The sequence below is a fragment of the Equus asinus genome, chromosome 13 (genome assembly GCF_041296235.1).
Source record: "Equus asinus isolate D_3611 breed Donkey chromosome 13, EquAss-T2T_v2, whole genome shotgun sequence".
Lineage (NCBI taxonomy): Eukaryota > Metazoa > Chordata > Mammalia > Perissodactyla > Equidae > Equus > Equus asinus.
Window position 1 is genome coordinate 1,830,568 of NC_091802.1, and position 220,871 is coordinate 2,051,438.

At 54.0% G+C, this 220,871-nt stretch overlaps 3 protein-coding genes across 11 annotated transcripts; 1 reads left to right on the forward strand and 2 right to left on the reverse strand.

Moving 5' to 3' along the window:
• The first annotated feature begins 94,526 nt into the window (after positions 1–94,526).
• Positions 94,527–105,676, forward strand: MED9 (mediator complex subunit 9). Its single transcript, XM_014856338.3, has 2 exons — positions 94,527–94,867; positions 103,685–105,676. Exons 1-2 carry the CDS (start codon positions 94,641–94,643, stop codon positions 103,899–103,901), a joined length of 444 nt encoding a protein of 147 aa, XP_014711824.1. The 5' UTR covers positions 94,527–94,640; the 3' UTR covers positions 103,902–105,676.
• A 1,147-nt stretch (positions 105,677–106,823) lies between these two features.
• On the reverse strand, positions 106,824–110,601 carry RASD1 (ras related dexamethasone induced 1). 2 transcript variants are annotated; one of them, XM_044745173.2, is made up of 2 exons: positions 108,314–110,601; positions 106,824–107,954 (listed from the first exon to the last, which is right to left on the reverse strand). In XM_044745173.2, the coding sequence occupies exons 1-2, from the start codon at positions 108,597–108,599 to the stop codon at positions 107,407–107,409; spliced, it is 834 nt and encodes a 277-aa protein (XP_044601108.1). In that variant the 5' UTR covers positions 108,600–110,601; the 3' UTR covers positions 106,824–107,406. The 2 variants fall into 2 exon arrangements, with proteins under 2 accessions (XP_044601108.1, XP_014711811.2); XM_014856325.3 differs by having other exon boundaries at positions 106,824–108,028; positions 108,314–110,525.
• A 3,740-nt stretch (positions 110,602–114,341) lies between these two features.
• Positions 114,342–197,385, reverse strand: PEMT (phosphatidylethanolamine N-methyltransferase). 8 transcript variants are annotated; one of them, XM_070482225.1, is made up of 8 exons: positions 194,016–194,084; positions 181,617–181,757; positions 180,981–181,088; positions 130,951–131,066; positions 120,730–120,875; positions 118,165–118,276; positions 114,985–115,059; positions 114,342–114,638 (listed from the first exon to the last, which is right to left on the reverse strand). In XM_070482225.1, exons 2-8 carry the CDS (start codon positions 181,704–181,706, stop codon positions 114,581–114,583), a joined length of 705 nt encoding a protein of 234 aa, XP_070338326.1. In that variant the 5' UTR covers positions 181,707–181,757; positions 194,016–194,084; the 3' UTR covers positions 114,342–114,580. The 8 variants fall into 8 exon arrangements, with proteins under 8 accessions (XP_070338326.1, XP_070338332.1, XP_070338327.1 ...); XM_070482231.1 differs by lacking the exons at positions 181,617–181,757; positions 194,016–194,084 and adding an exon at positions 197,365–197,385; XM_070482226.1 differs by lacking the exons at positions 181,617–181,757; positions 194,016–194,084 and adding an exon at positions 194,639–194,924.
• Positions 197,386–220,871: the final 23,486 nt, after the last annotated feature.

Sequence of the window (220,871 nt, forward strand, 5' to 3'; positions counted from 1 at the left end):
GAGTGCACAGGCAACTGCAGGGAAAGAAGGTGGAAGGGCCACATTCCCGAAGCCCCCGCCGGCCCTCCTGGACCAGCTCTTGCCCCTTGCTCGCGGGCTGCAGTGGGCAGAGCAGGCCCTGCGTGTCCGCGAGGCTGAGGACCCTGTCCCGTCTGCCTGGCCTGCAGGAAACCTTGTCTCCAGCCACAAATCTCAAACACCTGCTGCCTTCAGCACCTTCAGGGGCCTGAGGGGGAAACACGCTGCCTCCGGGCCAGGCGTTGGTGTAGGTAGGTCCCAGGCCGGCCTTGGCCTGCGCCGAGCCGTCCCTGGCTCCCCGTCGCACTGAGGGCAAAGTGGGGACTCCTTACTTAGGGAGGGCCCTTGGGGACCCCGCATTCGCCCTGGGCTCCTTGCAGCTCCTCCGCTGCGTCCCCCCTGGGCGGCACGTCGGGCTGCCGTCTCCCCAGGCCCGCGCAGCCCGCGGGACCGCCGGCCGCTCTGCGTCAGCGGCTGCGCCTGCAGGACTTTTCCAGAGCTGCCCAGGCCTGGGGGCCGGGCCTGGGGGAGGGAGAGGCTGGCCGAGCCGCAAGGCAGCAGCCCTCCAAAGACGGGCCGCGCCGGGACGAAATGACGCTTACAGATAGAAATACGTAGTAGTGAGAACCAAGTCACCTGTCCAGCAAATACCTTGGCCCTGTTGGCAATTTGGAAGAAATTTTTAAAAATCCTTAACTAGATTTGGCAAAGCTGGCTTGGACCCACAGGCTGAGGCCTGAAGGAGGCCAGAAATGACGGTCGAGAAGCTGGCGGAGAAGGGGGCTGAGGAGCCGAGCCCGGAAGCCGCAGTGTCCTTGCCTGGGTCTCCCTCCCGCCCTCCTGTGAAGGGACAGGTCAGGCGACGCCGGCCACGGGGAGGGGCTGCAGCTCCCAGGGACGGCCACACGGTGGCGCCACAGGCCCGGGCCGGGCCGGGGCGGACAGGCAGCCTCCTGGACCAGACCTGCTCCCTGTTCTGGCCCCATGCTGGTGTTCCCAACCCGTCAGCATCTCTTCTGACCCCCGTACATTGTGGAAACTGCTGTGGGCAGGGCCTGGCCTGTGAGCAGAGGGGACCTCAGCCACGATGGCCGAGCAGGATCACATCAGCCCTAATCCTCCCCTGGGAGAGCAGAGTGCTGTGGGGGCAGTTCGGGCTCCAGGGACAGCCCTGTGCTCTCACGCCGCCGTGCCCCAGCCCCCTTTCCTCTGCACGTGGTTCGCCCTGCTGCCTGCCCCAGACAGCCCCCGCAGACCGCCCTGCCCGGCGCGCCTCCCTCCGACCTCCCGGCCTCGCCGCCTGCACCGCGAGCTTCCAGCCTGGCTCGGGGGCCGTTCCTGTGCAGTGGATGGAGCGTCGGGGGCCCCGGGAGGGCCCGCGGTTACTGAGCATGCGCCAGACACTTTCATCTTCCCACGTGACCACGAGGTAAGGGAGAGTAGCCTCGTTTAATTTTGTGAAATTGCAGCTGAGCAGGTGGAGTCCGGGTTCAGTTCGTCGCCAAAGGCCGTGCCCTTCCCGCCATCCAACTCTGCCCCGCAGAGCGGAGCTCAATCCCCTCGAGGCATCAGGAGCGAAGCCCAGAGAGCGGAGCAGCGGAGGCGGGTCACGTGGGGGCTGACTCACACGACGCCTCCCCCACAGTCCCAAAGCCCAACCACAGCGGGGAAACAAGAACCGTGCTGTTGGTGAACCAGAAACTGTGCCAAATGCCTTAAAGGTGGAAGGCAGCTGGGTGAGACCGAAGGAGAGAGCTGTGTGAGGGGGTGGCTCCTGCAAAATGGGAGGGGCCAGAGGCCCTGGAGGGGTGGGTATGGGGACTCAAGAGGACCTTGGGCCCCTGGCAGGATGATTGTTTAGGGTACCTCAGTAGGAGCTGCCAGGTGAGTTGAACACTCTCTCTACCCTCCTCCCCCACACGCACACCGCCCCTAGGCCAAGCAGGGGACACAGCTATGTGTGTTTTGGGGGAGTGGGGAGAGTGAGTGTGGATGCGAGGGTTGAAGAGACAGTGTCCGGGAAAACTGGTGATACCCGGGGAGAGTGGAGAGACCCAAGCACAGAACATTAGGATTGTCTCGTGGTGCCTTCCCCTCCCCACAGCGAGTGGAGCGGGCTGTGGGGAACAGATTTGACATCTGCAGCTAAAGTGAACCTCAGGTGCAAAGATGAGCCCCATGAAGGATAGGCGTGAGACTCCTCAACGAGAGAATTGACACCCAAGGAAAGGAAGTTAATGTAACCAGAACGAGATTTCAGAACAGGGGTCATCTATATCCTTAGATGTCATAGAATATTGAATCCTCAAAAAGCGGCTGGGGAATTCGGAAAATTCAAATCTGGTCGCTGAAAAAAGGGATGAATAGCGGAATGAACATAGCCGAGGAGTAAATAAGTGAAGGGAATATTGATCCAAGGACTTCTAGAATGCAGCACAGAAGGACAAAGAGGTGGAAAGCACAAAATAAAAGGAGATACGGAGGATAGGGTCAAGCTTCATTTCCTAGTGCAAAAGGAGACAAGAATACAGAAAAGAGATTTCCCAGACCTGGGTCTGAAAATGTCCCAGAAATATGATTAGAAGAGGCTGCCAGTAGTAGTCAAAACATCATGGTACTGGCACAGAAACAGACACACAGATCAATGGAACAGAACCAAGAGCCCAGAAATAAACCCACATCTATGGACAGCTAATTTTCGACAAGTGAGCCAAGAACATACAATAGAGAAAGGAAAGTCTCTTCAATAAATGGTGTTGGGAAAACTGGACAGCCACATGCAAAAGAAGGAAAGTAGACAGGCCGGCCCGGTGGCATAGTGGTTAAATTCGCACTCTCCACTTCAGCAGGCCAGGGTTCATGGGTTTGGATCCCAGGCACAGACCTACACTCCCCTCATCAAGCCATGCTATGGAGGCGTCCCACATACAAAATAGAGGAACATTGACACAGATGTTAGCTCAGGGCCAATCTTCCTCACCAAAAAAAAAAAAAAGAAAAAGAAAAAAAAGGAAGAAGAAGAAAAGAAGGAAAGTAGACCATTATCTTATACAATACACAAAAATTAACTCAAAATGGATAAAAGACTTGAATGTAAGACCTGAAACCATAAAATTTCTAGACGAAAACATAGGCAGTACACTCTTCAACATCAGTCTTAGCAGTATCTTTTTGAATGCCATGTGTCCCCAGGCAAGCAAAAGAAAAGAAAAAATATACAGATGGACTACATCGAACTAAAAAGCTTCTGCAAAGCAAAGGAAACTATCGACAAGACAAAAAGACAACCTACCAGGGAGAAGATATTTGCAAATCTTATATCTGATGAGGGGTTAATATCCAAAATATGTAAGAACTCATACAACTCAACAACAAAAAGAAAAACAACCCAATTAAAAAATGGGCAAGGAATCTGAATAGGCATTTTTCCCAAGAAAATATACAGATGGTCGATAGGCACATGAAAAGATGTTCAGCATCACTAATGATTAGGGAAATGCCAATCAAAACTACAATGAGATATCACCTCACACCTGTCAAAATGGCTATCATTAAAAAGATAAGAAATAAGTGTTGGAGAGGATGTGGGGAAAAGGGAACCCTCATACGCTGCTGGTGGGAATGTAAACTGGTGCAGCCACTATGGAAAACAGTATGGAGATTCCTCAAAAAATTAAGAATAGAAATATTTTATGACCCAGCTATCCTACTACTGGATATTTATCCAAAGAGTATGAAAACACTAAGTCAAAAAGATATTTGCACCCTATGTTCATTGCAGCATTATTCACAATAGTCAATACTTGGAAGCAACCTAAGTGCATGTCAGTGGGTGAATGGATATAGAAGAGGTGGTATGGAGCCAGCCCTGATTGCCTAGTGGTTACAGTTCGGCATGCTCTGCTCCAGTGGCCTGGGTTTGGTTCCTGGGCACACAAACACACCACCTGTCTGTCAGTAGCCCTGCAGTGGCGGTGGCTCACATAGAAGAACTGGAAGGACTTACAACTGGAACATACAACTATGTGCTGGGGCTTTGGGGAGAAAAAAAAAAAGATGTGGTATGTATATACAGTGGAATACTACTCATCCATAATAAGATGAAACCTTGTCATTTGCGATAGCGTGGATGGACCTTGAGAGTATTTTGCTGAGTGAAATAAGTCAGGTGGAGAATGTCAAATACTGTATGACGTTGCTCATAAGTGGAAGATAAAAACAACGAATAAATGCATAGATACAGAGACTAGATTGGTGGTTACCAGCGGGGAAGGGAGGAGGGAGGGGGGCAGAAAGGGTCATGTGCACAGTGATGGATGGCAATTAGTCTTTGGGTGGTGACCATGATGTGGTCTACACAGCTATCGAAGTATAATGATGTGCACCTGAAACTTATGTCATAGTATAAATCAATGTTACCTCAATAAAAATAAATAAAGGAACAAGATAACCTTAGAAAAAAGAAGAGGCCGCCAGTGACAGGATGAATGAAAGAGATCCACTAGTGGACAGAGTGTTGAAATTTTAGAACACTGGAGATAAAAAATTATAAATATTTCCAGAAAAAAAACAGAGCACTGGAAGCAAGAAGAAAATGAAGCGATTATCTTCAAATTCTTAGGGAAAATAATTTCAAGTCCAGAATTCTGTACCCAGTCAAATGTAAGAATAAAAGCACATCTTGAAGACATGTGATGTCTCAAAATGTTTAGCATTGAAAATAGTTCCTTTTTGTAAATATTACTAACTGATATGCTCTAGTAAGAAGAAAAATCAATCCAAGGAATGGGATACAAGAGACGAAGGTGAGGCAAGAACCAATAAAACTTATTAAATCTAAGTAAGTGTTGATTGCTTAAAGAATTAATAACGATCTGGAACTAAAATCATAGTATTATCAACAAAAGAGTTAAGGAGTTTGTGGAACAGAGGAGGGTAGAAGTGTGCGAAAGGTCTTGACTTGGAGGGTGGACATAGATTATGGATATTTCTAGCTTTGCTAGAATAAGATCGAGTGTGTGTGTGAAGATGTTATGGGAAATCTCCGTAAAAATAGAAGTGAAGTGTATAATATTAACTACTGTAAACTATTAGAAGGAAAAACTAAAATGAAGAAAATCCAACAAGTTCAACTTCTCTTCCTAGGAAAGAGAAGAAAATCAAAGCATAGGAGATAGAAGAGAAAAGTAATATATCAGGAAGAAGTTCAAACATTTCGATAATTGTAGTAAATGTGAATGGGTTAAATTCATCTATTCAGGAGAAAATTTCCAAAGACAAGAAATAAACTTGTGTCTTTAAGAGACATGTATAAATGGTCCCAGGAGGGTTCTAAATAGGAGAGTAGGAAAAAGGACGTGAAGTAAATCCTAATGAAAGGACAGTGGTGAGTGTATGTCAGTATCAGATAAAACAGAATTCAAAGAAAAAACAAGAACAAAAGACAAAGTTCCTGTGTTTATGTTGCTAAAAGAGACAAGCTACCAGCAAAGTGAAAGTTATGCAATTTTCTGACCCTAACAACATACTTTCAAAATGTTTGAAACAAAAACTGAAATGGGCCGGCCCTGTGGCCAAGTGGTTAAGTTTGTGCGCTCTGCTTCGGCAACCCAGGGTTTCCCCAGTCTGAATCCTGGGTGCGGACATGGCACCGCTCCTCAGGCCACGTTGAGGCAGCATCCCACATGCCACAACTAGAAGGACCCACAACTAAAATATACGACTATGTACTTGGGGGATTTGGGGAGAAAAAGCAGAAAAAAAAAAAAATTGGCAACAGTTGTTAGCTCAGGTGCCAATCTTTAAAAAAATTAAAAGAATAAATAAATAAACCCAGAAAACTATAAAGAGAAATGGACAATTTCACAGTTACAGTGGGAGACTTTATTTTGTTATGGTTTTGGTGAGGAAGATCTGAGCTAACATCTGCTGCTAATCTTCCTCTATTTTGTATGTGGGATGCTGCCCCAGTGTGGCTTGATGAGCAGTGCGTATGTCTGTGCCCAGGAACCGAACCTGTGAATCCCGGGCTGCTGAAGTGGAGCCTGCAAACTTAACCCACTACTCCACCTGGCTGGCCCCTATAGTGGGAGACTTTAATGTATTTTCCTTAGAAATTGACAGATCAAAGAGGCAAAAATAAGGATCATATATATATGTATATGTATATAAACTTATGTATATATATAGTTCAAAAAAGAAATTACGTTATTTTCAAATATACATGGACTGGTCATCAAATGGAAATGTTGAAAAAGAAGAGATAAAACTTGTTATTTTGTAGACAATATGATCATCTCCTTCAGAAAGGGAGAAAGAAGTAATGGCAGAATTCAGCAAAGTTCTCGGATTACAAGATCAAGCGTAAAAGCCAGTGCTTCCCTGACAGTGGGAACGGGAAGAGAAGAACAGCTGTGAGAGGTGACGTCGGGAAGGCAGGACAACAAGGCTGGGAGGAGAGGACAAGATGACAAAGGGAGGCCTCTTTCCCCTGAGGAGGTGAGGGCTGGGAAGAGAGAGTCTCAAAGTGTAAGGGAGGCACAGAGCAGGCGAATCTGGGCTTGCCAACATTTCTTGAGCGCCAGGCATGCCCCAAATGGTTTGTAGGAATTGTCTCATTTAATCCTTGAAGTGGGTGCTATCAGCTGTCCGTCTCGCAGATAGGAAACCTGAGATGTGCGCAGGTGTGCGCATCACAGCGAGTGGGGTTTGGACCTGGCCCGTCTGGCGCCCAGACTGCTCTCAGTCTCTGAGCCGTGCAGAGCATGGAAGTCACCCTGCTCTGGGTGCCCTTCTAGCGAGAGCGTCTCTCGGTGTTATCCAATTCTCAGAGAAGTCTCTGATCCGTAAAGTGTTAAGAATCCCTGACTCACGTGTTGGGATCCTTTTCAGAGCTGGAACGAGGGACTCAGAGAGCCTGGCATGGGGGAGGCTACTGGCTTCCGCAGCCCAGGGGCCCTGGGGTGGACTGCGCTGGGCGTTCTGATGCTCCCTCGAGTCAGGACGGGACGTCTGGTTCCGCTCAGGCTCTCGGAGCAAGAAGAGACAGACTCTCCTGAAACCATCTCTAGTCCAACCCTGTCATTTTACAAATAAGGACTCTGAAGCCCAGAGAGGTTGCCCAAGTCACCGGCTGTATGGTCCTACAGCTGGTTGGTGACGGATGGCCAGAGCCAGGGAGTGGCCGACACTATCTGAAGATGGTCCAGCCTCTCTGCCCACAGGGTGACTCCCTGGGCTGAAGGCAGACTGTCCCCAGTCCCCCGCAGGAGCCTGCGAGGCGACAAAGGGACTGGAAGAACACTTTAGCCTGTGGCCAGATGGTGTGGCTTTGGTTGATTTTTTAAAAAAATTTGTGGTAAAATACACATAACATAAATTTTACCATTTTAACCATTTAAAAATGTATAATCCAGTAGCACTAAGTACAACGTTGTGTGACCAGCACCGCTATCTGGTTCCAGGACTTCGTCATCACCCCAAAACCAATAGCCGTCACTCTCCCTTCCCCCTCCCCCAGCCGCTGGAAACCACCCATCTGCTTCCCATCTCTGGATTTGCCTGTTCTGGACATTTCATACGAACACAATCAGACAGTGGCTTTCTGTGTCTGTCTCCCTTCACTTAGCATAACATTTTCAAGATTCATCCATGCTGTAGCATGTGTCACAACGCCATTCCTTTTCATGGCCAAATAACACTCCATGGTGTGGATATGCCCCATTTTAATGGTGACCCAGTCATCTGTTGAGGATCCCTGGGCTGCTTCCACCTTCCGGCTGTTGTGAACAGGGCTGCCATGAACCTCCGTGGACGCGTTCTTGTGGGAACACCTGCTTTCACTTCTCTTGGGTTTACACCGAGGCGTGGAACTCGGGGTCACATGGTAGATCTACGTGGAACTCGTTGAGGAGCCGCCAGCCTGGTTCCCACGGCAGAGCGGATGTGCACGGCCCTTGCTCTCTGCATTCGGCACGTCCCTGTGCGCACCCCGACCCCACCTTGCTGCACCTGCATCTTTGCTGCAGCCCCACCTGCTCTGCTTAGTCCCAGACCCACAACCCGCACCTGCGTGACCCCTTGGGCCTCCCATCACATTGTCCCTTGCTCAAATATGCTCCACCTGCACCTGCCTCTTCTCGCTGACACGCCTCTGCTCAGTGTCCCTGCAGCGTGGGTCCCAGCGGGTGACGAGCACCAGCCTCAGGCTGGCACCTGGGCCACAGGTTGTGAGGGTGGGGGTGGTACACCCACTGTCTGCTGCTGGTCTCTTATTATCTCATTTATTCCTCACAGCAAGCCCATGAGGCAGGTGCTAATATCGTCCCCATTTTGTAGATGTGGAAATGGAGGCTCAGAAAGGTTCAGTGACTTGCCCAAGACCACACAGCTAGTAAGTGGTGGAGTGAGGGTTTGAAATAGACAGTCTGTCTCCTCAGGGGTTAAGACAGATGCTTGGGCTCCTGGGGTCAGTAGAAAAACCGCTGGCTTTGAGGAAAGAAGGTCAGGGCTTAGGACTCAGGCTCCAGAGCAGACAGCTGGAGGAGAGACAGGGGCTCTTGGGAGCAGCGCCTCTTTCGGGGGCGAGGTCAGAGTGAGGTCCTGAGCCGGAGGGCAGTCGTCAGACCCTGCATCCCCACGCTGTGACCCCAGGGCCTGCTGAGCCTGGCGAGCAGACAGACTGAAGCTGACGGCGAAGGACTCTGGAGGTGACGGAAGGCTGAGAGGCGTCGATTTTGCTCTGACGTAATTCATCGACTGGAACGCATATGTGTTTCCTGGTGAGATGGCGTCTATCACCACGGGACTGGTGGGGGCAGAGGGGTGCACCCAGGCACCGAGTACAATCCCCACCTGCATCGAGCCCCCAGGCAGTGAGCAGAGGTGGGTGAGGGTGTCCAAGAGCCCGTGAGCCCACGTGCCACAAACACCTGGCCAGCGGCCATTCCACAAGCCCTTCCCCAGATGATGACCCAGCCTCAGGGCTGATAGGATGGCTCCCGTCCCCCCAGGACAGAGACTGGTCAACTGGGAGGGCTCTGCCCCAGTCAGAACCCCACGGGCCATGCACCCTCCTTCTGCAGCGACACCCCTGCAGGGAGCCTGGGTGCTGGGCTGCAGCCACATCCACAGCTGGGCCAGGCCTCTCGGTGCCCCCTCGAAGCCCGGCTCACCTCAGGTTCCAGCTGATCTCAGGGCAGAAGGCAGAGACGGGCTCATCGGTGGGCTGGACCCATTCTAGTTGCAAGGCTGTGCTGAAGGGCAGGCTGTGTCCCTGCCTTCTTGAGCACAGGCCATGCAAGCACAGAAGGTGGCCGGAGGCCATGAGGACCCCCGTTCTCTCCCTTGTGCGGTTCTGAGTTGGCCAGGCCACCTCTCGAGACCCTGGGCACCCTAGGCCAGCAGGGCCCTCCCACCTGAGCATTCCAGCTGGCTGGGGGCCCACAGCTCTCCTTGTGGATACACTGGTTTCCTGGTTCCAGCTCCCTGAACCCCTTCCCCACTGGGGCCTCCAGAAAACAATTTCTGGGCCCACGAAGCTGAAGGTCAGGTACCTGGTGGTGGAGACCTCACCGAGTAGCCACCGCCCTGTGAATCCCGGGATAGAGGGAAAGAGGCGGGGAGGAGAAGGGAGGGAGGGGCCTTTAAACTGGAACAAGAAGGAGGAGCAGGAATTAGCTAGGAGAGGAGGCGGCAGGGGTGATAGGAAAGGGGTAGTGTGTGAGGACCCCAGGGTAGGAGGCAGATGTCCTCGGAGGGCTGAAATAAGGCCCATGTGGCTGCGAGTGCAACGGACGAGTGTAGACAGGGACGAGGAGCAGGTGAGGAGGAGGCAGAGGTGGGCAGAGCCTCCACCCCGTCCAGCGGCCTCAACTTGTGCTGGCATCTGCGGCCACCAGCCCGCTGTTACAGTGACCCACGAGCACCCCGTTGCCCGGGGTGACTGTAGTGTCTGCAAGGTCATAGCCTGCCTTTCTCAGCATCATCTGCACTTGGCACAGGGACTGGTCGGCGCCCGGTGAGAATCTGTAGGATGGATAAAGTAGATGTGCGAGTCAATCCACCGATCTCACAGAGAGACAGAAGCCAGCGTTAGGTGAGGCCTGGGGACCTGTGTCCCTGCTGCACCCCTGAACTCTCGGCAGGGTGGGCAGCCTCCTGGCTGGGGCTTCCAGAAGGCAAAGGGGGGTATTTAAAGGAGCCAGACAGAGAGAAAGAGAAAGACGGTCTCTACAACTCTCCTGGGAGGTGAAGCACCTTCTTGAAAACTAGGAGGGCTTCCTGGAAGAGTCAAACCCAAGGTAACTGGCTCACCCTGCACCACTGCGGGGCTTCTGACCCATTCCTCCTGGAACCCAGAGACCCAGCCTGTTCACCCTCCAGCAGGGGCTCCCTTCCCCTGCTTCCCGGGCGTTGGAGGAGCCACAGGAAGTGGGAGTGACGCGGCCATCCCTGCTCAGGGCCACTGGTTAATTCCTCAGGCTTTGCTGTGAGCTATGCGCCCTTCGGCTGAACATTCAGGCTGCTGCTGGCTTAGCCCTGCCTGCGTCTGTGAGGCGCTATTTTTATAGCCCTGAGGATGGCTGACGAAAGTGTTTAAAAGGACACAAAATTTAAAAATTTAAAAGCTGAGTGCCAGCTGTTTTGTTTGGAAAGCAAGATGGCATCTGTGTTCTGCCCGAGGAATGCAACCTGTCCACTGCCCAAGGCGCAGGGGCTTAAGAAACCCTATGTGCCACTCACCCCCTGTGTGACCTTAGCCAAGCCCATTCCACTCCTGTGCCTCAGTTTCCAGCATGTGAAAAAGAGAAGCTTGGATGAGTTGATTCTCCCTCGACTTTGTGGGCTTGAAGAACTTCTCCCTGCAGGGGACAGGCATGAGAAGGGGGCAGCCTCTCTCCTTGGTTTCACTATCCCTTCCTTCGCCATCCCTTTGATTAATTCCCCTAAAAAGGCTCCACTTTTTCACCCAGAGGAAAGGCCCTGCAGGCCCCTGGCAGTGCGCTGGGAGGTCGTGGGGACGGGAGTCAGCAGCCTTGAGCCCTCGCCTTGACTCTGCAACCCACTTGCAGTGTGACATTGGGCAACACGTGCAACCTTTTGGGTTTCAGTTTCCACACCTGTTAAAAGGGAGGTAATGATGCCCGCCCTGCTTGCCTCATGCAGCCGTGATGGGCATCCAAGGTCATGATGCATGTACGTGGGGGACAATACTTGGAGTCCCTTCGGTGCCACCAGTTTTCACGTACTCCAGTCCAGAGGCTAACTCAGCACTTAGTGGTGCCAGAACACACGTGACCGTTGGCACATGGGCTGGGATAGCTACCCGGGCAGGATGATTTCTGAGCGAGTCCTAGCGAGGAACAGCAGTGACTCTCTGTCCTCCATCGTGGGGTTGGAGTCACGAGGATGTGTTGAGGGTTCACCCCATGAGCTCCTCCTTTGCGTGGTCCTCTGGTGCGGTGGCCGCACTAATCTCTCTGTCCCACACATTCTCTGCACCGTGACCTGACCTCTCCCCTCGAATCTGGGTGGATGTGTAACTCACTTAGGAGCAAGAGACCGGGCAACACAACCCAAGGCCGGGAAAGAAAAGGCATGTGGTTTCCGTTTCATTTGCTGAAACTTCGTGTAAGCGGGTGCAGCTGTCGGAGGACGCCACCCTGTGAGGAAGCCCAGCCAGGCCACAAGGATGATCTCTGAGGTCTCATCAGAAGAAAGAGATGCCCGGTGTGCCCCGGTGGCTCAGGACTGCAACTGCATACAGGCTGCCCCGCTGAGCCCTCATAGAGCTCCTGACCCGCGGACGCTGGGAGAGCCAGCGCAGTGTTGCTGTCTTAGCCACTAGGTCTTGGCGCACTTTCTTACGCAGCTAGAGTAGCTGGTTCAGAGATGGGGAGCATGGGGTGGAGGGCAGGTTTTCGTTCAGAAATCTTGGGAAGGACCGTGGTTGGTGTGGCAGCTTAGGCGTGAGGTAGCTGTGGACACTTTGCTAAGCCGGGCTCTCGGGGCCTCAGGCGCCTCTTCTGTCAACTGCATGATGGGAGGCCGGTGGAGGGGGTCGACTTGGCCAGTGCTCACCAGCAGTTCCAGTCCTCCGTCCCGGGCACACAGGAGGCCTGTACTCCACACGCCCGCTTCCCAGCGCTAGGTGTGGCCCTGTGACTCGTGGGCCAGGGAAATGAGAGCAGAAGTGGTAGGTACCGCTTCCGGGAGCAAGAGCTACCGCGTGAACTCCATGTCTCTGCCTGGCAAACTCTAAGGCCTCATAAAAAAAAAAAATTTTTTTTTGAGGAAGATTAGCCCTGAGCTAACATCTGCTGTCAATCCTCCTCTTTTAGCTGAGGAAGATTGGCCCTGAGCTGACATCCGTGCCCATCTTCCTCTGCTTTATATGTGGGATGCCTACCACAGCATGGCTTGACCAAGCCGTGCCCTGTCTGGACCTGGGAACCCTGGGCTGCCGAAGCAGAGTATGCGAACTTAACTGCTGAGCCACCGGGATGGCCCCCCTAAGGCCTCATTTTAAGGTGGTGGTGTCGTGAGACAGCAGGACATCTCTTAACCTTAGTCTCCTGAAGATCTGCGAGGACAAAGACCCCTCCCATGAAGCCAAACCTTTGTGGTTTTAAGCCATTGAGATTTGGGGGCTGTTTGTTGCAGCAGCATAAAGATGACTGATTCAACGATAAAAGCAAATAGCAAGAGTGAAATATTCTCCTTTTTTTTTTTTGAGAGCCTGGGTCACCGCGAGCATTCAGTTAAGTGCTGGCTCTTATTGCAATACCAATTCCTATGTCTTAGGTGGCTTTTTCTCAAAAGCAGACCCTGAGACAAAGATTTGAATGCAAGAAGTTTCTTGGGAAAGTGATTCTGAGAAGCACAGATAGAGGAGTGGGAAAGGCAGATGGGGAAGGAGAAGCGGCCCAATCGTGGGGTGCAGGGATGAGCCGGTTACTGCTCTGGGCAGCTGGGTTCAGTCCTGCTGGGCACCTCTGGGAGACTGTGTTCATCATGCTTCCAATTGTCCCACCCGGAGGGCCGGGAAGCGGGGGTTTGCCCATCAGTTCCCATCACGGCGGCTCCTGGGGGCGTCAGCTGCCTCGCCTTCTGGCTTGCCCTGTGCACACGTTCTTGGGCCAGAGGAAGTCCTCAGGCAGAGGCCCCGGGCCTGTAACGAGGAGCTGTTGGTGAGCACCTGAGAGGGATGTGGGGGACACTGTCCTTCACAGATGAGGAAGTGGGCTCTCAGGAGTTGCTGCGTGGCAGAGCTAGGCTCGGCCCCCGCCCATCTGACTTCCTGGCCAGATTCTGAATTGTGATGCTCTTGGTGGGAAAAGTGCAAAACACCAGAGCAGGACCTCCTATCCTGGGTCTGAGCTCTTGGTGGGAAGGGACTGTGTCTTATCTGCTGTGACCAGCGGCTCTGCATCTGTGGAAATGCCCTGCAGGGAGCAGCTGAGGCCCAGGTGTGCTCTGGCTGGGCAGCTTCCATGGCTGCTGGACCCTGGTCCTGGGCTTTGACGTGGGGAGCCGGCCGAGGCCTAGCTCCTCGCCCAGTGCCTGCACTGAAGGCGCAGAGGGGCCGCCAGGGGGGATCCCAGTCACCCGGTCTGCCCTGCGCTTCCTGCTGCCTTCCTGGGCCGGGAAGCAGGGGGACTTCAGAGCGGCGGCAGCACTGGGTGGGGTGGGTGAAGAGCAGGTTCTCACATTCGGCACCATGTGGCCCCGTTTTGGCTCTTAGGAAACTGAAGAAGAAACTTGCCCTGTGCATTGTGGGCCACACATGACTGATGCTGGACTTTGGGGGAGTGTGGGCCAGAAAGAGCCCTGGATCAGGTGTGAGGCAACTTCTAATTCTGGCTCTGCCTTCTTCAGCTGTGTGTCCCAATGTCTGTGTGTGGAATTGGATGCAGCAGAACCACCCGGATCCCAATCAGAACAGGGATTATTGAGAAGGAAGAGGAGGGGATGGAAGCTGAGATGAACTCTGAGTGCTGAATTTTAAGAGAGATCACAACAAATGGAAAAGAGTGATAGTGGTGTTAGAAATGCTTTTGGCTGCAAGTAACAGAAAATGCAGCCAACAGTGAATGAACAAGCAGAAGCTTGGGGCTCCACAGTGGCTGGTGGTGATCAACCTGCCCAGTGATGTCCCCAAGGCTCCATCTGTGCTCCAGCTTGCCCGCTCTCAGTATGCTCACTTTTCTTCTTTTAACTGCACAATGGCCACCATAGCTCCAGGAATCATATCTGTATTCAAGGTGGGGAGACGTGGGGACAGAGTGAACCTGAGGCTCCTTTCCTGCATCATCTCTCTTACTGGGAGGAAGGAGCCTTTCCAGAAGCTCCTGAAGAGACAGGTCTTGGCCCAGCACTGGGTCATATGGCCACTCGTGCTTGCAGGTAGTTTGACCAACCATCTTGGTTTGCCTGGGACTGTGGGAGATCCCGGGATGCGGACTTTTGGTGCAAAGACCAGGAAAATCCTGGGCAGACCAGGTAAGCGGGTCACCCTAACTGGAAGGAAGGCTGGTAGAGTGAATTTGGGACTTCCCAGGCTCTCCTGTAGGAGGTTGCAAAGGGGGATGTGCTGGTGGTGGGTTTTGGGGTGGCCATCAGCAGTGTCCACCACAACCAACCAGGGTGGTGAAGGGGTTCAAAATTAAGACATATCAGGCATGGGCTGGAGGGCTTCCAGAAACTGATCCCAAGGTCCTACAAAGCTGAGTTCAGAGAGAGGGCATCAGGTTGACACAGGATGCTCAAGTGGACTGAAAGGGCGGAAGCGGGTCCAGAAACGCACACACACAGGTTCCCGAATGTATGGTAAAGTGCCGTGGGAAAAGGGTGGTCTCGGCAAAAAGTGGTGCTAAGCCAACTGGATATCCACGTGGAAGAGAGACACACCTTGACCCTGGCCTCACACCACACTCAAGAAACAGCTTCCAGATGGAGCGTGGATCTATACAGAAAGGTAAACAGTAAAGCTTTAAAAAGAAACCACGGGAAACGAATGTCCACACAGAAACGCGTACACGCATGTTCGTAGCGGCATTATTCACAGCAGCCAAAAGGTGGAAACCACCGTGTCCCTCCCAAGCTTGCTCCTCCCCCATCTCAGTAAATGGCAACGCAGTCCTTCCGCTTGTCCTCGCCCCGAATCCAGCAACCATCCGGTCTCCTCCCCGTCCCTCGATTCCAGTCCCCAACTACGACGAGTCTACTTGCTCACAGCTCCCGACTCTGTCCGGCTTGCCGCTCCCGTGGCGGGCCGTGAGCCCAGGCCTCCAGCCTCTGCTCCTGCGCGTCCGCCCTTCCCCGGCAGTGATCCTCCTGAAGACACCGGCTCAGGTTCCCCTCACGGAAACTCTCCAGGGCCTGTCCACCGCCGCCATGAGCTTCTCCGGGGAAGCCTTGCCCACGTGGCCAACCCTGGCCTCTGCTGCCCGGTGCCAGGCCCGCCCCTCTTGCTCTCTAAGCAGCAGTCGGTCCTCTTGCTCCCGGCTTGGGCCCTTGCCTTCTTCCACTTGCAGCTCTATTCCGCTCCTCCCTTCCTGCAGTCCTGCACTGCCTCTAGCTCTCAGCTTCTAGGGAAGTCGTTTCTGACCTTCCCTCTCGGGGGAGTCAGCTCTCACCTGGGCCTTTGCAGCCCCCAGTGCTTCTGGGGGCTTTAGCATGGTGGTTACCTGCTCAGTCTTTGCCACTTAGGAGCTGTGTGACCTCGAGCAAGTTACCGAATGTCTCTGGGCCTCAGTTTCTTTGTTTCTTCATCTGTAAGTTAAGGTCAATAATGTTTGCCCTCAAGATCCGGCCTCCGCCCTTCTCTGCTCTGCTCTGCCCTGGCCCTGGACGCTGACCCTTCGGGCTGCATTTCAACAGGAGGTGCCATCAGAGAGCAGAGGGAGGGAGCGGTCACAGAGTCTCTTCCTGGCCCCCTCCTTGTCTGGGGCCAAGTGTCTCACTGAGGGGCAGCCGTGAGGGTGGTAACAGCTCCCCCCGTGGCTCCCTTGGGCACCTCTTGATTTCCCCTTAACTCTGTCTGAGGCACGGTCAATAGTCACTTTGTTAGTACGTCTCCTTGGAGCCAGGGGTGAATTCTGTTTCTACACCAGGGCTGTGGAGAGGATTGGAGGAGAGTGCTCCTGATGACGCACTGCCTTAGCGCCCCGCCGGCTCACTTCACTTCTGCTCTGAGGACTTTTCCTCAAGCACTGCGCCGTCACCTGGTTGCACGAGTGATGGTTTTTTTTTTATCATTTCTGCCGGCAGACTGGAGCTGAAATGCAGAGACCTTTCTCAGCTGTACCCCTAGCGCATGGCCGACAAGAGCATTTGACGAATTAGTGGTCCCGTTTGCCTGTGTGCAGGACTGTCATGGTGCCAGGAGGAGAGGCAGGAGTGCCCACAGGCCCCCTTGTGCAGTCGTTCAGGTTGTGCACTGCAAAGGTGCCTGGCCCAGTGAACAAGGGGTGCTGAAATCAGCCTGTGCTCTTCCCATCAAGCTGGGAGACAGAGGTGTTTTTCCTAATTTGCTCAAAGGGGCTGTGTGAATTAGTGGTTCCTTGGGTCTCTACTCCCAAACCTAGTGTTTGTTCATCTGCACAGGAGGCTCCATCCTCCCTCCTGTGTTCTGTCCCCAGCCCCCTGGGCACCTCCCTTTTCATTAGCTCCTCTCGGTCTTCCAGGAAGCGAGCAGCTCCCCAAGGAGGTGTCCTGGCTTGAGAGAGGCCTGCAGAAACCAGCGGGGACAGGATCTCCGTGGGCAGGTCTCTGGCCCCCTACGCATGAGAGCCACTAATCTTCCAGCGGAATGAAGGAAGACAACAGCTAGTGAGCGGTCAGGCCCAGGAGAAACCAGTCATGGATGGCTGCAGAAATAAGAAGCCTGGCAGCAAAGAGGACTCAAAGTGGGCTAATAGGCAATGAGCACCAGAGAGCCCCCACTCCAGCCCCAAGCCCATTACACAGGACAGTTTTAACCAAATCCTGTCTTCAAGAGCTCTATCTAGAGTCTGCTTAATATAAATTGTTCTATATGGAGGAAAAAAACCGCAACAATCCAGAGAGTGTTCTCAGCGGGAGATTTTAATAAGTGGGTTGGAGAGGCAGCCGAGCTCGATTGAAATGCCCTGCGGGCAGAGGATGGAGGCGGCCAAGTTTCTGTTCAGCCTGTTCTGTTTCTCTCTGTTCCAGGGCCTCCACCTGCCCCCTCAATCTCTTTCATATTTGGAACCCGGAATGGCTCCACTGTGGGGTGACCTGCCTCTCGGCCTCTGCTCGGGACGCTCAGATCTTGAAAGGGACTGGAAGTGGGGCCTTCAGGGCCCAGGCCTGATTCCGCACAAGTGCGAGACCCTGGGGAGGGGGGGTGCCCTGGCCTCAGGCTCCTCAATTCCCTCCCCACACCCGTGAGGAGAGAGCACCGCCAACAAGGCCTCCCCTCTGGGCAGCCCCCCAGTGTCGCATCCCTGGCTGCACTCGGGAATCACTGGGCGAGCTCTCCCAATGCTGATGCCCAGGCCCTGCCCCGAGATTCTGGTCCGTTGGTCTGGAGTGGGGCCCAGTGTGGAAACTGTCCACTGAAATAAAGAGTCTGGGTGGAGGTTGATTAGAGGAGTTTATTTGATAATCAAGGTGAGGAACTTGAGACCTAGGAAATACTCCAACAGAGCGTTCTGGGGAGCTGCTCCGAGGTCTGCAATCTGATGCAGTTTAAGCTTTTCACGAAGCAGCGTCCGTGCAGGAAAGGGCTTACACATCTAATAGTCATCTGCTTCAAGAGAATAAGAACATTAGCTTTTTGTTCAAACAAGTTCAGCAGTGCTGCTGTTATGTACATGTGGAGGGGGGCAAGGACCAGGGTCGTCCGTTATTCCCTGAGTCTCTAAGAAATGCAGCTGGGAAACGTGAGAGCGAGGCGCCCTTTATCTCTCCTCGCAGATCCGTCCAGCTGGCGTCCTCGGTCATGAGGTGTGGGTTGCAAGGTCATTCTAACACAGGCTAAGGGTGGCCTGCACGGCTGCTCCACAGCATAGATTTTTGTCCTGACTTTAAGCCTTTGCCACTTGCTTGCTAGACTCACCTGTTAGACCAGGGGGAGGGGCCCAGTTTTGTTCGTAGAACTGGCAAACTCCTCCTTCCACGTGTAGCCAAGGTTGAGGCCCACTGGTCCCAAGGCCCATCCTACACCTGCTCTCTCGAGTGGTCAACTGCCCCTGCAGTCCTGGGAGACAGGCAGGTGCACCTTCTTCGACCCCCAGAGCCACGGTTGTCAGAGTGGGGTCCCCCAGACAGCAGCATCAACACCACCTGGGAATGCATTAGAAATGCAGGTTCTCAGGCTCAGCCCCAGAGCTCTGGAATCAGAAACTCTGGAGGTGGGGCCCAGCAGTCTTTTTTATTTTTGAGGAAGATTAGCACTGAGCTAACTGCTGCTAATCCTCCTCTTTTTGCTGAGGAAGACTGACCCTGAGCTCACATCCGTGCCCGTCTTCCTCTACTTTATATGTGGGACGCCTAACACAGCACGGCCTGTCCAGGGCACCATGTCCGCACCCTGGATCCGAACCAGCGAACCCCAGGCCACCGAAGCGGAATGTGCCACCAACCACTCCAGCTTGCTTTCTGCCCCCTGGCCGCCATCAGAGACCCAGGGGGCAGCAAGGAGAATGGGGACCTGCTTGTCTCGGGAGAGGGAGCAATGGCCTTGGAGTCAGGTCTCCTGGACCTGTCTTGGCTTGACTCCTTCCTGAGGACCTTGGGCAACTCAGGGGAGTCTGAGGCTCAGTTTCCCCAGGAAAGAATGATGAATCTATTGGGAGCTGGGTATGGAGGAGGGGATGGGGATGGGAAGAAGATTCTCGTGTGGGGGAGGCACTTGGCAAATGTGGGCAGGGAGGGCGTTCCTAGATCAGGGGCCAGAGGGGCTGAGAGCACTAGTTGGGGCCCTCATTGTGGGGTCAAGGGGAGAGAGAGAGAGATGGGGAGTTGGGGAGAGGCCGTGCTCCTGGCAGGGAGGGGCGGGCCGGGCAGGCTGCCTGCTAGTCAGGGCGCTGAAGCTTTTAACTTCCTCCCACAGCCATTTGCCCAGCCCCTGGGGTAACTGCCGTCATTTCAGGCTGGTAATGCCAGGCGGATCAGGAGGGAAAGGCTCCCTCGGGTTCAGCAGGAACAGTAGGCACAGTTATGAATGTCAGTGGCTGATGGCTTGTCAAGAGCCCAAGCGTGAAGGCGCCCGCTCTCTGCTGCCTGCTCTGGGGTGGGCTGGGCCAGGCCCCAGGAGCCGCGTGGGCTACTGCACACCCCATACCTCACACACCACCCCTCAACCCCCTTCAGGTCATCTCAGCTCGGGTTTCAGACAGGATGGGTTCAGAACCTGCTTCTACTGCTCAGCATATGCTCTTGGGCAAGCAAGTACCTTAACCTCTCTGACCTCATCTGTAAAATGGGCACAATAGCAACACTCACTCTACAGGGTCTCTGTGAGTGTTTGCCACCGTCAGGCCCTACTTAATCCTTCCACTACGAGGGAGATGCTTCTATATCCCCGTTTCTCAGAAGAGAAGACTGATGTTCAGTGAGGTGAGGCCCCATTCTGGGCCTCTGTTTCCCCATCTGCAGAACACGGAGATTAAGTAAGAAGAGGAGGCCTCAGTCTCTGTCCCGATGATGGGGGTGGAGGGGCAGGAATGAAGCAGGGCAGGGGAGGCGGCGGAGTGAGGCTGAAGGAAGCCTTTTCCAAAGTCAGCTGTTCTGCTTCCAGCTTGAAGCTGATGCTGCTGGAAGCCCAGGGGGAGCCAGCTGTCTGGGGTCCCATGCCAGGTGGCCGGGAGAGAAGGCTCATGGCAGCTGGGAGACCAGGCTGGAGTTGCAGCTTCTGCCCCACGCTGGGAGCCCAGAGGCTGAGACCCAGCCTCCTCAGGGTGAGGAGCTGTTCCGGGAGCGATGGCTCGCTGTCGTGGGTGAGGCTGGCCATGCTCTGCCCAGAACTCGTGTCAGGCACGTGCGAAGGTGTGGCGATGCCAGCACAGCCTAACTGCCCTCAGCCGCTGACAGATGCTGGGCCCGAGGAGGCCACGTTTCCAAGGGGAGAGACGGATGGAGAGGAAGAGTGAGATGGGGACAGTGATGGCTCTGCCAGGAGTATTTTCCTCCCACCAGAAAAGCCTGTGGGGTCCCTCCTCAGGCCTCTGCCCCACTCGGGGAGGTGAAGTCAGTCCCACCTGGAGCCCTAGGGCTGGCGATGGGTGGGTGAGAGGAAATGTTGGGGACCCAACGAGGAGACCAGACACAGGTCGCCGTCCCTTCCCTCTTCCTAGCACTTTAACATTTTCAAACACAAAAAGCTGAAAGAACTTCAGAACCGTCTGCTTACCGGCCACCACAATTGCTGACACGGTACTGCCCTTGCTGGGGTGCACACAGATGCCGCTCTCCCGCCCCCGACCCGCACGTCTTGTTTTTTGATGTATTTCAAAGGAAGCTGCTGTCAGGATTTGCTCCAAGGCACTGCAGCATGCACGTCATTAACTGAGGGCAAGATCTGCTAACAGGTTTTTTTTAAGGTAAGATTCACATGCAGTGAAATGGACAAGTTTTAAGGGTAGCAATCAATGAGTCTTGAGAAATGCACACACTCGTGTAGCTCAGTTGCCTTCGAGACATGGAGCATAACCATCGCCCCAGAAAGAGGACCCTCGCTCCTTCGTCATTTCCATCCCCTGAGAAAACAGCCACCCTTCTGATCTTCCCACCGTCGCTTAGATTTGTCTGTTCTAGAACTTCATATAAATGGAGTCGTACAGTTCATAAGTTCTTTTGGAGGGGGCTTCCTTCTTTTGCTGAACGTATTTATTTTGAGATCCATTCGTGTTGCGTGTGTTAGTAGGTCGTTCCTTTTATTGCTAAAAAATCTGCCACCGTGTGACACATCCCATTTGCTTACCATTCATCTGTTGATTCTTTGAGTTGTTCCAGACTGGGGCTACTATGAATGAAACATTGTGAACATTTGTGTCTGAGTCTCTGTGTGGACATGCCTTTGCATTTCTCTTGCATAAATACCTAGGAGTAGAATTACTGGTCTTCCTCCTTTTAAACGATCAAATAAGAGAAAGAAAGAGACAGAGAGACAGAGAGAGACACTCAGAGAGACAGAGAGAGAAAGAAAGAAAAAGATTTAAAAAAAGGTCGGCAACCAGATTGCAGAAACCTTGCACAGTCTCCACCTCCTGGTCAGAGAAGCCCCCAGGACAGACTCTGCAGGTTGTGGAGGAAGGGTTGGCAATGAGACAGGTTTGGTTCAAATCCTGGCTCTACCGCTTGTAAACTGTGTGAACTTAGGCAAGTTCTTAACCTCTCTGAGCCTTAGTTCTTCCTCTGTTAACTGGGGACAATGGTGGCAGTCACTGTAGGGTTGTTGGGGAATTCCCTTATGAGAAGGGCTGTAAAATGCCCGGCCCAGGACCTGGACCACCATGGGTGCTGGCAGACATGAGCCCCTTCTCCCATCTATTTAATCCTATTTGTCTTTCAAAGTCCAATGTCTTCTTGGTGAAGCCTTTCCTGAAAATCTAGGTAAAAATACTAAGTGCAAGCACTGTTAGAATACTTACCCTGAACTGGCGTGACTGTCCGTGCTTTGCAAGTCTTAGCTTGTTTGGTTCTCCCAGTAACACTATAGAACAGCTTGTTTATCATCATGCCCAGTTCATAGGCACAGAGAGATTCAGTGATTCGCCCAAAGTTAAACAGCAAGTTAGCGGTGCAGCTAGGACTGGACGCGCTCACTATGGCATGTTTCTGTGGATTTGCTTATTCTGGACGCTTCGTATAAGTGGAATCATACAGTGCATGGCCCTCTGTGTGCTGCTTTCACGCAGCAGCATGTTTCCAGTTCCGTCCACATGGCGGCACGTGTTCGGAGTTCGCGCCTTCTTGTGGTTGGATGATGCTCCGTTGAACGGGTAGACCACACTTTCTTTATGCCCGCATCTGTCGGTGGGCATTTGGGTTGCTTCCGCCTTTTGGATATTGTGAACAGTGCTGCTGTGAACATCTGTGTATGAGCTTTTCTTTGAACATCTGTTTTTGATTCTTTGGGGTATACACTCGGGAGTAGAACTGCCAGGCCGTGTGGTAACTCTGTGTTTAACTTCTTGAGGAACCACTGAACTCTGATCTGTCTCTGAACACTCTTGGGGTTGCAGCTGAAGACGTGGCTGATGAAGTGGAGAATGGTTTCCCAATGCTGTGGGCATCTTACCGAATGGGAACACAGTAAAACAACGTCACTAGACTTTCACAGTCATCTCGCTGCCCTGCCAGCTCCCCTTCCCACGCCGGCCTTCTGCTGGGAGCCAGCTGGGCCCTTTCCCAAGCCTCCCTCCCCTTCCACCCCTGACCTCCAGGGGACGTCTTCCTCCCGGTGGGGCGGTCCTCTGGGGCCGGACCCTGCAGGGCTTCCCTTCAGGGACAGGGTGGGTGTGTCAGCGCCCCATCTGGCAGAGTCCTACATGCAGCCAGGCTGGGGTGTTTGGAAGTGAGCAAGGGGACTCCTGCGTCCGCAGGCCTCTCCCTTCTCTCCAACTCCAAGGGCGTCAGGGGTCCCCTGACAGGTCCACACCGCCCCCACCTCCCTTCCACTGTCAGACCCGGGAATGCAGCCAAAGGCCAGTGGACTGCACACGGCAGAGCTGGAGGAGAGGAGGCTGGAGCCACCTCACACAGGGAGCCTGAGAGTTTAGTCGTTCGCTCAACAAATGCAGAATGCTTCCTGCGTGCAGGGGACTGCCGCGTGTGTCAGGGATACAGTGCTGAGCAAAACGGGGGAGACCCCTGCATCATTTGCAAGGCCTAGTGTGAAATAAAGCTACAGGGCCTCTTGCTCAAAAGTTGTGAAGAGTTTCAAGACAGGGGCAGCAGAGGCCCTTCTGACTGCTCAGGTCACAGGCCCAAGAAGCCAGCCCTCGCCCTGCCCTCGGGGAGCTTGCATTCCTTGGCACCCAGTGCTAGGGGACAGGGGCATGAGCCCTGACTCAGGACGGCCGCAGGCTCTGGGGGCTCCAGCTGGGGATGGCAGCGAGATTGTGGGATGAGAAGAGACTTAGAAGATGTGGGTCTAGTTCCTGCTTTGGAGACAGAGAGCGGGCGGCTGGGAGGGGGCTCGCAAGCTGCCCGGGGCCAGGCGGGGCTGTGACTTCTTGCAGGAGCGCTGTCTGGAGTGGGGAGGTGCTGGCAGCAGTGCCCTCGCGCTGCCTGCTTCCGTCTGGAGGGGGTGCGAGCGGTGCAGAGCGGGTCCACAGAGAGCCAGCTTGCTCCCTCCCGGCAGAGCCTACCCCTGAGTGGACATATTCTGGGAAGAAACCATAAGACCAGCACTGCCAGCAAAACGAGGACCAGACAATGATGCTCGTGCCCCTGGGTTCCACCAGCGGCCCCACAGTTTGCTTCACACTTAAATACAACTGCAAGAACTGACCCCACCCAGTGAGCGTCCTCTCAGCCACAAAAACGGGTTCCTCAGGCTCGTCTTCTGTCTCTGGTTGGATTGTTTTCCTGAATTGAGGTAAAATACATACAACATAAGATGTGCCATTTTAACCACTTTATAGCGAATCTTCAGTGGCATTTAGGACACGTGCAATGTTGTGCAACCAGCACCTCTCGTTCCAAGACTTTTTCACTTCCCCGAAAGGAAACACCGTGCCCGTTAGCAGTCCCCTCATCCTCGGCCCCGCCTCCCAGAAACCACCAGCCTGCTTTTCAGCCCCATGGATGCGCTCCTTTCGGACACCTCGTCCAGATGGAGCCCCCAGGGCCTGGCTGGGTTTCCAGTGACCCTGGCTTCCACTTGTTGAGCACTGATGCTCCCGACTGGACTGCTGGGCGTGCCTCCCTGTGCCACCCCGCTCCGTCCTCATGATGGTCCCAACGCAGGCACATCTCAGGAGGAGGAGACTGGGCATTGGAGAAGCCGCTCGGAGGCCGATGGCGGGATGGTGCTCACAGCCAGGTCTGCCCACTCCCCAGGACACTGCTCTCTTGTCAGAGCTCAATGAGGGTCAGAGGCTGGGGTGACCTGTGCGAAGCTGTGTCACCTTCTTTGTCTATACAATGGGGCCGAGAATCCTCTCTCGGTGCTTCTTAGGGTCCTCCTGGGGCCCAAGGCTCTGATAGATGTGCGGACGCTTTGTGAGTGGGGGCCCCCATGTCCCGATGGTGTCATCATGGAATACAAGGCCGCTGTCCGTGCCCAGGTCAAGGCCCTGCCAGAGCTGCATGGACAGATGAAGCCATTAATCCCTCAGGAAGGAGCCTCTGCTGTGATGTGGAGGCCCATCTGAGAGGACCAGCCTAAGAGAGACTCAAGACGTGGCTCCTGGAGAGCAGGGAGGGAACGAGGTGGGGGCAGGGCTCCCTCACCCTGGGCGGGGCCCTCCCAGGAGCAGACGCCTTGGATTTTGGACAAGCTGCATGCACTATGTATTCAGCAATTAAGTATTTTAAAAACAAATCCCAGACCACACAGAAACTTGTACACAAATGTTCATAGCAGCACTGTTCATAATAAAATAGCCAAAAGGTGGACAAAACCCAAATGTCCATCAGAGTATGAATGGATAAACACAATGTGGTCATCCATACAATGGAATATCCTTAAAAAGGAGGGAAATTCTGACACATGCCACAAGAGGTATGACACTTGAGGACATTATGTCAAGTGAAAGAAGTCAGCCACAAAAACCCACTTACCGTAAGATCCCATTCATATGAAATGTCCAAAATCAGCAAATCCATAGAGACAGAAAGTAGATTGGCGCCTGCCGGGGCTGAGAGGAGGGGCCCGGGGCGTGATAGCTAAAGGGAGCAGGGTTTCTCTGTGAGGCTATGAAAATGTTCTAAAACTGACTGGTGCTGGTTGCAAAACTCTGTGAATATACTAAAAATTATTGAATTATACACTTTAAGTGGGCGAACTGTGCAGTGTGTGGATTCTGTCTCAATACTGCTGTTTAGAAAATAAATCAAAGACTTGCTAAGGTCTCCATCTCGCCACCCGCTTTTCTCCCGAGGGTGGGGTGGTTTGCAGCCGTCCCTTGCCCTCTCTCAATCCTCGCTCACTTATTTGCTCAGCACAGACCTTCTTGGATGCTGGATCCGTGGGGGAAGGCTCCCCGCCCCAGCACTGTGCCCTTGCACGGGGCCTGCACCAAGGCCACTGCTGCCTGGCACAGGTGGCACAGGGTGGCCTCCCGCAGGCCTAGTGGCAGCGCCCCAAGATCCCTGTCCTGTGACCTGGCCAGATCAGAGCAAGGGTCTGCACTTGGAGGACTCTAACTCATCTTCGTGGCCCAAATAATACAAGCAGAACCACATGAGAGCTCAGGGGGTCTGATATCCCCTTTCACTGCGCCCACGGTCTCCCAGCCGGGCTGGGCAAGTGGGGCCTGCTGACTCCAGGAGCAAACGGTCTCGGGGGCTCCGGATGGCCTCCCGCTCCCTCCACAGCCCCATCTTCACCTCCTGCTCTGAGCAGGCTTCAGTTTAGGGTTACCCAGGAGCTGATAGTGAGCCCACAGCCCAGGTGTAAGGGGCCCTGAGGCCCTCCCCCTCTGCCCTCATTTAAAGAATTACCTCTCCTTAGGGCCATTTGCATTTTAATAGGGAGCCCAATGGGGTACACTCAAAGGGTAGAGTTTTGGCATCTGACCAGGTGGGTGAGTGTGCAGGTTCGTCCGCCCAGGCTGTGGGCCAGCACGGAAGGCGCGAGCTGAAGAGACTTCTCCCCAGTGAACACTCTGCTTTGCTCAGGAGGCGGGGAGATGGCGCGAAAGCCTCTGCTGATCGCCTCAAGTACTGCGCTCACTGCCCAAAGCTCAGCCCAAGGGAGCTTTTGTTCTCAAGGCTCAGGGAGCTGGAGGAGAGGAATGCTGCCTGCTCCTCAGGGATCTTGGCCAAGAGCCTCGGGGGAGGCCCGGGTGCAGAGAGGGTTTCTAGCCCAAGACGTCGTGAGGGGCGGAGGGGCGGCTGGCACAGGTGTCAAAGCCCCAGCAGGGTGAGGGGGGCAGCAGCGAGCTGGGATGTGGTTCCCTACAGGAGGCTGAATAAGTAAAGTGGGAGGTTCCTGGGAGCCAGGGGGCTCACTGAGGAGAGTTACAATAGGGAAAGGGCGAAAACCAGATGACCCCTGAGGTGCTGGTTTGCGAAGGGCGGCAGATCACACCACCCCAAGGAAGCCACTTCGGCAGAAGGACTATTTTGAGCTCAAGGCAATTAAGAAGAAGGCAATACAAAAAAGGCTCTCTGCTCTCCCCCTCTTTGCTGGAAAGCAGGACAGTCTGTAAAGGTGTCCCCTCCCCTCCCCACCAGGAAGGACAGAAGTTAATCACCAGAGACAACTCCAGACCCTTAGCAGCCCAGAGACGAGATGGCACGGGGGGACCCTCCAGACCAGACTTGACTAACCAGGCCCTCATCTCGCATGAGCTCCCTGCGTGTTTACTTTCCCACAATTCCTGCCCTAGAAGTCCAAAGTCCTTTTCCTCTGTCTTGTCATTTCTCTGAAAATCTCTTGTTCTTTTGTTAAGATGCCGTATGAACCCAAGTCCTCCCCATCCCTGTGCGTTCCTCATCACGGGATGCTCCGTGTGTATGCTGGGTGCACCTGCTAATAAGCTCCTGTTTGCTTTTCTCGTGCTAATCTGTCTCTCGTGAGTCTAATTTACAAGGTCCCAGATGGAAAACCTGGGAGGGGAGAGGGGGACAGAAGTTAAATTTTTCCGCCCCTACACTTGGAATTGGAGGCCTCCATTTAAACTCATGGTTTTCAATATACACATGTGATATAAGAATATAGGCATATAGCTCTGCCCACTGAGAGGGCCCAGGACAGCACCATCCCAAGAGCAGTGAACATGCCCACTGCCCAGATCTTAATTTCTAATACCAGACTCTTTCAAGAAATGACTAAAGCCAGCGCTGGGGCAGGGAAGGCACAAAAAGATCCTGGAAACTTATAACTGAGTAGTGCTCCAAATATGATGGAGATCTGTCAAAAAATACAGCCAGCATCTTGAAAGGGGCTCTCACTGGCCCAAATCAGGGATCACGTAAGCATCAAAATAAACAGCCATGATAACACTATAACCCACGGAATGAACAGGAAACCATAAGTCCTTGTCAATATAAGTAAATGAAATAATACATGGAAAGTTTGATGAGCAATGGAATATTCACATCATCTCAAAGTACCTCTCCACAAAAATACTTATTAAAGAGCCTGGAAGATGCCATCTTCATCAAATGCTCTCCCTGGGTACCACCGCCCCGCGGTGGGGAACACTCCTGTACGTGTGGCAACCATCAGTCAGGGAGCCCCCGGTCTTAGAGACACGATGGAGTGTAAGCATCCTGGGGAGCACCTCTTTCGTTTCCTGGCTGGGCTGGCAAGGTGGGGGTGGGGATACTCCAGGCAGAAGGCTTTACAAGCCTGTGGGCACAAGTTGCCGTGTGTCTGGGAAGCCGCTGGGGCTGGAGCAGGGGGAAGCAGAGTGCAGCTGCTGCGAAGCTTCTGTCGGAGTCAGAATTCAGTCTCGGGGTTTCTGTGTCACCACGCATTTTCCTACTAAGTCAAGCAGTTCATGGTGGCCAGGAAGCTGGGTCTGGACCCTGCTCCACTGTGTGACCTTGGGGAAGCCACCCGCACTCTCTGAGCTTCAGCTTCCTTGTCCGTGACAGAGAGGCTGGACTGGACAATGTGCGGATATGTTTTCAGCTCCTTTGGCTAAACGCCAAGGAGCCCCGTTGCTGGACTTCACGGTAAGAGCATGTTTAGCTTTATAAGAAACTACTGAACCGTCTTCTGGAGCGGCTGCCCCGTCCCGCCTCCCCCCAGCAGGGAGTGAGCGCTCCCGCTGCTCCACATCCTCGCCAGCATTTGGTGTCGTCAGCGTTCTGGATTTGGGCCATTCTAGTAGATATTGTTTTAATTTGCACTTCCCTGAGCACGTATGATGTGGCACATCTTTCCACAGGCTTACTTGCTATCTGCATGTCTTCTTTGGTGAGGTGTCTGTTAAGGTCTTTGGCCCATTTTTAACCAGTTTGTTTTCTTCTTGTTGAGTTTTAAGAGTCCTTACATATCTGGATGACAGTGTGCCATGTTCCGAATGTCTGTCCCCCCCCTGAAATTCACACGTTGAAATCCCAGCTTCCAGAGGTGTTGGTGTTGGGATGGGGGCCTTTGGGAGGTGATGAGGTCATGAGGGTGCGGCCCTCAGGAATGAGATTAGTGCCCTTACGAAAGAGACCCCAGAGAGCTCCCTGCCCCTTCCACCCAGTGAGGACCCGGTCTGCGGTATTTCCTTATAGCAGCCCAAACGCACTGAGAGAAAGGCCTTTGTCAGATGTGTTTTTTGCAAATATTTTCTCCCGGTTTGTGGCCGGTCTGCTCATTCTCTTGACATTGTCTTTCCAAGGGAGCAGAGTTTTTAATTTTAATGAAATCCAGCTTATCAATTCCTTCTTTCATGGTCTTGCCTTTGGTGTTGTACCTAAAAAGTCACTGCCACGTCCAAGGTCATCTAGGTTTTCTCCTGTATTATCTTCCAGGAATTTTATAGTTTTTTGTTTTACAGTTAGGTCTGGGATCCATTCTGAGGTCATTTTTGTGAAAGGTGTATGGTCTGTCTCTAGGTTCACTTTTCACATGTGGACGTCCCATTGTTACAGCACCATTTATTGAAGAGACCGTCTTTGCTCCGCCATATTGCCTTTGCTCCTTTGTCAAAGATCAGCCAATTACAGTCACGTGTCACTTAACAACGCGGACGCCCTCTGAGAAAAGCATCATTAGGCGATTTTGTCGTTGTTCAAACGTCATAGCGAACACCCCTATGGGACCACTGTCGTATATGTGGTCCATTGCTGACTGAAGTGTTGTTATGCGGCCCTCGACTGTATATTTATGTGGGTCTGTTTCTGGTCTCTCTGTTCTTCCGATTATTGTTTTAAGCCACTAAGTTTTGGGACACTTTGTTCCACAGCAGTAGATAATCGGGAGACTGACGGTTCCACCCCTCCATGTCCTCACACTCCCTCCTGAGAGCACCTTCCGGGTCCGCTGCTCCAGCCGGCCCTCGCTCTGCTCTGCTGTCGGGAGAAACCCAGACCAGGACAAGCCGGACAGTGAGAATTCAGGGACACTCATGCCCACTGAGCCCAGGGCGGCTGTGAACACGGCGAGACTGGAGGCACGTCATCAGCTTAGGGAGGTCCTCAAAACCCAGCGTGAAATGGAAAACAGGGAGCCGCAGAAGGTTGAACCCAGCGGGAAACTCTTTGCAGGTGTTTAGGAGCACACCCGAGGGAGTGTGCCGACACCCAAGGGAGCGCGCCGACACCAGCATGTGGCCAGGCACCACCAGACGGCGTGACAGCAGCCCCTCCGGGCCCGGCAGGGCTGCCCCGTGGGTCATTTCTGTATGTAAAAGGGCAGCAAATACAAAGATGGAGCGTGCTGGTGAGTAACAGGCGTTCATCGTATCATTCTCTATTCTTGGCTGCATGTTTGCTGTATTTAATAATAAAAAAAGCGAGTGATGTAAGGACAAAGGGGACCAGCGGTTTGGCCACCCTTTCAGCCCCTCTTTGGCCTTCCAGAGAGAGGCCCGGCCGCCGCCACCCCTTGTGGTCGGAAGCACAAGCCATCCCGTTTCTTCAAACAGCCCGCCTCCCTTCGCCCAGGGCGCAGGGTTCCGCTCCGGGCCCCCTTCCAGGCTCAGGGCAGTAGCCAGGAGGTCCCGGCGCCTGAGTCTATCCCCCAGAAGTGCTCCTAAGGCCTCACCCAAGACTCAGGCAGGGGCCTCCCTGTGATTCTCACGGCTGCCGCGGCCCCTCGTCCCAGGAGCGCCCCTCAGTAGGCACAGTGGCCACCCCCTCAGGGCTGTAGTGATGGTGACAATAGCAGCTGTGTGTCTGCAGCTGGCGTTCAGTGTCGCGCTGTTCTCCAAACCGCCTGACATTTCTCAGGCCTGAGCTGGTGGAAGCTTTTGGGGCGGCAGGGGCTTGACGTCCCACTTACTCATTTTCCAGAAGGAACAGAGGTTCCGAGAGGATATGTGAAGCCCCCACCTGCCCCAAGGTCACACTGCACTTCTGCGGGGGAGACAGAACCCAGTGCAGCTCAGAGGGACGTCCCCCTGCCCCCGCCCCCACAAGCCACTCAGCAGAACGTGAGGCGGGCTTTAGGTAGGGGACGAGTTCTTCTGGCCACTGTGTGGACCAGTGGTATTTTTTCTGCCCAGGCTCTGGTATCAGCACCACCTATCTACCCGCTTCTTTCAGGGAACGTCTCTCTTATCACTCCATGTGGTTCCAGGGAGGCTGCCAGGCACAGCTCACGGCCTCTCCTGCTGCAGAGGTGAGCAGCTGTCAAAACGGGAACATAAGACACATTTCCAAAAAAGCACATTAGAAGTTATAAATCCAGGCTACGATTAGAAGCAGAAAAAATCTGAGTGTCACAGTGGACCACAAGATAAATTCAAGGCAGCAAGATAATGTTGCCTTTAAGAAAAAGAGGCAAGTAAGGTGCGAATTGGGAACATAATGTTTGGGGACAGGCAAAGCTATTCCTATTGCTCATTCCCCACGGCTTTGGGAGGGGAAGATTCATTGTGAAGAACACGGGAAATGCCTGAGCATCTGAAGTGAGGAGCTAGAGAAACTGGTAGGCGGTCAAAGGCTTGTGACCAGGAGCAGAGAAAACCAGGACCTCTGCCCAGCCTGGACTTGCACAACCCTGAGAGGAGACACCCCCTTGCCCACCCAGGCCTGGCCTGACACCCTCGCCTTTAGCACACTCCCATTAAGTTAGAATCAGACCTACATAGAGCGGACCATCGCGATGTACACTTTAAATATCTTTCCTTTGTATTTGTCAGTTATACGTAAATAAAGCTGAAAGAGAAATTGGAATCAGAGCTGCAGATGTCTGCCCACCAGATCCTGGGGCTGAGGCCGTGTCTCATCTACCGTTCCTCACCTATCTTTGGATGGGAAAATGGAGACCCAGAAAGATCCACCAACTGGCCCACAGGTCACACAGCTGGTTAGGGGCTCCGGGCACTTGGACCTGGGCAGTTGTGCGGGAGGCTGCGTCCTCCACCACTGCTCTGCCCTGCCATCCCAATGCGCCCTCTCCACTCTGCCCGCTACTCTTCAGGTCCTCCACCTGCAGGCTCTGGGTCGTGGGGTTGCTAACACCCACTGGCTTCCCTGCTCTCACCCCTGCCCTGTCCTGACAGCCTGCTCTCAGTCCAGAAGCAGAGGGGTCCCCTCCTCTGCACCGAGTCCCAGGGCTCCCTCTTGTCTGTCTACGGCCAGAGTCCTCACACTGGCATAAGGGCCGAGGCACCTGGCCCCTGTCTCCCCTCTGGCCTGGCTGCCTGCCTGTTTTCCCTGCTCACTTCACCACAGCCACGGTGCTCACAGTCCTGCCCCAGCCTCTGCATTGGCTGTTCCTTCGTCTGCAATGCTTTTCCATCAGACGTCCACAGAGCTGGCTCCCTTACCTCCTTCGGGATTTGTTTTGATGTCACCTTCTCAGCGAGCCTTCCCTGACCGCCCTGCCGGGGGTACCCAGGCACGTCCTCTGAGGCAGGGAGAGAGGCGGTCAGCATAGGGCCTGCCATCGGGGGCACTGTTCTCATCCTCCCACCATGGGCGCATGGTCTGGGCATCCCCCCAGGGCGCTCAGCCCGCGGAAGGTCACCCAGAACAAGCTCCCCGCTCGAGACCATGAGCTCCACAGCACGCAGAGGGGGGTACAAGCATTTCTTTACCTTTCCCGTGAAATCGGGCCTGGAGGGGCTGCCAGGGCCTCTTCACCCTCCAGTGCTCCTAGTCTTCCTGTCCCCTGACTCGCCCTCGGGCTCCTCCATCCTCCCCAGGACCCAGAGTCACTAAGCTGCTGGCTCTAGTCTGTCACCAGGAGAGGATGGCATGAGGCTCGTGATTTCCAGCGCGCAGCGTCCACAAGGCAGACAGACGGCGTTGCTGCACCTTGCGGCTTGGTTCACATGCGCAGTTACGCTCGTGGCATCTGTCTCTTCGTCAGGTTTAATCACAGACACCCCCCGCCAGAGGTGAGGGGAAAGAAAGGCCAGGCCCATGTGTGCGTGTGTAAGCTCTGCACCTGTGTGACACACGTGCGTGCCTTATGGGAATGCATGTCTGAGGTTAGATCGGAGTGTGTTTACACCGGAACCTCTGCTGTGACCGGGCACACGTGTGTGTACTGAGCAGGTTAGGAAGGCCTCAGGGGCCCACCCCTGGCAAATAGCCCCCCAGGAGGAGCAGGAGTAGGGTAGGGGGCCTGGTCGGGGGTCTGGAAGGGAGAAGGGAGTTCTCTGGAGCTGGTGGTAGGAACCTAGAAAAGTCTGAGTGTTGGGGGCTGGTGGGGGTAAAGCCAGAGGTTGCGAGGTCAGAGGTGGGGGACAGAGAGTCATTTAGAGCGGACTGCCGGTGCACTGGCAGGCAAGGGGGTGACCTGTGACCACTGGTGGTGTCAATAATATTTGCAGCCCAGGTCAAGGGGGTGAATGTCGAAGGTGAGACAGAAGGTCACAAACAAAGGCAGGAGAACGGAGAGCTACAGTCATGCAGGGGAGTCGGTGCTGGCACGTGTAGGGATCGAGGCTGCCACTAGCCCCCAAGGTGCCCTGTGTGATGTGGAAAATGTGCCACCTGGAGATGGATCAAAGCCCCAGGAGGTGGACGCAGTGCTCCCTGAACGTGTATGCAGTGTCCGTGAAGGTGGATGCAGTGTCCCTGAAGGTGGATGCAGTGCCCCTGAAGATGGATGCAGTACCTTCTGTAGGGGGATACAGTGTCCCCTAAGTGGATGCAGTGTCCCTGAAGTGGGTTCAGTGTCCCTGAGGTGGATGCAGTGCCCCGAGAGATGAATGCAGTACCTACTGAAGGTGGATGCCGTGTCCCAGAAGGTGGATGCAATGTCCCTGATGGTGGATGCAGTGCTCCCTCAAGGTGGATGCAGTACCTCCTGAAGGTGGATGCAGTGTCCCTAAGGTGGATGCACTGCCCCCAAAGATGAATGCAGTACCTTCTGAAAGTGGATGCAATGTCTCAGAAGGTGGAGGCAGTGACCCCTGAAGTTGGATATGGTGTCCCCTGAAGGTGGATGCAGTACATTCTGAAGGTGGATGCAGTGTCACTGAAGTGGATGCAGTGTCCCTGAGATGGATGCAGTGCCCCAAAGATGAATGCAGTAGCTTCTGAAGGTGGATGCAGTGTCCCCGAAGGTGCATGCAGTGTCCCAGAAGGTGGATGCACTGTCCAAGAAGGTGCATGCATTATCTCCTGAAGATGGTTGCAGTGCCCCCAAAAATGAATGCAGTACCTTCTGAGGGTGCATGCAGTGCCCCCTGAAGGTGGATGCACTGCCCCTGACCATGGATTGAGTGCCCCCTGAATGTGGATGCAGTGCCCCCAAAGATGAATGCAGTACCTTCTGAAGGGGGATGCAGTGTCCCAGAAGGTGAATGCAGTACCTCCAGAAGGTGGATGCAGTGTCCCTGAGTTGGATGCAGTGCCCCTGAGGTGAATGCCGTGTCAGCTGAAGGTGGATGCAGTGTCCCTGAATGTGGATGCAGTGTCACCTGAAGGGTGATGCAGTACCTTCTGAAGGGGGATGCAGTGTCGCTGAAGTGGAGGCAGTGTCCCTGAATGTGCATGCAGTGTTTGAGGTGGATGCAGTATGTCCTGAAGGTGGATGCAGTGTCCCAGAATGTCGATGTAGTGCCCCCTGAAGGTGCATGCAGTGTCCCTTAGTTGGATGCAGTGCCCCCAGTGATGAATGCAGTACCCTCTGAAGGTGGATGCAGCGTCCCTGAAGTAAATGCAGTGTCCCTGAGGTGGATGCAGTGCCCCTCAAGTGGATGCAGTGACTCCGGAAACTCCCAACCACCTAGGGCTTCTATGGTGAGTATGGGCTTGATTTCAACCACCCCTGCCCCGTGGGCATGATGCCCTTGGGCAGGGCACAACTCGCACAGCTTTACATGGCAGCCCTGGGAGAGGCAGGGCCTATAGAGACGAAGATCAGCTCTGGGGTGAATGTGGCTGTTTGGGGTGCTGGGGGCAGGAAGGGGCTGGGGAGCATCTTGGAAAGCCCCGGAGAGGCACAGGCTGGTTCACAGCTGTGGTCACATGTGCCTGGCAAGGCCACAGATCAACACCCCACCACCTTGGGGTGAGGGTCCACACGCTCACACCCATGGAGCCGCCACAGCCCCAGGAGCCTCCGGTCTGCCAGCTGCGCTGGGACTGGACACTGTGGAGGAGACCAAAGACATTTCCTTACGGAGGAAGCATGTGCCACATGGAACAGGCCTGGCAACCATTATGGGCCTCAGCAAACAGAGAGTTACCTGAAGACCCAGCAATTCCACTCCCAGGTGTCGCCCTGAAAAACCTGAGGATGAGTATTCAGAAAAAACCTAGCCCACAAATGTTCATAGCAGCATTATTCACAATCACCAAAAGACGGAAGAAACCCAAGTGTTCACCCACAGATGCATGGATAAGCAAAATGGGGTACATCTGTACAATGGAATCTCCTTCAGTCATAAAAAGACAATAAGGACTGACACACGCTACCGCATGGACGATCCTTGAAGACCTCACACCAAGGGAAAGGAGCCAGTCACCAAAGACCCAATACTGTGTGATTCTGTTTATATGAAATGTCCAGGACAGGGAACGCCACAGAGCTGGGAAGAGGCGGTGCTTGCCCAACACTGTGAATGTACTAAACGCCACTGAATTATACACTTCAAAATGGTTAATTTTATGTTGTGAGAATTTTACCTCCATTAAAAAAAAAATGATCAAGAAAGCAAACAACTGGAGACCACAGGGATCTACAGAGCTAGGTAGAGACCAGGACAGGGCCGGCGTTCAAACTGCTCACCAGCTGGCCCCGCGAGAGCACCGGCCAAGCTGCTCCTCCCCTGACAGCTTGTGGGGAGGCCTGGGGGTCCTGGAGGAAGGGCTGTGTGGCTCCAGTGGGGGGCCCAGGCTATGAATGTCTAAGTGTGAACATATTCCAGTCTTTTCTCCCTGCTGAGCGTCAGCCCTGGATAAGGCTATGTGTGCCAGTCAAGGCAGGCTCCTGGAGGGGCTCTGGGTGGAGGGAGGGCCGAGCGGCGGCAGGTTCTGCTGGTCGGAACGGCAAGCAAGGTGGAGTCGACAGACGCTGAGCTGCGCTCCAGCCGGGCAGAGGACTAAGTCTCCACTCTTGCACCTGCTCGTGGAGCGCACAGGTCTCAGGAGCTTCCTGAACCTCTGTTTCCTCAGCAGCCAAAGGGAGCCCATGATTCCCCTCCGGCAGGAGCGTGGAGTGAGAAGACCCCCGAGAGCCTGGGCCCACGGCAGGTGTCTAGCCGGGCTGCTTGCCTTTGATTCTTTATCACAGGCAGCTGGAAAGGAAGCCGAGTGCCCAGAATAGCAACGGGCCATCCAAAGAGAGCTTTTAAAAATGTGCCCAGGAAAAATCAGCTTCCTGCGTCCACACTCAGCCTCAGGTGTATTCATAGGGAAGTGATGGAAGCCTGGCCGAGGGGGTCTGGAGGAGGTTTGCCGCCAGCCTGTCATTCTGAGGCCCCAGAGCCTCAGTCTCTCGCCCACTCTGCCGCCGAGCAGCTGGCAGGTGGCTCTCCGCACACTCCCCCATCAGCCCACTAGCGCAGACGCACTTCCTCCCTGGCTCTGTGCTCCCAGGGCAATTTGGTAGCAGCTGCCTTTCAACTATCGTTGCAGACTCGAAATAGGGTTGGGGGAAAGAGGCGTTGGGCAGAGGAGAAAGATGAGCCAGGCAAGTTGGCAGCTGGGCAAAGCCACCTGCTCCACCAGGCAGTGAAATTAAAGGACTCCCAGAGCCAAGAGGGGGTGAGGTCAGGCTGCTGCACGCTCCTCCTGTCCCCACCTCACCCCATGCACCTCCAGTCCACGCTCTGTCCCCTCCCTGCCCTAGGAGGCTGGCCTGCACAGACCCCATCGCACTCAGGCTGCCCACGGGGTCTGACCAGTGGGAGGAATGAGGGCGGGATGCATGGAGGTCGGGGTGCTTACTCGCCCTCTCCCTGCCAGGCTGAGTTGCTGTTCTCTGCTGCAGGCAGCCCCACCTCATCCAGCAGCAGCTCCTCCTGGGTTCCAGGATCTGCTCCCTTCTCTTGCCCTTCAGGCCTGGGGGTGGGGACACTGTTGCCAGCCTGGGCCTGTCCCTGCTGGTTTTCTCTGACGGTGCTCACTGCTCAGCCCTTGTGAACTCTCCTGCTCCTGTTAGCGTGTGAATTCCCTGTTTCCTGCCAGGACTGTGCCTGCTGACCCAAGTGAGTGTCAGGGTAGGGTGGACTGGCCACGTAAGAAGGGTAGCTCCCTCCAGGCCCTATTGCCAGGGTCAGCTGGATAGTGCCAGGCCAGCCGCTCATCAGCTACACAGTCTTTCGGAAGGGTGACAATGACTAACCTCGACAACGACGTGGGCCAGGGCTGACATCTGTTGGGGACCTGCAGGGTGATCTGGCATGTTAGGTATTTGGGCTTAATTTTCCCAACTAGCTATTCGCATTTTCTAGATGAAGAGCCTGAGAAGCTGTGGAACCTGCCCAAGGTCTGAGAGGTGGGGAGCATCAGAGCGGGGCCGGGGCATGCATCCCCATCTCCTAATCCCTATCTTCCTCCTTCTGAGGAAGTCCAGAGTCAGGGCAGTGAGGCAGAGGGGCTGGCTTTGGTGTCACACAGGCTCTGTCCTGCACAACCACGAGCAGCACAGGGAGTTGTCCCACTCACCTCTTTGAGCCTCAGTTCCCCAGTCAGAAAACGGGCAAGGAAAGCCCTCTCAGGCGCTTGTTGTGAGGGTGAATTGAGGGGAAGGGATGCAGAGTTGTGTGTTTGCCATCATTTCCTTCCTGCCTCCCACACCTCTGCCACCTCTGCCGTCTGCCTCCTACTGGTTCTGAGGATCCACGAGAAGATCGACAGGACTGGGTTCCGGGACTCAGCTGGCAACACCCAGGAAACGAGAAGTGTCGTAAAGATTGTGTCTAAGTCACCAACTCGGAGATGGGCGGAAAGTCAGCCCCACACTTCTGTGTGCGGCTGGGTTATCCCTTTGTCACGCATGCGTGGCAGAGACAACGGCGGCAGCAGAATTGGGGTGCCTGTTATGTTCCGGACATTTCTCCAGAACATGGGGGGAGGGGCGAATTAGGAACCAGAAGTTCTGAGTTCTGGAAAGACAAGACAAAGCGATGCAGGGGAAGGATGGGGGGCCAAGTCTACTTCAGGGGTGGCCCCAAGAAGCACTATTGGGGCACCAGCAGACACGACATTTCTGTCTGGCCCTCCCGTTGATCTAGTTTCCTTTCTCAATGAAAGATGCTCCACAAAGTGCAAATTGCCCCAAACCAATGTCAGTTCTGAAAAGTCAGACGGGAACAAGATGGGCTTGGTGGCGCCGTCCCCACGTGGGTCAGCAGTGGCAGGTGGGAGACCGTCCACACAGCCAGAGCACCCTAGCTCACAGCCCACTTCCCCGGGACCTTGGGCGACCCTGTCCCCTCTCTGGGCTGCTTCCCATCCCATCCAGAGGAGTGATTGGATGGAGGCTGGATGGTTTGCACCCCCTTCCTTCCTAGAACTGTCTCTTCAAACAGAATCTGACGCAGAAGCTCAGCATAAAGAGCAAAGGGGAAGCAGAGAGGCCCCCTGGAGGCAGAGACGGGGTGTGCGGAGCCGCCGGTCTCCTCCACGGGGCACCTGGGGCTCCGCGGACCCAGCAAGCCCCAGCAAAGGCGGATTTCCTGAGGCCCGGCGCTGTCTGGGGGTACCTGCCTGTCCCGGTGACGTCAGTCCAGACGATGTCATGGGAGGTTTTGTGCCCAGTCAGCTCAGAGCTAACCCTGCCACCCAGGTTTGTCTGACCTTTGGCACCCATGAGGACATGCTGTGCCAAGGCAGGGCTGGAGCAAGGATTAGGGCTCATACACTGTTGTCAAACTCATCTTGGGTAAGAAGAGAGAAAAAGCAAAACAAACAGAGCTGCATGCACTCCTGCTGCCCTAGTACAGAAGTCTTTCCTGAAACAGCAGGGTCACAGGTTCCCGCAGAAAACCCCCAAGGTCAGAGGGGGTGCACTTACCTGACCCCTGGGGAGAAAATGCCCTCCCTGCCCCCAGCCCCACCCTGGATCTCTGTGAGCACGGGGGGAAATAACAACTGGCCGTGGATCTCCTGCTGCTCTGGCGTTTGGGAGGGCCTTGCATATAGAGGAAAGTGCAAGGACGTTAATCGACTTGGACACATTGTTAGGACAAAAGCATGAAGAACACTGCAGATGAGCTGCACCCCTTACTTCCTCTGTGATTTGGGGCCAGAGCACTTCAACCCGCCAAGGCCTGGTCTCCTCCTCTGTAAGTGGGTACGCTTCACCCGACTCCCAGGGCCAGGGTGCCAGTGAGGATGAATAGCGGACACCTTTTAGTCTCCAAGCACATTGTCCGGCATGTGGAGGAATGTCTGAACATCTCCTTTCCCCCTTCTGTAGGTGATATCACAAGTAAGGGGCTAAGTGAGCCTCAGTTTCCTCATCTGTAAATGGGGACGCATGCTTTGTGAGCACCAAGGTCTCCCAAAGGCTAACATGAGCCCAACATGAGCTCATCAGAGTTTCTGGGGCCAAGCAGCCCCCAGTCATTAATGAAGCATTGAGCATGTTAGGGCTAAGAAAGGGCGTCAGGCCTCAGGTCCGGCTGGGAGGTCGAGAATGGTGAAGGACATGCCCACGGTCAGAACCGGGACTAGTGCCCAGGTCTCCTGCTCTCTGGTCTGGGTCCCTCCCTTGCGTCACCTTGTCTTGTCTTTCCAGAATCCAGATCTCCTGGTTCTTCATTCACATCTCATCCCTCACATTCTGGAGAAACATCCAGAACATAACAAACACCCCAAATTCTGCTGCCTCAGCTGTCCTCACCCTGCCGATTAAAGGGATGACCCAGCCACATCCACGTCCATTCACACATTCAGCAAACGTTAGTTGACACAAAGATATACTACATCCATCAAGCAGCAGAGCCACGCAGGGGACTCAGAAACATGTGAGAACCTCACATGAGGTGCAGTAGCGGAAGTGGCTGCTGGGCCCTCCCCTGCCTCCCTCAGTCTACCTGAGGGCACTTGCTGCTCCAGGACCAGCCTGTGGTCAGCTGCTCGCATGTGGGGCTTGTACCTTCCAGAATGGCTGAATAACACCTCCCATTCGACGTGCTCTCCTCACAATGCATCTGCAAAACTTCCACAAAGAGGCGAGCTCTGTGTCCCCTCCTCGGACTCTGGGTGCACCGTGGCATGGGAAGAAGTGCTGCTGTGTGACTCCTGAGGCCAGGTCACCTTGTGGCTCTGTCTGGCTCTTCCCGGACACTCACTATTAGAACTGCTGCCATGCTGTGGGGAAGCTCAAGCCACGTGGACAGGCCACAAGGAGGTGTCTGGCTGACAGCCCCAACTGAGGTCTCAGCTAAGAGCCAGCACCACCACCAGGCATGTGAGTGAGGAAGCCTTCAAGATGCCCCCAGCTCCAACCTCCATCTGACTGTGAGAACTGGAGCAAGAGCCGCCCTGCTGAGCCTAGCCAACCACTAGAGACAATAACAAAATGACTCTTGCCGTTTCATGTCATTACATTTGGGGTGGTTTGTTTGCAGCAATAGATAACCAGAACCCGAGACAGGTGCCTGGGTCTCTCTTCCTTTCTTCAGCAGCCTCCTCCACCAGCAGGTACAGCTCTGGAGCTCAGCTTTAGGAATTAGGAGTGGGTGAATCAATGCCCCAGCCTCCCCACTGTCCAGAGGGTAGTTCTCAGAGGGTCCCCAGCAGCATTGAACCCCAGTTGCTCACAGCTCTCTCCCATTCATTAACACAGCTGTTATTCACTTATCTCACCTCTCCATTCTCCCCTGGGATCATCTTTCTTTCAAATAAACTACTTGCACCTAGGGCCTTGTGGCAGGCTCTGCTTTTGGCGGAACCTACACTGAGATGTATGGAAAAGGAGGTCCTGTAAATATCGGGGGAGGATTCTAATTTAGCATAAGATGTTGGGAAAATTGACTTTCTTTATGGGCAAACAGTTATTGAGTGCTAATTACTGGGAGTAAAATAAAGAATAAGACAGTCTCTACCCTCAAGTGACACACAGTCTAATGGAGTTTCATCCAAAGCAGAAAATGTCTTCTCTTCACCTTGCTGTCTGTGGCTGCACACACATAAACACACACACACACACACACACAGAGTAAGCTCACTCATAAAACCTCTTATTGTGGGCACTAGAGTCTGGAGGTATATAAACCTGGTTCAAATTCTGTTACCATACATCTTTAACTAGTGAGGAGATTGAATCAGTAATCAAAAACCTCCTGAGAAAGAAAAGCCCTGGACCTGATGGCTTCACTGGTGAATTCTAACAAACACTTAAAGAACACCAATCCTCCTCAAACTCTTCCAAAAAATTGAAGGGGAAGGAGCACTTCCTAATTCATTCTAAGAGGCCAGCATTACCCTGATACCAAAGTCAGACAAAGCCGCAGTAAGAAAAGGAAGCTACAGACCAATATCCCCTGTGAACGTTGATGCAAAATCCTCAAGAAAATCCTAGCAAAGGGAATCCAGCAGCTCATTAGAAGCAGTAGACATCACGACCAAGTGGGATGCATTCCTGGAATGCAAGGATGGTGCAACATATGCAAATCAATGTAACACATCACGTGGGGAAAACCACGTGCTCATCTCAACTGATGCAGAAAAAGCCTTTAACAAAATTCAACTCCCATGGAAAGAGTTCTGGCCAATTAGACCCAAGTGGAAAGGTGCTAAAGATTCCTGGGGAAGAGTTTTCTTTCCTAAAAGAGGTGCTGCCCTTTCCTTCTTCTTCGTCTTCCTTCCTGTAACGGGTGTGTGAGGCCAGAGGTGGGACACGTGTCTTGTACGCAACACGTCTGACCTTAACGGATGATCAGTGTGGCAAGATGAACCATGCCCCCTCTCCCCCAAAGATGTCACACCCTAACCCCTGGAGCCTGGGAATGTGTTACCTTACATGGCAAAGGGGGCTCTGCAGATGCGGTTAAGTGAAGGATCTTGAGATGGGGAGAGTATCGTGAATTATCCAGGGGGGCCCAATGTAATCACAAAGGTCCTTATAAGAGGGAGGCAGGGGGGTCAGAGAGAGAGAAGGAGATGAGAGGATGGAAGCGGAAGTCTGAGAGAGAGATTTGAAGATGTCACACTGCTGGCTCTGAAAGTAGAGGAAGGGGCCACGAGCCAAGGAATGCAGGCAACTTCTAGGAGCTGCAAAAGGCAAGGAAGCAGATCCTACCCTGGAGCCTGCCTGAGGAACGCAGCCCTGCTGACCCAGCTTGGTCTCCTGATCTTCAGAATGTAAGAGAATAGATGTAGGGCTTACAGCAGCAGTAGGAAACGGATGTGATCCGTGAACGTCTGTTTTCTCCTCTCCTCCATCCCTCTGGTTAGCCTTTACTCTGTGTCAGGGTCCATCATTTCCACCCCACGGTGTTAGCTGGATAGCCCTGGGGTATTCCCTGCTTTAATAATCGCCCTTCCAGGTGCAGGTCCCAGGGGTCAGGTTGTGCCCCATGACCTTACCCCTGCTCACCACCGACTGGGCCAAGGATGAACTCTGGCCCAGTAAGGGTTGGCCAGATTTTGTCTCTGGGGAATGTGGACTTGGGTCCCCCAGTGGGCTGGGGCATCATCTCTGCGCTTCTGTCAACCTGGGTGCTGTGGGCAGCATGTGAGGAGAGGAATGATGGAAGTCTAGAAGAAGGCAGAGAGCTGAGGAGCTGCACGAGACAAGAGAGTCACAGAGACACAGCAAGACATGGGGAGAAACAGACCGGCAGGGAACAGAAGAAGATATACAGGGAGTCAGAGAAAGGAACAGAGAGGGCAGGGAGAGACAGAGACATAGGGAGATACCCTGAAAGACAGAGGGATAGAGAGAGACAGAGAGAGCGAGGCACAGAGGGGACCAGGAGAGAGGCTCTGAGACAGAGGCCAGAGAAATGGAAAAGAACAGGGAGAGACCGAAAGAGATGGACACGGAGACAGAGATACACAGAGAACAGGGAGAAGCAGGGGAGAATAACAAAGAAGCACAGAGAAACAGAGAGACACAGAGATGCAGAGAGAGAGACAGAGAGACACAGAGAAAGACACTGAGAGAAACCCCACACACTCCACACACACACTCGCACACTCACACAGTCGCACACTCGCACGGTGACTGTCCTGGTTCCAGGCCTGCAGTGCACCCACACCCTCGGGTGTGAACCACTTGCCCTTTTGCCCCAGGTAGTCTGGAGTGGGCTTCTGTTTCTTGAGCCCAAGTATCCTGAGTGGGGTAAGTCCTCCTCCGACACCTATGGCGGCTCCTCAAGGCCAGCCTTGAGCCTGGCCCCCTTCACCCACACATGTCTCTTGCAAAAGCATCTGGGCTTTTTTTAATTAAAATTTTTTTAATTTTTGAAATAATTTTAGATTTACAGAAGAGTTGCAAAGATAGTACAGAGAGTTTGCATATTCCCTTCACCCAGTTTTGCCTAACGATTACATCTTGTAGAACGATGGGATAATTCTCAAAACTAAGAGATCAGCATTGCTGGGGCCGGCCCAGGGGCCGAGTGGTTGAGTTCGCGCGCTCCGCTGTGGCAGCCCAGGGTTTTGCTGGTTCCGATCCTGGGCGTGGACATGGCACCGTTCATCAGGCCACGCTGAGGCGGCATCCCACATGCCACAACTAGAAGGACTCATGACTAAAAGTACACAACTACATACCGGGGGGATTTGGGGAGATAAAGCAGAAAAAAAAAAAAAAGGATGGCTACAGTTGTTAGCTCAGGTGCCAATCTTTAAAACAAAAAAGCTGAATTAAAAAAAAGAAATCAACATTGTTAAAATACTATTAACTAAACTACAGGCTTTTTCAGATTTCACCAGTTTCTCCACTAACACAGGAGTCAGCAAACTCTTTCTGTAAAGGACTAGATAGTAAATATTTCCGGCTTTGTGAGCCATGTGGTCTTTGTTGCAATCACTCAGCTCTTCTGTCGTAGCCCCGAAGCAGCCATGGACGACACATAGATGGACAGGCTCGGCTGTGTACCAAAAAAAGTGGATTTACAAGAGCAGGCAGAGGGCCAAACTTGGCCCGCAGACCGTAGTTCGCTGACCCCCAGCCAGTGTTCTTTTTCCGTTCCAGATCTGACATTGCCTGTAGCTGCCACGTCTCCTTGGTCTCTCTCAATCTGTAATGGTTCCTCGGTCTTTCCTCATCTTTCTTTTTTTTGATCTTGACATTTTTGAAGAGTACTGGTCAGATATTTTGTGAAATCTTGCTCTATCTGGGTCTGTCTGATGTTTTCTTCTGATTTTACTGAGGTTATGCATTTTGGGAAGAATCGCCACAGAAATGCTGATGAGTCCTTGGTGCATCATATCAAGAGATCCGTGATCTCAGTGTGTCCCGCTGCGGGGGATGTTGACCTTGACCACTTAGTTAAACAGGTGTCTGCCGGGTTTCTTTATTGTAAAGTTATTATTTTTCCCTTTGTAATTGACAAATTAATATTTTGAGGGAAATACTTTGCGACTGTGCAAATCCAGCTCCTCCTTACACGTCCTCCCACTGATTTTAGCATCCGTGAGTGGATCCAGCCACGTGGCGTTCTCACGGTGACCTGCTGTCTCCCTCACTCCTTCCCCATTCATTAAGTGGAACTCGTCCCCGTTTATTTACACACTCATTTATTTACGTCAGTATGGACTCGGGTATTTATCTTATTTGATGAGCTAAAATCCCAGTGCGATTATTTATCTTGTTTTGCAGCTTAAATCTCAAAGCCACTGCGGCTTAAGAACTGTTAGTTGGTGCCTGCTTGCATAGAGGTCGGTCAGTCAAACCCGTGTTCGTTTGTTCGTTCATTCATTCATTCATTCATCAAGCATTAATTGAGCATCTGCTATGAGCTGGCCTGACAGTGAGCAGAATGGGCAGAAATTGCTGCCTGTTCTAATGGGGAGAGACAAACACGGAAGAAAGCGTAGGTGAGGGGAGCTGCTGTTCCAGGCTGGTGATGTTGAGGGTCCAGGTTTTTTATCAAAACAGCATTCACCACGCCGGAGTGTCTTCTGCACCCAGGCGTTCTATGGGGGACAGTGGTTCCATCAACCTGCTGAGGCTCAATCAGGAGGTGACGCTTGACTTTCGACACTTAGCTTTTTATTTAAAGCGTGATGACTCCTCACTTGGTTTTGAATGACCTGGTAACACAGTTCTGCCTTCTTTCCTTTCAGTCCCTTTCAATGGAAGCGGCATTATTAGAATCCTGGCGTGTCAAACAAAGAGCAGGGCCCTCAAAGGTGCCTGGCTTCATATTTTCAAACCAGGCTCCTGGGAACCCTGTGGCCCTTGGTGGGGGTGTGATGAAGGGAGGGGCAGAGAGAGTAGCGCGGCTTCTCTTCTACCAGAATGACCCCCTTCTTATCCGGTTTATAAATTGGACTTCCATTCCATTTTCTTTGAACACAGGGCTTCTGCTGCTACGGAATGAAGTTGGATGACCCCTCATGTTACTCTTGTGAGCTAAGGCGGCATCGTGGTTAAGGGTCCAGACCTGCGTCTGGGTAGGGTCTCGGCTCTGCATCTTGTGACCTCCGTGGCCCTCTGGATGTGTCTCCTCATCTGTAATGTGGGGGACGGCAGCAATTCCCATTCACAGGGCTGCCGTGAGGACGAGACAGCATAGTCTGTGGTGAAGCTCAGGGCAGAGGGCCTGGTCAACAGGCATTTAATTACTCCCGTTTAAAATTTCCAAGTTAGAAAAAATGAGGAAAGTGACCCATTTTCTTAAAAACAAACACTAAAAAGAATCCAAAAACTGCCGAGAAAATCCCCACCCCCACTCCCAGGAGGAACCACAGGTGAGCCAGTCCAATTGCATTCTTCCAGACTGTGTTCTAAGCATTTGCAAATTTATAATATTTATATTTAGAAATAATTCTTATAAACAGGGGATTTCACTGTACATCCTGCTTTGCGATTTGCTTTGTTCGCCGAGTCCTAGATGCTGGGCAGGTTTTTTCATCAGAACCCAGAGGCAGAGCACGTTCCTCCTGATGGCTGTCTGGTATGTCCCTGTAGGAATGCGCCCTCATTTTTAACCAGTCCCCAACTGAAGGACATTCAGGTTGTTTATAAGTTGTCGCTGTCACAGTCTGAATTTACATATCTGTACACATTTCTTTGCATTCATGTGCATGTATTGCTGCAGGATAAATTCACAGAAGTGGAATTGCTGGGTCAAAGGTTTTCCCACCTAATATTTTTATAGATACTGCCCGACTACCCTCCCAAAAGATTGTAGCAATTTATGCTTCCATCAATAAAGCAGGAGAGGCCCTCCCGGCACCCGGCCCACATTCTCCCCATCCCTGCCACCTGACAGAGGGAAAATGCTTTTGTTTCTTTGACTATTCACGGTGCCGTGCGTGCATCCACATGTTTCCTGGCCACTCATAGTTGTTTCTTCTGTAAACTTTTGTTTTTAAATGAGGAAGCTGAACGAAGTCCAGAGAGGTTTGCGGCTCATCCAGGTTTGCGAACCCGCTTCCCTCTGCTGTTCCTCTTGCTGTCTGTTGTGTTTGGAGCTCAGGCTCTGTTCGCTTCTCGCTTGGTGAAATGTCTTAGGTCAGACTCCTCCAGAAATGGATGTGAGTCAAAGATTTGAAGGCTGCTAAGAGAAGCCTGGGGAGGGAGTGAAGGAAGGGGAGGAAACTAAGGGTGAGATTTTAGGGGAAGGTCACACCTCCCAGTCGTCCTGCGATCCTCTTCCCTCACCAGTCGCTCGCTGGCCCTGTGCTGTCGTGGGCAGGGGCACCAGGACCCAAACCCCCAGGGCAGAGCGGGAAGGGGTCCCGGAGCCCAGGTGGGAGCCCCAGAGCTCCCGGCAGCTGGGCTAGGGGCAGGAGGACACATCAACAGTGATGTGGGGTGTCAAGGGCACCAACAATGCTCTCTGTGGTACCCCCATTTCCTTTGGGGACGCACTCCTCCCCCACTGTCAGCCCAGTTTCGGTTTAGGTGGAACCTCAGAAGGGAGCCCTGCCTGGCTTGAGCAATTATGCATTCTATCCCCCTGCCTAAATGATTGACTGAGGGTTGGGCCCACAGGACCATTTCTGCCAATGAAAGTCGGGCCAGGATCTGTTTGGGGACAGAAGTCCTGGCTCGTTTTCACCGCTACTTCTGGTTCCATGCGTGACTAAACCTCGGTTTCTGTGGCCCTCCACCTGCCAGTGAGCAGCTGTACCCTTTCCAGTCTTTGCTGCTGTGAGCGGGGCTGCTGAGGGCATCTTGTGCCTGGGGCTCAAAGCTCGCATGTGTGCCTGGGAGCGGAACTGCTGGGTTACAGGGAACGGGCTCGTCCCCCCGACTGGACAAGGCAGCATTGTTCTCCAGCGTGCCTGCAACAATTTGCACACCCGTCGACTGTGGGTGAGCGTTCCTGTTGTTCCACACCTCTCCCCAGCCGCGGTATTGTCAGATTTCTTATCTTCTGCTGATTAGAGGGTGTCAGAAGGGGCCTCCCTCTGGTCTTCCTTCGCATCTCCCTGACCAATGTGCTTACTCACCAGTCATGTCTCTCAAAATCATTTCTTCCTGATTCTCACCCACTGTCTTTCCCACGTAGAAGTCAGCTGCTCTTCCTTCTGTCTGGAATGCCTCCTGCAGAAACCCTCCTACCCTCCCAAATGGGGCCACTAGGACACCTCCTCCCGGAAGCCTTCCCTCATTCCCCTATAAGGGACAACTCCTCCTCCTCAGCCACCCTCCACACTCTGTATACCCCTGGTCTTCCCAGAGCACCATAGTTCCCAGCATCGGCACTGGGAAATTACAGGGGGATCAAGTCCTAACCATCTCTTTTCTCTCCTTCCACTCCCGCCTTGCCAACCAGGTGGCTTCTCACAGAATGGGCTCTGTTTTCCTCTCTCCTGCTCTGAGTTTATGCCCTGCCAGTGGCATCAAAGAAGGGAGCAGTTATGGATTAAGTTCTCAAAAGGGATCACCTACTGCCTAATGCACTGGTCCCCCGCCCTGACAGTAACCTGCCAGAGAAATCCAAGAGCTTTCCACCCCTGACACCTCCAAAAGGAAGAACGCAGCAGCCATCTGTTACAGCTTCTGGGCTTGTCCTAAGGAGGGATGGACACGCACATCCATTGGTCTGCCCGGGGAGCATCCCAGTAGGAGTGCCATCTCAGCTTCCGTGCCTGCTCCTCTCCACTGCCACCCAGCTCACAGATGGCCTTAGAAACAGGGATGGATTGCTCCTCAGCTCTGACTCAGTGCCTGTGAAAAATCAGAAAGTGGCAGAGAAGGCTGTACCTCTGCCAATGAAAGACGACTGCCTTGAGACACAGCTGTCCCTGGGCACCTGTGGGGTTACTGGCTTCCATGTTCCAGAGGTTTAGACGGAACTGAATGATCTGGAACAGTGCCCGCTAATTTGCAAACCTCAGATTGAACAAGATTTTCATTTTGTCCCAGGAACTACAAAGCAAGACAGAGTGTTTGACACAGCTCCAAATGGACCAGCACGAGCTGGAAGACAGGGTGTTGTCTCCAGGGCCCGGGCGGCTGCCTCTGCCCTTCCCGCGTCCTGGTTAGGAGGGTGGGGGGGTGGCGCTCAGCAGCTTTAGCAGTAATGGAAGATTAGGTATAAGGCCCCTCAGGGGTGGCGTTGTCACTGATCTAGAAGTTCCCAGACCTTGAAGATTTTGATTAAATGGTAATTTCCCACTTTTCTGTGCAGCAGACACTTGGGAGGCGGCGCAGCCGGGAGGCGGGCGTGCGGGGGCCCGGAGACTTTAGGTGGATTATTCAGCTCAGCAAAGGCTGTTTTTCGTTTGCAAGGGGGAGAGAAAGATGCCTGCCCTCCCACTTGACAGTTTCCTTCTAAGGGTCGAGGGGAGACGGGGTTAAAGCCCTCTGTGGTGCCGGGTGGTGCCCAGTCTTGGGGGTTCTTGGATCATAAAAACAAATTAATTTAAAAAAAACATTTTGGGGACTGCCTAAGTCTGCCAACTTTTTGCGTCCTAAATTAAGAGTATTAAAAGGAAAATCAAATTAGCAGCTATCTTGGCCATCAGTATAGGGGAATAAAGGCTATTTTTAGCCCCCCTGCCCCACAAAAACTACTGTAGGCCACAGTCTCAGAGTAAAGGTCGGGCAGCCCCTCCCTGAGGGCCTCATGTGATGACACGTGTGCACAGCCATGTGTGGTGAAGACACGCTGTCCTTAATTGGGAGTGCCACCAAGCCCACATCATGGGCAACTCTTTGGAACCCCTGGCAGTGGGAACAAGCCCAGGCGGGAAGGACAGGACGGAGTCCCATTCGCCATGCACCCCTCCATGACAGGGATCCTCCACGGCGCCCAGGATTCCGAGCCTGGGGTGGCTGCAAGAGACAAGGGTGAGCGCTGGGCGCGTGCTCCAGAGCCACGGTCTGAGCCCCTGTCCCTCCCAGCGGATGGAGGGCTGAGGGAAGCCCTGAGACAGTGGCCCAGCCTCCTACCCAGGGGCAGAGCTTGGAATGTGCTGCTTTCTTCCATGGCACTTAGCCCCTTGGGCCTCCCGCCATCTCTGAGCATCTTCTCTCCCTACTGCTCTTTAAGAGAAGTCAACCAGCTGGGGAGCCTTCAGAGAGGGAGCTGGACATGCCGCGTGGCTTTCTTTAATGTCTTTTTAAAAAATGACGCAGCAGGGGCTGCGGGAGGTGTCCCAGGCAGAAGGGGTGGGGGTGACGAGGATGAGGGGGGCAGAGCAGGAGAGGCCTGGCAGGGCGTGGGCTAATCTCGCCGTCGGGCTGCCTCTCGAGGTGGCTGTTTTTTTAGAAAGCTTCAGTGGAGTCCAGCACGTGCGCAGAGCAGCGCACTGCTCACGCGGAAAATCCTGTGCCGCCCGCCCCAGGTCACGAAGGATCAGAACTGGTCCCCTAGGAACCCCGACCTCCTCCCAGAGTCATCACTGTCTGACCTCTGACGCGGGACATTGGTTCGCCTGCCCTTGAACTTCTGTAAGTGGAGCGTTCCAGCGTCTTGCATCCTGCAGGCTGGGCACAGGGCGGAGGGAACTGGGTACTGCGGCGTCCCCCACGGGCCTCCACAGAGCGCATCGGCCCCCTTGGAGCGTGTCTGCGCACCACCTCGCAGAGCGCATCCGCGCCCCCTCCGAGCGTGTCCCCTCGCGACCTCGCAGAGTGTGGGCAGCACACCTGCTGCCGTCGCGGCGGAGCCGGGTGCTTGCCAGCGCGGGGCTGCCGGGACCCTTCTTCGCCCCTGGCGCAGGTCCCAACGAGTGTCTGCGGGTGTTGACCCGGGAGCGGCTTCGGCGGGCTGTGGGGTGGGCCCCGTGCCCCTGCAGGCTGTCCTGCAGCTCTCCTGGGGGTCGGACCCGTCCGCGTGGAAGGGCTCTATCCGAGTGCAGTCTAGGAAGCAGACACCTTCGCTTCCCTTTCCCCTCCCTGCTCCAGGGCTGCTCTGCCCCTCGCGGTTACGCCCCCTCCCCAAGACCACGACCAGCCCATGTGCCGCGGATCCCCAACACGTGGCTCCATCGAGGGCCCCTGCTCATCAGGGTGCCTCATGAACGCGAGCTCTCCTCTTTTGGCTTCTGTGGTCCCGCTGAGATCTCCCGCCTTCCCGGGGCGTCGGTCGCGAGCTAGCTCTGCTGCCTCCTGGGTCTGCCTCACCGTCCCCAGCCTCTCTTCTGAGGTCGGCTCTGGCTAGCCAGCTGCCACTAAACGTCCCTCTTGATCGTATCTCAGGTTCTCAAATTCCAAGTGTCCAAAGCGCAAGTCACCATCTGCCTCTCAACCTTCATTCTCTTCACCTTTTCCACCTCAATGGCCTCAAAGAAGGGCTGGCGGGGCACCCTGCTGCTCCAGCCACAGTCCTCCCTCAGCTGCTCAGCCCGTCACTGGCCAAATGACGTCAACTCCATCTCTTTAATATTGCAAAGATTTCCTCTTCCCTCCAGCCCACCACCTCAGGCCAGACCTAGAAGGGTCTCCCCCATTACCTCCCCAAAATCCCGAGGATGGAGTCAAAGCATAGATCTCCATACTGCAGCCACAGGGGACCTTCCAAAACCCACACCCGCTCCTGGCTCTCCTCTCCCTCGAGCTTTGGTGCTGGCAACATGGGAAAGCCTGGACGGATGTCAGCACTGTGGGAGGAGAGCCAGCCAGGCCTCACACACCTCCAGGTAGTGCCCAGCACCGTCTCTGAAGCAGGAATGCAAGGAGGAAAACAGGAGAAAAAGCGAGCCCAGATCCAGTCACGCTCTGGAGCTCCCGTTCACAGAGAGCACAGGGACAGGGAAGCATGTCACCACTCTGGGTGTGCGCCTGGCGAGAGGCAGGCCACCTCGCCTGGCTTCTTCAGCCAGCAAAGAGTAAGGGAAGACAGAGGGAGGAGGACCCGAAAGACCACAGAGGCCGCTGACCAAGTGCCACGTGCCGGCCCGGCGGGATCCTGAATTGGCCTGAACTGAACAATCCACCCGGAGAACATTCCTTTATGAGGCAATCGCAGAAACTTACATATGGCTGGATATTTGACGATATTTAGGAGTTCCTGGGAGTGCTTTAGATGTGATTGTGGTTTGTGCTCATGTTAAAGAAGAGCTCTTAGCGACACACACTGCAGAGGAAGTAGGGATTTGTGTGATGTCTGGAATCTGCTTTGCAATGATCCCTTTTTCGGGGGGCAGGGTGACTGCTGGGGCTCAGTGAAGGGCACAGGGAGATCCATCATACTCCTCTGTTCATTTTTGTGCATGTTTGAAATTTTCCTTAAAAAAAATTTTTTTTAAAAAAAGCATTCCAGTTTCCCAGCACCCGTAGCAAAAGGCCGGATTCTTGTCTCAGCACCTGGCCTCTTCCGCAAGGCTCCTGGGACCCGTCTGCCTCTCCCTCCACCTGCCCCATCTATGCCTGTCCCGGTGAACCACTGACCCTCTTCGCAGCAGGCCCCCCAACTGCCTGTACTTTCTTGAACCTCTCTTATTTTTCTCCAGGAGAGGTAAACATTCATGTGGTTTAAAGATGCAGTGCCACATGCGTGTAGGTGATCATGTCTCCGTGTCTTGTTTCTCCTCCCAGAGTTGTTATGCCTACACAAGTGATTACAAACCCCTGTTCCCTGTCTGCCTCTTGACAGGAAAAGTAGCACAATAGCACGCTGCTGCGCGCCTTGCCTCTCACCTCGCACGCCCTGCAGAGCCTTCCTGACCAGTGCGTGATGTCTCATTCTCTAACACAGCTGCACAGCAGTCACTTGACCACTCTCCTCTGACGGACATGTGGGTTCCATCCCCTGGCTCCTCTACTCTTGCAAACAGGGCAGCAGTGAATAACCACGTGCTCGCATCGCCTCCGGGGGTGCCCTACCTCCCGCCCCAGGCCACCTCTGCCACAAATACTCTTCTCTTCCCCAACTTTTTGCCTGTCCAACACCTGTTCATCCTCCAACTTTGGGTTACATATCACTTTATCTAGGAAATACCCTCAGATTAAGATAAATGTGTGCATGCTAAGAAGAAAGGCTCTGGGGTCAGACAGCCTGGAGTTGAATCTCACCTCTGCCACTTAGGGGGAAGGTTACCTACCTTCTCTGAAGCTATTTCCTCTGCAAAATGCACTTGATGTTAATCTCTCTTTCGTTGGTTTACTGCTGGATTCAACGAGATAATGTATATGTGGAGTCCTTAGAACACTGCCTGGACCATAGTAATTACTAAATAAATGATATTACTATTATTGTCATTGCATAGATGGCCTTTTCCTTCAGAATGCCTTTTCTCCAGCCTCCTACATACAAATCACATGGTTAAGGCCTAAATGAGTGCCTCTTAATCTTTGTTTCCTAGTCCATTCAACTGAAAATTAGTTTCTCTTTTTTCCATACTCCCCCAGTGTCTCAATGTAACAATCGGGAATGCTTTTGGCTGGGAGTAACAGGAAATCCATCCAAAATAGCCTTAGGATATCCAGAGCGTGTGTTTCCCACACAGTGAGAAATTGGGAGATTGGAGCTACAAGGCATTGATTCAGCTACTCAATCAAGTCACTGAAGACCCAGGCAAATTTCTTCCGTCTCCTCCATCATCCTCATTGTGTTGCCTATTGGTCTTTAAAATGGTTGCTTCTTCTCAATCTTTTGGGGAATCTCCATACTGTTTTCCATAGTGGCTGCACCAGTTTGCCTTCCCACCAGCAGTGTACGAGGGTTCCCTTCTCTCCACACCCTCTCCAACACTTGCTATTTCTTGTCTTCTTAATACAGCCATTCTGACCAGTGGGAGGTGATATCTCACTGTAGTTTTAATTTACATTTCCCTAATAATTAATAATGTTGAACAACTTTCCATGTGCGTATTGGCCACCTCTACATCTTCTTTGGAGAAATGTCTGTTCTGATCTTTTGCCCGTTTTTTAATTGGGTTGTTGTTTTGTTGTTGTTGAGATGTATGAGTTCTTTATATATTGTGGATGTTAACCCCTTATTAGATATATGCTTTGCAAATATCTTCTCCCAATTGTCAGGTTGTCTGTTCATTTTGTTGATGGTTTCCTTTGCTGTGCAGAAGCTTTTTAGTTTGATGTAGTCTCATTTGTTTATTTTTTCTTTTGTTTCCCTTGCCTGGTGAGACATGCTATTCGAAAACATGCTTCTAAGACCAGTGTCAAAGAGCATACTGCCTCTGTTTCCTTCTAGCAGTTTTATGGTTTCAGGTCTTACATTCAAGTCTTTAATCCATTTTGAGTCACTTTTTGTGCATGGCGTAAGATAATGGTCTACTTTCATTCTTTTGCATGTGGTTGTCCAGTTTTCTCAGAAACATTTTTTTCCCTAAAGATTTTATTTTTCCTTTTTCTTCCCAAAGCCCCCTGGTACATAGTTGTATATTTTAGTTGTGGGTCCTTCCAGTTGCGGCATGTGGGATGCCACCTCAGCATGGCTTTATGAGCGGTGCCACATCCGTGCCCAGGATCCAAACCAGTGAAACCCTGAGCCACTGAAGTGGAGTGCACGAACTTAACCACTCGGCCAGGGGGCAGGCCCCTCAGCACTATTTAATGAAGAGACTTTCCTTTCTCCATCGTATGTTCTTGGATCCCTTGTCGAAAATTAGCTGTCCATTCTGGGTTTACTTCTGGGCTCTCGATTCTGTCCCATTGATCTGTGTGTCTGTTTTTGTGCCAGTACCATGCTGTTTTGGTTACTATGGCTTTGTAGTATATTTTGAAATCAGGGAGTGTGATACCTCCAGCTTTGCTCTTTTTTCTCAGGATTTCTCTGGCTATTTGGGGTCTTTTGTTGTTCTATATAAATTTTAGGATTCTTTGATCTATTTCTGTGAAAACTGGGTCTTTGGTAGGGATTGCACTGAATCTGTCGATTGCTTTAGGTAATATGGACATTTTAACTATGCTAATTCTTCTAATCCAAGAGTACAGACTATCTTTCCATTTCTTTGTGTCTTTGATTTCTTTCAACAATGTTTTATAGTTTTCAGTGTACATATCTTTCACCTCTTTGGTTAAATTTATTCCTAGGTATTTTATGCTTTTTGTTGCAATTGTAAATGGGATTATATTCTTAATTTCTCTTTCTGTTATTTCATTGTTAGTGTATAGAAACAACCATATGATCCAGGTATTCTGCTGCTGGGTATTTATTCTAAGAACACAAAAACATGAATGTGTGAAGATACATGCACCCCTATGTTCGTCACAGCATTATTCACAATAGCCAAGGCTTGGAAACAACCTAAGTGCCCATCAGCAGATGAATGGATAAAGATGTGGTATATATACACAATGGAATACTACTGAGCTATAAAAAAAGATGAAATATTGCCATTTGTGACAACATGGATGGATCTTGAGGGTATTATGTTAAGCGAATTAAGTCAGATGGAGAAAGTCAAATACCGTGTGATCTCACTCATAAGTAGAAGATAAAAACAACAAGAACAAACAAGCATATAGATATAGAGATTAGATTGGTGGTTACCAGACGGGTAGGGGGCAGAGAGGAAGGTGAAAGGGGCAATAGGGCACATGTGTACAGTGATGGATGGTGATTAGTCTTTGGGTGGTGAACATGATGTAGTCTACACAGAAATCGAAATATAATGATGTGCACCTGAAATTTATATAATGTTACAAACCAATGTTACCTCAAAAAATAAATAAATAAGTAAAAGCAAACTTAAAAAAAAAAGATTGTTGCCTCTTGGTTACAAGATGGCTGCTGTGGCTCTAGCCATCATACCACCTTCAAAACCACAAGGCCACAGGATGTGTGGTCTCAATAAGGATGGCCACAGTATCTTTCCGAGAAGCCTTCTGGCATATTTCTATCATGCAGAACTGGGTCACATGCCCACCCCAAGAAAGGGATTATCTTCTTTGAAATCTAGAGATCTCTACTCCATCCCTGCCTAAGATCAGGGTTGTATCAGTAAGAAGGGAAGGTTAACCACAGTGTCTGTTACATTCAGTAGGCACCTCTCCTTGGAAAATGGTCCTTTCCCACCTTTATTGTAGTTTTATCTCCCTTGCTACTGTGGGCTTGCTGAGGGAGGACCCGTTCCCAAGCACACTGTGTCCTCCACAGCATTGAGCAGAGGGCTGTATGCAGTGAAAGCGTTTGTGGCTGTGGGATGGGTGGACAACCTCAAAGCCACTGTCCGGTCACAGCAGATGTTGACTCAGGATCCTCCCTGGGAAGTCTGAGCTCTGCGGGTGACAGTGACACAGCACTGCAATGCCCACCTCTGCCCCCAGCCCCTGGGACTTAGTTTCTTCTCGTGGCTGTGACAGTGGGAATCAGACCACTCCCCCACCTGCCCCCACCCCTCTTTCTTATACTCCCCGACACCCTCCTCCAGAGTGGGAGGATTGAATCACCCTGTGCCTGTGTCTGCGTGTGTTGGGTTAACTTGGGTCACGGAGAGTGAGTCATCCCGTTGGATATACTTGGGGAAAAGGGAATTTTGGCCACAAAGGGCTGACAGTATCATAAGCACTCAGCCCAAGCATGGGAGAGGCCAGGCTGTTTGCTGCTTCTGGGAGGTGTGTAAATGAGTCACTTGTCGTGGGCTGGGTCAGGGCACTCCCAGGCTGGAGGATGAGTCCTCCCTCCCCTCACGGGGCCGCTGAGCTGTAACTGGCGGGGAAGTTACTGCCTGGGCCTCAAAGCGGCAGCTGGTTAAGACGTCGTCACCGCTTCTCCCCTTCCGGGCGGGAAACAGGCAAACGAGCCAGCACTCAGCCAGGCTCAGATCTGTGTCTCAGCTGCAAATGACGCCATCCACGAAAGAAGACAAGAAGATACGCATGGCCGGCTCCCGAACTTGGCTGCGGCTCACTTTCCTTGTGGCTGCAGTCCTCCTAACCCTGTGGGCTCCGCCCCGGTGCTGCCCCCTCATTCCTAAGATTCAGGAGATGGGGCAATGCGTGATCGCATGTTTGGCTGAGTGGAGGCTCAGCTTACAAGCCACATTATAGGTCATCAAAATTCAGGGTGTTAAGATATAATAGAATTGAAAGCACTAAAACCAAGCCGGAGGTTATTTTTTATTTTTCCTCGATGACACAGAGGGCACGTCTAGAATTTTTAATGGGGCCTGAGGCTGGTCGTGGTGAGTCCCCATCAGCCAGGGGGGCACAAGCTTGCAGGGGTTCTGGTTATTGGAGCCTGGTGGTCTGGAGTCTGAATTACCAGGAGTTAGCTTAAGCGGTCCATCTTCCCTTCTTTAAGGTCACTTGAGAGCTGGCACGACCTGTCCCTCTCGAGTCTCCGAGGGCCAGGGAACACCTGATCCTGGCCTCTGTCTGGCTCATTTTAGGAACCGCTCTTTGCATGGGGTTTTCACCCTCTGGCCTTGGCCGGGAGTCTAGTAAACTGCTCTCCTGGACGTGGAGGGCAGGAAACTTTGTTGCCCCATTCAGGCAAGCTTTCAACACCGTTCCTTCCGTCTGCATCCCAACGCAGATAAGCTAAGGCGTGTGGAGCAGTCAGGACAAAGCCGGACACGGCTTAGGGCTTGTCAACGGCACACTGTCACCCAGTGTCACGCAAGGCTGCGCACACGTCTGGCCCATGGAGGAACGGTCTGGTGTGGTTGGGCATGGCAGCGTCAGCTCCTTTCTGAGTCTGTCTTGGGCATTGTATTTCAAAGCATCGCTTCTCTCCGCTCTCCCACGCAGCTGGCATGGGCAGATGGGCTGGGGAGGGCTGTCCCTTCACAGGTGTCACCCTCTTCTCCCCCTAAAAGGCCAAGACGGAATCCAGCTGGGGCCCAGAGGGAAGCAGGCACAGACCCATGTTAACGAAGGGATCCCTTTTCCAATCGCTTCCTGTGGTCGGCTGCTCATCTCCACGTGAGGCCATGTGCCGAGCCTGGCCGGGGGGCCCTGTGTGGCCCTGCGTCTATCACAGTTGTAGGAGAGAGGGTGACTAGTTTTCATATGCCTTCGTTCCCCAAACATCTACAGTTTCCTCTACATTGTGAGGTCCTCGGAGGCCCCACTGTCTCATCCGGTAACATAACAGATGCTCAATAAATGTTGAATCGACATTAAATTTAACTGTGTATTGTATGGCGGTTCCTCCAAAAATTAAAAATAGAATTACCATATGATCCAGCAATTCCACTCTTAGATACATACCCAGAAGAATTGAAAGCAGGGACATGAACAGATGTCTGTACACCCATGTTCATAGCAGCATTATTCACTACAGCCAAAAGGTGAAAGCAACCTGTGTCTCTTGACGGATGAATGGATAACAAAATGTGCCATGTCCACACAGTGGAGTATTATTCAGCCTTGAAAAGGAATGAAATTCTGACACACGCTCCAACACGGATGAAACTTGAGGACATTATGCTGAGCTAAATGAGCCAGTCACAAAAGGACAAATACTGCAGGATTCCACTTATATGAGGTACTTCCAGTCGTGAGTTCATAGAGACAGAAAGTAGAAGGGTGGGTGCCAGGGGCCGGGGTGGGCAGGGAGTTAGTGTTTAATGGAAACAGAGTTTCAGTTTTACAAGATGAAAGAGTTCTAGAGACCGATGGTGGTGATGGCTGCGCAACAGAACCAGTTAATTTAATTTAATTTAATCAGTTAATTTAATTTTTTAAATTAATTAAAAAGTTAGCCAAGTATTTCTAAATGCCACATTGTTTTGGTGCGGCTTTATGTAGAGACTTCAATCTGATACAAACGTGACTAGAAAAGAAGATTCATCTTACTGTTTGGGGGGATTTTTTGCGGTAACATTGGTTTGTAACGTTATATAAACCTCAGGTGTACATTGTTATATTTCGATTTCTGTGTAGATTACATCGTGTCCACCACCCACAGACTAATTACCATCTGTCACCACACACCTGTGCCTGTCACCCTTTCCCCCGTCCTCCCTCCCGCTGACGTCTCATTGGGCTTACGATAGAGGCCTCGCTCTTTCTGGCTCGTCCAATCCTTGGTCCTCCTGCCGGCAGGCTGCCCTGCTGCAAGCGAACCCTCAGGTTTCTTCCAAGGGTCCCAAGGAGCCTGTGCGGAGCCGCATGTCCAGGGCTGAGAAAGCTGGCACACGCACCTCCCGGCGGGGGTGGGACACCGCTGCTGGCTGGGGCGGACGTCACCGGGCCTGTGCGGTGAAGGACCTCTCTGCTCTGGCTCAGCTCAGTCTCACTGCAGAGAGGGACTAGCCGGCTTGCTCTGCTTCTGGAAGCACCAGAAAAATCTGCTTCCCGTGCCCACTGCTAGCCATGGATTCTCTTTGCCTTCTGCCCACAGGAGTGAAATAAAGAGGCTGGGGAGCAAGCAGAAACAGGTGAGGGTGCTGACCTCACTCAGCCGCGCTCAGCGGGAGGCCCGTTTGGAGCGGGAACCCTGCCCCGCCCTTTCCCCATTCAGCACCAAAGTCACAAACAAGCCCTTGGCCGGGGTCCTAACGAGCTTCTGTCGAGCACAGCCTGCGCTTTCGACACAGAAACACAATTAGACATGCACAAGTGGCCTGGGAAGCACGAGGCGGCGCACTGGGCGCCCGCTTCGCTCCGAGGACCGCCCCTGCCCAGGCTTGCTTGGAAACAGGGTTTGGGCTCTTTAGGGTCCCTAATGGCTAATAACTCAGAGAGAACATTGTGTTCCAGCCCTCGGCCCGTCCAGGTCCTCAAGGCGGCAAGAGACAAGTGTGTGAGTGTGGGTGTGAGGGTGTAAGAGTGTGTGTGTCAATGCTTCAGGGTGCAGATGCTGGAGTTACACATGTTGGTGTTAAGATCAGCGTCCCCTCTGGCAGTCTGTGATGTTGGGAAGGTTACCTGTTCTTAGGGCCTCAGTCCTGTGGCCTGTAAAACCAGGGTGACAACAGAGACCTCTCCCTGGGTGGGGGGGGGCTAAAGGAGGTGCTGCAGGCAAAGCCTTGGCTGTGGTTGGGACCCATCCAGCCCGGGCTACTGTTAACAGAACAGGCTTTACAGATTTCAGTCTGTTTAAGAAACCATTTTCTTTCTTTTTTTCTTTTAAATTAATTAATTATTATTTTTGTGTGTGTGTGTGGGAGATTAGTCCTGAGCTAACATCTGCCACCATCCTCCTCTTTCGGCTGAGGGAGACGAGCCCTGAGCTAACATCCATGCCCATCTTCCTCTGCTTTATATGTGGGACGCCTATCACAGCATGGCTTTTGCCAAGCGGTGCCATGTCCGCACTCGGGATCCGAACCGGCGAACCCCGGGATGCCAAAGCAGAACGTATGCACTTAACCGCTGCAACACCCAGCCGGCCCCTAACAAGCCATTTTCAAATTTGTATTTGTAAATGCCACTCAGAAGCTGGCTGTGAAAACAGAAAGCAGCCTGTGCCCCCACAGAGCCCGGGGACAGCTGATGCTGAGAAAACGATTCTGGGTGGGGTCAGAGTGACGCGGGAGCATTTGGTGCAAACCAGGAGGCAGCTGTGCTTGCTTTCAGGTCTGTTCGCTCCTAATTTTTGTTAGCTTTTTTTCTTGAGAAGAAAGGCTGTTTCTGTGGCCTGGAGACAGTAGGGTATGGATTGTGGTCCACTGAAGGCTGTAATGAAGAGTGGAGTCTGCTGTGCATTCGTTTGTCCCTCTACAAATCCATGATTCTCTAGCTATGAGGATGGAATCCCATATCAGATGAACTGGAGCCAGAGAGAACAAGCAACCCCAAAGACATTTATTACCTATTGTCTCACAGAATTGGAAAGAACAAAGATGGATCTCCCAGCCTCAGTCAGAGCTGGATCCAGGCCTCAGATCTCGTCTCAGTCTCTTTCCTTCCCCTCTTCATTCTTGGCAGCTTCAAGTGCACGGGGGGAACACTCAGATCATGATTTCAGACTAAGAGGGAGCCTCTCTCTCTTCCAGAGCCCACAGACTGAATTTTGTGGAGGGATTCTGATGGCCTCCATAATTCTGGGCAGGGAAATGGGGCACCAGAGTTGGCCAGACCTGGGTCCCATGCTAACCCTGCAGCCAGAGGATAAAGTGACCACAGCCCCGCACGACCCATGTCGGTAGGTGAGGGCGTGTGGCAGACAGAGCTGTCTACACCAGCGCTCGGAGGGAGAGGTGTGGACAGCCTCTGAGCACTCAGGGCGAGCAGCTGATGCAGACTTTTTCCTGGCCCTTCACCCAGTGTGCTTAAAAGGGCCAGTCTGGCACGTGGCGAGGGGTCAGCCTGCTTCCTTGCATTCAAAAGCTGAGAAGTTTCTAACTATTCTTCAACCAAACCACAAGAGTGAGGACTAAGTGCCCCCAAGTGGGGCCAACTGTGCGGCACTGCGGTGGCAGCTCCCGTGACGCTGTCTCCTGCCTGACACCCAGAGTCCCCTCCCCACCGAGTGGGACTGACCTGGGACCACGAGATACGGCAGAAACGACTTCCAGGCTCCATCACACAGACGCTGCGGCTCTGCCTTGCTCTCCTTGGGTCACCCGCCGGGGAAGCCAGTACTCTGGAGGAGCCACTCGGTGAGGAGCTGAGCCTCCCCCCAGCAGCCCGGCCCAGCCGCCAGGCACGCGGGTGAGCCGCCTTGGAAGTGGCTCCTCCGCCCCGGTTGATCCTGCGGCAGATGCAGCCCTTGCTGACTCCTGGCTGCAACCTCCTGCGGGGCCCTGAGCCAGCGCCGCCCGGCTGAGCCCCTCCTGAGTCCCGACCACAGGGTCCGTCGGAGGCAGTCAATGTTCCTTTTGCTGCAAGCCTCTCAGCTGGGGGTAGCCTGTGACGCAGCAGGAGATAACGATACGAGCAGGTTGTGGCCTCTTGCCTGCCTCCCAGGGACAGAGTCACATGAAGAGTTTCCTTGGGTCAGTTTCAAAGCACTTCTCAATGATCCTCTCAGTGATTGTTACAAACTTTAGATCTCACAAATGGAGTCATGCTGATACCACAGGGCTTTTCCTACTGTCTCAACGCTGCGAGTTTGCAGATTTGAAACATTATGTTAACGCTTGTACCTCCCGCTTCTGTACTAGACGTGGGAGGTGTCGAGCTTTGCCCAGGACAGAGGCCTTCAAAGACCTGCCCCTCGCCTTCCGTGTGGCTGAGAGCAAGTGCAGCGCCGGCCATGCAATCGCGCTGGTGACGTGTAGCAAGAGTGCCTGGGTTCTGAACCCAATAAAGCATTCTGGCTGAAGCGTGGCCCTGGCAAGCAAGCCAGAATTCAAGGAAGTCCAACTGTGGGCCATTGGAATCAGCGTGGTTGACTCAAGAGGCAGACCCTGCACAGGGTCCTCAAGGGCTGCCCCCCAGGACGGCTGAAACACCCCCAGCACCTCCTGCCCGGGGCCCCCACATGGCTCGCCAGGGCTCCTGGGCACTGGGCACTGGGAAAAGCGCACCCGCCTGCTTTTCCATGGATCTCCCTCTCTCTGCTACAAACCCTCAGCCGCTTAGGGGTCAACGCCTTGGTCCCTCCCACAGAGGACCTGGTGCCAGGCACATTTCTGATCCTGCCCTTGATGGTCCAGTCGTTACCATCCATCATAAGCCCTTCTGGGAAACTGTCCAAAGTCCTCCAGCCTCTTCTCACTCATCGCTGGACTCCAATAACTAGAAGAAACGCCACACCATTTACTGTGTGCTCAGCATACCAGCCAGGACTCTGCAAGGCACAGAAAACCCAACTCAGACGGGCTCACGGGACCCACTGGCCCGGGGCTCAAGCAGCGTCCTCAGGACGCTCGCTGGCTCCTGCACCTTCCGTCTCTGGTTCCCTTGGAGTGTCGGCCCCAGCAGTCCTGTGAGGCAGGGCAACACGAACAACAGCCCCCCAGGGCCACGGGGCTGGGGAGAGGTACTCCCCCGGAGGAAGCAGGACTGCCAGGGAGACTCATTTGAAAAACAGCAACAGTCCACTTCCATCAGCACACTCTTAATATTCCCTTTTACTGTCAGGTCCATGCTGTCTTTCCAGGAGACTTTTAGACTCCTCAAGGCTAGCATCCATGCCTTATGTTCCTTATAGCAGAGCCTAAATAGAAATGGTCTCCTTGTCCTCTCTGCTTGCATACCTTCTGTGACAGGGAGCTCATTACATCCAGAAGTCATTCCTTTTGTGGAATCGGTCTCCTCTTTGTGACTGTCACCCACAGGGCCAGTTCTGCCTAATGTCAAAGAACACGAGTCACCGGTCACCATGTTCCCTCCTCCCTCCTGTAAGTCTCTGACGGATGGACTGGGTACACAGCACTGCTGTCCAGTGGAAGTGCTGTGTTCTGTCTCCTGGCATTGCGCAGAGCTCCTTCACCCCAAATCAGGCTCAGCTGCCTTTGTGGAAACGCTGCCGTCTCATCTTCCCTCGCCCAAAATAGCCAGTTCCTTACCGGGGGACCCAAGGTGGTGGGGGGCAGAGACAGGGATGTGGTAAGCCATCCAGACATGCTTGGTTTGGAAACATTCCTGGAAAGGTCAACATTGACATCAGCCAAACATTAGGCAAAGCACTTCCAGCTGGCCGTCAGCCAGGGTAAACAGAATGGTGAGGAAAGTCAAAGCAGCGTCCAGCGAACCACAGACAATCAGTCGTGAACAAATGCTTCCTCTGGGGAGTATGACTTTCTTGTAAAGGAATTTGTAGTTGTTTGCAGATGACATCAATGCCCTCCATCCCATTTCACGTCAGATTTGGGTGACATCCAGCTGGACCCTGTCCGGGTCACGTTAAATGGGTGGCTCTTTTCAGATAATTGTTTCCTTCTCACAATTGCATGAGCAATCTCAAAGTTGAAAGACAAGCAGTGCAATTTTGAGGTGTCTGCCCTCATTTTCAGTCACGTCGTTGGTCCCCAGGCCTGGCAGTCCCCATGTGATGCGTCTTCTGCCAGGTGGCACACTGCTGCATCCATCTAAGCAGGGACATGGTCACTGCACCCCTGCTTTCGGACCACCCTTCCCCAGCCACCTCCTCAGCCCCCAGGCAGGGTGACAGAGCACAGGAACCTCGTCTCCCCTGGGTCTCTCCGTCGCTCTCCTCTGGTGCTGCCCACCTGAAAGGACAACTTGCATTTGCCACACTGCCAAGGGCTCTCAGTGACACAGCTGAGGAAACGACGCGGTTTTCTGGGAGCCACTTATAATGCCCCACGGTCTTTTCCCGGTTCTCCACTGCTCTCACGGCCCCTGTGCTGGTGGCCTTGCCGTACCCCGGCTGGCTGAGGGAGGTGTGCCACATGTGCCCTCGTCTGGGCCGTCCCCACTGTGTGGGTGAAGGGGCAACCGGCACGGCACATGCTCAGGGCTCATCTGAGTAGAGGAGTGTGCACTTGACCAGAGGGGTTGGAGGGCAAGGTCGTGAGAGCAAGGGGGCGGGGAGAGCGCCGATTTCTCCTGAAAGATCCTTAGCTCTATTGGAATTCCTAACCAAAGCTGGAGTACCCCTCGGCCTCCAGGGTTCCGAGGGATTCTGGGATTCTCCGGAGGACAGACTTCAGGAGGACAGATGGGAAGCTCAGAGGCTGGGCTCAGTCCTGCCTCACCTCGCTCCTGGGCGTGAAGGAGGGGCTGCCGGACCAGGTTCTCAGGAGGTGACTGGAAGGCTGCCTGCATCACAGTCCCCTGGAGAGAATGGGCCTCCTGGATCAGGATGACTAGGGGTGGGGCCCGGGTGTTTCTCATACTCATCAGACACTTGCTGCTCAAAGTGTGGGCCCTGGGCCAGCAGCATGGGCATCACCTGGGAGTTCGTTAGAAATGCAGACTGTTGGGCCCACCCCAGGCCTACTCAATTCGGTCTGTATTTCAACCTACAAGAAGCAGAGCGCTGGAGTCTGAGAATCACAGCCCCGGCTCAGGAGAGGCCATCTCTAAGAAGGCCTTTCAGAAGTTGACATTCTGCTGAATCTGGAATCCAGAGCTAAGTCCTAGCATACTTTGTGATTCAGAACCCTGAACCAATCCAGGTTCAATGTAGAAACACGCTTTGAACAAAGCGGGTGTAGTGGATAGAACTATGGCCCCCCAAACACACGTCACATCCCAGCACCTGTGAAGGTGACCTTATTTGGAAGCAGGGTCTTTGCAGATGTAATGAAGGATCTTGAGATGAGATCATCGTGGATCTGAGTGGATCCTAAATCCAACGACAGCGTCCTTATTAGAGACAGAAGGGGAGACACAGACACACAGAGGAGAAGCCATGTGAAGACGGAGGGAGAGACGGGAGCTGTGTGGCCACAAACCAAGGAATGTCGGGAGCCACCAGGAGCTGGAAGAGGCAAAGAAGGGCCCTCCCCTAGAGCCATGGGAGGGAGCGCAGGCCTGCCTGCGCCTTGACTTCACACTTCTGGAGCCCAGGACCGTGGAAGAACGAATCGGCGTCACTGAGAGCCGCCCAGTTTGCGGCAATTTATTAGGGCAGCCCTACGAAATTCAAACAGTCGCCTTTTCCAACTCTGGAAGAAAAGAATGGCCAAAAGTGACTTAAGCGAGAAGCAATGACCTGGCGATCTCGAGTGACAGCAGTCTCAGCTTCGTTCCCAGAGTGAGCTGCCCCTCCTCTGCATTTCCTTATTTCTTTTTCATGCTCCACGAACTCCAAGTACAGTCAAGGCCTGGCACCTGGTCTTGCGTGGCCGGCTGACCCCCCAGAGCATCAAAGCCCCAGAAGGGAGCCCTCGTGCTCCCGGACACAGCGCCGCGCTCTCCCGGAGCCCACCTCGTTCGGGAACTGTTTAAGGCAGTTACGACACAGCGAAACCGAGCCATATTTTAACTGCTAAATGCCACTTCGAGACAGACTTTATTTAACAAGTCCTTTGGCAAATGATCCCACAAGGGCGGAGTTTGCTAAGCTTAGATGATCACCTATTAGGTTAATTTAAAGCAAGATATATTAGTGCTAGATTTGAACGGATGGGAACTCTAAAGGCTCTGGGGCTTTTGGATAATTTCATTGTTTGCCTTCAAAGTGCTTTTGGGATTCAAAGATAAAGATTCAGGCAGTAGTTCTCAACTCTGACTCACCTTAGAATCGTTTTGGGGAGCTTAAAAATAATAATGGCAGTGTTTCAGCCTCTCCCCCATCAGTAAATCTCGGGGGGCACGTGGGGACACACTGCCCTTGTCTGGTAGCGCCCACCTTCGCAGCTCTGTGGAAGCCCCTGTGCCAGCCTCTGCCCCCAGCCTCTCCTGCAGCTGGGGTGTGGGCAGGTGTCCAGGGCAGGCCAAACAGACATGTTCACCCTGGCCTCTGAGTTGGGGGCTGTGATGCCAAGGAGTGGGGACACCCAGGATCCATTCCCAAGTGAGTGGCCCGGGCTTCCCAGGCAGGATTCGGTGCTGACAGTGATAAGCTGAGAACAGGGGCTCAGAGAGGTCTAGTGACCTGTCCAGAGTTCCAGAGCTAAAGACCAGCAGAGGGGTTCGAACCTGGCCTCTCTGGCTCCGGAGCAGCTGAGGTGCCACCCTAGACCAGCTCAGAGCTGGGCCTTGGGCATTGTTCTGGACTATGTGGCCCTCAGGCCCAGCTCACTGACCCTCCCGGAGTTTCTGTGAGCAACCAAACGTGCCTTTTTTAAAAAATCAAATGTAACGTTTTATCCACTCATCCATACTTACAGGAAAGTTCACTGACCCTAAGTGTGCAGCTCAACGGATTTTGACAAAGTGAACACACCCGAGTCACCAGAAGGCAGATCAGGCAGCAGGACGCAGCCCACGGCCGGAGCCTCCCCAGTGCTCCCACTGGAAGCCGTGGCTGCTGGGTTCCCGGTGGCTTCGCCCGTCTCTGAGCTTTATGGGAAGGGAGGCACCAGCGTGCACCCTTTCTCCCTGGCTCCTTCCACTCTGCGTCCTGTCAGTGAGATTCACGCTGTGGGGTGTGGCTGAGGTCTCTCCATCCTGCCTGCTGGGTGGCGGGAATGCCCCACAGTGGGCTTCTCTCTCTGTGACGGACGGCGTTTGGTGTTTCCAGTTTGGGGCTGTGACAGACAAAGGGTGCTGCTGGGAATATGCTTGTGCCCGTCTTTTGGCGGCTAAGGTGTACATCGACATCCTCTTAAGAAACGCCTTCCTGCTTAACTTAGCGGGGCTGGTTTACGTTGCTTACAGCCAAGCACCTTGATCAATGCAGTTTATAGACACTGCTATTACCCCCATTTTACAGATGAGAAAACCGAGGCTCAGAGAGGTTCAGCCCATCGCCCAAGGTCACACAACTGGGGTGTAACGGAGCACCAGAGCAGGGATTTGGCCCAGAGCCTGCCCTCATAGCCGCTAGTTCAGGGACACGTGTGCGTCTCAGCGGCCCTCCACCCCGGCCTGTACTGTGCAGCGCTTATATTAACACCCACGCCCTGGATGAGGCTGGTGGGGCCTGGAGGGAGTGGGGCAGAGAACTTCTGGCCCCCATGCTGTTGCCCAGGCTTCCAGAGAAGAGGATCAGTCTTCTACTGGAGAGCGGCACGGGAGACGGAGGCCCCTCCCGCGAGCAGGGCACAGCCTGGCCTCGAAATTCGCCCTCTACCTCTCACGTGACTCCTAAGCACGGGAATGCCGTCTCCTATGGCAGGTGCGCATGCCTGCACTGTGGCCCAGTCCCACACACCACCTGGCAGGCCCTGCCAGGGAGCGGTCCCCACCCACTTACCACCACAAATAGCAGGACAACATATGGTGGCAGAAGGGAGGGCCTGGAAGGTGGTGCTTCTGCTGAATGACCCAATCAACGGATTGGCCCAGGACTCACTGGAGTGGGCGTCACTTCCCTGCAAGTAGAGGAGTGGGCGAGAGGCCAGGCTCATACACAGAGTTCTCTCCTGGGGACGGGCCAGGGGCCCTCCACTGGAATCCCCTGCAAACAGCACCTGAGTCAGGTTCACTCCCCCAGAAACCAGGGCTCGGGGCCGGGAGGCCCAGGAGCGGGCACAGAGGTGAGGGGGTCACTGGCAGCACGTGGGACAGGTTGCTGAGGCCAGCTGTGCTGCCCTTGGGTCTGCAGTCTGGACCTCAGTAATGCCCTTCCTGGGGCTGACAGTAGGGCACAGAGGTGCTCATACGAGGCTGCAGGTACAAAGTGTGGTCTCTGACCAGCAGCAGCAACAGCTGAGAACTTGCTAGAAATGCAAATTTTCAACTTCCTACTGACTCAGAGGCTCTGCAGGTGGGGCTCAGCATTCTGTGTTGAAGACCCTCTGAGCAATTCTGACACATGCTCAGGTTTGAAAGCTGCTGACATAGGGTGACCGTATGAATCAGTCCCCTCTTACAGCTGAGGAGAAGGAGACTCTGAAGGGTTAGGCCAGGTGCCCAAAGTTACGGTTAGTAAGAGGGACAACAGTAGCTAACATTAGGTCCAGCTATGAATAACAGAAACAAAACCTCAAAGAACCAGAGACGAAACGAAATAGTTTATTTTTCCTTCAAGGTCCAACGTGGCTGCTGGAGCTCTGCCATTATGTCCACATTCCAGGCAGCAAAAAGGAGGACGATTATGCCCTGTGCCTTTAAGGATACTTCCTAAAATTTTGTATTTGTCTTCCGCTCACATCCCATTGGCCACAACTTAGTCAATTGCTTCACCTAGCAAGAAAAGAGGCTGAGAAAATGAAGTCTTTGTTCTAAGTGGCCATGCACGCAGGTAAAACTTGAGGTTCGACTGCTGTGGAAGAACATAGATATTCGGGGCCAACAAGACAGTGTCTGCCCCTAAGGGTGCAGCTGGGAATCAAAGCTAGAGCTGATCATTTTGGCATCTGAAGTTATGTTTTTGTCTATGTGTTGTCTTGTCTTCCCCTTTTAGAAGTCTTACAAAGACCAAGCCTTCTTTTTCTTTTCTTTCTTTCTTTCTTTCTTTTTTTTTTTTTGTGAGGAAGATTGGCCCTGAGCTAACATCTGTGCCAATCTTCCTCCATTTTGTATGTGGGATGCAGCCACAGCGTGGCTTGATGAGCGGTGTATAGGTCCGCCTGCCCAGGATCCGAACCCGGGAACCCCAGGCTGCTGAAGCAGAGCACGCCAAGCTAACTATTCCGCCACCTGGCTGACCCCAAGACCAAGCCTGCTTGAAAGTCTTGCTCCCTGCTGTGTTGCCGGCACCTTGAACAGCGCACGGCATGCAGTAGCTCAAAGCAGGAGATCAAAAGTTATCCTTGAACGGAAATATTTAAATCAGATAAACACGTACAGGAACTTCGTGCAGACGCGGCCCAGGCAGGGCCTCCAGGTGCGGCTGCAGCCGGTTCTGCAGCTCCGGCCCGGCCGCCCCGCCTCAGGCCTTCTCCCTCCGCCCTGCAGAGACGGCATGCAGGGGCCTCCGGGCAGCGGTGGGGCTGGGCGCCGCTCCTCCACCTGCCAGCCCTCTCTGGGCTCCTCCAGGTGCGGCCCCTCCGAGCTGAGCCGGCGTGCCCACCACAGCCTCGCAAGTCCCCCTGAGTGATGCGGGGTCGATGAGCCGAGGCGTCAAAAGAAAGATTTCTTAGACTCTTAAGATCTGGCAGTAGAGCTCTTTTATTTAGAGAATAGTATAGAATAGCATGGGGACCGGACCCATGGGCAGTCAGAGCTGCTGCTGCCGCTTCTGCTGCCCCTGCTGGCATGGGGACAGGACCCATGGGCAGACAGAGCCGCTGCTGCTGCCCCCGCTGGCATGGGGACAGGACCCATGGGCAGGCAGAGCCGCTGCTGCTGCCCCCGCTGGCATGGGGACAGGACCCATGGGCAGGCAGAGCTGGTGCGTGGGGACAAGACCCATGGGCAGTCAGAGCTCCTGCTGCTGCCCCGAGTTGAGGGTTAGGGCTAATTTTATAAGGCTTGGGTATGTGAATCATTTCTTTACAAGACAAAGGAAAGAACATGAAAAAAAAAGTTAAAATGGTATCACTGCAGGTGGGGTCTGGTCGTTGGGTGATCCCATGACTTTTAGACAAGAATCAAATCGGATTAAGTAAAGGTCAGAAGCCACCACCCTAAATCAGTTACATGAGATTGCCAGATAGCAACCAATTTAAGTTCTTGCCTCTGGCATTAAGAGTTTCTAGAGATAAGGCCATCCCCCTTCTTCCTGGCACAGAGAGGGAGGCATCTTTACAGATAGAGGTTTCCCTTAGAAATGTAAATCTTTCCCAACAAAGGGACAAGCAAGCAAATTCCACTCCTTGGAGCCTGCTTCTCATCTGTAGTTTTAAAAATAACCAGCCTAAAATCCTCATCATGAGGAGCAAGGCTGCCGTTTGGCCACAGACAAATGGGCCTCATGGAGACGCCAGCAGCCTGTCCAGAGGGGAGCGGACCGCAGCCCCCCGCGCCGGCCCTGCTGTCGCCACTGCCCTCAGCAGAGAGGAAACGAATTTCACGGGGTTTTTCGGAGTGAAGCGAATCTTTAGAAAGAACTCTCACTTTTCTCTACGCATAGAGAAGTCTGCGGGGGCTCATTTTATTATTGATAACGTGGGCCTGGTCCGCTCGGGAATCTCATCTGTCCCGCCGACCTCCCTCCTGGGGCTGCAGCGAGGAGCAGGCGGAGCCCAGGCGCTCGGGAAGCCCTGCGGCCCAGCCCCGAGCGCTCCTGCGCCGCCCCCTCTGCGACCCAGAGCCCCTCCGAGACCCATTCCTCTGCTCCCAAAGCGCGGCACCTCGCTTGTCTTGTTCACAGCTGCATCCCCTGTGTCTAGAACAGTGTCAGGCACTGAGTAGAGATAAATGTATGTTGATTGAGTGACCGCTTGGGAGTTTCGTTTGGGGAACAAGGGAGAAAGTGATGGGTTAACAAATTGAGTAACGAGTTTAGCATTATCTAAGTATCTGGCACAGGTGTTGTGGAGCAGTGCTTGGAGTACCTGGAATCCCTAAGTACCTGGAGTAGGACCTGGAGTACCTAAAGTCCCTAAGGACCTGGAGTAGGGCCTGGAGTACCTGCAGTCCCTAAGTACCTGGAGCAGTACCTGGAGCACCTGGAGAAGTACCTGGAGTTCCTAAGCACCTGGAGCAGGACCCGGAGTACCTGGAGTCCCTAAGTACCTGGAGCACCTGGAGAAGTACCTGGAGTTCCTAAGCACCTGGAGCAGGACCCGGAGTACCTGGAGTCCCTAAGTACCTGGAGTAGGACCTGAAGTACCTGGAGTACCTTGAGAAGTACCTGGAGTCCCTAAGTACCTGGAGTAGGACCTGGAGTACCTGAAGTCCCTAAGGACCTGGAGTAGGGCCTGGACTACCTGCAGTCCATAAGTACCTGGAGTACTACCTGGAGTCCCCAGGTACCTGGAGTAGGACCTGGAGTACCTGGAGTCCCCAAGTACCTGGAGCACCTGGAGAAGTACCTGGAGTTCCTAAGCACCTGGAGCAGGAGTTTGATGCTGAGAGTCTTTGATGCTCAGGAAGCTTACAGGTTAGTAGGGGGAGCAACTAATTTGCAGTAGTCAAATAACCGCCACCAATGAGTAGGGTGTCGAATAGCAGTAGTGTGGTGAGAAATACAGCGAGGGCTGTGGGAGGGCACGAGATAGTGGAGACAGCAAGCAGTCTCCTTAGGAGCCGGGCACCAGATGGACCATCCCTGTCACCTCCGGGTAGGCATAGCTGTGCTCTGTCTTTCTAACTCTGTCAAGTCCTCCTCTGATCCTTCTGCAGAGCGGCCCGCCCCTCCCAGCAGCAGCTCTGTGTTGCAGGCCTGGTGTGGCTGCAGCCCTCTGCTCTGGGGCCTGGCTTTGAGCTCCTTGCTGTGTGGAAGATGGGCCTGCCATCATCCCAACCGATTCTGTGCCAGCCACAGCTGGCCAGGGTCCAGGCTGCACACAGCACAAAGAAAGTGCTCTGCAGGGCGCAGCGAGTGAGGACTGGCTCCTGACGAGGGGAGGCGACACCTGGACTGGACCTGCATTTTAGGAGTTTCAAACACTCCTGAAAATTTTTCTTTGGATTTTCTCTGTCTCATTCTCACTATATAAGCCTTGTTACAGCCTCCAGGATCCAGTTCCAGGGATGTCAGTCTGGCTAATAAAACCTTGAGTATTCTGTCTTCAGGGGATGCCCTGAAGAGCGTGTTCCAAGGAAGCTCTGAACGACAAGTGGAAAACCTGCCAGGCCATGTCCCGTGAGTAGTTTTGTTACTAAGCAAGGGCTTGCCGCCTGATGCGCGTATCGAGTCAATTTATTATGGCCTTAGCCTTTGGGAAAAGAGATGTGCTTTACTTTGTGAGATGGATCTGCAGGGAGACAGGGGGCCTGTGCCCTCACGTCTGTCTCCCTGATTCAGGATTTGGGGCATTTTAAAATGTAAGAGGTTCGGGAGGACAGCCTGGCTCATGGAAATGCTGGCGGGGCACGTTTTGATTGGTGGGCTTCAAGCATTTATGGGAACGTTCCAAACATTTACGGGAAGGTTTAAACATTAATGGTAAGGTGAGGAAGGAATTTTATACTGGCTCCTCTGGATGACGGACCCCTCGCTTCTGATAAGAGTACGACTTTTAGGTTCTGGTCGTGTCCCGGTCCTCTGGTTCCAGGGTCATTTCAGGTCAAAATTTCTTCTTTTGCACATGCTCTGGCTATGTGACTTTTCACATTTTCTGAAAGGCGCTTTTTAATCACTCTGTTGATAAGAGATGGGATCAGTTGAACTGCCTCTGGTGGGCTCATGATGACAGTTGATTAAAATGTACTTAGGTTGATAGTACTTAGTACTATCAAATAGTACTTAGGTACTATTCTTTTTCCAAAGCTCCTTTATTAGGAAAAAAATTGGCTTTAGAGAATGAGGAAGCCTTCTTGTGTAGAGAGGAAAGTCAACTGTGCCTAGCTCTACAATCCTTCTGCTTCGACAGGCTGCTCACACCCAGCAGGGCAGACGGCCTGTCTGAGGAGGGTCCAGACAGGAATCAGGATGCTTTGGGCTTTTTTTTCAATTCCCTCCAAAAGCAGAATCTGTTCTCTCTTTCATTTAGTCACCTGGGCTCTAAGCCCATCAGCATAGCCATTCCTGAGCTCACGTGGGAGGAGCAGACAAGAGAAGAAAAAGGCTTTCTAAAGGACTGCAGCAATATTGGCCCCCGTAATGAAGCAGGGACGTCAAAAGTGTCAGAAAGACTCTGCTCCTCGGCACTGGATGGCCACTGGCCTGCGGCCTTGCCCCAGCCTCTTCACCCAGTCCTTGGCTGCTCCATCAACAAGCCTATCCCCTTTCCGTGAGGCCGTCTCTTCAGTAGCAAAGGCGCCAGAAGTCAGAAGAATGGGGTTCCAGCAGCCTTCTCTCCCCAGCAGCACAGCCGTTTACGTAGCCACAAACGCGGCTCAGTCGCACTGTGCCTCTCTTCCCTGTTTACTGAAATTCAGAATCATCATCGAGGCCGGAAATGGAAAATGAGGACAGAACAGTGATTTCACATCACGTTCTCAGGACTGCCCCCGGGTGAGGGCAGCGCTTGGCAAACATCGGCGTCCTGGGGCTGCGGTGGGGTCCTGCTGCTCAGCCCTCTGAGCCACAGACTCCTGGCCAGCCCCAGCTTTGCAGCATCACTGTGAGGGGTCACGGGGATAAAGTTACAGACCAGTGCAGTGCTCCAGGGGACAGGCCTCACTGGTGAGGAGTGAGGGGACTAGACGGTCTGCTGTGTGATTGCAAACTTGGAAAATTCACTGACTCTGAAACAGACAGATTGAGGTCTTCTGGGAGTCAATGTGCGGATGCACCATGTGCACAGGAGGTGAAGTTTCGTCCACAAATGTACAGAGAATATCCATTCTTTCTCTAAAGAGATGGAAGCGTTCGTGGGTCACTGTTCCATAAGTCTCCAGCCCAGGAGTGTAGACGGATCTGCCAGATGGAGACATAGCAACACAGTTCAGTACCTGTGGGACCGCACATCTTTGTAGAAATCAGGCCTGGACTGCTGGCTCTGTGGCCCGAGTGAGCCGCAGAAGCTGAACCCAGGCTGGAAGAGGGGGACCCGGCTGCTCGTATCTGTGGGTTGGTTCTATGAATGGGGGAAGACCTGGCGGAAGACCACCAGGAATAGGCCTGCGAGACTGGTTAGCGAGCCCCCCTCCTTTTCCTGATGTGGGAGCAGGCCCGAAGGTGTCAATAATGATCATCACCACCACTGTGGTGTAAGTGCTTGACAGCAAGCCCTTGACTGCCGAGGCATCCACTTCAAAGACGGCCGTCTCACGTAAATGTTGCCAGCTGTGTGACACAGTTATTAGCTACACCACTAGCGAAAGAGCCAGGCCACCCACCCATGAAGTTCCTCTTTTAGAAAGCCCTGGGTCACCTACATAACTGACCACTTGAGTGACCTCACTTGTCCCTTCCGGTGCTCTAATTCTCATTCATATGTCTTAAATTCATCAGGAAAGAGTGGGCCTGCAAAACCCCAGGCACCCCATCCTCGACTCCAAGGAAGGCAGAGCCCCAGGTCTGTGCTCTCTCTCTCTGCCTGTGGCCTACAACATTGGCTCTGAAAGGGGAAATGTCTGTGGGGGCTTCCCACAAGTAGTACAGGCCCAGATGAGTGCCCCAGGCATTCCTGGCCATAGCATCACTATTGATAGGCTGAGACCAACTCAAAACAATCAATATAACCATCGTCATTATCAATCATCATCATCATCACCATCACCACCACCATCATCATCACAATCACCGTCATCACCATCGTGATCATCATCACCACTGTAGGCGAGTAGAATTTGCTACCCTAAAATGTGTCTCTCTTGGTTTTTTTTTTTCAGGAAGATTAGCCCTGAGCTAATATTCACTGCCAATCCTCCTCTTTTTGCTGAGGAAGATTGGCCCTGAGTTAACATCCACACCCCTCTTCCTCTACTTTATATGTGAGATGCCTGCCACAGCATAGATTGATAAGGAGTGCATAGGTCTGTGCCCAGGATCCAAACCAGCAAACCCCAGGCCACTAAAGCAGAGTGCACGAACTTAACTGCTACACCACTAGGCTGGCCTCTGGCTTGATTATTTTTAAGAAAAAAAGATTCAGGAAGAAACTTTGACCTTCCCCGTAACTGCCTAAAGGAATGTAAGATAGAAGGCCTGTTCCAGGAAGGAGCTCTCACCATAGATAACTGTGGTATAATACACACTATGTGTGGCCGACAGGGAGGAACCGAGCAAGGCCCATTTGATCAAAGTCCTCCCCATGTCTCATTGTCTTTGCAAGGCATGGCAAACATTTGTTCACCAAAGATTTGCTTTCCCATCTCCATATGAATTGCCTTCCTCCCCTCTGAAGTCCCAAACCACTACCCCCAACATCCTCCTTTGTCTTTAAATGAAGATGATATTTAAAGTGATGGCTTTGGCCATTTTGGTGAGTTACTCAGTTTTCCTGGGTTCCTCCCATGTAATTAAATTTGCTTGATTGTCTCCTGTTATCCTGTCCCATGTCAATTTAATTCTTAGATCAGTCAGAAGAACCTAGAAGGGTAAAGGAATATTTCTTCCTCCTCTACAACACCATCACTGTCATCCTGACTGTCATCACCTCTACCATGATCATCATCACTGTTATCGTCACCATGATCATCACCAACATCCCCATCCCCAACAGCATTGCTACCATCATCATCCTCTTCATCACCACCGCCACTGCTGGGACTTATTGAACACTTACTGTATGCCAGGCACAATGCTGAGCCCCTTAAAAGGATCAGTTCAATTAATCTTCACGAGCCCTCTGAGATAAATACATTTATCATCATCCCAAGTTTACTCATGAGGAAATGGATGCTATGTACATACCTAGGCCACCTAGCTAGTAAGTGGTGCAGCTGGCATTTGAACCCAGTCTGGCTTCAGGATCTGTGAGTCTTTGGCCAAGACTTCACAATGAGAGGCAGTTGAAAGACCGGAACGAATATTTCTTGACCCAACTTCAGAATGACTTTCTGCTGCCCCACGCTCAGTCTCCTGTACCGTGGCTCACAAGAAGTCTGGGCAGGGAAGGGGGGAGGCTGCCATGTGCTGGCTTCTTATTGCTGCCTGCTGGGCCTGGGTGGAAGGCTCTGGTAAATCCAACACAAGTGGATTTTTCCACTGAGTTCAGAACAGTTTCGTGGCAGCCAAAGTGCAAGGCTTCTGTTCTTCCGTCGAAGGGCAGCTTGCTTACGCCCCAGAAACAGGATGAGAAAACAGAGCCCATAGCTGGGCTACAGAAGGTGAGCCACGGGTATTCACTGCTCAGTAATCCTCCAGACTCAGGCTGTTAAATCCAATTTCCCCTATTCTTTAGAATACAGAGTGCTGTGGTGCACTTTTTGTGGTTGAAACACACCACACACACGCACACACCCTTCTTTATGAAAAAGGCCAGAAAATGGCACTAAAGAACTTTTAAAAAATAAACATCTGTATCCCACCACCAAATAGCTATTTATGGGTTTGAATATTTATTACTGCCTAGTTTACAGTTCCCTTTGAAGTCTCAGAGACTCATAGCCATACGATCTTATGGCCGCTCCCTCCTTTTACTAATGAAGAGACTGGTGTTCAGGGTTACGTGATAGGATTTACAGGGAGCGAGTAGGGCCTGCCCCAGCAGAGTCTCGCCGGAGGCCTTCTAGCAGCTTCTCAAACTCACCAGACACACTCCTGTCTCAGGGAGAATTTTGTTGCATGGACAAACCTTTCTTTATTTATCTAGTCACCAGTTGGTCATTTCCAGTCTTAAAGAGTATCTACTGAACAGAAGTTAAACTTATCAATGAATTACGATCATCAGGAAAATCACAAACAAGTTCATTGCTAAAAATAGGTGGAAATTTCCTTAACTATGGTTTTTACCAGAAATCTACAGCAAAGATCACATTTAGCAGTAAAACACTCACCATATTCCCACTGAGTCAAGAACAAGACAACAGCTACTGAAGCAACTACCACCATTATTCAGGGCGTCCCAGCCAACCACACAGAACAAGAAAAGGAAGTAAGTGTCATAAAGCGTAGAAAGCAAGAGACAAAACTGTCTTCAGTTGTCGGCGATATGGTCTACTCTCTAGAAAATTCAAAAGAATCAGCGAAAAACTCATAGAAAAATCAGGCTTAAGACAAAAAATTTGAAAAGACTCGCTGACAATAACGAATCTTAAAAGTGTATGGAAATAAGATCCGGGGATTATGTGACCGTCACAGGCATCTGAAAATGCGGCCGTTCTCGTTGGTTGGTGTGTCTGCCTTGGTGCTAAACCTTGCAGGGCAGCGCAAGCTCAGCAACCACAGGCTGAAGGAAGGAACAGCATAGGCCTCCCTTCCTGGCTGTCCCTATGCTGGCTGAGACCTTGGTGTTGGCCATGGGAGCTTCTTCAGCAGCTCCCCCCAGCCGCTCTCCCTCCCTCCGGCATCTGCTCCCTGCAAACAAGGGAGGCTCCTCCCTCCTTGGAAGGACTGAGAGGAGATGCCAAGACCCAGCAGCAAGAGCAGGTTATCGTGCTGGCAGGCTCCTCCTGATCCAGGGGACTCCAAACACCTGGGGACAAAATCAACGCTGCCAGAGGGAAAAGCAGGCCCACTGAGAGCGAGGGTGGGAAGCCGAGATTCAGCCCCAGACGGCTGTTTGGACTGGGAGGGAAGTAAGCTGAGCATCGTGACCTGGGACTTGCCCTCGGAAACTGACTGTAAATAAGCAGAAGGGAATGCGGCTCTGCTATGGGCCGTCGCTGCCCTTCAAACTCCCTTTCAGAACAGCCCACACAGAAGGGGAGAGGAAGCTCCTGGGGAGAAGGGATTTCTAAGACACCTGTTTCAGCCACTGTTGCTAGAAACAAACCGCCGTAAAGTGTGGTGGCATAAAGCAACCCTCTGGGTGTGCTCACGAGTTCTGTGGGTCAGGCACTGGGAGGGGCTCACGGCTGCGCCACCGTGTCCAGACTCTGCTGGAAGGCTGGGGCGCCTTGCTGCCGCCTTAACTCACACTCTGGGGTCCATGCTCACTGGTGGCTGGCACCTCAGCTGGGGCCTTTGCACGTGTCTCTCCTCCAGGGCTGCTTTGGGCTTCCTCACAACATGGCTGCAGAGTTCCAAGCGAGTGTCCCAAGAGAATGAGCCAGAAGCTGCACTACTTTTTTTTACTTATTGTGGTAAAAAAAAAAAAACACATAAATTTGACTATCTTGATCATTTTAAGTGTACAGTTCAGCAGTGTTCAGTATATTCACATTATTGTCAAACAGATCTCCAGAACTTTCCATCTTGCAGATCTGAAACAACAGCTTCCCTTCCCCCTCCCTCGTAATCACCCTTCTACTTTCTGTTTCTATGAATTTGACACTTTAGTTTCCTCACATAGGCAGAATCATACAGTGTCTTTTTGTGGCTGGCTTATTTTACTTAGCATAATGTCTTCAAGGTTCATCCATGTTGTAGCATGTGACAGATTTCTTTCCTTTTTTTTTAAGTAAGATTTTATGGGGGACGGGCCCCGTCGCCGAGTGGTTAAGTTCGTGTGCTCCGCTTCAGAGGCCCAGGGTTTCACCGGTTCGGATTCTGGGCACAGACATGGCACTGCTTATCAAGCCATGCAGAGGTGACGTCCCACATGCCACAACTAGAAGGACCCAGAACTAAAATATACAAGCATGTCCTGGGGGGCTTTGGGGAGAAGAAGGAAGAAAAATTAAAATAATTTTTAAAAAAGGTTTTTATGTGCTTTTAGAGCAGTTTTAGGTTCACAGCAAAATTGAGGGGAAGGTACAGAGATTTCCCACATACTCCCTGCCCCCATGACATGCACAGCATCCCCCATTATCCACGTTCCCCACCAGAGTGGGACATTTGTTACAAATGATGAACCTACATCGACACATCATAATCACCCAAAGTCTGTAGTTTACATTGGGGGTCGCTTTTGGTGGTGTCCATTCTATGGGTTTGGACGAACGTATAATGACAGGTAGCCATCATTATGGGATCACACAGAGTGTCTTCACTGCCCTAAAATCCTCGTGCTCTGTGTATTCAGCCCTCCCCGCAACCCCGGCAGCCCCTGAGCTTTTTACTGTCTCCATAGTTCCACATTTTCCAGTATGTCATATAGTTGGAATCGTGCAATCTTTAGCCTTCAGACTGGCTTCTCTCACTTAGTACAGTACATTTAAAATTCCTCTCTGGGGTTTTCTTCCTTTTGAAGTCTGAATAATAGTCCATCGTGTGTTTATTGATTCATCTATAGATGGACATTTGGGTTGCTTCCACTTCTTGACTATTGTGAATAATGCTGCTATGAACATACGTGTGCAAATATTTCTTCAAAACACCATTTTCAATTCTCTTGGATATATATCCAGAAGTGCAATTGCTGGATCATATAGTAATTCTATTTTTCATTTTTCATCCATGCTTTTTTCCATTGCAGTTCCACCAATTTACGTTCCCACCAACAGTGCACAAGGGTTCCAATTTCTCTACATTCTCACCAACACTTATTTTCTGTTTTTTTTAAATAGTAGTCATCCTACTGGCTGTTTTTATTTGTATTTCTCTGATGATTACTGATGTTAAGCATCTTTTAATATGCTTGTGGCCATTTGTATATCATCTTTGGAAAAATGTCTATTCAAGCCCTTTGCCCATTTTTTGATCGGGTTATTTTATTTTTTGTTGTTGATTTGTAAGAGTTATTTATATAGTCTAGATATTAACCCCTTTTGGATATATAATTTGGAAATATTTTCTCCCGTTCCATACATTGCCTTTTCATTTTGTTGATTGTGTCATTTGATGCACCAAGCTTTTTAATTTGATGCGGTCCCATTGGTGTATTGGTATCTATGCTTTTGGTGTCATATCCAAGAATTTATTCCCAAGTCCAATATCATGAAACTTTCCCCCTATGTTTTCTTCTAGTTTTAGGTCTTACATTTAGGTCTTTAATGCATTTTGTGTTAATTTTTGTATATGATTTAAGATAAGGGGCCAACTTCATTCTTTCGCATGTGGACATCCAGTTTCCCAGCACCATTTGCTGAAGAGACGGCCCTTCCCCACTGAGCGGTCTTGTCACCCTTGCAGAAGATCACTTGACCATAGGCATGAGCGTTTATTTCTGGGCTGTTTCATCTTTTATTACAGCCTTAGAGGCTGCACAGTGTGACTTGGGCCGTAATCCCAAGCCCACCCGGATGCAAGGGAGGAAACACAGTTCCGTCTCCTGATGAGAGGGAGGTCAACGTCACAGTAAGAAAGCCATGTGGGATGGGAGAGATCGTGCAGCCATTTTGGAAAACACAAACTGCCGTGACACCTTTCTCCTGTTACCTGTTCCCAACCTGTCTTGTAAAAGGTTGTGGAAGGTGATACAAATAAACATCCCAAAAATGGCTGAAGGGAAAAAAACAGGCGCTATCAAGTGCTGGCGAGGATGTGGAGGAACCAGCGCTCTCCTGTGCTGCTGGTGTGAGTATAGACTGGAAAGCCGTCTGGAGGCACCTACCAAAGCTGAGCACACGCACCCGTGTGGCCCGGTGACCGGGTGCCCAGGTCTGTAAGTGAGCACCGAGGGTCGTATATGAGTGTTCATAGTAGTACTATCTGTAACGACCCCAAGCCTTGAAACTTCCTGAATCCACATCCACAGTAGGACGGACAGAGGGATACTCACATAGCAGGTTACTTTACGTCGGTGAAAATGAAGGAGTTGCAACTACTCTTCCGATACAGGTTAATCTCGCAGACGTAATATTGAGCAAAAGAAGCCAGGAAAAAGGGTCTGCTGCAGGATTCCACTTATTTAGAGTTCAAAAGCAGACAAAACGAATCTACGGTGGTGTCAGAAGTCAGGAGAGTGATTACTCTCGGGGAGCGTAGTGACTGGAAGGGGACACAAGAGCGGCTTCCGAGATGCTGGTCACGCTCGGTTTCTTGATCCAGGTGCTAAGCACGTGGGGGTGTGTTTGCTGTGTGAAAATTTACCAAGCTGTACACTTCACGTCTTGTGTACTTTTCTGTATGTACGTGATACTTCAAAGCAAAAAATAGAACCATCGTGGGAGGGCCTGGCTGCCCTACAAAGAAACATGTCAGGTGTGAGGGTCAAAGCACATTGTTTGTTCATTTAGTGTTAATCAAGCCCCTACTGTGTGCAAGTCTGTGCTGGGCACAATGCGACAGAACAGAGTGTATGGGCTGCACATAAATAATTGTCAGAGAGAGGAAAGAAGGAGTTAGAAGAGAAGGACACGTGGCCGTGGGGTTCAGTGGAAGCTAGCCATGAACTATAAAGTGATATGCAAATACATTGTTAGGACGGTTGTATACATCTTAAAGCTCAAAGATTCACTCTAAATATGCTATATTCCCTTAAGTCATAGTACAAAGAAGAATTTACCTAAATCCTTTATGAATTAAAGAAGTTTTCCTCCTGTGCCATCTCTTGGCATAAATTAGTTCACGGAATTTCCTGTCTACTCAATTAACTCACACCGTTCATGGCCCCACTGTGTCATCCTGGGGTGGTGGAGGAGAGAACCTGGCTGATACCCACAGGCCAAGTCGTCCTACCCATCTTCCTGCTCAGTGTCCCCTCTTCAGTGGGTGCCATCTGCTGGGCACTACGTGAGACACGAAGATCCACACACTTTGTGCCCACTCCCATAGACGCGTCTCCATGCCTCTTCCCCAGACTTCCTTGTCCCCTGTCTTCTGATCAAGCAGGTTTGCCAGATAAAGTACAGGACACCTAATAAAATTTGAATTTCAGATGAACGACAAATACCTTTTTTTAGTATAAGTGTGTCCCATGTGATATTTGGGACATACTTGTACTGAAGGACTATCTGAAAATTTTAACTAGGTACCCTATAATTTTATTTGCTAAATCCGATAACCATAGTCCCAAAGCCCCTAACAACCAGATAAGCCATTTGCTGCTGCTCAGGAACCTGTGTATACCCATATCTCAGTACACTTCCCGCAGAGTAAGATGACAGCCAGGCTTACTGCTCAAAACTGTACCCGCTAGAAGGACTCCTCTTCTCTGCTGTGCTGCAAGGTCACTGTTGAGTGGGGCTCTAGTGAGCAGCAGCCTGTTTTCACCAGGACCAACGTAGTGCACAGACCAACCTGTGAACTAGGCCTGGGGTTTTTTCTTCTGTTAGTTGATCATAAAGAAATCCCCCTCCCCCACCACGAGGCCACAGGTGTGTGTTGAGGGAGAGGTCTTGGTGCAACAGAGGTGGGTGACGTAGGGCTCTGGGCGATCCGTTCGTGTAATTTACGTGAGCCCCCGCACCTGCTCAGTCCCAATCTTGAATATTTGATTGACTGTTTCTGCACTAGCCTGAGCATAATACCCAGCTCATGAAGGTCATCTCTGGCCACAGAGTCACTTAATGCCCCAGGGTCAGATGCTTAATCTCTGCCAGGGCCCAGCAAAACACCGGGAGCAGTTATTGCTAGGGAGGGCATGTCCTTGTTTCTTGGGACTGTGTTGAGGTTTTCCTAACTGTGCTTTCCAGAGACTGCACCCAGTGTCCTCACCTACCACGCCATCTCTGGAACTGCCAGGTCAGAGTTATCTAGCCGATGGTAAGAGCAGCCTCCACCATGGCCTGGTTCTTCTGTAGGGCCTGTTCTTGCTCTGGGCTCCACTTGAGACTAGTAATTTTACAGTTAACCCAGAAATGGATTGGAGCAGCATTTCCAAGCGCAGTATGTCCCACCTGCAAAGCTGAAGAGTCCCACCAAGCCTCTTTCTTCGTGGTTGGGAGTACGTGGTACAGCAACTTCTCCTTTGCCTTAGAGAGAATGTCCTGGAAGGCCCCAGCCCATTGGGTCCCTTCAAACTTCATCATTGTAGCAGGACCCTGACTCTTCATAGGGTTTGCCTCCCACCCTCTGGCATGAACATATCTTAGCATTCAGGGGACATACCACTTTCCCAGGCCCAAGCAGCACAAAGTCATCTGTATGTGGACCAGCATGCCATTCAGTAGAATTTCAATGTGATCAAGATGCTGAGAAGGATTGACACGGGCCAGGCAGTGACTGAATGTGAACTGCTGCTGTCCCACGTGAAAGCTCATTCCTTACCAACGGGGATGGAGGAGAATGCACTGACCAGATTACTATTGTAGACCAAGTGCCACAGGCTATGTCCATCTAGTCCACAAAACCACCACCGGTGTGGTAATTGCAATTGAGTTACTACTTGGTTAACTTTATTGATGTCCACCAGCATCCACTAAGATCCACCTGGGGGCCGGCCCCGTGGCCAAGTGGTTAAGTTCACGCGCTCTGCTATGGCGGCCCAGGGTTTCTCTGGTTCGGATCCTGGGCGCGGACATGGCGCCACTCATCAGGCCACGTTGAGGCGGCATCCCACGTACTACAACTAGAAGGACCTACAATTAAAATATACAACTATAGACTGGGGGATTTGGGGAGAAAAAGCAGAAAGAAAACGAAAAAAATGATTGACAACAGTTGTTAGCTCAGGTGCCAATCTTTAAAAAAAAAAGATCCATCTGGTTTTCCAGGAGCCAGACAGGTGGATTGGATGGAGATGATCACACCTGTATCTTCGGTTGTACTAATCTCAGGAATTCCTCCAGGCAGGAAGAATTGCTTTGGATTTGTTCTCTTGGCAGGGGTCTTCCCCTCACTCTTCCTATCATGATGGCTCTTGCTACATAGAGAGAGAACCAATCTGTGAATTCTACCGGTTTCTAAGTATGTCTATCTAATTACATAACCAGGACCGAGAAAATAAGGGAGGGGGTGAGGTGGTTGGATCCACCGTGAGATGAACTTGGGCCAGAATGACGACATGGCTCCCATAAACCACCACTCCTATCCAGATTATCTGATGATATTTCCAGTCCCCTAGTGCCATTTTCAGTCAGAACTTGAATCCAGCAGTGAAAAACCTGGCCACTCCCCTTTGCCCCAGGCAGTTACCCTGGTAAATAGATGCCGGTCCTGGTGAATGGATGACTATTTACCAGGTCATGCTGGGGCCTTCCTTAAGGGCACTTGGCTTTCCCTTCCCCCCACAGGCTCTGAGGCTGTGACCGAGTTAGGTCCCCCAGGTAAGGGATTGCCATTTCCTACAGTGGCAGCAGACTTCAGCCTTCCGGTCACCAGTCCTTTATTTTTATTCACTTATTTTTTAACTTCACAAGTTGAGTCACAGCTGTGTGGCCTCCATGGCTCTTGGTCCTTGGAACACCCTGCTCGATTGGCCACCATCATGCATTCCTTCATCGTCACAGGTTGAGGAGCCCTTCTCACCACTCCAGCCCTGCCGCTGACTAGAGAATGACATCCTCCTTGCCTCTGACGGGGAAGGGCAGCCTCCTGGCATCAGCCACGTGGTCCCCACTGATCTCAGGGAGCCCAGTTTCACAGCGGCACCTCACACTGTCAGCTCCAGCTTAGAGAGGACCCCTGCTATTGAGTTCTCAAAGATGCCAGTACCCCATTACCCTTTTGCAGTAGTGAAAGGGGTGTCCTCTGGGCCCTCCTGAGGACCGTAGTCAGGGGACAGGGGCTCTGGTCTCACCTAGCAAATCCATTGTCTCACTACCCTGATCTCTCAGACCCTTTCCTTGACACTATGCCAAAGGTTGTTCTGGCGTCTCTGCTTAATTATTGTAGGACATCATCAGGGACATCCGAGCAGGCTATGAGAACCAGCTCCAAGGGATTTTCTCATAACACAGTTCCCAAGTCACAGGTGACTTTGTCTCTATGTCCCTAAATCTCTCCTACTCAGCCTTCTATTTCCAGCCCACCCCCAGCTCAACACCCTCAGGACCCAGCCCCACCGCCCTTCTCCAAGTACCTGCCGGTGAAGCTGCGCAGTCTGCAACCCCAGCAGTGTGGAAGCTCTTTCCACTCAGAGCAGGGGCTGTGGTCCCTCAGACCGTGCGGCCACCCGGCCCTGGCTGTCAGCCTGCACGCAACAAAGGGTGGCAGCAGACAGTGTTGAGGAGGATAAGTGCATCGTGTGAGACGCCTGCCTCAGCGGAGGCTTCGCAGGGTCTCCAGACTGCAGGAGACTGCTCCCCTTGACCGAGGTGGAAGGAGATGCTTCTGCAGGGAGCATTTGGGGAAATCCAGAGTCCAAGGTTCTCAGGCTCGTCCACGTAAATTTCTCCACTCCAAGTGTCAGGGCTGTGCTCTGTGCCCATCAGCGCCCCACCTTTCACCCAGGAGACCCCCTGAGGCTGTGTGTTCAGTCTCCTGTGCAGCTGTCGCCCTGCCGTCAGCTCCTGGTGCTGAGTCGGGAGACAAGTTCTCTGTAAGCACTGCCCTGGAGGGTCGCTGGCCTCCACAGCACACTTTGCTTTGATAATTGGCTGACCTGGGCCAGCCATTTCTTTTTTTAAGGCTTCCACAGCAGATAACGAAAACCATCCAGTTCATAATCCTTTCATTGTCATTTTCCCCAGACCATCCCAGTGCCATGGCTACCATTTATTCAACACTTCCCATGACTCTGTTCCAGCTGGCCACGGTGGGGGTCTTAGTAATTGCTTTGTTGCTACAGGCCAGAGCTGTCAGCTCCCCACTTACAACCAGTAGTGGTGGCCCCTTCTGAGGACCTACTTTCCAGGGCCATGCTTGGTGCTCTCTTTCTTAGCCTTGATTCCCCAAATAGGAGAGCCTAGGGATCTATTTGGGAAGATGATCCCAGGAAGGAGTGGTGAGCGATGGGGAGGGGGAGGAGAGGGAAGGAGGCAGACACAGGGAGATCAAGGACACGTGATCAAAATGGCCCTTCCCCTGGAGATGGGCTGCCCCACCCGTCTCATGAAATGCACCCTGAGACTACCTGTCTGAGGGAGATGCTGGCCTGACGCTCCCGCTGATGGTAGCTTGCTGGCACTTTGGGCTGCGCATGTGTGAGTGTGGAGTGAGCTCCAGCACACTCTGCACTGAGGTGTCAGCGAAATCCCAGCACAAGGTGCCACACAGCGCGGGCCTGAGCTGTCAGGAGGAAGGTTGTGCAGACCTGGTCACCGCATCGGAGTGGGGCAGGGCTGAGAGGACAGCGGGCATGAGCAAGCGGAGCATGACACGGACACACGGACGCTGCCTTTGTTCCCAAGCTTCTTCCAGTTGAGTGCCCAGGATGAGATGTGTACGTAGGCCTCGCTCTACTGTGCTCAGGAAACAACCCAAACCTCGTTAGGATGGTTCAGGAAGCAAGAATGCCTGTGTCCCAGGGGTACCGGAATGGAGCCGCGGGCAAAGAGAACACACACAGTGTTCAGGCTGGGGCCCCTCGGAGACGCGGTCTAAAGGAGGCAGCTGCTTCCTGGTTCCAGTCCACTGCTGCCTTGTGGGCTATGGGGCTAATGTTGATGCCTTGGGATTTTTTAAGAAAAGCTGGGAATTTTTCTATAATATCTATTGATTTTTAAACGGTAATTCTTTTTTTTTATTGTTATTATTATAGGAGAAAAGCAGAAAGTGTCTCCAGGCTAGCATAAAGGCTCCGTGAGAGCAGGGACTCTGTCGTGCTGCTTGCTGCATGCCAGCCTCTGGGCCACTCAGGGACTATTCGTCGCACTCGTATTGACCGGATCCGCCGCTGGGCACTCTGCCGCAGCTGGAGCTTCACGTGGGCACCATGGCAGGGAAGGGGACTCAGAGAGTTGTAGCCAGGCAGAGGGAGGAGGTACGTCCCTTTCCAGTGCCTTTTTTAAGGTAACACTACGTTGTCTACGGGCTGTTTAAACTTTGATAAAGCGATGGGAGAGGAAAGAGTGTGAGAGCAAGGACTGGTCTCCTCCACACTCACTGGAAACACCAGTGGACAGGTTGGGAGGCATCAAGGCCAGGCTGTCAGAGGACAGTGACTTCTTTACATGCCTGCCCTGCCCTCCAGGCAACAGTAGGGAGCCTGCTCCCAGGGCTGTAAGCCAGCAATGACTGATAGAGACCTGTGCACAGCACGTTGGTTTGTATGCATGGGTGTATATGCAAATATATTTAATTTCTTTTTTTTTTGGTGAGGAAGATTGGCCCTGAGCTAACAGCTGTTGCCAATCTTCCTCTTTTTTTCCCTCCCCAAAGTCCCAGTACATAGTTGTGTATCCTAGTTGTAGGTCATTCTAGTTCTTCTATGTGGGACCCTGCCTCAGCGTGGCTTGATGAGCCGTGTGTAGGTCTGCGCCCAGGATCCGAACCTGAGAACCCCAGGCCACTGATGCGGAGCGTGCGAACTTAACCACTGGGACACAGGGCTGGCTCCCGATGTATTTAATTTCTAAGATCTAATACCATTGCCCTTCGGGAGAACGAGATGATAGAGAACCAATAATAAACAATTTTCCTCTTTTAAAAATTTAAAAGACTGAAATGAGATTCTAGGACAGCTTAAAAAGTAGGAATCTCAGAGCAAGTGAAAATTGTCTCATTTCGGTAAAAATAGTCCCCGAAGGTTACCTCCCATCACTACAGTTCCCAAAACCCTGTGAGGCTTCTCAGGGGGCCTGTCCCACACACAGGCCTGACCACCACTGCTCTTTTGTAGGAATTGGCTGGTTTTCCTCTTTGGTTTAGTTTTTTTCCTTTCGTGCATCCTTTTACTGAAAACCATGTTTTAAATAAATATTAGCTGTTGTGGGAAGCCACTCAAGACAAATTAAGAAGAAAAAAAAAGCAGATTCCAAAACAACATGATCCCAAATTGGTTTAAAAAACACACATATACATTTAAAATGTAGGAGGAAAAGATAGACAACAAAATTTTAAGCGTGGATCTCTCTAGGTGTTTGAGGAAAGTTTTTATTTTCTTTTGTGCTTTTTTTGCACTTTCTAAAAATTTTCTCCATTGAATATGTATTTTTTTTGTTAGTAGATTTTAAATTAATTATTATTTTTATGTTAAAAAAGTTATTTAAGGAAATTATCATTAAGGACGTATTTGGGGGCTAGTCACAGAATGACCTCTTTTTCCCACCTAATAAGAAGGTGGGAGGTTGCCCTGTGCAACTGTTTAATGATGCGGTCAGAGACCCAAGGTCTTTCTCTATTTGTGTTCTGTCCTTTTTGCATGTTATGGCCTCACAGTCTCAATATGGCTATGCATCTCCAGGCATCACATTCACATTCCATCAAGAAAGAAGGGAGGAACTAGCAGCCACAGCCACATTTACTTATCCCTTATTCATAGAGTAATGTAAATTTTTCTGGAAGCTCCAATCAACAGATTTCTGCTGATATATCAATGGTCAGAACTGGGTCACATGGCCACCTCCATACCAGTCAAGGGGAATGAGATGATCAGGCCTGGTTCAGCTCGGTAACATTTCATCTCTTAGGGCTGAGCGGAGGCTGGGCAGAGCATGTCCAGACAATGAATGATATTTGACCAAAAAAAATTCTTTTTCCAAGAAATGTCCACATTGCACTATAGATCATTTCAATCTCTCTCCCCCACCCGCCACGGCTGCCAGCACAGGATCTCCAGGAGCAGTAACCATGTCTCCTTGTTAACACGATGCCTGGCAGATGCTTAGGGAGCAATTGCAGAATGAGAGCTGGGAGCATGAAGGATGGACGGCCGTGTTACTGGCTGGAGGAAGTGCCAAACGCAGCGGCAGACAGTGGTGAGTTCTGAAAGGGAGACAGCCCGTGCGCGCGAGGGTCCCACAGAGTTGGGAGGGCAGGAGCGGCATCTTGAAAGGCCAGCTCCTCTCTCTGGCCTCACTAGTTTTGCTCATAGGCTTCTTTACCTTTGTGAAGTAACGTCCTTCACTTATATGTTTCTTTATTTGCATTTGATTTGCGTTTTAGAAGTTCAGCTGGCGGGGGGCTGAATCAATTTGGATTTCAACTCCAGCTTTTGGAGGATTTTGTTTTGTCGTCCGTGTGCTTTCAGCTTCTCAAATTGAGCTGTGCAACCCCCAACCGTGTTTGCTGCACGCTGACTTCTAGTTGGCCCCCCTTTTCCTCAGACAACAACCCTGCAGGGGTCTTCTTTCCCATCTTCCCACCAAGGCTATTTTGGGAGTGCTTTCCTTGCACTTGTGCTCCTTCCCACTCCTTGAGCAGGAGGCTGAGCTGGCGGGCTCCTTGGCAGTTCCCACGCCATTCAGACCAAACTAAGTGGCACCTGACTGTGAGATAAGTGGATGGTGGGTAAGCAAATATCTCCGCTGGAGACGTTAATTCTTGGCTAATGCCAGAGAGCCTTGTCATTCATGTAATGCTTTGTCTCTCCCGTAAAATTAGAAGCTTCCTGAGTCAAACGCGACTCCTTACTTCCGGCCCTTGCCTCCTCGCAGCACCTGATGTGTGGCCCTGCACAGAGCAGGGCTTCAGTGGGTCATTGATGACTCGCCTAACCTTTCATGACCAGAGCAGTGTCACCGATGACAATACTGTGAGTCTGGTTGCGCGTGACACCCAACAATAGCTGAAATGCGAAAAGTACAGGGGAAAAGATGTAATAACATGATTTCTGTTTGCTCTGACTGATTTCTGATCTTCTTTTCTTGTGCTGCTGGCTAATTTGGAACCCTCTGCAGACAATTCCCGAGATGTATTAACCACAGATGTAAGGAGAAACAACAGGAAACAAGCTGAAGAAATGGGCAGGAATCACACCATTGACTCCGTTCATGGGGGCTCCTGAGCTCCAGGCACCGGGCCTGACACTGGACATAGGTGGTCTCTAGACTGGAGGCCCTAGAGGGGAGTAACGTTAACTTCATTTTACTACTGGGATGTTCAAGTTCAAGGTGGTTGAATTACCCGCCCAAGGTCACAGAGGTGGTACTTGGCAGATGTAGGGTCTGAGCCTTTTCTCCAGACTGACCCTCAGGAGACACAATTTAGGCAGTGCTGTCCACAGCTGGAGATCGTGTGACGAGGGGCTGCCCTGTTATTGATGATCACTGTTTGGCTTCTGGCCTCCTCTCACTGTTTCATAGGTTAACTTTGCGCCTTTATTCCTTCCCCACCGATTCACCCGGCAAGAAAACCTGGCCTTCGCTCCAGAAACCAGCTTGGCTCTGGCACGCGGTGCTGCAGCTGACCCACAAGACATTGCTGCCTCTTGGGAGTGCTCAGCCTGCCGCTGGTTTTTTCATAAGGTTGGCTGCCAAGGAGATTTCAGAGGCCGCCCGTGAACTTCACATGCAGGAAGCTCCTCTGTTCCCTAGATTGGGGATGGCTCTTCCCACGTTCTCTTCTCTCCCTGCGGTTGCACAATCCCTAGTCAGGCGGTTACACAAGCAGGCCCCCTTGCCAACTGTCACCAAGGCCACTTGAAAATCAAGACTTACGCAAACCAGCAATGGCTTGCCAGAGGCGCAACACCCTCGTGTACTTATTACCATCTGCTCTGGAGCTGCGTTCAAGCCCTCTCCCTCCTAGCAGCCCTGAATTTTTCTGAAGAAGGGAAAATAACAACAATGTGGATTTTCTGTGAATTTAAAACCAGTGAAGATGCTGGGGAGGCAGCATAAATAGGCTGGAAACTCTGTTGTCACTGAAGGTCGTCTGTCCTCTTTTGTTCCTGGTTTCTTCCTAATTTCAGTATCACATACTTACTCCCATTTCCATGTGCCAGTACTTCCACCAGCTGGCAGTATGACCTGGAGTGAGTCATTCAGCCTCCCTGGGCCCCTGCATCCTCATCTGCAAAATGAGGGGAGGGTGGGAGACAAGCACCAGGATCCCTCCAGCTCCCAGATGACAAGTCCATTCTCCTGAGGTTTGGCCTGGAGCTCCCTTTCCTCCCCTCTGTCCAGCAGATCCTGGCACAGTCCTAGGCACAAAGCTGGCACCCAAAACATGGCGTGTGGACACGTAGAAGGTATTTCCTGACAGCTAGAGGGTCACACAGTTTGTTTGAGCTAAAGAACTGGCAGGAAATTTTCACAGCTCACAGAACCACATTTTCAAAGACATGTTGTAAGGAGAGGATGAAAGACAATGGCATGGATGCTGCTGTTCCCTCCCCAGACGGGAACGCTTCTTCCGTTTTTCAGCTTGGAACTTGCTGGCTTCTGCAGTTTTGGATATTCCAAATGTCTGTAGTCACAGGCTCTCTCCTCCCGTCCGAAAAGGTTTGAAAACCCTGCCACAGGACTGGACACAAAGACCCACCACGGCACCCACGGGCAGTGCGCCCTGCCTCTTCTGCACTCCAGGTGCATAATAATTTTTAACTGTAATTTTGCAACTGGAGTTAGTAGTCAAGAGTCAAAAGACTTTCAATGAATTCAATAAGGAAAACAAAGTAAATTCTAGAAAAAGGGAGGAATGAAGAGCAAGAAAAACCCAAAATGGCCATTATGAGAAAAAGGTTATTTTTTAAAAAAGGATTAACAGAAGGAGATAAGGTTGTGGCTTTGGGGGAACAGTTGGTAGACAAAAAAAAAAAGCTTGGCTAACAAATAATTTAAATGAAAATGGCTTAGTAAAGAGATTGGAAAGAACATGATATCAGAACAATAATGAAGCATTTTAGACAAAAAACTAGTTCCTGGAATGGAGTGCCTCTCATTTGTATTATATCAAAAGCTGGTGGAAGTCTGGTGACTGTAAGAAGGAATCAGGACTAAAGGAAAGGACTTAAGGAGAAAATTCTGAGTCTGAAAGAAATGTTGAATTTATGTGCTGAAACGCCCCAAAAAGAGTGCTTCTGAGAAGAGAAACCACTGAAACAAGTGAGTTGAGAAACTGGGCATGTGGGGCATCTTGGGTAAGGACAGAATGGTTGAAGGGAGTAAAAAGAAAAACATGCAAGTGAGTTCAGAGAGAGAAGAGCCACCCCAGGGCGGATGTGGGGAGGGTTGTGCTCTGTGGCGGGACGCAGGCACTCCTGGCTGGCGTTGCATTACGTTTGGCCTGAGCAATGATTGCTGTCTTTTTTTTTTTTAACCCACAAAAATCAAAGTATCATGTAGCTTTTCCAACTCGCCTGAGGCTCCAGGTGATGAAAGAGAAGGACGAATCACACGCAAGAATATAGCCTTGAAACAGCCCCTGATTATTCAATGACATGACCACTTTAACAATCCCCATGACATTTGTCTGACAGAGAAATGGCTATTTTTGGACCTCACGTAGCAGAAATGTATCACAATCATATTCATAGGTATTCGTGGCATAGGTCCACTTAGAGCATCTGAAAGTTCAATTCTGGGATCCAGCCTGGTTTTTATGTTTGTTCGTATAGTAACAGTTTGTTTCATAAAGAGTTATTATAAGGGTTTTGTGGTTGTTCAGAAAATTAAAAAAAAAAACCCAGCAGCAGTAGGAGCTAAAGCTTAAATAGTGCTTACTCTCAAACCCCTTTACATACATTAACTCCTGTAAGCCTTACATCAGCCCTATTAGGGAAGGTATTGTTATGATTCCATTTTGCAGATGAGGAAACTGAGGCACAGGAAGGTTAAGTGACTTGTCCAAGGTCACACAGCCAGAAAGTAGCAGAGCCTGGATTTTAATGTACCGAACTCCCATGTACCCACCTCTCTATTTGGCAATTGTCCATATTTTTCCTATTTGCTTCATATCCTCTTATAGTCTGTAAAAGAAATATAACACGACACAGACAGTTGCAGTGCTGGTTACGTTCCCATCCAGTCCCAGGAATGTGCGGTATACCCTTCAGTTCTTTTTAGAAACATTTTGTATATATGTCTTGTACCTGTGGACGACATACAGTGTTATTTTTCATGCATCAAGCATCTACAGTATACTCTATTTCTCTTGTGCAACTTGCTTTCTCCCTCTCCCCGTTTGACTGTGAGCTCTGTCTACAGCGATGTGTATCGGGCCCTCAACTGCGCGGTCCAGTGCTGGGGTCTCTGGCCACACACGGCCATTCAAACTGAGATGAGCTGTAAATGTAAAGCACATACCAGATTTCAAAAGCAGTATGAAAAACAGGAAAACACCTCTTCAATAATTTTTAATATTGATTACATGTTGAAATAATATTTGGGATATACTAGGTTAAGTAAAATATATTATTAAAATTAACTTGTTTTGGGCCGGGCCCATGGCCGAGTGGTTGAGTTCTCACGCTTTGCTGCGGCGGCCCAGGGTTTCACCGGTTCGGATCCTGGGTGCAGACATGGCATCGTTCATCAGGCCATGCTGAGGCGGCGTCCGCATGCCACAACTGGTAGGACCCACAACTAAAATACACAACTATGTACTGGGGGCTTTGGGAAGAAAAAGGGAAAATAAAATCTTTTAAAAAAAAATTAACTTTTTTTTTTTTAATGTGGCTACTAGAAAATTGAAAATGACTCATGTGCCTTGCATTTATGTTTCATATTATATTTTTCTTGGAGAGCTCTGATCCTAGATCATTCCTCTCAACTGCTATCAGTCTGGGTTTTACTAGTTGGTGAAGGAACAAGCCCTAAATCTGAAAAATAAGAACTAATATTTACTGTGCACAGATACTTTCCTCTATGATTTATATGTAAGAATACATTCAGTCCTCCTGGGAGCTTGCACGGCTGTAGGAAGTAGGGTTTTGCAGTGGTGCAGAGTCAAACAACTTCAAACAGGCTGAGCTGGGACTGGAGTCAGGCGGGCTAGCTCCTCGCAACCACCAACTTGACTGCAAGGCCCTGCGAGAAGCAGTGCAGCTCTGCCTGAGAAAGCAGCAAGCAGGCCGCTTGACTCGGTGCCTCTACCAAGACGCCGTCCTTACACATCAGTGGAGGCTTTCAAATGACTTTTAACGAAGCAGTCATGAACAGACACACACTTGTCGTGGCAATTTTAGCTTTAATGAAACCAGCACGGGCCAGGCAGTATTTTTCTGACATCCACTTGCAATGCTATGAAGTCAGCTTTATGCCTTGCCACTAATTAGATTAACTATTTTTAGGGCAAATTGTCAAGGCACTCTGCTTGTTCATGCTTCCTACGTTTCCAATTTGTTTCTTTTAGTCATATCTATTTATACCTGGAGTGTTTTTTCTTTTTTAAGAAAGAGGTGTCGTTATTATCCTGCCAGTGATAAAGCTGGGGCTGGTAATTAAGTTATAAAACACACTGGGAGGGAAGAATGACGTGTAATTGCCATGGAGATATTATTGACGATTATCGGATTGCTTTTTGAATTCTGCATAGATAAAATGTGAAACTAACTGTAACATTTTAAATCATAAAGTTACAGAACTGGTAGGGACCTGAGGTCTCCTATGTGTTGGTTAAGACCAGAGGCTTGGTGTCAAGCAAACTGTGTGACCCAGGGCAAGTATCTTAACCCACTGTAAGCCTCAGTTTCCTCATCTATAAACTACAGATACTAACATCTACTTCTAGTGCTCTTTTGTGGATTAAATGAGATAATGACTGTGACTCTATTCCTTGTCCCTACTTTTATTGCACAGTAGTTGTGGTAATTACTGTTATTATTATAGCATCATTGTTTTCCCTAGATGACTCCAAGGCTGTACAGTCTTTTCAAGTCCATCTGGTCCTATCGCAACAAGCCTCCTCCTCCGCTATCTACCATGACTCTTGAACTCTTCCCTTAGGTGGAGAGGTCCACGGTTCGGAGGAAGAAAACCCTGCAGCCTTCTCCCTCCCCTTGCAATCCCTCTGGAGTGCTCTGGGAAGCTCTTGCTGAAGAAAGCTGCACTGAGGCCCATTACTAAAGAGCATCTACAGCGCACCCTCCAACATCTACTTTGCTCTACGTTCTTGCTCCCCTAGCATCTGCCTCCATAAAGCCCTCCTGATGCATCTGAAAATATCAGCATTGATGCTTTCCTTGAGATTGACCACCTTGCTCTTAAGTGCTACTGCTCATCTTGCTACCTGGATGTGGGCTTCCTTGTCTCTCTTTAAGGCCCATGACGCTAGACGAAGGAAGGATGGGGCTCTCCTGGCTCCCGTCTTCTTCCAATCACTAGCTAAACTTAGGATCAGTGTCCCCACTGCAGAGAAATGTATTGTACAGTTCCCATATCATACCTGTTTTGAGGAACATAACCACAAATCTACCAAAAGTAGCCAGCTTTGGCCTGGGATCCTAGGAGGTCCCCATGTAAACGGGACCTTCAGAGGTCAGCCACGTATCTGAAATTAGAAAGCAGTTTACACTCTGCCATTACCCTGAACTAAAGAAGATTATAGAGGCGAGGAAACTGGAACCTAGGGGCTTAAGAAACTGGCCCACAAGTATGGAGAGTACCTGACTTTGACTTTCTCCAGGATATGGCATTTATTCCGGGCACTGATCCCCTTCTACTTTGCACTGACGTTAGGGCAGCCTCCCCATCTTCTCCCCGTACATTTAGCACAGCGTCTGTTATCCAGGAGGTGCATATTAAATGTTGAATTATTAGTTCCTCCCTATTCAGCCTTGCGGAGCTGTGACGGACACAATTTCTTCGTCTCTGCGGCACACGCTCTGGCACGATCCACCCGGTCAGGGTTGCTGCCTGTCCTCCTGGAGGCTCCTGCGCGGTGGAGGAACTGCAGGTCCTTCACCTCTGGATTCTCGACGCCCGCAGGCCCGGTGCCCTACACACAGCAGGTGTTCCGCACGTGTGGTCCACTCTGCGCGCAGTTCAAGTGAGTTCCTCCGGAGGCCTCCAAGGGCGGGGCCGTGCTGGGTGTTATTTATCTCAACGCTTCCTGTATTAGCTGCTTTTGGACCCTCTTCGTAACGTGAATAGGAATACGATGTTATGTCTGAAATAAATCTTCTGACTGCTTAATAATTTAGCTCTCTTGACACAGCCAAATCCGGGCCGCCGCAGACACGCCCGCCGCCTGTTGCCTAGTAACAGCCGCCCCGCCCCGTGCCTTTGCCCCGCCCCACGCCCTGGTGCGCATGCTCACAGCCTGCCTCCGGGTCCCGCCCCCACGGGCGCGCGGTGGTGACGTTGAGGTCCGCGACGCTTTCGGCGGGCTGACCGCTCGGGTCCTGCTACCTGTGCGACTGGCCGAGTCCCGAGCGCCATGGCCTCCGCCGGGGTGGCCGCCGGGCGACAGGTCGAGGATGCGTTACCGCCGTCGGCCGACCCGCCGCTGCCCGAGACGAAGCCGCTGCTGCCTCCGCAGGCGCCGCCGCCGGTCGCCGCGCCTCCGCCTCAGCAGTCTCCGGCGCCGCGGCCCCAGTCCCCGGCGGGCGTGAAGGAGGAGGAGAACTTCTCCTTCTTACCGTTGGTTCACAACATCATCAAATGGTAAGGGCCGCGAGAGGACCAGCACCGATCGCCCTCCCGCTTCTCGTCGGCGCGCTCTCGGGTGCGCCCCCATCCTGCAGACGGGGAAGAGGCCCGGGGGACGAGGCCTCTCCCGGGACCGCACCGGCTCGGCCCGCGAGTTCAGCACACGCTTTGAGCCCTGGCGTTGCCGGCCCTCGTGATGGATGGCCAGGCGAGGTTCTCGAAAACGGAGCCAGCTTAGCGACCAGATGCGCGGCTCCGCAGTCGTACCGCTCGAGTGTGCGCCCTGCTGATCTGGAGCGGGTCAGGCTTCTGAGCCTCGGTTTTCCCCTGTGACATAGGGGTAACACTCACTTGGCTTCTTTTTTTCAACAGATCCAACAGATACGGATCGTCTTCCCTGTGTGGCACACTGCTCAGTGCTGTGGGACGTGCAGAGTAAAAAGGGCCAACTTCTCACCCCCACAGTGCTCATGAGTTAGAAGGAAAAAAGACACGAACGGAAATTACCTGTAATTCAGAACTGTTGGAGGAGTGATGATGGGAAACATTAAAGAAAACAAAGGCGGAGGTTGCCCCACCAGAATCCGTCCCTGTAGTACTACCTTTGTTCTAACATAGTCTCAAAGGGGTGACTGTCCCCCTTTTGACCAGTCTTTAGGCTAGTCAGTTTTCAAACAAAAGGGGAAGAAAAAGGAACACAATGAAAAGTCTCCCTGATTCCCATGTTTGCCTAAATTATTTTTACTGTTACTTACATCCTCATGATACTAGGTGTAAACTCCTAGGCTTGTAACTCTTATTCAGCTGTTAAAAACCAAAACAAAGTAAATTAAAACAAAAATTCCTGCTGCAGTAACATTCAAGTGAACATTAATGTGCTCTTGGATGTTTTGCTGAAATGGAACTTCTACTCACAACATGAAAGTGGTGTTCATGGCCCACCCTCTAAGCTTAGCCAGACTAGGTTCACTGGATGTGGGCTGACCTGATGCTTCCACCACTTTTCAAATAACACAAAGCCTTTGTTCTCACTTTAGACCCTGACTTCCCTTGGCTGCACCCGGGGTGACCATGCTGTGTATGGGCTCAGGCGGACTGTTCTGTTCTCGTAGCCGCGCCCGTGCAGTAGCGCCGCTCGGCCGCAGTGAGGTCGCAAACGCAGCTGCAGGTGCAGACGCTGCCGTCCCAGCGCAGTGCTGGATTGTAAAGGGGCTCTCCACATTCATCCATATCTACTTAGACTGGTTTTAAGGAAAATGTGGAAAAATGAAAACACAAAATGTACACGTTCTCAGGGACAGCTTTTGGACCCCTGCGAGTATGTTCGTAAGCCCCGGGAGAGCAGCTGAGTTGGGCTAACCTTAAAGATGGGGCAGTAAGGTGCACCAGAGAGAACATGGGTTTTGAAGTCAGATAGTCTTGGATTCAAATCTCGTGCTGACGCTTGGTTGCCTTGTATTCTTGGTGAATATGTAACCTTTCTAGGCCTGATTTTCTTACCTGTAATATATGAATAATAATAACGGACCCCAAATGATGGGTTCAAACTGTGGTTTTATAATGTACTGACTAGGTGACCATGGTCAAACAGCTTAGCTTCTCTGAGCCTCTTTTTCTCTTGGGAAATGGAACTAATAATACTTAAATCATAATATTGTTCTGGGTTCTACTCAAGAGCATCCTCCTGTTAAAGAGGGTGGATTGATTACATGTGTTTGTCTTTGTTTCCTCTAAAAGGGCAGTGAAAAGGTTTTTTCTTTTTGTAAAGCATAAACGCCAAAAGTGCAAGAGAGGAGAGAATTGCCACAAAGCAGATGGCCAAGGGCTAACCCACCCAGCAGCGCCTGGTTGGCAGAAGCGCCTTTGACCGTGGCTTCGCGCCGCGTTTCCTGCTTGCCAGGGCATGAATGAGGCGGTAAAAGCTGCAGTGAGTTTAGCCTTCCTTGTTCTCACAAAGAATTCAGAGTACTACATCTTAGGTTTTTAAACATTTTTTGTGTAGAAAAAGTAACAATTGCAAATTCAGAAATATGTAAAATGAGAAAAGGATTCCCTCCCCTAAGTTCCCTTCCCAGCAGCACCTGCTGTTACTCCTTTAAGCAGCCTCCCAGGAAGTGGATGCGCTTGTCTTTTCAAAAAGGTGCACACGTGGAGATGAGGCGGTACTCTGCTTTTTTCACTGACTGGTCTGTCTTGGATGCCTTTCCATACGCACACATGAAAATCTTCCTCAATGAGGTGGCTGCACCACAAATTATGTAACTAGTCTTCAGTGTAAGGACTTTTAGCTGTTCTAATTTTTACCATTACCAGCAGCGCTGGGGTCAGCATCCTTGTGTTTGAGTAAGTTTACGATGCGGTAAATCCTCAGCAGTGGAATTGCTGGAGTGGATGGTACATACATTTTTGATTTTGATAACTATCGCTAAATTTAGAGTGCTACATCTTTTTAGCTGTTGCTTCAAAGCACCGTCCTGTAACCTGGATGCTTCAATAAACCTAAAATGGCACATAAATCTATGACCCAGAAAGTATTAAAAAAAATTGAAGTTTAGATATATTCAAAGAGTAGCCATAGATATAAAATGGCAGGTGAGCCTCTCCCTCCCTTGTCCCGAAACTGCGTAACATTCCACCTGATGAATATGCTGTTTATCTGAGCAAGGATGCTCACGCTGTTTCTGGCGTTGGCGGTCACAGTCAGTGCTACGGGGACCCTCTTTGTAAATGCCGTCTTGTGAACTCTTGAGAGTCTCTGAAGCGTACATTTCTGGCCACGGGGTATGTGAATTTAAAGTTTTGGTGACTTAGCAAATTCAAGAAGAATGCACCAATTTATACTTCACAACAGTGTATTTGTGTCTTTTTCCCACATCCCTGCTATCACTATTAACCTTTTAACTTTGGCTAATCTGATAGGTCAGAAAGGATGCATTGTAGCAATCTATGTCTTTTATTATATACAGTAAAGCATCTTTTCATATGCAACTTTATATGTCATTTGTATTGTTTCTCTATTAACTGTCCATTTTTCTCTTCATTCTTCTTTTTCTGAGCTCTTTGTAAATTAAGGAAAGTATGCCTTTTTAAGTGTACTGTAAATATTTCCTCCAAGTTGTTGCTTTTCCTTTGACTTTGTTCCTGGTATTTTTTTGTCATTCAGAAGCATATCATTTTATGTAGGCAGATTTGTTAAGCTTTTTCTTTATGGATTCCGAGTTTTGGTCCTAGTTAGAAAGGCCTTCAAACGCTAATAAAATGATAGATATTGATCCCTTTTTCCTAGGACTTTTATGGTTTCATTTTTTGCTTTTAATTCTTTGATGCTTCTAGAATTTATTTTGATGGGGGGGGGCAGCTTTTTCCCAGTTAGCCGCATCTCCCCACTCCTGTTGTTGAACATTCAGTATTTTCCCTGCTTTCTTTTTTTTTTTTTATTATGGTAATGTTGGTTTATAACATTATATCAGTTTCAGGTGTATGTCGTTATATGTTTTGATTTCTGTGTAGATTACATCGTCCACCCAAAAACTAATTACTGTCCATCACCACACACATTTGCCTCCCCATAATCGAATGAATGATTAAAACTACACGTTTATGTTATTATTAAAGAATGAGGAAAGAGGAAAAAACAATCTCACTTTTATTCCTCTAAGAAATTTTATAGATCCCCTCGGAGGCCTTTCCTGGTATGGGTAGAAACCTCATTATAGAAGTGCATGCATCATAAACGAGGAACGAAAGGAGGCTTGTTGGACCGGGGAAAGTTATAATGTTTTTTCCCTTCAAACTTGCCAAATCTAATCTGAGTCTGGAACTGTGTCCCAACCTCGGAATTCTGAATTGCAGTTGTCACTCACTGCCTTGCCCGATGATTTGGCTCGCCTAGTAAAAGTGTTCTGTCAACATGGGTACTGAAACACTTTTTTAAATTAAGTTTTTTAGTTCTTTAATATTTTTTAGGGTGCTGGGTAGGTAGAGGGGAGGCAACTTTGACACTGCGGAGGTGGTTAAGTGACGAACACTACGTTGTCCTTTACCCTTAAGCTGGGGCCACATGGCTTCAAACAAGGCCATTTGTTGTTGGGGCCGGTCAGCAAGGCCTCTCTTGTGGGAATGGGGTGTTTCTGACCTACTTCTTCACACATAAGTGTCTGTTTTAATATGGCTGGCCTTCCACACCGGCCGAGTCCTGGCCTCTGGTTGTGCAGGAAGAGCCCCCACAGCAGCAGGGAGGTGACCGCACTGGCTGCACGGGTCCTGTCTGCGCTTGTCTCCCTGAGCCCTCTCTGCTGCTCACTTCCTCTCCTGAAGCCAAGCCCCGGTGAAGAGGACGCGTGCCCAGACGGGGGTGTTTGTGGCCTGTCTCGGGGACGGCCTCTGGCCTGCTCATGGGCCTCGCTGCTTCTCTGCCGCTCTGCCTCTGTCGGTGCAGCACAACTCCCTGAGCACCTGCTGGAACGCAGGCTCCACGAAGGCAGGTGCCCAGGCCAGCAGTCACTCAGTGCAGCGCCACAAATGCCACGGTGGAGTGCTGATGCTGGGTTTGGGAGGAGTGGGACTTTGAGCCTGGAAAGTTTGGAGGCCACTTGTGGGTGGTCCTGGGTGACTGACCACCCTCACAGTGTGAACCTGCCTGGCAGGTATTGTCGGGGAGTTGGGCAAGCATCTGAAGTTTGTGAGCTCAGACTTGGGTTTTGTAAAGGTAGGTGGGGCAGAGGGGTTTAGGAGGAGGAGAGGACCTGGGGCTACAGGATATTGGTGACAGTGGGAGGAGGAGGCAGGGTGGACTTGAGGGGTATGCAGGAGGAGGTGGCAGGACTGGTGGCTGGGTGAACAGTGGGGTCCACGGAAGTGTGTGTGGGAGGGCAGCACCGTGCGGTGGACAGGGCGCCCTCCATCTGAGATGGGACGTGCTGAGGAGGCAGGGAGTTCACTCTGGCATTTGCGGGTCTCCCAGACTCCAGGGAGAAAACGCTTTGTAACTGTTGGAGCAAGGGAGCTGAAATTCAGGAAGGAATTTCAGGCTGGCCTTGGGTGTAGTTCTCAGCGTTGAAAGAGGTGGGAGTGGATGAATACATTCTGGGTTATTTTGTAGAGCAGTGTTATTTCCAAACTTCTTTTAGCAGCAGAATCTTTTACTCCTCCCTAAAAAGATGGTTTTTCACAGGTAACCCTGTGAGCAGATAAAAGCGAGGCTGTGAGTTCAAAGCCCCTCTTGCAAAGGCCCCTTAGGTGCTGGCAGAGCTGGGCAGGGAGACACAGATGGTGCTGGATCGCTAATAGCCGAGGGTGGGAGGACAAGTGTGGCGTCTGTGGCCACAGGAAGTGTACATCAGTACAAGTTTTTTGGAGGGCATTTTGGTAATCTGTCAAAAATTTTAATATACATAACCTTTGACCTGGAAATCCAACTTCTAGGAAATTATCTTAGTAAATATTCGCACAATTACATACAGATATAGGTACAAAATGTTCATAGCCATTCTGATAGCAAGTGATAAATAGCAAACATCCAAATACCCATCAACAGCCGAATAGTTTAGCTGTATGTATGTGTTAACATGGAAAGACATCTAAGGTACATTGTTAAGGGAGAAAAGCAAGAATCAGAACCGTGTGTGGTCACGTTTTTGTCAAAATAACAAACAAGTATGTGTGTACAGTTGGCCCTCTGTATCTGCAGTTCCACGTGCATGGGTTCGACCAGCCGCGATCGAAAGGCCTAGGATAGTTGCGCCTGTACTGAACGTGTACAGACTTTTTTTTTCTTGTCATTATTCCCTAAGCAATACAGTATAACAACTATTCACATGGCATTTACATTGTATTAGGTATTATAAGTAATCTAGAGATGATTTAAAGTATATAGGAAGATATGCATAGGTTATATGCAATACTATGCCATCTTATAGAAAGGACTCGAGCATTGTGGATTTTGGTATCTGCGGGGGTCCTGGAACCTATCCCCCCCTCCCCGGGTACCAAGGGATGACTGTGTTTGCACGTTACTGTATTTGTCGAAGTAATCTGAAAGAACGTGTGCCACATGTTAACAGAGGTTGTTTCTGGGATGTGGGATTAGAGGGACTTTCCTTTTCTAAGCCTTGAGTGTCTGTCATTTTTAAATTTTTGCCCTCAAGCACCTATTACTGTCATTTAAAAAACCCCACTATGTAAAAAAAATGCCAGTCACTGAAGTTAGTGTGGGAGGAGGAGAGGGTGAGAAGGACCAATCCCAGGGCAGGTCAGCTAGGAGAGTAGAGGCAAGAGGAGGGAGAAATGGGAAACTGACTTAGATGCCACTGGCAGGTCAAAAGAAGTGACTCTCAGGTTTGGGAGGAGGTTGGCTTCTGTGACCTGATGGGTCCTTTTGCTTCTGCGTTACCAGTGGACACACTTGCTCAGTTGTTGCCAGTTTGCATCTTCAAGTCCCAAAGCACCTGTACAAAAAGTGAAAGCTGTGCTGTGCTTAGCACCTACGCTAAGCATCGTTCTTGGACTCACCCACCTAAACCTGTGATACGTGCCCGGACTCTGGTGACACCATGCAGAACGTCTGTGTGCACTGCTGAAATGGTGTGCACAAAGGACCAGCAGGAAGCGGCCTGTCCGTCAAGCCACTGTGGTAGTGTTTTTGTCCGCCTTTTAAAAGCTGGTAGCCCGGTCCACAGTGCCCTAACCTCGCCCTGGTTTGTATTTTTGTGCTTCTCGTCCTGACCTAGTCTCCTTTGTTTTTCCTTCTAAAGTTGGATGATGACTAACACTGAACACAAAGGCACGCCCATTTGGAGCTTTCTGCTTTTATTCCCTTGATGTCTGGGCCTCTTTTCTTTCGGCTTGAGTGTTTCACAGTCATCCTGGCCTAGCAGGTTCCCACTTGTTCCAAGCCAGTTCCTGAATAGAGTGTTTTCCTCACCCCAGGAGCTCCCCGTTATTTCCCTCTGCCACCGAGGGCAGGCTGAGAAGCTGCTGCAGACTGGGCCTCGCTGTGGGCTGCGTGGCCCCCTTTCAGCTCCGCTCCCCTCCGGGTGGGCTTTTCATATGGCTCCTTTATTCTCTGGAGACTCTCCTTTACCAGAAGTCCACCAGGTAAAGAATGGACAGCCCTTGAGGTTTGGAAGTTTTCAGAAATGATCATCTTAAACAAGGCCCACTTTTTACTTTCAGAATTAAATCTTTTGGGCCAGGTTATGTTTACTTGCAAAACTGGATTATCATAACTTCCTTCCAAATTTTTATTTTGTGTATTTTTGTTTGCTTTTACTGTGTTCTTTCAGAGTCACGTGATGTGAATCCATTTTCTTAAAATGTAATTTTAATTTCAAAACTCCCGTGGGACTTAAACCAGTAACAATGTGTTAACACATATGCCATCCAAGTGTAATGATTTCAGAAGTCCAGATGGTTTCTGTCCAGAATTGTGGATGTGAGCTGAGATCTAAGAGAAGTAAAAGATGCTCCCTTTTGGCTTCCCTCTGAATGATTTGTAGTTCTCTTGAATACCAGTTACTCCTCCCTAGACACTGGGATTAGGTATACCATTAAAGGTCTGTCTAAACTGAGGGCGTCAAATGACAACAAGTGTCTGGCTAGCCATTCATTCCCTAGAATAAATGACTGATTCTCCATCTCTTGCGTCTGAGTTAGAGCTAGTAATAAATAGTGAGCAGGCCCTGGTGGCCGTCTCATTTGCCAGATATGAGCCCTAACCGATGGACCTCCAGGAAGGGGGGCTATTCTGTCTGCGTAAGCAGAGAAATGATGAATAGTAAGCGTGAATTAGCACCATCTGGGTTGAAATTTCCCATCAGGGATGAACACTTATTTAAAAAAATGAATGATCATTGACAGTTTTCCCCTCTTATGCCTTAATGGGTGACTTTTAGAACAGCCTACTGAATTGGCTTTTAGTTTTTAGTCTCAACTGCTTGTTTTCAAAAGCTCATCCACTTACTAAGTTTTAAAAAATGTATAAGAGCGACTGGCAGGCTGCTGCTTTGATGTTCGGTGAAGGTTTTTGTTCTTGTTCTGTTTTTAATTTAGTAGTGACAGGGGGGCATGGATCTCTGGGCAGCTAATAATAGCTGTGAGATGAAGTGAATGATTCTGCATTGAAAATGAGCTTGACCTGAAGGCAGGCAGCCTGCATGACTGTGGTAGGGAACTGGCACCTGCTGAAGAATTCCCGATGGCTTGTAACTGATGTAAAATTTATGAATAGCTCTGTGGAAGTTAGTCTTTATGTTAACAGAAGCAGGCATCAAAACATCAGCTAAAATTAGCTCCTGCTGGCTGATAAAGTCTCCTGGCTGGCCTGGAAATGGCTCAAATCAGACGAAATGTAGTATTTCAGCAAGTTTTGCCTGCCATTTGTCAGCTAATACTGGTAATGGTTTGTTTATTCATTTTACAGACATTTATGAACTTATTTGCCAAGCGTTCATTCTTTCAGCAAGTGTTACTTGGGTGCCCACAGTCCCCAGGGACTGGCCAGGAACAAGGGATATAGCTGTGCCCGAGGCAGCCACAGTCCATACCCTCTAAGCCTCTGATTTTGCGGGAGGGCCGTGAGAGGGGCTGCGCAGGCACCGCTCGGGGCGGGGTGCCTGTGCTGAGCAGCTACCACATGCCTGCCCTGAGGCTGTGTAGGAAAGAACCAGTCCCTTTGCTCTGGGCACACAGCCTAGTAAGGGGACACACGCAGAAAACAGGCATTCTAAAAGACAGTGACACTAGACGGCAGGTTTTGTGGGGTGCACAGGAGGGAAGCCAGGCGTTGCCTCAGTCTGAGCTGCGATTGCTAACGACCGCCCTCTGCCCCTGCAGCATGGACAAAGACAGCCCGGACATCCACCAGGACCTGAACGCCCTCAAAGCCAAGTTCCAGGAGATGCGAAAGGTCATCAGCAGCATGCCTGGCATCCACTTGAGCCCTGAGCAGCAGCAGCAACAGCTGCACAGCCTCCGGGAGCAAGTCAGGACCAAGAGCGAACTTCTGCAGAAGTACAAGAGCCTCTGCATGTTTGAGGTCCCCAAGGAGTAGACAGGCTGGCTTCAAGGGATGCCCGAGAGAAGAAGAGGAGGGCACGAGGCCTTGCTGTCTTCCCCACCGCTCCCTCGGAGTGTGGTTCTTGCAGACCCTAGCTCTGACCTTTGTAGCCAGATGGGGCAAGCTGAACCTGGCAGTGCGAGCAGCCGACTGGCCAGCCTGACTTCTTTGGGCTTCCTTGTATATTAACATATGTCTAGATGTGTGCTGACTCAAGTGCCTGCTGGAAAGGAGGAATGTTCCTAGAGGCTGGGGAGGGGGTGGAGGACTCCACCCCTGCCTCTGGGGAGGGGGCCATCTGCTGTGCATTCAGGCTCCGCCCGCAGATCTGAAGAGCACAGTAGGAAAGGAGGCGGCTCCTCTCTGCTTCCTGCCCTCCCGCCCCTCCCGCCCCCTGGATATGATCAGTGCGTACCAGGTACATTTTGTTCTGTTAACAGCAGTGTGGTGAAACACTTGCCTAGAATTCACTGGACAAATTAGGCCTGCGTTCATATGGCATAGATTTAAAATGGTAAAAGAAGGCACTGAGAGAATGCACATTGTTTTGAAAGCCTACAGGGTGGCTTCCCCCCCCGCCCCCCACACAGTTTGGTTTTATGTTTGAGCCAGTGACTGTCACTGTGTCTGTGGGGGGTCAGCCTGGAGCCCTGCCGGGCCGGGCCATCTCCAAGTTCTCTGCCACCTACGTGTTCTTACTTTTAGCTCCTGCTCCCTTCATTTCCTGTCCCCCTCAGTCACCCTGTGTAGCCGTTTAATGCCCAGGAACAGCCGAACCACTTGAAACCCCGCAGGGCTTCCCACGGGCCGCAGGGTACTGTTGTTTCTTTGCGGGCTCAGGGGTTTCCAGGGGAGCAGACCGTGCCTCTTGCAGCACTTAGGTTCCCATTGTCCTGGTTTAAAACATCATTTCCCCTCTGGCCTTCTCACTAAAGAGCCAACCACGAGCACTTAGTGCACTGCGGACAGGGGTGTGCGTGATTGACCTGGGTCCCAAGGAGGGCGGCTCTAGGTGACAGGTCTGGTGTCCCTCGGCTAGATGTGGCTCTAGAGTTCAGAATCAGTTCTGAAGGGGTGGGGCGAGCTGTACCTGGAAGTTTTGCAGCCAAGTCCTCCTCACAAGTGTTGGTAACCACCCTCGTTTCTTCCCCATGGCATATTGTGTCTGTGCTCTTCCCTTGGCCATCAGACGGAGGTAAGAGATGTTCTTGCCCTTGCCCTTAAGGATGAGGTGACAGGTGACCGAGTAGTGTTTAGGTCCAGAAATGGCCACATAGCCTGTGCTGACCAATTCGGGGCTTACCAGATGCTGGCTGACCAACCTCGTTGGCAGGAACACTGGTCGAAGATGTTTTCAGCAAGGGTCCCATCTCTGTGGACTGCAGGCACCTGTCAGGAAATGGCTCACACTGGGAACCCAGGGATGTGGGATGTGGGAAGGGGGCTCTCCGGTCATGGTGGCTTTAGAGAGAAGAGCAGGCTCTGGGTTCAGGTGGGTCGTCACTTGTTGGACCAGTTCCACCTTGGGACTGGTAGTTAACTGAGTCACTTATTTCCCTGAGATTTCGGTGCTCTGAAGTGCGGGCCGGCTTGAAGGCTCTGAGCAGATAGCGTGAAACACGGAGCGCACAGAAACACAGACTGTTGCGGCTGCTGCGAGGCGAACCCGACTGGGGCTCCCCGGGGCCGAGGGAGAGGGCCCCTTCCTACATCCAGTGTTGTGACTGGTGAGATCTTTCTGGAGTGTAATTAAAGGAACTTGTGCTCTGCTCTCGGGACAACTTGGTTTTGTACTGAGGAGTTGATAGTGGGATGTCTCTTTCAGGTAGTTGAGAAGAAAACACTCACTCTGCTGACCAAAGACGGAGTCTGCGCTCCGCGCCCCCCTCCCCCAGCACATGCCGCTAAGCGGCCAACCAGTAACGCCTCCCAGGAGTGGCACCTGTCTGTCCCCAAGAGTGCAGTTGTCCTGGGGGGGTCATCCTGCCTGCCTGTGCTTGGTCCCCCAGGCCATCCCTTGGCGTGGAGGTGGGTCCATCCTGGCGGGGCACAACCCTCCCCAGAGCAGGGGTGAACTCCCTCCCCAGGACGATATTAGGTGCTCCTCACTGGGCTGAGCACCCTCATGGAGCCACCCATTACTTGGGTTCCTGGGTGGCAGGCTCTGCACTGAATGCTTTCCCGACATCACGCTTGCTCCTCGCAGCAGCCCTGTGCTGGGGATGTTCTCTGTGTTTCACAGGGGAGGAATTTGAGGCTCGGCACGTGTCACTCGCCCCAGGCTTGCACAGTTGTGAGCAGCAGAGAGTTGCACCCCGAGTCGGGAGCAGATGCCCTCAACTGCTGCGAAAAGGAGACAGCAAGGCAGAGAAGGGTGCTGGACCCCCACCCCGGGGCAGCGAGCTTCCTGGAGCTGGCAGGGCACAGGAAGATGGGTGATTTTAACTGTCTCCAGACAGCCCCGGGGCAGACCCTGAGAGGAGTCCAGGGCCCAGGGTCCCGCCCCAGCCTAAGGCCAGATCAGTCTCTCGAGGTTCCATTTCCCATATGTGCCAGCAGGGCCTGAGTGACCCTTCAGACCATCTGAGAGGTTTAGGTGTGACACTGTCACTCAGCCTGCACTGAGTGTAGAATACAACGGCTGGGCCCAGGGAAAAGGAAGCAGGTACATGGCTAGAAAGCTGCATCTCTTGGGCGGCCCCTGGCATCCTGTTCCGTCCTGGTTTTCTGAGGAGCTGCTCCAGGTAGAAGGCTCAGCGGCCATGTGGGGCTTCTCCGGGGCCTTTCTCCCATGGGCTGGGGCTGCTTCCAGAAGGCCAGGCTCTTCTCCAGGTCAGGCAGCTTCTGATTCCACAGAAGGAAAAGCCCAGCCCTCCTCACCCTCCCCTCTAGCCGTTTCTAAAGGCGAAGAAAGCATAGGTTTTTCTGTTTTATTTTATATTAAAAAACCGATAACAATAACCACACACACAGTATAAACACCTGGGTAAGATTTTGTTCATGTCCACGATACCAGAGCTACTATTAAAGTGCAAGTTTTATGTTTTGTTTTTTCTTTGTGCAATTTCACACACAAATGTAAACAAGTCACTTGGCCTCCGTTTCAGGAGGGCAAAGGTTTTCACCAGCCGTCCTGGCAACCCAGAAGCACAAGGTAATGCCCCATTTGTGCTGCCGGCTGCTCCAGCCGCCAGGACGGGTTTCTTCAAGCCTAACGGGATGATCAACTTCCACTCCCTCCCCATTCTTAGCTCTTTATGAGAAAAGACAAATTCACCCGCGGCTGGGCCCGCACCCCCAAGTCCGGGCGTGGCGGCGCCCACGGGGAATCCGCGGTGGGGGACTCCCGGTGTCAGCCAGTCCTCTTTCCTTCCAGAGCAGATGACGGTCCCTTCTCGGTTCGTTTGCGCCTCCCCAGTGCGCGGGGCCCGGGTCACCGGGAAGGAAGACGCCGGTCAGCGCGCGCACGCGGCCGGGGCGCAGCGGGCTCGCCCAGACGTCAGATTTGATTTTTAAACAAAAAGGTCCTCCTTAGGATCTGTCGCCGGCGCGGGGGTTGCAGGGCTCCTAGCTGATGACGCAGCGCTCCTTGTCCTTTGCCTGGCCGCCACCGCTGGCCTTCTCGCGGATGTACATGAGGTCGCTGTGCACGCTGGGCCTGCGCGCGAAGGGCGCCACGATGCCGAAGGCGTCGCCCCGGTCGCCGCCGCCGCTGCCGGCTCGCAACAGTTTCTTGTTCCGCAGCGCCTTCTTGTGCAGCACGTCGCAGTCCTGGACCGACACCTTGCGGTGCAGGTCTGGGCTCATCTCGCTCGGCAGCTTGGCCATGGCGAAGAGCGCCCGGAACATCTGGTCCAGGCTGCTGTTCTTCTTGGCCGAGATCTCGAAGTAGGCGCAGCGCTGGGGGTCGCCCCCCACCAGCTGCTCGATCTCGCGCTGCTCCACCTCGCGGTAGAAGTCCCGGTCGCCCTTGTTGCCGCAGATGACCAGAGGCACGTCCACGTTCTCCTTGGTTTTGTTTTTGAGGCAAGACTTGGTGTCGAGGATCTGCTGCTTGAGCCTCCGCACCTCCTCAAAGGAATCGCGGTTGTCCAGGCTGAACACCAGGATGAAAACGTCTCCTAGAGGGGACACGGCGCAGAAAAGGACAAGGTGAGGGCGGCTGCAAAGTGGACGACGGAAGTTGGGCTGACTTTGGGGCCGCTCGGCCGCCTGGCACCGGGGCTCCAGCAGCCTCGCGCGGGGCGCGCTGACGTCTCCGCGGGCAGAACTTGGCGCGCCGCGGCGGGACTGGCGGAGCGCGCCCCCAGCTCGGCTCGCGGCCGGGGGCCCTTGGACGAGGCGTCTCCGCCCCTACCCCGGGCACAGCCCCCTCCCTGCGCCCGCTGCCCGCCCGCCCGGCTCACCAGTGAGGATGGAGAGGCGCCGCATGGCCGGGAACGGGTGGTTGCCGGACGTGTCGAGGATGTCGAGCTGGTAGACCTCGCCGCGGATGGAGTAGAACTTGCGGTGGAAGTCCTCGATGGTGGGCGTGTAGGCGTCTTCGAAGCGGCCCGTGAGGAAACGCGACACGATGGCCGTCTTGCCCACCTTGGACGAGCCGAGGATGACCATGCGGTAGCAGTTCTTGGCCGGGATACTCAGCTCCGAGTCGCTCGGGCACATCTTCTTGATCATCGCGGCCAGTTTCATTGGGCGGAGGGGCCGCGGGGGCGGGGGCGGGGCCGAGAGAAGCGCAGAGGGTGGCCGGAGCGCGCGGGGCTGAGCGGCCGGGCGGCTCTGCTCGGGCTCCGGCGGGGGCTCGGGCTCTGCTCTCCGACGAAGTCGCTCGCTCCGGCTCTCCGCGCCCAGCGGCCGCCCTTATATGCAGCCCGCCTGGCCGCCCCGCCCCGCGCCCTCCCAGCCTCGGTGCGTCACGCCCCGCGGGCCCCCGCCGCTCCCTCCCGCGACCTCGGAGGGCCGCTGTCAGCTCCTGCCTGAGCGCGAGAAGGAAACTGAGTCCAGGGTCCCGCTGGGGCGGGGCGTGAGCGGACCCTGCGCTTTTCCACTGCGCCGGGCCCAGCGGCCGAAAGGGCGTCAGGGTTGTAGTCCTCCTGGCTGTGCCTCTGACCCTCTGTGACTTCAGGCAAGGATCCCACCATCAACACACACCACGTACACACACACACACACACACACTTTCTTTGGGCCTCAGTTTCCCCAGAAAATAACAATAGCGATCCCGCAATAAAAGGTGCTTATCAGGTGTTAGGAACCGTGCCCAGGCCCGTGCGCACCTCATTGGTTTCAGGCCTGAGCGCAGACGCCGGGCGCCAGCCCCTCTTGGTCCGCAAGCGGGTGGTTGTTCCCGGGCAGCGACGCGGGCTCCGGCCGCCAGAGGGCAGCACAGGGCCCCGCCGGCCGCGCTCAGGGCTGGCATGCGGGCGCAGCGGCAGGGTTGGGGTCTGCGGGGTTCCCGGGGGCGGGCCTTGGGTCGCCAGGCCGGGACCGGGCAGAAGCCGCCTCCAGCGCCGCGCTCCACTGCAGGCCTCAGTTCCTCCTGCTCAGGCTGCTCCCGCGAGCAGCCATGCTCTGCAGCCTGGCAGCAGTTTCCAGCTGGGGCTGTCCCCTCCTTTTCCTGTCCTCCATCAGGCCTAGGCCAATGTCCCCTCCTCCCCCTCCCATAGCATTTTGTGCCTTTAGAGTCCCTTGGGCCAACATTCCCATTTTATAGTTGTGGGAGTTGGGTCTGAAAGCCACAGACTGAGCCCAGGAAAGCCCTGGGCGGACAGCACAGTCTCTTGCCATCCGTCTCTCGGCCTGTTTCCTCTTTTGGAAGATGGTGGTTCTGGTTCTATGATCGTCGATGAGAAATTGCAAACCGTTTAGGCGGCAGGACCTGGTGGTAACAACAACAGTAAATGACCCGTGAGGCGCAGGGCTGGCGGGGTGTGGGGGGGTCAGGAGCAAACCAGGGGGCAGCGGGTTGATCAGTAACCAGGAGTGGGCTGGTGCTGCTAAGCAGCCTGGAAGTAGGCCGTCTGGAGTGAACTGGCCCCGGCCTGGAGCTCCTGGGAAAGCAGTTTCCCCGGCTGGCAGGCGGGGCTGTGCCGTTTTGCTTCCGCGGTGTCTGATTTGGGAGAAAGCTAGGGAGCCCTTAGCTGTGCCACCCACCAATCCACACTGGTCAGGGTGCTCTGGGCAGTGCTGGGGTGCACCCCGCAGCTGTTTGCACAGCGCCTGTGGAATCGCAGCTGCCCTGGGGCAGGGGCGCCCTCAAAGGCCATCTCGTCCAGCCCTTCTATGACCAGGATTCCAGCAGAGTCTCACACACTCTGCAGAGTGATGCCAGGAGAGGGTTTATTCCATGCCAGGCACTGTTCTAAGTCCTTCCTCGTGGCGACCTTGAGGAGTGGAAACTATTACTGTGTCCATTTTACAGATGGAGAAACTGAAGCAGGGGGAGTGACTTGCTCAGCTAGTAACCACCGCTGGGGATTGAACCCAGGGGGCTGGCAGTCCTGGCTCCTAACCACCTACTCTCCCCCTCCTCTGACTGTGGCTCTGCCTCCAGCGCGGGATGTCTACTGGCTGTGGGACGTTGGTGCCCCACTTCTCAGGAGCACCGCCCTTGGCTCCCCCCACCCCTTTCCACGCTGTCCCCAGGCCTCATGCCCACTGTTGATGAGGTATTTCAAAGGTACACATCACTTGATGAGCACCCAAGGGCTCACCACCCAGATCTAAGACGTGTCAACGGCTCCCAGCCCAGCTGATTCTTGATGTCACTTATGCAGGGGTTGTCCCACAGGGCCCCCCCCAACCCCCACCTCTCTTGCCCCTGTTGAGGCTGCCCTCTCCTGCCTTCCACCTCCAAGGTGAGAAGGAACTGAGCCTGTGCCCTGCACGCGGGGCTGCTATGGACGGTGGGCCTTCCCTGCAGAAGGGGACCAGTTGAGCATGCAAGTGGGGTCGCTGCATGCGCCTGCATCACCCCCAGACCAGGGGTCCTTCCCCTGCCTCCCACAAAGGTCCTGGAGGGGCAGCCGGGCTCTGAAACGGGATGGCTCCTTACTGATGGCCACAGCCGGGCCAGTGTAATAGGGGCTCCCACGCAGCTACGCCCGCCACAGCCTGGAGTCCTAGGAGGGCCTCTTGGAAGAGCAGATGCCTGGAAGCGGCAGGGGAAGGGATTCGAACCCAGCTCTCCTTAGGGAGATCCAGTGGGGCAGGACCCAGCCTAGATTCTGCACCCCTGCCTCCACCCCAGGTCGCTCCGACTCCTTCCAGCTGGTGACAGTGGCAGGTACTGAACCCAGCCTGGGTTCTCAACCACAACAATTCCTGGTACCTTCTGGGCATGTCACCCCACCCCACAGATGCCAGGTTATAAGACTCCTTCTCCCAAGTCAGCTGAGTTCACTAAATCCTGAGCTCATCTGTCCTTCACGCCCCAGAGCCACCGGGGGCCCACTCCCCCAGGAATCAGGCAGTAGTGACGCTTGTTAGCTGGGGCCACCTCATTTCCGCCTCCTTTTCAGGGGGTATCTCTTTATTACAAAGGTTACACACAAGCTGTTTCAGAAAGGGACAGAGTGAGAGGAGCTGGAAGCAGTTCCTCTCGGCCCACCCCCGGGGGACGGTGGGGGAAGCGCCTGCGCAGATGCCCTGCCCAGCCCTTCATTATCTGAAACCCCCTTTCCTGCTCTTCTGGGGTGGCCTTCGTGACCTCACGCCAGGCCCTGCCCCAGGCTGGCTGAATCTGACTGGCCCGGGGTGAGTGGTGTATTTTCCACAGGTGAGTCCTCTGGTCGGGTAAGCAGGGCCATTCGCAATCCCACACGACCGTCAGTGGTCTGGCCCGGCCCGTGCACACTCTGGGCCCCACACTGCGGAGGGGACCTGTGCACTCCCGCCCCCCGCCCGGCAGCCGGAGCATCATGTGTATGCTGTCCAGGTTCATAATGGTCGCCGAGATGCCGTTTCCCGTGGGTTTGGGCCTCAGACCAGGAGCAGCCCCGCCAAGGCCGAGGCCGCCGTAGGCAGCATCTACTCGCACGGCAGCAACTGCCGTGCTCAGAGTGTGATGGGAACTTTTAAAAGTATTTGACCAAATGTTGGGGGTGGATCGGGGGAGGGGTGCAGCGGGACCCCAAGGCAGGAAATGTCTGCCACAGCTTGGTCTGGCGGCAGAGCCATTTAGAAGGTTCTTAAAAGCTCCATTGGAGGAGCCCAGGCAGGCCCTCGTCAGGGGTCCTCCGCCAGCACCCACGTGCCCAGGTGCCATCATGCTGGCCCGAGCCCACCCCTCGCAGCTCCCTGCACAGAGGACCCTGAGCTCCCATCTGTCCGTGGTCCACGGCCTGGCCCACCCTGGTCCACAGCAGCCATCTGAACAGAGGAAGGAGCTGAAGAGGTGCTTCCGCCCACCGGGTGCCCCCGTCCTCACCCGAGGTCAGAGCTGGCTGGGAGTTTCCTTGCCAGCTTTGAGCGCTGTTTTGTTCACAGCAGACCCTTCTAACAACAGCCAGCTCTGCCCATGGCTCTGGCCCTGCCTCCCACAGCCATGTGGACCAAGGGGTCAGGACGCCGGGAGCTCAGCACCCCTGCCCTAACAAAGGGGCACCTGGCCATTGGGGGCCTGCCTATCCTCAAAGGCTGTGTGCAGATGTCTTTGTGGAGGAGTGAGCTCTCTGTTCCTAGGGGTGTGCAAGCAGAGAGGCAAGGATTGAAGCGTTGGGTAAAATCAGACCAGATGCCTCTTGTGGCCCTTCAAGTCCTGAGCCAGACTCAGAATTCCAGAAAGCAAAGAGAAAGCCTCAAGGAGCTCCACGAGTGACAAGGGAGGCCCAGCCAGCCCTGCCTGAGCACCTGCTGTATACACAAGGCAGGTATGACTGATGGCCATTTCACAGATGAGGAGACTGAGGCTCTGAGAGCTGTGCACACAGGTGGAGATCAAGATCACCCTGGTCCCCCAACTTGAACTGGGGAAAAGGCCAACCTTGTGTCCTTGGAGGGCTTGGGGCCCGCACAGGTAAGGCTGGGGCCAGGGGCAGGTCCCGTCCACATGGCTCTGCAGGCGGGCTGGACCAACACACCTCAAATGGTCACTCGGCGTGCTCCTCGTGGTGACACGAGGTCCACGAGAGGTTAGGAGAGCATGTCAGTGGGAACCAGAGACGCCAGGTTTGGCCTGAGTGGGGGCTGGGGCCTCGGGAGCCCCTTCTCTCTCAACGGCTCTCAGCTAGGCAATGGGGCACACCTCAGTTCCAGGCCACGAGCTGTTACTCAGGTACAAGCCACCCAGCCTTGCTGAGCCCCGAGTCCTCTGCTACCAAACAGAGTGACCCCTGCCTGTTTGGCAGTCATGAGACACAGTCAGTGTGGAGCCGGCCACAGAGCAGGTATGTGTCCAGAGTCCGTGGCCCAGCGCCCGTCCCTTCCCCTCCCGCCCGGGCTCAAGCTGCGAGGCAGCTTTGGGGAAGCAAGCGAGCCCTCCTTCTCCCCAGCCCAGTCCCCCAACTGCCTGCTCTGTGCCAGCCCACAGGGGCACGCGCATCTCCACCCAGAGACAGGTCCCTCGTGGGCCCAACAGAGGTGAAGCGCCAGGCACAGGCTCAGGCACATTTAGACTCCCCTGATAACCCTCAGGACCCCCACAGAGGTGATCTGTCCCCATGGCCAGCTCATCTGGGTGTCATGGCCCAGGCTTCTGCAATTAGTGCCCCGGGGGTCCGGACCCTGGCCCAAGCCCTTGGCCTGACCCCAGGCTAACTAACATGCCCCCCTCGGGCTAACTAACATGCCCCCCCAGGCTAACTAACATGCCCTCCCAGGCTAACTAACATGCCCCCCCAAGCTATCATGGCCCCCCAAGGCTAACTAACATGCCCCCCAGGCTAACTGACATGCCCCCCCAGGCTAACTATCATGGCCCCCCCCCAGGCTAACTAACATGCCCCCCAGGCAAACTAACATGCCCCCCAGGCTAACTATCATGCCCCCCCAGGCTAACTAACATGCTCCCCCAGGCTAACTAACATCCCCTCCCCCATGCTTCCAGGTCACTTTTTACATGTTCAGCACAGGTTTACTCTCTGGGCATTTTCCCAGGACGGCAGCTTACAGGGGCTGGGAGCCCATTGGCATGTGGGGCTGTCGGGCCACTGGGCGGGGTGATGACACCCCCACCCTGAGGCTGGGCTGGCTCCCCAAAGGGACGTGGCAGAAGAGAAGGTGCTGGGGCAGGGGTACAGTGGGTGGCACAGGAGGCCTGAACACCTGGGCAGGCCCTTTCCTGCCACTCACAGATGGTGTTGCCCACCTCAGGGCTGTGATGCCTCAGTGAGCAGGCTGCTGCGCCAGCCTGGCCTGGAACCTGTGGGGAACGTCCCCCCAGATCCCCAAGTCCGCTCCTTCCCCACCTGGACGGACAGAGGCCTGGGGGCATGCTGGGGTCAGGAGGCCTTTATTGGTGAGTCAGGATGTGGTGGGGACAGAGGGGCGGGGGCCTCAGTGGCCACATGGCAGCATGTCCAGGGCCCCCAAGGCAGCGATTTGCAAGGCACTGGAGTGGCCCACACCGGGCACGAGCACCAAGCTGTGGCCAGGCACCGTTGTCCCCCTCCAAGGGCTTGTCACTTGGGGCAGGCCAGGAGCAGCAGACCCTCAGCGGGACGGCCGTGGCCCAGTCAGCTTCTCTTGTGGGACTGGGAGGCTTTCTGCCTGTAGATCTCGGCAGTGAAGGGCCTGTGGGGGCGAGGAGAGAGGCCAGGTCAGCAGGCCTTGGGGGCCATGCCGCCTCCCAGGCCCTGCCTCCCGGAGCGTGGACAGAGCGAGGATATCCGAGTGGGACAACGAGGGCGCAGGGCCACCTCGTCACCGCCTCTTGGGGCCCTCAGGCCCCACCGTGCCCCGTCTAAGCTTTCTGTGTGCTGCTCTGACGGTGACCTGGTGTGGCCCAGCCAATGGGCAGCCTGGCCCGAGCTGCCCTGGTCGGGGGAAGGCTCTGGAGGGAGAGGCAGGGCCAGCTGGGCGGTCACACTGATGTCAGACAGCAGCCCTGGCTCCAGGGCCTGGGACACCGCCTACTCACTCCTCATACAGGACAGCGACCACGTAGATGAGGGCCACAACCACGGTCAGCAGCAGGCCGGCGGGGCTGGCGTGCCTGCAGAGAAGACGCCCAGTCAGTGGTCCAGCAGGGCCAGGCCCTCCCTGCCATGTTGGGGCCCTGCGGCCTGACGACATGCACCAGATGCCCCCTTCCTGAGCCCAGCTTTCCTGCTCAGACCAGGGCCCCCGCCATGGGCATCCTGACCCATTGGCCAGCTCGCCGCCTGCCTGCCGGGGCTGGCTGGGGTCCTCAGGGCAGGCCCACACCACTTTTCTTGGGTCTCTACCTCGGCCGGGAGCTCAGGACAGAGCAGGCGCGAATCAGGGAAGGAGGGAACACGGGCCTCTCAGAATGGCTGAGTAGCCACGTGTCCTTTTCTGTGCAGGAGGATGCTCCAGGGGCAGATAACACTACCCCTGCCCACCAGTGACGATGTTCTCAGGTAAGGAGATTGTTTTCTAGAAATGGGTCCAGGTCCCCAAAGCCAGGTAGATTGTCTGAGGGCCTCTCCCCAGGCTCTCTGCTGTGACTGCCACACCGAGGAGCCTGGGAGCCTCTGCGGTCAGGCTGTCCCCCATCTTTTCTATAGTTACCTCTGATCCCACGGGCTCCATAGGGGCTTGGCCACTGGGTCGAGAGAGGGTGGGGAGCAGGCTCATGGGGCCACAGGAGAGCCCAGGAGCCAGTGGGGCACATGGGCCCCAGGTGGGCTCTCTGTCCCCAGTCCTGCCTCCTTCACAGGAGCCCCAGGTGGGGCCCAGGGCCGGGGGGGGGGGGAAGCTGGCGGGGGCGGGCAGCTTGACGTGTGCACCCTGCGGGGACCCTCTACCCTACCCACTGCCCACATCCCAGGACACACACTGTCTGTCTGTCCGCCTGTGAGCTCTGGGAGGGACAGTGAAGACCTGAGCACTTCATGAAGGCTGTCCCCCTCCCCAGGGCTCCATTCAAATCACCCCTGAGGGCAGAGTGGGCCTCTCGTCCTTGCCACTGCCACATGGAGAGGCCAAGGCCAAACAGAGACCCCTCTGGGCTGAAATGAATTCTGCCCCCGGAGCTTTGCTCACTGGCCTTAGTGTGGTGGCCCAGAGGCAGCAGAGTCCTCAATGCACGAGCCAGGCACCGGGGAGCCAGGGTGGAGCAGATAGCAGGCTGGAGCCCGATGTGGGCGGACCTGCCGCCAGCCAGCCCAGAGACCAGGGCTCCGTGGCCACAGCGACCCTAAGACTGATGACTCCATGCCTGGGAAACCAAGTTAACTAGGAGCCACTGAGGCCAGAGATGGGTGCGGCTCCTGCAGCTGGCCTCGGCTGCCCCCCAGGTGAGCCCCCGGCACTGGGCCCCAGATCGTGAGCCAAGCAGGCACCCCTGCTTGTAGTTATGTCTGTGTGAAACTTCCCTTTCAAAATGCTGTCACCCCCTGATCTTGACATCCTAACCACCCTGTGTGGACATGACCATCCCTCTCTGCAGGTGAGGAAACTGAGGTCGTGACCCACATGCCAGAGCCAGGCCTGGCCCCGAGCCTGGGGTGGTGGCAGGGTCGGTTCCAGGCATCCAGCTGTGCTTCTAGGGGAGGGGGCGTCTCACTCACGCTAGTGGGCTGGAAAGGGGGGGCCTGGTGAGGGTGCAAGGCCCTGGTGCCCTGCTCTTGGCCTAGTGCCCCAGGCATCCTGCCAGGGCTCCCCACACCTGGCTGCTCAGGCGCCAGGGAGCCCCATCTGTGGGGGCCCAGGAGGGAGACAGATGGACCGCAGCAGCCAAGGAGCAGCCCTGCTGGGTCAGCGTCTCACAGCCCGGGTGACTGCTCATCTCTAAGCTCAGGCGAGGCTCCAGCCCCAGCACAGCACAGCACTGCACAGCTGATGTCCTCCTGACAGGGCCTCCTTAGGATGCCCCTACACGTTCCTGAGAACCCTGGCCTGACAGCCCTGAGGTGGGGGTGACCTGGGCACAGAGGAGACCCACGTGTGGCATCTGCCCTTGGAGAGCCCGTTTGAGCAGAGAGGAGACATCTATGGGGGAGCAGTCAGGGAGGGCTTCCTGGAGGAGGGGACATTTCCAGTTGGTTTTGGGAGGACCAACCGAGGGTACAAGTGAGAGAGAACAGCGTGTGCTCTGGCAGGGAGAAGGGAGGGGTTCTGCGTGGGGGAGGCAAGGCTGCAGTGGGGTCCTACGTGGGAGATGCTCTGTGGAGCGGATGAGTGTGCAGATACCCAGCCTGCCCCTCGGGAGCCTACTGCCAAGTCCAGGCGAGAGGCGCCAGGCTGGAAGGCAGGCGGCTGGGCTGGGGTCCCAGTCAGACCCACGAGCCCCTCTAGCTCCTCCTCACTCAAAGCCCAGTGCTCAGATCTGGGGGCCTGGCTCCGAGCCCCGAGGGTGGGGGTTGGGAGGGAACATCTTGCTGACACTGCACCATTTGAGAGTCACTCCTGTGGGTCCTCTAACCTTTCTGGTCTCTGGAAGCACCTGTAACATTCTAGGCAAGTGGTTTTCAAGTGTTAAATAAAGAACCCTTTCCGCAAAAAACCTTCTGTGGAAGGAGCCCCAGTGCAGAAAACGGTCAGACAGGAACTGCTCTGCAGGCTGTGTGGTTTGAAGCCAGAGCCCACAGTGCTCCCTGTACCGGCCTCCTTGACTTTGGGGCCTCTGAGGGGCGTGAAGGGGAGGCCCGAGCCCCAGGGGTCACTTGTCAGTCCCCAGAGCTGGCGGAGGCAGACAGCAGTCAGCCCTGGGCCCCGGTGCCCTCTCTGCACAGACGCACCCCTGCCGGGCTGGAGGCTGCCAGGGCCGTCCAGCCCTGATGTCCTAGCACACGGTCAGCAGCCAGTGGTCCATGGGCCAAGGTCATCTTTACGTTTTTAAATTGTTAAAAAAAAGAATCAAAAGAATATTTTGTGACACATGAAAACTACATGAAATTCAAATTTCAGCGTCCGTGAATGAGGCAGTGCTGGCCTGGCCATGCCCATTTGCTTGGTGCTGGCTCGGGGCTGAGCCCACCAGCCCTTTCGGGAGAGTGTGCCAGCCCCTGTTCTAGGATGCTGGTTGTTCCACAGATGAGGGACCCTGACACCATCCTCAGGCTCCCAAATGCCGCGGGCTGACCGTGGTCCTTGCGGACGTGGCCATCAGGGAGCGGGGAGGCCTGCTACTCACATGATGGCCCAGCCCAGGTAATTGGCCGTGCTGCCCCAGTACATGGGGTTGTCCAGAAGGTTGAATGGGAACGTGGTCACTCTTGCCTCCTTAAGGATCCCGAAGTAATCACCTGTGGACAGTAGGGCAGGAGCGGAGGGTCACATCCTGGCCACACCATTACTGAGGGAGGCCTCCGGGCTCAACCTGGGAGGGCCTGCCCTCCAGGAGGCTCCAGGCCAGGAGGGAGCAGGTTTAACAGTGTGCTGAGTGAGGGGGCACCCCGGGTGGTGGGCCACTGAGACCACAGGCATGCAGACACCTCAGAGGGCACGAGGTCTCCAGGGTGCTGGAGACGCAGCTGAGGCGCTGAGCCCTACCCCACTGCCATCTGCTCCTCTCCTCTGTGCCTCTGCACAGGCTGTTCCCTCTGCTTAGGATGCCTCTCCCTGATCTGCGTACAGCAAGCCCTCTTCCCGCTCTGGACTTCTCTCCCGCGGCTCAAGGTGCCTCCTGACGGAGACCCTTCCCCCCTGCACTGTCTCAGCAGGCCTGCCTCCTGCCCATGCCCTCCCTCCTTGCCCCAGATGTGGCCTCAGCGAGTTCCTCCCCACCCCTAGGGAAACAACGGGGGCTGCTCTGCTCCTCCACCCTGGGCCCCTACTCGGGAGGTCAGCCCTCGTATTGCCGGTTTCCCACCAGCAGCTGACCCGGAGCAGCTGGTCACAGTGGAGAGTGTGACCATCGGACGGCTGATCCCAGACAGGCCAGTGACCCACCCCTCGCCTCCCCCCCCAGTGCTCGGCCCCTAGCACAGCGGCCGCTCCGTGAAGGGCACTGCCCTGTTCTCTGGCTTCCTCTCCCCAGAAGTCCCTTGGAGCTTTCCCCAAGCAGAAGTAGGGCAGCCACAGCAGGAGGGCTGGCAGGAGCTGCGTCACTTGTTGTCTGGGACAAAGGGTGCGGGGCCGAGGAGCCGCCCAGGGGCTGCAGGAGGCTTTTTCCCAGGAGGCAGGAAGTGGGGCTGCAATTGGAGGCAGGTGGCACAGAAACCCGCTTTGGGGTGACTCATGGCAGGGACTTCCAGAGCCCAGTGGGCCCCTCAGAGTTTCTGGGCCATTTCTTTGAGGGGGTGGGGGGCTGCTGCGGTGGCTGCTATCCTCAGGCTCCTTCCCACTCACCCCACCCTGCCTCACCCCTCCAGAGGGCTTTCCCCACCCAGCCCTGACCATGCAGTGGACCCCCACACTGCCTGGGGGCTCCACCAGCCCCTTCCTCAGCTCTCTGCCCACTCTGCCCGTGGCACCTGTTGCTGGAGGGCTGTTTACCCCTGGGCTCCAGAGGACCGGAACTGCACAGCACGGTGCCCCTCCCTGGGCCCCAGCCTCTCCTCCCTCCCGTGGTCCGCACCCGGCTCTGCCAGGCCCACACTGTGATCCCCACCTTCTCCCTGGCCCCCTAGTCCATCCTCCTCACTGCTGGGAGAGGACCCCTCTTCTGGCCCCCGCCTGCCTCGGAGTGAAGCTCCGTCCCCTGCATGGCCTTCAAAGACCCATGTGTGGTGCCCCTGCCCCAGCCTGCAGCCCTGGCCCCACTGGCCCCTGTGCACCAGCCACCCTGCCCTTGAGTTTGCTGTTTGCACACAGGCCTTGCCTTCCCACCCACTCCCACCCGGCAGACCCAGGCGACCCGACTCCCCCTCTTCCTAGGTCCCTGCCTGCATGCCCTCTTCTAGCACTGGGCTGCCTACGGCTCCTGCCTGAGCACGAGGCACGGAACTGCCTGCTGGAGCCCACTGCTGTGGGCGCCCCAGCCCGCGCTGGGCCCACGGCAGGGCGGCCGGGAGCGCTGGCCCTCAGAGGAAGGCTACTCCCAAGTGCGCCTCACCTGCCCATGCACATGAGCTCCTCGGGAGCTGCCGGCCCCTGCTGCAGCCTGCCCTGCCCAGCCCGAAGTCTGCAGCCCCGCCGACTGTGGATAGAGACACCCAGGCAAGCTGGGGGCGCCGGAGGCCACCCGGGGCCCTGGAGGAAACAGGCAGGACCCCACCCCCCCCACCCCCCCCCCCCCCGGTGAAGGGCTGAGAGGGAGGAGGATCCGGGAGCCCCTGACCCAGCACGTCAAAAAGCCAGCACCGTGTGCCACCTGGGGCTCCCTCTGTGGGCAGTGCTGCCCTCCTTTCTTGCTCTGCCCCTCCCCGAGGCTGCTCTCCTTCTGGGGCTTCCAAGTTGCTGGAAGTTGCTGATGTCCTGAGCACGTCCGGCCCGGCCAGCACTGGGCTCCCAGCCTGAAAGCACGGCAGCTGCAGGCAGGAGGGCCTGCAGAGGAGGGACAGCGCCACCTCTCACCTGCCCCAAACCTGCACCAGCACCCGCTTGTGGCCCAAATGCAGCAGACCTAAATCTGCCTGGCCTGGCAGCCAAGCAGCCAGACAGCTTCCTGAGCTAAGCATGGACAGGCCAAGGCCAAGAGCAGGAAAGCCAGCCCCACAAGACACCACAGATGGCAGGGCAGTCGGCCACCTGGCCCCAACTCCTCCCCTGAACCCCGAGTGGGTCTGCTCAAGGTCCACAGCCTTTGGGGTCTTACCTAGGAAGGTCCCGGTGAAGCCCAGTGCAAAGAAGCTGGAGAGCACAAACACAGTGCCCACTCCCAGGAGCGCAAGGCCCACGCAGTAGGCCACGGGGTTATCCAGACTCTCCATCTTGGGCTGGCTTAGCATGGCCTGCGTGAAGCTGTGGGGCAGGGGACAGGGGAGACAGGAGGTCACTGATGTGGAGAGGGGGCCACCCCACCCTTCCTGCCCCTATCCTTCATGTGGCCCCCAGAGCAGCCAGTTCATGGGTCTCAAACTCAGCGCCTGCTGGGGCCAGGCAGGTTACACAGTGGCTGCAGGTGGAGTGCACCTGGAGACCACCATCCTGCCCAAGGGGTGCTGCCCTGCAGCAGCAGCCCCCTGCCACCACCAGGGAAGTGACCAGAATGTGCCCAGGTGTGCCAGATCTTTTGGTTTTTCAAGATAAGTCAGAAATGCTGACTCGTATGTGAAATATCCTAATTTTTAGAAACAGGCAAGGCATGAAAACCATTTTGGACTCTGTAAATGTCAGCAGGCTGGATTCAGCCCACAGGCTACCAGTTTGCAAATTCCGTTCGTATCTAGTTGGCAACTGGTACTGCAGAGGCAAGCGGGGCTCAGAAGGTTAAAGATGACACCCCAGGTAGTGCGGCAGGCCCCGGGGCCCACGTGTCTCTGCAGCGGGCGTGTGCCACACGTGACCGTGGCGTCCCACTCCCCGAGTGGACTCGGCACCCTGAAGCCTGGGGCATGCTCTGCCCCTTTCCCGCCTCCACGGCCCCTGCGCAGGGCTGGCTGCATCCCAAGCGGCACCTCAGAGACTCAGGATGTCTCCCCTCCACACCTGAAATGCCCTTAGCAGTCTCCCTTTGGGGCCAAGCCATGGAAGGCCTAGTTAAAAGACAAGTGAGTTGACCAAAATGGTGACTCTGCTAGTGGTTTTGGAGGTTCAGGTTCTCCAGTTGGCTCCTGAAGACTGGAAGGCCTGGTGTGAGTAGGGCAAAGCGACTAGGCTTGGGGTGATACGCAGGAGCAAGGCTCAGGGGCTGCCTCATTGTGGGGGAACAGGCCCTGGCGGGAGGGACACACTCAAAGGAAAGGATGTGCACGGGAGCTAGTGAATGCACGTGCCACAGACACACGCTTCCCATTCCCCCCCCCCCCCGATCATAACACTCAGAAGAGACAGGGAGATCTCCTGCCTCATGCAGGGCATCGACTTGTATTCACTCTACCAGGTACCTCCTAGCAGGGCAGCTCACTATCCACCCACTCACTCATCCATTCACCTGTCTATCCATCCATCTACATCCATCCATCTGTCCATCTATTAGTCTACCCGCTATCTATTCATCCATCTACCCACTCATCCACATATCCATCCACCCACCCATGTCCCCCTCCATCCAACTGCCCATCCATCGTCCCATCTCTCCACCCACCCTCCCTCCATCCATCTTTCCATCTATCAATCTGTCCTCTATCCATCCGTGCGCCTATGCATCTGAGCATCCATCATAAGGTACCTCTGTTTGCCAGGTTCTTCCAAGCAGAACAAACTCATCATCTTCATTCATTCATTCCATTGGTAAATTCACCTTGTTGTAAAACTATCCTCATGTGAAGCTAAAAACTGCCTCCCTGGAACTCTTTCCTCAAACTATTTTCAGCTCTTAGAGAACAGAGGCTGTTCCTCCTTCCTGTGAGGATCTCCCTGGCACCTGGCACACACCAGGCAGAAAGGGTTATTGTCCATGTTCATCAACTCGAGGGGACACGGCACCCCTCGCCCCAGAGTGCAGGAAGAGGGACTGGGAGAAAGGTCTGGAAACAAACAGCAAACAGGACACTGCACAGAAGCCTGCATGGTGACCTGGCAAACAGGGGCACATGGGTCAGGCACACCTGGCCACCGGTCACACTGCCCACACCCCCAGCTCTCCACCCACCACTGCCCTCCCTCTGTCCTCCTGCTGCTCGGGCTCAGGGTCACCCTGCAGCTCCAGGCTGAGCCGCCCGGACTGATTCAGGGTCACACAGCCAGTGTTGTGTGGGCTGCCAGCCCATGCCCTGCCCTTCCATGCCCTCACCTGACTTCCCACTAAACCAGCAGACCTACCCTCTATGCAGCCCAAGGACCCAGGTACACCTTCCACCCTGCAGACACCGGCAGCCGAGGCCACAGAGCAGCCAGTTTTGGCACCCAGCCCCACATCTCCCATCTATAGATGGTGGGAGGGGGCATGGAGAGGGGGCAGGCTCTGGCAAGGCTGACTGCCCTGCTCAGGGCAGGCTCAAAGGCCAGCCCCCTGGCTCCGTGGCTACCACCGCACTGGGGACCACGCAGCAGAGAGTATTTACGTGTTGGGGGTGATGCTCAGACCTCCACACTCTTGTGGGCTGGGTGACCCCCCCACTGCCTGGCCCTGGACCCTGCCTGCCTACCTGTTTTGCTCTGGCACCTGTATCTCCGTTCCCCGGGCTGACTCCTTACCCCCACAGGACAATGAGGCCTGCTGGCACCATCTAACTGGACACGAGCTGCCCACAGCCCAGCATACTCATCTGCCTCAAGTTCTCTGGGGGGTGCTCTGTGGCAGCCCACTAAAAACGCTGAGGGCTCCTGGCAGAAGAGCGAGATTGGAGTTCAGACAGACCTGGTGGCCTGGGCCTGTTACCCCATCTCCCCGTGCGAGCCCGGCTGGTGGCTGTGCAGGCAGGAACAGGGCCAGGCAGGGCTGTGCATGGGGCTTTGTGGACTGTGGGAAGGACAGATGATGGAGCCGGGGGTGAGTCTGCATGACGGAGCACCGGGCACCGCAGGACAGGCACGCTAGACGGGGGCCCAGAAGGCCACGGTGAGGCTTAGCTGAGATGTGACAGAAGAAATTTGCCATGGGAAGCAGGCAGGCAGGGAGAGCATTACAGAAAGAGGAAGGGCCGGGTCTGGACTTCTGAAAGCTCAGGACAGGAGAGTGACGTGAAGGAGCCCGCAGAGGGGCCTCGTTGGCCTGTGTGAGATCTGCAGTGCTTTCTCTGTGGTGGGAGGTCACTGCTGGGAGCAGCAGAGCGGGGGACCAGTCAGGCTGTTGCAATAGTGGGGTTAGCGCCGGGCGGCTGGGGCCGAGGGAGCCCTGCCTCAGCCAGATATGGGGCTCGAGAGAAGCAGCCGGGGGCTGCGGGGCTGCGAGCTGGGTGGGCTCCAGCTCCCCTGCCAGAGGTCATTTGCGGCTTCCACGCAGCAGGCTGCCTGCGGGGGTGCAGGGCAGACAGAGGGGAGCCCTCTCCGTCCCATGCTGTCTGGAGCGGCTTCCCTGGGGGATGGCTCTGCAGGAAAAGCCATCTGGCTGGAAGCAGGTGGAGATGCCTGACGAAGGGCAGACCTAGGGCCGGTGGCCCTGATGCGGCCTCGTGGCTGCCCCAGACTTGCCCCTGGGCCTCTTTTCCATTCCTTCACTAGAGGGAGGAGAGGGTCCCGCGGGGCAGCACCTTTCCCAGCACCCTCGGCACCTCGGCGCGCAGCTCCCCACAAAGGGCTCTGGGCCGTTCGCTCGAGGTCAGCGGCCAACGGGGCAGGGCCTTCCCGGGGCTTCTGTTCAGGCGCCCTTTGCACACAACAGGCGGCATGCTCCGGGGCCAGGAGCGGCGGGTTTTCGGACTGGTCCCAGTGAGGTGACCTGTGCTGTTCCGGCTCCTCCATTAAGCCAGGAAAGCACAGTCCATTCCACATGGAAAATTAAGGAAGGGATGAGTGGCTGTGTGGGCCCTGCGCTCCGGACGAATGAAGTCAGAGGAGGCAATTTCCTTGGAAACAGTCTGCACTGGGGGTGGGGGTGGAGAGACTCCCTCATTTGTCTCAGGTTCTATTTTCCAAACTTGGATTGAGCTTCCCGTCACTGTGTGACAGGCCACCTGCGCTGCACTCCCCTGCAGCCGGGAGCTGGGCGGAGGTGGGGGCGGGGCGCCACCATGCCCAGGCCTGTTCCCCTTCTCTCTGCACCTGACAAACCTCAGCCATTCGAGGTGCGTCTCCATGACGGGTCTGGTGAGCATGAACGGCTGCTCACGTCCTGTCTCCCCATCTCAGGCTCAGGGCACCTCGCACCCCATACTTCGCCCCGTACTAAGCAAAACCATCCACAAAAGTAGGCATCTGACGGGCTTACTTGTTTTTTTCTAACATACATTAAAATTAACATCTAACTGCTAAAACAAACAAAATGTTCATCTATGTCACCCCCCAAAATCATCAAGGGACTAGAATTTAGCGCTATGTTGGTGTACCGACTCTGCACATTTGAACACATCACCTTCTCAAAGTGTTTCCCAAACCCATCTCAGCCAGGAGAGGGTCTGTCACCTCTTACCAGTCAGGAAGGATTCAGGTTCGGGTAGGACGGGCAGAACCCCAGGCCAACGGCTCCACCCGCCTTCCCAGCCCGAGAACAGTGGGAACACGCACCAACATCTCCCACGGCCCCCGCAGGCCTGGGGCTCCCAGGCTGACAATCAGCCTCCTCGTGGGCCTTGGGGTGGGAAGGCAGCTGGGGCGAGGGTCCTCTTCTCCTTGCCTAGCTGTGGGTCCTATGCCCACGGCTCTGCAGGGGAAGGCCCCCTCTGCCTGGCCCTGGACCCGCCACCCCAGCCCCCTGTTGAGGTGCACCCACCCTTCCCCTGCTCCTACTCCCGGGCCCCTTTGCTCCAAGTAGCCAAACCTAGTTCCCCGCCCCCTCCTGGTGAGAGGCCAGTTCTCCAGCTGCCCACCTGGACCCTGCCCCACCCCTTCCACCTGCACCGACTGTGGGCCTTCAGGCTTCTGCTTCCAAAGGTCCCGACATGCACCCCCCTACACAGCCCACTGACCCAGGCAGGTGACAACAGAACTCCAGGCATCAAGGGGTGAAAGGTGTCTGAAGGGAGCCCCTTGTTCCCCCAACCAGCCACCAGTTCTCAGGGTTCTAAGCTGGCATGGGCCTCCGGCTGCCCCCAGCGCAGGCCTGGCCTCCACCTGCCTCCTGCCCCAGCCTCCTGCTGGTGCACCTCCACCCGTTGCCCGTGCCTCCACCTCTAACCAGGGCCCTTCCCTCAAGGTAGACCCCCAATGGCCCCACAGCCTGCAGAGTTACAGCTGACCCCACCTGCCCTCCCACTCCCTCAGCCTAGAACTCCCTTTCACAGCAGGGCAGGCAGACCCTCAAGGGGCTGCTCAGGGCCCTGGAGCGCATGCTCTGCGTAATCGGCCCCCTGAATGCAGGCAGACTCATGAACACCAGCATCTCCCTCCCCTGATGGGGCAAGGTCAGGACATTTCTCTGATGGAATTAAGGTCCTGGTCAGTTGACCCTGCTTTAATTGGAAGGGAGATTACCCTGGGCAGGAGGGGCTTTCAAAGAGGTCTGGAGGTCAGAGAGAGAAGTCAGAGAGACTTTCCTACTGGCCTGGAAGAAGCCGACAGCAGTGGTAGGCAGACTCTGGGAGCTGAGGGCCTCGTCCTACAGCCACAAGGAACTAAGTCCTGTGCATACCCAGGGAGCCTGGGGGAGGCCCTGACCCATTTTCTGGCTGTGCTCTCACTGCACCATCTGATGGCCCCCCTGCAGTAAACTGTTCCCCGTCTGCTCCCTTCACTTGCTCCTTCGTGTAGCCACAGGCCATCAGGCCTGTCCTGACCACGTCTGTGAGCAGTTCCAGACGGGCATGGATGCAGCAATGACTAGCACACAGACGGCCGCAGGGAAGAGAGCCACACATGTGCTGACATCCGCCGATTCGGCCAGTCTACACGCAGGGTGCACCTGCCCCCAAGCAACTGACAATCAGGTAAGGGAGCTTTGCTCCCTCTACCCCTGGCCACAGCCCTGCTCCTGCTGAACAGTGCACCCCAGCCGCTGAGCGGGAGCCGTCCGCCCCTGGTCTCCCTGCCCTGTGCTTGCATGCCTATTACCACAAGCCACAGGAAAATTCTGAGGCATACTGGAATACAACTCCATCAAGTGACTGATGAAGGGCACCAGAGGCTCCCTGATGCCCCGAGCACCTCTGAGCACCTGCCCTGAGGCCGCTGTCTGGAAGGAAGACAGCAGAGTAGGGAAGGCTGCGGTGCCTTCCTGGCTGTCTGTACAGCACTGTCCCGACAGGTTCACTACTGGGCAGCGGCTCCAGGCTGCCCGGCTCCCGCGAAGGCCAGCTGTGCAGAGGCTGTGCCAGCTGGGGAGGCTTTGATGGACGCCCAGAGCCCATCAGGCCTCGCTCCTCCTTCAAGCCTCTGCACTAACTGCCTCCAGAGACCCAGCCTGCTCCTCCTGCCGGCAGCCCCCAGCCACCTCCGGCTGCCCAATAGTGAGCTTCCTCTGAGCCAAGCAGTGCAAGGTGGGGTTAGCTCAGGAAGACCCAGAAGCCCCTGCAAATTCTAACACCGACTCAGTTCATTCATTCCCTCCCCTGCTCTGAAACCCCTGTGGCTCCCTCTCCTCCCACATCCCAACTGCTGCTTGACCCCAGGCATCTCATCCAACCCAACCCACCACACGCTGCCCATCGCTAGACCACCCCACCCCAGTCCAGTGCCCAGCCCAGGCCAGTTTGCTGGGGGTGTGTGTGCAAGTGGAGGAAGCGAGGTCCCCCCATTTCCGAGGGGTCCCCTTGGCCCAGGTCACATGCCGGTCAGGAACCAGCCAAGGGACCTGGGCAAGCCCTCCTGCTGCAGGGCCAAGAGAGGCAGGGGCTGAGACGGCGGACAGACTGTGTGCAGGCTGCTTAGGAGAGTGGTGCCTCCACACAGGGACAGTGTGGCGGTGACAGAGAATAAGGCAGACCCACGGCTGCTGTTCTGCAACAGCCTGCGCCCAGCTCCGCTAAGCGAGCCCACCACGCACCGGCCACGTGCACAGTGGCACATGCCTGTACAGGGTTTCAGTAGGGATGCTCTTGCAGGGGGCACCAAGAAATGGGTAACAGAGGGCCCGGAAGGGCAACCAGGCCAAGAGAGGGAGGCTGGGTTTGCGCCTCGCAGCCTCAAGTGCTACTCTCATCAAGTGGACCACATGTGAACGGGTGACCTGTAGCTGGCTAAGCAGAGGGTGCCAGCAGGCTTGGAGGACGTCTGGAGGCAGCAGCAGGAAGAGGCCCCGTACTCCTCTGCCCCATCCAGTCCCCACTCCTCCGGGGCCTGCAGATCTGCAGCTCCTTGAGAATGGGCACCTTGCTGCCACCAAAAACCCAGGAAGTAAGGGCCATGCTGAGCACCCACTTACGCCAGCCCTGCCAGAGGGGCTTCTCCTGCTGGGCAGCTGAGGACCCTGAGGCTGGAAGGCCGCGGTGGGGCAGAATGGATCCAGGCCTGTCTCGGGCAGCCCCCTTTTCCCCCGGGAGAGTGCTGTGGGAAGGCAGGCAGAGCATCTGTAACCCCGACCCTGTGACCACAGTCGGAGCAGGGCCCGGGGAGAGAAGGGCCGGGCAAGAACGGGGCAACTTGTTTACATACCTGGAGCTCTCACCAGTGTTTAGAGACCTCACTGGAGTCTCCCAGCCATCCCCTGACCTCTCTTTCTCCAAGGTCCAGGGTCAGCTGGGCCCCCAGTGCAGGCTCCTTCCATTCTGCACTTAGCCTCAGTACTCACTGAGCCAGGCGCAGTGCTCGGCCCTGGGGATAAACGGCTCACAGGACAGAACACAGTCTTGAGCCTCCTGGAGCTTACGGTCTGTCGAGAGGCGGGTCTCACGTCAGCCCTGACAACTGGACGAGGTGCTGAGGGCCGTGCAGGAGCCGAGTTAGAGCTAGCTCCCACAGCGGGGTTTCTGCACATAGGGTGCAGTCAGGGAGGGCTCTCTGGGAGGCGCCATAGAAGCTGAGAGCTAAAGGTGGAGGAAGAGGTAGGGCAGAGGCCCTGCCATGGGAATTCGGAGGGGCCAGGTGAGGAATCTGGGCGTTATCCTTCCTGCAGTGGGAAGCCAGGGTCGGGGTGTAAGGCAGTGATGATATGGTCTGACTCTCATTTTAACAAGATGCTGTGCGGCTGTGCAGTGAGGAGACTGCTGCACGGTTCAGAGAGACAGGGAAGGGAGCAGGGATGGATCCCGGGGCTGGAACCCAGGGTGCATTACAGGTTGTGCTGCGGGACTGAGCAGGGAAATGTCAGGAAGCAACCAAGGCTGCCCCCAAGGCTTCTGCTTGAGCAAGTGGGGAGACGGGGCTCCATGACCGAGGGAGGAGGGACAGGGAAATCAGAACTCAGCCCTGAGACAGAGAAGCTCCCTGGGGAAGGCCACACGGCCAGGACAGCCAGGTTTGCCACCTGACTCTGCCACTCACCAGCCGTGGCCCCCATCTGATGTGTGGGTTCAAATGCCCAACCCCAAGGCTCTTGTGACCATGGGTGCCACAGGCAGGAGGCAGCGTGGCTGCCCACACCTGGTACTCAGCATTGGTGGTGACTTGGGGCACGGATGGGTACCTCTAGACCCCTGGGCCATACTCCTGACTGGGCTGAGGGCTGTGGGGCTCATGCCCTCTCCTGGCAGAGCACAGGCCCTGACTGCAATCCCAGCATGCTCTGGGGTGGGGGCAAGCTCTCTCCAGCCTCTGCTCTTCCTCAGCCTCACCACTCCTAGAGACCTGGGAGCGTGTGCCTGGGGTCCAGAGGGGTCCCTGGGTCAGGGCTTGCAGAGAAGCAGGCCCCCCACGGTCCTGCTGGAGGGGCCTGCACTCCCAGCTTGGGCTCAGATGGGCTACTGACTCCCACCTTCTCGATGGCAGGCCAGGGCCCCTCCATTGTAAGGGGCACACTCATATGGCAGGGTGGGCAAAGTGGACCATTCCCCTCTCCCGCCAAACTTCCTACGCCTATGAGCCCAGCCTAGGGGGAATGCACTAGCATTGTGACCACTGCATTCCCTGGGCCTAAATGAATCGAGTCTTTCCTCCCCAAGCTGCGGCTGAGCCTGAAGCTGTCAGATCTCCCACCATCTCAGGCTCCATGGGCTGGAAAACCTTGAACAAATCATTGCTTCTTGCCATGCCTCACTTTCTTCATCTGTGCAATGGGCCCCTTCTCTGCCCTACAAATGTGAAAATGCTCCTTGGGGGCCAGCAGACCCAGAGACCCTGTAGGCAGGGCTGTAAGCCAAGCCCCCTGCCCCTTTGTTTCATAGATAGGCCTCTCTGGAGAATGTCTTCATGTCATTCAACCCATGGTGGCAGGTGCCATGGGCCCCGCCCCTCTGAGGACCATGACCCTTGAGATACCCATCCTGGCCTGGAGCAAAGGAAGTAGGAGATGAGAGGCAGCCTGAAAGGCCAAGAAGCACAGGCTGGAGGCAAAGGTCCAATGGGGAAGGCCAGCCTTGGCAGAGCCCCTCCCAGCCACACTCCCTCAAGGTGAGAAGACATCGAGGGTGGAAGGCAAAGGCACCCTGGATGTGGAGAGGGCAGGCCAGGCCACCCTCTCTCCATGTGTGAGTGTGGGTGTGAGGGTCCCCTGCCCGTGGCAGCTACAGAGGCCACTTCCCAGGAGCCAGGGAGGAGTATCCAGCATCGTGCTCCACCTCCTCAGCCTGTGCCTGCAGGGCGGGGCCACGGGGACCGTGGGGGCTGTCCAAAGGAGGAGCTGCCACCTGGTGAGGGCTCCCACGTGTGGAGACTGGAATTCTCACGTGTGCTTTCTCATTTTTCAAAGCACTGCATGGGCCATGGTCAGGCCACGAGCTAGTGTGCTCTGCGATGGTTCTCACAGAACCCAAGAGGTGAGCCCCTGAGGCTCAGGGACAGGCTGCGCTGGGCTTGGCCACGTCCGACAACCTGAACCCACTCTCCTTCCTCCACAGCTGACCCTGCTCCCCTCACCTCACTTGGCCTCTGGGCAGCAGGGCTTGCTCCCAGGTCCTGCTAGCAGTGCCTCATCTTCCAGAACAAGTCCACTGGCCCTAGCCTCTTTCTCTGATGGCAGGAAGGTAACATGCCAGGTCCAGAGGCGGACTGAGTGGCTTGCTGGCATCAGCCTCAGCCTGGGGAAGGCCCCGAGCCTGAGGACCGCCCAGGCCTTGTCCGCCCCATGCCCTGAGGTCCAGGCACTGTCCCCTTCCCAAGGTCATGAGGACTCCTCTACTGACAGGAGTCTAATGGACCTGAGAGGGAAAGGGTGCCTTGCCATGGCACAAGGCCTCGGAAAGCAGAATTCCCTGGGCTTTGGCCACCCCCTCCTGATGGAGCCCTGTACCGCCAGCCTGGGGCTTACCAGTGTGAGCGCAGGAAGTTCAGGAGCAGGATGGCACAGCCCAGGGAGTAGCAGGCCAAGTACGGGGATCGGAAGGCCCTGCTCAGCTTGCGAGTTTTCTGTTCCCATCTCGCAACCTAAATGGGGGAAGAGAGGAGGAGGAGGAAACATAAGACCTTTGCTGGGCAGAATCCCGGGGCCAGGGTGGAGGTGGGGAGCAGGTCTCTGTGCTCCAAGGCTCTGAAGCCCCTGGTTGCGAGGCAGGAGAATTACACGGGAGCAGCTGCTGTGTGGCTCTCAGTCCAGCTCTGCGAGCATCTCCACACTCCCTTAGTCCTGTTTGGGTGGACCACGAGGTCCTCCTGGAAGCAGCTCTTGGACCCAACACCCCTCGAACACGGCAGGAAGCAGAAGGGGCCCGGCAGCCCCGGAAACACCCCTGCGCCGGCACGGGGCTCAGACCAGACTTCAGCCTCCCTCCGAGCCTGGGGCCCGGGAGGCAAAATTCCAGCACGCCCACAGCAGACAAGAAGAGACAGCGGAGGAGAGGGTGCCACCGCCAACACATGGGGCAGCTGCCAAGGAGGCCTGCGGCGGCGGCGCCCACAGGGGCCGGCACCCCCGCTCAGGTGGCCAGGCAAGGCCGGCAGGGGCACCTCGTACCCTCACCCCCGCCTCCCCCGCTCCCTGAGGCACAGACTTTCAAGCTTTTACATTTCAGACACAGAATCCTTATTTTATTTTTTCAAACTAATCATATCTATAATCAACCTCCAATAGCTGCCAGTGGAGCGAGGCGAACAAACAGCTCTAAAAAATGCCCTTCTGGCCCCTGCTGTCCCCACCGCCCCCCTTCCCCGCACCCACGTCGCTGCCACGCTGGGCTCCCGCTGCACCATGTGCACTAGTGAATGGACAGGGTGGGAGCGGGGAGGGAGGCAGAGGGTGAAAAAGGCAAATACACAGGGAGGCTGGAAAGGAGGTGGCGGGAAGTCAAGGTGGCTGTGATCTCTCTGTGTGAGTGAGTGGTCCATCGGGGCCCTGAACAGGAATATATGCACACACACGGAGCATCTTGAAGGCCGTGGCTGGCGCTCTGCAGCTCTGCGCACTGGAAGAGGACTGGACCCCGGGGGCCATCTATCTCCATTATGGCCTCAGCCGTGATTCCGCCTGCTGCCCGGCTTGGCTTCCCAGATGCACCTGCCTTTCCTGGCAATTAATCAGCAGGGACAGTGATTAGCAGCTCCAGGTCCACCAGCGACTTGGCCCAAGGCCACCGACTCTCTGACTCTCTCCCTGGAGGTAGCTCCCAGGCTTGTCCTCAGATTTCCTGGGGAGTAACAGGCCGGGGGGCGAGGCGGGTACAGGCTGAAGTTTCTGGGAAGGAGAGGTGAGGGAGGTGGCTCCTGGGCCTTCCCCTCAATCAGGTCTCCACTGTTGGCACCACTGCCCACCCTCTCGGAAGGTAAACAAGCCCTTTGTCCGGCTCCAGGCAGGCGGCCTCTGCTGACCCCGTGGGAAGCTCAGTCCTCACTCAGAAAGAGAATGGCGTGAGTGCTTCCGGGGTGAATGCACCACCTAGCAGCCTGCAGATGGCACCGTGGGGCCCAAGGCCACAGACTTCACACTCCTTATGGCCACTTTGTGTTTTTTAAAAAAATTTTTGAGATATAATTCAAAGTGGTTTTTAGTTGTGCAACCATCACCATAGTCTAATTCCAGAATATTTCTATTACCCTACATACAAACCCTGTGGCCAGTAGCTGTCACTCTCCACTCCTCCCAGCCCCTGGCACCACTAATCTACCTTCTGTCTCTATGGATTTGCCTCTTCTGTAAGTTTCATACAAACAGAATCATACAGTGTGTGACCTTTTGTGTCTGGCTTCTTTCCCTTAACATAATGTTTGAGGTTCATCTAAGTTTCAGCAGGTATCATTACTCCATTCATTTTCATGACTGACTAATACTCCGTTGCATGAAAGGACTACATTTTGTTGATCCATTCATCAGTTGATGGACACTTAGGTTGTTTCCCCCTTTTGGCTACTGTGAGTAATGCTGCTGTGAACATCTGGGCACAAGTTTTTGTGCGGACATGTGTTTCCATTTCTCTTGGGTGCATATCCAGAAGTGGCATTGCTGGGTCATATGGTGAATCTATTTTTAACTTATTGAGGAACCGCCAGACTGCTTCTCACAGAGGCTGCCCCAATTTACATTCCCATCAGCAGGGCTTTGCCAACACTTGCTATTTTTCTTTTCTTTTTTTTTTTTTAAAGATTTTCTTTTTTCCTTTTTTTTTTTTTTAAATATATATTTTTTAAAGATTTTATTTTTTTCCTTTTTCTCCCCAAAGCCCCCCGGTACATAGTTGTATATTCTTGGTTGTGGGTCCTTCTAGTTGTGGCATGTGGGACGCTGCCTCAGCGTGGTTTGATGAGCAGTGCCATGTCCGCGCCCAGGATTCAAACCAACGAAACACTGGGCCGCCTGCTGCAGAGCGCACGAACTTAACCACTCGGCCACGGGGCCAGCCCCAACACTTGCTATTTTTCCTTTTTAAAAATTGTAGCCATTCTGGTGGGCGTGAAGCAGGAAGTCATTGTGGCTTTGATTTGCATTTCCCTACTAACTATTGACGACGTTGGGTGTCTTTTCATGCACCTATTGGCGATGTCTATGTCTTCTTTGGAGAGAAGTCTGTTCAAGTCCTTTGCCCGTTTCTTGTATTGGGTTGATTGTCTTTGTTCACGAGCTGTTTATATATTCTGGATACTAGATCTTTATCAGGTATATGATTTACAAATATTTTCTCCAATTCTGTAGGTAGTCTTTCTCTTTCCTTATAAGGTCCTTTGATGCATTAAAGTTCCTTATTTTGATGGGCCACTTTGTTTTGCCCTGTAGGATTCAACCCAACTCAGCCAACCTTCCTCTGGGGCCTACTGGTGTGTGCTCGGCACTGCACCAGGTGTGGCTGAGGCCCCCAAAATGAACAAACCACCAGGCCTCCCCTCAGGTGGCTCAGAATCGACCAGGATAACACATAGATTTGCGTTTCTGACTGTGTGCCTGTAGTACACAAGCCAGCTGGGCAGATTTACACAACATCAGGAGGGAATCTCGGGTAGCTGGACTGCAGGACAGGTCATGTGGCCTATGAAGGGTTCCTTCTGGAGGTCTCCTGCAAGACACAGGCACGCTCCAAGCAGCCACACCAAGGGGGAAAGAGAAGCCCTTTCAGAGTGCCTGCCCATCAGAAAAGAGTGGCAGGTACTAACAACCCATGGGGCAAAGAAGAAATCAGAAGAGAAATCAAAAACTACCTGGAGACAAATGAAAATGGAAATACAACATCCTAAAACCTATAGGATGCAGCAAAAGCAGTTCTAAGAAGGAAGTTCACAGTAATAAATGCCTACCTCAAGAAAGAAGAAAAGTCTCCAACAACCTAACTTTATACCTCAAGGAACTAGAAAAAGAGGAACAAACAAAGCCTAAAGTTAGTAGGTGGAAGGAAATAAAAAAGATCAGAGCAGGAATAAATGAAATAGAGACTAAAAAGATAATAGAAAAGATCAATGAAACAAACAGCTGGTGGTTTTTGAAAAGATAAACAAAATTGACAAACTTTTTAGCTAGACCCACCAAGAAAAAGAGAGAACGCAAATAAATGAAAGAGGAGATGTTACAACTGATACCACAGAAATACAAAGGATCATAAGAGACCCCTATGAATAATTATACACCAACAAATAGGATAAGCTAGAAGAAATGAATAAATTCCTAGAACCATACTACCTACCAAGACTGAATCATAAAGAAATAGAGAATCTGAACAGACTGGTTCCCCTCAGGGAGACAGAATCAGTAATCAAAAACCTCCCAACAAACAAAAGTCCAGGATGATATGACTTCATTGGTAAAGCCCACCAAACCTTTAAAGAAGAATTAATACCAATCCTTCTCAAACTCTTCCAGAAGAGGAGGGAACACTTCCAAACTCATTTTACAAGGCCAGAATTACCCTGATACCAAAACCAGACAGGGACATCACAAGGCAAGAAAATTACAGGCCAATACCCCTAGTGAACATATGCAAAAATCCTCAATCCTCTTGAAACAAAAAAACAACCTACTAACTGGGAAAAAATATTTGCAAGTCATATATCTGACAAAGGCTTAATATCCTTAATATATAAAGAACTCTCGCAACTCAACCACAAAACATCAAACAACCCAATCAAAAAATGGGCTGGAGACATGAACAGACATTTCTCCAAAGAAGATATACTGATGGCCAACAGGCACATGAAAAGATGCTCATCATCGCTGATCATCAGGGAAATGCAAATCAAAACTACACTAAGATATCACCTTATACCCGTTAGAATGACAAAAATATCTAAAACTAATAGCAACAAATGTTGGAGAGGTTGCGGAGAAAAAGGAACCCTCATACACTGCTGGTGGGAATGCAAACTGGTGCAGCCACTATGGAAAACAGTATGGAGATTCCTCAAAAAACTAAAAATAGAACTACCATACGATCCAGCCATCCCACTACTGGGTATTTATCCAAAGAGCTTGAAGTCAGCAATCCCAAAAGTCCTATGCACCCCAATGTTTCTTGCAGCACTGTTTACAATAGCCAAGACGTGGAAGCAACCTAAGTGTCCAGCAACAGACGAATGGATAAAGAAGATGTGGTACATATATACAACGGAATACTACTCAGCTGCAAAACAGAACAAAATCATTCCATTTGCAATAACATGGATGGACCTTGAGAGAATTATGTTAAGTGAAATAAACCAGTGAGAGAAAGATAATCTGTGTATGACTCCACTCATATGAGGAATTTAAAACTATGGACCAAGAACAGATTAGTGGCTACCAGGGGAAAGGTGGGGTGGGGGGTGGGCACAAAGGGTGAAGTGGTGCACCTACAACATGACTGACAAACATTAATGTACAACTGAAATTTCACAAGATTGTAACCTATCAATAACTCAATAAAAATAAATAAATAAATAAATAAATAAATAAAATCCTCAATCCTCAGCAAACTGAATTCAACAATTCAAATAAATTCAAAGTCAACAATTCAAAAAAAATAAAAAATACAAATAAAGAAAATGTGGTGTATACACACAGACACACACACACACACACACACACACACACACACACAAAATGGAATATTATTCAGCCACAAAAAAAGAATGAAATCTGGGGGCCAGCCTGGTAGTGCAGCGGTTAAGTTCACACGTTCCACTTCAGCGGCCATGGGTTCGCCAGTTGGGATCCCAGGTGTGGACCTACACACATCTTATCAAGCCATGCTGTGGTGGCATCCCACATATAAGACAGAGGAAGATGGGCACAGATGTTAGCTCAGGGCCAATCTTCCTCAGCAAAAAGAGAAGGATTGGCTGTAGATGTTAGCTCAGGGCCAATCTTCCTCAATAAATAAATAAAAGAATGAAATCTTGCCATTTGTGACAACAGAATGGAACTTGAGGACATTAAGCTAAGTGAAATAAGTCAGACAGAGGAATAAAAGCACCATATGATCTCACTTATATGTGGAATCTTAAAAAATAATAATAATAAGCTCATAGATATTGAGAACAAATTGTTTGCCAGAGGCAGGGTGTGGGGTGGGCAAAATGAGTGAAGGGAATCAAAAGGTACAAACTTCCAGTCACGACAAACAAGCCCTGGGGCGTCATGTAGAGCATGCTGACTAGTTAACAGCTCTGCACGGCATACCTGGAAGTTGCTCAGGGAGTAAATCTTAAGAGTTCTCATCACAAGAAAAAAATTCTGTAACTCTGTGTGGTGATGGATGGTAACTAGACTTATTACGGGCATCATTTTGCAATACACACAAAATATCAAACCATTATACTGTACACCTAAAGCTAACATAATGTCAATTATACTTCAACTAAAAACTTAATTAAAAAAACAAAACAATACACCATGATCAACTAGGATTTATTCCAGGGATGCAGGGATGGTTCAACATCTGCAAATCAATCAACGTGATACACCACCTTAATAAAATGAAGAATAAAAATCACATGATCATCTTAATAGATGCAGAAAAAGCATTTGACAAAATTCAGCATCATTTATGATAAAAGCTCTCAACAAAGAGGGTACAGAGAGAATATACATTATAAAGGCCATATATGACAAACCTACAGCCAACATCATACTCAACGGTGAAAAGCTGAAAGCTTTCCCTCTCAGATCAAGAACAAGACAAGAATAGACACGCGCGCCACTTTTATTCAACATAGTATCTGAAGTTCTAGCCACAGCAATTAGGCAAGAAAAAGAAATAAAAGGCATCCAAATTGCAAAGGAAGAAGTAAAACTGTCACTCTTTGCAGATGACATGATATTGTATAGAGAAAACCCTAAAGACCCCACCAAAACACTGTTACAACTAATAAGCAAATTCAGTAAAGTTGCAGGATAAAAAATCGACATACAAAAATCTGTTGTGTTTCTATACACTAATAACAAACTATCAGAAATTAAGAAAACAATCCCATTTACGACTGCATCAAAAAGAACAAAATACCTAGGAATAAATTTAACCCAGGAGATGAAAGACCTGGACACTGAAAACTACAGAATAGAGCCCAGAAAGAAACCCACACCTATAGGTCAATTAATTCACGATAAAGGAGCCAAGAATATGCAATGGGGAAAGGACAGGCTACCCAATAAATGGTGCTGGGAAAATGGGACAGCCACATGCAGAAGAAGGAAACTGGACCCCTTCTTACGTCATACACAAAACTCAACTCAAGATAGTTCAAAGATTTGAACAGAAGACCTGAAACCATAAAACTCCTAGATGAAAACACAGGCAGCAAACTCCTCGACACGGGTGTTCACGATGATTTTTTGGATTTTACACCAAAAGTAAAGGGAAAAAAAGCAAAAATTAACAAGTGAAACCACATCAAACTTGAAAGCTTCCTCACAGCAAAGGAAACCTCAACAGACTCAGGCGGCAAGGGCCGACAGGACGGCCCGGCAGAGGAGGCTCCAGGGGCGGGATCGGGTGTCAGCAACTGTCCAGAACCCCGAGGGTCTCCAAGACACTGACAATGCCAATCACAGTGACTCGATGCAGCATCTCACCGTTTCTAAAGTGCTTTTACTGGAGCTCACTTAACCCTCAACACGGAGGGCAACGCGAGTGAGCTCCATTTACATATGAGGAAGCAAGGGCCCCTCAGAACCTACTGGTGGGGTCACACCGCCAGAAAGAGGGTCAGCAGAACAACCCTAGGGCTCCGAACCCAGGGCTCCTTCTAGCCACAGGTGGCCCCTCTCTCCACCCTCCTCATTAGCCCAGTTGTTTTTCAAACGAGCTACCTGGTACAGTCATGTCTCTCTTAATGAAGGGGACGCATCAGGAGAAATGCATCGTTAGGCGATCCCGTCGTTGTGCGAACATCATGGAGCGCACTTACACAAACCTAGGTGCCATAGCCTGCCACACACCTGGGCTCCACGGTACAGACTATTGCTCCCCAGCTGCAACCTGTGCAGCGTGTTACCGCACTGAACACTGCTGGCAATTCTAACACAAGGGTAAGTACTGATGTAGCTAAACATATCTAAACATAGAAAAGATACAGTAAAAAAAGATGAAAAATGGCACCCCTGTACAGGACATTTACCGTGAATGGAGCTCGCCAGACTGGAAGTTGCTCTGGGTGAGTCAGTGAGAGAGCAGTGAGTGATGTGAACGCCTAGGACGTCACTGCTCACTGCTGCAGGCTCTATAAACACTGTGCACTTACGCTACACTGAATATATTTTTCTTCAATAATAGACTAGCCTTAGCTTACTGGAACATCTTTACTTTACAAACAATTTTTAAAACTTTTTGACTCTTGCATAATAACAGCTTAAAACACAAAACGCACTGTATACCTTAGAGACAGTATATTAATAAAGATATAGTATGTTAATAAAATGTTTCAGATATATAGTTAAAAACTAATTATAAAAATATTAGTAGTTGTTGCCCAAATATCGTCTGACTGGTGCTGAATTGTCATTATTAGGAAAGGGAGGGGCCAGGCCAGTGGGGGAGTCATTAAGTTTGCGTGCTCCGCTTTGGTGGCCCAGGGCTCACTGGTTCGGATCCTGGGCGCAGACGGAGGCACGGCTCATCAAGCCATGCTGTGGTGGCGTCCCACATAGAAGAACTAGGATGACCTACAACTAGAATACACAACCATGTGCTGGGGCTTTGGGAAGGAAAACAGAGGAAGATTGGCAACAGCTGTTAGCTCAGGGCCAATCTTAAAAAAAAAAAAAAAAGAAATGGAGAGCATTGTGATTTTTCTTTCTTTGTATCCTTATTCTATACACATTTTTTTCTATTTAAAATTTTTTTTTAATCTTTAAACCTTTTTTTGTGAAAAACTAAGACACACATTAGCCTAGGCCTACACAGGGTCAGGATCATCAACCCCGCTGTCCTTCACCTCCACATCTTGTTCCACTAGAAGGTCTTCAGGGCAATAACACGCATGGAGCTGTCATCTCCCGTGATAACAATGCCTCCTCCTGGAACGCCTCCTGAAGGACCTCCCTGAGGCTCTCCTTGAGGAGGTGTCACTCTTGCCAGGAACATGTCCATGGTGGTTTGCTTGCTTAGTTTCTTTTGTTCATCACAGATTCACTTGTGAGCAGATAATGCACCAGGAACATTCCTCTCTATGAATGAAAACCCGTCAGTGTTGGGGTCTGTGTTTTCAAAGCTTTTAAGGAGCTTGCTGAGGTCTGTGGAAGCTTCTGCTGAACCCTTCGCTGTGAATTTTCTCGGGGGTTCCTCTTCTCCTGCCTCTTCTTTGCTACGCATTCCCATTCCAGTTCCAAGCCCTCATCAGTCAATTCCTCCAGGAGCCCCTCAGTGTCGTCCGCAGCCACACCCTAGTCAAGGATGTTTCCGTCTCCACCACAGCCTTGTTGATTTCTGCAACCTCCTCATCCTTGGCAAATCCTTGGAAGTCATGGATGAACCTCTTAAGTGTCTTCTTCCAAATGCCATTCATACGCTCCTTGATGACATGACCCCAAGTCCAGGCAAGGTTCTTGGTCAGTCAGAGATGTTGCAATTCTTCCAGAATTGCATCAGTGTCTTCTCAGTTGCAGCAACATCCTGGGCAAAGGTCTTCCTCAGGTAGCAGGCCTTAAAAGCTGCTATCCATTGGTTGGATCAGAGAAGTGGTACTTGGAGGGAGAAACACTGCTTTGACGCTGGGATGAAGAACACCAATAAAAGGAGGATGTCCGGGAGCATTATCAACAATAAGCCAAATCTTGAAAGATCTGTCATTCTCCAATCAGTACTTCTCCATGTGGCCGGCACAGCAATTCAGGAGGGCGTCTCGGAAGAGGAGCAGAGTCAACCGTGACTTCTCATTGCTCCTGTGGTACACTGGCAGTGTGTGCTTATTGATGTCAGAAGGCCCTCGGGTGCTCCCTCTGCCAGATCACAAAGGATTTCAATGTGTAGCCTGCAACACTGCCCCCAAGCAAGACTGTAATCCTGTCTTCAAAAGCCTTGAAACCTGGCATTGACGGGGCCTCCTTATGGATGAAAGTCCTTTCACACATCTGCTTCCAGAATATGGAGCTGTCATCCATATTGAATATTTGCTCTAGCAAGTAGTTTTTCTCCACAATCAGCTCACCTAGAGTTTCCAAAAATTCTCCAGCTGCCTTCATATCAGCACTCACAGACCCACCACTCACTTTCGCATCATGTAAGGAATAACGATTCTTTTTTTTTTCTCCCCAAATCCCCCCAGGACACAGTTGTATATTTTAGTGTGGGTCCTCCTAATTGCGCCATGTGGGACGCCACCTCAGCATGGCCTGACGAGCGGTGCCGTGTCCGCGCCCAGGATCCGAACCAGTGAAACCCTGGGCCGCCAAAGCAGAGCGTGCGAACTTAACCGCTCGGCCATGGGGCCGGCCCCGGAATAGCTATTCTTGAATCATTTAAACCATCCAAGCCTAACAGTGAATTCAACATCACAGTTGGGTCCTGGCTTTTCTTTCAACACCACAAGCAAGCTTTTTGCTGTGGCCGTGGTCATCATGGAGCTGAGAGGGACATGTTTCTGTGCCTAGTCTTAATCCAGTCATGAGAAGTTCCTCTGTGTCTGACATAGGCTTCTCAAAGTTCTGTCTGTCTCGTTGCCTTCAATGAAGTAGATTCTTCAACAACTCCCATCAATAACCATCTCAGATTTTCCACCTTCGTAGTTCTTAATCACTTTTAATTTCATTTCCAGGTCAATCACTTGACATGGCCTCTCAGTGGTGACATTAGCAGTGGATTTCAGGGGCCATGATGAACAAAACAACATGAGATTAAATCAAGCGCAGGAGGAAATGATGCAAACAAGAGACACGGTAAACACGGGATGTATCAGGCTGCCGCCGGCATAACCTGGCAGACTCTTTTACAGTAAACTTTTTTTAATAAGTAGAAAGAGTACACTCTCAAATAATGATAAGAGTATAGTGCAGTAAATACATAAACCAGTAACACAGTTGTTCGTTGTCACTATCAAGTGTTACGTACTGCATGTAACTATGCGTGCCACACTGTCACACGACCGGCCATGCAGTAGGTTGATTTACACCAGCATCACCACTAATGAATCAGGAATGCATTGTGCTACGAGGTCAAAGCAGCTATGACGTCACTATGGATAGGAACGTCTGACCTCCATTCTAATCGTACGGGACCGCCACCATATAGCCAGTTTGTGGTTGACTGAAACGTCATTAAGCAATGTGACTTATGTGACTTTAAGATATAGCTTTAAAGTCCATTGATTTTTTCCCTCTCAGTGGACGGGATAATGCTTTCAAAATGGCATCGAGGGGCTGGCTCCGCGGCCAAGTGGTTAAGTTCGTGTGCTCCGCTGCGGCGGCCCAGGGTTCGGATCCTGGGCGTGGACATGGCACCACTCGTCCGGCCACGTTGAGGTGGCGTCCCACATCCCACAACTAGAAGGACCTGCAACTAAGATATACAACTGTGTACGGGGGGGCTGGGGGGAGATAAAGCAAGAAAAAAAAGATTGGCAACGGTTGTTAGCTCAGGTGCCGATCTTTAAAAGAAAAAAAAAATGACATCAAAGTCTGTTAGAAATTACATAAGCTTTCATGTCCTTATACTTGACCCTCCTGGCAGGCCCAGCGTCAGGGGAGCACTAGGCGGGGAGTCACGAGCCCTGGGTGCCAGACCCAGACCTGCCCCGGTCGTCCTCCACACTTGGGGAAACCAGTTTTGCTCTCTGGAGCTGTTTCCCTAGCAGCAAGATGAGGTGGGAGTGGGCACAGGCAGCGTTCTGTGCCCCTGATGACAGCCCTGCCTCTCAGAAACCCGCCACCTGCCGCATGGAATGTGTGGACAATGTGGGTCCCATCTGCACGATGGAATGTTACTCAGTGGCGCAAAGGACAGCTGTCACCGACTTTATGCGAGCCAGAGGAGCCAGACCAGAGGAGTGCTTTCTGCCTAATTCCACGTGCGTGAAGTCCTGGAACGGGCAGAAGCCACCTGTCCCGACAGAAGTGAGAACAGTGGTTGCTGGGGCTGGGGGCTGCAGCAGGGAGGGGAGACTGACGAGGCAGGGGCGTGAGGGGAGGTTTTGGGGAAGGAGACGTTCTACATCTCGATCAGGACAGACACAATTGTCAAGCTCATCAAGCTGTACACTGAAAATGTGTGCATTCTATTCTACATACATGACACCTCAATAGAGCTGGCTTTTAAACATGCAGTTCTCGTTGAATCTGAGCTCTGAGGACAGATGGGAACAGCTGCCAATGCCCGTGCCCTGGCAGACTCTTCCACACGCAGAGTCCCGAGTCTGTCCCCTGAAGGGAGGCTTCTTCCTTCTGCTTTCATGAGGCACAGCAGACATGTCCAAGGACACCCGGCTGTGAACGGACCCGAGCCCGGAGCCCAGACTCCTCCCACTGCTTCTATATCACAGCACACTCCTGAGTGGCCAGGAGGCAGCCTGTTCTGCAACGGAGCAAACCAAGGCTCAGAAGAGCCCAGGTGAGCACTCAGGCATCTGGACTCACAGGCTGGGCCCTCCACCAGGCCTCTACTGTTCTGGGGACAATGAAACATCTTTCTTCCAAGGGCCCCTTAGGCATCACTCGGCCTCCCCTGGCCTCCTCCCACCTGTCCATTCACCTGGGAAACAGTGGGGTGCTAAATGCACATTCAGAGCCATCTAATCACAAAGGGCAGCGGAGCCCAGGACTGGCCACGCAGGAAAGGGAAACAGTAAACAGTGACTCCCATGAATGACTCCTGTCTGCCTCTGGTCGGCCTCCATTAGATCGGGCTGTTATTTCATGGCAGTCAATAAATGAGGAGCCAGGGGCCTCGCAGCATCCAAGCTTAATTTCCCTCCCCGCCTGGCAGTTGCACCTTCCCCTCCTTGCACTCCCAGCTGCACACTTCATCTGATTAAGGGACCGGAAGCAGGCAACAGAGCATGAGCACCGGGGGCTAGCTGCAAGGGCCGAGCTGTGGGATGACGCAGGTCACCATCCTTGGGCTGTGAGTGCCGCAGGAGGCAGAATGACAGGACGCTCTGCTGTCACCGCTCCTGGCCTTGCTGGTCTTCTGGATTTCCAGAATCCCCAAATATTGATGAACTGGCCCAACCCTTCCCTACCTCATGCCCAAACTCCCTCTCCCTGGCATTCCCAGATAAATACATCGCCCCACCTCCAGTAAATTTGAATTTTGGATAAGAACAAATAATTTCTAGTATAAGTTGTCCCAAACGTTGCATTTGTTGTTTATCTGAAACCCAAACTCAACTGAGGCTCTGTAATCATGTCCCTTTTTTTTTTCCCAATCTCTCCCACAGGCTCCGTGCCAGGGCAGAAGAGACAGGAACTGGCTGGTGGAGCAAGAGGAACACTGGAATGGGTGGAAATCCAGCGATGCCCTTCTGGCCTGGACTGTCACCAGCCAGCCGCGCGTCTGGAGGCAAATCACGTAATTCCATGCTGCCTCAACTGAGTCAGCTGTAAAATACAAAAAAATGAGACAATAACTCCTGGTTGCTCACGTGCCAGGACTGCTCACACAGACTCCAGCAGGCTCCACATAGTGACCTCATACCTCAGGCCTTCAGCATGTAAGCCCTGCACACCATGTGCCCCCGATAGGGCCAGTCCCTTTAGCTATCAAGATAACTCTTGTCACTGTCCACAGGAAGGCAGAAATCTGCCTTCACCAAGTCCCCAAGACAATGTGATGCGTTTGAGCCAGGAGCCACCAGCATCGCATAGTGACATGTCCCTGCCACTCAGAACTGAGGCTTGCTGGGTTTAAGGCCAGGGAGCACAGGCACAAGCACAGAGTGTGTGACTGGTTACATTGCTGACTTGCGACCTAGAGCTCCTGCATGTAAGCCAGCAAGGGCCTTGCCAGGTTCAGCAGGCCCAAGAGCCACAGGCTCCACAAGCCCAGGCTCGGGTCCTGGACCCCGTGTTTAGAGACCAGGTTCCCTTGGGTGATCTCCTCTGCTTGAAACAACAATAATACCTGCCACAGAGAGCTGCTGCGGGATTATACATGATGTGCTCAGCCAGGGCAGGCACCAGTTAAGTGTGTCCCCGGCAGACCCTCACTCAGAGATGCTGACAACCCAGTGGCACCTGTTAGAACCAGGGAAAGCCATGACGTGCCAAGCATCCTGCAACTGTCTGAGCATCACACTAGGGACACAGTGAGTGTGGGTCACAGCAACTGAGAAGATGAGAGGCATGTGGGTGAGGGTACAAGTGACGGAGATATGGAGATCTAAGAGGTCTTTTCAGTGCCCACAGCCCAAAGACCAGAGAAAGTCTCCAGCGCTAGAAGGTAATGAGAAATATCCTTCTACCCAATCCATTCACCCATCCACCCATCCATCTACCTACCCCCCATCCATCCACCCATCTGCCCATCCATCCACCTAACTACCACCATCCGCCCACCCTTCCACCCATCCATCCATCATCCATCCATCCATCCATCTACCACCCATCACCCACCATCCATCCATCCACCCACTCACCTACCATCCGTCCATCTAGCCATTCACCCATCCATCTACGCATTCATCCAGCGTTTACTGGGGGATCTACAATACGCCAGATATTGTGCTAGATAATAGTTTTGAAAAGAAAACAGGAAAAAAATATATACAAAGTTATTTCAAAAGTTATAACAATGGGGCTTATTTTGATATAATATACGCAATTTAGCAATGTTAATTAAAGCCAAGGATGCCTCATTCCCTGAACGCACCAGCACCACCCCTTTGTCCGGGTGTCCACAGCACAAAAGCAAGGGCCGTGGGAGGAGACTAGCAGAGCCCATGCAGAGGCTTGGAGAGCCGTCTCTCCAACTTGGTGAGGCCCTTTTCTGGAGACATCCTCCCCTTTGCCTCTCAAACTTCCTACATGTCCTTGAAGTGAGGGCGACTGAGAGTGGATTTTTTAAATACCCCATTTATTTAAAAGACAGAGGCTCTTTCCTGTTCACTGAACAACTAATTGTTGAGCATCTACCCTGGCGCCCAGCAGGATAGCTTGTGGGTTAAGAGCGTTAGGTTCTGGGTTCAAACACCAGCTCCCCTACTTACTGGCTGTGTGACCTTGGGTGGATCATTTCCCCCTCTCTGCTTCAGTTTACTGACCTATAAAATGGGGCTAATCGTACACTACCTCATAGCTTTGCTATGAGAATCAAGGCATTAGCACACGAGATGCTCAGAGGGCAGGCCTGGAGAGTGGCAAATGTGCAAATGGCGGTGCTGCTGCTTGCCTCACTCTGGAGTGCACGAGTGAGTGGGAGGTGAGAGGCAGAAAGCAGGCCTGGCTGTTGGCCTGACAGGCCGCTGCAGTGGACATGAAGAAAGTCCATTGTGGGCCAGCGTCCCCGGCAGAGGACAGACAGACCCTGGGTCACACTCGGCACCAGGCCCGCCCAGCTGCCAGTCCCTCCCAGCCCGGGCCAGCCCTCGGCCTCACCAAAGGCCCCTCCTCTTGCTCTCCACGTGCTTCCACACCTAAACCCACTCAAAGCCCAGCTGCAGCCACAGGATGTCTGAAACCCTCAGCCGAGTCACACCCTCCACAATCTAGTCTAGGGTTCTCAACCTGGGGACCCGGGGCATGTTACGGGGTTCAGTGAATATCCCAGAACTGAGGCAGACAGCAAGGTGCTTTTGCATGGTAATTCTTGCTGAGGAGAAGCCAGAGTTTCCATGAGCTTTTCAAAGAAGGCCACGGGCCCGAAAGTGAGAACCCCTCTTCTCATGATACGGTCCACCCCCACCCAGACACACGGATGCTCCTGCTGTCTATCTGCCTTTCTGCTTGTGCCTCCAGCTCCTCCCGCCTGCAGCGGGGCCCCACCCCTCCTCCCTGACTCTACCCACTCCCCCACCCCCATGAGCTGCTCTGGATCACCCCAGCTACAGCCAGAACATTCCCACTCCTCTGAACTCACTCACATACACCTGGGGAATACTGGACCTGGTTTAACAGTTCAGATGGCATCCCACCTGTCTGCACGGCACAGGGCAGTCACGAAAGGAGGCCTATGAGCACCCGTCTTCGCACCTAACAAACGCAAGGCCTCCCACCAGGCAACCAGGCTGGGAACCAACTTCTCCGACCTTTTCTCCTCTGCTTCCACCCGCCTTGCAGGGACACTCAGTGCCGCCTGCCCAGGTGGTTCCATCTTAAAGAGAGCAAGGGCTCAGAGGGCCAGGAGGGGCAGGGAGCCACTGACTGGGAACTTAGGAGCTCCATGTAGGGGGGGGATCCACAGGCCCTTTGCCACAGGAAAGGCAAAGCGAGAGACAGAGAGGGGCACGTCTCTGCTCAGGTGGCCGGGCTGCCTGACCCAAGGAGCCCTGGACCAGCAAGCGAAGGAGAAAGCAAGCATGCAGGCGGCTCACACCTGCCCTTCCCTGACACCCAGCTCCTCCCTGTCCTTCCAGGTGCACACGGAACTGGCTCCTTTCTGAGGCCTGGCTCGATCTGGCCAGAGAGCCCTCTGTCCTTGGAACCCTAAGCCTGGGCCAGGACCCCTACAAGATGCAGAACTAGTACACGGGGCACTGTCCAGCAGCTTCCCACAACTGAATCGCCCTTCACCGCTGCCCACGACCTCACTTGGTCATCACCAGCTCACTTGACACCTTCCACCAGCTCATCAAGTGAATACATCAATTTGAGGTACATCCAAGACTTCCCCTTGCCGTGAATTCACATCTGGACTTGATTGCCTGGGACAGGGTCCCCAAATCATACTTTGGAAGCCAGGACACAAAGTCTTTTGTTAACCTGGCACCACCTGCCCAACCCCAGACAGTCTGCGAGGTGCCAGTACAGCAACATGACCTCACGTCACACCCGAGGGGGCCATGGTGCAGGCAGGGAAGCAATGGATCTGGGTCTCCTGCCCGTGCTTGGCATTCCTACCCCTTCACACTGCTTTGACGAGGAGCAGGAAGAGGAGATAGGGGAGGCAGGCCGTGCTCTCGGTGGGCCCAGATGTAGGGCAGGAGAAAGAGCCGAGGGGAGGGAATCCCAGCAAATGGTCAAGAACACAGGCTCTGGGTCCACATTCTGGCTCTGGCACTACGCATAACATCCTTTAACAAAGGCACCCGCCCCAGTGTCCGTCAGCAGTGAGGGGTGGAATAAACTGCGGTCCAGCTCCACCCAGGAGAATGGCAGGAGGAAGGGCTCTACCCAGTGTACGGTGTAAGCTCCAGGATATGCCGCTAGGGGAAGGAGACAGCGCCCTGCTGTGGCGTGAAGAGCCGTGCAAACACCTGCATACGTTTCCAAAAACAAACAATGGGAGGCTAAACCAAAACTAACAAAAACCAGTACCTATAGGCGAGCGTGGGTGCAGCGGGAGAAGACAGATGCTAGGCATTTAAGAATGTCTTGTTTTATAATGTTGACCGCGGGACCACGTAAACATTTTATAAAAACAAAGCAATCGCTAAAACTCCAAAACTGAAATAAAGGAAGCTAACTGTATACAAAATTGTTTTCAAGAAATTTTAAACAGTATTTCGATTAATTCTCCCTCATGCAACAATACATCCTAAGGACAAAAAGAACCAGAAAGAAATTCTAAGCTGCATCCAGTAAACGCACTGTTAGTAATAATATAGGTAGTAACATAGGTATTGTTATTTTGACTATATATAGATTAATTATGTTAATTATTCCCACAAGAGAAAAGGTATACAAAAATAAAATTTTTAAAGTTAAGCAAAAACTTTCAGAATGGAAATATCAGTATGAACTTAGGATTTCTTTCTAAAAAATTCCTTTTTCCTAGCTCAATGCACCGAAGAGGCCGCTCCAGCTGCAGCAAGCACCCCAGCATCCAGATTGCAGTCTCTCAGGATCATTGCCACTCACAGGCACCAGAGCTCCTGTGCAAGGGCCAGCTCAGGCCCACAATAGGAAACGGACAAGACGTCGAGCCTGAGAACAGAAGCTAACAAAGACGCGAGTGGAGACGTCAGAACACGGAGGAAAACTTCAAGCTGGCTAAAAAGGGACACGGAGCAACAAAAGCAACTACAGCAGGTAGAAATTGTCAAATATATGCACGTACACACACACACACACACACACACACGCAAATGATCGACCTTTTTGGAGGTTGCTAGGACACTAACATTATTTTGAAAATCAATTTTAAAAGGGGGGGAAATTAAGCATTCATCCTGCCGTTGCTAAATGGACTGTATTTCAGGGTAACCAAATCATTGATGAGGAAAAGCTCTTTTTAGACGAATCACAGCTAATAAGTGAGGAGGAATGACAGAGTTAAAATATCACCATTTTGCAACACCTGATTTGATAAGTGACCCAGGCGACGCGCGTCAGCGCCTGAAGCTATCAGAGAAGGGCAGAGACCTTCACAGGAGGGTCAGGCCGACCTCCTGAATCCACTGCTCCATCTCAGTGTCACTCAAAGTGGGGCTGCGGGACGTGACGCAACCAGAAGTATGAGGTTGAACAGTAGAAAACTGCCATTTTGTAAGGCAAATAGCCCAATATTGGCAATTCCATATATTTCCTCAAACATGCAGCACGTTCCATGGAGTATTCTTTATATCTAAGTTTACAGGAAATATAGAGGAGCAGAGGAACACGTTAGAAAGTATCACAAAGATATAGGCACCCAAACCCAGAAAATTCTACTGGACGGATAACTCGGTTTCCTCCAAAAATAAGTGATATGGAAAGAAGGGATGGAACGCTACTCTAAATTAAAAGGGACGTAAGAATCACGTCAGCCAAACGCAATGTGTAGACGTGACTGGGATCCTGAGTCAAGCACACTAATCATAAAAAGACACTTTTGAGACAATCAGGAAAAAGTGAACATGGGCTGAATATTACATGATATGAAGACATTACTGCTGTCCGTCTACTTCCAGCCAAGACGGATGGAGTCCAGCCTCTCACCTGACACAACAACAACAGACAAATGTGTATGAGAGAAGGGCATCAGCTCCAAACGGGTCAAAGACCTGAACCACGAAACTCCTAGAAGAAAACATGGGCAGTAAGCTCTTCACCATGGGTCTTATCAATATTTTTTTTGGCTCTGACTCCAAAGGCAATGACAACAAAAGCAAAATAAACAACCGGGACTAAATCAAACAAAAAAGCTTCTGCACAGCAATGGAAACATCAGCAAAATGAAAAGGGAACCTACTGAATGGGAGAAGATATTTGCAAATCATGTATATAAGGGGTTAATATCCAAAATATATAAAGAACTCATACAACTCAATAGCAGAAAAATAAACAATCCAATTAAAAAATGGGCAGAGGACCTACACAGACATTTTTCCAAAGAAGACATACAAACGGCCAACAGGCACAGGAAAAGATGCTCAACATCACTAATCATCAGGGAAATGCAAATCAAAACCACAGTGAGGTGTCCCCTCACACCTGTCAGAACGGCTTTTATCAAAAGGACAAACAATAACCCGTGTTGGCGAGGGCGTGGAGCAAAGGGAGCACTCCCGCACTGTCGGTGGATGTAAATCGCAGTAACTGTAAATCGGGTGAGAACCAGAGCGGCTGTGGGTCCTGTGGTTCTCTCTCCCTCTGCGACCCTGGCCCCCAGGACACAGTCTCCTCGCCTGAGGCATGAGGGTGCTGGTGGCACACTCAGCCACAGCTCTCAGAACGGCAGCTGACACTTACCCAGGGCTTGCTGTCGCATATTAACCCCCCATTTAACCTGCACAGCAACCCTGTGAGGGTTGGACAATTGTGTGCCTATTTCACAGAGATGCCTTGCTAAGGACACACGGCCAGTAAGTGGCTTCTCACCCAAGGTTCGGCTCTGGTTACGACCGCCGCGTGGGTGTGGCCTGCAGTGTCCCTGGGCCTCTACTCTGGCAGGGAGATTCTGCACCAACCCCACCCACCCAAGGAATGTGTTGTCCCTCAGCGCCTTCCCAACCTCTCTTCGCCCATAAAGATCCCTGACAAGGAGCCCTGGCAGCAGTCTGTCTCATCAGAACCTTACCATTGCCCCAGCTGGCTGCACAGTGGGGCCCTCTTGGGAGCCGTGAGGCTGAGCGAGGACAACAAACCCTTCACAGCACCCTCTCCCCTCACTGGGATCTCGAGCCTCTGTCCTTGGCTTTACCCAACCGCTTAAGCCACGTCCAAAGGCCACTTCCACCTGCCCCAGAGTTACCATGGAGAGAGCCAGTGCCTCTGGTCCCAAAGCACACCAGGCAGCTCCCCACCTTTCCACCTGGGGCAGGAGGGCCTGGGGACACTTGTCACCCTCCGTAAAACTTGCACTCCATCGGCAGCCCCTGCTTGAGGCTGGGAAGCGGGTGAAAAGAACAGACTGGTAAGCGTGAGTTCACTGAAATGTGGCTCCTATGGGTTTGGGCAGGGCCGCAATGGCACGGAGCAGCCCTCCTCAGGAGCGCCTGTCACACTGGGCCTCCGCCCGGGTGAGGTTTGGCGGCACACCCTGCGTTGGCTGGAGCAGTGTGGGAAGCAGTGTGGCCCAGGGTGGGCCTGGGGCCCGTCAGGCAGAATCAGCTCCTCCTCGAGCTGCTCTCATTCATGGGGTGGACAGTCTGTCTGAGCCTGAGGGGGAGCACGAGGCCCACACCCCACACCCAGGGGAATCCACCCTTAGCCAGCGAATGCCGGGCGCTGGCATGCCAGGGAGCAGGTGGTCTGACTGCAGGTAAGACCCGCCTCAGAGGCCCCTCACGGCAGGGAGCGGACAGAGTGAGCTCATAGAGATTCAGAGCTGCACAACGACCACAGATTTGGCTCCTTTCTGTCTATCCGTCCGAGTTTCAAACCAAGGTCTCTCAGCCCGTTTACAAAGACAGCGTACCCCACATGTTGGGCCGGTGCTGCCCTGGAAGGAAGGAAGGAGCAACAACAAAACACAGACAACCCGACTCAAAAACAGGCAAAGCCCTTGAACAGACTTTTCTCCAAAGAAGACGTGCAAATGGCCAGCGAGCACACGAAAAGATGCCAACGTCACTAATCACCAGGGAAACGCACATCAAAGCGCAGTGAGCTGTCACCTCGCAGCCATCAGGACGACCACCATCCAAACAGCAGGAAACAAATGCTGGTGAGGATGTGGACAAACTGGAACGGGTGCACTGTGCGTGCGATGTAAAATGGTGCAGCTGCCATGCAGAACATCATGAAAGTTTCTCAAAACATTAGAAACAGAACCGTGTGACCTAGCAATCCCACTTCTGAGCGTTATCCCAAAAGGATTCAAAGCAGGGTCTCGAAGAGATATCTGCACACCCGTGTTCATAGCAGCACTATTCACCACAGCTAAAAAGGGAAACAACTCAAGTGTCCGTCACTGGATGAACGGATAAACCAAATGCTGAATACCCATACAGTGGAATATTATTCAGCCTTAAAAAGGAAGGGAACGCTGACACACACTCCAACATGGAAGAACCTTGAGGGCATCATGCTGAGTGAAATGAGCCAGACACAAAAGACAAACACCGTATGATTCATTTATGTGAGGCACCTAGAGGGGTCAGATTCATAGTGAAAGAAGGTAGAATGGTGGCTTCCAGGGGCTGGGAGGGGGGAGCTATTGTTCAATGGGACGGAGTCTCAGTTTTACAAGATGAAACAAGTTATGGCGATGGATGGTGGTGATGGCGGCACAGCGAGGTGAATGCATTTAATACCACTGAACTCTACACTCAAATATGGTTAAATGGCACACTTTATTTTATGGTTATTTAATTATGCGTACTATAATTAAAAAAAATAAAAATAAAAAAGGAGAATGGCTAGAAAATAAAACCAATTCCAAAACAAAAAAAGGAAGAAGGGGAGGGAGTCCTGGGGGCCCAGCTCCCAGCGGAGCACCGTGGCCCCGGGCCTGCTCCCACAACAAGACCCCGCCCGTCGTCCTGTTCCCTGCCTTCCCTTCGCGCTGCTGCTGACACCCCCAAGAGGGCAGGTCCCATCCCAGCTGGTCCCAGCCCCCACCCCTGCGGGGGAACCATGGCCAGAGGCAGCAGTCACCTCACCAGAGAAGGACACAGCCCCTCCAACACACCTGCCCTCAACCAAATCCAAGCCTGCTTGGCGTGGCCACCCCGGGTCCCAGGGGTCCACAGGCCCTCTCCCTGTGCTGGCTCCCGACCGGATGTCCGCAGTGTCCTCACGCTCTGCCTCCTGGCCCTGATGTTTGGCCTTTGCGGGGGAATGGGAAGAGAGAGAAGACAGGGCAGGAGAAGGAAAGGGAAGCACTCACCCGCTCTGGCTCCAGGGCCCAGAGGCTCTGCCCCCGCAGGGACGCTGACAGGTCTTCCCACGGGCCCCAGCCCTGGACATGGCTGGGGAGGATGGACAGCCTGGGTTCTAGTCCTGGCTCTGCAGGGGGACCTTGGACCAGCCACTCACGCCCACTGAGCCCCGGGAGCGCATGTGCACACGGGCGGGGCCTGCTGCAGGCCCTCCAGCAACCCAGACTTCCAGGTGGCTCAGGGAAGATTTGCGATCGTCACACAGCGGTGACCCGGGTGGGACCTCATCCTGGCATACAACCTGCCAACTCAGGGAGGGTGCAGGCAGAGGGCCAGGGAACTCTCAGCTGGCAAATGCCCTCAAGAGGGGACAGCTTGGCTACAAAGACCCATAGCATGGCCCATCCTGTCTGGCCCGGTCCCCCTGTCCCTACGATGGGGTGCCAGTGCCAGGCCTGGTGCCCCGAGGGTAGAGGAGGATGCTGAGGGGATGCCAGCTGTCCCCACCTTGACAGGAGGAAGGGAAGCCACCCAGCTCACCCTGAGAAAGCCCCTGGAACTCCTGTCACTCACTCAATACACCATGTCGCCTCTCACAGGGAGAGGGGCCTGGAGAGCCCCGGGTGGCCCTGAATATCTCAATGCTACAGTCCTCGGTTAAGCACATCAAATATCTATTTTAAATTTTCCTTAGTAAATACACTGAAGGGGAAGGGAGAGTAATTGCTTTATCAAAAAATTCACTCTGAGATTCATCTAAACATGTGGGCTTTCCAACTGTACTTATAGTGTTTGATTCACGCATGGCTTTTTAGGATCCTTTTTTAAAAAATAAAACAAAGCCCACCTGTAAGCTACTGGAAAAATACCAAGGAGTGAGTGGCTCTTCAACTATTAACCGAATACAGTACCAAACCCGGCCTGCCTTCTTGGGTCAATATTTACATGGACTTCAGCCTGCCTCGGAAAGGAAATTTGCAAGCATCTGGGGCCAGCCAGAGTGGTTGTCTGGCTACACAGGGCTGCCACAAGCACGGGGCCTTTCCTGGGCACCACCAGGGTGGCGGGGCATGCAGACGCTCCATCAGCAACAACATCGTCACCTACACTCAGCTTTTTTTTCCTTTTTTCTGAAAAAAGGGTTTATTTTTGAAGAAGAGACAAAAAACTTTTTTAGATCAGATTTATAGAGGTAAAAATAAAATTCACGTAAAATATAAATGTACCCTGTTAAATGTAGAGTTCTATGAGTTTTGACAAACATGTATGTTACGTAGCTGAAGCCCCATCAGACAGAGGATGCTCCCATCACCCTGGGAAGTCCTGCCCTTCACAGCCAGACCTGCCCCCGCCCCTCGGTGAGCCTTCTCCAGTGTGCCACCCACATGGAAGCCTGTGGTCTGTGGCCCCCTCATGCTTGGCAGAGAGCCTTTGCAACTTGTCCGGGGCGCTGTGTGCCCCTGCGGTCTGCTCCCTCCTGTGGCGGTGTGGATGGACCATGGTCGGTTTGCCTACTCCCAAGTGGAGGGACCCTGGGGCGTCAGGCTGCCGCAGACAGCTGCTTCCGGGCCTTTGGGTGCACATGTGTCTGTGCTTCTCCTGACTCTCCTGGGCTGAAGAGTAAGTGTCCATTCAGTGGTCTGAGCTGGTGAGGTCTCTGCCAGGGAGCTGAGGCCACTGGGGCACCTGGCCTATCGGGCTGCACAGCCCTCTCTCTGTGTCCACCCCCACCTACTGCTGAGACAGCACTCCAGGGGGCTGGGCAGGGAAGACTGACCAAGCAGATGATAGGGAGCCCCCGCAGCTGCCACACCCCCACTACTCAGGGGAGCACGCCCACCCTCCACAGCCCAAGGCCCAGGAGCAGGTGGGGGGACACGAACCTAAACATCAGGGCCATAGCCAGGATGCAGAGCAGAGGCACAAGGGAGTGGCAAGCAAAGGCTGGGGGGCTGAGGGGACAGAGACCCCTTCCTGGAAAAGAGATTCTGAGCTGAGACAAAAGCAAAACAGAAAGGAAGGAGTCCAGTGCATGCAAGCAGGGAAGGGCATGGAGGGCAGGGAAGGGGCCCTGGGGGCTCCCCGGGTGGGGAAGAGAGCAGTGGCAGGCCTGAGGCCTGAGGCCCAGACCTCTTTCCGCCCCAGCTCTGCACCTCCCTGCGGCCCGCTGCCCACCATCTGGGAACCATAGAGCAGCCAGAGCCCTCTGCGGCTCCTCAGGCGTGCGGCTGCTGGGCACCCACAGGGCCCGCCTTGTGGCCAGCCGCCTGTCACCCACTTAGCCAGGTGAGTGAAGCTGGGCTGTCTGCCCACTCACAGGCCACCCTGGGACCACCAGGCAGCAGCAGCAGCAGGCATGGATGGGCTTTCAGCCCTGAGCCTGGTCCTCAGCTCCAGCAGGCAGGACAGCCGTGGCATCTGCCAGGAGGCCACTCACTGGGCTTGAGAAGTCAGCCCCAGACCCGGGGCTGTGGTGGGAGAGAAAGTGGAAGCCAGCATACATTTCTCAAGCCTCCAGAGGTAAATATTTCCACGTCCATTTTCCAGGAGAGGACTCCAAGGTTCAGAGAGGAGAAGGGACCTGCCCAAGAGCACACAGCGACAGGGCCGGGACTGTGCCCAGGGCTGCCAGCTTGGTCTGCAACTGCAGAAAGATTCCCTCGTGAGCCCTCTGCCCAGAGAGAAACAGGCTCCCAGCCCTGGCTCCAAGGCCAACCAGACAGGCAATGGCCCCGTGGGCCCAGCGCCCAAGCAGCACCCGCCAAGCGCTGCCTCCGAGAAAGTGCTTCGGGGCCAGGGGAGCCCAGTAGTGAATATGAGAATGTCAGGCCTGAGCCAGAAGGGCGCAGCTAACCTTATTATTCTTTGAGGCAGGCACTGTGCTGAGGAAATGGTTCATGTAACCCAGCTCCCTGGAAGTCAGTCCAGAAAAAGGGCTGGGTCTCCATGGGCTGGACGACACAGCCAGCAGGACCCTGGCTTGGGACAGAGAGAGCGTGCTCAGGTGACCCCGGACGAGTGTGCTCACCTCGTGGCGGCCCCAGATTGCCTGTCAGGCCTCACCCCAGGGCAGCTCCAGAGAGGCCCTCAGGGCGCCTGCGGGGCTGGGAGGGGCCTGTCTCTCAGGTGGTCAGCAGCGTCACGGGTCTTCTCAAGAGCGCTGACCTGCAGCAGGCACACAAGCAGGCCGACGGCAGGGCCTCGTGTTTCAGTGGGATTCTCTCACAGAAGAAAGACGAGAGCACGATTTGGACCTTTCAGCCACAGCACCCCATCCTGGCGTCTGTGTCATCTCTCAGGTTTCTGAGGCTGTTTCACATGCACAGTCTGTCAGGTCCTCAGCGGGGCCTGCGAGGCAGCAGGCCTTCCAGGCGTGGGCCAAGGCTGCACGGGGCCAGGCCCGTGGGCTAGCCTCACTGCCCCGTGCTCAGCGGCTGGGCTGTAGGGCCCGGAGGCCACTGGGCCCCTCCACAGGATGGCAGCTTGCATTCCTTGGAGTCGCTGCCCCGGCTGGAGCATCCTGACACTAGAAGGGGTTTGGGGACACAGTTCCGTTCCTCCGGCCGCCTGCCCTCAGAGGCTGGCCTCCTCACTGCCTCTGAACTAGTTCGTCAAACCCAGCGTGGTCGCCAGAGCTGCGGCGTGGGTGCCACTTGGGAGCCTGTCAGAAATGCAGATCTCAGGCCCCGCCCTAGAGTCTGTGAGTCGGCGTCTGCATTTGAGCCAGATGCCCAGGGGCTGCTGAGAAGGGCTGTGCTGTTCCACAACGTTCTGAGGGAGCTCACACGCCCACTCAGTATGGACGCAGCTCTCCTGGACTGTGAGCGCAGCGGCTCTTCCTTCCCACGTGCCGGCATTGCTCCACAGCTGACGCTCCCTCCTCTGACTTCCTCGGGCACGTGGCTGGTGCAGGAGCATTATTTCACTGTGCAAATGAGTCCCGTAGTGAGTGGAGACGGGGTCAGGACCGGGACGTCTCCTGACAGCTTGCTGGGCTCTCCCAGGCCTGCGCCGCTCGGCCCGGGAGCAGTCCCCGAAGGCAGCACAGGCCTCCAGCCCGGACGCTGCTCAGAGTACAGCCATTCCTCCTCGAGGCCATCCACGTGGCTGAGGGCAAAATCAAGCCCTTGCTTTTGTTGGCCTCTGGGCTTGACCAGCATGTGATTTGCTAGAGGTGACCCTAGTGACTGTCAGTTACTGGTAACAACATGCAGCGCTGCCACCACGGAGGAAGAGAGAGCTCAAAGACGGAGCTCCCAGCATGGCAGGATCTCAGTAACTCAGTCTTGCCAGGAGGCGTCTTCATGCTTCTTTTGGGAAAGGCCTAGAGGCTAGGAAAGGAGCACCGGACAGGGGTCAGGAGAGCTGAGCGCCTACTGTGTACAGCTCACTGCCCAAGGATTGTCTCACAGAGTCCTCACCACCATCCACTAGGAAAGCACTTCATTTTATGCATGAGGGAACAGAGGCACAGAGAGGTTAAGTGATTTATCCAAAGCCACACAGCTGAGAAGTGAGAAAGCCCAGCCTTGAACTCTGAACCTGTGTTTCTAACCACTAAGGCCTGCTTTCCCTCCTGCTGATCACCCCCATTTGCTGGGACAGACCACAACTGCTGCTTCCTCACGTATAAAGGGTGGACTCTCTAACCTCTCTCACCAGCTCTGACATCCCGCAGTGCCCATTACAGCAGTAAAATGGGGCTGCTTCCTCCACTTCCTGGCCAGCAGGCGGGGGCCCCAAGAGCATTCTCCCACCCAACCAGGAACTTTGCTTATGCATGAAACCGGGGCAGGAGCACAGGGAGCTGGGGCCACCACACTGAAACTTCCAGTGTTTCCACCAAGGGATCTAGACAGGTGCTTTGGAAAGGAGAAGAAAGGCCACATGCAGGTCACAAGAGGCAGCCACTCCTGCACCGCTGCTTTCGGAGGGAGCCCGCCTTGGCTCCAGGCTCTCATCGGCCCTCCAAGGGCCACCTGGTGTCCTCAGCTTCCCACATGGAGGCCACAGTGAGGCTGTCTGGACTGCATGTCCCACAGTCCCTTGCCAGGCCATACCTGTACAGCCTGACCTCTCCTGGGCACAGGCCGGGGAGGGGGGCCGCCAGGACCTCAGAGATGGAGCCCAGACTGCAGCCTGAGGGACCTCAACCACCCGTGCGGGTCACCCGAGTAAGGTCAAACACAACTAGGCCACCACTGTGAGGCCTGCGCCGTCCCGGCGTCCCAGCTCTCCCCGAGAAGTCTCCCCCTCCCACTCATCCACCCGGAGGAGCCGCCCCCTGCCCTTTGCCCACATCACACTGTGCTGTCAGACCACACTGGGGTCCCTCCTCTTGTGGCCACTATCCCCAGAAGCCATTCCCACGGGCCTGTGGGGCAGCCCCACTTGCCCTGCATCCTAGGTCTTGGCCTCATCTCCTCCACCTGACTCCTGATGACAGGGCCTATTCTGTGCCCTCTCGTCCCTCCCAGGGCTGAGCACATCCATGACTCATTCAGCCATTCCATTCCAGAACAAACCCTGCTCTTGCCTGCTTCCAAACTTTTGCTCAAAATGTTCTCTTGTGATAATGAAGTTGTGCTGAGGTAGGAAATGTCCCTAGTTTTAGAGATGCTACAATGAAGGGTCAAGGGGCACATGTCACAGCGTTCGTGACTTCAGCAAACAGGGCAAGATGTTCTGGAACCAGGTGATGGTGGTGAGAGGTTCGTTCTCTCCACTTTTCTGTATGCCTGAGATTTGTCAATTAAAACAAGAGTTCCCCTCTGCCTGAGAAAGCCATCCCCCTGCCGCCCGTCTCTTCCTGCTAAAGCCCGCCTCTCAGGGGCTCTGTGCCTTCAGCCTGCTCTGCTGTCCCCTCCCTGAGCCCCTGACTCCCTACCTGGGCCTTGCTCAGAGCACAGCATCTTCTGAGCCCTGAAATCTCTTCTGTACCCACCTCACCTCCTCAAGCAGCCTACGAGCACTGGGGAGAGGCCGCCTCAGTCCTGCTCCTGTCCACTGCTCCCTGGGGCCCTGCGCTCAGGCACCTGGCTGAAGCCCTGACCTGCCAAGGGCTCATGCCCACTGCACTTCTGCACCTGTGGTGGCCATACAAAGCCATCACTCATGGAGGAAGAAAGGAAATGACAGCATCGGTGGAAAAGACTGTGTACCCCAGTCAAGGTGTGGGCAAGAACCTGGGACACCACTGCCACCCTGGCCTGGCCAGCCCACACGCTCCGGCAGGTCCCGGCACCAGCCTGGCAGTCCTGAGCCCATCAAGCACACATTCAAGTGCCCTAGGCTCCCTCCCGGGAACAGTGAGGCTTTCTCCAGGACATTTGTGAAGCGGGCTTCAAGCTGATGCCAGCCTCACGTGGCCAGCCTGGGGGTGGGCCTGATAGGATTTAAGCCACCCCAAGCACTTCTGACATTTGCTAAGTCTGCTAAGGGCACAGAAAGAAAATACCTAGACAAGCTGATGGCATCTGCGGGGCTGCGTGCAACAGCTTGGGGGGGGCCTCATCACACACACACCCCCTTCCTCACCTGGTGGTCCAGCCCACCAGGCCTCTTGCTCATGGATGCAGCACAAAGATGCTCTGAGGCCAATCTGCATCCGGCCCCAGGGGGCCTCCCTTTTCATGGTGGGGGCAATCAACAGCTGCGATTGTCACTGCTGGGGGTGTGGGCGTAAGAGGGAAGAGTGGCTTCCATTCCAGGAGGAGGGCTGACCTGGCCTGTGGCCAAGGGGACAGGGTGGCCCTTGGTCACCTGACAGGGCTCACAATCTGGGGGCAGGCCATGAAATCCCAAGCTTATATGCCAATGAAGGCCACCGTATTATCCTCACAGCTGCCATCAAAGATAAGTTGGAATTATTTCATTTGCCACATGCTGACCCAGGCCTCTGCCCACTGGGCTTAGTTTTCTCTCCTCTCCTTTTAAAGAACAGAAATGAGGTGGCCAGGGTGCTGGGCCTCTGCATGAGTCGAAGTGACCTGCTGGACGAAGCCGGGTGATCCGCTGGAGGCTCGAGGAGCCTGCGCCTCTCTCAAGGGCCGAGCTGAAGGCCACTCTCCTGCTGCAAGTGTGCTTCCAGCAAAGCACAGCTCCTCGGGGCACCCAACGCTCCCACGAGCAGCTCGGGCCGTTAACGCCAGACTCAGGATAATTGATTCCATAGGAAATAACTCAGCAGGCGAGGAATGCGCAATGCTATCTCACACCTGCTGAGGCTGCGTGAAACATTTACAAAGCAGCCCAGACCCCACAGCAAGCAGAGGATGGGCTCAGGCTTCACACGCTGCAGGCCTGTGCTTTGGGAAGCTGTGGGGCGTCGGCCAGGTGCCAGGCGCTGGGCGCTGAGAACAGGCCAGCGTGTGCCCTCAGGATGCCTCCGTGTGGGCAGACATGCCGGAGACGTGGGCGTCAAGGAACGGGTGCTGAGAAGAAGAACAACTTGGGGTGGGGCTGTGAGGGAGGCAGCTCTGGCAGGGCGGCCTTCACGCGAGGCCTGAAGGATGAAACCGTGACCTGCACAGAACACAGAGTGGAGGGTCCTCCAGGCGCAAGTCCCCAGGGCACTCTCTCTCCTGCTCAGACCGGCCTGCTTCCCACGTGGTCCCCCAGGCCTGTGGGGCGTCTGTGCCAGGCCAGGCTCTACCCAAGGGCCTCAGGCCCTCCTCAGTCCAGATGCCGGAGAGTGAGCGTGCCTGGACCCCCAGGACCCCCAGAGCCTGGGCTTCGGAAAGGGAAGAGAATTGACCTGGTCTTCAACAAGGTAAAATGTCTTCACATGAGAGAAGCCAGATGCACCAGGGAGGGACACAGAAAATCTAAGTCACACTACAGTCAGGGAAGTAATTCTAATCGCCACCTCGACAAGAGCAATTGGATGCAGGGGAAGGAGAAGGCAGAACCCAAGGAGCTAAGGGAAAGAGGAAGGAAATGTGAAACTCCAGAGAGTGTCCCCAAACCAGAAGCACCAGCCCTCAGGCCTCACCAAAGAAATGCAGCAAGAGGCAGGCCCAGAGGGTCATGCAGCCACGTCACCAGCACCCGCCAGCACCGACCACCCCATCCTCACAAGAGCTCCTGAGGCCTTTCAGGACTGCAGCACACAGACAGGAGACTCAGGAGTTGGCCGAGCCGCACACACCAGGCCTTCTGCACGGGCTGCCGCTGCCTGGGGTGCAGACGTGAGTGGGGAGCAGCAAGGACCGAGCCCGCAGGCTGCGGTCGGCGGGTGGGAGGAGGATTCCAAGAGGTGCTGAGCAGGGACGGGGATCATCTCGCCGGCGCCCTTGAGAGACCCCAGAGGCTCCAAGGTCTGTGGCCAGAAAGTCCCAGAGCTGATGGGGGCTCCGTGGTGGAAGCAGACCTTGAGGACAGCAGGGAGGTCCACCAGGCAGTGGGACGCAGAGATGGCACAGGCCACACACGTGCCCAATCTCAGTGACATTTGTCTGGAAGGCTCCCTGACCACGCACTGGGACCAACCCTCGGCAGTGACAAGCAGCCACGGCATTCTAAAATAACCTTTTATTCTGAAATACTTTTAGATTTCCAGATAGTTACAGAGAAAACACAGGGAATCCCTGTGTGCCTCCAGTCAGCTCCCCTGAGGTTGATGCCTGGACCCACGGCTGAGACAATGTGTCCATTCCTTGGGCAGAAGCAGGGCTAGTGTGCTGGATCTGAGGACTCGGTGGCCTTCCAGCCCAGCAGATGGGAGGGGGGAACGTCCTCGTCATGGCCACACAGCCACTCCACGCCCACACGGCCACTTAGTCCCCGAGCACCCACACCCTGCCCTCACCCTCCCAGAGGCTGTGAAGACAGTGTGGGGCAGAGCAAGGGCAGGGCAGGGAGCCCACCCCTTCCGACAGCAGGAAGGGAGACAACAGCAGCGTCCTGACGGAAACCCAACCCCATTCACAGAGTGGTGTGACTGTCCCCGAAACAGGTTCTGACAGCAAGCGGACAGTGTGCTGGGCACAAGGACTCTCTCTCCTCGCTGGGTACAGCCTGGGTTCAAAATACCATGTTCTGTGCTAATAACACCCCACTGGAACATTTCCCATGACCTCTGAGGACAGGGACACTTACGGTTCTCTGTCCCCCAAAGGGAGGGACGAGACAGAACAGCACAGCCTCTGCCTGCTGCAGGCACGGCCGCAGCGCGGGCTCTCTGGGGACAATCTTGTAAAGCTGCTGATCAGGTTGGGTTTAAACAGGAGCCCCTGTTGGCTTTGCAGATGCACGTCTGGGACAGGGTTTGGGGTGCCCTGTGCAGTTTGGTCAAACGCACCAGCCACAGTCCAATTTAGGACATGGGGTCTTGGGGCTTCACAATCACTCCACTCCCTGCCAATCTCCACCACAGTCACCCTCACACCCACTCTGTGACCTGGCAATTCCAGCTCCAGGAGCAGAGCTACATATATTTGCCCCTGAGTGCAAATAAGCAGAACAAGGAGGTTTCCTTCAGCTGCGTTTACAGTCAAGTCTGAAATAAGCTACTGTCCATCGGTGGGAGAACAGTGACTAAGTGACGGGGCTCCATTCAGTGGAACACTACGCAGCACTGAAAAGAACGAAGTAGATCTACGGATGCAAAAGTGAACAATCTCCAAACTCCGCTGAGAGCTACTTAAAGGATTAATTAGAACAGGGTCTGGCGCTCAGTAAACGCGAGTTCCCATTACTGTTCTAAGATGTGCATCCTCCGCTTGTGTGAAGGAAAAGATGTAGGATGTGCGGAGGCTGCCGTGCTGTGGGAGGGGAGTCTCTGCACACAGGCGCGCCTCCAGCAGAGAACAGCTCAGGAAGGGGGTGCAGGGGAAAGGGGTTCAAGGAGACGTTTCCACTCATGCCTTTTGGTACTGTTTGAATTTTTATTGTGCACGTGTATTGCCTGCTTTGACATTTAAAATTTTAAACAGAATAACTGCAGAGATACTAACAAGAACCAACTAACTTATGTGCCCTGGGGTGAGGGGCCGATGCCTGCATCAGGTGAGGCAGGGGCCGGCTGGAAGCAGGAATTGGTCGCTGAGCTTCAAGGCCAACCCAAGTGGTGAGGCTATGCAGCTTCTCACAGGTCTCCACCCACAGGCACCCAAGCCAAGGGCTGGTGCGGGAATGGCTACTCCTGCCTCAGGAGACATGCGCCTACGTTGCACATGATTCTTATACAGCTGATTACATGGACGCCCAAAACAGCAGATGAGACATGACAGCTGACGAGGGATCAGAAATTCGGAAACAAGTCCTGAGAAGAGGTAGTGTCTGGGGCCACCAAGTGCAGGGGCAGGGGGCCCCGAGCGCAGTGGCCCGAGAGGAGCTCTGGGCCCTGCGCCACCACAGTGTGGTCCATCAGCCCATCTGTGCTACTGAGGAGGGTAGGGAGCCTACGTGGGGCCTTAGACAGAGCATACGTGTGATTTAAAAAGAAGACGGAACAAAAACAACAGGGCATTTAAAGTTTCACTGAAAGCTGGAAAGTTCACTGACGTGAAACGGATTCTCCTAGAAAGTGCTAGATAAATGGCCACCTCTTCTGCCCAGTTCCTCGCTGTGTGTGCTGGCCTTCTCTCGGCAGAGACACCACGTGCAAGCAAAGCGCTGCTCCTCACCTGCAGTGGTGCCGAGCAGCCCAGCAGAGGCGCAATGCCCGAGCCGGGCAGCCGAGGGTCTGGGTGCCCCTGAGGCCCCCTGGGCAGGCAGAATGCAGCAACAGCAGATGGTGTCTCCCTTCCAGAGAAAATCTGCTGGCTTCATAGTTAAAAAGGTCAAGAGCAGCTGTCGTTTTTCTTTTCTCTTTTTTTCTAATTATCAGCTGCTGTTTTGATATGGAGACCCAAGGTCTAAAATTAGCTCACTGGATCTCACACCTGACTTTCCAAGCTCCAGGGAGTGGGTGTCTCCTCGCTGACCACGGAAGGTGTCAAATCCGCACTAAGGGAACAGTGTCTTCTGAACACACTGTCCGGCCCTGCCCGGGCTGGAGGACCGCTGTCCCCCTATAGGGCTGGGGACACACCGAAGCTCTCTCACCTGGGAGGCTGTGGGGTCCTAGCCCCCCACTTAACACATCTAGAAACCCCAGTCTCAACTTTTTCTTCACGGAAACTGGTGCACAGGGTTCCATTCAGGATCAGGGCACTTGAAGACAAGGGGTAGAAAGGCTGTGAGGTCCCCGTACTGTGTCCTTGCGAGGCCACAGGTCAGATCTGGAGCCAGAGAGCAAGGGGTCAGGGCACCACAGCCCCGCCAGAGAGGGAGACCCCCAAATTGCCTTCTGCCCATCACCTGGCAGTTGGTGGGGGGCCTCTGTCTGGGCTCACAGCAGACTGTCCAGGGTTTAGCTGGGGGATGTTTCAACTTTGTTTTCTCACCTGTAATTACCCGTTTCCCAGGGATCTGTGAGGATCTGAGAGAGAGAGAGAGGCTGATGTGCTCCACATCAGGGAAGGCCTTTCCTGACTGCCACCCTGGTTTTGTTTCAGTGACCTCTCAAATGAAATCACACTCCCAACTCCCTCACCGTCTGGAGCACCCCTAATTCTGCACCCCTCCTGGGAAGGGCCCTTCCCCTGCCCTCTCATCTTATCAGGAATGGCCTCCTCCTGGGAGAACCACCTCCGGAGACTTCCCCAGCATCCTTCACCATCAGCAACTCAGCAAAGTGAGGCCTCACGGCTCCTTTCAACTCTGCACATCTACTTGGGAAGTCTAGCAAAATCCAGAAACTTCTTGTGTGGATGAGTCCCCTTTACTTCTTTTGCCTGTCTTGAAAGATGCCACAACCCAACCACAGCAGATGGTGGGCTGTATTTGGAGAGTCAGTTTTCCTTTCTCCCTCCTGCCAGGGAGTCCAGGCCACTCCAGATCGGATGGCTGGAGGCTTCTGTGGGAGAGGGACACTTGACCTGTGACCTGAGAGGCAGGCTGAAGCCAAGCCAGAAAGCCTTGTAGCCAAATCATGCAAACCATAGCAACCCCAGATGCTTTGAACATCTCCTCTTTTCTCTCCTCTGTTTCTCTTGAGACACGGCTGGTGAAGAGGTGTCTGGCGTTCAGTACAAGGAGAGAGCAATAGGAGATCTGGACCCTTTCCCCTTTGCCACCAGCCACAGTGAGAGATCACGCCTCTGCCCTTCAGCCAGCAGGTGACGTGCCTCACGGCCAATGAAGAGGCCGAAAGATGTGAACACCCTGGATCCCGTTGTAGAATGACCTGCCGGGGTCTTCAGAGGCATAAATGTGGCCCCTGAGCACAGCTCACTGCGCAAGAGCACATTCGGCAGGCACAGCGCTCGGCCACAGAGGTGGTAGGGCTTGCCTCGAGCTGGGCCCAAGCAAATGGAGCTCTTCCATTGTGGTTTTTCATCAGTAGCAACCAGTGTGATTTCAGCAGATTTTTTTAAAAGAGCTCACAGCACAGAAGTGAAAGGGGGGCATGCATCTATTCATTCATTTATTCAATCTGCATTTATACACAGTGCACGGCCTCTGTGCCATCTGGAGATGGGGCTCCAGAGTGGCCACCGCAATCTGCATGAGCACTAATGGGTGCTGTTCCAAACCCTGCACAGGGACCAACTCACTGGCTGCTCCCAAGGACCCTGTAGCAGGTACTCTCATTATGCCCATTTCACAGAGAAGGAAACTGGGGAGGGTCCTGGCCACCAGGCCGTGCAGATGGCAGGCCTGGCACTGTACTCACTTCACAGATGAGGTGGCTTTAAGAAAACAATCCCTGAGGCTCTCAGTGCTGGGCACTGTGATGGGCACCAGGATTCAGCCATGAGCGAAATACGCTCCTTCTTGGAGAGAAGACAGGCCCACAGGTGTCACACAACCTGCCCAGGCAGGGGGCCAGGAAAGCGACACAGGGAGTGAGTGGCAGGTATGAAGGTTCCCCTGGACCATAACCCCCAATGACAGGGCCAGCTCGGGCTCAGGTTAGCAGGCCTAAAATGTGGTCCCAGTCATCGGGCCCTTGGAGCAGCCCAGACAGGAAAGTCCCGAGGAAAGAGCCTGGCCGGGGTGCCAACCAAAGCCGGGACCATTCCAGTTGAAGCCTGCCTTCTGGTGGTTTCCTGTGGGCTGTCCGAAGCCTTCTCCCCTCTTCCAGTTGCCAAACAAGCCTCTCAAAGCAACGTGAGAATAGAGAAGACAGTTGAAATACCCCTGGTTTGCAGGGAAGGCTCTGGGAACAGGACCTTTGCTGTTAACGGGGGAAAGGAAGGCCTCTGCAGACCCTGTAGTCCCCACAGGTGGCCAGAGCTGCCAGCTCTCAGTGGGAAACAATGCAGACCTGTGTGTCTTCAGCCAAAAGCAGGATGCTGAAAAGACGCAGAGAAGCCCACCGTCCAGGTCCCCAAGGCCCTAGCAGAGACATAACTAGCCTCTCTCCACCTCATGGTCCCTTGCATCACCAGCTGCTTCTGGGTCCCCAAGAGGATTCAGTCCGGGTCAGGTGGCATGGTGGCTGCCTGGCATCCCCTCCTCTACCTCGCTCCTCTCTGGCTTCCCCCAGAGCCTTTGCACTCACCAACATCCTCTGCTCCCCCACCTCTGGGCAGCCTGCTCGACTTGGGCACATGCCCCTCCTGCATCAGGCTCTGCTGGCCTTTATCTCTTTATCCCAAGCTTCATTATGAAAAGGACGTGAGGTGCTTACAGAAATACACACAATCAACAGACGGGAAATGAGAAATGGAAAAGGCGCTGGGGCCAGGGCTGCTGGTGCACGCATGAGGTCCTGGAGGAAGGGCAGGGAGTTGGCTCACAGCTGCTGGAGTCTGAGGCCTCGAAGAAAGCCATTTCCGGGAGTTTCAGGGGGTTCACAGCTCATTCTGGTACCCACAGTGGAGACAAGGATGCTCCAGCAGACCACAGCCAACTGTGGGTCCATCATCAGGCTCCAGAGTCGGCTTCCTATTCACGTGTAACACCCCACGGCTCCCAGAGCCATGCCTTCCGTGGGACATGTGCCTTGGAAGTGTCTGCTGGATGAAGTGAGCCTCAGCAGCACCGCAGTGGACCGCCCAGTTGGCACAGCAGAGTGGACGGCGATGTTAGAGGAGCTGGGTCCATGGCAGGCTGCACTCCCAAGTCCAGGCAGAGGCAGAGGTCCAGGACTGGCAGTTCCCTCAGGTCCAGGAGCTGGGAAGAGCAGTCCTGGGGAAAGCACAGGCGTCCTGGAGCCCACGGGGTGTCAAGAGGGGGAGCAAGGGCTGGCCACACACCTCCAGAGGGTTTGCCAAAAGGGAAAGGGCCTATTTCACAGAAGAGGACACTGAGGCTTGGAGAGGCTAAGTGACATGCTCAAGGCGGGAAAACCAGGATTGGAGCCCAGGCAGCCAAAGGCCATGCTCACCCCTTAGTGGCACTGCTGGGACAGGAGGCTGGCCAGCCAGGAGCCTGGCGCAAGGAGAGAGGGATAGAGATCATCTTAAGCAGGGAGCAGTTCAGGGCTGGGCTCCTTGAATGGGCCTTTGAGCCTTCATACAACAGCAGTTCCTCAGAGGCACCAAAAAGCCAGTAGGGCTGGAATGAGTGGTGGGCATGCCATCTGGGCCAGTGGGGAGGCAGCAGTGCAGCGGTGGGGGTGTTGGGGGCTCTGGGTTGGGGTGAACACTCAGGGCTGTCCCCAAGTCATGGCTGGGATCACCAGGAAACTCTGGGGCATAGGACGGAGCCAGAGAACAGCCTCAAATATGTGGGAGCAGAAAGGCCGCCGTGCAGTCCCACCTCTTCCAGTTTCTGCATGGGGAAACTGAGGTTCGCGGCAGATGAGATGGCCTGCCCTGGCTGCCGGTCAGCCAGTGTGTGACTGGACAGAGCCGCACCGTGGGGCTCCCCATCACCTGCTCCCTCCCCAGCTCAGATGGGCCTCCTGGACCCTGAGTGCTGGCAAGTCGGGTGGACGAAGCCTCTGAGCCCAACCAGCTGCTCTGGTCACCTGAGGCCACCCAGGACCCGGCCTCTCGGCCAATCACAGTGAAGAAACAGCCTGACCAGGCCAGAAAGCTCCCAGGTGGTCGGAGCTGGGGCATGTTTCTCGTGCCCCTGCAGTGACGGGCAAATATCTCGAAGGCCAACAAGGAGGTCCTGGGGCAGCAGGGAAAGGCTCCAGGTCCCGCCCTTGGGAACAAGGCCAGATGCAGAAATGGGCACCAGGAGCCCAGGAGTAGGAGAAACGCCCTGGGCAGGCACTGAGGCCGGCCCTGAGCAACGCTCCCCCAACCTCACCCCTCTGGCTGGGGGCCAGGTCCTGGGCCTGCCCTTGGCACACAAGATCTACTTTAGCCCCCAAACAAAAGCCAAGGCGGAGGTCATCTGGGGAGGAAACCAAGGTGCAGGGTGGGTCTATGCGGCCCCACAGCCCTGCTCTCTACTGCACCATGCCTGCCCTAAGGGGAGGTGAGAGGAGGCGGGGGGAGAGGAGGATGCAGAGGCCCTGGGTGCAGGCGTGAGCGCCTTGTGACCAAGAGCGCCCTTGTTGCAAAGCTGCACACAGCTAAGAAGCTGCGCAGAGACTGGGCTAGGCTCTCTGACGTGCCCACGGGTCCAGATCAAGCCACTCCTCCTCCACCTTCACTGGGTCCCATCACCCCCAGCAGCAGGGGCAAGCTCCTCAGAAGGCCCAGGAGGCCTCTCAAGAGTCCAGCCTCGGGGCTGGCCCTGTGGCCGAGTGGTTAAGTTCGCGCGCTCCGCTGCAGGCGGCCCAGTGTTTCGTTGGTTCGAATCCTGGGCGCGGACATGGCACTGCTCATCAGACCACGCTGAGGCAGCATCCCACATGCCACAACTAGAAGGACCCACAACGAAGAATATACAACTATGTACCAGGGCGCTTTGGGGAGAAAAAGGAAAAAATTTAAAAATCTTTAAAAAAAAAAAAAAAAGAGTCCAGCCTCAATTCTGGCCACCGCCCCCAACCCTCCTGAACTTCCAACATGGCGCCGCCTGCTCTCCCTCCCACCTCTCTTCCACTTAGACCATCCTCGTGTCCCCTGCACTCCCTCCTCCCCGCTCATACTCCCAGAGCTGCCCTGTAACTGGCTGTCCCCCTGGGCTCTGAATCCTAGGCCCAGCCTGGCACAGGCTAGGGACCCAGCAGGCGTGCATGGCGTGACTGGCAATGCCAGGACACAAGTGTGCCCTCTCCCATCTCCTCCCTTTCTCTACAACCTTCCTGCCCCTTCCTCTAGACCGCATGGTCAAAGCACATGATCAGTGGACCAGCACGCAGCCCAGGCACCGATCAGGTGGCACCCAGACAACAGCTCGCGCTTACCAAGCTTTGCTTCTGTGCCTGGCACTGCCCCCATGCCACATGTGGATTATTTCGATACTCTCACAATCCTGGAACAGAGCCCAAAATGAACCCTTTCACAAGTGAGGAAACTGAGGCATGGAGCTTAGGTGAGGCCCTTGCCTGAGGTCATGCTGTCAGTAGCTGGCCACGACTTGGACCCAGGCGGTCAGATCCCAAGCTGGCTGGTAAGGCCCTGCTGCCCTGCCTGAGCCCTTCCCAGAGGACTACAGCCACAGGACAGCTCCACAACAGAAGCCCCAAGGCAGCCAGGCCACGAGGAACTGCCAGGGGCGAAGCTGACAGTAGGTGCCGGGAGAAGAGAAGAGAGACAGGACAAATGTGATGCTGAATCAGCTCCAGGCACCATTCTATCCACATTCTTGCCCAACCCAACAGGGCCTTGAGGCCTTGACCACTGTGCCTATATTACAGTTAAGAAGACCGAGGCTCAGAAAAGCCAAAACTCCTGCCCAGGTCTCTCGGCTGGGAAGTGCCATCAGCAGGCAGGTCTGCATGCTCAGAGGCCCCTGCTCCTCCTCCCTTGGCCAGGCAGGGTGGGCAGGGAGGACTCAGGGGGCAGAGGGGCCAGACCTCACTGGGCTTCTGAGGCTGAGCCAGCTGAGGACAGGTCCCAGGACACTTGTATCTGCCCTGCCTCTAAACAAAGGCATGCCTTCCACGTGGCTGCCCCTCGTGCAGCCCTGCCCACAGGAAGTCCACATGCAGTCATAATATTGACATAGGTGGGGCATACACCAACAAGGAAGCCAGGCTGTCAAGAAGTCAGTGCACAGCATACACATGGACCCAAGCTCCAGGAGGAAGAGGCCACAGGGCCGGATCTCCGACAGTGCTCTGAAGGCCTCTTCCTGCCAGCAGGGCCCAAGTTCTGCCCTATCTGGGCCAGGCCATGCTGTTGCTTAGGGCTATGTTTGCACCAGAGAGGCCCTCCAAGTGGTGGGATGGGGGAAGGGGATATTGCACAGCAGCAGCAGCCCCAGCTGCCAGGCCCAACTCTACACTCACAACTGTGTGACCTGGGCAGGTGGCAGGTCAAGCAACCTCTCTGGTCCTCAGCTGCTGCTTCTGAAAAATCCAGGGTTGAACCCCAGGAGCCTGCCAAGTTGAATCCATTCAATCTGGCGGGCATTGTGAAGCAGGCACCGAGCTAGCCATAGGGATGACGAAAACACAACAGCAGCAGTCGTGACGGTGGAGGTGCTGAGAGTGGTGGCGGGGGGCCCATAATGCTCCCTCTGTGGCAGGCATCACTGAGGCACCCCTTGGAAGGCGCTGCTCCCACCCGGGGCTGTGCTGCCCTCACTGCAGGCTGCCATCCCTTGGTCCTGCTTTCAAAGGCTGGCAGGGAGATTACGCTGAGGACAGAGCAGTGCCACCACACCCAACCAACCGGCTGACCAGGCAGGCTGCCCATGCCCACCCCTTTGACCTTCAGCCGCCTCACCAGTGACCGTGTCCAAGATTCCCGCCTACTTGACAAGGAATAGATTCTACAGAACAGAAAACAGATGGCTCTGAGGAGGACAAGTCACCCCTCCTCTCAGAAGCACTCCTTCTCCCGCGTTCTGCAGAGCCAAGGGAGGAAACCTGACACCTTGTGAAGGACAGCTCAGCTGGATGGAAGGTTCTGTCTTGCAGTGACAGGGGAGAAGCTGAGGGTGGGCACTGGGGGCAGGAGGCCACAGCCAGGCAGGGGGGCAGATTCTCAGGGGCTCCCCTGTGCTTGCAGTGGGGGAGGTGGCGCCCCACACGCTGCGCAAGGAGAGCACTACCCCAGCAGGCGGGGGAGGCGGGGGAGGTCCCAGAGGCAGCACGGATGGTCCCACCCCGGGAAAGTAACGCAGATGCTTGCCCTTCTGCAGGTGTTCTGGGGCGACAGGGGCATCCACTGCACGGCTCAAGCTGCCTTTCCCCACGCAGCACTTCCTCTGCAGGCTCCCCATGCCCTTGGGGGCTGCCCTCAGCACAAATCTGCCCTTGGTGCTGCTGGGGCACCTCCCAAGAGACAGACTCACTCCCCCACCTCGCGGTGCACACGCAGAACTCTGCTGGGGCCCTTGGGAAGCAGTGGCTGGCAACAAGGTGGCTGGAGATGGACTGTCAGCTCCAGAGCCACCAGGCCAGGTGGGAAGGGGCGGGCGCGGGCAGGAGGGCAAGGACCCTCCTGGCCGGCAAGGGCTTATGGACAGATGCAGTCCACATGAGTGTTACTATTGGTGCTGGCAGGCAGGGGCCGAGGGAGCCACCCTGGCCTCTGAGCACGGCAGCATCCCCAGCTACACTGGGCAAGTCCTCTCACCCACCGGGCTCTCGTAGGGGTGTGCCCACCTCTCCCTCCACTTTCCGTAGGGTTCCCAGAGCTGCACGGGAGCGGAGCAGCAGGTTGGGAGGCACCAAGGGGGTGCTCAGCTGGGTCTGCTCGGGGTCTGGGCTCAGGAAGGCTGCCTATAGGACGAGAGAGGCCTGTGAGGGAAACGCAAGGCAGCCAAGCAGAGGGGAGGGGAGGCCCTTCTAGGAAGAGGGAGTGGACTGTGCAAAGGCATGGGGGCATGAGAAAAGACACAGCTGCAGAATGGTGGAGGACAGAGGGCCAGAGCTCTGGGAGGAGGTCCCAGGAGACATGCCCTATGGAGGTGAGTGGGTCCAGGTCACAAACAACCCCCAAGCCACACATCTAACCTGAAAGCCATGGACCTGACAGGAAGATCCAAGTAGGAAGGCCTGATCTGCTGAAATACCTAAGAAAAGGCAAGGCTAGGCTGAGAGATCATCCGCGCCAAACCCGCGGCCAGGAGGCGCTTCCACTGCGTCCAGTCACACGGGCTGCACACATGCCAGTGCTGTCTGCTGTCCTCACGGGCTGTGGAGGCCAGAAGCAAACATGAACCATGGCAGGAAGACGTGCTTGGGCAGCCACCCCACACACACAGCACAGACTTTCTAAGGAAACTCAAATCGCCCCTCCAGAGTGTGAGGAAGCTGAGGCGAAGGAGGAGTTGGCGGAGGAAGCCCAGCTCTGTTGGGGTTTCACCTGAGCTGCAGGTGGGGAGAGCCTGCTGTGGCTTCCTTCCCTTTGTTCCTAACTGCGTCACCCCGAGTGATCCTGGCAAAGACTGTGAGCTGACCCAGCTCCAGGCGCTATGACACTTTCTCACCGCGTTGCTCAGACACCAAGACTCTAACGCTAGCTCTGGCCAACGGCACGACGCTCCCCTGCCAGGCCGCAGCCGGCCCCACGGAGTGATGCTGCTGCCCAGCACGGCTCTCATTCAGAGAGGGATGGGGCCTCGGGGGCGGGCAGGGCTACTGCTTCCAGCTAAAAACACACGTCTACTCCCTGGTTCAGAAAAGAACACACACATATATGCCACAGAACATCTCGCACTTGAGCCAAAGTCGAGAGGCTGGAGCAGCAAGCATGGGTCCCTGGTGACGAGGAGCTGACTGCCCCCAGCCATGGAGCCGAGGCCAGACACGTCATTAATTCCATAGGAATCCAGCTCTGAACACAGCTCTGAACACAGCTCAGGCAGGGAGGATGGCTGGGGATGCCACGGTGTCCTAGGTGACATCAGTCAGAAGGGATGAGTGGCCAGCCAGCTAGAGCCCTGTGCTCTCAGAGCCAAGGTCTGCGTCAGGCCCAGCCAGCCAGCTGGCTCTGCTCAGAGAAAACCCTTCTTGTGCCACAGGCTGCACCAGTAAGCCCAGCTCAGCGTTCCCGCAATGCAAAAGGAACCCGGGCCAAGGGCAATATTCTCTGACCTGGAAACGCGGCTCAGGGCCCAGAGGGTGTAGGTGGCCATGCCCCGAGAGCCAGATTTCTAAGCAGGCTGGAGGCGGGTCTGCCTCCAATTCCCCTGCCTGCCTGAGTGAAACGCACACACTTACACACGCATACCCACATGCACACTTGCACACTCTCACATGCATGCCCATACTCTCACAATACATTTGCCCTCACACTTTCACACACACTCTCACATTCACACCCACACACTTATAACCTTACACACACACTCGCATACTCACCGCCAACCTCTAGCAAACTATCAGGGTCACAAGCCAGCATTCAGGGTCCTCCCCAAGGGGACCTGTGCCTGCTGTCCACCTTCTGGCCACACACGTACCTTTCTTTGGTCTTGACTCTCACCTCTTCTGGAAAGCCCAACCATTACCTTGCAGCCCTCAAGCCACAGAGCCTCACGACCCCTCCCTCATCGCCTGTCTTCTAGACGTGTTCTGCAGCTGCAAGCTTTATGACTAATCAAATCCCGACTTTTAGATTGCACTTCTGATGTCCAACCTTATCTTACTGACCTAAGCACCAGCTCTAGGAGAGCGGGGGACATCCCCTGGGCCGAGCACAGGGCCATCCCAGGGTGGGACTTGGTAGAGTGAGTGGGTCATAGTGTTTCAGAGCTTGACAGGACCTCAGCTGGGTGTCCTCACCCCACAGATGGAGAAACCAAGGCCCAGACGGGGTGTGAACACAGGGGATGGGACCTGGGCCTCCCTCCCGGGGGCCAGGCTGGTTCAGCCTGAAGCATCTGCAGGGTCAGCTTCCTGGAACCTGTTGGGATCCCCCAGGGTACCCCGCAACAAGCCAATGGATTGCTGACTGGGGATCTGAAAGCAGAAGATGAGGAAGCAAAGCAAATGCACCCTACAGGTGTCAGGCAGGGGAGGAGGCGGTGAGGGGCACGACACGCCTGGAAGCACACCACTCGCCCTCCCGTGGCTGTCACACCTCCTCCGGCCTGGGAGTGCCTCGACTTGCCTACAGCGCCACCTACTGTCCTGCTTCCCCAGCCTCTCCAAAGCCTGTGGCTGCCAGCCCAGGACCACAGGTACTCGGCAAGTAACTGTCCCTAGGCCATGGGACCCCGGCCAGGCGGCAAGCTCCCCCACTTCCTGCAGAGGAGGCACTGCCTCCTCCCAAACTTGTCCCTGGGGAGGCCGAGTCCTTCTGCAGACTAGGGTGACCCACCAGGACCGAGGGGCTCCAGAGACATGGGACTCTCAAGGCTAACCCAGGAAGGTCCCGGGCCAGTGAGCAGGTTGGCTGTCCTGCTACAGACGCGGAACCACCACTGCACCAGCGGGGCCCAGGCTGGGGGCTTTGGCAGTGGTTTGGTTGTGAGCGCCGCGATGTGTGTCAGCAGCTAACCCACCAAATACATTCACTCTGTGAGCACCCGGGAAGGAGCTGCCCAGACACGGGATACAGATTCCACACTCAGAGAGGGGGGCCTGGGGCCAGGACGCACTGAGGGGAAGCCCGTCCCAGGGGGCTGCACTGACCCTTGAAGGAGAGGCGGTGGGTCTCAGGCAGAAGAAACAGCATGAACAGAGGCATGGGCATGAGAGAGCTGTCACACCACAGGGGAGCAGAAAGGTAGGCCAGCCACTTGAGGCCCTTTGAGCTACTTTGAGCCACTCCAAAGCACCCTTTCAAGGCCTACAGAACCCGTTTGCCAGGACAGTCCCCCACTGTCCTGGTAGGATTATTAATAATGTCCCTTTCCCTCTCCCAAGTGTCCCCCTGTGGAAGGTCAAGAGCACAGACACTCTGTCCATAAACTCGCCTAATTTGGCCAGGGTGACCAAACATGCTGAGACGTCTCAATCAGCTTTGACGCCCACGACAGCAATTTGTCTCCCATAATAGTCACAGCACCAAACCATGCGAACAATTCTCTTTTGTAAACAACGGGAGGGCTGAAGGCTACCTTATAACAAAGCGTGCCCTGACATGGAGGGAGTCCTGGTGAGCTGGAATTGCGCAGGGCCACAGCCTATCTTATCTTTACTGAGATGCCAGGAATAGCCAGGCCCACCGTGCTTCACTTCCCTGCAATGCCCTTTCTTTGCAAAGAGTCAGGGTATGCATTTGCAAATGCCACGCAGATGGAGACAGGCCTTGTCCACTGGGTGCCATGGCAGACAGCTGGGAAAGAGCCCAACTGTTGGTGAAGCCAGCGAACACTGACTGCGGGTCTGTCTGTGCGGGCGGCACCAGGCGTGAGCACAGAGAGGCGAAGCAGATGCTCTGCCCTCCACGCCGCAGGGCAGGCAGCACACAGCATCTGGCACACGCCGGGGCTGGGAGCACAGAGGAGTAGCGCAGGCACTGTGTCAGCTCTCTTGGAACACTGGGGCTATGAGGAAGGCCATGGGCCAGCAAGTGATGCTGGAGGGCACACGGGACACACGTGGTGAATGCAACAGGGGCGACTGAGCCCCTCAGGGGACCCTGGCAATGTGTGGAAACATCTGAGGCAGTCAGGATGTGGGGGTCCTACTGACACCTGGTGGGCAGAGACAGGGGATGTGGTTACACATCCTGCAGTGCTCGGGACAGCTCAAAATGTCAACCATGCCAAAGCAGGCAACGCTGACCAGGAGGCTGAGAGTGGGGAGGGGCTGTGGGGAGCAGGGATGACTGCCTGGAAGAGGTGGCACAGGTGTGCGGGAGGCCTGGGTAAGAGGATGAATCACCCGGGGAAGGGCAAGGACCCAGGGTGACTGAGGGTGCAGGTGAGAGGACGCCCAACAAAGAGGGGCCTCATGGGCCAGGCGAAAGAGCCTACACCTTCTCCTAGAAGATACAGGCACTCTGAGCAACTGAGAGTGTGTTGGGGTGCTGGGTGGGGTCAATCCTTGGCCCTACGTATAGGAGTGAGTGTCACTTGGAGAAGGTTGGAGACTAACAGGGAGTAGCAGGGAGCCAGGCTAGAAGGCTGTTGTGCCAACCCAGGTGATGGTGGTGGCCCTCACATTTAGCACCTGTGAGGCCAGAGCCTGCGGAGGCAGGTGAGGGGAAGGAGAGAAGGCTGGCCCCTGGATCTCCACCCCGGGCCCCTGGGACAGGGTGGCCTCCTCCTTGGAGATGGGGAGGGGAGCACGTCAGAGAGATCTTGGCCAGGGTTTAAACAGTGAGCTCCCTTTTAGGCCTGGACACACCCAGGTGGGGACACAGCACCTGGACTCAAGCTCCCGGCACTCTGAGATGATTCTGGGCCAGAGATTAAGACACAGATGACAAAAGGAAAAGCCCCAATTAGCCCCTTGGTGGCACCTGACCTTTTCACAACTTTAACTACAAACCTTTTTGTGGTCTTTGAGAACAGAGGCTGCACAGGTTTACTCGCTGGCTCCTGAGGGCTCAAACAGCACATGGCACACAGCGGATTCTCTATGAACATTTGTTGAATGAATGAATGACAGTAGAGGAAAAGAAGTTCACAAGGAGCAGCAGAGAGCAAGCCAGAAAAGCAGGAGGGGCACAGGGAGGGCAGGATTTCAAGAAAGAGCGAGGGTCAACAGTGTTACAGTTTCCCCCAAAGATCCAAGGAGAGAAGGCAGAAAGCCTCCTTTGGACTGAGCAACAAAGAACTTGAGGCTGGGGAACAAAGATTCTAACAGAGGAGGACACACACACCAGCTGCCTGCAGCGAGGCGGGCCAGGGTGCTGGGCGGGGCCGGGGCGGGGGGTGCACCAACACATCTACCTAATGGCATTGACAATTCCAGCCGGTGTCAACACTTCCAAGAGCACAGCCCAGGGAGGCAGACAATGGGCCCTGGAGCAGTCAGAAGGTCTGGGTCAAGGCCAGACTCAACCCTGAGCAGCCACTCTCCACCGCTTCAGACATCATCTCCGGCCCCCAAACATTGCCCTGAATTCCAGACCCACGCGGTCTCCATCTCCACCTGGAGTCTCAAGGACATCGTAAATCTGACACAGGCATGACGGAGCCCTCTTCCTCCACAACCCTGGTCTCCCTCAGTTGTCCCATCTCAGCAAATGGCCACGCCCTCTACAATTCTGCACCCAATTCCAACATGTGGGTTTTTCCCCCACACATTCAAGCAGTTGTCTGATACCAGCTAGGTGTCCTACAATTCAACTCAATTCTGACACCATCTACCCAGCTCACAGAATTCAGGAAACCAGTTTACTCACTAGACTACCAGTTTATCACAAAGGATATTAAAGGATACGAATCAACAGCCAGATGGAAAGATGCAGAGGGCAAGGTGTGGGGAAGGGCGCAGAGCTCCACGCTCTCTGGGCACGCCACTCTCCCCACATCTCCATGTGTGTGCACCAACCCGAAGCTCTCTGAACCCTGTCCTTTTGGGTTTTTATGGAGGTTTCATTACATCGGCGTGGTTGATTAAGTCACTGGCCATTGGCGATTGAATCCACTCTCCAGCTCCTCCTTTCCAGAGGTCAGGGTGGCATGAATGTTCTAACCCACTAATCACTTGGCTGGTGCCCCTGGCAACAAGTCCCATCCTTAGGTGCTCTCCGAAAGTCACCTCGTTGTCAGAACAAAAGACACGTTGGTCTCACTCACTGCTTAGGAAATTCCAAGGACTTATTTGCGATGTGCCAAGATGAAGACCAAATGTATATTTCTCACTACAAGTCACTCAGGTCCCAACCATGGGGCTGGCCATGCTGCCTCTCTCTTGCACTTCCCAACCAAATCATGGTAAATCCTGCTGACTCTTCCTGCCTTCAAATTGTGCCCAGAATCTGACCACTTCTCCCCCCTTCGCTGGTGCCATTCTGGTCCAAGCCGCCATCTTGGTGGCTCAATTGCTGTGACAGCCTCCCAGCTCCGCCCTCACTCCCTGTGATGAGATCTGTTCTCATCACAGCAGCCCAAGTCAACCTCGTCAACCCTGAAAACTTGAGTCAGATAGGGCCACTCATCCCAAGGCTCCCAGCTCAGAATCCATCGAAGTCTTCCCCACGGCCTACGAGGCCTGCCCCGTTGTCCCAGCCACCTCTTCCATCTGCCCTCCATTCTCCCCGTCAGATTCCAGCTGGTGGCTGTTCCTTGAAATCACCCAGGACTTTTGTCCAGGACTTTTACACTTGCTGTGTCCTCTTCCTCAGATACCCAAGGGCTCCCTCCTACACGAGGAGCAGTATCTGCTCAAAGGGCACTCCTGCCCTGACCAGTGCTCCCTGACTTTCCCTTCCCTTCCCCTGCTTTACCAACACCGGGCAGTATATGTGTTTATTCACGTACTGCGCACCCCCCCCCCAGAGTGTCAGCTCCATGAGGACCAGGGCCATGTGCCCCCAGCATCTAGGACAATGCCTGGCACATAGTGGGCCTTCAATAAATACTCGAAGAAGAAATGAGTGAACCTCTTCAAGCCCCGGTCTCTAAAGGGGATACTAACAGGCTTTGCTGTGACGATTAACTGAAATACTGCACGAAACGCCCACAGCACAAGCGTGGCAAGCCCTGCCAAGCATCAGCTGTTACGGGGATTGAATTAATGTTCACGCAGTGCTTTCACAGCGCGACTTCTCACTGCTCGAGGTTGGGACTCTCCATGGCGTCCCAGAGTGGGGGTCCGGTGTTCCCTGCCTCCCAGGGCCATTCCACAGCTCTCCCGAGCAGGAGCCCACTAAACCGCAACATGTCGCTGTAACGTTTCTCCTTCTGAGGCGACTTTGAGGAGCTCTCTCTCTCCCACTAATGATCACAAACTGTTCCAGTGAATAATTTTTTCAAAAACACAGCAAATCAAAAACGTATGACAAAAGAAAAAAACCCTTATGACAAATGCACAGGCACAAGCTGCCTGTCCCCCAAACCTTCCGCGCCGCAGCCTCGCGGCTGTTACGGACATTGGTCGCGGGCACAGCACAGCTTCAAAATGAACTCACAAAGCACTGTCGGACGGGCCAGCGGGAAGCAGAGGAAGGGGCTTGTGTGTGACGAAGTGCCGCTGTGCACCGGCAGACAGGCCCCCGGCGCTGGGAGACCAGCGTGACTGCAGTCAAGACCAGGCCTTCAGGGAGAGGCGCATGGACCGGAGGAGCACCGCGCACGCAGCGGCGTCCTCCTGCCGGGATCAGCGGCCTCCTTAATACCCTGTGTCAGTTCCTGTGGCTGCTGCTGTAACAAACTACCAGAAACTAGTGGCTTACAACCACAGGAACACATTCTCTCTGCTCTGGAGGCCGGAAGTCCAAAACCAGCATCACTGGGCCACAGTCAAGGTGTGGGCACGGCCGCCCCCCGAGGCTCCAAGGGAGAAGCCCTCTGCCTCTCACAGCTGCCGGGGCTGTGGCCTTCCTTGGCTCGTGGCCGCATCACTCCTGTCTTCAAGGCCGGCGTCACGTGTCCACATCTCCCTCTGCCTCCCTCTTGTCAAGGGAGGCATTTAGGGCAATCTCCCCATCTCAGGATTCCTAACTTACTCACACCCGGAAAGCCCTCCCCTTTTTTTGCCGTATAAGGGAACATTCACAGGTTCCAGGGACTAGGACACGGACATCTTTTGGGGCCATTTTTCAGCCTGCCACACCCTCTTTACCCTTCACTGTCTCACACTGCTGAAGAGGTGAAGTGGGAGGGGCAGGCGGCGGGGCCCTGGGAGAGCATGGGGAGATACAGGAGGGGCTGAGGGCTGCTCGGACTCCACCAAGGCCAGCTTTTAGCTCTTGTGGGGCGCTGTGTGTCAGAAGGTCAGGGCCAGCTCAGGCACAGAGTGGGGCAAGGCCACCCAGGAGGGGGCGGGGGTCCCAGGAGGCCTGAAAAATGGCTTTGGACAAAGCAAGCTCTGGAGCTCCTTCCCTCAGAGCCCCTCCTGCCCGTGGGTCCCCCCTGGCCCGAGGCTGGCGCCGAGCTTCTCAGGGCAGGTCCAGCGTGCTCAGGACAGGAGGGACAGCACATTCAGAATGTGAACTCTTGGAGATGAGCAGCCCCGCCCCCACCCGACTCCCACCCACCACCCATCTCCCCACATGGAGAAAAGACCTAACTCATAAACCAGATGAAAAACATGTCCTGTTCTGCCCCTGGGACCAAGGGATCACCTGAAATGAAAACGGCCTGGAACAGTGTGCTGCTAACGCTGAGCTGGCGTGACTCCTCAGGCTGCCCTCAAAGGCAATCACAGGACGTCCGCAGCTCTGCATCAGCAAACCCAAGCATGGGCTGAGCCCCAGGGACCACCAGCTCGCCTGGCCCGGGGCAGGAGCCTCGGGAAGCAGCCCCGGGAGCACCACTGCCGCTCCCTTCCACCCCTCTGGAGACGGCCACACCATGGGAGAGCTGGACCAGAAACCCCAAGAGCTTCCAACACATCTTGGTGAGTGGGACGTCTCACAAAAAGGCTGCAGCTGGAGAGACTGCCCTCCCTCCCACGCCTTCCTCCAAGGGCCCAGAGCCCCTTCCTACACAGCCCGGCCCCACCCCAGCTCTCCAAGGGTCCGTGCACCCACAGAAGAGCTGGGTGCCGCTCTGTCTCCTGTTTTCACTTCCTGTTGGCCAGTTCTTGCTGCCCAGCACACCTCAGTTCAGCGGTGTGCAAACCATTTTGCAAGAAGCTCGTTTAGGAACAATAATCATGTTTATGGAGCACATATGAGGGGGTGGGGAGTCACAAGAAAGTGGCTTCATCGTGAAGCGTGGCAGAAAACCCCTAAACCGAGAATCCACTTCACCAACTAGAAGACCATGCGTGAGATCGTGGGGCACACGTGGGCAGCCCACCACAGGACAGCCCTGCTGCCCCAGGCCAGCCCAGCAGCACCCCGGCTGTCTGCCGATGCCAAGACGCCCTGAGATCCTGGAGGTGAGGGGCTTCCCTGGTCAGCATCCTCTAACGGGGTGCTAACCTCAGTGGGGAAGCAGAGAGGAGGCTTCCACACAGGCCAGAGACAGACGAGGGGTGGGAAGAGCCAGCCGCGTGTCCGTCCGTGCAACCCGCCTGGCCAGTGTCAGTGTGAGAGCACTTACCACATTCCAGAAGAGTGGGTTGAAAGTGATGGCGAGGACGGCAGCCACAAAGCGGGGATCCGAGATGTCCACGTAGCCCAGCAGCCGGGTCATAACGCAGAGGTCTGCCTGTAGGACAGAGCTGGTGTCAACAGGAGACCAGCCAGCCCCCTCCCAACACCCCGCCCCCAGCCCCTTCCCGACCTGGACATGGGGAGCCCAAGGAGCGACAAGCCCGCAAAACTCAGAAACAAAGTTACCCTCTGGGAACACGCCAGGAGGCTCTGGCACATCCAAGTCCCAAAGGCTACTACAGTGTAATCTCATAAAACTGAAGATAAAAAGCTGAAACCCAATCAGCTGTGTCGCGTCCTATGGGGGGGCGGTGGGGGAGCGGGCCAGCAGCGGAAGCGCAGTGTGCAGGCACGCTGGACAAGGGAACCGGCGGCTCTGAGGGGGAGTGTCAGCGCCCTGAGGGGAAGTGCCTCCACTGGGGCCAAAGTCTAGGTCACCAGGGTGTTGCGACCAAGACCCTGCGGAGGTGTTCAGAGGCCCCAGAGCAAACGCAAGGGGCTGACACCGGCGTGAAGAGACGCTCAGCCTCCTCAGTGACCAGGAAAATGCAAACCAAAACGACAGCCGCCTGCCCCTTCTCACCAAACCACACGGCGGACAGTCTTCAGTATTGATGAGGGTGTGGACTGGAAAGGTGTGCTCCCATGTGCCAGCAATGACACTCCCAGCCATCTGCCCCAGAGATACTCACAGAAGTGTGCAAAGTCGTGCGCAAAGATGTTCCTATTGGTACACATGCAATGAAAGAGATTAGAAACTTGGGTGTCTATCTACGGAAGAAGGGATAAATAAAACGTGGCCCATTCCTAAAAGAGCTAAACTACAGAAGTCAAATAAACTGGATGTATGTGTCAACATGAGACATTCTCAAACACATATCGAATGAACAAGGCGGGCTGCAGAATTCCCAGAGCATATCTATACATTTTTAGAAAACAACACACGACCACATAGTACAAAATATTCTTTCTGCACGTGTGTTTAAACACGACACTGGCATTGGACATACCGAATTCATGACAGTGGTTGCGTCTGGAGCAGGGCACTCACCCTGCACACTGTCCACTCCTGGGCTGGGCTGTTCCTCGTGGGGAGGCTGTGCCCTGCACTGTCGGCTTCACAGCTCCCCCTCTGGCATCCACCTACCCGAAATCAGCAGCTCTCCCCACTTGGGACAACCAAAAATGTCTCTAGATGTGACCCAAACATCCCCTGGGGGCAGAATGGCCTGCAGTTGAGACCTCCTGCCTCTCAAGAGGGACAAGAGGGAAGAACAGCTGGACACTTTGCATATTGTTTTCCTTCTCTAAAACGATGAGATGCCTCCGACATTTGGAGTGGTGAGTATTTACTGAGCCCCTGCATTATTCTTTGCACTTTTCTTTTTCTTTTTAGAAAGGATTTTAGAGGCCCAAAGCACTGAAAATATTATGGTGGCTCTCCACATGTAATTCAAAGTAAAAATGTCTAAATTGCAAAATAACTCTAAGGCCATCAGAGTTCTGATCTTTCCCATAACGTCTACTTTGAGGGTGTTTTTATTCTGTTTTGTTTCGTTTGGAGGGAGAGTACATTCTTTCAAAAACCCTGCCACTTTTGGGGGCTGAGAAGAGACAATGCTCCTGGCTTGGTCCGTCCCACAGGTCACCCAGCCCTGGAGGGCAAGGAAGGTTCCACTCCAACTCTTGCTTGACCAAGCGACCTTCTCCTGGCATAACTCAGGCTGCCCTCTAGACAGTGCTGCTAAGTGTGACAGTAGGGAGATTCCAGAAGGTCACTGAGCGCAGAGGATGTGGCCTGGCATTTCTTTCACACATGTGGTCCTCCTCTCCCAGTCAGCCCGTATCTCCCAAGGGCAAATCTTCACCTCTGTGTGGCCAAGGGCCGAGGTAAGAGGAGAGCAAGCAGTCTGATCCAGACGGGCCTACGAGTGAGTGAGGAATGCGCGAACACCCCAAAGGAACCACAGGCGCTCTCTCACGCGCACGCGTAGATGTAACGACAGGGGACGCGACCCCAGGAGCACGCAAGTGCATTAATAAACACACAAGGAAGGAAGACCCGCTCAGCAAGCAGGGGAAGAGGGACCCACAGGCAGCCTCCCAGCTTGCTTCTGTCTTGTCCGGGTTGCACCCCTGGAGGCTCCCAGGCTGGGTCAGAGAGGCAAGCCTTGGGCCATGACAGATGTTTCAAGCTCCCCTGGAGAATACAACAGGAGAAGTGAAGCCACTCATGAAGGGCGAAAGAGCTGGAACAGGCCTCAAAACAGGTTGCCCGCCCTAGAAGGGGACACCCACAGCTCAGCCCCGAAGCCTCTAGAACTCAGGCTGAACCAGAGGGCGCTCTACCTTCTGTTCAACAAGAAACACTTACTGAGCACCTTCCACTGCAAGGTGCTTTCCCAGGAGGGGCTGTGATGGCGCTGACCGGTGGCAGCCACGGGGAGGGAGGGAGGGACAGCTGGCCAGGGAGCCGCCCAGGGTCCTGCTCTGATCCTCCCCAGCCTCAAGCAGAGTGAGTTGAGGGAAGGACCTTCTTGCTGTGGACAGCAGACCCCTTGCCAGCCAGAAGCCTCAGTCACCCCCGCCCCTTCTCCCTGGTCCCCATCTCAACCCCCAGCCCAAACCTGCCTCCACTGGCCCCTCTCTCCTCTCCTCCACAAGGCCAGTCTGTTTGGTGACTCCATTGTTCCCCCAGTCAAAACTCTTCCCCTGCATCCCCTGCCTTCAGGATGGTGCACTCCAACCCCAGCCAACTTCAAGAGCCCTGCTTCCTACTTCCTGCCACGCTCCACACCCCAGGCCTCCTACCTACACAGGGCTCACCCATCCCAGCACCCACCAACAGGCCATGGAGTCACCTCCTTGGCAGCACTGAGAAGACCTTCCGAAGCCTAGCTGTCTCTCACCTGCCATCCTTCCTGTCCTACCCCAACACCCACACCAAACATCGTGTTCTGGACCTTTTCACAATGGCTTCTACATGTCTGACATACTCTCTATCCCTCTGTAACCCTCCAGCAAGCTCCTATTCATCCCTCAAGGCCCAGCAGGAGCATCTCCTCTACCCTCACCCATAGCACCCTCTTTTGTTTCCTTAGTGTATACCCCGTTACAATTATTTCTTTATCTGTCCCTATCTTGCAATCGTTCTCCAGGCTAGTGGCCATTTTTTTCTCCATCTTTTGTATCTTCTGCCTGACACAAAAAGCAAATGCTTGCTGAGTGAACAGTGGCCCTCGTTCCATCAACAGTAAAAAGCAGGGGCTGAAGGTACGCCTCTGAGGGTCCCTCTAGCTCAGCCACCGATGCTCCTGGGATTCTGATCCCCTCCCTTCTGGCTTTGGACTGGAGGCAGGAAACTGTCCAAGCGGCCACTGTGGGGATTCTGCAGGTGAGCAGGCGCCGGGGCCAGCAGATCCCTCTGGACAGAGGGCCACGGCCTCTTCCTCTACCAGCTGCCCAGATGCCGTGCTTCATAAATATTTATTTTTATGGCACCTTTTAGGCTGAGAAATCAAGCAATGTTCACAAGCACTGGCAGGAGATGGGACGGCCAGACGGGGGACGGGGATGGCTCCTCAGGTTCGTGGAACCCTGGGGATGGAATCCACTGGAGACAGGTCAGTCTCTCGGGCGGAGGCCTGCCTGTCCCTGGAGCGTGCAGCCGGTGGAATGTATTTAGGGAAGAGACCTGGCCCTCCCTGACTTTCAGTTACCGCCCTCCAGGCACCAGTATCCTCACCTGTCAACTCCATACCCCGCATCCTCGCCAGCGAGCTGCCCCACGCACAGCTCCACACAGAAAGTCCTCTAGGACCGGCTTGCCCTCTGAATCCTCAGAAAGAGGAACTCAGGGCCAGCACAACTAGAGCATGAAATGTACTCTTTATCATGTGCAAACTTTTACACCAACAATTCCCACAGGAGTTCATATGGCAACTCTAAGACAAGGATTTTATTGTCAGCCAGACTCCCTTTTAAGGAGCATTCTCTCCAAGACTGCCATTCTTCTAAGCTAGCACTCTACTCCTCCATTCTCCTGTCCTTCAGTGCAGCCAGGCAGCTCGTGTTGACAATGATGGAAACGCCCCCAGCAGTCAGGGTCTGCAGTCGGCTGTGGTCCATACCCACAAGGCAAAGAGAAATAAAATATTCTCTCCTGAAATCCTGCTGCCAACCCCACAATCTATATGGTCAATGTCATCTGCATCCTTATTTTATAGATAAGCAAACTGAGGCTCAGCTTCAGACCCCTGTAGGCCTGATTCTTAAGGCTCCACCCCGTGTAATCTGTGCTGTCTCAGCAACTCTCAGGTCTTTGTCACTTTTCAGTAGGAACTAGTGGGGAGCCAGTAGCTGGCTAAGGGGATGTACACCTTCTCAAGGACTGGAAATCCCACGGTCCCAGGCAGGCCCAGTGCACCCTCAGCACTGCGCCCCCTGCCCTGTAGGCTGACCCACAGGACCAAGCCAGAGGAGAGGGTAAATGTGAGGTACAGAGCAGAGTCCGGACCAGAGGGGAAGAGGGTGCAGATGACAGCTGGAGGCTCATGGCTGGAGGCCCAGGCCTTGGGACACGGAGCGGGAAGGAGAGAGCCAGGCAAATGGTTCAGGGGAGGCCTCAGAAGGCACAGCCACACTGACGGTGGCTGCTTGAGGAGCAAGGCACAGGGAATTTCCTGGGGTGATGGCAACATCCCCCACCTCAACTGGGACCTGGGTGGCAGGGAGCGTGCGGTCAGACCTCTAACCAGTTAACCAAGTTCTGCGCGCTTCACCGTGTGTAAATTACAGCTCTGGAAAAGACAGTCAGCAGGGGCCTCCACAGTGGGAGTGGTGTCCCTCATCCCCACTGGCCCCTCGGGAGGAACACTGCCTCTCGAAACGCTTAAGATATTTTTAAGAATTCAGCTCAGGGGCTGGCCCGGTGGCGCAGTGGTTAAGTTCGCACGTTCTGCTTCTCAGCAGCCCGGGGTTCACCGGTTAGGATCCCGGGTGCGGACACGGCACTGCTCGGCAAGCCATGCTGTGGTAGGCGTCCCATGTATAAAGTAGAGGAAGATGGGCACGGATGTGAGCTCAGGGCCAGGCTTCCTCAGCAAAAAGAGGAGGATTGGCGGCAGATGTTAGCTCAGGGCTAATCTTCCTCAAAAAAAAAAAAAAAATGAAAAGAATTCAGCTCAGTGTCATTCAACAGATACTGAGCATCCCCCAAGAAGGCCCGACTCCAGGGGGTCTGAGAAACAGATTGAGGGCTAAGACCCTCTACAGAAACTTCATGATGCCAGTTAACAAGATCAGGGAGCATTATTTAAAGTTCACATACCTCATCTTAGGCAAGCCTTTCAACCACAGCAAAGAAAAGCACTATTGTTGCGCCTACTCTGCAGATAAGAAAGCCAGAGACTCCGAGAAGCCCCCAGATCAGCGGCTGACAGCAGAGCCGACCTCGGCCAGCCCAGCTCTTCCAGATTCCTGATAGAAGCTGGGGCTTTCTGTCAGGACTTGGAGCCACCGCCACCCACCAGTGCGGCAAGAGTAAAAGTCCTGAACACTCCCCAGGAGACCAGGCAAATAAGCAAGGAGAAATAGACTTCTTTCACCTCTAGTGGGAGCTAAGGTGGAAGAGGGAAACTGAGGTACTGAAAGGTTAACAAGCTAAAACTGGTTGAAGCTGACAGCAAGGGAGAAGGTTGACAGCAACTCCCAGTTAGGGCTGAACTCATCAGAACAGGAAACCCAGCTCCCACCCAGGTCCCAGTACCCTCAGGTCAACCTGTCTTGGGAGGGAAATATCTGGTTATCTCAGTCACCTTGAGAGCGGAGAGTGATGGAGGCTTCTGTTGCCTGGAGAGGGGCCCACTCAGCATGAAAGAATGAGTCATGGTTCACAGTGGCATTCCAGGCAGCAGAGGAGAGCCCCTCCCGGCTCCCACTCCACAGACCTAGAGGTCCCTTCCTGATTACTGTCGCTGCCCAAAACCCGCTTGGAAGGGCAGGTCTCCCTCCAGAAACTGGATCGGCAGAAAAGAGCCAAAAACCTGGGTCAGACGTGAGCAGAGCAGGAGGCTCCTGGGGCCCACCTTCACCAAGGGGAGGGATACCCCCACTTCTCCCCCCCAACCTTACTAAAGAGCAGAAGTCCTGGCTTTCTGCCACCTGCTGATGCTAGAAACGGAGCCCCTCCAAGGCCACAGACGACAGAGTTCTCCGTGTTTGGACAGAGGACAGGCGCTACGTACCACAACCAGGGATAACTCCACTAGAGTCGCCGACGAACAGGCTCAGCTACTGAAACCTCACGGGTGGTAAGGAAGTGGCCCACGGCAATGTCACTTCACTGAGGGATTTGAGGACACCTCAGGGAAGGATGTGCCCCGGGTCAACAGCACCCAGGGTCACATTGTGACATCCAAACAAACAGCAGGGGCCCAGAGAGTCAAAGTCACACTGACCACAAGTGGGATCCACACACCACATACAGCAAAGGGCAGGAGGACCGGGGCGAGGGCTGCAGGGCCAGAGGGCACAGGGTCCTCCAGCAGGACCCACATCATTGCAAAATACAACTGCGGAACCACAGCCCCTCTGCCTCTCCGGGGAAGCCAGTGCCCGGGCATCCTCCGCTGACTCAGGGAACTGGCACCGGGCACCTTGTGGTTAGAGCCCTGTACAGGCACAGACACAAGAAGGAATGTGCCAGAGTCTTTTTCCTCAAAGAGGTTTTATACTAAGACAGCCCCTGAACTCATTTCCTCCGCTCTGCACTGGGGGGCCCGACTCAGAAGGTCGTCTCTGGACAGCCCATAGTCTGGGTTCAGGGTGCTCCCACCCTCCAGGACGGGCCACAGGCAGGCTTCCCATGACCAATTTTGGCCCAGGGTTTCCCTTTGGTGAAACGGGGGTGATGAGATGGGCTCCCCACGGTTACATTCTGGACAGAAGGGAGAACAAATGTGAAAGTCCAAGGTGCAGAGGGTTCTTCTAGGGCCGAGGCTGCTCCAGCCCCTCCTCTGTTTGCTCATTGCTAACTAACACGGACAGACACCTCACCTCTCCCGGAAGGGGCCCAAGGGAATACATGCATCCTAAGAAAGAGCCAGAGAAAGGATACTGACACAAGGAATGAAGCCCCCACGTGGAATCTGAGGGCAAGCAACCCCTGGAAACCATCTTAAGGCAGGAGGTTTACTGGAGTGTCACAACGTGACAGGGATCCGCTGCAGACAATTCTTGGAAAAATATTGCTTTGAAGTGTTCCTAAATCCCACAATAAAAAGAAACGGCCAGCAGCTGCTCCAATTCCCCAAATCCATAACTCCGTTCAGGCGGGGAAAGATGTTTACTCATTCTTCTTCATTCAGCAAGTGCGTCCTGGGCCACGTGCAAAAAGGCTCTGCACTCCCCAATCAGTGGGGCCAAAGCGAGCCCCCTCCCTGGGCGTGGGGTCTGCGGGTGGGCCCTGTGCTTCTCAAGACCCTTGTCTCCCCCACCTTGGTCCCTTCTGCATCATTGTGAGCTGCTGACCCCCTTTCACTCACCCTCAAGGGCCCAGGACAGACCCGGCTAGGTCAGTGCTACTGAGCATGTTTATGCAAATGTGCATTATATGTTAACGGCAATAACGACAACGAGCCAGCTGACCTTCACGGGGAAGTTACGGGGCGCCAAGCCCTGGCAAAGGGTTTAATGAGGGAGGGCAGAGAATGGTCCTGAGACAGGGTCCACCCCACACTGGTCAGGCCTGACGTCCTGTATAAGCCTGCGCAAGTCACGTGCCCTCCATGAGCTTTGAAGGACAGTGGCGCCTCCTTCACGCGTCTGTCAGGAGGATTAAAGGAGACCACGCAGGCAACGCACTTGGCGCAGCGTCTGGCACACGGAGGCCCATTATCGCCATGTTACTCAGTCCACGCAACAGCCCTGTGAGGCACACCCACTTTCCAGATTAAAAAACCGAGGTTAACACATGAAGCAAAAACGGACAGAACTAAAAGGTGAAACAGACAAATCCACAATTACAGTCGGAGACCTCAACACTGCCCTCTCAGTGCCTGACAGAGGACGGAGGCAGAGAACTGGTAAGGACATGGTCAATCTGGACAAGACTGCCAACCACTCAGCCCACCTGACATTCACAGAACACCCAAGCAACAGCAGACGGCACGTTCTTCTCAAGTGCACAGGGACAGTCACCAAGACAGACCACAAAAACAAATCTTAAATTCAAAAGAATAAGAAAGCATAAAAGTATGTTCTCAAAGCACAACAGAATTAAACTAGAAATCAATAACAGAAAGATACTTGTAAATCCATGGGTCAAAGGGGAGGTCTGAAAGGAAATTTTAAAATATTTTGAACTGAATGAAAATGAAAATACAACATACAAGTTGTGGGATGCAGGGCTAAGAGAGAAATGGACAGCTTATATTAATGAAGAAGAAAAATCTCAAATCAGTAATATAAACTTTGCCCTTAAGAAATTAGAGGGGCTGGCCTGGTGGTGTAGCTGTTAAGTTCACATGTTTCGCTTCCGCGGCCCAGGTTTCCCAGTTCGGATGCTGGGTGTGGACCTAAGCACCGCTTGGCACATCATGCAGTGGCAGACGTCCCACATGTAAAGTAGAGGAAGATGGGCACAGATGTGAGCTCAGGGCCAGTCTTCCTCAGCAAAAAGAGGAGGATTGGCAGCCGATGTTAGCTCAGGGCTAATCTTCCTCAAAAAAAAAAAAGAAAAAAACAAAGAAAGAAATTAGAGAAGGGGCCAGCCCCGTGACCGAGGGGTTAAATTCACGTGCTCTGCTTCAGCAGCCCAGAATTTCGCCAGTTCAGATCCTGGGCAGGGACCTAGTGCCACTCATGTCAGGCCATGCTGAGGCGGCATCCCACACAGCACAACCAGAGGCACTCAAAAGTAGAATATACAACTATGTACTGGGCGGCTTTGGGGAGAAGAAGACAAGAAAGAAGAAAAAAGGAGATTGGCAACAGACGTTAGCTCAGGTGCCAATCTTTTAAAAACAAAATTAGAGAAAGAGGAGCAAATTAAACCCAAAGCCAGCAGAAGGAAAAAATAAAAGTGCAAAAATCAATCAAATTGAAACAGAAAAATAGGAAAAAACCAAACCCAAATCTTGTTCTTTGTGAAAAAATCAAACTGAAAAACCTGTAGCCAAACTGACCAAGGAAAAAGGAGAGAAGACACAAATTACTAAAACCAGGAACAAAAGAGGGGCCTCCCCACCGGCCTCACAAACATTACAGGGGTCACAACGAGCAAGAGGGTGCCCACTGTCCAACCACTCAGACAAAGTGGCCCCGTCCTGGAAAGACGAGCGACCAAAATTCATTCAAGAAAACAGAGCCCTTTATCCACTAAGGGAATTTAAACTCATAGTTTAAAACCTGCCAAAAAAGAACGTTCCAGGTGCTGAAGCTTCACTGGATGAATTCTACCAAGCACTTACGGAAGATATAATGCCGATTCCACACAGCCTCTCCCGGAAGGCAGAAGAGGAGGGTACATTCCCAACTCACATCAGGAGGACAGCACTCCTGTAACAGTGAACCAGACAAAGACACCACAAGAGAACTACAGACCAATGTCCTCATGAACACAGCTGCCAAAGTGCTCAACAAACTAAGAGAAACCAGGGCCTGGCAGTGGGGCCCAGCGGCTGAGTTCATGTGCCCTGCTTCGGTGGCCTTGGTTTGCAGGTTTGGATCCTGGGTGCGGACCTACACCACTCATCAGCCATGCTGTGGCTGCGTCCCACATACAAAATAAAGGAAGACTGGCACAGACGTTAGCTCAGGGCAAATCTTCCCCCCAAAAATAAGAGAAATCAAATCCAGCAATATACACAAAGGATAACACCCAAGTAGGGGTCACCCCAGGAATGCAGGGCTGGTTTGACAATCCAAACATCAACGCCATTCACCATATTAACAGACAAACGAGGAAAAGCCATATGATCATCTCCAGCAGGCTCGAGAGTTCAGTGGCTTGCCTGAGGTTGCAAGGAGGGCAGAGGAGAGCCAGAACCCTGCTGTCTGGACTCTGACCCAAAAAAGACTGAAGATAAAAATTATCTCCTCGAGAACGTCCCAAAATAAGTAGTCCAGTGGCCTGATGTTTATCCTAGCTAAAATGATAACAACAGAAGATTTTATAAAATGATTTTGTATAGCCAGCAAACTTTCCCCAAAAGGCAGTCAAGACTTCCCATATCGGCCACTGGGATTTTGCTTCCACTGGTTTACTCCGCCTCCCGTATCACAAACGGGGACTGTGTGAATAAAGGGGCCTGCCCCTCAATGTGGCCTCGAGGCTCCCTGAATAGGGGGCTTTGCCACTCAGGTGGGCTGTACTTTACAATTTCTAAAACTCCTCTACACCCGTACCTCATTTTGGTCTTCACCACTGCCCTGTTATTACCCCCATTTTACAGATCAAGAAACCGAACGTACCTATTGACACCTACACGGAGAAGGTGACACCATTCATCTGCTCACAAGAGCAGGTGAGTGCATAAGGAAAAGGGACTCTCACCTTGGCATGAAAGGGCCACCTGACTGTGCCCGGCCAGGTGGGTTCTCCAAGAAGCCAGCACCCCCCAGACCCCTGGAGCCATCTTCTGAGCCCTAGAGGTGCCCCTGCCTGTGGAAGCCAGTGGGCAGGCCCCAATCCCAGCCACTGGCAGCCGGGGTGCTTCGTGCCCCTGCCAGGCTGAGGCAGCGGCTCTGGAACCCCACGGCGGGGCAGGGCGCGGAGCTGCAGCGGGCACCTTCCTCACCCAACAGGAAATTTTGTTGTTTTTTTTTTAAAGCAAAACCAAGATTCTGTAGCAGCTCGAGCAGGCCCAGAAGATAGCCGGTTCAGGGCAGCGCACCCAGCAGCTGCACTGTTCCGTACAGCACCGCGGCCACTAGGCACACGGAGCGGCCGAGTGCTGGAGGTGCCACACGATGAAATAATGTTTTTGACATATTGAATTACATAAAATACATTGTTAAAAGTCATTTCACTAATTTCTTTTTACTTTTTAAAATGTGGTTACTAGAGAAGTTTAAATTATAAATGTGACACACTATATTCCTATTGGAGGGCACTGGGCGAGCAGGCTGCTGATACCCTGCAGCTCAGATGCCAAGGGGTAAGGGGAAGCCTTGAATCTCCCTGGGGCCAGGGACTGACATCCTTTAAAAGCAGAGATTTTGATTGAGAGAGGAGAGTTACCGTACAAGACAAACACACAATGTTGTATGTAGTTGGGTTTTCTTCGAAGAAAAAATCCCTTAGCAACAGGAAGCTTAACTGTGCCAACAAGGGCAGCAGTGGGAAACTGAATGTCAGTCAACCACAGTCACCCTGACCCGTCCCCCAAAATGTTCCCAGTTCTCTCCAACCGCACAGCCCCGTCAGGCTCTGCAGGGAAGGGAGAAAGAGTGGACAAGACCCTCCCACAACACCCCCGGTATTCTGCCCTACCCACGGGTGAGTCACCTCCCGCTCTAGAACACAGGCCTTGCTCAGACACCCACGGGCAGGGCCCTGGCCCCCCAGCCAGGCCTGTGCTGGGCCCACTGGCCGCCTGCATTCTGCCCTCTGGCTCGAAGGTTTCCCCACCTCAAGTTAATGGTGATCCACCATCCCACGCGGGGGCACTCGTCATGAAGCATCTACCCCCTGAGCCCCTAATGCTGAGGGTTCCTCTTTGGCATTCCAAGTGCCTTTTCATCTGAGGTTTGCGGTGGCAGGAAACATGAAGCACAGTTCTGCCACTGACCCTGTGCATCCAGAGGGTCTCTAACAGTCATTTACAGCTTAACATTCTAAGGGTTCCACTGGATGCGATCACCCTCCAGGGACGGCTCCCCAGGGGCTGCGGGTGATCTGCCTCGATCTGGGTGCTGAGTACAGGGGTGTGTTCACTTCATGAAAATGCACGAGCTGGACCCTGTGATCCATCACTCATCCGACTGTACGTTCTACTTCAAGAAAAAGTTTGCAGAAATAATAATAGTCTTCTTTCTCTCCTCTGCTTCCCACCCATCCACTTCCCACACTCCCTCAGGGCCAGGTGCTAGCCCTCTCTTTGTTCCTTGAACAAACACTCCCTCCTCAAGGCCTTTGTCCTGCTGTCCCTCCACTGAGAGCAGCTGGCCCCACTGGCTTGGTACTCAGGTCTCAGATCAGAGGTCACCTCACAGATAGGGAACCGGCTATCTCGGGATTTCAATCCCGCCTCCTCGCCAGCTCTCTCTACAACACCGACCACTTTCATCTCCTTTGGGGAATTTTGTTTCCAGGCTTCTTGGCTCCTCGCTAGAAGGAAAGCTCTGAGAGGGCAGGCCTTTAATTGTCGCCCAACACAGAGTCTCCATAAAAATCAGCGATCAACGCCGAGCAAAGGGAACGCGGGAACGGGGGAACAGGGGGGAAGCGGGGGAGGGCTGCTTCGGGCAGGCGCGGACCTTCCGGGCTCCGCGGAGAGGTGCTGGCTGGTGAGGGAGGTGAAGGGAGAATCCAAGAGGGAGCGTGGACGGGAGGGCCCACCGCACGGAGAGGGCAGGAGACGGGAGGCCACCGCACGGGGAGGGCAGGAGAGAGGGGGCCACAGCACGGGGAGGGCAGCAGAGGGGAGGGCACCGCACGCACAGGGAGGGCAGCAAAGGGGAGGCCACCGCACGGGGAGGGCAGGAGACGGGAGGCCACCGCACGGGGAGGGCAGGAGAGAGGGGGCCACCGCACAGGGAGGGCATCAGAGGGGAGGCCACCGCACGCGGAGGCTGCGAGACGCCCGAGAAGGCGAGCCGTCACGCGGGCGGGGCGCCAGCCGGTGGACGGCCAGGGCTCCATCAGGCCGCGCGCGCGGCCCCCCACGGACACGCGGGCGCCCCGCGGCTCGGTCGCTCGCGCTCCAAGACCCCGACACGCCCTCTCGGAGGGACTCCGAGCACAGGCCCGCAGACTCACAATCGCAGGGGGCTCGCGCACACACAAACGCGCACACGCGCGGCCTCGCCCCTCGCCACGCCCCGACCCGTCGCCTGGTAACGGCGGCCCCGCCCATCAGGCGTTGGGGGCGGTGCCGGGGGGTCGGCTGACCGGGCTCGCCCGCCCGATCCCTCTGCCGGCGCCGGCAGCGGCCCGGCGCGGTCGGTACCTGCCTAAAGTCGATATTGCCGAGGCCTCCGCAGCAGTCGGGCCTCGCCACCGAGCTGCTCATAGGCTCTGGCCTGGGCCCCGGTCCTCTCAGCCGGGGGCTGCCTCTGGAGGGACCACGCGGGGGCCTCGCGGCAGCTGCTCGCCCCTGCAACCGGTCCCATCGCTCCTGGAGGCGCCGCCAGCCGGGGCGCTTTCCCGGTGACCCCCAACTTCTCCCGGCCTTCTGGGAAATGTAGTTCCCCGTCCCCGCAAAGCGCCGCTTTCCTGTAGCTCACGTCGGCATCTCGAGGAGCCGAGAACTACAAGTCCCAGCATTGCACACTGCAGCGACGGCCTGTTCCGAGGCGGTCACGCGGCAGTGTCCCCTTGGATTCGGCCTCCCGCCCTGGCCCCTTTAGTCCCTGGCTCCCGCACGCGGCCCGCCAACCCACCTGGCGTCCTGTGCTTGGCTGGCGGCTGTGGGCTAGAGGCCAGCGGCCGCGGGTCGTGGGTATAAGTAGCTTCATGCGCAGCCCCCTGCGGACGTGGACTTTGGCCCAGGCGGCCCCCCGCCCCGCTCTGAGGTTTGCTCCCGTGCGGGCCGGGCGCGCCCTGGCCCCGCAGCCTCCGCCGCCCGCCGGACCCAGCCTCCACTCTAGGACGCTTCGTCCGTTCGCGTTAGCTCCCGGTGTGGGCTGAGCCCGGCAGTGTGCTGCCGGTACGGAGCGAGCGACACAAGACCCCGGGCCCAGTCTCCTAACGGAAGTGAGATGGAAAACGCGAATAAAGGATTCTAACTTGGACGCGTACTGTGATGGGAAAACGGGGGCCTAGGACAGATGACAACAAGGGAGACTGCCTCAGACTGCTCAGGGAAGGCCCCCGAGGGAGCCCTGAGCTGAGAAGGGGCCAGACTGCCCAGTGCGGGGGCAGGGCAGCCCAGGAAGAGGGACTGCATGTGCAAAGGCCGGGAGACAGGACGGAAGTAGGGGTACTTCAGGAATCCCGAAGGGCTGGTGAGCTGTGGAGTAGCAGTGGACGGGAGAGAGCGAGGGAAGGAGTTCAGAAAAGCAGGTACCATTTTAGATGGTCGGCTCCCGAGAGAGCCCCTTTTGTAGCCGGGTCTTACGTATATGGGGAAATAGAGATTTCTAGATTTGCACAAAGTTCTCCAGCCGGCTGGGAGGCCAGGCAGGACTTCTGCAAGGCCAGCTCCTTCCATTGAGGCGGCCCACCTCTCTGCTCCTTGGCCCTCAGCACCTGCCGTCTTGAGCAGCTGCTGTGCACAGGGCCCTGTGCTGACCTGTTAGGGATAGGCCCAGCCTTCACAGCATCCTTAGGATGGGCAGGCCCGCCCACAAGACAGGCAGGACACTGGCTTGGAGCATGCACTAGCTCTGTGGCTGTGGGCCACTGGCAGTCCCCTCGAAAGCGAAAGGGAAATACATGTGGTAAAACGCTCCACACAGGACTTGACCCGTGGGAAGTGCTTAATAACCACTGGCCATGACAGGGCAGGGCGCACAGTGGGTGCTCAAGGGCTGGTTTGCCCACTGACCACTGTTGCTCACAAGGGTCAGGAGCGCTGCCCTGCTCAGGGCTTCCAGGCAGGGCCTGCTGGAACCAGAGCCCATTCTGGGAAGCCTTCCCAGGGGGAGGGCTCCCGGCGAGTACCCTCCTGACACGTCTGCTTCACTGAAGCCCCAGTTTTCTCCTGACCTACCTGGCCTCTCCTGTTGTTTTGTTAAGCCAAAAAAATAAGTTTTTGTGTGTTTGGTTTATCTGGGAACAAAGAAAGGTAAACGTCAGAGGTCACGCCAGAGCTGATGCAACCGGAGGAATCCACTCCTCTCCCGCTAACGTACCCCTTGCCTCTCTCCCGCTGTGAAGAGAAAACACCCAGGCACGCAGAAGCCGGGCTGCAGCTTCAAAGGTGATTGGGTCATTCAGATCGAAAACCTCCCGCCCAAGATAGTTTGGGGCGGAAGTCTTTGCCTGGCCCTTCCAAAACTCTCAGGTGTGACAGCTTGCAGGGAAATCATCCGTGCCAGCCTCTTTGACTGGAATATTCCTTTTCGGGCCACCCTGGCAATGGAAGAGTCACTTCTGCTTACGTGGCTCAGGTGCTGGGAGGCTAACCACCTCTTCCACTGCTGGACAGGGTGTTGATTCACAATACAGACCCAGAGTCGCCATTCCTGAAGCTGTAACAAATAGAGCTCCTTTCTACCCTCAGGGTTATCTCTCTTTGCCCCTTGATAGCTCTTCAGATATGGAAGCCACTTATCACAGCGCATCTCCCAGTCGGCTCCTGGCAAACATCTCCAGATGACCTCTCTGGCCAGGAGTTTGACCCTTGCTACGAGGGAATCAAAGCTAAAAGCCATTTCTTCACTTCTTCATCGCCTTCCTCCTCCTCCCCTCCCCCCACCGGGTGGCACTGGATCTGGCTGCACGCCTCGCAGCAATCACTAAAATGGGCTTTTATTACTAAAATTCACATTTGTGTATTGAGTTGCTTTGGGTAAAACCTACACCTTTTCCCTACTCTGAATTTATTTTCTGTTCATCTAGTAGGTATAATGATATCTCTTGAGTGAGGCTGTTGTGAAGATTAGAGGCAATAATATGCATGAAAGTGCCCTGCACATGGTGGCTTTGCCGTCAGTGTTTGTCTCCCTCCTTCCTACGTAACTGAGACTCCGCTCTCAGGATCACCCTCAGGACTCTCATGGACAGGCTGGAGTCTAGGACCAGCTCAGCACTGGGGCCCCAGAAAGCTGGGTGGCAGCTCAGGGGCTGCCGAGTTCCCAGGAGGACATGGGGTGAGAAGGAGCCAGGCTGGGCGGGCAGAGCTGCTCTCCAGCCCTCCTTTCCTGGGGCGGGAGCAGGGCCAGGCTAGGGCAGGGCGACTGCGGGTCGCGGGAAACCACATCCTCGGGAGGTCTTTAAAACCAGAAGGGTAATTAGGGACCATGGCCGTGATGCCCAGCGCCCCCTCCTAGATTCAGGTCTGGTTGCCCAGATGGAAGGTCCAGGAGCCAGAGAGCGGGGTAGGAGCTGGGGCAGGCAGCACTGCTGGTGATGAGCAAACCCTCCCTTCCGTCCCCAGCTGAGGAAGGACACCCTGCCCTAGTGACCTCCTGCCACTGGGGAGTGGGCTCAGGAGTGGACTCACCGCATCCAGCCGTCCACAGCCTCGGCCGGCCTGGGAGACACCAGCAAGACATTGGTGCTGGTGGGGCCTCCCTCCCCTCAGCGTCCGCAGTGGAAACAAGCCCTGCCCTCCTACTGGCCTCTCTGCTGTTCCCGGAACACCCCAGGCACACCCTTAGGGCCTTTGCCTGTGCTGTGCCCTCTGCCTGGAATGCTGTTCCCCCAAATGGCCTCACAGTTCCTTCTCTCCCCTCCTGCAGGTCAAGTATCTCTCCACTGTATTGAACACGCCAGCCTTGCTCACATGCTGCAGCCCCTTCCTGACTTTATTTCTCTCCACTGCCCTCATTGCCATTGAACAGATTTATTTAGTGCACCTATTTGTTTTGTGTTGTGTCAGTCTCCCCAGGAGAACGTGAGCTGCGCAAGGGCAAGGGTTCCTACCTGTTTACACACAGCTCTCTCCCTGGCACCCGGGTCATGCCTGGCACCCCATCAACAACGAGCACAGCTCTGCCACTCCCAAAGTGAGAGAGCTTGGGCAAGGCTCTACCCTAGGCCTCAGTGACCCGGTCTACGGAATGAGGAGGGCAGTGGGATCTGTGAATAGGAAGTCAAACCCAGTCCTGCCCACCACTTCCTGGCTGTGTGGCCTGGGGTAAGTGACTTACCCTCTCTGACTCTCAGTGGAAGAGAAAATCCTAACCATAAAAACACTAGCTAAGATAGTTGAGCCCTTGCAGCACTGCAGGCCTAGTGCTCGCCACTGTCTTCTTGAAGCCTCCTAACAGTCCTGCAAGGCAGGCAGTGTTCTGGCTTTCCAGGTGAGGAAACTGACTCGTGTGGGAGGGGCCGGCCCATACTCATGCCGCTGAGTTAGAGATGACTTGAAACCTGCCCCAAGCCTGGCCTTTTCCCATTGCTCGCTCCTGCCTCCCTCGATGGAGGCAATGACATAAAGAGCCCACAGGACCCAGTGTAGAATACAGCACTTACTCACATACTCGCTGCTCAAAACCCGTCCTGTTTGTGGCCCTTCTCTGCTTTCACACCCACACTTCGAGGTCCGGTTAAAGCTTTGTCTTCTCTAGGAAGCCTGACTGCTCCTATAAGGACGAAAGCAAAGCATTATTCCTCACCATGGCCCCAAGGTCCTCTATGGCCCAGGTGCTGCTGCCTTTCCAGTTCTTCTTGCTCTCTGTACTCCGGCTACACTGGCCTCTTCTCGGTGGCTTCCAGCCACAGGGCCTTTGCATCTCCCCTTCCCTATGCCACACACACCTTTCCTTTCTCTTCTTGGAGAGCAATGACATTTCCTGCGTTGGCCACCGCCACATCTCCTGCACCTGGCACACAGCCAGCACCTGTCAGGCACTCATGGAATATGTACTGAAAAAACAATAAGTGAATGAAGGCCAAAACTGAATTTTAGTGCTGTGAAATTATCCCTCAAAAATGGGGACAAAGTAAAGATATTTGCAGACAAACAAAGGCTAAGGGAATTCATCACCAGTAGGTGATGAGCCTAAAAAGAAATATGGGGGGGCCGGGGGTTCTCTTCAGGTGGGAGGAAGTAAGCCCAGTCTGAAGGCCAGGAATGCAGGCAGGAATGCAGCACTGGGAGACATTCATGCGTGTGTAGGGAAAATCTCAATGAATGTTAAATGTTCGGAACAGGAAAAATGTCCTGTGGGGGTGAAAATATTTATCTTGGTGACTGAGAGAAAAGGGAAGAAAAACCCTGTAGGGCTATAGATGTGAACATGAGCAACCAACTCCAGCTCGTTGATCTCCACAGAACTCCCCTCCCAACTGCAGAAGACGCATTATTTTCAAGGTCACGTGGAACATTTGCCAAAATCAACCATGTGCTGAGGCATAAAGCAAATCTCAACAGGTTTCAAGGATTGAGACCGCATTGTTTATTTTCCTAAACACGGTGGGATTAAGCTAGAAAACAAGATAACTTAAGCATCTTCCAATGTTTGGAAATTATACATCTTTTTTAAACCCCAGAGACAAGGTCCAGTGGGTCCTGCCTGGGTCAGGTGTCCATCCATGGACCAAAGAGGGTAGCTGAAGGTGTGGGTGCTATACCCAGCTGGGGCGGGTCAGGTCCCAACCCTAGTCCACCAACGGTGGCCAGGAGAGGGCTGCAGACTCAGGAGGGAGGAGGGCATTTCCCATTTAATCGCATGGCTCCAGGAGTGGGGCAGTGCGGGCGGGGGATGCTGAGTGCGCAGGCCTCCCAGGGCGCTGTGCAATAAATAACAAGCAGTCCTTGTCCCCACAGCTCAAAGGTGACGAGAGCACAAGCCGGTCATTGCAATGGAGTGAGAACTGCTCAGTATGAGCATGCACAGGAGAGGGTAGGAAGCTCAATGCAAGAGCTGCAAGCCGCCGGTTAGAACTAAGGCCTGGGGGGGTCACAGCGGAGACCCTCTCTCGGCACAGGGCTCGGCTTGCGGAGGCTTGTTTGGGATTTCCCCCTTAGGACTGACCCTGGGAGCTCCGAGGAGACGGCAGCGGACTGCTGTCTACGGTTCACACGGAGCTCCACTTGCCTGCGCACTCGCCAGCCAGAGTCTCACTATTCCAGGCGTAGCTACATCAGTCTAACAGCTGAATAATTACACCTTCTTGAATTGGGCTTTTTTCTCCATTATTTGTGACATTGGCCATTTTCCCACCTGCTTTTCTCTTTCACTAGAATAGTGACTTATTTGCACTCCTTCCCAATGCATCTCAGGGCCTTTTGTCAGAAGGACCCGTGAGCCATAGTCACAGCCACCTCTTGAACATGTTCATTAAATGAATCGAGCTGTGGTGACTTTTAAGTGATTAAAAAATATTTTACCTTGAAAATTTTCTAACCCACCAAAACTTGCAAGAACTATACAGTAAACACCTTTATCGCCTCCCCCTGGATTTCTGTTATCAGTTCCCAGCGCTGCTTTATCTGTTTACATGTAGTTATTTTTTTATGAACTGTTTGAGAGTAAGTTGCAGACTCTTCACCCCAGAGACTTGAGTGGCTGTCGTCCTAGAACAAAGACATTCTCCCAGAAACCCAGTGCAAGGACCACTGTCAGGACTTTGTCACGTCACAAGAGCATCTAACAAACAGGCCATTCGAACTTTGCCAGATTGTCTGACACCATCCCTCCTGGCATGTTTTCTCCTCAGATCCAGTCTCCAGGGCAGGATCACGCGTGGCCTTTAGCCAGTTTTGATCTGGAACATTGCTTGGTCTGTCTTTCTCTGTCATGACGCTGGCATTTGGGGAGTCCAGGCCAGGGGTTCTGCAGACTGCCCCTCAGGTGGGTTCTGTCTGAAGCCCCTCGTGATTCACAGCAGGCTGCGCGTCCCCAGCCAGGACGTCGCCCTGGTGTGGCTGCGTCCTCAGCGCCCGATGTCAGGCTGCCTGTCCTGGCGCATGAGCTCTGATCCTTGGAGCACAGATCTCTCCTCCGAAGAGGCTTGTGGGGTTCAGCCATTCTCTTTCCTCTGAATTGCCTGATCTGTGGTCGCCCACTGGCATGTTGTTCCTATTGATTTGTAAGACTTCCAGGGTTTTATAGTCCAGCTCAGGCACAGCCAGGTTCCATGGTGTCCAGGCTGAATGCAGGACAAGCATCATCCCGGGCCCTTGCCAGCCACCCCTCCTACCTGGTCGATGTGTCCTTGTTAGTTAGAGTGAGGCCCAGGATGGTGAGCAACAACAGGAGGTGTTGGGCCAGGACCTCAGCCCTGCTGGGCCTGACTCTTCTGTCCTCGCCTGTTTACCGCTGTGCCCTAATGGAGGCAATGCCACATGCTGGCCATGGCCCAGGTGTCGGAGATCAACCTGAGTGAGAGATTGCGTTACTGCTCGGCAAATATTTTCCCCGGCTCTTCCTCTCTTGTGTGGGTGGAGCACACTTGCCCTCTCATCGACTTGGGGCCTGAGCCTTTGACTTGCTTTGCCGGCAGAATGAGAATGGGCGGGACATAGCAGAGGCCTTAAATGTGCTCTTGTGGTTTCCTTTGGCTTCTGGAGCTCCAGGGGCCTACCAGGAGAGGTGCATATCCTGGGTGACTGCTGCCCTTTGAGCCTGGGCCCCAGAGCAAACACCTGTGGAGGAGGCCTGACCTCATTCTAGCCTGGCTGACCTGAAGACTGAAGCGGAGCTGCCAGCTGAGCCCAGTCAAGAGCCGCCAACCCGCACTCACCCTCAGAGCCAAGGCATGAGCATGAAGTCTGCCGCTGTCCGCCCCAAGCGTGGGCTGGTTTGTTACGCAGCATTGCTGCAGCAATGCCGACTGATACAACCTGGGCTCCAGGACCAGCTCGAGCAGGTTGTTTTGCCCCGGCAGATCTTTGTTTCCCCATCTGTATAACGGCACAATGATAGTATCGCCCTTATAGGCTCGTTGTGAGGATGGACGGTAGCAGTGCTCTCAGCACAGTGTCTGGTGGGCAAGAAGTATTTTGTAAATGAGTGTTATTCATGACAACTATCGCCGCTGCTACTACTGTTACTGTGTAACCTAGATACTATGTTACGTCACCTCTGTTACTGCGAGCTGTGACACTCAGGATCCAGTACAGAGCCCTCACCCCCAGTCTCAAGGACTCCCACGTCTGATGCCATTGGACTCAAGGAGAGGTAGCCCTCGGTTAGGGAGGGTGGCCCCAGGGTCACCTGTCGTAGTCCCATAGTCACCCCTGCCACCAACCCAGTGAGCCTCTGGAGCCGGCTGCCTGGGCACCACATGACCAAGCGCCTGGTGGCAAGGCCTGGCCTGGTCACCTGACCCACAGGCCGCAGGAAACTTGGAGCCAGCCCCACCCCTCCCTTCGGCCCCTGCAGCCCAGGCCCCCCGCTGCCAGTACTTTTAGCCGCAGGTGGAACCCAGCCCGCCCCAGCCCAGGGCGGGTGTGAGTGCTTGGGCCTGTGTCTCATTGGCTGTGTGTGTGTCTGCTTCAGGGTGTGTTTCAGCACGTGTCTGTTTTAGTGTGTGTGGGTGTGTTTTGGGGATTGGCGTGTGCCTCAGCATTTCTGGGAGTGTGTGTCTGATTTCCTATGTGTGTAAATGGGTGCGCCTGTGTTTTTGTGTGAAGGTATGTGTGTCAGAGAGTGTTTGCCTGCGTTTCAGTGCCCGTGGGGCTGCGAGTGCCGCCTGTGCACGGGGCGGGTGTGGCCACGTGTGAGCACATGTCAGTGCGAGACTGTGTATCTGGGGTACTGGCCGTGTGCACCTCCAGACTCAGTGCACACCCCAACGCCCCTCTCCTGCCCACGCCGGGGCCAGACCACCTGCGGGCCCATCCCGGCTCTGCCACCACCCTACAGATGGCCGTCACTGGCAAGTGCCTGACCTCCCCGAGCCCTCATTTCTTCCTGGGCTGGTTACGAGCAGGGTCAAAGGCCACAAGATTCTTCCCTGGCTCTGGGGCCTCTGCTGACCCCGTGGGGAGCTCACTCAGACAGAGGACAGCATGAGCCCTGAGGGGCTGGGGCGGCGCCAGCCAGTGGGGCCCCCTGTGAGTGCAGGAGGGGGTGCCAGTGCCCGGAGGCCTGCAGGGGCAGCTCGGGGCCTAGGGCCACAGCCTGAACACTCCACATGGCCGCTTTGTCTTTCATTTTCTTTTGTTAGTTAATTAGACTATTTTTTAGAGTACTTTTAGGTTTACGGAAGAATTGAGCAGAAAGTACAGAGACTTCCCATATACTTAAAGAATTTTTTTTTCTATTGAAATAAAATTCATCATTTAACCATTTTATTTATTTTTTAATGTTTTTAATGAATTTTATTTTATTTATAAATATATATTTTTTGTTGAGGTAACATTGGTTTATAACATTATGTAAATTCCAGGTGTATATTTCGATTTCTGTGTAGATTCCACCACGTTCACCACCCACAGACTAATTACAATCCATCACCACTCACACATTTTAACCATTTTAAAGTGTACGGGTCAGTGGTTTTCAGAACCTCTGTAAATTGTGTGACTATCATCACGACCTTATTCCAGAACGTGTCCGTCGCCCCAAACAGAAGCGCTGTGCCCAGTAGCTGTCACTCTCCACTCCTCCCAGCCCCTGGCACCACTAATCTACTTCCTGTGTCTATGGATTTGCCTCTTCTGGAAGTTTCATACAAGCAGAATCATACAATGTGTGACCTTTTGTGTCTGACTTCTTTCCCTCAAGGTAACTTTTTTGTTGTTGTTTGCTGCTTTTTTTTTTTTTTTTTCTGAGGAAGATTAGCCCTGAGCTAACATCTGCCGCCAATCCTCCTCTCCTTTCCGAGGAAGACTGGCCCTGAGCCAACATCCGTGCCCATCTTTCCCCACTCCATATGTGGAAACTGCCACAGCATGGCTTGCCAAGCGGTGCATAGGTCCACACCCGGGATCCGAACCAGTGAACCCCAGGCCACCAAAGTGGAATGTGGGAACTTAACCGCTGCACCACCGGGCCGGCCCCAAACTTAACATTTTTGAGGTTCATCCACGTTGTAGTGTGTGTCAGTGCTTCATTCCTTTTTATGACTGAATAGTATTCCACTGTATGGTCAGACCACATTTTGTTCATCCATTCATCCTTTGTTGGGCATTGGGGTTATTTCCACCTTTTGGCCATTATGAGTAAGGCTGCAATGGACGGTTCGTGTACAGGTTGTTTTTTTAACGGATGCACATTTGCATTTCTCCTGGGTGTTCTCTAGCAGCGAAATTGCTGAGTCACGTGGTAACTCTATATTTAGCCTTTTGAGGAACTTCCAGACTGTTTTCCACAGTAGCTACTCCATTTCACATTCCCACCAGCAGCGCACGAGGGTTTCAATTTTCCCACATCCTCAACAATGCTTGTTGTTTTCTGTCTTTTTGGTGATGACCATCCTCATAGGCATGAGGTGGTGTCTTGTGGTTTTGATTTGCGTTTCCCTGAAGCTAATGATGCTGAGCATCTTTTCATGTGTGATTGGCCATCTTTACATGTCCTTTGCAGAAAAGTCTGTTCAGATCCTTTGCCCGTTTTTAACTGGGTTATTTACCTTTGTATTATCGAGTTCTAAGATAAAGGGTAATTAAACATCAGGAGTCATTTAAAATGGAATGTTAGGGGCCAGCCCATTGGCGCAGCGGTTAAGTTCGCACTTTCCGCTTCGGCGGCCCAGGGTTCGCTCGTTCGGATCCCGGGTGCGGACTTGGCACCGCTTGGCAAGCCATGCTGTGATAGGCGTCCCACATATAAAGTAGAGGAAAGTGGGCATGGACGTTAGCTCAGGGCCAGTCTTCCTCAGCAAAAAGAGGAGGATTGGTGATAGATGTTAGCTCAGGGCTAATCTTCCTCAAAAAAAAAAAAAGGAATGTTGGACATCTCAGCTTCTCGAGGGGGTCAGCCCTGTGGCAAGGAGACTCCTGTCGCGGGGCACCCTGCCCTCTGGCATTCCCACCCCGGCTCTGAGGAGAACAGAGCACCCCTCTCCTGTGAGGTTGCTTCCAGGCAGGCCCAAAGGCTTTCGGGTAATCAAGGGCTTTTAAAGTATTTTTCCAGACAGGAGCTGCTCTTTCTCCAAACCTCAGTACTGCCACCTTGCATGTATGCAGAAAGAGCTGCAGCCAGCCTCTTAAAAATCGAATTCCGCGGCTTTCCTTCCAGTCACTATATGTGAATGACTCCCAATTTTCCATTTCTTGCTCAGACTCCTTCACACTCCAGGCTCCTTCCACCTGCTGGACTCCTCCCCTCAGGGTGTTCCAGGCACCTCATCCCCAGCCTCCTCCACTCCCTGGTCCATCACCTGAGGCCACCCGACCCCGGCACCCCTCTGACTCCTCTGCTCCCTCCAGACACAGCTCATCAGTCATCAGCTCCTGCAATTGTTCCTCTGAAATGGCTCTGCTCGGCCTCGTCAGCTCTCACCTGGCCTGGACCGGCGGACAGCTGGTCCCCCAGCCACCACCCTTCCTAAAGCATCCTCCACTCAACAGCAGCTGACGCCCCTGCCCAGAGCCCTGCAGTGGCTCCCTACTGTCCAGACCAAACGCGGGTCCTCTCAGGCTGGAATAAGAGACCCTCCTTGAATCAGTTCCTTCAATTATGGATCCATGCAATCATTCAGTTTTCTGAGCTCCTCCTGTGAGTGAGGGACCAGGATACAGTGGAACAAAAGACAGGGCTTTGAGGGAGGGGAGCCATCACAGGATGACCAGCAGTACAACGGGCCTGTAGAAGGACAATGGGCACAGAGAAGAGGGGACCAAACGCGGCTTGCAGGGGGCCTCCTGGAGGAGGCGGCTCCCCAGTGCCCACCCCAGCTGCAGCCACATCAAGTCAGCTCCAGCTCCCAGAATGCGCTGTGCTGTCTTGTGTCTCTGGACCGTTGCAAACCCACTAAAGATGCCTCCCCTCTCGCCCCTTTGACAAACTCCTCGGAGCCTTCCCCACCTGGCGGAAGCCTCCCCTGCTTAGACCTGCTGGTCCCGCCTCTGCGTGCCGCCCCCCAGCTCTGCAGAGAGCTCGTTACGGTGTTGGCCTCATCCAGGTATTCTTCCGACTGTGATTTCCTGGGAAGTGCTTTGCCATCTTGGTTTTATTTTCTGCTGCGATAGACACACCAGGACACAAGGAGTGCCTCCCTCCCTCCCTGCGCCTCAAACCTCCACCAAGGGGAAGGTGCCTTTTCTACCAAATGTTTTGGTGTCTGCCAATCCCGTGTTCCCCACAGGGGGTGGCTCTGCCACATACAACCCGCCAGGGACATCGAAAGCGTCCGGAGACATCTTTGGTTGCCACAGCCGGGAGGTGCTATGGACATCTGCTGGGCAGAAGCCAAGGATGCTGCTCGACAGCCTACAGTGTGCAGGACAGCCCCACAACCAAGAATTATCCAGCCCAAAATAGCATAGTGCCAAGGTTGAGAAGCCCTGTTCTAACTCCAGGATGAAATACAGATGTGTGTGTTTCAGGGAAAGAGGGGCCCCTGGGCCGGGTGGGCTTCTTGGAGATGGCCCCTGCCAAGGTTTCCGTGTTGGGCAGATCCAGGCGGCTGAGGACACTGGCCGGCTGGACTGCGAGGAGGAGACAAGGGCTTGGGGAGAACAGGGAGGGAGCCTGCGCCCACGGCCTCCAAGGGCCAGCTGGGCCCGCAGTGTCCGTGCTCTCTTCTTCCTGGACACACCACCAGACTCCCTTTCCCAGCCCTCCTTGCAATTAGTGGTGGCCGTGAGACTGAGTTCCAGCCAGTGGGACGTGAGAGGAAGTGGGGTCGCCACTTCCAGCCCTGGCCCGTAAGACCCGCCCATGCACCCTCTTTACTCTTTCCCCTTCTGCCTGCTAAGTGAGTGGACTCTGAAGACCCAGAGGAAGGCAGAGGCGCAAGATGGAAGGGGCCCAGGTCCTTGAACGATTGTGCAAAACAGACCCCAACCGCACCCTGACCCCCACCAAACACATGGGAGGACGGCAGGAACAAGCAATAAATCTTCACTGTTTTCACTGCGCTCCGGGACTTCAGGGTTTACTGGTTATAGCAGCTCATCTTACTCAACTGAACCAGCCTGGGGCAGCAGGAGCTTCACGGGGAAGACAAAGGCCCTGTCCAGTTTTTCAGGGCTGATTCCAGGATCCCAGACCATCCTGAGCAGGTCCGCCCTTCCCCCGTTTCGCTCTGTCCCAGGTGCTGCCAGCCTTGCCACGCAGGCCCTCAAGTCGGGTTTAATCCAATTTTTAAAAGCAAAGGGATTTCTTGCACCCTGAGAGTCATGCAACAGTTTGGACCAGTTACACAATTTGTGTCATCTTTTTTGATGGACTGTGGCTCCCTTCAGGGGAGGGTCTGGGCTGATGTCACCAAGGCCAGCAGACGGCCAGCACACAGCGGTCCTGAGGGACTGTCTGTTGGTAGCCCTGAGCAGCCAATGTCCCTGATGGCCCCACCCACCCTCTGCCTTCGAGTCTGTATCAGTTAGGAATACATTTGTCTGAAAAAAAACAAAATCCAACCAACAGAGGCTTGAACAAATAGATGAGAGTTTCTTTTTTTCATATAACACAACTAAAGGCAAGCAGTCGCTAATATGAGAGACCCTGATTCCACCACCCCTCGTGTAATTGACCCTTCATCCTCTAGCTTTGGACTCGTAGTCACAAGATGGCTGTTACAGCTCTAGTCATCACACCTGGGTTAAGGACAAGCTGAGGGTGAGGGAAAGATCGAGGACCACACCGTTGCACCCGACTCTGTTCATCAGGAGAGCAAAAGCTTTCCTGGGAGTACCCCCAGCCAACTTTCACTTTAGGATTGATTTGCCAGAACTGAGTCACGCGACCAGCATGTGAGGCTGGGAAATTTGGTAACAAAATGGTCACGATTAGCTGAGACTATTCAATGTTTTGTTGGCACAAAGGGAATAGGTATTAGGAAATAGGCCAACAATGTCTGTCTCAATTTCCAGGCCTGTTTCTGGGACTGCAGCCAGAAAGCCCCCTTCTCCCAGGGACGAGGGGCCCAGCGTGCCCGGTCTCCCCCAGACCTGCGGCTCCGTGGGGATGAAGTGGCCCGAGAGCTCGGGCGCCTCGCCTCCCCTCCCACATCCACCTGCTGCACTGTCCTGGTCAGCTTCTCAGGGAGGCTGGAGTGGAGCCACCACACACCATCCCTACGGTCTCCTCAGCAGAGACCATCCCAGCCGCTTGGGCGAAGCTGGGCTGTCCCCAGGAGATGGAAGGGAAGTCCCTGAGTGGCTCCCCCAGCAAAGGGGCTGGGTCAGTGGTTTCCGCAGATAAACGCAGCATTCCCAGGTACTCCCGTTGGAGAAGCTGTCACGTCTCCCCAGCCCTGGCCTTCCCACGCCAGCTGCAAATAACCACTGAGCTCACATCTAGAGTCCGGAATGCCATGGAAATGGAACTAAGAATAGCGCGAGGCAGGAGGACGTGCCCCCAGGAAGACAACGTTTAGCAGGGAGGCATCCAGGGTACTGGGAAGGGGACTAACAGCCAACATGTGCCAGGGCCCGCTGCGCACAGGTCCTGGAGGCACACCACAGGCGTCAGTGTCTTAGCGCATCCTCAAATCAGCCCCAGGAAGGAAGCACGTTGTCACCTGCATCCTAGAGAGTGATGCTGAGGCTCACAGGGCAGTGCCCGAGCGGTGTCCGGAGCGTGGGGGTGTGGTCAGGGCCCGCCCGGCTGGGCCGTTCCCTATGGCATGTCAAGCCCCGTCTGTAGGGCGGGACAACGACACTCCCCCGGAGGCTTGCTGCAAAAGCCTGCTGCTCTCAGATGTGTAGACAGGGCCTGGCGCAAAATAGGCCCTGCGTGCACGTGTGGCGAGTGTTACGATGCCCACTCTGTGGATGAGGCAACAGAAACTCACAGACAGCTGTGCATTTGCCCAATGTCGTGCGGCCTGTCAAAGGTGGAGCTGTGGCTCGAAGCCAGGTCTCTCCAACCCCAGCACCCACCCTCTAACTACCCACCAGTCAGCCTGAGGCCAAGGAGCACGGGCCACCGGCACAGCGGCCAGGAGAACAGGCTCCACACACACCAGGCAGCGCAGCGAGTCCCCTGAGGAGAGCACGGGCAAAGCCACGACGGGCAGGGGGACCGTGACACCTCATTTTGCAGCACACACCCCCTGACATGGCCCTCTGAGCCCATTCCCCAGCAAAGCGGTCCAGGGGAGAGTGGCTGAATGACTTTCAAAGCCTCGAGTTACTCCCGTCAGTGGGTCTAGACTACGCGCACCTGGGAACACACTGGTCTGGAGCCGTCTGGAAGGCATGGGACAGGGCTCCTCCAGGGAACAGAGCAGGGAGGGAGGCCCTGTAACGTAATCCTCCTCTTCCTTACTCACAGAGCTCGGGCCTTTTTTGTTTTTTTGCAGAAGATTAACCCTGAGCTAATATCTGCCACTAATCCTCCTCTTTTTTGCTGAAGAAGACTGGCCCTGAGCGAACATCCGTGCCCATCTTCCTCTGCTTTATATGGGGGATGCCATACGATATATGTAGATGTGGCTTGACAAGCGGTGCATAGGTCCACACCCGGGATCTGAACGAGGAAACCCTGGGCTGCTGAATCGGAATGTGCGAACTTAATCACTGTGCCAGCAGACCAGCCTGCTCGGGCCATTTTTTTGCACAGCAATGCGCCCAAATAAAAGACTGCATTTCCCAGCCTCCTTTGTAGTTGTGGCGGCGAATAATCTGGAAGCTGGAAGTCTTTCAGTAGGACTAATAAAGACCCGCTTTAAAAAGCCAGCTAAATTAGGAATAAGGTCATTTTGCTCCTTCTCCTTTCTTCTTCTTGCCTATAAAATAGATGAGATGGCTGGAGCTCCAGCAGCCATCTTGGACTGTGAGGCAACTTTAAGGATGGAAGCCATAAACTGAGGATGGTGGAATCTGGGCCTCTGATGATTTTGTGGAGCTGCCAAGCCAGCCCTAGACCCTACCTCTATTATGCAAAAATAAATCTCTAATTTGTTTAAAGAACTATAGTCAGCCTTCTCTTACTAACTGCCAGTTACAATTTCTATCTTATGAGCATCACCTTTAGAATCACCCAGAACTGGGTTTGAATTATGCCTCTACCACTTATGAGCTATGTGACTGGAGCAAATCACTTGATCACTCTAAGCTTCTGCTTCTTCATCTGTTAAAAAGTGATAATATGGGCCAGCCCAGTGGTGCAGCCGTTAAGTTTGCACATTCTGCTTTGGCGGCCCAGGTTCAGATCCCGGGTGTGGACCTACACACCGCTTGGCAAACCATGCTGTGGTAGGCGTCCCACATATGAAGTACAGGAAGATGGGCATGGATGTTAGCTCAGGGCCAGTCTTCCTCAGCAAAAAAAAAAGAGAGAGAGAGGAGGATTGGTGGCAGATGTTACCTCAGGGCTAATCTTCCTGAAAAAAAAATTTTTTAATAAAATAAAAAGTGATAATACTTCTATCCTCCTAGAGTCACTGTGATAAGATAAGCCAGGAACAGTGCTGAGCACAATCCCCAGCAGCTGGTTTCATGAGCCCGGACTTGCTGGTTCCTGCCCATCTCTGTGCTGTGTTTAGGCTGTCCCCACTCCCACAGTGGCCTTCCTTTTCCCATGACCCTGACGAGCATCCTGGACGTCAAGCCCCAGCCCTAGGCTGACCTCCTTGGAAAAGTGTGTAAGTGCATCTCCAGTGCTGGCCCCAGTGCCTACGGACCCCCTGTCCTTGGGAGGGCCGTCCCTCAGAGTGCTGCCCGGGCTCTGGTCTCACAGCACGCACGTGGCCCTCACGGTTGTGTGGTCTCCCGCCACGGCACCTGCTCCAGGGGCCTTCAGACAAGGAGCGCGCAGCCGCCCAGGAGAGCGTGCAGGTGGCCGGACCACAGGGGACCCGCAGACACGGCCCCGCCGCCAGGGGGAGCCCTCGGGCGCAGACACGGCCCCGCCACCAGGGGGAGCCCTCGGGCGCAGACACGGCCCCGCCACCAGGGGGAGCCCTCGGGCGCAGACACGGCCCCGCCACCAGGGGGAGCCCTCGGGCGCAGACACGGCCCCGCCACCAGGGGGAGCCCTCAGGCGCAGCAGGACCACCAGCCCCGGAAGGAAGCGCAGCCTTCGCGAACCACCCTCCCGGCCCAGCCGAGGCCCAACAACGGCCTCCGGGCAGGCACGGGTCCGACACGACCCGCCAGCGGCCCAGGCGCCGAGGCCGGGCCCAGGAGCAGGGCCGGCCCCGCTCACCGCGCACCGGAGACCAGGAGAAGCACCGGCGACGCCTCTGAACGGCTCTCGCCGAAACCCGCCGGCCCTGGCTCCGCACGAGCGCTCGACCCGACCGCAGATTCCAGGAGCCGCAGGACGGCCCGTGCGGAGACGGCACAGGCGGGCGGGCGGGAAGAGCCTGGCTGCGGGAGGCGCCCCACGGCCTCGGCCGGTATCCCCAAAAACAGATTGCGAGAGATCACAGAGGGACGGCCACGGAGCCCGTGGGCTGGGAGGGACACACCAACGTCATGTGACTGCAGCCCCGGGCGCGGACCGCCCCGGTTCACTGCGGCAGCAGCAGCGACAGGCGTGCGCGGCGCTGGGGAGATGCCGCCTCCGGCGGGCTGTCCGGTGATTTTAGCGAATTGTCCTGACTCCTTCTTTAGGTGTCATAATGGTGGTATAGTACTTTGGTAAAAGAAGTGTCTTTGTCCTTCAGAGATAACTGTTGAAATATTTACAGATAAAACAACGTGACATCTGGGATTTGCTTCAAAGCAATCAGTGAGAGGGGACGGGTGGGCGGGCAGAACACGGCCGCCAGGGCTGACCACCGGGCATCTCCAGTTTGCATCTGTGTGCTCTTATCCACAAGAGAAAAGTCGAAGAGGAAGTGACGAGTGGCCCTCACTCATTCATTTTTTAAAATATACTTGTTTTTTGGTGAGGAAGATTGGCCCTGAGCTAACATCTGTTGCCTATCTTCCTCTTTTTTTTTTCTCCCCAAAGCCCCAGTGCATAGTTGTATATCCTAGCTGGGAGTCATTCTAGTTCCTCTAGGTGGGACGCCTCCACAGCGTGGCTTGATGAGCAGTGTGTAAGTCTGTGCCTGGGATCTGAACCAGTGAACCCTGGGCTGCCGAAGCTGAGCGTGCAAACTTCACCACTCGGCCCCCATCACTCATTCACCGATTCTTTCAGCAAACCCACAGTGACTTCTCCCCTGTCCACTGGGGACCATAAATGCTAGCATCAGTACACTCAGCATTGTGATGGGGACACATGGGGCGCTGTGGGAGGACTGAGGAGGACCCCTAACCCAGTCTGGGATCAGGGAAGTCTCTGGAGGGCGTGGGAGCCAAGCAGAGGCTGGGAAATGGGCTGGGAAGGGGCAGCCTGGTGGAAGGGCGTTCCAGGCAGAGGGAACAGCACGTGCAGAGGCAGATGGGCCTGAGGGAGCCTAGGTCCTGTGAGAACCTGAAAGCAGCTCCCTTTGGGGTGAATTTGGCCGGGAGACGGGGCCAGACCACAAAGGCGTCACTTCAGCACAGCACGTCTCAGCCAGGTCAGTTCTGGCCCCCAGGGGAAGTATGGCAACATCCGGAGACATTTTCAGTTGTCATAACTGGGGCTGCCACAGGCATCTCTCAGGTTGAGGCCTGGGATACTGCCAACCGTCCGAGAATGCTCAGGACAGCGCTGCGACAGGGACTGTCTGCCCCAAACGTCAGTGGTGCCGCAGCTGAGAAGCCCCCAGTGGCCCCGAGCTGGGGAGCGGGTGCGGCTGGCTGTGCTAGGGGCAGCGCCTCCGCGGAAGGTCTGGAGGCAGGAAGCCAGCCAAGGGGCCGGCAAGGGGCAGGGCAGTAGTCCTGGAGAGCAAGGATGAGGCTGGCAGGACTATGCCCCAGAGGGGCTCAGCCAAGCAGGTGCTGCTCCAGGCAAGGGGCTGTGGGCACACGAAACCCCTGCCCTTGAGGGGGTCACACCCGCTAACGAGATGCCAGGCGGTGACAAGTGCTCTGAAGCAAAAGAAAGGGGTGGAGTGGGGCAGGGTGCGATTTTAAGTAGGGAGGACCCTTCCCCGAGAAGGAGAGTTTGGGGTAAACTCTCGAGGGCATAGGGAGCAGACCCCAGCAGCCGACCAGGTACCGACGCTCCTGACCTTCAACTAGGAATCGTCGTGGGTAAGCACGAAGGAACATTCCAGAACAAGCCCCAGTGCTGCCCATCCCAACCCATAGCATTAACGGTCAGCTGCGGTCACTCCATTCTCAAGCGTCCAGCCCGTGGCACGTGCGGAGTCTGGGTCTGGTTCTGGTCCTCTGGACAACCTCTCCCCAAAGCCAGGAGATGTGGGCAGCACCCACAGGTGGAGGCAGGGAGGGACCCAGAAGCCCAGAGGGTTTTTGGAAGCAGAGAGTGGTGAGCAGAAATCAAGACCACTCGTGCGGAAGGGGTGACACTTTTGAGAGGAGAGTGCATTCTGATGGGCAAAGAGGAAGCCAGGCCCTAGGGAGGCCATGCTCAGGGCTCAGCGCTGGTCCACCCTTGGGAGGACGAGTCTTGAGCAGCCCTAGGACGCTGAGCAGTGGCTGGAAGCTGCGTCTGCAGGAGCAGCCCGCTCCGCTGGCTGTTCTGTTCATCCAGCACCCACAGGCCCCCACTGGGCCCGGGGAACTGGGGAGTCGGCAGCAGAGCCTGCAAAGAAAGCCCCAGCCCCTCATAGACGCGCCTCTGGCAGAAGGAGAATTAGCCGGTTAAGTGAGAAACAAACTATCTACACTTCGAGCAGTGTAGATAGCTCAGAATAAAATAGGGCCCGGGAATGAGCTGTGGGGCGAGGGGGCTGTGGACACGAGGTCGAGGTTCTCTCTGAGGAGGAGACAGGGATGCGGGCTCAAAGGTGGGGAAGACGCAGCCCCAGGAGGTCTGGGAGACGGGAGGAAACAGCGTGTGCAAAGGTCTGCAGGAGGGACCCCAGCAGGAGACACAAAGGACAGAGGGAGGGCAGAGCCCATCAGGGGCAGGTGGTGCTAGGCCTGTGGGCCCCGCTCAGGAATTCAGGGTTACTGTGAGGGCATCGGGGAGCCAGTGGAGGGTTTTATTCACATGTGGTCTGAGTTAATTTTGTTTGTTTTTATTGTGATAAAAAACACATAACATAAAATTCACTGCTGTAACCGTTTCGAAGTGTACAAATTCAGTGGCATTTAGTACGCTCACAGTGTCATGCAATCATCACCACTACCTAGTTCCAGAACATTTTCAGCACCACGAAAGGAAACCCCGAACCCATTAAGTTATCACTCCCCACCCACCCCCAGCCCCTGGCAACTGCCAATCTGCCGTCTGTCCCTGTGGATCTGCCTGCTCATGGGAACGAACCCTACAGCAGGTGGCCATTTGTGTCTGGCTCCCTTTGATTTCATTTCTTAGAGGCCCCTCTGGCTGCGCCAGGAGGAGGAGATCCATGGTGGGCCTGGTTGAGCAGGGAGGTCAGAGGAGGCAGGGGCCACGGCCAGGTGAGGGATGCTGGTGGCCGGACAGGCCGGAGTTGGGGTGGTGAGAGAGGAGGGCATCAGGGCCCTTGGAGGCAGCGCAACAAGGCTTGCTGTGCCTGGGCTGTAGCCGGTGAGAGAGGACTCAGGGCTTGGGGCCTGAGCGACTGGGACAACATTGGTGCCAAAGTGAGATGGTGGAGACGGGAGAGGGGATGATGGAAGACACAGTGGCCGGGCTCCTCTCCCTCGGCGCCCTGGGGTACCTCGTCCCACCAGGCCTGGCCCTCAGGAGAGACCACGGTCACTGTAGTCCCCTGCCCAGCCGGCCCAGAGCACTCGTGCCACTGAGCCCACACGTCCTGGGTACGTCCGGAGAAATGCAGGTCCAGGACTGTCGGTGCGGCCGGGGACCATGCACGCTGCACAGCAGGGCTTCAGCTCCCTGCAGCCGGGGCCGCGGTGCAGCCACCTCCAGCCAGTGAGCTTGGGCGTCCCGCTCCGGCTCTGGAGTGTAAGATGGGCCATCGGAGGAGTGAAGGAGACAGGGGATGGCGCGGCCAGCACTGGGCCCAGCCCGCGGGGGCGCGTACATCTCAGGCTGGGGCTCTCCGCAGCAGCCCTGAGACCAGGGCTCCAGACGGTGGTTCATTTGGGAGATGCCCCCCGGAGCGCCGGTAGGAAGTGAGGCAGCCGATGGGGAGGGGAGAGCCGGGAGGGGCGTGGGCCCAGCTCCTTCCGCCCGCCCCAGCCGCTGTCTTCCCTCCAAGGGCTGCTGCCTGAGGGGCGGGTGGTGTGAACCCCAACCAGAGCTGCCCCTCACAGGCTGAGAGAGCCCAGGGACATGGGGGCCAGGCAGGCGCGGGTGCAGACAGTGCTGGTCCAGGCAGGCCCACCTGCTGCCCGACCCCGCTGCCTCCTGGCCGGTGGCCGGCAGCAAGCCTCTCAGCGCTCCCTCCCCTGGAAGACGAGCTCAGGCTCGTGGAGCAGCTGTGAGGGCGCTTGGGACACACAGGCCTCCAGGGGAGTGCTCAGTGAACATCCCTTATTATCAACACAGCCTGGTTGGTATGCTTCCCTGGGAAATCTCAGCAAGGGTCAGCTGCTGTCCCAGGGGACTGCAGGACCTGTAAGATGGCCTGGAGGGCGGCGGGGAAATGCGTCTTGAGTGCAGAGCCTCTGAGGTCCAATTCTGGCTGCTTTTGGCACCAGGCTCAGGGCAAATGGGCCAGGAGGGACTGGTCAGAGGCTGGACTGGCCCAGAGCTGTTTGTCTCCCAGCACGGGCCCACACCCGTCCCTGCCAGCATCCAGAACGCAGGCAGCCTTGTGGAGCAGTAGGTCCTCTGAAGCACCAGGGAATCTGGTGTCAGGGCTTTGCGGAGTCTGGACGGCAGGCCAGAGGGAGAACGGGTCCGGCATGGAGCCTCTGAGACCCTGGCCTGGGAGGGGTTGGCACTCAGTGACCAGAGGGAAGAGGCTTTGCTGTGCCACATAGTGAGGACAGAGCCAGGCTCTGCCAGCACCAGGTCCCTCATTCTTGCCCTAGCCACCATATGCCTGCTGGGGGTCACCCTCATGCACTGGTAACCTTGTAAGATTAACGCTGGGAGAGTGGGCAGCAGCAGGGAGGAGCCACTGACAAACAGCAGCCTCTGCCCCACCCTGTGGATGGTCCCATCCAGATGCTCAGCTGTGGCCAGGAAAATATAAGCAGCAGCAAACCCCCAGTGTTCATGGCCTGCTGTCTGGGCCGTGAGGCGCCTTCAGCCACCTGCTGCCGTTTTACTACTCGCTGATTGAACAATGCGCTGGGCAGCTGCGCCCACCCACCGTGTGTCAGGCTGAGGCCTGCACGGCCGTCGCATTGCCTCCTTCAGGCCTCTGCTTCAACATCCCCTTACCTGAAATAGCACCCCGTGGTCGTGGACACTTCGTGTGACAGGCTGAAAAGTGGCCCCAAAAACGTCCATGTCCTATTCCCTAGAACCTGTGGATTTCCCCTATATGGCAGAAAAAAAAGAGGGCTTCCCGGGTGTGAGTTAGGGATCCTGAGATGAGGAGATTGCCCTAAATGCCTCCCTTGACAAGAGGGAGGCAGAGGGAGATGTGGACACCTGACGCCGGCCTTAAAGACAGGAGTGATGCGGTCACGAGCCAAGGAAGGCCACAGCCCTGGCAGCTGTGAGAGGCAGAGGGCTTCTCCCCTGGAGCCTCGGGGGGCGGCCCTGCCCACACCTTGATTGTGGCCCAGTGATGCTGGTTTCAGACTTCTGGCCTCCAGAGCGGAGAGAATGTGTTCCTGTTTGTGGCAGGGTGTTATAGCAGGAAAAAATACACTCTCTAGGGCCAGCCTGGTGGCGCAGCCGTTAAGTGCACACATTCTGCTTCGGTGGCCCAGTGTTCGCCAACTCGGATCCCAGGTGCTGACACTGCATCGCTTGGCATGCCATGCTGTGGTGGGCGTCCCACATACAGAGGAAGATGGGCACGGACGTGAGCTCAGGGCCAGTCTTCCCCAGCAAAAAGAGGAGGATTGGCAGCAGTTAGCTCAGGGCTAATCTTCCTCAAAAAAAAAAAAAAAACCACTCTCTAACCTCATTCTGAATTACCAGGTGCCGTCATATGCTCTTGTTCATGTGCAGTATCTCATTCCCGACTAGAACATCAGCTCTGAGGGGTAGGATTGTGTGTGGGTGTGTGTACGTGAGGAAGATTTGCTGTGAGCTAACATCCGTTGCCAGCCCTCTTCTTTTTTTCGCTTGAGGAAGATTGGCCCTGAGCTAACATCTGTGCCACTCTTCCTCCACTTTGCATGTGGGATGCCTCCACAGCGTGGCAGATGAGTGGAGTAGGTCCGCACCCGGGATCCAAACCTGCAATCCTGGGCCACTGAAGTGGAGCACACAGAACTTGACTCAGCCATGCGGTAGTCGGCTCTGAGGGGTGGGATTTTTTTTTTTTTAAAGATTGGCACCTGAGCTAACAACTGTTGCCAATCTTTTTTTTTTTCCCCCTGCTTTTTCGCCCCAAATCCCCCCGGTACATAGTTGTATATTTTAGTTGTGGGTCCTTCTAGTTGTGGCATGTGGGACGCCGCCTCAACGTGGCCTGATGAGTGGTGCCGTGTCCACGCCCAGGATTCGAACCAGCGAAACCCTGGGCGGCTGCAGTGGAGCGTGTGAACTTAACCACTCAGCCACGGGGCTGGCCCCCAGACGGGCGGGATTTTTAAGTGGCTGTTTTTCATTGTACCTGAGGGCTGGCAGTGCCCAGCACAGAAGGAATGCATGAATGAATGCACCAGTATGTTTTTGCTTTTCAAAAGTAGTCATAATTTTTATACAAATGTGGGCTTAGGTACATGCTTAGAGAAGGTCCCCGAGGGAATCCACAGTGATGTCCAGACAGCGCTGACCACTAGGAATGGAGCTGCGGAAGGCTTGGCACTCTACAGTGAGCACTTTTGAGGATTTAAGAGCCTCTATTTATTTTATCAACAACACAAATAAGAAAGGCAAGCCATGAGAGGACAGGAACACCATTTTTTCCAAAAGTCCGGTTTCCTGTGGAGTTGGGCCCAGGAGTCAGTGGGGCGAGCCGGTGGCTGTGAGGCGGCGAGGCTCTGCAGCGGGCGCAGGCCTGGGAAGGCCCTCGAAGGCCCCCACAGGAGTGACAGAGGGACTCGGATGAGAGAGGGGCTGCCGCGGTTCTTGGAGCCATTTGGACGTTGAGAACCCGGCTCTGGTGACCTTGGAAGGGCTGCAGCGAGGGTCCCAGGAGCAGACCTGACAGTGGACCAGCGCAGACACATTTCATTGACCGCCCGCCAGGCGCCAGGCACCGTGAGCCCAGCTTAATCCTCTCAGCCAGATCTCAAGACGGCACCAGTCCCTGATTGATGGGGGAGGAAGCTGAGACTAAGGGGTGAGTTGCTCAGTGTCACAGGGCAAGATGGTGGGAGAGCTGAGACGGGCCTTCGGGCCGCCCTGACCCTTCTCAGGAGGCCGCCATGAGCACGCACGTCGGAGCACACGGGTGGATGGTCTGCAAGGATTCTGCACACTCGGGAACGCCTCATCTGGCCAATCTGAAGACCTGGAACCCCGGGATGGCCCTGTTTGTGCCAGTGCTTTAAAAAAACGTGTGGGGATGTCAGTTCGGCCCCAACACCTGACAAACAGTGCCATCTGGTGGAAGACAGGGCCACTACAGGCACTATATGTGCCGAGGGAAATGGTCCCAGGTGCCGGCGAGATTCAGGGCCAAGCACAGGATTGTTCTCTTGAATTCATAAGAGGAATAGGAGAGAAGCCCCATTGTTTTATCACAGCTGAAAATTGGAGGGCTCGTCCCACTGGGGTGCCTCTAACAGTGAACCCAGACTTTTGGGGTGCTCAAGCATCCGATGCAATGTTTGACTTCCCTCCACGGTATCCTGCCAAGACAGCATCCAGCCTGGGCTTAAATACCTCCAGGAATGTGGAGCTTACTCTCTGCATGCCTTCATTGCAAAGCTCTTCCCCATCTGTCCTTGTAATATCCACTCTGTGCTCCTCCTCCTCTCTCCACAAAGAGCTCGCCTAACTCTTTTCCTCTCTGACAGCCCCTCAGAAGTTCAAAAGAAGCTTTGCTTTTCTCCACCAGGCTAAGCTTCCTCCATCGTCTCTCCTGGGACCTGAGTCTGGCTCTTCTCCCCAGGTTAAGTGCCGGCAGCTGGCTGTAGGGAGTGAAGGGCAGGGTCACCACCATTTTGCTGTTTCCTTTAACTGGCTTGCCCTTCCCCCAACACCTGCCATGGCTGAAATCTTCTCAGACGTCACCTCTCAGTGAGGACTTCCCTGACCAGCCCAGGCTTTCTAGCCTCTCCAGGCACACCCTCTGCCATCTCCCTGCTTGGTGCTCCTCAGAGACCTCCTGCTGCCCCTCCTCCGCCCCATCCCAGACTTGAACTCCACAAGGTCGGGGGTCTTGTCTGCTGTGCTGGGTGCTGAGCCCAGGGCCCCGCGCCGGAGTCGGCCTGGAAGCTCTGCGTCTGCTCGCCTGATCCTCGCCGAGACTGGGAGTGAAGCAGGGCTCCAGGGGGCCCCCCGAAGAAGACCCTTAAACAAGGATCTGAGGGCAGGTAGTTAATCTGGGAGTTTGTTACGGGTTGAATCGTGTCCCCCAAAACTCATACGCTGAAGTCCTGACCCCCTAAGATCACCTCAGAACATGATCTTCTTTGTAGATGGGGTCTTCACAGGGGGATCAGGTTAGGTCTTTAGTCATAACTTCAGTGAGTCACAGTGAGGTCCTTGGGGCAGGCCTGATCCAACATGACCAGTGTCCTTATAAAAAGGGGAAATCTGGGTACAGACACAGACACGCACAGAGGGAAGACGACGTGAAGTCACAGGGAGAAGACGGCCGCGTGCAAGCCACGGAGAGAGGCCTGGAGCAGCTCCTTCCCCCACGGCCCCGCCCACACCTTGGTCTTGAACTTCCGGCCCCCAGAGCTGGAGACGGAAGCTTCTGCAGTTTAATCCACCCCGCCCGGGGTTACGGCCCCTGCTGTGGCAAGCTTGGGGAGCTAATCCAGGCCTCTGCAGAACCGGCCACCGGCAGGAGTTTGGATCCCCATTTACAAGTGAGAAAGCCGTGCCTGGAGGTGTGGCAATGCACCCACAGCCTCCTGAACCAGGCCACAGACCCGAGTCTCTGAACTCAAGATGGGGGGACAGGCCTGCAGTCCCAAGCCCCCCAACACTAATGGCCTGAAGGATAGTTTAGCACGTGACTCACAATTGTCCTCCTAGGCATATACTCCAGGGGATTGGAAGCACATGTCCACACAGATGCGTGTACATGAGTGTTCGTAACAGCACAGTTCACAAAAGCCAAAATGTGCAAACAACCCAAGTGTCCATCAACAGACACGTGGATGGACAAGATGTGGTGCATCTATACAATGGAATACTATTCAGTCATGAAAAGGAACCAAGTGGTGACACACTAGAACGTGGATGAACCACAAAAACGTTTCCCTAAGTGAAAGAAGCAGACAGGAAAAGTCATATGTTGCGTGATTCCATTTAAATGAAATATCTGGAATCAGCAAATCCATAGAGACAAAAAGTGGATTCGTGGCTGCCAGGAGGTGGAGGGAAGAGGGAATGAGGAGGTACAGGTTTTCTTTTTGGGGTGATGAAAATGTTCTGGAACTAGATAGCAGTGTTGCATAACATTGTGAATATACTGAAAACCACTAAATTGTACACTTTTAAATGGTTAGAATGGTAAGTTTGTTATTTGAATTTTACCTCTTTAAAAAATTTTTTTTAAAAAGAAAGAAAGGGCATACCAGGCAGTGGAACTAACAAAATCAAAGGCCTTGAGGCATGATGCTGCAGGATGTCTTCCAGGAGCTGAAGACCACGCACAGGACTTGGCGAGAGAGAAGCGTGGTGTGCGGCCCTGAGAGCCAGGTGAGGGGTTCAGAACTTAGCTGGATGCCAACAGGCAGCTGCGGTGCCGCTTAAGCAGCAGAGCGGCTGGGTGTGGAGGTCGGGAGCG

Excerpts from the sequence above, each read along its gene's own strand:
- MED9 (XM_014856338.3), top strand. The coding sequence starts at position 94,641 with ATGGCCTCCGCCGGGGTGGCCGCCGGGCGACAGGTCGAGGATGCGTTA. Across the intron at positions 94,868-103,684 it reads GTTCACAACATCATCAAATG|CATGGACAAAGACAGCCCGG; the intron begins GTAAGGGCCGCG and ends CTGCCCCTGCAG.
- PEMT (XM_070482225.1), bottom strand. The coding sequence starts at position 181,706 with ATGGCTGGGAGTGTCATTGCTGGCACATGGGAGCACACCTTTCCAGTC. Across the intron at positions 131,067-180,980 it reads ACCCACTCTTCTGGAATGTG|GTTGCGAGATGGGAACAGAA; the intron begins GTAAGTGCTCTC and ends TCCCCCATTTAG. Across the intron at positions 115,060-118,164 it reads TACCTGGGCTGGGCCATCAT|GCACGCCAGCCCCGCCGGCC; the intron begins GTGAGTAGCAGG and ends TCTTCTCTGCAG.
- RASD1 (XM_014856325.3), bottom strand. The coding sequence starts at position 108,599 with ATGAAACTGGCCGCGATGATCAAGAAGATGTGCCCGAGCGACTCGGAG. Across the intron at positions 108,029-108,313 it reads GCGCCTCTCCATCCTCACTG|GAGACGTTTTCATCCTGGTG; the intron begins GTGAGCCGGGCG and ends TGTCCCCTCTAG.